The sequence below is a fragment of the Homo sapiens genome, chromosome 19, assembly GCF_000001405.40.
Source record: "Homo sapiens chromosome 19, GRCh38.p14 Primary Assembly".
Classification (NCBI taxonomy): domain Eukaryota; kingdom Metazoa; phylum Chordata; class Mammalia; order Primates; family Hominidae; genus Homo; species Homo sapiens.
This window is the reverse complement of record NC_000019.10, coordinates 43,125,298-43,346,749: the sequence shown is the minus strand read 5'-3', so window position 1 is coordinate 43,346,749 and position 221,452 is coordinate 43,125,298. Positions and strand designations below refer to the sequence as shown.

The 221,452-nt window shown below is 43.3% G+C and overlaps 3 protein-coding genes, 3 long non-coding RNA genes and 4 pseudogenes across 23 annotated transcripts, besides 2 other annotated features; 9 read left to right on the top strand and 1 right to left on the bottom strand.

Annotated features, from left to right (window-relative positions):
- Positions 3,111-3,300: a silencer, noted in NCBI's record as "fragment chr19:43847602-43847791 (GRCh37/hg19 assembly coordinates)". NCBI's record gives its function as "represses an EF-1alpha promoter that drives an FKBP-Casp9 reporter gene in an ReSE screen in K562 erythroleukemia cells {active_cell/tissue: K562}" and the evidence as "EXISTENCE:reporter gene assay evidence [ECO:0000049][PMID:32094911]".
- On the top strand, positions 15,242-17,761 carry LINC03078 (long intergenic non-protein coding RNA 3078). The gene is made up of 2 exons (NR_186343.1): positions 15,242-15,406; positions 17,242-17,761. It is a non-coding gene; the product is annotated as a long intergenic non-protein coding RNA 3078 (long non-coding RNA).
- Positions 43,252-43,548, top strand: CEACAMP4 (CEA cell adhesion molecule pseudogene 4; annotated as a pseudogene).
- CEACAMP11 (CEA cell adhesion molecule pseudogene 11) lies at positions 62,404-63,314 on the top strand (annotated as a pseudogene).
- On the top strand, positions 77,220-93,468 carry PSG9 (pregnancy specific beta-1-glycoprotein 9). Of its 6 annotated transcripts, none has more exons than NM_002784.5 (6): positions 77,220-77,382; positions 78,601-78,966; positions 84,612-84,890; positions 87,615-87,893; positions 88,294-88,548; positions 93,104-93,468. In NM_002784.5, the coding sequence occupies exons 1-6, from the start codon at positions 77,319-77,321 to the stop codon at positions 93,139-93,141; spliced, it is 1,281 nt and encodes a 426-aa protein (NP_002775.3). In that variant the 5' UTR covers positions 77,220-77,318; the 3' UTR covers positions 93,142-93,468. The 6 variants fall into 6 exon arrangements, with proteins under 6 accessions (NP_002775.3, XP_016882496.1, NP_001288636.1 ...); XM_017027007.3 differs by lacking the exon at positions 93,104-93,468 and adding an exon at positions 91,830-93,066; NM_001301707.2 differs by lacking the exon at positions 84,612-84,890.
- Positions 96,393-96,893: an enhancer, noted in NCBI's record as "H3K27ac hESC enhancer chr19:43754009-43754509 (GRCh37/hg19 assembly coordinates)". NCBI's record gives its function as "activates a minimal SCP1, AML or CMV promoter by ChIP-STARR-seq in primed H9 embryonic stem cells {active_cell/tissue: H9 hESC(primed)}" and the evidence as "EXISTENCE:reporter gene assay evidence [ECO:0000049][PMID:30033119]".
- On the top strand, positions 98,104-134,959 carry LOC284344 (uncharacterized). The gene is made up of 9 exons (NR_033888.1): positions 98,104-98,259; positions 98,627-98,742; positions 113,456-113,526; positions 116,725-116,826; positions 122,438-122,578; positions 123,792-123,859; positions 126,508-126,762; positions 131,371-131,497; positions 134,275-134,959. It is a non-coding gene; the product is annotated as an uncharacterized LOC284344 (long non-coding RNA).
- CEACAMP10 (CEA cell adhesion molecule pseudogene 10) lies at positions 125,851-126,762 on the top strand (annotated as a pseudogene).
- Positions 134,960-141,111: 6,152 nt separating the features above from the next.
- PSG4 (pregnancy specific beta-1-glycoprotein 4) lies at positions 141,112-154,048 on the top strand. Of its 8 annotated transcripts, XM_047439103.1 has the most exons (7): positions 141,112-141,277; positions 141,803-141,987; positions 142,499-142,864; positions 148,475-148,753; positions 151,477-151,755; positions 152,156-152,410; positions 153,362-154,048. In XM_047439103.1, the coding sequence occupies exons 2-7, from the start codon at positions 141,876-141,878 to the stop codon at positions 153,376-153,378; spliced, it is 1,308 nt and encodes a 435-aa protein (XP_047295059.1). In that variant the 5' UTR covers positions 141,112-141,277; positions 141,803-141,875; the 3' UTR covers positions 153,379-154,048. The 8 variants fall into 8 exon arrangements, with proteins under 8 accessions (XP_047295059.1, NP_002771.2, XP_047295061.1 ...); NM_002780.5 differs by lacking the exon at positions 141,803-141,987; XM_047439105.1 differs by lacking the exon at positions 148,475-148,753.
- Positions 154,049-160,213: 6,165 nt separating this feature from the next.
- Positions 160,214-179,007, top strand: PSG5 (pregnancy specific beta-1-glycoprotein 5). 4 transcript variants are annotated; one of them, NM_001130014.2, is made up of 6 exons: positions 160,214-160,408; positions 161,603-161,968; positions 170,602-170,880; positions 171,281-171,535; positions 176,612-176,695; positions 178,615-179,007. In NM_001130014.2, exons 1-5 carry the CDS (start codon positions 160,345-160,347, stop codon positions 176,653-176,655), a joined length of 1,008 nt encoding a protein of 335 aa, NP_001123486.1. In that variant the 5' UTR covers positions 160,214-160,344; the 3' UTR covers positions 176,656-176,695; positions 178,615-179,007. The 4 variants fall into 4 exon arrangements, with proteins under 4 accessions (NP_001123486.1, XP_016882492.1, NP_002772.3 ...); XM_017027003.2 differs by having other exon boundaries at positions 178,551-179,007; NM_002781.4 differs by having other exon boundaries at positions 178,547-179,007.
- LOC100421300 (pregnancy specific beta-1-glycoprotein 9 pseudogene) lies at positions 167,593-167,874 on the top strand (annotated as a pseudogene).
- PSG11-AS1 (PSG11, PSG2 and PSG5 antisense RNA 1) lies at positions 168,915-191,935 on the bottom strand. Of its 3 annotated transcripts, XR_007067262.1 has the most exons (5): positions 191,425-191,935; positions 185,637-185,900; positions 184,541-184,676; positions 176,578-176,745; positions 168,915-170,190 (listed from the first exon to the last, which is right to left on the bottom strand). It is a non-coding gene; the product is annotated as a PSG11, PSG2 and PSG5 antisense RNA 1 (long non-coding RNA). The 3 variants fall into 3 exon arrangements; XR_001754099.3 differs by lacking the exon at positions 168,915-170,190 and having other exon boundaries at positions 175,195-176,745; XR_001754100.3 differs by lacking the exons at positions 168,915-170,190; positions 191,425-191,935 and having other exon boundaries at positions 175,195-176,745; positions 185,637-185,916.
- Positions 191,936-221,452: the final 29,517 nt, after the last annotated feature.

The window sequence follows — 221,452 nt, the reverse complement described above, 5'->3', positions numbered from 1 at the left end:
AAGTGATCTGCCCATCTCGGCCTTCAAAAGTGCTGGAATTAGAGGTGTGAGCCACCACGCCCAGCCTCGTTAATTTCTTAATAGGCTCTTCCAGGAGTTATTGAGGAAAATATTTTACAATTCTAAGTGGAATATTTTAGTGGGAAGGACCGTGGTTTATTTCTACGATAATTCTATTGTGGCTTAAACAGTTTGTTCTTTTATAATTTGGGGTATTCCCTCTACCACCTATTGTTGACTTTTGACCTTTGATATTTACCCTATGCAAATTCATCAACCCCTGATTTTACTTCTTCAAAGCCAGCATGAGGCTAGTCAAGCCTGGTTTCCTCTCACAGGAAGTAAGGCTTTTGCCCCATGGTATTTGTGTAACCAGGTTACAAGATTTAAAAATCTATCGCAAGTGACAGTAATTAAGAAAAAAAAAATCAAATGTGGGCTACTCTGGAAGAAGAAAGCATTGGAATGTTGATTTTATTTGTTTAATTGCAGAGACATGAACCAGCTTATACTCGTTTGATTTCCACATTATTCATGGAGAGTCTAAAGTCAATTTCTGGGAACAAAAAACCAACTTGAAAAGCTGTTTAAATTCTATTAGTGGGACTTCCAAAGGTACAAGGGTTAAGAAAAAGAGAGGAGAAAAGAGAAAAGAGGGGCAGGGAGAAAGGAAGACGTGACAGGAATGTGAGCCAGACAATGGAGATGGAGAAAAAGCAGTCAAGAGGGACAGAGGGCGCGGTGGAGGTCTGCAGGATCTGAAGATCCACCTCTCTTCTCCGGACGCTGACCTCTTACCTGATCCCAGAAACAGACTGAGCTTTAACTCTGACCACATACTCCTCAGGGTGATGGAGAGTGGGGCCACCTGCACCCTACCAGCCTTCCACAGCCCCTCTGCATGGGCTCTGCCCCGCACCCTACACGTGCTCTGAGGCCTCTTATTGCAACAAATGACTTCCTTGGGCTTCCATTCCCTCCACCGCCTCTTTTTTCTCGGTCAAGCATCTTCAGTGGTCTGGATACGTTTCTTTGCTTCCATTTGTCACCTGCCACTCACTCGTCCATGTCCACTTCCATCTTCCCCTTTCTCTAACATTGCTTGTACTGAGATCAGCAACATCCTGCTTTATTGCTAAACCTGCCAGGAACTCACAGGTTAGTTTTGCATCCTTTGACACTGAGGGCCACTTCTTTTCCTGGAATAATCTCTGTGAGGCAAATATACATTTTTAAAAATTTTGTTTAGCCTGTTGCAAAAAGATAAAGAGACTCTCCTCTTTTCACTCAGATCATTTTCTCTTCATTCATTCATTCATTCATTCATTCATTCATTGATAGAGTCTCCCTCTGTCACCCAGGCTGGAGTGCAGTGGTGCCATCCAAGCTTACTGCAGCCTTAACCTCCTGGGCTCAGGTGATCCTTCCTCCTTAGCCTCCTGAGTAGCTGGGACTACACGCACATCCCACTGTGCCCAGCAAATTGATTATTATTATTGTGTGTGTGGAGATTGGATCTTGCTATGTTGCCCAGGCTGGACTTTGAGAGCATTTATTTTTTAGAAGAGGTGTAATTGAAAATTCTTTCTCTGTCCCTTGAAGATGTATGTAAAGCTTTCTAAAGCATACATAAGCATCTTGCCTGCCTCACAACCCAGAACTGTCCTCCTCAAGGCCATAGGAGCCCTCTCTTTGAAAGGCAGGCATCCGGGCAGAAAGCGCCCCTGTCTCCCAGTTTCTGTGAGAAGGAAGGAACCTCAGTTCTGGGGGCATCTCACTCCCAGTTGCAAAACTACCTCCTGTCATAGATAAGAGAGGTTTGTTTTTCCTGTGGATAAAGCCAATTAACCACACAGAGAATCAACACAGTTACTGGGTGAATTTAGGATGAACTATGTGTGACAAATGGTGCCGTTGAGTCCTCTCAACTGGGAACTAGTCACCGTCTATCTGGAGACCACGTGTGTAACGGGTTGCACCTGCTTGGCTGGATACAAAGGTGGGATTTCTTTCTGTCTTTGTCATCTCTTAGCAGATTGCATCACATTTTGGCTTAATGCTTACTCAGTCATAAGACAGGTTTCTTTTGCTTCTACGGATATGACGGGGGTTTCTGGGCTGAGCAGAAATTTGTTTCTTAATTATCTTTTTCCAGCAACCCCCACCCAACCTACCTCACCTTCTCTGAAGCTACTTCCCCCAGGCTTTAAAGGCGGCTGCTCCCCGGGGTTCCTCCCGGGCCCTGCCTCTCCTGGTTCATCTGATCTCCCACCCTCGATGCATCGTAGCTTCCCTCCCTTCCATGTGCTGATGCCTGTCGGATCTCTAACTCTAGGCAGAAACCGGCTTCTCAGTTCCTCAGCTCAAATACCCACCTTGGGACGGGCGTCTGCACCGGGACATCCCTCCAGGAACTCTCCTGGTGGAACACGGTCCATGTTCTCTGGCTGCCGTGCAGTTTTTAAATGCCACCAGTACACATGGGGAATGTTCTGTCTTCCCAAGGAGGAAGCTGGAAAGTTCATTTTCCCAGCACTCCTTGCAGGAGGGACACAGACACGGGTCCAGGCTTTCCCCATCAGGTGCCCCCGTGAAAGACTCAGGATCCCGAACAGCACCAGGAAGCAGAGGGTGCATGGCACCGATTTGCTTTTTGTTTTTAATTTTTTGAGTGGGGATGGGGGACAGAAGCTTCTGGTGTAGAAGCTTCTGGACTCCAGGGCCAGCCTCAGCAGTGCAGGGTGCAGGGTGTGGTTTCTGCCTCCTGCAGTGGCCAGAAGATCTTGACCGGAGCTGTCCTGTGCCTGTGGTTTGGTCCTTGCCCTGGGCCCTGTGGCCTCCAAGCTGGCTTCATGAGGGCCCTTGGAGCTTGGTGACCTTCCTACCCTGTCCTTTAACCAGTCCCTTTTCTGCTTCTTGCTGGAGTGAGCTGGGTGGTTTTCTCTGAATCTGCTCCTGTCCTGGGTTCTCCCTCAGGGAAGGGCACCCTGGACACCCAACCTCTCAGCCGGATGCCCAGCAGATGTTCTCATGCTTCCACTTTCCTTGCCCCTTTACGTCCAGTGATCACTCCTTTCTGTCCCTTCCATGTCCTACATCTATCTCTGCTGTGTCCTGTCTTCTGCACCCTGTGGCCTCCACCCAAGTTTGCACCACCACCCATTCCTCCTTGAATGAATACAGTTGTCTCCCTGGGTCTCCCTGCCTCCACGGGGGACACCAGTATCCGAGCCAGCATCTTCTCTGTGGCAGAGATGATCTTTTTCAGGCCTCCTCCGGCCATGGCCCTCTCCTGTTCCTCTTTCCAGAGCTCCTAAGTCCCCCGGATGAGCTCCAGCTGCTAAGAGAGGCCTCGAATGTTGGGTGAAGTGGTCTCCAGAGTCCTCCCGAGCAGCCGCCCCACCTGCCCTCATCCTTCAGCTCCATTCATTTCCTTTTTCTGTTTGATTTTTTGAATAGGTGTTGTATTTAGATGGCTCAGAAATTTGCATCCTTGTGTATCCATATGTGTGTGCAGGCATGAAGAGCCTGTGTCTCATACCTGTTCCCTGTGCACCCAGGTCCTAGCCCCACACCAGCCCCAGTGGCCAGCTGTGCTGTTCATGACCTGCAAAGCTTTCTACAGCTGTTTTATGCAAAACAATAGGAATTATTGTAAATTATGGTAAAATATATATAACATAGAATTCACCATTTTAACCACTTTTTTTCTTTTCTTTTCTTTTCTTTTCTTTTCTTTTCTTTCTTTCTTTCTTTTTTTTTTTTTTTGAGAAGGGGTCTTGTTCTGTCACCCAGGCTGGAATGCAATGGCACGATCTTGGCTCACTGCAACCTTCACCTCCCAGGTTCAACCGATTCTTGTGCTTCAACCTCCTGAGTAGCTGGGACTACAGGTGCATGCCACCACGCCCGGCTAATTTTTTGTATTTTTAGTAGAGATAGAGAGGGTATTTTGTCATGTTAGCCAGGATGGTCTCGATCTCCTGACCTCGTGATCCGCCCGCCACAACCTCCCAAAGTACTGGGACTAGACGTGAGCCACCTTGCCCAGCCCATTTTAACCACTTTTAAGTGTATATCCAGGGGCAGGAAGTACATTTAGGTTGTTGTTCAACCACCACCACTGTCCATCCCCACCCAGAACTTTTTCATATTCCCCAACTGGAATTCTGTGCCCATTAAACACCAACTCCTCTTTCCCCCTCCCTCCAGCCACTGACAACCACCTTTTCATTTTCTGTCTATGCATTTCATGACGTTAGGCACCTCTGTTAAGTGGAATCATGCAAATTTGTCTTTTTGAGTCTGATTATTTCACTTAGCAGAAAGAACTCAAGGCTCATTCATGTTGAAGCACCATCAGAACCACCCTTCTTGTTATGGCTGAATTCCATTCATTTGTACATATAGACCACGTTTTGTTTATTCATTCACGGACGGATGGACACTGGGCTTGTTTCCAACTTTTAGCTATTGTGAATAATGCTGCTATGAACAAAGACGTGCAAATATCTGCTGGGGCCCCTGCTTTCCGTTCTTTTTGGAATACACCAGAAGCCGAATTGCTGCATCTTGTGGTAAGTCTATGATTAATTTTTTGAGAAATGACCACAGTGGTTGCGCCATATCACATACCCACAAACACTACACAAGCGTTCCAATTTCTCCTCGCCAACACTTGTTCTTTTCTGTTTTTCTTTTTTTTTGAGAACAACCATCGTAATGGATGTAAGGTGGTATCTCACTGTAGTTGTGATTTTTATTTTCCTAATGATTAGTGATGTTGAGCATGTTTTCATGTGCTTATTGGCCATTTGTAAATTAATTTTACATTTCCTCCTTTGTAATGTAAGAGGTAGCACACCGTGCACTGTTCTGCTTCTTGTTTTTCTCACTGTGCGGTGTATCTTGGAAACCTTCCCCAGTGCACAGACAGAAGGATACCTCATTCTTTGCCACAGCTGACCAGTATCCATGATGTGGATCATGGCTCATGACCCAGTTCTCTATGGATAAACGTCAGGGTCGTTCCCGGTCTGTGACCATCACCAACACTGCCGTGACTAGTCTAGAATGGGTGCCATTTCATGCATTTGCAATTCCCAGAAGTACACTGGTTAGTCAGCAGGTGAGTGCATTGGTGACAGGATGTGACTCCAGTCTCAGGAAATATGGAAACCTTCTTCCCTTTCTAGCTGCAGCACCCCCAGTCTGGACAGCATATGGAAAGCACTGAGGGGAAGCCCCCACTAAGCAGAGAACCCTGCTGGCCACCCAAGACCTCAATACAGATGGACAACATGAAGCCCCTGGCTTAGGGGAAAACAGAGAGACTGGGAAACACACAGAGAGAGTTGGGGCAGGGATGGAGAGAGAAAGAGAAAATGATAAAGACCCAGAGAGAGACAGAGTCAGAGAAATACGGGGGTGGAGAGGGGAGATACAGAGAGAGACAGAGAGTGAAGGGGACAGAGACACTAACATAGAGAGATGGAGGGAGAGGAGAGGCACGGAGAGAGGGAGAACTCAAGAGCCAGAGCCGGAGAAGTAGAAGGTGAGCCATAGAGAGATGCAGGGCAGGACTAGGGTGAGACAAGAGAGGACCCAGGCTTGTGGATTCTTGATTAAAAATCAATGGTGTTGTAATCCAGAAAAGAGAGAGAGTGAGGGGAGAGAGAAAGGGCCTAGGACTAAAAATTAAGGGGTCACTTGTGCAACCCTGGATTTGGGTGTCTCCTTAGATTTTGCAGCAGAGACACCTCACTTACTTCACCCTCGTCCTGGTCCTGAGACCCCCACAGGGACACAGAGACAGAAGGAAAACACAGAACCAAAAGAGCATCTGAGAGGAGGAGGAGGGACATGGAGACACCACCATAGTCAAGCTGATGGGGCCACACAAAATCAGAACAGAGACAAAGAGGGAGGCACAGAGAGACACAGAGGGAAAGAGACCCAGAAAAAGAGACGGACAGAGCTGGAGAGATACAGAGTGAGAGACAGACAGTGTGCAGGAGGAAGGACACTCATAAATACACAGAAACAGAAAGAAGAGGCTGGAGTGGTGGCTCACACCTGTAATCCCAGCACTTTGGGAGGCTGAGACGGGCGGATCATTTGAGATTAGGAGTTTGACACTAGCCTGGCCAACATGGTGAAACCCTGTCTCTACTAAAAATACAAAAATTAGCCGGATGTGGTGGCACACACCTGTAATCCCAGCTACTCAGGAGGCTGAGGCAGGAGAGTCACTTGAACCCAGGAGGCAGAGGTTGCAGTGAGCCAAGATCATGACACTGCACTCCAGCCTGGGTGATAGAGTGAGACTCTGGAAAGAAAAGAAAGGAAGGAAGGAAGGAAGAAAGGAAGGAAGAAAGGAAGGAAGGAAGAAAGGAAGAGAAGAGAAAAGAAAAGAAAAGAAGGAAGGAAAGACAGAAGGTACCCATTGGTAGAGAGACAAAGACAGAGACAGACAGGGAGACACAGAGATGAAAAGACACAAAGTGAACCACAGACACACAGTGAAGAGGAGACAGAGCCAGAAACAGAGACCTAGTGTGGTGGAAAGAGAGAGAGGCAGACAGACAAGAGCAGCATCTTCAGGGCGACTGGATGCCCCACGCCCCTGAGCTGCTCCACAGGGAGGGGGCTGAGCACACAGCCTGCATCCCATCCATCATTTCTTGGCCTTCATGACTGGGTGACCGTGCACAATCCAGTCCCCGTCTCTGAGCCTCAGTTTCCACACTGTAAACCAGGCATAGATACACCTCCTCAAAGGGTGGTGGAGAGGGCTGGGCTGGCTGTTTCTGCTTAATGCCCCCTCATGTTTCACAAAGGACCCCATGAACTGTGATGAAAGTCACTGTTCATTATCATGACGGCTTCCAGTACTTACAGCAGTCAGCACTAATGTCATGCACATCATCAGCACTTGGCATGAATCCCCATTCATTACAGATCAGTATTAATTGAGTCAATGCTCTGTGCCCGATACTTGTACACTCATAACATGGATTGTTAATTTAATTGAGACAACCACAGTCTGAGGTCAGTGATATCACGATCATCTCCACTTTCCAGACAGGAAGCTCTGCTGGTAAGGTGCAGAGCTGGGGTTCAAACCCAGGTGGTCTGGCTCCAGGGCCAGGTGTGCCCGGGAGCAGGGCTCTTCCTGGGTGTCCAAGGCCACCTTGTCTCCAGGAGTGTAACCGTGTTTCCAGCCACTGAAAACTTGGATTAAAGCCCAGACAAGGTAACGTTTGCCTTTTCTGGCTTTGGGGTTTAGAGTTTGAATTGAGAGACATTCTCCAGGAAAGCAGAAACTTCTTGGCTAAAATCCAAACCTTCTAGGGAATTTATTGCAGAGATGGGGAGGTGGTTCTCATTTCTGCCCTTCTCAGAGTATAGATTCATTAACTCAGGAGATGCAAAAGGTTACATTTTCCATATTCCTTTTCTCAACATGATAATATTATACCCCTTTCTGCCTAGTTTTATGCTTCTTTTGCTCTTGGTGCCAAAGAAACTGTAAACCTTTGTCTTAAAACTGGAGTCCCTTCCAACTGCTGGTGACAGAAATCCCAGCAAGATAAGAAGGAGCAAATGTCCCCGCTTCCCAGACAACTTGAGATATAAGCAGATCCTATTCATCATCCTACAATGTTCTTGCAAAGATTATTTCTATCAATGGAGCTCTGTAAAACACCCAGACTCCAGAGACCATCACTTGGTCCTGTGAAGGTAGCTCTTAGCCTTCAAAAATCTGAAATTCAGATGAATTGCCTAAGTTACATGTATTAATCCATTGCCCAGGGCATACTATGTAACTAGACAACTCCGTTTTCTGGAAGATGTACATACTTATGACATTTGTTTGTTAGTCTGGAAAACTGCCTTTCAGGGAGGGAATGCTTTTCCTCTATCCACTTAGGTTCAGTATCTGGAGGCCTGTGAATTAAACTAACAAAAGACCAATTAACAACAGAAAGGGCAGAGAATTTTTATTACATGCATGGGAGTTCACAGAAAAGAAAAAATGAAACGGCTAGACTTGTGGGGCTTATATACCATTTTAACAAAGGAAAGGGGCTTGTTCTTCAAAGGGTGATACATCATGGGACAGTGACCCGGAAATACCTGGGGCACTGATGGAGATGCAGGTTCTGTTAGTGAGGTCGGTCTATGCATACTCATCTCAGTGTGGACTCGCCATCTCCAGGATGAGTTGCTTTTCTTAATGGTCTGGGGAGGAAACACCTTCCCAAAAGGAAATATATGCCCTGCTTCTAGGTAGATAAGGAGAGGGCAGTGCTCTTCCAGCATCTGTTGATTCTCAATGGCCTTCAGCTCAAAACAATCCTTATACCAACGTGGTACATTTTGGGGTGACTTAACTTGATCCCTTTCAGGCCACTGATGAGTCCATCTTTCCCCACCCAGGTGGACACAGGAAGAACCTGTGATGGATGGATTTCTTATTCAATGGATGGATTTCTTACTTAAATGTAGGGGCTCTTTAAGAATCATTCATTAATTCACTGTGCACTCCCTGAGCTCCTGCTCTGTGCCAAGCCCTATGCTGAATGATACTAAGACCCCAAAATGAATGAGACCCATCCCCGCTCTCAGGGACTTCTCATTCCCAGGAAGGGCAGACAGAAAAGGGTGCTCAGGCCCATAAGAGGGTGTGGTGACAATGACTGTGGCTAGGCTGAACGACACCTCTCAGAACTCTCTTCCCTGTAGGTTCCTGTTAGGGTGGGAGCGGGACACACCTGCCCAAAGCAGCCGCCGTTGTGCATTTCATGCTGGGGAAATCCAGGCAGGAGCTTCCGTGGCTCAGGTCCAGGTGTTGCTCATCTGCTAGCTCGGCTGGTCAGCCTGGAGCAGCAGCAGGACCTGAAACTGCTCCACCTTTACCCCAATCCTCCTTCAGTTTCTCCACCTCCTGAGCCAGGTGTGCGTTGACCTCTGTGACAAAGGTCACTCCTGCAGGTCCCCTGCACCACCAAGATGAGGCAGCAAGAATAGAGGCAGGTTCTGTGGGTCCCGAAACCTTCCACCTTGTGTGGGCTCCTGGCTTGTCCTTACTCCCCACTTTCCATCCATCTCCCCTTCCCCAGGGCCTGCCCTGCAGACTTGGAGCTCAGGTCAGATGCAGAGCCCACAGCCTCCTCACAGACTTCCATCAGCCAGAGATGGGATCCTGACACATTCCACCAGCGCCAAGTGGAGAGATATTTAGGTATTTAGGGGTCTGAATGAGGGGCAAACTGGCCCACCTGGAGCGGCAGGGAAGGTTTCCTAGAGGAATTCCTGCTATTCCTCACTGCGCTTCCAAATTTTAGTCGTGTTCCACTTTTACGATCTGAATAGCACTTGCACTGCTATTTACTCAAAAATTTTCCTTAAAGCAACTCACTGTTTTTCTTTGGCCTCATCTTAAAACAATAATGTTTATCCAATCATGTGATTAATATGCTATTTTCAATTATTTTTCTCTAATAGGCGCTTAATCACAAGCATAGCCTGTAACGCTTTTTAACAACTGTCGTGTGTAACCCCTTAGAATCATCTCACATGCCCTCAGCCACTGACACCTGAACCCTATTTTGGGAAACACTCCTTTAGGTGAATTTTGAAGGATGAACAGAGGTTTACATGGAACCAAATGGAGAAAGGGGATTTTGTACTGAGAGAGCAGGTTAAGAAGTTTCCTAGAAGATGTGACAGAAGCTGCATTAGTTATCCATTGTTGCCTAGCAAATTACCCCAGGGCTTCAGGGCTTAAAACAGCAACAGATATTTGTTACCTCTCAAATTCTGTGGGGCAGGAATTGAAGAGTGTTTGTTTTCAGCTTTTTATTATGAAGCTGGGTGATTGTGACTTGGTGAGTCTCATGAGGTTGGAGTAAAGAAGCCAGTCAGGGTGCAGTCATCTGCAGCTTTACTGGGCCTGAAGGGTCTGCTTTCTAGGAAGGTCACTCGCAGGGCTGACAATGTGATGCTGGCTAGTTCCTACCTCAGGGCCTTTGCACTTGCTGTTCCTGTGCCTGGGGTGTCTTTCATCTACTCTTTGTATAACTAGACCCTTCCCATCCTTGATGTCTTTGCACCAATGCCACCATCCATGACCTCTGATGCCACCAAGTTACTTTCTTACACATCATCCTTTGTTTTCAACTTTTTATTATGAAAATTTCAAACATCCAGAAAAGCGGAAAAAATAATACCAAGAATACCCGCATCCTCTCCTTATATTCAAGTTTAACATTTTGCCATATTTCCTCGTTTTTTTCTGAACTGTGTCAGAGTAAATTGCAGGCATCAAGGCACTGTGTCCTTGAGTGACACTATGTCCTTGAGTGCTTTAGCGTGCCTCTCCCCAGAGTGACTGGCCCACAATCCCATGATCACACCTGAGAAAATAAACAATAACTCCCTAACCCTATCTAATATATAGTCCTTTTTCAGTCTTCCCCTTTGGTCTCCAAAATGATTTTTCCATCTGTATTTATTTATTTAATTTATTTTGAGACAGAATCTTGTTCTGTCATCCAGGCTGGAGTGCAGTGACAGGATCTCAGCTTACTGCAACCTCCACCTCCCAGGCTCAACTGATCTTCCTGCCTCAGTCTTTAGAGTAGCTGGGACTATAGGTGTGTGCCACCACGCCTGGCTATCCATGTGTATTTTTAAAACTGGAATCCAATCAAGACTTATGCCTTATATTTGGTTATTATATCTCTTACATTCTACAATAGTTCACCCGCCTATTCATTTTTTTGTGACTGCTAAAGACAGCATGCCCAAAGTGAAGTCAACTCATGCTAAAGTTCCACATGCTTTTTTTTGTTTGTTTGTTTGTTTTTGTTTTTTGAGATGGAGTCTCACTCTGTCGCCCAGGCTGGAGTGCAGTGGCACGATCTTGGCTCACTGCAAACTCTGCCTCGGGGGTTCAAGCGATGCATTTTTTTAATCCTTTGTTCTGAATGCAATAATGACTAAAAGATTTTCACAGAAACTTCACAAAATAAGATATACGAATAGCTAATATGCACAGAAAAAAACTACTCAACATCATCAGTCATCAGGGAAATGCAAATTAAAATCACAATCAAATGTTGCAACCCACCAACCAAATTCCTGAAAGTAGAAAGACAAGACCCCAAATGTTGATGAGGATATATGGAGCAACCAGAACTCTCATATACTGTTGTTGAGAATGTAAAATGATGCAACCACTTTGGGAAAAGTCTGTCCCTTTCTTATACAAGTAAACATATACCTACTCCATAACCCAGCAATTTCATTCCTAGGTATTTTACCCAAAATGAATGAAACATGTGATCATAACAAGACACATACAAAGATGTTATTTTGTTTTATTATTATTATTTTGTAGAGATGAGATTTCATCATGTCTCCCAGGCTGGTCTTGAACTCTTGGCCTTAAGGGATCAGTGCCTCCTTGGCCTCCCAAAGTGCTGGGATTACAGGCATGAGCTACTGTGCCCATCCAAAACATACACAAAGTTATTTTTAAAAGCAGATTTATTCATAATAATAATGGTCCAAAACTGAGGAAATATTAAAACAAAATACCCATCAATAGGAGGATGAATAAGCCAGATGTGGTATATTCACACTGCTGAATATTATGTTGCTATAAAAAGTAATAAACAAGGCCGGGCCCGGTGGCTCATGCCTGTAATCCCAGCACTTTGGCAGGCCGAGGCGGGTGGATCACGAGGTCAGGAGATTGAGACCATCCTGGCTAACAAGGTGAAATCCCATCTCTACTAAAAATATTTAAAAAAAAAAATTTATCCAGGTGTGGTGGCGGGCGCTTGTGGTCCCAGCTACTTGGGAGGCTGAGGCAGGAGAATGGCATGAACCCGGGAGGCGGAGCTTGCAGTGAGCAGAGATCATGCCACTGCACTCCAGCCTAGGCGACAGAGCGAGACTCTGTCTCAAAAAAAAAAAAAGTAATAAACTACTGATAGAGGCAACAAAATACTTCATTCTCAAAAACATTTTGCTGAGCAAAAGAAAATTTAACCCACAGGAAAACGTACACATTGTATGATTCTATTTATATGGAATTCTTCTACAGACAACATTAATTTATGATGAAAACTCAGCACGATGGTTGCCTCTGGAGGTGGGACTGGGCATGAGGATTGGCTGGGAAGGAACTCACTGGGGCAACAGGAACTGTGTGTGTCTTGGAAGGGGTTGCATGGGTGTATGCACTTATTTGTCAAAACTCATCAAAAGGTACACTACAACTTTGTGCATTTTACTTTATGTAAATTTCACCTAAGATAGAAACAAATATTAAACTCTAGTTAATGACGTTAGTGCTGGGGTATTTAGGGCCTAAGGGTACTGAGATCCGCAACTCACTCTGACATACATGAAAAAATAGGATGGATTTATTTTCATGGATGTAAGAATATTTAATCAAGCAAATACTACAAAATATTAACAATTACAGAATCTACATGATGAGTATGTAAGTGTTGGCTGTACAACTTTTTCAATTTGTTTGTGTGCTTGAACATTTTCATAATAAAGTGATCGAAAAGAAACTAAATGTGTCTCTTCATCTTTTGAAGATGAATTTTGTGTCCTTTAGGAGTGTTTTAAGAGTTTTCTCGTATAGGTTTTACAAATTTCTTGTTAAGGGTATGCCCAGGTGTTTTATCTTTATATTGTCATAATAAAAGAGGTCTTATATTACACCTTCTATCTGAGTATTGTTTCTGTGTATAAAAGTTATTAACCTCCTTATGTTAACTTTACATCTTTCTATTAAATTCTTGCATTGATTAGTTTTTCACTATGTCTGGAATTTCCTAGATATATAATCACATATTGGTTGTGAATTGGTATAGCTTATTCTCCCTCTTTCTAAGTCTTATATCTCTATTCGTATCTGTACCCCAATTTCATTGGCCAATGCCTCCAGTACAATATTGAGTAACAGCAGTGACAGTGGGCATCAGACAGGGACACAGTTGACCTGGAGGCAGCACCCCCAGTGCTGTGATGGAGGAACACAGGGCATTCTGGGGACCACCTACCTCCCAGGCTGGCATCCTCTCTCTAAAGCCCCCAGAGATACCTCCCTGAGCCCTTCCTTTGAAACCTTGGGGACAGGTGGCTCCTTCTAAGGCAGCCCATCCTCCTGGTGGACAGTTCTCTTGAATCTCGACCTGCTGTTCTCTGGATAACTCCTGTCCTCTCCCTGGGCTCATCTTGCACTGCATGGAGTTGGGCAGCCTGGGGACCTGCAGTGAACAGGACCTGGGGTGACCTGACCCTGCAGTCTGGAGGTCAGATCCCACTTCTGCCCAGGGGTCAGGGCCAGCTCATACCATGCAGACCCTGGTCAGTGTCCCTGGGGCAGCCCCTGACAAGGCCACAAGTCTCCTCTTGCCCTCCAGGGGGCGACATCACACACAGATAACACTCAGGAAATGGATTCCCCTGGACAGGAACCTGGCTTTGCTAAGGAGGTAGAGGTGGAGCCTGGTTTCCAGCCCTTGCCCCAAATGACCCTTCTGGTCCCTGCCATGTGCCTGCTCCTTCATGGTGCCTGCTCTGCCAAGGGTTTTTGTGCAGCTCCCCACTTCCTCCTGGCATCACCCATGGGGAAGGTGTGGTAGCCACAGGACACACACACACACACACACACACACACACACACACACAGACAGACACAGTCTTTCTATCTCTCTCGCCCCCCCAACCACCTGCAAGGTTAAGGGGTGAACATAGGGAGAACATGGACAGGCCCTGAGCCACAGCTCAGCCAACAGACACAGAAAGGGAGGGTCTCCATGAAGCCTTCCCCAAGGACAGCAGGGCTCAGAGCCACCCACCTCCCTCCACCACAGTCCTCTCTACCCAGGACACACAGGACAACTTCCTCCACACCCTGGAGCTGGAGCTCCACCTGAGTCCAGCCTGGGTCTCTTTGGGTCAGAGGCCAGGCTGGTGACACTGGAGACAGAGGGCTGGTCCCTCCCCAGTCATCCCCCAGTGAGCTCCTTTCTATCCCCCAGAGCCACCTCTGTCACCTTCCTGCTGGGCATCATCCCACCTTCCCAAGCACTAAAGAGCATGGGGAGACCTGGCCAGCTGGGTTTCTGCATCACAAAGAAAGAATTCCCCAGGTTTGGATCCCCAGGGTTCTGTGTGTGGAGCTGACAGACCTGAGGCCAGGAGATAGCAGAGGTCAGCCCTGGGGAGGGCGGGTCATCCTCCCAGGGGACAGGGTTGCACCAGCCTTGCTACTGAAAGGGCCTCCCCAGGACAGCGCCATCAGCCCCACCTGAGAGCTTTGCTAAACAGCAGTCAGAGGAGGCCATGGCAGTGGCTGAGCTCCTGCTCCAGGCCCCAACAGACCAGACCAACAGCACAATGCAGTCCTTCCCCAATGTCACAGGTCACCAAAGGAAAACTGAGCTGCTACCTGACCTTCGAAAGATAATAGCCGATTTCCCAAACAGGCCAGTTTCAATCGCATGACAATGACCTCCCCTCTGCTCTCACCGTTTCTAAAACAGGAACCTGATTCTCCCCCATCAGAGATTTCTCCCTTGTTCCATGAGCCTTTCCCGAGTGGCCCTGTTTTTTGTGTTTGCTTTCCGCAGCCCTCCCCTCTCTATTAAACCCGCGCTTCTGCTCAGCTCCTTGACCCACGTATTGTCTCATGGGATGAAGTCTCGCCCGATTTTAGGACGGCAAATAAAGCCACTTGAAGTCTTTATCTGTGCTAGTTTGTCCTGTGACAGCTCTGTGTATCTGTATGTGTACATGTGTCTCAGTTTCAATGAATCTGAGTATATATGTGTGTGTGTCTGTATATGTGAGTGTTTGCCTCTATGTCTGTATATATGTGTATATGTGTTTGCCTGTATGTCTGTATATATGTGTGTCTGTGTTTGTGTCATGTCTGTGTGTATGTGTGTGTGCATCTCTGTGTGTGTCTCTGTGTGTGTCTCTGTGTGTGTATATGTGTGTGTGTGTGGACAAGTGTGGAAGGAGAGCCATATCTGAAGAAGGCAAATGGCCTCAGCAGGTCCTAAGGACCAAACACACACAGAAGGGAAGGGGAAGCAGGAACCAGAAGGCAGGACTGAGAGGGGAGGGGACAGAGAAGCATCCTGGGCAGAGTCCCGCCCCTGCCCCTGGCCCTAGGAAGTGCTCCTGCCCTGAGAGAAGGCTCAGCACAGAGGGAGGAAAGACAGCAGAACTGGCAGTCACAGTAGCTCTGATCATCCTGGAGCTAAGCTCCTCTCCACAGAAGAGAAGCAGGCAGCAGAGACCATGAGGCCCCCCTCAGCCCCTCCCCGCAGAGGATGCATCCCCTGGCAGGGGCTCCTGCTCACAGGTGAGGGAGGACTCCCTGGGAGAGGGTGGGAGGAGGAAGCACAGAGACTGGCTGGTGTCTCCTGGGGAGGACGGAGCTTTGAGAGGGGATAGAAGGCTTCTGTTGAAGCCTGAATAGGGGAGAGGACATCAGAGAGGGACAGGAGTCACAGCAGGAAAATTACATTGAACTGGAATTGGAAAGGGGCAGGAAAACCTCAATTGCTCCGTGTTTCTAAGGCAGTAATCAGTGGCCACTAAATATTGAAAAATGATAAGGAAAGCAACCATTTATGTCACCATGGCACTGCAGAAAACAAACCTTCCCAGGGACTCCTGGGAAACCCCCTGCCTGGTCTGAGACCCGCTCTGAGGAAGCAGAGGGTAGGCTTGGGCCCAAGAGAGGCCGACCATGCCACAGGTGGGGGCAAAGGGGTGCTCCGGGGGAACTTACAGCCCAGGCAGGCTTGGGTAGCAGCAACGCAAGGAAGGCCCCCTACGTGCTCTGCACGCCTCTCTGGCATTTGATATCATGAAAAGAAAAGGAGAGGGAGAAAAGGGAGAGAAAAGGAAAAGAACATTCTTGGCATGTGGAGCCATCTATCGCTTTCTTAGTCCGTTTACTCTCTACTTAAAGGAAGCCTCTCCCTGCTACAATCTGGGTAACATCCATAAGAGGCGGGGATGTCCTGGGCAGCAGCAGCCATCTGGGGTCCTGAGTGTTCTCTCCCTTGGCCACCTCCTCCACCTCACTTCAAGGTCCCTGTTCAGAACACATTTCCACAACAGCACAAACGCTGTCCTCACCTGCCTACCTCAGACATTGGCAAATAAACTAATGTTTCTCATGGTTTAACACCATCTTCCTTGGTGCTGTCATTATGATAGTGAGTTCTCATGAGATCCAGTTTTCTGAAAGTGTGTAGGAAAGCATGTGGTAGAAAAGAAAAGCCCATGTTCAGGGGAGGAATTCAAGCAGGCTGCAGAAATTTGCATAAGTAAAGGGAGCGAAGTGCTAATAGCCAAAACAATAAGGAGAAGGCCTTAAAGGCATTTCAGAGACCTTTGCAGCAGCCCTTCCCATCACAGGACCAGAGGCCTAGGAGGACAGAATAAATTTTGGGCCAGGCCCAGGGCTCTGCTGCCCTGTGCAGCCTCAGGACACTGCTCACTGCATCCCAGCTGCTCTAGTCATGGCTCAAAAGGGTCAAGGTACAGCTCGGCCTGTTGCTTCAGAAGGTACATGTCATAAAGCTTGGCAGCTTCCATGTGGTGGTAACCCTGCAGGTGCACAAAGTGCAACAGTTTAGGCTTGGGAGCCTACATTTCAGAGGATATATAGAAAAGCCTGAATGTCCAGGCAGAAGCCTGCTACAAGGGCAGTGCCCTCATGAAGAACCTCTACTAGGGCAGTATAGAAGCAAAATGTGGGGTAAGTGTCTCCACACAGTTTTCACTGGGCCAGGAGCTGGGAGAAGATACCCACCATCCTCAAGACCCTGGAATGGAAGAGCCACTGGCAGCTTGCACACTGCACCTGGAAAAGCCATAGGCACGCAATGCCGGCCCATGAGAGTAGCCATGAGGGTTGAGCCCTGCAAAGCCACAGGAGTAGAGCTTCTCAGGGCCTTGGGAGTCTAACCCTTGCATCAGTGTGCCCTAAATGTGAGATATGGGGTCAAAGGAGATTATTTTGGAGCTTTAGTTTTAAAGACTGTGCTGCTGGGTGTCAGACTTGCATGGGGCCTGTATCTTATTTCTTTTGGCTTATTTCTACCTTTTGGAATTGGAGTATTTACCCAATGCCTAAATCCCCATTGTATCTTGGAAGTAAATAACTTGTTTCTGATTTCACAGGCTCATGGGCAAAAGGGACTTGCCTTGTCTCAGAAGAGACTTGGGACTTTGGACTTTACTGGTAATGCTGGAAAGAGGTAATGGACTGTTGGAAAACCATTGTTACATTTTGAAATGTGAGAAATGTCAGGCCTCTGAGCCCAAGCCAAGCCATCGCATCCCCTGTGACTTGCATGTATATGCCCAGATGGCCTGAAGTAACTGAAGAATCACAAAAGAAGTGAAAAGGCCCTGCCCCGCCTTATCTGATGACATTCCACCATTGTGATTTGTTCTTGCCCCACCTTAACTGAGTGATTAACCCTGTGAATTTCCTTTTCCTGGCTCAGAAGCTCCCCCACTGAGCACCTTGTGACCCCCGCCCCTGCCCACCAGAGAACAACCCCCTTTGACTGTAATTTTCCATTACCTTCCCAAATCCTACAAAACGGCCCCACCCCTATCTCCCTTTGCTGACTCTCTTTTCGGACTCAGCCCACCTGCACCCAGGTGAAATAAACAACCATGTTGCTCACACAAAGCCTGTTTGGTGGTCTCTTCACATGGACGCGCATGAAATTTGGTGCCATGACTCGGATCGGGGGACCTCCCTTGGGAGATCAATCCCCTGTCCTCCTGTTCTTTGCTCCGTGAGAAAGATCCACCTACAACCTCAGGTCCTCAGACCGACCAGCCCAAGGAACATCTCACCAATTTTAAATCAGGTAAGCGGTCTCTTCTTACTCTCTTCTCCAACCTCTCTCACTGTCCCTCAACCACTTTCTCCTTTCCACTCTTCAATCTCTCCCTTCTCTTAATTTCAATTCCTTTCATTTTCTGGGAGAGACAAAGGAGACATGTTTTATCCGTGGACCCAAAACTCCGGCGCCGGTCACAGACTGGGAAGGCAGCTTTCCCTTGGTGTTTAATCATTGCAGGGACGCCTCTCTGATTATTCACCCACGTTTCAAAGGTGTCAGACCACGCAGGGACGCCTGTCTTGGTCCTTCACCCTTAGCGGCAAGTCCCGCTTTTCTGGGGAAGGGGCAAGTACCCCAACCCCTTCTCTCCTTGTCTCTACCCCTTCTCTGCTTTTCTGGGGAAGGGGCAAGTACCCCAACCCTTCTCTCCTTGTCTCTACCCCTTCTCTGCTTTTCCGGGGGTGGGGCAAGTACCCCAACCCCTTCTCTCCTTCTCTCCACCCCTTCTCTGCTTTCCTGGGGCAGGGGCAAGTACCACTCAACCCCTTCTCCTTCACCCTTAGCGGTAAGTCCCGCTTTCCTAGGGGGCAAGAACCCCCCAATCGCTTATTTCCATGCCCCAACCTCTTATCTCTGCGCCCCAATCGCTTATTTCCATGCCCCAACCTCTTATCTCTGTGCCCCAATTGCTTATTTCCGCGCCCCAACCTGTTATCTCTGTGCCCCAATCCCTTACTTCCATGCCCCAACCTCTTATGTCTGCACCCCAATCCCTTATTTCCATGCTCCGACCCTTTCTCTGCTTTTCTGGTGGGCAAGAAACCCCCACCCCTTCTCCATGTCTCTACTCTTTTCTCTGGGCTTGCCTCCTTCACTATGGGCAAGCTTCCACCTTCCATTCCTCCTTCTTCTTCCTTAGCCTGTATTCTTAAGAACTTAAAACCTCTTCAATTCTCACCTGACCTAAAATCTAAGCATCTCATTTTCTTCTGCAATGCCGCTTGACCCCAATACAAACTGGACAGTAGTTCCAAATAGCCAGAAAACGGCACTTTCAATTTTTCCATCCTATAAGATCTAAATAATTCTTGTCGTAAAATGGGCAAATGGTCTGAGGTGCCTGACGTCCAGGCATTCTTTTACACATCAGTCCCTTCCTAGTCTCTGTGCCCAGTGCAACTCGTCCCAAATCTCCCGCCTGTCCCCTCAGTCCCAACCCCAAGCGTCGCTGAGTCTTTCTAATCTTCCTTTTCTACAGACCCATCTGACCTCTCCCCTCCTTGCCAGGCCAAGCTAGGTCCCAATTCTTCCTCAGCCTCCGCTCCTCCACCCTGTAATCTTTTTATTGCCTCCCCTCCTCACACCTGGTCCGGCTTACAGTTTCGTTCCGTGACTAGCCCTTCCCCACCTGCCTAGCAATTTACTCTTAAAAAGGTGGCTGGAGCTAAAGGCATAGTCAAGGTTAATGCTCCTTTTTCTTTATCCCAAATCAGATAGCGTTTAGGCTCTTTTTCATCAAGTATAAAAATCCAGCCCAGTTCATGGCTCGTTTGACAGCAACCCTGAGACGCTTTATAGCCCTAGACCCTAAAAGGTCAAAAGGCCATCTTATTCTCAATATACATTTTATTACCCAATCTGCTCCCGACATTAAATAAAACTCCAGAAATTGGAATCTGGCCCTCAAACCCCACAACAGGACTTAATTAACCTCACCTTCAAGGTGTGCAATAACAGAAAAAAGTTGCAATTCCTTGCCTCCACTGTGAGACAAACCCCAGCCACATCTCCAGCACACAAGAACTTCCAAACGCCTGAACCATAGCAACCAGGCGTTCCTCCAGAACCTCCTCCCCCAGGCGCTTGCTACACGTGCCGGAAATCTGGCCACTGGGCCAAGGAATGCCCGCAGCCTGGGATTCCTCCTAAGCCGCGTCCCATCTGTGTGGGACCCCACTGAAAATCGGACTGTTCAACTCACCTGGCAGCCACTCCCAGAGCCCAAGGAACTCTGGGCCCAAGGCTCTCTGACTGACTCCTTCTTGGCTTACCGGCTGAAGACTGACGCTGCCTGATCACCTCAGAAGCCCCGTAGACCATCACGGACGCCGAGCTTTAGGTAACTCTCACGGTGGAGGGTAAGTCCATCCCCTTCTTAATCAATACGGAGGCTACCCACTCCACATTACCTTCTTTTCAAGGGCCTGTTTCCCTTGCCTCCATAACTGTTGTGGGTATTGACAGCCAGGCTTCTAAACCTCTTAAAACTCCCCAACTCTGGCGCCAACTTAGACACTACTCTTTTAAGCACTCCTTTTTAGTTATCCCCACCTGCCCAGTTCCCTTATTAGGCTGAGGCACTTTAAGTAAATTATCTGCTTCCCTGACTATTCCTGGACTACAGCTATATCTCATTGCCGCCCTTCTTCCCAATCCAAAGCCTCCTTTGCGTCCTCCTCTTGTATCCCCCCACCTTAACCCACAAGTATAAGACACCTCTACTCCCTCCTTGGCGACTGATCATGCACCCCTTACCATCTCATTAAAACCTAATCACCCTTACCCCACTCAACGCCAATATCCCATCCCACAGCACGCTTTAAAAGGATTAAAGCCTGTTATCACTCGCCTGCTACAGCATGGCCTTTTAAAGCCTATAAACTCTCCTTACAATTCCCCCATTTTACCTGTCCTAAAACCAGACAAGACTTACAAGTTAGTTCAGGATCTGTGCCTTATCAACCAAATTGTTTTGCCTATCCCCCTTGTGGTGCCCAACCCGAACACTCTTTTGTCCTCAATACCTTCCTCCACAACTCACTATTCCGTGCTTGATCGTAAAGATGCTTTTTTCACTGTTCCCCTGCACCCCTCGTCCCCGCCTCTCTTTGCTTTCACTTAGACTGACCCTGACACCCATCAGGCTCAGCAAATTACCTGGGCTGTCCTGCCGCAAGGCTTCACAGACAGCCCCCATTACCTCAGTCAAGCCCAAATTTCATCCTCATCTGTTACCTATCTCGGTATAATTCTCACAAAAACACACGTGCTTTCCCTGCTGATCATGTCTGATTAATCTCCCAAACCTCAATCCCTTACAAAACAACAACTCCTTTCCTTCCTAGGCATGGTTAGTGTGGTCAGAATTCTTACACAAGAGCCAGGACCGCACCCTGTAGCCTTTCTGTCCAAACAACTTGACCTTACTGTTTTAGCCTAGCCCTCATGTCTGTGTGCAGCGGCTGCCGCTGCTTTAATACTTTTAGAGGCCCTGAAAATCACAAACTATGCTCAACTCACTCTCTACATTTCTCAACTTCCAAAATCTATTTTCTTCCTCATACCTGACGCATACACTTTCTGCTCCCCGGCTCCTTCAGCTGTACTCACTCTTTGTTAAGTCCCACAATTACCACTGTTCCTGGCCCGGACTTCAATCTGGCCTCCCACATTATTCCTGATACCACACCTGACCCCCATGACTGTATCTCTCTGATCCACCTGCTATTCACCCCATTTCCCTGTATTTCCTTCTTTCCTATTCCTCACCCTGATCACGCTTGATTTATTGATGGCAGTTCCACCAGGCCTAATCGCCACATACCAGCAAATGCAGGCTATGCTATAGTACAAGCCACTAGCCTGCCTCTCAGAACCTCTCATTTCCTTTCCATCGTGGAAATCTATCCTCAAGAAAATAACTTCTCAGTGTTCCATCTGCTATTCTACTACTCCTCAGGGATTATTCAGGCCCCCTCCCTTCCCTACACATCAAGCTCGAGAATTTGCCCCCACCCAGGACTGGCAAATTAGCTTTACTCAACATGCCCGAGTCAGGAAACTAAAATACCTCTTAGTCTAAATAGACACTTTCACTGAATAAGTAAAGGCCTTTCCTACAGGGTCTGAGAAGGCCACCACAGTCATTTCTTCCCTTCTGTCAGACATAATTCCTCAGTTTAGCCTTCCCACCTCTATACAGTCTGATAGCAGACCAGCCTTTATTAGTCAAATCAGCCAATTAGTTTTTCAGGCTCTTAGTATTCAGTGAAACCTTTATATCCCTTACGGTCCTCCGTCTTCAAGAAAAGTAGAACGGACTAAAGGTCTTTTAAAAACACACCTCACCAAGCTCAGCCACCAACTTAAAAAGGACTGGACAATACTTTTACCACTTTCACTTCTCAGAATTCAGGCCTGTCCTCAGAATGCTACAAGGTACAGCCCATTTAAGCTCCTGTATAGATGCTCCTTTTTATTAGGCCCCAGTCTCATTCCAGACACTGGACCAACTTAGACTGTGCCCCCAAGAAAACTTGTCATCCCTACTATTTTCTGTCTAGTCATATTCCTATTCTCCATTCTCAACTACTCACACATGCCCTGCTCTTGTTCACACTGCCAGTTTACACTGTTTCTCCAAGCCATCACAGCTGATATCTCCTCGTGCTATCCCCAAACTGCCACTCTTAACTCTTGAAGTAAATAAATAATCTTTGCTGGCAGGACTATGCTGAATCTCCTTAGGCACTCTCTAATCAGATGTCCTAGGTCCTCCCAATTCTTAGACCTTTTATACCTGTTTTTCTCCTTCTTATTCCATTTAGTTTTTCAATTCACACAAAACTGTATCCAGGCCATCACCAATCATACTATATGACAAATGTTTCTTCTAACAACCCCACAATATCACCCCTTACCACAAGATCTCCTTTCAGCTTAATCTCTCCCACTCTAGGTTCCCACCCGCCCCTAATCCCGCTTGAAGCAGCCCTGAGAAACATCGCCCATTCTCTCTCCATACCACCCCCCAAAAATTTTCGCCACCCCAACACTTCAACACTATTTTGTTTTATTTTTCTTATTAATATAAGAAGGCAGGAATGTCAGTCCTCTGAGCCCAAGCCAAGCCATCGCATCCCCTGTGACTTGCACGTATACGCCCAGATGGCCTGAAGTTACTGAAGAATCACAAAAGAAGTGAAAAGGCCCTGCCCCGCCTTAACTGATGACATTCCACCATTGTGATTTGTTCCTGCCCCACCTTAACTGAGTGATTAACCCTGTGAATTTCCTTCTCCTGGCTCAGAAGCTCCCCCACTGAGCACCTTGTGACCCCCGCCCCTGCCCACCAGAGAACAACCCCCTTTGACTGTAATTTTCCATTACCTTCCCAAATCCTATAAAATGGCCCCATCCCTATCTCCCTTTGCTGACTCTCTTTTCGGACTCAGCCCACCTGCACCCAGGTGAAATAAACAACCATGTTGCTCACACAAAGCCTGTTTGGTGGTCTCTTCACACGGACACGTATGAAAAGAAAGACATGAGATTTGAGAGAAACCAGGGAAAGAATGATATGTTTTGGATTTATATTCCCACTCAAATCTCATGTCAAGTTGTAATCTCCAAAGTTGTAGGTGGAGCCTGGTTGAAGGTGATTGGATTATGGGGATGGTTTCTCATGGTTTAACACCATTCCTCTTGGTGCTTTCCTAGTGACAGTGAGTTCTCAGGTGATCTGGTTAAGAGTGTGTAACCCTTGCTGTCTTCCTCCTGCTCTCACCTGTGAGATGCCTTGTTCTGCCTTGGCCTTCCACAATGATTGTAAGTTTCCCGAGGCCTCCTCAAAAGCTGAGCAAATGTGAGAGTCATGCCAAACCATGAGCCAATTCAACCTCTTTTCTTTATAAATTACCCAGTCTCAGGTATTTCTCAGTAGCAATGTGAGAACAAACAAATACAGCATTATTTTCAGGAGAGAAAAAACAGGAAGTAAGCAATTCTAACTAGTTACCAGGTGTAAAGCCCAAGATAAACAGCAAAGCTATGAAGATTATACCTGGAGAATCTAATCTCTTCCAGCATGGCCAAAAGGCACAGCTGTGGGATGGGATGAGTTTTGTCCCCAGTTCTTGCTATGGTCGCTCATCTAGAACTCAGAATCTAAAGGCTCAAATCTAAAGATATAAGGTCACAGAAAAATTAAGAAAATGTATATATACAGAAGCAACCATATGATGACCCTAAAACATCTAGTAAATACAATATAAAAATGTCTGCCAACAGACCCAGGCACAAATGTCTAAATTAAATCTGAAGACATTTCTACTTCATTTTACCAATAATTTTTAAACTATCTTTATTTACCAAAGATTACTAAAATCACATGTATTGAAAAGCATTTGGGATTATTTACTTAATTTATGAGTACTTATTTTTACATTAATTTGATACCATGTATGTAAACAACATATAATCATATGTATGGACATAGACATATATGTGATACAGCATATAACATACACATGTGCACATAAAGATAGAGGGAGGCAGAAAGAGTTTAGAGTTTTGATTTCAGCATAGGACCGATCAAATTCAGTATTTAAAAAAGACAGTTGGATTAAATTTGTGCCTTTGTAAATGGAAGAGGTTAACATTTAATTAAGCCAGACTTTATTGAGTTTTAGAGAAAATTGGTAGCAAATTTACATCTCAAAGCACAGAGAGAAAGAGAACTAAAGCTTTTACAAGAAGGAATTTGTGTGTGTTCAAGGAAGATTAAAAATAGATGCCAAGGTAACACAAAAATGACAGAAATTTACCATAGGATTTTATAAGGAGACCAATTTTATTTAGATAGGCAGCTTTTAATTTGGTCTCTGTTTTCCAACTGGACCACTGAGCTCAGGACAGAGCCCATTAAGGAAGAGGACCAACGAAGTCTTGCAACTTTTAGATCCTAATAATTTAAATACATAAAAAGAAGACCCAGTTGCAAGGGACAGCATCCAGACCTTTATAAATCAAGGATTTCACTGAATCCCAGGTCCCTGAGAAGAGGAAAATGCCAATGGAACCATACTATGCAACACTTCCACAGTGTACTTTGCTATAAGGGCATTTTTCTAATTATTTAAACTGTGTATTTCTTATCTAAACTTGCAAAGAAATGAGTAGCATTCTGAAGTAATAATCATTTATTGCGAGCGCTGTTAGTCACCTCCAAAACCAAAGCTCTTACCAGTGACCCAGCAGCCATCACACATATAAGGTCAAGCATTTTTACAGTGCAAAGTAATCTCTGATGCCCCCAAAAGCCAAAGAGGTCAGGGAAAATGGAAAAGAGAGCAGAGTTTTAGACCTGAGAGGAATCCATTTACTTACAACTCTTGGGGTTCCATGAGGAAAAACAGTGGTTTCTCCTAAATAGGGAAGTCTGTGGCATCTTTTCTGTTTTCCTTAAGGGGTTCCAGGCTGTCAGAAATTCTTTAGGTTCCCTCATGTGGCATCAAGAATAGCAAGAGGAAGGATGGAAAGAGAAATAAGCAGAAAAAGAATTTTTAAGAAAAAAACCAGACAGACTAAGCACATGATTTAAAAAGATTTCAGTCAACTGAAAAAAAATCTTTCAAAGATACAAAAGAGATGGCCAGAGGCAGTGGCTCACATCTGTAATGGCAGCACTTTGGGAGACTGAGGCGGGCAGATTACTCAAGGCCAGGAGTTCAAGACCAGCAACATGGCGAAACCCAGTCTCTAGTAAAAATACAAAAATCAGTCAGGTGTGGTGGCACGTGCCTGTAATCTCAGCTGCTCAAGAGGCTGAGGCCCAAGAATCCCTTGAACCCAGGAGGTGGAGGTTGCAGCGAGCTGAGATTGTGCCACTGCACTTAAGCCTGGGTGACAGAGTGACAGCCTGTCTCAAAAAAAAAAAAAGATACAAAAGAGAAAAGCAGAAAAGCCTTCAATATACATTCAAGTCCTTTCTCAATATATATCCAATATGAATTTATATATTCTGTGTATATACATATTCTATATATATATAATATTTTATATATATATTATTTTAATATATACATGGCTTAATATTATAAATATTAATAATTATATGGCTTAAATACCATTAATAAATATATGGCTTAAATACCAGTTTTTAATTAAGCTGACTCTTAATCACAGAGCTGTTTTGGGAAATCCTTCTCTTAGCTGCCAAACATAGCTGAGAAATGACACCAAAGCATGTTAGCAGCAGTGAATCTGTAGACGTCTTCAGCAACCTCAATTCTTGCCTCTTTAGAAGAAGTAATTTGACTAAGAGGCATAAGGCAGAAGAAGGGACTGAGGTAAGTGTTAGAGCAGGAGTAAAAGTTTATTTAAAAGCTTTAAGGCAGGAATTAAAGGAAGTAAAGTACAATTAAAAGAGAGTCAAGCAGGCTGGATACAGTGACTCACACTTGTAATCCTAGCACTTTGGGAGGCCGAGATGGGTAGATCACCTGAGGTCAGGAGTTTGAGACCAACCTGGCCAACATGGTGAAATTTCGTCTCTACCAAAAATACAAAAATTAGCTGGGTGTGGTAGCATGTGCCTGTAGTCCCAGCTACTAGGGAGGCTGAGGCGGGAGGATCATTTGAACCTGGGAGGCGAAGGTTGCAGTGATCTGAGATCATGCCACTGCACTCTAGCCTGGGTGACAGAGCAAGACTCTGTTGCAAAAAAATAAATAAATAAAAATAAAAAAATAAAAAAGCCAAGCAGGCAACAAGAGATCAAGTGCATTGCTTGACCTCTGACTTAGGCTTTTGTATGTTGGCATAATTCTGGGGTCTGCATCTCCTCTCCCCTTATTTTCCCTTTGGAGTGGGCTGTCTGCATGTGCAGTGGCCTGCTAGCACTTGGGGTGGGGTGAACATGCGCAGTGTATTTACTGGAGTTGTATGCATGCTCACTTGAGGTGTTCTTCTCTTTCCAGTCAAATGTCCCTGGGAGGTCACAAACCAGTTAAACTCCACCATTTTGCCTCTTAATGCACATGTTTTAGCCCACTCACCCAACTTCTGAGAACTTATCAGGAAGGAGCTGATCAACTGTTTCAGGTGTTTCCTGTCTATTGGGAGACTGCCTTTCCCTGGTGCTAGCTACAACCCATTATTATTTTAGAGAGACAGTTAACGACCACCTGACAATCACCTGATGGTCATGACATTCCTGGTGTGTGGGGGAAGGAGGCTCCCTCCTGTCCTGCTGATGTCTGACTAGCTACCCACTGTAATACTTTCAGATTTTTTATTATCAGATTTTAGCTAGGACAAACAGCTGATATTTCTGGCTTTTGAATTTTTTTTTAACCAAAAGTATCCTCCCAGCTGAAACTGATAAGCACTAACCATAATTGTGACTTAGCCAAGGATGCATGAGACATCTCCAAAGATGTAAATGAGTACCACAAAAACTCAAAAATCACACAAATATCAAAACAAAAGTGGCAGAGGCATTTGAAGTAGAGTGACTCCATCTTGAGTGAGGGCTGGGAAAATGAGGCTGGGACTTGTTGGGCTGCATTTCCAGAAAGTGAGGCATTCCTAGCCTCTAGATGTTTATGGTTAAGGGAACAAATCAATAATATTTACTAAACAGACCCAGACTTGGGAGTGTCCAGATATCCCAATATCTGGAAAACAAAGTGATTCCTAATTTTGCTTTAAAGATAATAACTTAGATTCTTGCAAAATATCACAATTAAGAAAATTAATCCTTATCACAAACCTTTGTAGCAGGGTACATCTCCCCATATATATGAGCACTGTACCTAGGGTGGGTGTGTGCCTCCTCTTACTTTCAAGAACATCCTACTGTGACTATGGAGTAGCTGTACTTTCACTACTTTACTTTCTTAATAAACTTGCTTTTACTTTGCGCTGCAGACTTGCCCTGAATTCTTTCTCGTGCAAGATCCAAGAATCCTCTCTTTGGGCATGGATTGGGACCTTTTTCCTGTAACAAAAGCGGTTCATTCTCTGACTTGTAATTGAATCCAGGCTGCAACAGTGAAAGTGTGGAATTTTAACTACTGGATGACATGGTGAAGTGGCTTTAATCCTTATTGCCTCAGGAGATCTAAAGCAAGTCATTTGAGATTACAAAAAACTTAACTTTGTTTAAGGCTAGATTTTTGCTCTGTAAGTTAGTCAAGAGAATATTTAAGGCTAGCCGTGACACTATTATGTGTCTTTCTTTAAAATTTGATTCTCCTCAAACTATCTTGGCAAAATTATGACTGAGACAGTGAAAGAGATCTAACCTAACCTAATGAACACCGTCTTGCTTCTAACCTCCAAGCTGTCCTTGTTCGGTCCTGGGCATAGGCTGAACTAACTTTAATAGGAATTTAGTTTACAGTTTAAAACAAAGACGATAACAGCCCTTTCCCAAAACGAACCTCCTTCTTGCCTGGGGACAAGACTGCCTTTGTGGGACTAACAAATTAGCCACAAGATTAGAAATTACGGTTTAAGAGTCATGCAGCTGGAGGCTACAAGATTCTGACCCTCTCTAAACTGCTCCTGAGATCTGTCTGAGCTATTTGGCAGACCCTGCACTTGATGGATGGATGAGCTGGCCCCACCCAGATCGATAAAATGGGTCATTTGATCTTGTGACCTCTACTCAGGAACTGACTCAGCAAAAAAGGACAGCTTCAACTTCCCATGATTTCATCTCCTACCTAACCAATCAGCACTCATGCTACATCAGCTGACATTAAAATTACTTAGATATACAATTTGAATGAACGTCATGGTCTAAGTCAAATTACCTATGATAACCCATCAGTTATCAGTGCTATGCACATAATTTGAAGAAAAACTATGATTCAAGAGGATATGAGTCTAATATTAATTAAGCATGGACTCATGGAGAACCAGGATGGCCACCTTGTCCTTCCTAAGTCCTTAAAGCTTTTATTATTAAAAGTTCTGCATTCCATGACTCATCATGGAAAAGATAAAAATATTCAAATGGAATATATTGGTGTGGTGACTTATAAATTGTTAAAAGAATTTATAACCAATGTTTGGCCCCATATTCCTGGGAAAACAATCAAAGCTTCAGGTACACTTGGTCACCTGCTGGTCCATTTAAACATTTTATAATGAGATTTCATTCAATTGTTATTTTCAATGCATATTTTCTGGTTCTGGTTGTATAAAAGCTCTCCCATGCAAGAGGGCTCATGTTATCTACTAAGTTATTATGTTACAGTGTATTTTCACCAGATAAAGAAAACTTTCTATAGTTCACTAAAGATAATCAACGCATTCACAACCTAGAATCCAGAAGTAGAATTGCTGGATCAAGTAGTAATTCTTTAATTTATTGAGAAACTGCCATACCACTTTCCACAGCATCTATAACATTTCCCATCACCAGCAGCAATGCACTAGAGCCCTAATTTTTCCACCTACTTGAAAACACTTGTGGTTTCATGTTGTTGTTGTTTTTATTAAAGCCATTTTAATGTGTGTGAGGTGGTGTATTACTGTGGTTTTGATTTGCATATCCGTAAGTATTAGTGATGTTGAGAATCCTCGCATGTCCTCACTGGCAATGTGTGTGTCTTCCTTTGGGAAGTATTTTAGTCTTTTGTTCACTTTTAAATTCGGGTTTTTGGATTTTTGCTGTATTTGACTTGTAGTAGTTTGAGTCAAGTACAAATTGTGAGGTCCTGTTCCAGCCATTGGAAGCCGCACACAGCAGTAGGGTGGATGCATCAGGTTATAAATGACCTTGTCTCCTTTGTTCGTGTGTGCATTCATGGCAAGACTGCTGGCGAGCGGCACTTTTTCTGCAGAAAGTAAACTAGCCTTGCTGAGAGATGCTGTGCCTCAGTGCTGATCTTTATGACACCGAGCACCCGTTACCAACAATTTGAAGGCCCCAGCGAGATTAACATTCCCCTCTGGGACAGTCTTTGGCCCTGTCTTGTGGGGAGGCGCCCTGCCGCCCGTTGCGGCAGCCCCAGGAGGAGAGCCGGGACCTACCCGGTGAGAGGAATATACTTGAATTCTCAGCAACGCGGGGAAAGAGACAGGCTTGCGGGACTCCCCACAGTAACCAGGCAACGCCGTGCATGGGCCAAGGTAGGAAAAGCCGCAAGAGGGCAGCAAAGTACTTCCTTGGTGGTCAGCTTTTGGGAGGCTGAGTGTGTGTGCACGATTACCAACTTGTTGCTGGACAGAGTGCGTGGACATAAACGGGAAGAGTGTAAGGAACCTCCAAAAGGGAAACGGAGGAAGGTTAACCTCGCAGGGAAAGAGAATCGGTGAAACACCTCTGGTGTGAGAGATTAAGCCTTGAGGACAGGACAGACGAGACATCCCCGGTATCTGGGGGATTCAGCCTTCCTGGGAAAGGAAGAGGCAAAACATCCCTAGCACAAGGGATTGGGCCTATCTGGGATTCAACATGGGAAATGCTTCTAGTAGGATTGGGACAGGAAATAGACCAGGCAACAAGGGAGGGGACAGTGATCAAATTTCCTTTGATAGTCCCTTAGGATTCATGCTATAATATTGGAAAGAGGATGAGCGGACTAAATATAAGAGAAAACAACAGATGATTAAATATTGCTGTTTCCTCTGGACCCAAGAGCCAACCTTAAAACCTGCCATTTTCTGGCCAAAATTTGGTTCAGATGAGGATTGGGTCTGTCAACTTTTAATAATGTATGTTAACAACCAAAGCCCCATGTCCCCAGAAAAAATGGATTATGCCTTATGCTAGCAGCAAGGGCCTGCCCTTCTTTACCCCTTAAATGACTTAAAGACGGTAACAGACAGAAACAAAGGCCCAGAGCAGTTAGTGGGATCCTTTAAATTATCTTCCCGTTTCTGAATCCCACGGCGCTGCTGCTGCCTGCCGTATGGCTGCCGCCTTCTCCTCCTCAGATGGAACTCCCGCCTCCCACTCCTCCTCCGGCAGAAGTCCCGCCTCCCCTCCTCCTCAGGCGGAAGTCTCGTCCCCCCCACCCGCTCCAGGGATCACTCTGGACTTGGAGGCGTCTGTTCCCGAGGAATTACCGCCTCAGTGGCTTGATCATCTCTGCTGCCCATCTAAATGTCCTTCCTCAAAAAGAGGGCTCCAAAAAGAGATAGAACAATGTAAAAGGGACATTCAGAATCTTCCTTTTCCTTGCACTCCTAAAGAATCGACTTCCCAGCTCTTCCCTCTAAAAAAAGTTCCACAAGGAGAGGGCACGATTGGCTTTATAAATGCTCCCTTAACTGCCTCTGAGGTCTGAGGCCTAAAGAGGGAGCTCAAGCCCCTGCTAGATGATCCAAAAGGAGTGGCAGAACAGATCGACCAGTTTTTAGGTCCCCAGTAGTATACCTGGACGGAGTTAATGTCGATCCTAGGTATCCTCTTCTCAAAAGAGAAGCGAAACATAATCCACGCAGCCGCTATGGCAGCCTGGGAAGGTGATCACCCTGCTCGCCAGGATAATCCGGTGGCAAATACTAAATTTCCCACTCAAGACCCACAGTGGGATAATAATAATGCAACCCACCAAGACCATATAAAAATTTACGAGAATTAACGGTTAGAGGGATTAAAGAATCAGCACCCTGACCTCAAAATCTTACTAAGGCCTTTGATGTACAACAAGAAAAACATGAAGGGCCTGTGCAATTTCTAAACAGATTAAGAGAGCAAATGAGAAAGTATGCTAATTTAGATCTAGATAGCCCCCCAGGACAAGGGATGCTAAAATTGCATTTTGTCACAAATAGCATAATATAGCAAAGAAGTTACAAAAAATAAAAAGATGAAAAAATCGCTCCATCAAAGAGCTTTTAGAGGAAGCACAGAAAGTATATGTCAGGAGAGATGAAATGAAAAAAAGAAAAGCAAAAGGCAAAAATCTTTTGGCAAAATTCACCAGGGCAATCAATGCCAGAAGCAAAATTTCGGCCGACACCCTGGGACCTGGGGATGCAAAACAGAAGACAGAATCAAGGTTGAAGGGAAAACAGTCACAGCAAGTGTTGTAAAGGGTGTAAACATAAGAGAGAAGAAAAAGGACAGAGGCAGGGAAGTTCCGGAATAGGGAGAAAAGGAGGGCAAGATAGATGTTACAAATGTGGAAACTCAGGCCACTTTAAGAGATAATGCCCTAAGTGACAGATTACAGGGGGAGCTCCTCCGCTCATTCCTGCCTTTAAAGAGGAGGAATGGGGGGTGTCAGGGGCTCTTTCTTTTCTACCTCGAGTCCCACCAGGAGCCCTTGATAAATTTAAAGGTAGGACCTAACCATGAGTCAATTACTTTCTTAGTCGACTGAGGCTCTACTTGCTCCTCCCTATGTGTTACCCCAACTGGGCTAACATATTCTCCAGAGGAGTTGTTAGTCTCTGGAGTAAAAGGGGAAGGATTTAAAGCAAAGATTTTAGAAAGTGCCAAGGTAAAATATAAAGCCTGATCAAGTAACATTCAATTCCTATTAATTCCTAAAGCAGAAACTAATCTACTTCGGAGAGATTTAATGTTAAAATTAGGTATTGGTCTACAGCGTAGCAGGATGAGCAGCAGACAAAACTTCTCAGACACCTAGTTAAAGAAGGAAGGGGTTTATTCGGCCGGGAGCATCGGCAAGACTCCTTTCTCAAGAGCCGAGCTCCCTGAGTGAGCAATTTCTGTCCCTTTTAAGGGCTCACAACTCCAAGGGGGTCCGTGTGAGAGGCTCATGATTGATTGAGCAAGCAGGGGGTATGTGACTGGGGGCTGCATGCAGCGGTAATCAGAACAGAACAGAACAGGACAGGGATTTTTATAATGCTTTTCCATACAATGTCTGGAATCTATAGATAACATAACCTGTTAGGTCAGGGGTCGATCTTTAACTACCAGGCCCAGGGCGCGGTGCCGGGCTGTCTGCCTGTGGATTTCATTTCTGCCTTTTAGTTTTTACTTCTTCTTTCTTTTGGAAGTAGAAATTGGGCATAAGACAATATGAGGGGTGGTCTCTTCCCTTAACAGGTTAGCCCAAGAGGGTTCTTAACCTCACTAAATTTGCTAACTATGGCAAAATTTCCCCTGGTGTCTGGCCAAAAGAAAGAAACTGAAGGAGGTTACAGATTCCCCCAATCCAAATAAAATTGAAGACTCCAGGGGAGATTGTAAGGAATAAATAGTATCCTATCTCCTTGGAAGGGCAGATAGGGTTGAAGCCCGTAATAGACTTACAAAAGATGGGCTCCTCAAGCCTTGCATGTCTCCCTATAATACTCCCATTTTACCTGTCAAGAAACCTAACAGGTCATACTGATTAGTGCAAGATCTTAAAGCTGTTAATGAAATAGTGCAGACTCCTCACCCAATCATGCCAAATCCCTACACTATTCTTTTCTTATTTTGAGACAGAGTCTCACTGTGTCACCAGGCTGGAGTGTAGTGGTGCAATCTTGGCTCACTGCAACCTCCGCCTCCCAGGTTCCAGTGATTCTCCTGCCTCAGCCTCCTGAATAGCTGGGATTACAGGCACCCACCACCATGCCCAGCTAATTTTTGTATTTTTAGTAGAGACGGGGTTTCACCAAGTGGCCAGGATGTTCTCAATCTCTTGACCTCATGATCTGCCCGCCTCGGCCTCCCAAAGTGCTGGGATTACAGGCATGAGCCATTGCGCCTGGCCCATCCCTACACTATTCTAAGTAAAATTCCATATAGTAATCAGTAGTTCACTGTCTTAAATTTAGAGGATGACTTCTGGGCATGTCTTTTAGTGGAAAACAGCCTGACCTGTTTGCCTTTGAGTGGGAGGACCCCCACAGTGGGCAGAAGCAACAATACAGATGGACAGTTCTGTATCAAGGGTTTGCAGATTCACCAAACCCTTTTAGTCATGCCTTAGAGAAAGTCATAGAGAGGGCTGCTATCCCAAAACAGCTATGTTTACTTAACACATGGATGATATTCTTATACCTGGAGAGGATATAGAGAAAGTAAATAAGTACACCATCTATTTTCTAAATCATTTATACACTGAAGGGCTACGAGTCTCAAAAGAGAAGCTCCAATATGTAGAACCAGAAGTCAAATACATGGGCCATTTAGCACCAGCAAAAGAAGAATTGGTCCTGAGCGAGTAGAAGGAATTCTGTCCCTGCCACTGCCCTGGATCAAACAAGAACTTAAAAAGTTTGTAGGATTAATTAGATACTGCCGATTATGGATCGACTCCTATGCATTAAGAAGTAAATTATTATATGAAAAGTTAGCTAATAAGGGGCCTGACCCCCTTATGTGGTCCTCTAAAGAAGTAGATCAAATTAATAAACTGAAGCATAGACTAATGTCTGCTCCAGTTTTAGCTCTGCCTTCTCTTAAGAAGCCCTTCCACCTTTTTGTTAATGTAAGCAATGGAGTAGCCTTAGGGGTGCTCACTCAAGAACACGGAGGCCGGTGACAACCAGTAGCTTTTCTGTCTAAGATTTTAAATCCTGTTGCCAGTGGGTGGCCCCAGTATATTCAATCTATTGCAACCACAGCCATATTAGTAGAAAAAAGTAGAAAAATAACCTTTGGGGGGTATTTGACCGTGAGCACATCTCATCAAGTCAAGACCATTTTGAGCCAAAAAGCAGGAAGCTGGCCCACTGATTCCAGAATTTTAAAATATAAGGCTATTCTGTTAAAAAAAAAAGGATGATTTAAATGACTTAACCATAACAACAGATAACTCACTCAACCCTGCAGGGTTCTTGACGGGAAATCCGTTGCTACAGACAGAACACTTGTGCCTCAACTTAATTGACTACCATACAAAAGTCCAGCCAGATTTAGCTGAGGCCTCTATAGATCGGGGCAACACCTATTCATAGACAAGTCCCCCTGGGTGTTTAATGGGGAATAACACAGTGGATATGCAGTAGTAGATAGAGAGACACTCGAAGAAATTAAATCAGGATGGTTACCCAATAGCTATTCTGCTCAAGCTTGTAAATTATTTGCCTTCAGTCAGGCCTTAAAATATTTAAAGGATCAGATAGAAACTATCTACACAGATTCTAAGTATGCCTTTAGGGTAGCACACACATTTGGGAAGATTTAGGCTGAACAAGGTCTTATAAATAGTAGGGGCCAAGAACTTGCTCATAAGTCATTAGTCATGTCTTAGATAATCTCCAGCTACTAAAGTAGATAGCCATCATGCACATTCCTGGACATCAACATGATTTTTCCCTTAAGAGCCGAAGGAATAACCTTGCAGATCAGATGGCCAAAAAGGCTGCAGTCTTAGATATGCCCATTTTTCATTTAACTCCCCACCTTCCTTCTCCTACTGTTGTGCCTATCTTCTCCCTGGCTGGGAAAGAAAAATTAGTTGAAATCCCAAAGCAAAAAAAAAAAAAAATTCATAAGAAAGCTGCATACTTCCAGATCAAAGAGAGATGCTATCTAAACCCTTTATGAGGGAAGTATTATCCCATTTACATCAAGGGACTCACTGGGGTCCCCAGGCCCTATGTGACATGATTCTCAGAGTCTTTAGGTGTATTGGCATTTATATTCTAGACAGGCAGATCACAAATGGCTGTCTCATCTGTAAGAAAGCTGACAAACAAGCTGAAAGGAAATTGCCTTTCGGAGGAAGAACTCCGGAGTTAAGACCATTCCAAAACGTCCAAGTCGATTATACTAAAATGCCACCCATTAGTCGGCTAAAACACCTGCTAGTAATAATTAATTACCTTAACCACTGGGTAGAAGCCATCCCCTTTTCGAGGCAACTGCCAATAATGTGGTAAAACCATTAATTGAGCATATTATACCCAAGTTTGGAATAATAGAAAATATTGACTCAAACAATGAAACCCATTTTGCTGCACATATTATTAAAAAGCTGGCCCAAGTGCTAGACATAAAATGGGAATATCATATTCCCTGGCATCCCTTATCCTCCGGACAAGTAGAAAGAATAAATCAAACCCTTAAGAATCATCTGACTAAATTAATTCTAGAAACTCATTTACCATGGACCAAATGTCTTCCCATTGCCTTATTAAGGATCAGGACAGCTCCCCAAAAGGATACAGGCCTGTCTCCATATAAAATGTTATATGGATTGCCTTATTTACATTCCTCAGCTAATGTTCCTATGTTTGAAACTAAGGATCAGTTCCTCAGAAATTATATACTTGGTCTCTCCGCTACCTTTTCTTCTCTTAAGATAAAAGATCTCTTAGCACAGACACCACCGCTAGAATTTCTAGCTCACCAGCACTAACCCAGGGACCATGTTCTCATCAGAGGGTAAAAAGAAGGGAAACTTGTGCCCGCCTGGGAAGGCCCTTATCCTGTACAGTTGACCACCAAGACTGCCATCCGCACAGCCAAGAGAAGATGGACCCACCATACTTAAGTCAAGAAATCATCTTCCTCATCAGAATCATAGGTTAGTGTACCGGGATCAAGCCTTAACAAGTTAAAGTTAAAAAAAACCAAAAGCTTAATTTCCATATCCCTTCTATATTGCTTCCTTTCCTTTCCTTATTCTGTTACTAGCTCCTTTTGTTATTAACATAACTAAGTCTGACTCATCTCAGACCATTGCCTTTAATGCATGCTCTGTCATACCTTGTAAAGATGTGAAGGATCAATGACAGCTAGCTTTTTCACACAAATATTTATGCTCCGGCCCTCTAGTTGACATAGTTCCTCCTAGCACTCATGGTTGTGAATACCTGCAGCCGAGACACCAATTTTCTGCTCCTATAGCCTGGCAACCTTGTAGTAGCTGGGACTACATCCTATGGACTACTCAGGTGCAAGGTTGGACTTCCACGGAAGAGGTTTGTGCAGATCTAAAACCCCTCACTAAAGGGACTACGCCTTCTAATTGCCAGCCTTATCAGTGTAACACTGTCCTTCTCTCTATCACCACCTCCACCTTAACTGACTCTAAACCTACTCTTAGTTGCTTCTATGGTATGGGGATCGACCTAAATGGGAAACACCCCCTATGCATTTTTTAGATATGCATTATTCCCCATCTTCCCCTTCTTCAGTAGCCTCAGTTTTAGATCCCATCCCACTTACTCCTACACCTATAATAAAACTACGGTGTCTATTGCAAAGGTGAAAGATCTAAAACAAACCTTAGCCATTAAGACAATGTATCAAAATGCAAATGCCCGGCTGGAATGGATTAAATATTCCATCTGCACTTTAAATAACAGTGATTGTTATGCTTGTGCACAGACGCCCAGATTGTCCCCTTTCCACTCGGATGGTCTCCTCATCAACCAGGTATGGACCATATGGTCACACACAGCTGTGACCATCAGTCATTGTGAGGAGGATTCTACCACAGGCTAAATCCTACCAAAATCCCACTGCTTGGGATAATCCATCATGCTGAGCTCTCTCTCTGCTGTTTCCTAAAGCTTGACACCCTGTGGGTCAGCCCCCAAGGGCAATCCAGCTTCCACCTCTAAATGCCAAGTTTAGTTCGTGCCTCCCATGGCAAGTGGAGAATTTGGTGTTCCTTGGAAGCATAAAAGGATGCAAGAAGCTCAAGCCTTTCCAGGAGCTTGCCCATCAGTCTGTGCTTAGCCACCCCTGAGCAAATGTATGCTAGTACTGTGAAGGACCTTTACTGGACACTCTGCCAGATAATTGGAGGAGTATTTATGCTCTAATCCAATTGGCTATCCCTTTCACCCTGGCATTTTATCAGCCTTAAAAAAAAAAAAAGTAAAAACAAAACACTGCAGGCCCAAAGAAACTCTTTATAAATCCTTTAATCCTCAGGTTTACATAAACACTATTGGGGTCCCGCAAGAAGTGCCAGATAAATTTAAAGCACGAAATCAAATAGCTGTGAGATTTAAATCTTTGTTGTTCTGGTGGGTAACTATAAATAAAAATGTTTTCAAAGCTTTATACAAAAACTTGTCCCTGCTACTCTCACAAAATTGTTTCCTAACTCTCCACCATATTCAAAAAGATTACTTCTCTTAAAAGGACAAACAGAGCAATTAAGTCAAAACATATTAAACAAGTTTGAAGAGTAATTATAAAATAAAAGAGGGGAGAATTGTAGAGAATGAAATAAATAGAGGTCCTCTTCAAAGGGATTTTCCTCCCAGTCTAATTGAAAATAAATAGTAACCTCTCTTAAAAGCACAATTTTCTCAAAGACCTGTGCTAATATTCTTAAATTCTGCCAGCCATAATAAAGAAATCAATATACTCTGTGTTCTTAGACCCCACATTTTAGCTTAGATATTTGCCCTGATATGCCTGAACCAGTCCAAGCAAGCATTAGGTCAGGCTTATTCCTTTCCCTACTTGAAAATGTTTTTGCCTCTCTCAGCATTCCACAAGTTAATTCCTCTCTTCCTTTATTCTCTGCCTTTGCCTCTTTGGGAAAGTTCTAAGTTGCTAGCCAATCAAGTCAAGTACAAATTGGGAGGTCCGTTCCAGCCAATAGAAGCTGGACATAGCAGTAGGGTGGACGGGTCAGGTTATAAATGACCCTGTCTCCTTTGTTTGTGTGTGCTGTCATGGCAAGACTGCTAGCGAGTGACACCCTTTCTGCAGAAAGTAAACTAGCCTTTCTGAGAGATCCTTTGTCTCAGTGTTTATCTTTATGACACTGAGCACCCGTTCTCAACATCAGGAAGCATGTTCCCTGGACACTCTGTGTGAGCATTCAAGACCCTCCATTAAGTTTCCACACACGGCTGTGACCATCAGTCATTGTGAGGAGGATCTTATCACAGGCAAGACAATCAGCTACAGAGAGAAACCAAAAGTTGGAGGTGCTGGTTGCTGACATGGAGCAGAGTCCCTGTAGTTCACAGATCCAGCTAAATTAAAAGTGCCACCCCCCTTTTGATCCAGGCACCCCTGAGAAATAGCCTTTTCCTAAGGACTCCTCCATGGTGACACAACAGCGTCCCTCATTGTCAAGCTTCCATAGCGGGCAGCAACCTGGTCAGAACCCATCCCAGCTTCACCCTTCCTCCCTCCCATGGAGCTGGCCTCAGGGCTGAGAAAAAAAAAGGCAGAGGCCAGTGAGGCCAGAGATGGTGAGAGAGCAGCAACGCAAGGACAGCTGCCTGGAACAGGAGCAGGTGGGGCCACAGGGAGAAGGTGGTGCAAGAAGGAAAACCCAGGAATGGGCAGAAGAGCAGAGGAGAACCCAGGCTCTGTGGAGCTGCAACCTAGAATGAGACTGAATGTGAAGTTATCTCACCAGGGAAGGTCAGGCCTCATGAACAGGAGGGGAAGGAGCTCCCACCTTTCCTGCTCCAGACAGAATGTGCCCCCTCAAAATTGTTAAAGCCCTCATCCTTAATGTGATGAAATTTGGAGGTGGCATTTTTGGGAGATAATTACAGTAAGACTAAGTCATAAAAGTGGAGGCTTCATGATAGAGTTAATGACCTTATAAATAGAAGAAAACATGGGAGAAGGGTCTCTACCTCTTTCTGTCTCTCCACCCACCTTCAAGCCTGCACCATGTGCAGATACAGCAAGAGAGCAGGAATCTGCAAGGAAGCCCTCACCAGGACTGAATCAGCTGGAACCTTGAACTTGGACTTCCCAGGCTCCAGAACTATGAGAAATAGATTTCTAAATTTTAAGTCACCCAGACTAAGGTGTTTGTTACAGCAGCTGAAGCCCATGAAAACATCATCTGACACACTGTTTTGAATAAAACTCTTCCATTTCTCCATCAAATCACCTGACAGTGCCTGTCCCCAGCAGCACCAGAGACCCCAAGAAAAGAGCTCCAGCAGGGGCTCAACCAGCATGGGTCCCATGGGGCAGCCTCAATGTCAGGCACCAGATGGCAGGTGAGGCTATAGTGATACAACCACAATGTGAAAGTACAAATTTTTTTTTTGCTATTTACAGACTCTGAGGAGCACATGGCACACCTAGAGATAATAGACACAGAGGTCAAGGAGTCCAGGCAGAGAGGAAAGTAGGGACCTGTAGGCCAATGGCTTTAGTGGGTCCAAGGCGTTAGCTGAGGTTTCCAGCAGAAAGCTTTAATGGGTGAGTTTAAAGCAAGCAAACACTGGGGCCAGGTGACCACGCTGTGACTGAGAGGTGGTCACTTTAAATTTCAGGGCAAATTTCACAACCGTCAGTTTAAAGGAAGCAGCTGGGTAGAGGGGGAGCCCAGCACACTAAGCAGGAGAGATGCCTCTAAGATTTTATCTCTGGCCACCAACTGCAGCCATTTGGCCAGGTACAGTATTGGGAACTGTCACGGTGACCAAGCCCTGCCTCTGATATAAAGCAGGTAAACTTACACCTTAATAAATGAATGCCAAGGCAACATGAAATTACGAGCACTGGTGACATCCACGGACACCAACAGTGTGTGGTGTTGAGCCCTAAGGTCAGGGTCCTGCATTCTTGGTCCCCTGGGAGTGAGAAACAAAGATGACTTGTCCCTGCTCCCTCTCTGCTCCTCTGTCATTGATCTTCCTGCCCTGCACCTCCCTCTTCTGCTTCCAAACCTCTGCCCAGTGCTCAGCCCCACCCAGACATCACTGTCCCCAGGGCATACACAGTGCAGCCCACTGCACACAAACACAAACTCACAGGTGACAGAAATCTGTGTTTGGGACATCTGATTGTGATAGAGGGAGGATAGTGAACTTACAGTCACAGAGACTGAGACTCATGGGGCTGGAATGTGATGGATCTGTGACATAGGTGAATAATCTGCTGTGAAATGTGCAGATTCACATGGAATAAAACATGCAGCCTTGCCTGGGGCTGCTGTCATCCAAATTTCCCCCATGTTCACCAGAGGATGGCAGAATCCCAGCCACAAGACTCCCCAGGGGCTGCTGACCCAGCCAAAAGGGCATCTGCAAGGGCAGCGATGGTCCACATGATGCCATATTAGGCACTTTACCCTTGTGACCTCTTTCCATCCTTATCAACTTTTTCTGTGACTGCTCCCTACATTCCCACCCCACTCCCTCTGTACGGTTCTCTAGGTTATCCCAGGCTGATCCCAGTGCTGACACAGAACAGCAGCTGCCTGAGTGCCCACAGTATTCCTAGGAATCAGCCAGGCACCCTATGACCTGCCCATTGCACGCTAGGAGGTGCAGAGGGTGTTTGAAGGTCACGCACAGGCACCATCCATGATGTGGCCACCTGCTGGAGGTTTTTCTACTCACCCACAATCTGCCCCCTGCTGTCTCTCGTGAAGCTGGGAGGGAAGACAGGGCTGTCCTTTGTGCATGGGGAAGGTGAAGTGGGGGGTATGAGCTCCTTTTGTTCTCAGAACATGGCCCACCCCCACACACCCTCTCAGGTGTGAGCAAAGTCCCTTCACGCAGGCTCTCCAGCCACTGCCTGTTCTTCTTCTACACAGAGGAGCTTGATCTGCCTCAATCCCTCAAGAGGAACCCCAAGGGATGTATAGCAAGAAGGGCTAAGCCCATCCTGGCTGCAGAGTAAGTCTGCAGAAATCTCTCCAGCTCTGAGCCCCTGTTCTTTCCCAGTCTCTCTCTCTGGGTCTTGAAGAGCTGTGTTCTGTGGGGACCCTGGGCATCACCCCACTCCCTTTTGCACCAGCCGTGGGGAAGGTGGGGTGACCACAGGACAGTCAGCTGGGCCAAGGACAGAGGACACCAAAGATGGTCAGGAAGAAAATGGATGGGCCTCACCCCAGCTCAGCCACCAGAACCCAGGGACCAAGAGAGTGGCTGAGACCTGTCCCTGGTGAACACTGGGCCCATAGGCCCCACTGACCAATCAGCACAGGCCTTTCCTACCAGGAGGCATAAGAGATTGATCCTGCACACCTCCACGAAGGAAAATACCCTCTTGGACAACCGGGTCATCGAATGTCTAACCATGGAAGCTGTAGCAAAGTTCAACATAATGAAAGAGAGGGAGGGTCCTTCTCACCAGCCAGCACTCAGCCCACCCAAAGCAAGGTGAGGGTGCATCACTGTGACAGGGTCATGGTGCAGCCCAGCCTCCTGCTTTGAAGAGAAAAGCCAGATGGGAATGGGAGAGGGCAGGGGGAGCGACTGTGCACCCTGACCTGGAGCAATGGAAATGGGAGGACACTGAGGGCCCAGGGCTGTGCTTACCAAACCTAAAGGATGTCTGTGTGTGTGTGTGTGTGTGTGTGTGTGTGTGTGTGTGTCTGCACATAGTGTGTGTAGAGGTTGGGTGAGAGAATCACTGCTGAAGGAGGCAGAGGACTCAGCAATTCCCAGGGGCCTGAAACACAGACAGAAGAGAAACAGAAAGGAGGGACAAGGAAGCAGGACTGAGAGGGGAGGGCACAGAGAGGTGTCCTGGGTACAGACCCCACCCATGAGCCTGAGAAGTGCTCCTGCCCCAGGAAGAGGCTCAGCATAGAAGGTGGAAGGACAGCCCAGCTGACAGCCCTGCTCAGAAACTTTCCGGATCCCAGGCTCATCTCCACAGAGGAGGACAAGCAGGCAGCACAGACCATGGTGCCCCCCTATCAGTCCCTTTCTCCAGATGGCACATCCTCTGGCAGAAGCTCATGTTCACAGGTGAGGAGAGAACTTCCTTGAAGAGGAAATGAGAAGGCACAGGGACTGGCTTGGGTCTCCTGGGGAAAATGGGGCTCCTGGGGAAAGAGGACTTAGAGCTTCTACTGCTGCCTTAACAGAAAAGAGGACACCAGAAGGGACAGGATTAAAACAGGAAAATCACATTGAACTGAAATTTATGGTAAGAAGCAAACAAATCTCAAGTGTTCTCTATTCCCGGTTAATCATCACTGGCCACTACATTTTGAAAAATGATCATAATAACTATATCAGATAACACTTCATATAAAAACATAGTGAGGGTATAAGGCATTGTCATCAGCCACCAACTTCAGAAATTGGGAAATAAATCACAGGCCTTGGAGGGCTCTGGGAATGCTCACAAACTCATTCACAAGAGTCCACAGCATGTCCCAGGCACTGCGGTACAACCAAGATCATACAAGTCCCTGCCCTCATGAACCTGATGCTGTTATGGGGAGGGGAGCGAGACACGCAAGGATATCTAGAATGTGAGGTCAGGTGTTGACAAGAGCCCTGGAGAAAACTGAGCAGGGAAAAGTGAGAAAGGGAAGACCCAGAATCTCTAGTGGAGGTGTCAAGAAAGGGCTCTTTCAAGGATGCCCTGATGTGAGCAGGATATGAGGTCAGTGGAAAGGGAACCATGCAGACCCCTGGGGAAGAGGATTCCACACAGGGAAATGCCAAGTTCAGAGGTGTTGAAGGAATGGGGGTCATGCTGCTGACCTTGACCCAGCAGGACACACACACACACACACACACACACACACACACACACACACACACACACACACACATTCTCTCTCTCTCCAAGGCTCATGGGTGAAGAGAACCTCTAAGGACAAAGGGCCCCAACTTTCCATCCCAATACATAGGTTTTGATATTGACTGATGCTCCCTCCCCATCCTAGCCTCACTTTTAACCTTCTGGAACCCACCCACCACTGCCAGAGTCACTACTGAAGCCATGCCATTCAATGCCACAGAGGAGGAGGAGGAGGAGTTTTTTCTACTTGCCCACAATCTGCCCCTGAAAGTGATGGGCTACAATTGGCACAAAGGAAGAAGTGTGGATCTCTACTATTGAATTTTAGGATATGCAACAGGCATTCAAAGATCTAGCTCAGGACCTGCATACAGTAGTCAGGAGGTAATATTTGCCAATGCATCCCTGCTGACCCGGAAAGTCACCCAGGATGACACAGGATTCTATACCCTACAAATCATAAAGACAGATTTTACCATTGAAGAAGCAACTGGATATTTCCGTGTACACCGTGAGGAATTCATGACCTCTGGGTGTTGGGGGTCAGTTCTACTTCACGCACCCACAGGATTGTTAGGCCTGGGCTGTGCCTGTGTCCCCCTCTGCATTATGTCCCATTTTAGTGTTTGGGCATTCAGTGCAGGACACACACAGGGTAGACAAATTTCAATGGATCAGAATTCATTTCCTGCATCCATACTCTGAAGACACGTGCTGCAGAGAAAGGACAATCTGATGGGGGAAACTCAGCAGGAGGAGATCAGTCTCAGCCCATCACCCTGTGCACTTCCCATGAACATGATTCGGAAAAAGACCCTGGAGAACTACATCAGGGCCCGGTTTGAGGGGTCCCCTGGGATCCTTATAGAGAAGCTCAGTCCTAGAAGCCTAGAAGCCCTGGCCCCAGAACCCAGTCCTCAGATCCTGAATCCAAGTGACCCTGGAAAACCTGTGCCAGGGCTGGGTTGTGGCCTCCTGAGCAGGACTGACTGGGAGCAAGTATTGACCAGCTGTATGATGGATGTGGCTCTGGAGCTGCTCCCAGGCAGGGTTCAGCCCCAAGAGCCTCATCTGGTCAAAGACAGAGCCTTCTCTTTCACCTGAGACTCAGAGTGAACAGATGGACAAGCTTCTTAGGCTATCAGCCAACTGCCCTGGGAGGCTTAGGAGACCCCATAGAAAGTTCAGTGTCCCCTGGGACAGAAATAGAAGAGACAAGATGTTCCCGGCAGCAACTTGTCCACAGGGATCAGGTCTGAGGGTGCTCACTCATGAAGGCAAATAATAAACACTGTTTGTGTGAACACCTCCTCTATGCCAAGCGTTAGGTCAGGTGACTGTGAATAATTTAAAGTTCATTCAGAGTCAACACGACAAGTCACAGACCATTTACCATTTAGCTTATATGATTGAGAGGAAACTGAGCCACAGGGAGACACAGTCACTGAACCAGGGTCACACAAACATGAGGGGCAGATCAGAGTCACACGAGGTCTTTCTGTAACCACACCTCCATCCTCTCCTCCATGAGAAGTGAGGTCTTATTAAGTTCTAAGGAGCCCATGGTCATCTGTCGGCTCAAATCCTTTCTTCTTAGGCATCCAAACCTCAGAGGAGTGAGAGCAAATGGACTACTGATTCGTTTGTACTCCAGAACTAAATCACCTGCCTCAACTGTCAGAGCCAGTAGGAGGAATGTCCAGACCTTTCCCTCAGATCCTAATCCTCCTCATGGAACCTGAAATCCTGTGTTTTCCAAAGAGTCAGTATCATTCCCATGAAAGAATAAAGGAGAGGACTTGGCTTTCTCTCCCCATTCACACTAACACAGGCTCAGTGTGAGATACACACTCTGTAGTTCTCACATGAGGGAAGGAGCCATTGAATGAAGGAATGAATGATTCATAACCTCTTTAGGGACCGGATCCTGGATGCAGAATCCTAGAGGTTTCTGGCCACACCTGTTCCCTATCACTTGGGTGCTGAGACCCATGTTCCTTCCCTCTTACTCCCTGTCCCTAAAGCTACCTCGTCTCATGTGACTCCAGGGTTCCTAGGCCATGGGAGGGCTTTCAGGGATCCCTGGTACTGAACTGAGACCCTGGGGGCCCCTGGTCACTGGGGTCACTGCTCCCTGCCATGGGTGTCTCTGGCTCCCTCTGCTCCTCTGTGTCCCTCATCTTCTGCCCCCGGCTCCACCTTCATTCTAGCTGGCATGCCCTGTCCAGCACATCTTTCTCCATGCTTTGGACTTCCTCAGACAAAAGCTGACTATTCTGCTCCTTTTCTGCTCACACTGTGGCCTGACTGCACCCCCTCCCCACCCCCAAAAAAAACACTGAAATTAGCCAGAGTTGCCACTTCCGCCAGGCTCCATTATGAGCCATTGTCTTCAGGTCACCAGGAGAATGAGCTTTCACTGTATCCTGTTCCAGGGCTCTTTCCTTCTGAGAGGCTGACTCATGGAACAGGCCACCAGATAGAAATGAGTGGTTTCTCCATCCACTCTTATAATTACCTGACAGGAAGACCGACAGGTCCATCCTGCTCCCTGCGCAGGCAAAACTAATTTATGAAGAGGGTGATTTGTAGTAAAGAAAGATTTTAATTAGCCCAAGGCTGCCAAACAGGAGCTTATTTTATTATTACTCAAATCAACCTCCCCAATGGCTAGGGTTGGAGTTTTTCAAAAAGTTTGAGGTCTAAGGAATGGGTCCTGGTGATTGGATGGGAATGAAATCATGCAGGTGGGGGAAATCGTCTCTGTGTGTTTGATCTGCCTCTGACTGGGGGCCACATGACTGGAGGCATTGCTCACGGGTCTGGATGAGGCCAGCTGGTTGCCAGAATGCAAGTCTGAGAAATATCTCAAAAGACCAATCTCATAATCTATAATAGTGATGTTATCTATAGGAGCAATTAAAGAAATCACAAGTCTTGTGACTGCTGGCCACATGACTCCTGAGCAATAATGGATTATAGAAACTATGACTACATTTTAGCAGGATTTTGGTCCCTCCTATAATCCTAATGTTATGGTCTTGTATTACTTTGACAAAGACCATCCTTGAGTAGGAGGGAGTTTATTTTAGTAAGGGGATATTATCATTCTTGCTTCAAAATTACACTGTAAACTAAATTCCTCCCATGGTTAACCTGGCCTATGCCCATGAATGAGCAAGGACAGCCAGCCTCCAGCTAGAGGTAAGATGAAGTCTGCCATACTAGCTCCATCTCGCTGCTGTAATCTTTGCAAAGGTGGTTTCACTCTCTCCACTGACTCACCAGGGGATCAGAGGAAGGACATGTCTACAGTCCCCAATGCCCACAGGCTTATTTTACCCATTTCACTCCAACCTCATCCTGCTGTGGTTGTCACTCAGTTGTAACAAGTAGAAAGATGAATAAACTTAAAAATCAAAAACTCTTTTCGACCGCTCAGAGAAGCAAGGTCTCAGAGCCAACTCCCCCATAAATTGGAGAGACCCACAGGTAAATACAGAGCAGCACGTCTTACCTGAGCAGAAACCCAGGCCCAGAAACTCAGTGGGGTGTCTTTTGCATCCTAGCCACCGGCTGACCTTATCCAGACACAGTCAAAAACCCTGAACTGTAACTGATGAATTGCTGAAGGCTCAATGTGGACAAGGCACAGAGTTAAACACTCCAGCAGATGGATCAGGTATGGGATTAGGAGGACAATTTTATGGCTCTCACTTCCTGGAACTATACCAGGTTTTCACAGTGAATATTCAATAAAATTCCCCTCATCTTTCTTGTGGGGGATGGGGAGGAACCACTTAGATGGCAGTGAATTCAATTCTTCCTGGCAAGACCTGTATTCATAAAGATTGTTTTACCATAGCCGAATCAGCTGGGGTTTGATGGAAGCTTAACTGGCCTGGTGAAGGGAAAATGTCCAACTCCAGCCCCCTCTAGCCATCATATCCCACCTAAGGAGGAGAAAATACTGAGAGGCAGTTGTGACATTCACAACCCAGGGAACAGACCTCATTCAGGACCACAGAACTCCTCCCTCCCCACATTCACCACTATATCATTGAAGGCCGGCTCACCCAAGTTCCTTTTACCCAGTACATCATGTCTGGCTTTCAAAAAAAAAAAAAAAACAGAAAAAAGTACAAGACAGGCTATGGCAAAAAAAAAAAAAATGTGGTTTGAAAGAGCAAGGATCAGAACCAGACACAGATATGGCAGAGATGTTGAAATTATCAGACTGAAAATTTAAAGCAACTCTGGTTACCAGTTATGAAGGAAAAAGTAGACACCATGCAGGAAAAGATGGGTGATGTAGGCAGAGAGATGGATATTCTAAGAAAGAACTTTAAACAATGCTATAAAAAAAAGTCTATAAATGAAGAAGCCTGGTAGCCTGGGCACAACTGAGGAACAAATATCTAGCTTGAGGGTGTGTCAACAGAAACTTCTAAAACGGAAACAGCAAAGTTTAAAAAGAATGCGAAAAAAGTGGAACAACTTATCCAGCTTTCTTTCCAATATTTTGTATTGACAATAGCATATTTTATATTTTGGAGTTGTGGGACCACTTCAAAGTCTGTAACATACACATAATGAGAATAGTAGTGGTTCCTGGGACAGGATGGAGCTGGCCAGGTGGGTGCTGTCTGATGGGTTTGCTGCCAGTTTTACACACACCTGTGTCCTCATGATGACACCATTGTCGAAAGGTGGGGTCCTTCAGGTGGGGAGATGCATGAGGCACTGGCGTCTCCCTTAGACTCTGCCCAATTTAAACAAATGTAATCAAACTCTAGTGTTTCTTGAGATCAAGAGAAAATGATGAAAGCATTTCACATGCCTCTTTTGGGCTCCTCCCCTTTTTGCCTAACTGCACAGAAATTAGAAGCAGGGAGCTCTTTCTAAATTCACTAACATAACACACATCACTTCTCTTAATTTGGCGTCATTCCTCACTTTATGTAATTGACACACCTAAGACTTTCTCTCTGATCAATCCTGTCCTCCCAACAGAATGCACATGCCTCCCACTACCCAGGGAGTTGCTAATTCCAAACCATCTTCAGCACCTTTCTTTGAGCATAATGTGATCCAACTGGAATTCAGAGCAGACCTAAACCTTTTTATGTTATCAAGATGAATACTACTTCCAGCAATCGATCTTAGATCTTTGGGCCGTTAATAACAGTGTCCACTTATAGAAAAAAAATGTTTCCTGCAAATTTTCATTTTACTATTGTCAGAACATGACATGAAGTCCAAACTCATGATGAATTTTTAAATGCAAATGTTAGTAGTAAACATTGAGCATCCCAAATCTAAAAATCCAAAGTCTGAAATGCCCTAAAATCCAACGATTTTGACCCCTGATGTGATGCTTAAAAGAAATGTTCACTGGAACATTTGGATTTTGAATTATTAAAATATGAAATGCTAAACCAGTAAGTATACTGCAAATATTCCAAAATCAAAAAAAGTAGGACATCCAAAACACTTTTGGTCCTAAGTCTTATGCATAAGAAATACTCAATCTGTATGAAGTATAGGCACCAAGCTGTACAGTAGACCTCTAGAACTTTCTCATTCTGCATCACAGAAACTGCAGACCCACTGAACAACTCCCTATTCCCCCCACTGTTTTTGATATGTAGTTCTTCTGAAATATTCTGAATATAATATTTTGAAAATTAATCCCTTATCAGATGTATAATTTGCAAATAGTTTTCCATCTCATGGGTTGCCTTTTCACATTCTCGATAATGTTGTCCTTCTTCATTAATAGGCTACATCAACAACTCACTAATCCAGTTGAGAAACAGAAGCTAAATGGAAAAGCCACCTTATTTGATATGTTAAATTATATAAAAAGCATTTTCAAATGATAAGTGATAAGTGATGCTAAACCTTCTCTAAGTTTTATTTATGGGTATGTTACTGATGTGAGTGTCCCCAAAATTATGAGATTCCTAGAAACTGAATATGTTATTATAATAATCATGTCATATTCCACAGAAGTTAGTCAGAATGTAATATGCCACAGAAGTAACTAAATTTCTATGTGAGCTGTCTTTATCATTTATTCCTTCTCTTCTTTTTTTTTCCATGACAGCTGCTTCAGGACAAGAAAGTTCTTTTGGTCTCTCAGTTGGGGCCACTGTCAGCATCATGATTGGAGTACTGGCTGGAGTTACTGTCTTTATTATACCAAACTCTTATCAGAGTTTTAACAACAGTCATTTTACATGTTGGTGATTCACAGATAGTTGTTTTGATTCTTCCTGAAAGCATCTGCAATCAGCTACAGTCCAAAATTGCTTCTATTTCAAAAGATTTATGGAAAAGATACTGACAAGTACTCTTGCATACAAGTTTCTGAGCAGTTCAAGATTATACCACTGGACTCTCTATGGACTTCCAAAACTTTAACAAACAGGCTGATGCCTTCATGAAATATGCCAACCTAGGCCAAGCTTAACAAAAATAATTTCATTGAAATAAATGATAATGTGGATAATGTTTTTATAATTTTTATTTGAAAATTTGCTGATTCTTTAAATGATTTTTTCCAGATTTATGGAATTTTTCTTCTTTTAAGCTAGCTATATCTAAAGCAATTTGGTAAAGTATACTTTTGGAAACAATAATTGAAGCCCATTTATTTTTGCTCTTTACCTAACTGTCCCAGGATTGGGAAACTATTCATGAGTATTCATATGTTTATGCTAATACAGTTATTTGCACAAGTTTAGTAAGAATCTTCTCTCTTTACAAAAGGACACATTTCAAAACATTGGTTATATTACCAAGGCTTTGACTGAGATGTTATATTTGAGAATATACATAGAATGGACCCATAAGTACTGCAGGCAAAGTCTGAAGATGGCCTTCATTTGGCTTCCTCATCTCAAGAGGTTTGTAAAAGTTTAATCTGAGACTCCTTATAAAAACGTCTAGCGATGCAAACTTTAGGAAGAGTCTCTGTGGTCCAATGCTACTCTTGATGCACTTATGTAAAGAATCCCGGCAAAGTTTGATAAGACTAAACCTACTTTGGAAACAAATTTATCCTACTGGGATTATCTTTGGTAAAAATAGATATTCTTATAGAGAGAAAAATAACGTTGAAAATAAAAAGTGTAGTATACCTGCTATGAAATTGCAGCTCTGTTCATTGTTTTTGAGTTTTTATTATTCACCGGTAGACTGAACTAGACCCTGAATTCTTCTAGTTCCTCCCATCCAATTTTCTCTTATTGAATCAGTAAGAACAAAATCTGCTTTATTCCTGAAGCCCTATAAGTTGGAGGTGGAAAGCTCAATGTAAATTTCACGGGAAAACCCTCGTGTCTGAAGTATGAGTCACTCAGAGCTCACCAATATGTTTGACACCATAACTACAGACACTCAAACTTAAAACCAGGATAAGAAGTTGACAACTTCACACTGTCAAAAGCTTTTCCCAAGTTGTCAGAACAAGTCTCCACATCAAAATCAGGCTCTTACCCCTCTTAATTTGTCCATGCTTATGCCTGCCTCTTTCACTTGGCAGGATGATGGTATCATTAGAATTTCACATGAAGTAGCTTCTGAGAGTAGTGTAACAGAGTGACAGATATATCATGTCACCCTCAAATTTTTACATAAGATATCATTTAGTCCACCCAATGGCTGACATTAGCACCATCTTTAACACAATTGTTTGTTCAAATGTACAGTGGTCCCTTTTAAAGTTACATTTTCAGACTCGTTCTCATTCCCTGTTTTAATTTAATGAGCCATCGAATGCTACATAATAAAATTGTTCCCTACCAGCTGAACAGGGAGGAGCCTGTGCAGTTTCTGACACTGATTGTTGCACATAAACAAATACATCGAGTATCATAACAACTCAATCACAAAAGTTACCAAACATACTACTTGGTTAAAATTGCTAGATTCTTCTGGCTCATTCTTTGATCTATTCTATTTTACTTGGTTTGCATCTTGCCTAAAGTGCATACTCCAAACTTTTGGTATTATCCTCCCAATAGTCATACTAGTAGCCTCTCTGGTGTGATAAATTCTACAGGTTTTTAAATTCTACAATTTGGTGTGGTGAATTCTACAAAAGTTTTTAAAAAGTTTTGTGTGCAGCCATCAACAAATACCAAAGGGTCTCTCTTTGGCTGAAATGACAAAAACTCAAAGAAATGTGTGATCAGGAAGACATCATAAACCTATAAATGATGGAAGCCCAATATGATGGTTACTGAGATGAATGCCAATGCTTTAAATTTTGGTCACACTCTCACCTAAGTGAGAGCCTAGAGACTCCAAAATAGAACCACTCATGCTAAATGCTACAGTCTACAACTGAAATTTTAATGAAGCAAAGAGATACCAGAACAGACCTTTGTTTTTTGTTGAAAACAGGAGATTCCACTCTACCTGAGACAGCATAATAAAAGTTTCCTCTGCTTTAACTTTTACAGAAAAGTGACCTGAAGTACCCTAATGTTCACCAATTTATTTATTTATATGGCTTTGTTTACTGGTTCCCACTTGACAAAACCCACTGTTTTGTTATTGTATAGCCCAGGGAGGGCTGTCACTATATTTGTAGAGTGAGAGCTGCCTCAAATAATAAATGAAAAATAAAATCTATAACTACATTAGTTGTAATTTTGTCTTTTGATGCATGCTCACACCCAGCATTGGCCAGTGGAGTCTCACAGGCTCATCATTCTCACACGGATGCCCCTGCTTTTCTTTGTCACTTACAAGGACACTTCTGATTACAATGGGCCCACCCAGATAATCTAGAATAACATCTACATCTTAAGATTTTAATTTTATCACCCCTGCACTGTGTTTTTACCAAGAAAAGTAAATGCACAGGTTCCAGAGCTAGGGTGCAAACATTTTAGGAGTCCGTTATTCTGCCTAACACAGGTAACTTTCATAAATATCACCCACAACAAAAACTTGCTTTGCCTTCCTTCTGTGTCTCTTTTCTGTCTGTGCACAAACGTCAAGGTGAAAGACACAAGCTCTATGAAGTAGCTGGATGACTCTAGACCACTCATTTGAGCTGCCTCAGCCTCTTTTCTCATCTTCAGCAGAAGGGTGACCGTTCACGCATCAGAAAATGAAAGTGGAAGAGTAAATCAAAATGTGTAAGATATTAGTCACAGAGCAAGGTACCAGATGAGCCCCTGGGTAAACTTTTGTTTTTTTTTTGGGATGGAGTCTCACTCTGTCACCCAGGCTGGAGTGCAATGTCACAATCTCAGCTCACTGCAACCTCCGCATCCCAAGTTCAAGTGATTCTCCTGCCTTCAGCCTCCTGAGTAGCTGGGATTACAGGTGCGTGCCACCACGCCTGGCTAATTTTTGTATTTTTAGTAGAGATGGGGTTTCACCATGTTGGTCAGGCTGGTCTCAAACTCCTGACCTTGTGATCCGCCCACCTCGGCCTCCCAAAGTGCTGGGATTACAGGCATGAGCCACCATGCCCAGCCGGTAAACTTTTTTATCAGACCTTTCCTTTCACCATTCCATTTCTGTCACCCTCACCCATCTTCTCCTCTGACTTTTTTCTCTTCAGTGACTTACTTGGTCTAATATGCTGTTTAGCATCAAAAGCCACACTACAAATTCTTTTGTGACTCTCTTGGAATGTTCTTGTGATGTCCAGAACCTTGGAAGCCTAAGCCTTACATCAGTGTGCCCTGAATATGAGATATGGGGTCAAAGGAGATTATTTTGGAGCTTTAAGTTTTAAAGACTGTGCTGCAAGGTTTCAGACTTTCATGGGGCCTGTATCTTATTTCCTTCAGCCTATTTCTTCCCTTTGGAATGGGAGTATTTACCCAATGCCTATACTTCCATTGTGTCTTGAAAGTAACTAACTTGTGTTTGAATTTACAGGCTCATAGGTAAAAGGAACTTGCCTTGTCGCAGATGAAACTTGCTATTTTGGACTTCTGAGTTAATGCTGAGTGAGTTAAGACTCTAGAGACTGTTGGGAAGCCATTCTTATATTATTAAATGTGAGAAAGACATGAGATTTGGGAGGGAAGATGGAGAGAATAATTTTTTTTGGACCTTTACCCCCACCCAAATCTCAAGTCAAATTGTAATCTCCAAAGTTGGAGGTGGAGCCTGGTTGGATGTGATTGGATCATGGAGGTGGTTTCTCATATGTTAACACCATTCTCCTTGGTGCTGTTATAGCAACAGTGAGTTTTATCTGGTTCTTTACCAGTGTGCAACCCTTGCTCTCTTCCTCCAGCTCCCATTATATAAGATGTCTTCCTCCACCACTGGCTTTCTCCATGATTGTAAGTTTTCTGAGGCCTCCTCAAAATCTGAGCAGATGCCAGAATCATGCTTACTCTACAACCTGCTGAATCATGAGACCATTCAAACTCTTTTCTTTATAAATTATTCAGGTTCATGTATTTGTCTGTAGCAATGTAAAAACAGACTTATACAGCCTTATTTTCAGTAGAAAAAAAACTAGGGAGTAAACCATTCTAACTATGTACCAGATGCAAAGCCCAAGACAAAGAACAGAGCTATGAAGAAAATGCCTGGATAATCCCACCTCTCCCAGCATGGCCAAAAGGCACAGCTGGAGGATGGGATGGGTTTTGTCCCCAGTTCTTACTATGGTCACTCATCTAGAACTCAGAATTTAAAGCTTCAAATATAAAGACATAAGCTCACAGACAAATTAAGAAAATGTATATATACACAAGCAACTCTTTGATGACCTTAAAACATCTAGTAAAGACAATATAAACCTGCCTGCCAACAGACATAGGCAAAAGTGTATAAATTAAATTATGAAGACATTTCTACTTTATTTTACCAACAATTTTAAAGCTATCTATATTCACCAAAGGTTACTAAAATCACATATATAGAAAAGCATTTGGGCTTATTCACTTAATTTGTGAGTACTCATTTATTTTTACATTAATTTGATACTATGTGTAAACAGTATATAAACGTGTGACATATACATATATGTGATGAAACATATATATGTTCACATAAAGATAGAGAGAGACAAAAAGATTCTAGAATTTTGATTTTAGGAGTTTAGGCATGAGATCAGTAAAACCCACCATTTTAAAGGATAGTTGGATTCAAATTGCTGTCTTGTAAATGGTAAAGGTTAACATTTATCTGAGGAAGGCTTTACCTAGTTTTAGAGAAAATACATAGCACATTTACATCTCAAAGCAAAGAGAGAGAGAGAGAACTTAAGCTTTTTCAAGAGAAAATTTGGTGTGTTCAAGGAAGATTAAAAATAGATGCCAAGGTAACACAAAAAAATAGAAATTTACCATGGGGTTTTATTTTTTTATTATACTTTAAGTTTTAGGGTACATGTGCACAACGTGCAAGTTAGTTACATATGTATACATGTGCCATGTTGGTGTGCTGCAACCATTAACTCATCATTTAACATTAGGTATATCTCCTAATTTCATGGTGACCACCAGGTAGAAGCCACATTTGCATAATAAAAGAATAGGATGGGAGGGCCAGTCTTTTTTCAGGCTATGTAAATGGAACACCTGGTCAAAACAATCCCCTGGACCCTATGTAAATCAATCACTGCCTCCTTAAGTCTCTGTACAAAATCAATTGCATTCCACCCCAAATTGGAGACCCTCTCTTGGGTGACTGCTTTCTCAGTATGAGAAAGCTTTTTCTCTCTCTCTTCTTTTTTGTCTGTTAAATTTTTCAATCCTAAACACACTCCTCATGTGTTTCCATGTCCTGAATTCTTTCTCAGTGTGTGACAAAGAACCATGGATAGATTCCCAAACAGAGTCATTTTATTTGGGAGTTCTCATCTGGGATTGTGATCAGAAGAGAAGATAGAAACATCAGAATGGTGAGTATGGAGCAAACCTCAAATCTGTCCTTTAATTTCAAGGTTCTCTTCCAACTAGTTTCCTTTCATGGAGAACCTCACCATCACATGAGGCTGGGGGATGTCCTGGAACAGCTGAGAATTTCTGGCCAGGACACACCCTGATGTTATTCAAAGGCTTCTGGACTGAACACAGCCTCCGGCAGCCCATCCAGATGTTGGTAATGGGTCTCCTAATTTGCTATCCTGTTGCAAATTTGTTCTTCCTTTCTATCCATGGTCTCTATGTCTCCTATTCTTTCTGTGTATGCAATATGTGGAAATTTTTACAGTTCAGGGAAACAGTTCTGTTAGGAAAGATCGGTAAATGCTATAATAACTAACCCAATAGGTGTCTCAGTCTCTCTCTCTCTCTCTCTCTCCTTCCTTTGGTAAGCACGTGGTATTTCTAAGCCAACAATGTCATCTAGTAGAAATAGAAATCCTCCTCATAAGGCACATTGTTGGTCCTTTGCCATAACACTGCACTTTTCCAATTCTCTCTTTTTGCACTGATAGAAAAGCCCTTTCTGTGAATGGGAAAGCTCTGCTTTCAACAATTAGGAGTAAAATGTCTTCCATAGCCAAATTTTAGTTCTGATACTGCTGCATCAGCAGGAAAAACTGCCATTAGGTCCCTACATTCATTTAAAGTACCTATTCTATCTCCAATTAGAACAGTATTTAATTAGTAAGGATACTTTAAGAACAGAGTTAACCAGGACCACTTTTCTGAGGGTAAATGCTTTAGCACGTATCTGGCAACTGGCACATTCCCTCTGTTAAAGAAAGCTTGCTCAAAGGCAACTGTTACAGTTTCTCGAGAGATCCATTTTTCAGGAAGCCAGGCAGATCACAGGCAGATAAGCTAATGTTGCATGGGTAAAGTGTGGCTAATCCCATCACTTCATTTATCTAGTTCCATGGCTTACAGGGCCACACCTACAACCATGGGCAGCACATTTAACATAGTGCCGGGACTCAGGAACCAAGGAGAGAAAACAGTTGGGGGGACGCTCCCACTGTCTTCCACTCCACTCTGGGTCTCAATGAAATAAGGAGGACTATAAGGACACTTTTATTCTCACTTCTTTTTCTCAATGGCTAACAGAGCATCTTCAGCTTGCACCCCTCTGGAGCGCACTCTGAGGCACTAGAACTCTTTTAACCTCAGGACTTTCAAGAGAAAAGCAACTCATTCTATTTTGCAAAATGACAGGGCATTTTTACTAAACCTTTACAAGCATTGTAACAGCAACCCAGATTTTTTAACAGCCATATCAGGCAGGCTTATAAAGAATAATATCCTAGAATTAGAAAAGCAACTTCCAAGGGAACCATCTGAGAATCTCCATAATTTGGGGTCCCTCCAAGTTCCCTTCTCATTACAGGACCTTAGGCAAATAAAGTAAGACTTAGGCCAATTTTCAGACAATCCTGACAGGTATATAGAAGCTTTCCAGAATTTAAGTCAGGTGTTTCACCTCACATGGAAGGATGTTATACTGCTCCTAATCCAAACCCTAACTGCAGCTGAAAAACAGGCAGCTCTGCAAGCAGCAGAGAATTTTGGAGATGAGCAACATATCTCCTATAATACACCAAAAGGGAAGGAAGGAGATACAGAAAGTGAAGAAATAGCAGAAACACCATTCCAAATAGTAAGTGAAGCAGTACCTCTTGACAACCCTGATTGAAACCCCAATAGCCCTGTAGATGAATGAAAAAGAAAAACTAAGGCCAGACCTCTTAATTCCTCTAAACTGTCTAGGATAGACTCAAAGCCAGATGAGAATCCTGCAGCCTTTATGGATAGGTTGAGAGGGGCACTATTAGCACACACCTTTTTATCTCCTGATTCAGTCAAGTGACAGCCCATTCCAAAAGATAAGTTTATTATACATAAAGCTCCCAATATTAGAAGGAACCTATAAAAGGCAAGCTATAGTAGCAGATAGCACCTTGGAAAACCTTCTGAGGGTAGCCACTTCAGTCTTTTATAATAGGGACTAGGAGAAGGCCCAGAAGAAAGAGAGAAAGCTCAAGAGAAGGACAAAGCCTCTAGTAGCTGCTTTGCAGAGTTGCAAAGTCCAGGATCCCAGAGGTGTATCCACTAGTTGCTCTCGGTGTGGCAAGCCAGGGCATTTGAGGAAGAAGTGTCCAAAGAGCAAGAGGAAGCCACCTTGACCCTGTCCAGCCTGTGGTGGAGACCACTGGAGATGCAACTGCTCCCAGAGATGGAGGTCACTGGGTTCAGAACCAGTCTCACAGTGGTCCAGCAGGACTGATGGGTCCTGGGGCTCAAACCCCTGGCTCCAGCAGCTCAAACTGCCATTACAGCACAGGAGACACAGGTCATTCTGGAAATTATAGGGAGGAAAGTAGACCTCCTTCTAAACACTAGATCTAGTCTCTCTCTTTTCTCCTTTCTTATCCAGGCCTCCCCTCTTCCCATAGCACAACCATAAGGGGTGTCTCAGGAAAAATTCTAATCCAATATTTTTCTCAGCCTCTTATTTGCAGTTAGGAGGACCTATTTTTTACATCTGCTTCCAAACCACTGTCACAATAGCTCTACTAATCAGAAAAGCCTCCAAATTAACCCTAGGAAAAAACGGTTTACACCCCCACTTAATGTGGCAAAATTACTTTCCTCTAGAGGGAGCTCTTAGCTAACAATCAGCTGGTAAAGCAAGAAATACGTAAGGTAGGATAAGCAGTAGTCACTCTAAATAATATCTCTCTTCAGGTGCAGGTGCTCAATCAGCTAAACAAACAGTTAATACAAGAGCACTTAAATTAAGCAAGGGAAAGGTAGCTAACATTTACACTGATTCCAAGTATGCTTTTTGAGTTCTTCATGCTCATGCTGCCATTTAAAATAAAAGGCATTTTCTTACCACTAATGGACTTCCTATAAAATATCACCAAAAAATTAACAGGTTATTATCGTCAGTTTTCTTTCATGAGAAATAGCAGTGATACATTATAGAGAACATCAAAAAGGGAACAGATGAAGTAGCCAAAAGAAATAGGTTCACTGATCAGGCAGCTAAGTCACTGGCAAGGCATCAACACACCTCAAAGCCTTCTAATCTAGGAAGACTCCATAAGATAAATTAAACCTCAGTACCTTCCTGCAGAAATAAAATAGGCCACTTCTCAGGGTATCCTTTCCAGTCCTCAGAATGGCTGTAGTCAGAGGATGGCAAACTCCGTTTGCCAGCCTTCAGCCAACGAGAAATCCTTAAAATCCTTCATCAAGCTTTTCACGTAGAAGAGGATAAAACTTATCAATGTGCTCACAGATGATTTTCATATAGAAAATCTCTAAATTGGTTAAGCATGTAACCTCTCTAGCTCACTTCCAACAGGACACATGTAGCAAAAGCCCAACCCCAGGAAATAAGACCACCCTTATTTAACCCAGATTTGGTATTAGTAGAAACTCTCTTCTCTCTCCCTCTATCTCTCTCCTTAAGTTAAGTGGTTAAAATGGCACATTATATATATACACACATATATATATATACACACACACACATACATATATATACATATACACATATACATACACACATATATATGTGTGTATATTTATAGACATATGTATCTACATGTCAAATTTATATGAATATATATTCACATCTAACAAATACAAGTATGTATGTGTTTCTATATACACACTCAACCACAATTTTTTGAAAAGTGTTTGGTGAAAAAAAAACCCGCTGTGTAAAACACACCCACCCTAATCACATAGCCCTCATACACTTCCATGCAGACCTCTCATGACATTATCTGCAGACAGGTTCAAGAAGTACCGTCCAGCAAACAGCACATGCACAACATAAATGTATTTGCAGAGACTCAGAGCTAACCTGGAGGCACGAACCTCGGCACTGCCAGGACACATACCCTTCCCCATGGATTCTGACTTTATCTGACCCAGCCCACTATCCAGATCTTGTTGTGGGGCTGGGGTAGAGAAAGTCACAAAGCCTGTTCCCTGGACACTCTGTGTGACACTCAAGACCACCCCCACCCCATCATTAGGTCTCCCCACACAGGTCTGACCATCATGCATCGTGAGGAGGACTCTAGCATAGGCTCAGAAACCATACAAAAGAATTAGCCACAGAGAGAAACACTGAGCTAGAGGAGCTGGTTGCTGACATGGAACAGGTTCCCTGTAGTTCAGGAGTCCAACTCGGTCTGAATTTCCCTCACTTCATAAGCCAGGCACCCCTGAGAAACAGCTTTTTCCCATGGTCTCCTCTGTGGTAACACATTAGGGTCCCTCGCTGTCAAGATTCTAGAGATGGAAGAAACCTGGACAGCACACATCCCAGCTTCACCCTTCCTCTCTTTCTCCCTCCCTGCCAGGAATCAGGGCTCAGGGCTCAGGAGGAAAGGCACAGCCCAGTGAGGCCAGAGTTGGTGAGATGTCTGAAAGGTGTTCAGTGAAAAAAGTGCATCCCTCTTTCATTCTACCTGATGAGCCCTGTCCTGCACAGCTTCCTCCACCCTGAGGACTTCCCCAGACACCCTCTCTAACAAAGCTGACTGCCCCGTTTCCTTTCTGCTCACACTTAGGCCTGTCCTGCCTTCTGGGAAATGTAAAATGCACCAAAATCAGCCAAAGCAGCCACCCCTGCCAGGATCCATAATAAGGCAATGTCCCTGGGTCACCAAGAGAATGAGCTTCCACTGTGTCGCAGTCCAGGGCTCTTTCCCTCTGAGAGGCTGACTCATGAAACAGGCCACCAGAAAGAGATCAGTGACTCCTCCATCCATTCTTATAATCACCTGACAGGTTCTTGCCCTCTGCGCAGGCAAAGCCAATTTATTGTGAAGGTGATGTGTAGTAAAAAATGGTTTTGCTTAGCCCAAGGCTGCCAAACAGGAGGATAGAAGTTTATTATGACTCAAATCAGCTTCCCCAGTGGCTCAGAGGTTAGAGTTTTTCAAAAACTTTGAGGGGCAAAGTTCTAAGGAATAAGTACTGTTGACTGGCTAAAGATGAAATGATGCCGGTAGGGGAAATGGTCTGTATTTGTTGAATCTGCCTCTGAGTGGGGGGCCACATGACTGGTTGAGCCATTGGTCATGAGTCTAGATGAGGTCAGCTGGTTGCCGGAATGCAAAAATCTGAGAAACATCTCCAAAGACAAATCTCAGATTCTACAATAGTGTTGCTATCTATAGGAGCAACTAGGAAAGTCACAAATCTTGTGACCTCTGGACACATGACTCCTGAGCAGTAAGGGATTATAGAAACTATGCCTGCATTTTAGCAGAATTTGGGCTCCTGCATAATTCATGGTCTTTTCTTAGATTTACCACGGTAGTCCCCGACAAGGAGGGAGCTAATTTTAGGGAGGGACTATTATCATCCTTGCGTCAAAGTTAAACTATAAATTCCTTCCATGCTTACCCTGGCCTATGCCCAAGAATCAGAGAGGACACCCAGCCTGAGGCTAGAGGTGAGATGGGGTCAGCCAAGCTAGCTTCCTCTCACCATCATATGCTTTGCAAAGGTGGTTTCACTTTCTACATAGACTCACCAGGTGGTCAGACGCTGAAGGACAGACCTGCAGTTTCCAAAGCCCATGGGCTCATTTCACCCATTTCACTCATGACTCCATCCTCAACCTGCTGTGGGGCTCATATCCTCCAGTCATGCCCTAGAGACTTCGAATTTCCGCCAGGCATGTAAGTAGCTTAAAAATTTTCACTCAGTTCTAACAACAAGTAAAAAGCTGAACAAACTGAAAAAACAACAACTCATTTAGATTTGTCAGAGAAGCAAGGTCTCAGTGCTAACTGGCCCACATATTGAAGAGACCCACAGGCAAATACAGAGCAGCGCACCGTACCTGAGCAGAAACACAGGCACAGAAACCTCAGCGGGAACCAGTGCTGGGGTCAGAAAACCTCAACTCTAATTGAGGAAATTCTGGAGGCTCAGTGTGGACACAGCGCAGAGATAAACACACCAGTGGATGAATTAGCCTTGGGAGTAGGGGGACAGTTTTATGACTCTTAGCTCCTGGAGCTCTACCAGGTTCTCACAGTCAATATCCAAAAAGAATCCCTGCATCCTTCTTGTAGGAGAGAAGGGAAAAAAACACTTGGAAAGTTGTCAGTGAATTATATTCTTCTTGGTAAGACCTACATTTAAGAGGAACTATTTTACTGCAGCCTAATTAGCTGGGGTTTGATGGGAGCTTAACTGGCCAGGGGGAGGGGAAATATCCAACTCCAGCCTCCTCAAGTCATCATATCCCACCTAATGGAAAGAAAAACCTGAGAGGCACTTGTGACATTCACAGCCCAGGACACAGATCTCATCCAGAACCACAGAACCCTTCCCTCCCCTCACTCACCACCATGTCACTGAATGCCTGCTCACTCAAGTCCCTTTTACCCAGTACATCATGTGTGGTTTTCAAAAAAATACAAGACAGACTATGGCAAAAAAAAAAAAAAAAATAATGCAGTTTGAAAAACAGAGCAAGGATCAGAACCAGACACAGATGTGGTAGGGATGTTGAAATTATCAGACTGAAAATTTAAAACAACTCTGGTTAAGGATTATGATGGAAAAAGGAGACACCTTTCAGGAATAGATGGGTGATTTAAACAGAGAGATGGCTATTCTAAGAAAGAAGCAAAAGAAATGCTAGAGATTAAAAACACTTTAAGCGAAATAAAGAATGCCCTGCATGGGCTTACTGGTAGGCTGCCCACAGCTGAGGAAAGAATCTCTAGCTTAAGTGTGTGTCAATAGGAACTTCCAAAACTGAAACAGCAAAGTTTAACAAGAGTGAGAAAAAGTGGAACAACATATTCAGCTTCATATTCAATATTTGGTATTGACAATAGCATATTTTATATTCTGAAGTTGTATTTTATATTTTGTAGCCTACAAAGGCTGTAACATACACATAATGGGAATACTGGTGGTTCCTAGGACCAGGTGGAGCTGGCCAGGTGGGTGCTGTTTGATTTACTGCCTGTTTCATGCACACCTGTGTACTCATAATAACAACAGTGTCATAAGGTGGGGTCCTTCGGGTGGGGAGATGCATGAGCCACTGCTGCCTCACTTAGACTCTGCCCAATTTAAACAAAGTTAATCAAACTCTAATTATATGACCCTGCTCAATTCACAGTTCACCAGTATTGCTGCTTGATTCACAGTTCAGAAGTCTGTGCATCTCCCACACAGAGCAGGTGGCCCCATGGTCTCTGAGCCCTCAGATCATCATGCATCCATCTGTCTTTTGACACACAGAACTGCTGTGGGCTTTTAAGGACTTGGATTGGCTGAGAGGTGGGAGATGTCAACTCTGATTGGAAAATGCTCGTGGAGAAATCAATGGTGCCACACAGGGGAATCTTCTCTGTTATCTGCACAGTGAATCTGCCCAAGCCCTATGTCACCAGCAACCCCGCGGAGGATGAGGAGGCTGTGGTCTTAACCTGTGAACCTGAGACTCATGGCACAATCTACATGTGGTGGGTAAATAGTCATAGACTCACACTCAGTCCCAGGCTAAAGATGTCCAATGATAACAGGGTCCTTGCTCTACTCAGTGTCACAAGGAGTGACACAGGACTCTATGAATGTCAAAGGAAGAATGTAGTGAGTACCAGCCACAGTGACCCAGTCACCTGGATGTTCTCTGTGAGTATCCTCTTTTCCTTCATGGACAAGGCTGCCAGCCCAAATCCACATAACACGAGGCCAGGCCTCTCAGTCCCTCTCAGGTCCAAGTATGAAGACACTTACCCCTGGACCCCCAAGCTGGCCATGACTTTCTGTCCCAGGCAAACCTGGGTAGGCCCAGGAAGGGAGGGGCTTCTCCGGTCTTAGGGGACTCTGGTTCCATAGCTTGCGATGGGAGAACACGTGAATGTCTTAGACTCCTCCAGTTCAGTGAACACAGAAGAAATTTGGCTGGGACTTCAGGGTTGTGACTTGGCAAAAAGGAACATTGTGTCCCTTTCACAGACCAGGAGCTTCCCATTCCCTCTGATAACATTACCTGTGGCTTTATTCTCTTTGCTCCAGATGGCCCAGATGAACCCACAACTTATTCTTCAGACACCTATTACTATGCAGGGTCAAACCTCAACCTCTCCTGCCTCATGGGCTCTAACCCATCAGCAGAGTATTCTTGGCTGCTGAATGGGAATAACCAGCAAACAGGACAAGAGCTCTTTATCCCCCAAGTCACTACAGAGAATAGTGGGGACTATCTGTGTTATGTCCATAACCCAGTCACTAATGGCAAAAACTTCGCAACCAAGAAAATCACAGTCCCTGGTAAGTGGATCGCTGGAGCATTGGCAATATGCTTTCAGGTGAAGCCTATCTGGCTTTCCAAGAAAGAGCCAGGAAAACATTTTTATTCTCAGCCTGTGTCCCATGCACAAAAGTAAATCCCAAATTTTTCTCCTGAACACTCCCAATTCATATCTACAGATTCTCTTCCCTTTGTTTTCCAGATTTCTGGTGGATGACCTTGGGTCCAGCCTGAGAAATGTAGGGAAATGGCTTTATCAGCCCCAAGCACTATGCAGTATAAGGGCCTTCACAGACGGAGAAAGAGGAGGGTCCTCATGGTCAAGCTGTTTCTGTCACCAAAACATCCCTTCTGTCTCCTTTGTGTGTGTGTCTGTGTGTGTGTACTCCATGAGCTGCGATGAACATCAGAGGCTTCAAAACAAGCCCACACTTTTCCCCAAATGACAGGAGGAAGCCCCTTGGGTGAAGCAGAAGCAGCTCAGACTCTGCTCCCTGCATTGCTGTGGGCTCGCTCAGTGACCGACCCTGCCCTGACTCCAGCCGGGGGGTGGGGCAGGCATGTGGATAAGGTGCCTGGGTGGCCGGTTCTGAATCTGGCTAAATCGAGCTGCCAGTAGAAGCTAAGCCTCCCATGGGTAAGGCTTTAAAAAATGGGAATAGGACTGTGTCCTGGCTCTGAAGTCACTGCCTGTGTGAGTTTGTGGACACAGCTCCTGGAACACAGCACAGAGGACAGTGAGTGATGCACACTTGGAGAAATAGGGAGATTAACTCACAGAAGCTCCCTATGGCAGGGAAGGAACAGTGACAAAAAGTGTGTATTTATAGAGAGGGTAAGAGTACCAGACACTATATACGTAAGACTTACCATTAACTGTTTCTAAGTGTGCAATTTACTGTTGTGTTACTATCAACACTATCTATTTCCAGTGCTTTTTTTATCCTACTATACTAAACCTCTGAACCCGATAAATGATAACTCTCATTCCTTCTCCCCTTAACCCCTGGTAATCACCATTCTAATTTCTGTCTCTATGTAATTGACTATTCTAACTATCTTACATAAATGGAAGTATATAATAATTATGCTTTTGTGTCTGGCTTATTTCACTTTGCATAATGTCTTCACGGTTCATCCATTTTGCACCATGTGTCAGAATTTTATCCCTTGCTAAGATTGAAGAACATTCCAAAGCATGGATATACCTTTTTGTTCACCCACTTATCTTTCAATAGACTTTTCGGTTGTTTCCACCCATTGGCTATTGTGAGTGATGCTGCTGTGAACATCAGTGTACGAATATCTGTTCAAATATTTTTCAATACTTTTGGCTGTATGTCCGGAAGTAGAATTGCTGGTTCAAGTGGTAATGCTTTAATTTTTTTTAAAGAAACTGACATACCATTTTCTTTTCTGTTGTTGTTGATGTTGAGACAGGGTCTTGCTCTGTCACCCACACTGGAGTGCAATGGCTCAATCTTGGCTCACTGCAACCTCCACCTCCCAGGTTCAAGCAATTCTCATGCCTCAGCCTCCTGAGTAGCTGGGATTACAGGCACATGCCACCATACCCAGCTAATTTTTGTATTTTTAGTAGAGATGGGGTTTCACCATGCTTGCCGGGCTGGTCTCAAACCCCTGACCTCAAGAGATCCACCCATCTCAGCCTCCCAAAGTGCTGGGATTACAGGCATGAGCCGGCCATGTCATGCCATTTTTTTCCACAGTGGCTATAACATTTCCCATTCCCATCAGCAATACACAAAGAGCTTCAATTTTTCCACGTACTTGAAAACACTTGTTTTGTGATGTTGTTGTTCATGTTGTTTTTATCAAAGCCATCCTAATGTGTGTGAGGTCGTGTATCACCATGGTTTTGCTTTGCAGATCTCTAAATATTAGTAATATTGAGAATCCTTGCATGCCCTCATTGGCCATTTGTATATCTTCTTTAATAACATCTCTCTTTTAGTCCTTTGTCCATTTTTTAATTGGGCTTTTCTGTTTTTGCTGTTTTTGATTTGTAGTGTTCTTCATGTATTCTGGAAATTAATCCCTTATCAGATATATGATTTGCAGAAACTTTCCCTATGTCATAGTTTGCCTTTATACATTCTTGATAATGGCCTTTGATATATAAAAGTTTTTAATTTTCATGAAGTCCAATTTATCCCTTTTTTGTTGCCTATGCTTTTGTAGTTGTAACTAATAAATCATTCTGAAATTCAATATCATGAAGCTTTTTCCTTATGTTTTCTTCTAAGAGTCTGGTAGTCTTCACTCTTCCATTTAGGTCTTTGATCCATTGTGGGTTCATTTTTTTGGATATGGTGTGAGGTAAATGTTCAACTCATACTTGTCCATGGATAGCCAGCTTTCCCAGTATCACTTGTTAAAAAGACTGTCCTTTCCCCATGGAATGGTCTTGGCACTCTTGACAAAAATCATTTGGCCATATATGCAAGCTTTTTTTCTGGGTTCTCTATTCTATGGCATTGGTTTCTATGTCCTTTTTTATGCCAGTACCACACTGTATTGATTACTGTAGCTTTGCAGTAGATGCTGAAATCTGAAAGTGTGAGTCCTCCAGCTTCCTTTTTCCTTTTCAAGATCGAAGTTTTTAATTCCATCTTGGACATGCTGCACTCAGATATTTTTGAAGGTTTTGGGATATGAGAAAGGCTGATTGCTATTTTCTATGACTTTAGAACTTTTCACCTTTTCATAGTTGCATCTTTCTCTTGGTGTCTCAGTTGTGGCAGCCATGAATGGCCTCCATGGCAAGGACTTGACTGACAGAGGGCCCAGGTCAGGGCATTCCAAATTCACCTTATATATGATAAGTCTATATGGATATACTTATTTGTATATGATAAAATTGGCATTTATATTACATATGTGAATTTTATGTATAAATGGCCTAGTGTTTATGTGTTACCTTTTTTCATAGATATGGAAATATGTATATATTTTAAATTGTTATATACTCTATATTTTTAGATTATTATATATTGTATATAAATATAAAGAGAGAAGTATGTATATGCTTTTTCCATATATATATAGAAAAAGAGAACACATAAAACACTAGGAGGCTGTGGGCACAGCGCATGGGACACAGAACAGAGGACAGCGAGTGACACACACTTGGGGAAATAGGGAGATTTGGCCATGGGAGCTCTGCATGGGAAGGAAGGGGCAGTGACAAAAAGTGTGTATTTATAGAGAGGGTAAGACTAGCAGACACTACATACATATATAACATATGTCAATTTTATTATATGTAAGTGTCCTGATGTTTTATGTTACCTCATTTTCCATATACGTATATGGAAAATATGTATATGTTTTTCATTACTATACATTTTATATTACATATTTTATTATATAATATGTATAAATAGGTATATGGAAATATATATATTTTTCCTATACACATGAAAAAAGAGGTAACACATAAACACTAGGACATGGTTACTGGCTACATGTGGGAGAGACAGAAAAAAGCTAAGTGCAAAAAAATCAAGCCTGGTATGTTAGTTTATGCCCACTGAGATGCATCCAAGATGAGATTAGACATGCAGGATAATTTATTAGGAAAAATGCCTGTGAGGGAAAGTGGGGCAGGCATGAAAAAAGTCTGGGAAGCTTTGGGACCACTATCAAATCTGATTCCTGTGAAGGAGAAAGAGAAAGAAGATTTAGCTACAGTTCAAAGAGATCATGGCAAGACTGATGGGGAGTCTCCCCACCAGTCACCCAGGAGAATGAAACAGAGGCTCATAGAACTGGGCTTGCTTTCATATCCCTGCTGGGAGCTTCAGGAAAGTGAGGACTCTATGCAAAGTAGGTTGTCAATTTGGAATGCACTGATCTGGGCCTTCTGTCAATCAAGTCAATCGATTATTAATAAATCAATTATTAGCTGGGAGTGCTGGAATTACCTAGGGAATTTTTTCAACATACATAAGCCTATACTTTCTCGGCCCTATTCATTAATGGGCTCCACCAAGAACTCAGTAATCCTCTTGAGAAACACAAGCTGCCATGGAGACCTGACAGAGTCTTATTCATACCTACCACAACTGACACACTGAGAAAAAGATGCAACCATGAAAGGGTAGAAAGTTCTAATGACACAGAAAATAGCAGTCAGCCTTTCTCACATCATAAAGGCTTCAAAAATATCTGAGTGCAGCATGATCAGGATGAAATTGACAGAAGACTGATCACTAACCTAGAAACACATTGATAGAGAAAAAAAACTGTAAGAATATAGTTGGCTAATCATCTACCAGCAACCCTCCCACAAAATTAATGTAATCCCCAAAGGAACAAGTAGAAACTACTTCATACTTAGTGATGGTTACTAAGGTACCACACTGTAAAATAACATCACCTTTATTCCTTCTCTTCTTTTCTTTCCATGACAGATACTTCAGTACAAGGAAGTTCTCCTGGCCTTTCAGGTAGAGCCACGGTCAGCATCTTGATTGAAGTACTGGCCAGTGTGGCTCTGATCTAGCAGCCCTGGTGTAGTTTATTTCAGGAAGACTGCAGGTATGATGGCCTTTCCTTTTGTCCTGTTTCCTGCAGGGCTGACTGCCATGCTTGGGAGAGAGAAAGGACTTCTTTGCCTGTATCTGGGACTGGATCTCCTCCTCCTCCCACTAAACTCCTGCTTCTCAGCACTTATTCCTGCTGGTCTCTTCTCCCCTGTTCTTCATGCTCCCTGTACCCCACTGTCTCCTACAAATGATGATCCTCAGCCTCTGCTCATTTGTTTCCCAGATTCAATACCTTATAAAACCCTCTTGATCCTTTTTTTAACATCCTCACTTTTGTCATTCTCTCCATTCCCACAACCTTAACAACTGCTAGAGATACTGCTTGACTTATCTCCAGTCTTTGAAATCTTCCTTGTGTATGACTGCCTTATTACCTTCCTAAATTCTAGTTAACTCACCTATTCAAAAATCTTCAGGGATCTACTCTTGCCTATTTGATAAGTTCACATTTCTTCTCTTTACTAATTTTTATTGCTTCCATTCCCTCTATTCCCTAGTATAATTCCTCCATTCTAATTAAATCTGTCTTTCTACACATCCCTTCCCCTCCACCTGATATACACATAGAATGCTTAGTTCCAATGCTATGGCTAAAAACAGGGTGATCTCCCATCTACCATCTGCAGTATGGGATTACCCATACCCTTCATCACAAGCAACCTCTGACCTCCTGGAGAACAATGACTCTAGCATTAATATGTAAACCTGAGACTCAGAACACAACCTACACGTGATTGAGAACATTTTCCTGATGACCAACCCATATGTTCATGAAAGATACAGAAATGAAGAAGGTAAGGTTTCTACCCCAAGGAACATAAAGCCTAAGATAGATGATAAGACCCAAAAAATAATTATAATACCAAAATAGAAAAACGTGAATGCCACAAGAAATCAGAGAAATCTGATGGGAAATACAGCTACACATTGGAACCACTGGAAAACGTTTTTTTAAATGGATGCCCAAGCCCCACCCATAGGATCCAATTTAATGGTCTAAAGTGAGACACAGGCATTGGTAATTTTTAAGTCTTCCCAGGTGCTACTAATGTGTAACCAGAATAGAGAACAGCTGTTCTAATAGGTAAAACTTAGACCTCAATTAATGCTTATTAGCTGGGAGTATTAGAATTATCTAGGGATATTTTTCAACATACATATGCCTATACTTTCTTGGCCCTATTCATTAATGGCCTCCACCAAGAACTCAGTAATCCTGTTGAGAAACACAAGCTACATGGAAAAGCCACTTTATTTGATATGTAAAATTATATGAAAAGCATTTTCAAATCATAAGTGGTAAAGGATGCTAAACCTTTGCTATGTTATATTTATGGATATGTTACTGATATGATTGTTCCAGAAATTGTATGAGATTCCTAGAAATTAAATATGTTATCAGCCATAATGTCATATACCACAGAAGTAATGAACCTTTTATGTGAGCTGTGTTATCATAATGAATTCTCATCAGAGTTTTAGCCATAGTCATTTAAAATCTTTGTCATTCACAGACGTTGTTTTTAGTCTTCCTCAAAGCATTTCCAATCAGCTACAGTCCAAAAATGCTTCCTTTTCAAGGAGATTTATGGAAACGATGCTGACAAGAACTCTTTAATACAAGTTTCTGATAAATTTCACATTATACCACCGGACTGTCTAAGAACTTCCAAAACTTTAAGAAACAGGCTGATATCTTCATAAAATTCTCAGTGTACCAAGCAGGAAAAATATTGATTTCATTGAAATAATTGATAATAATGAGGATAATGTTTTTATGATTTTTATTTGAAAATTTGCTGATTCTTTAAATGGTTTGTTTTCTAGATTTATGGAATTTTTTTCTTTTAATCTATCTATAGCTTATAGCAGTTCAATAAACTATACTTCTGGGAACAATTATTGAAACATTTACTTTTGCTCTCTACCTGACTGCCCCAGAATTGGGCAACTATTCATGAGAATTGATATGTTTATGGTAATACAGATATTTGCACAAGTACAGTAACAGTCTGCTCTCTTTTTAACACGACACATTTCAAATCATTGGTTTTATTACCAAGGCTTTGACTGGGATGTTATATTCAAGAATATAGATAGAATGAACCAATATGAACTGCAGGCAAAGTCTGAAGTCAACCTTGGTTTGGCTTCCTGTTCTCAAGAGGTTTGTAAAAGTTTAATCTGAGATTCCTTATAAAAACTTAGAGCAAAGAAAATTTTAAAAGAGAGCCTACATGGTCCATTGCTACTCTTGCTGCACTTATGTAAAGAATCAGACCATGTTTGAAGTAACTCAACCTATTTTGCAAACAAACTTATTCTACTGAAATTATCATTGGTAAAACTAGAGATGCCCATAGAGAGAAAAATTATGTGGAAAATAAAAACTGTAGTACACCGGTTATGAGATTGCAGCTCTGTTCATTGTTTCTGTGTTTTTATTATCCACCTGTAGACTGGACATTACCCTGAATTCTACTAGTTCCTCCAATTCCATTTTCTCCCATGGAATCACTAAGAGCAAGACCCACTCTGTTCCAGAAGCCCTATAAGCTGGAGTTGGACAACTCAATGTAAATTTCATGGGAAAACCCTTGTACCTGACGTGTGAGCCACTCAGAACTCACCAAAATGTTCGACGCCATAACAACAGCCACTCAAACTGTAAACCAGGACAAGTTGATGACTTCACACTGTGGACAGTTTTTCCCAAGATGTCAGAACAAGACTCCCCATCATGATGAGGCTCTCACCCCTCTTAACTGTCCTTGCTGATGCCTACCTTTTTCACTTGGCAGGATAATGCAGTCATTAGAATTTCACATGTAGTAGCTTCTGAGGGTAATAACAGAGTGTCAGATATGTCATCTCAACCTCAAACTTTTATGTAACATCTCAGGGGGAAATGTGGCTCTCTCCACCTTGCATACAGGGCTCCCAATAGAAATGAACACAGAGATATTGCCTGTGTGTTTGCAGAGAAGATGGTTTCTATAAAGAGTAGGAAAGCTGAAATTATAGTAGAGTCTCCTTTAAATGCACATTGTGTGGATGGCTCTCACCATTTCCTAAGAGATACATTGTAAAACGTGACAGTAATACTGATTCTAGCAGAATAAAACATGTACCACATTTGCTAATACTGTTCTCTTAAAATAATTTTAAAAGAATGGGGTGAGCCCTCCCATGTGTCCAGGCCAGGTCTCTGAACAGAATCCTCCATCTGCAGTAACAATGCCTAAGAAGATGACATGGACTTGGTCCCGATATGCAGCCATTCCTGTATACCCATCCCCTGCTGCAGGGCCGTACCATCCCAGGGCCCAAATCTTCAGCTGCAGAGCTGACAGAGAACATGGGACACCCAGCATCCCTTACCTTCTTCCAATCCACTGCAGTGGCTACCGGCATGGCCCATTTATCCCTGAGGACACCCATCTGCTGACCCACAGTTTCTAAGAGTCAGACTTTCCTGGCTTCTCTGAGCCCCAGCTACTTTCACTCTGCTGAACCCTTCTTCTCCCCACAGGTGTCATTGACTTAGCAGACACCTCTTTCAGCTGCAGCTAACAGGTAAGCCAAGACCCAGACCCCAGAGGATAAACAAGGATTTCAAAACCTACTGTGTGCAATGGAGATGCCCACTTGTGGGCGGCAGGACACCCAGTTGCCGAGGCAAGAGACTGAGTGCACGAGCCTTTCCAGTACAATAAAATATAAAAGAAGAATAGTTATACCAGATATAGATCTTAGATATGATTATATATGAATATCATTAATCATTAATTGGTAGCAATTACTCTTTATTCCAATATTATAATAATCTTTGGTCTATAATCATAACCTAGGAAAAGCCAGGCCATACAGAGATAGGAGCTGAGGAGACATAGTGAGAAGTGACCAGAAGACAAGAGTGCGAGCCTTCTGTTATGCCCAGATAGGGCCACTAGAGGTCTCCTTGGTCTAGTGGTAACGCCAGGGTCTGGGAAGATGCCGGTTTCCAGGCGAACCATGATGTAGTGGTAGCCTCAGTGTCAAGGAAAAACACCCACTACTTAGCAGACTGGGAAAGGGAGTCTCCCTTTCCCCGGGGGAGTTTAGAGAAGACTCTGCTCCTCCACCTCTTGTGGAGGGCTTGACATTAGTCAGGTCGACCCGCAGTTATTCAGATGCCTAACTGTCTCCCTGTGATGCTGTGCTTCAGTGGTCACACTCCTAGTCCGCCTTCATGTTCCATCCTGTACACGTGGCTCTGCCGTTTAGTTAGCAGTAGGAAATTAGCGAATGTACTAAAAGTCTGTAATAAGCAGAAATAATGGTGTAAGCTCTCTCTCTCTTTCTCCTCTCTCTCTCTGCCTCAGCTTCCAGGCAGGAAAGGGCCCTCTGTACAGTGGACATGTGACACATGTGGCCTTACCTATCAATTGGAGATGGCTCACACTCCTTATCCTGCCCCTTTGTCTAGTATCCAATAAATATCAGCACAGCCTGGCATTCGGGGCCACAACTGGTCTCCACATCTTGGTGGTAGAGGTCCCCCCAACCCAGTTGTCTTTTCTTTTATCTCTTTGTCTTGTGTCTTTGTTTCTACAATCTCTCATCTCTGCACATGGGGAGAAAAGCCCACCGACTCTGTGGGGCTGGTCCCTACACCCACTGTACAGAGACATAAAGAAGTTGAGATGTATACAACTCCCCCAACAACATTGTATCACAAAACAATGTCCTCTCTGCCCCTCATCGTGGAATTCACTGTCTCTCACCACATGGGCAAGTGCTTCCAGGGTCTCACAATTCTTCCACAAGAGGCAATGCACACTTTAACATAGCACTTCAGCAAATAAAGTGGTGACAGTTTACCTACTTAGATTAAGTTTCTTAAAAGATTCTCCCAAATTTCCCCCTGAAGAAGACAGAAAAGGCTTTCCCAATTGTGAAACATTGGCTTCCCCACCTTTCAAAAAAGGACCCCAGAATAGCCAAAACAATCTTGCCAAAAGAAATTGTAGGACTTGAACTTTCTTATTTGAAATCTCACAAAGGAGTACAATTATTAAAACAGAAGCTGCTGGCAAAAGAATGGACATAAAGACAAATGGGATAGAATTGAGAGTCTAGAAATAAACCCTCACACTTATGGTCAATTACTCTTTGAAGAGGGTGTCAAGACAATTTAATGGAGGAACAATTCTCCTTTCTAATGATAGTGCAGAAACAACTAGATAACCACATGCAAAACAGTGAATTTAGATAACTCTACCTCCCACCATATCAAACAATTCTCTAAAAAATTGATCAGTGAGTTAAATATAAGATCTATAACCATAAAAACATCTTAAAATAGACATAGATGTAAATATTGATGACCTCAAATGTGCAATGGATTCTTAGATATGATACAAAAGCATGAGAAATAAGAAAAAAATATACATTGGGCTTTATCAAGATGTGAGCCTTTTGTACATCAAAGGAAATTATCAAGAAAATAATTAATAGATACAGAATGAGAGAAAATATTTGCAAACCACATATAGGCAGTTTTCATGTCCAGATAATATAAAGAACTAGCTACAACTCAATAACAAAAGGACAAACCATCCAATTTATAAATGGGCAAAAGACTCAAATAGACATTTCTTCAAGGAAGATATACAAATAGTCAAGAAGGACATGAGAAGATACGCAACATCATTAGTCGTTAGGAAAATACAAAGTCAAAGCATCAATGAGACACGACAACTCACCTACAAAACTGGCTACCATTCTTTTAAAATGTTAAATAACAAGTACCAGTATTATGTAGAATTTGGAATCTTCATACATTGCTGGTGAGAATATAAAAAGGAGAAACAGTTTTGCTTTTCCTCAAAAAGCTAATCATAGAATTCTCATTTGAAACAACTTCCATTCCTAGGTATATACCCAAAGAATTAAATCCAGGGACTCAAACAGGTACTTGCATGGGAATGTTGATTGCAGCATTATTCACAAAATATAAAATATGAAAACAATCCAAGTGCTCCTCAACACATCAATAAATAAATATGGTGACACATACAACAGAATGTTAATCTGCCATAAAGAGGAATGAAGCTCTGATACCCACTGGAACATGCATGGACTTTGGAAATATTATGCTAAGTGAAATATGTCAGAAACAAATTAACGTAAGTGTATAATTCCATTTATATTAGACATCAAGAATAGGCAAATTCATAGAGACAGAGTAGAGATGATCAAAGTCTAGGGTGGAACATACAAGGAGGTATTGTTTAAAAGATACAAAGTTTCAGTTTAAAATGATAAAAATTTTCTAGGGAAAATAGTGGTGATGGTAATTTAACACTGTGTATGTGGTTAATTTCACTTGATTGTGCATTTTAAAGTGGTTGAAATAGCACATTATTCACAGAACTGTGAAAAATAGATTTCTATTATATCGTTCACCCAAGCTAAGGTGTTTGTTATGGCAGCTGAAGCCCATGAATACATCATCTGACCCAGTGTGTCAATGAAACACATCAGTATTTCAATCAAATTAGCTGGAAGCTCCTGTCCCCAGGAGAATCAAAGGCCCCAAAACAAGAGCTCCAGCAAGGGCTCAACCAGCACAGGTCCCATAGGGCAGCCTCAATGTCAGGCCCTGGATGGCATGTGAGGCAACAGCAATACAACCACAACGTGAAAATGTAAGTATTTTTACTACTTCCAGACACTAGGGAGCACTCGGCACACCTGGAGACCACAGACACAGTGGTCAGTGACCCCATGCAGGGAGGAGAGAAGAGACCTGTAAGCGAATGGCTTTATTAAGTCCAGGGTGTTATCTGACAGGTTTCCAGCAGGGAGCTTTAATGGATGTGTTCAAAGCAAGCAGCAAACACTGGGACCAGGAGCTCACGCTGTGACTGAGAGGTAGTCACTTTAAATGTGAGGGCGAATGTCAGAATTATCAGTTTAAAGAAAGCAGCTTGAGAGAGGGGAGCCCAGCACACCAAGCAGGAGAGATGCCTCTAAGATTTTATCTCTGGACACCAACTGGAGCCACTTGAACCAGACACAGTATTGAAAACTACCATGGTGACCAAGCCCTGCCTCTGATTTGAGGCAAATAAACTTACACCTTAAAAAATGAATGCCAAGGCAACATGACACTATGAGCATCATGACATCCAGGGACACCAGCAGGGTGTGGTACTGTGCCCTGGAGTCAGAATCCTGGGTTCTGGTCCCTGGGAGTGAGAAAATGAAAATGACTTGTCCTTGCCCCCCTGACGTTGATCTTCCCACCCTGCTGCTCCCTCTTCTGCTCTCAAACCCATGTGCAGTGCTCAGCCCCAGGCATCACTGCCCCCAGGGTATTCACAGTGTTGCCTACTGCACACAAACACAAACTCACAGAAGGTGACAAAAATCTGCGTTTGGGACATCTGATTGTGAAAGAGGGATAACAGTGAACGTAGAGCCACAGAGACTGGGACTCACGGGGCTGGAAGGTGAAGGAGCTGTAACATAACATATGTGTGACCTCGTGTGAAGTGGAATAAAACATGCAGCCTGGCCTGGGATTGCTGCCGTTCACACTTCCCTCCCTGTCCACCAGAGGGCGACAGAGTCCCTCCCAGCCTGGAGCCTTCCCAGGGGATGCCAACCTCCCTCAGCGGAACCCACAGCCCAGCAGGGTCCACCCTCACCAGGGTCACTTCGGCCCAAGTCCTCAGCACCCTCCATGCTCCCCACACGGACTCTGTCAGTTCCTCCCTGACCTGGCGGCCGCCAACCTAACACCACTCCCTCTGCAGGGAGCTCCTGCCCCACACACCTGCTCCTTCCCTGGGCCCAGCTAAAGGCATCTCCCAGGGCAGCGCTGGTGCACGCGACGCCACACTGGGCGCTTTCCCCTCGTGAACTCTCTCCATCCTCATCAACTCTTTCTGTCACTGCTCCCTAAATGCCTGCCCCTGCTCCATCTGTCCTGTTCTCTGGGGCTTCCCAGGCCAAGCCTAGCGCCGACACAGAACAGCGGCTGCCTGAGGGCCCACAGCCTCCCCGGGAATCAGCCAGGCACCCTGTCACCTGCCTGCCCCCTGCACCCCAGGGGGCTCAGAGAGCGTGTGATGGTCATTCACAGGTACCATCCGGGATGTGGCCACCTACCCCCAGCTGTCCCTTGGGAAGACAGACCTCTCCTGTGTACTTGCGTGGAGAAGGGCGGTGTTATTGCTCTTTGCTCCCAGAACACAACTCACCCCCACCCGCCCTCTCAGGTGTGAGCAACGTCCCTCCAGAGAGCCTCTCTGGTCACTGCCTGTTCCTCCTCTACAGACAGCAGCTTGGCCAGGTCAAAACCCTCAGGACAGACCCCTGGGTGTGTCAGCACATGGAGGGCTGAGCCCATCATGGCCACGGAGTAAGTCGGGATGAATCTCTCCAGCTCTGAACCCCTGCTCTGTCCCAGGCTCCCCCTCCTGCGTCTCAATGAGCCATGTCCCGCGGGGTTCCTGGGTAACTCCCCACTTCCTCCTGCACCACCACGGGGAAGGTGTGGTGACCACAGGACAATCAGCTGGGCAGAGAAGAGAGGACATCAAAGATGGTCAGGGAGAACATGAGAAACCCTGAGCTCCAGCTCAGCCGCCAGACCCCAGGGAGCCATAGACTGACAGAGAACTGTCCCTTTGACTATGGGACTCACAGCCCCCACTGAGCAACCAGCACAGGCCTCTCCTCCTAAGAGGCATGAGAGATTCACCCTGCACACCTCCAGGAAGGACAGTTTCCTCTGGGACACCCAGGTCCTGAAAGTCCATCCTTGGAAGCTGCAGTCAAGCTTGACACGATTAGAGAAAGGAAGGGTCCCTCTCACCAGGCAACACACAGCTCACCCACAGCACAATGGGGTGTCACTGTGACAGGGACCTGGTGCATCTCCAGCCTCCTGCACTGAAGGGGAGAGCCAGATGGGGATGAAAGAGGGTAAAAGGCATGAATGTGCACCCCAACCCAGAGCCATGGGGACAGCAGGAGGCTGAGGCCCAGGACTGTGCTTGCCCAACCTGCAGGGTATGTGCCTGACTGTGTGGGTCTGTGTGTGTCTCTTCTGTGTGTGTGTGTGTGTGTGTGTGTGTGTGTGTGTGTCTGCACAAAGTGTGTGTTGAGGTTTGGTGAAAGAATCACTGCTGAAAAAGGCAGAGGCCTCCACAACTCCCAGGGACCTGAAACACAGACAAAAGGAAAAACAGAAGGAGGGACAAGGAGGCAGGACTGAGAGAGAAGGGGACAGAGAGGTGTCCTGGGACTGACCCCGCCCATGAGCTTGAGAAGTGCTCCTGCCCCGGGAAGAGGCTCAGCACAGAAGGAGGAAGGACAGCACAGCTGACAGCCGTGCTCAGACAGCTTCTGGATCCCAGGCTCATCTCCACAGAGGAGAACACACAGGCAGCAGAGACCATGGGGCCCCTCCCAGCCCCTTCCTGCACACAGCGCATCACCTGGAAGGGGCTCCTGCTCACAGGTGAGGAGAGAACTTCCTGGGAGAGGACAGGGGGAGGAAGCGGAGTGACTGGATGGGGTCTCCTGGAGAGGATGGGGTTGTAAAATAAAAGAAGCCAGCTCTTAGGGAGGCTGAGGTGGGTGGATCACGAGATCAGGAGTTCAAGATCAGTCCGGCCAATGCAGTGAAGCCCAGTCTCTCCTAAAAATATAAAAAATTAACCAGGTATGGTGGTGTACTCCTGTAATCCTAGCTACTCGGGAGGCTGAGGTGGGAGAATCATGTGAACCCGGGAGGCAGAAGTTGCAGCTAGCCGAGATACCGCCACTGCACGCCAGCCTGGGCGACAGTACGAGACTCCGTCTCAAAAAAAAAAGAAAAAAAGGAAAGAAGGCTCTGTTGCAGCCTGGATAGGGGAAAATACACCAGAGAGGGACAGGGGTCAAAAGAGGAAAGTCACATTGAACCGGAATTGGTAAGAGGTAGGAAAATCTTAAGTGTTCTGTTTTCCTGATTAATCATCCGGGGCCACCACATTTTGAAAAATGATAATAATAACTATATCAGATGACACTTCAAATAAAAATATAAGCAGGACATGAAACACTATCCTCAGCAAAAAACCTCAACAATTGGGGGAAAAAAAAACACCCAGGGCATGGAGGGCCCTGAGAACTCTCACATCTACAGGAGTCTGCAGCCTGTCCCAGGCACTGGGGTGCAACCAGGATCACAAAAGTCCCTGTCCTCACGGAGCTCACGCTGTCATGGGGAGGAAGACAGACATGCGAAGAGATGTAGAATGTGAGATCAGGTGTTGACAAGAACCCTGGAGGGAGCAGAGCAGGGAAAGGTCAGAAAGGGAAGACCCAGGGTCTCTGAAGGAGGTGTCAGGAAAGAAGTCTAAGGATGCCCTGATGTGAGCAGGACCTGAGGGCAGTGTGGAGGGGGCCGTGTGGACCCCTGGGGAAGAGGATTCCAAACAGAAAAATGCCAAGGTCAGAAGTGTTGAAGGAATGGGGGTCATGCTGCTGACCTTGACCTAGTAGGACAGTAGGACACACACACATACACATACACAAACACACATGCCCGTTTTTTGTGTGTGTTTGTTTGTATGTGTGCGTGTGTGTATCTTCAAGGCTGAGGATGGAAGAGACCTTCTCAGGACCCAGGGCCCCATCTTTTCACCACAATACATAGGTCTCAATATTAACTGATGCTGTCTCCCCCTCCTAGCATCACTTTTAAACTTCTGGAACCCGCCCACCACTGCCGAAGTCACGATTGAAGCCCAGCCACCCAAAGTTTCTGAGGGGAAGGATGTTCTTCTACTTGTCCACAATTTGCCCCAGAATCTTCCTGGCTACTTCTGGTACAAAGGGGAAATGACGGACCTCTACCATTACATTATATCGTATATAGTTGATGGTAAAATAATTATATATGGGCCTGCATACAGTGGAAGAGAAACAGTATATTCCAACGCATCCCTGCTGATCCAGAATGTCACCCGGAAGGATGCAGGAACCTACACCTTACACATCATAAAGCGAGGTGATGAGACTAGAGAAGAAATTCGACATTTCACCTTCACCTTATACTGTGAGTGATTCCACATGATCCCTGGGTGTTGGGGGGAAGGGGTCATTTCTACTTCACACACACAGGATTGTCAGGCCTGGACTCTGCCTGTGTCACTCTCTGCATTATGTCCCATGCTGGGGTTTGGGCATTTAGTGCAGGACACACACAGAGGAGACAAATTTCAACAGATCAGAATTCCTTTCCCGCATCCAGACCCTGCAGACACTCGCTGCAGAGGAAGGACAGTCTGATGGGGGGACTCAGCAGGAGGAGATCAGTCTCAGCCAAGCACATCATGCCCTCTTCATAAATTTGACCCTGAGAAAGACCCTGGAGAACTGAGTAGGGCTTGGCTTGAGGGGACCCCTGAGATACTCTCAGAGAAGCTCAGCCCTAGAAGCCTCAACCCCAGACCCCTGTCCCTAAATCCTTGCTCCAGTTAAGCTGAGGAGCCTGTGCCAGTGCTGGGTTGTGGCTTCTTGGGCAGGCCTTACTGGGACCAAGAATTTACCAGCTGTCTGAGGACTGTGTCTCCTGGAGCTGTTCACCAGCCAGGGCTCAGCCCTCAGAGTCTCATCTGGGCAAGGACAGAGCTTTTTCAGCTGACACTCAGAGTGGAGAGGACAGAAAGACAAGCTTTGTAGGACATCAGCCAACTGCCTTGGGAGGCTTAGGACAGTCCATAGAAAGTCTAATGTCCCCAGAAGCAGAAACAGAAGGGAGAAGATGTACCTGGTAGCAGCTTGTCCACAGGGATCTGACATAAGGTGCTTTCTCATGGAAGCAAATTAATAATAAATGCTGCTTGTGTGAAACCTCCACTGTGCCAAGCATTAGGTCAGGTGACTGTGAATCATTTAACATTTATTCACAGATAGCATGAAAAGCCACAGTCCATTTGCCATTTAGTTTATTTGATTGAGAGAAAACTGAGGCACAGGAAGGTGCAGTCACTGAACCAGAGTCACACAAACACAAAGGGGAGATCAGGGTCACATGAGGTCTGTCTGCAGCCACAGGCCTATCCTCTCCTCCACCAGAAGTGAGGGCTTACTGGGTTCCAAGGACCCCATAGTCATTTATTGGCTCAAATCCTCTCTTCTTAGGCATCCAAACCTCAGAGGAGTGAGAGCAAATGGTCAGCTGATTAGTCTGTATTCCAGAACTAAATCACCTGCCTCAACCATCAGAGTCAGTGCAAAAAATATGTCCAGGCCTCCCCCTCAGATCTTAACCCCCATCACTGAACGTGAAATCCTGTGTTTCCCAAAGTGTCCATGTCACTGTCATGAGAGGATCAAGGAGAGGACCTTGTTTTCTTTCCCCACTCACACCCTACACCAGCACAGGCCCAGCGAGAGACACACACTCAGGAGCTCTCACATAATGAATGAAGAACTTGAATGAAGAAATGAATGATCCAAAACCTCTTTAGAGACTGAATTTGCATGCAGAATCCTAGGAGGTTCTAGCCACACCTGTCCCTTGTCCTTCAGAGGCTGACACCCACGTTTCATCCCCCCACTACCTCTTGCCCCTAAAGCCACCCCACCTCATGTAACTCTGAAGCTCTTTGGCCACCGGAGGGTTCTCAGGGCTCCTTGGTCCTGGACTGTGGAACTGGGGGCACCTGGGCCCTGGGGTCTCTGAAGTCAGTGTCTCCCTCACTGCTCACTGCCATGGTGTCTCTGCCTCTCTCTGCTTCTCTGTGTCCCTCATCTTCCTCCCACTTCATTCTGACTGGCAAGCCCTGTCCTGCACAGCTTCTTCCCCCACCCCTAGGCCTTCCCCAGACATTCCCTCTAACTAGGCTGGCTGTTCGGTTCCCTTCCTACTAACACTGTGGCCTGGCCCACCTCCCAGGAAATAGGAAAGGCACAGAAATCACCTGGAGTTGCCACTCCTGCCTGGCTTCATCTCCAGCCAATGTCCCCAGGTCACTAAGAGAAATATTCCACTGTATTCCCATCCATGGCTCTTTCCCTTTGTCAGTCTGACCTGTGGACAAGAACATGGGACAGGGATAGGCAGTTCCTCCATCCACTCATAATTGCCAGACAAGTTCTTCTGGCCTCCTGCACACACACACAAAAAAAATTATTGAAATGGTGGTCTGTAGTCGGAGAAAGATTTTAATGACTCCAAGTCTGCCAAACAGGAGGACGGATGTTTATTATTACTCAAATCAGCCTCCCCAGTGGATCAGGGGTTAGAGATTTTCAAGGATCGTTTCAGGGGCACAGGACTAAAAAATGAGTACTGCTGATTGTTTGGTGATGGAATCATGCGGCCGGAGGGAAATGATTTGTTTGTGCTTGAATCTGCCTCCAGGTAGGGGCCACATGACTGACTGAGCCATTAGTCATAGGTATGGATGAGGTCAGCCGGTTGCCAGAATGCAAAAGAATGAGAAACATCTCAAAAGACCAATCTCACGTTCTACAATAGTGATGTTATCTATAGGAGCAATTAGTTACAAATTTTGTAAACTCTTGCCAAATGACATCGGAGCAGTCAGGGATTATAGAAACTGTGACAACATTTTAGCAGAATTCAGTTCCCTCCTATAATCTTAATCTCATGGTCTTTCACTAGTTTGACAAAAGCAGTCCCTGGGCAAAGTAAGGGTGTTAGTTTTATGGAGGAACTATTATCATTCTTGCTTCAAAGTTAAACCATAAAATAAATTCCTCCCAAGGTTAGCCTGACCTATGTCCAGGAATGAGTGAGGACAGCCAGCCTGAGACTAGATGCCAGATGGAGTCAGCCATGCTAGTTTCCTGTCACTGTGTAATCTCTGCCCTGACTAACCAGGGTGTCAGAGGCTGGAGAGGCCTGCAGTCCCCAAAGCACATGGACTCATTTCACCCATTTCATTTGTGACTCCATCCTCAACCTGCTATGGAGCTCACATTCTCTGGTCACTTCCTAGAGACTTCTGGCTTCCTGTCAGGCATATAACAAGCTTGGAATTTGTCACTCAGTTCTAACACTAAGTAAAAAGCTGAACAATCTCAAAAGTCAACAACTCATTAAAATCCCTCAGAGATGGCTGGGCTCAGTGGCTCAAGCCTATAATCCCAGCACTTTGGGAGGCCGAGGCGGGCACAAGGTCAGGAGATGGAGACAATCCTGGCTAACAGGGTGAAACCCTGTCTCTATTAAAAATACAAAAAATTAGCCGGGCGTGGTGGTGGGCGCCTGTAGTCCCACCTACTTGGGAGGCCTAGGCAGGAGAATGGTGTGAACCCAGAAGGCGGAGCTTGCAGTGAGCTGAGATCATGCCACTGCACTCCAGTCAGGGTGACAGAGCGAGACTCTGTCTCAGAAAAAAAAAATGCTGTCAGAGAAATGAAGAATGCTTTTGATGCTTACTGGTAGACTGCACACAGCTGAGGAAAGAATCCCTAGCTTGAGGATGTGTCAATAGAAACTTCCAAAACTGAAAAAGGAAAGTTCAAAAAAAGTGGGGAAGAAAAAGTGGAACAACATATTCAACTTCATATTTAATATTTTGTTTTGACAATAGCAATTTTTAAATTTTGTAGTTGTGGGACAACTACAAAGGCTGTAACATACACATAATGGGAATACTGGTGGTTTTTGGGGACCAGTTGGAGGTGGCCAGGTGGGTGATATCTAATGGTTTTACTGCCTGTGTCTCATACAACTATTTCCTCATGATGATGCCATTTTCATAAGTTGGAGTTCTGCATGTGGGGAGACACACGAGCCATTGGCATCTCACTTAGAATCTTCCTGATTCACACAGACTTAAATTTTAGTGGTGTTTCCTGAGCTTAAGAGAAAATGAAGAAAGCATTTCACCTACCTGTTTTGCAGTCCTCCCCATTTTTCCTAATTCTGCACAGAAATTAGAAGCAGGGAGTTCTTTCTATATTTACTAACATAACACACATCACTTCTTTTAATTTGGCATCCTTCCTCCCTTTATGTAATTGATGCACTGACCAGTTCGGTCCTTTTAACGGGACTCTCTCTACTTAAGGAGCTGCTAATTTCCAATCACCTTTGGCATCTTTCTTTGAGCATAATGTGATCCTGCTGGAATTCACGGCACACCTAAACCTTATTTTGGTCTCAAGAGAAATACTACTACCAGCAATTGATCTTAGATGTTTGGACCATCAGTAAAAGTTTCCACTTATGAAAACATTTTAATGTTTCCTCCAAATTTTTTTTTTTTTTTGTTACTAGAGTCAGAACACAACATGAGGTCTAAACTCCTGACAACTTTTTATGGGAAAATTACAGTATAACAAATTGAGCATCCCAAATCCAGAAATCCACAATCTGAAATGCTCAAAAGTCAACACTTCTGACCACTGATGTGATGCTAAAAAGAAGTGCTCACTGGCGCATTGTGGATTTTAAATTTTTCAGATTTGGGATGCTAAACCAGTACATGTACTGCAAATATTCCAAAATAAAAAAAATTAGAAATCCAAAACACTTTGTTTTAAGCTTTCTGAATAAGGAGCACTTTATCTGTATGAACTATAGGCATGAAGCTGTACAGGAGATCTCTAGAACCTCCTCATCCTGCATAACTGGAACTGCACACCCACGGAACAACACCCTATTCCCCTGATCCCAGCTCCTGCAAACTACTATTCTACTTTCTGATTCACTCTGGAATCCACTGATAGGAGGTACATAGAGTAGTCAAACTCAGATCAGACAGTAGAATGTCCAATGAGAGAAAGTATCTGCAAGACTTCTTCCCAAATATTGGTCTAATATCCACCAAACGCATATGGTCCTTGAGGGCCAGACTTCCATCATCTGTTCATGTTCACCCTTTCCACCAGTCAGTTCTGCATTTGCAAACATCCACATGTATTTCTAGAAAGATCCACATGGTCCTCACCTGCCCTCTACAGGGGGAAGGGAGCATCATGGACCCAGAACAGGGAACATGGTCTTGGTCGAAAGCTATCAGCTACTGCCTGGCCCCTTCACTCTTTGTAGGTCATTCCTTGGACTCTGCTCTATCGTTAGAGGTCACTGGCTCAAGTCAGTCACTATGAGACACCTGGGAAAACTGCAAACTGCCCCACCTTGTGGCTCCACTGCCTGATGTCTTAACTGACCTCCCGGCTTGACTCTGGTCTCCCCTGTGTTATTTCTGCTGAAGTACCCAGTCCCAGACCAGGCTTTCCAATACCCAAAGGGTTTAAGGACAATGGGAAGTTCCATCACCCATCTCTAGGATGTCCTTGGCAAGGGAAGCTGCAGAGAAAACATACCTCAGGGGGCAAAGTAAGACTGAAACTAAGAGGATTCCAGCACTGCATGCTCCAAGTGAGGACCACAAGTTGGGCCAGTCAGGCAGTTGGAGACGGAGGGACTCAAAGAGGCATCAGGGGCTGTGACTGCTGGTCCTGTGTCTTTCCATGACCCAATGCTGCTGCTCAATTCACACTTAAGAAAGTCTGTGCTTCTCCCACATAAAGCAGGCAGCCTCACAATCTCTGAGCTCTCAGATTGCCATGCATCTGTCTTGTAACACACACACCTGCCATGGGCTTTTAAGGACTGGGTTGGGCTGAGAGGTGGGAAATGCCAACTCTGACTGAAAAATGCCTTTGGAGGAATCAAAGGTGCCACACAGGGCAATCTTCTCTCTGTTTTCTGCACAGTGGAGACTCCCAAGCCCTACATCTCCAGCAGCAACTTAAACCCCAGGGAGGCCATGGAGGCTGTGCGCTTAATCTGTGATCCTGAGACTCTGGACGCAAGCTACCTATGGTGGATGAATGGTCAGAGCCTCCCTGTGACTCACAGGTTGCAGCTGTCCAAAACCAACAGGACCCTCTATCTATTTGGTGTCACAAAGTATATTGCAGGACCCTATGAATGTGAAATACGGAACCCAGTGAGTGCCAGTCGCAGTGACCCAGTCACCCTGAATCTCCTCCGTGAGTATCTTCTGTTCCTCTGTGAGCCAGGCTGCCATCCCAAATACACATGGCCAGAGGCCAGGCCTCTCAGTCCCTCTCAGGTCCAAGTACAGAGACCTTTACCCCTAGACATCAAAGCTGGCCATGACTTTCTGCCCCAAGCAAACCAGAGTAGGCCTAGGCTTGATCAACAATGGGAGAAAAGAGGCTGCTGTGTCATGGGAGACTCTGGGTCCACAGCTTGTGATGGGAGAAACAGGTGAATGTCTCAGGCTCCAGATCAGTGAACACAGCAGGGATTTGGCTGGGACTTCAGTGTTGCGACTTGGCTCACAGGGTCACTGTGGCCCTTCCACAGACCAGGATTTTCCCTTCCCTCTGACAATATCGCTTGTGACATTATTCTCTTTGCTCCACATGGCCTGGATGCACCCACCATTTCTTCCTCATACATCTATTACCATACAGGGGAATTCCCCAATCTCTCCTGCCTCACAGACTCTCACCCACTGGCAGAGCATTCTTGGCTGATTGATGGGAAGTTCCAGCACTCAGCACAAGTGTTCTTTATCCCCCAAATCACTAAAACATATAGAGGGTCTATGTCTGTTTCATCCATAACTCAGCCACTGGTGGAACAAATCTCATAATCAAGAGGATCATAGTCCCTGGTAAGTGGGTCCCTGGAGCACTGGCACTATGTTTTCCAGTGAAGTCTATCTAGCTGTCAGGGAACAGCCACCTGCCCTCTGCAAAGGGAGAGGGAAAATAAAAAACCCTGGATAGGGAATATGTTTCTGCTCCAAAACCACCAGCTTTTGCCTGTCCCTTCACTCTTTCTAGATCATTCTTTAGACTATACACTAACAATGAACAATCTGAAAGGAAGTTAAGGAAAGGATTTCAATTCACATTAACATCAAAAGGAATAAAATATTTTGGAATAAGTTTAACCAAAAAGGTCAAATGATTATACCCTGAAAACTACAAAACATTGCTGAAAGAAATTAAAGATGATATCAATATATGGAAAGACATTTCATTTTCATGGATTGGAAGAATCAATATTGTTAGAAAGACAATACTACCCAATTGAGTTGCAGATTCAATGCAACCCCTACCAGAATCCCAGTAACATTTTTTGCAGAATTAGAAAACTCTGTCCTAAATCTGACCTGACAGGATCTTATTAATGACTGCCACAACACAAACACTGAGAAAAAGATGCAACCAGAAAAGGTGGAAAGTTCTGATGACAAAGAAAATAGCAATCAGCCTTTCTCACATCCCAAAGCTTTAAAAAATATATGAGTGCAGCATGGCCAGTATGGAATTGACCAAAAACTAATCATCAAGCTAGAAAAGTGGTGAGAGAAAAAAAAAGGGCAAGAATATCTTTGGCTTATCACCTCCCACTTTTGCCTACTAATCTGATGCTGAAAAGAAATGCTCACTGAAGCATTTTAGATTTTGAATCTTTCAGATTTGGGATGCTAAACCAGTAAGTATATGACAAATATTTCAGAATAAAAAAATGTCAGAAATCCAAAACACTTTTTGTCCTAAGACTTATGCATAAGAAATACTCAATCTGTGTGAACTATAGGCATCAAGCTCTACAGCAGATCTCTAGAACCTCCCCACCTTGCATAACTGAAACTGCACACCCATGAACAATTTCTGATTCTCCCCACTCCCAGCTCCTGGCAACCAGCAGTCTCTTCTCATATTCACTCTGGAATCCACTTACATGAGGTCCCTAGAGTAGTCGAACCCAGGGGATCAGAGAGTAGAATGTCCAATGAAAGAAAATATTTGCAAAACTTCTCTCCAAGTTTGTCTCATATCCATCAAACACACATGGTCCATGAGGACCAGATTTCCAGCAGTTCATTCCCACACTTTCCACCAGTCAGTTCTGCATTTGCAAATGTCCACATGTATTTCTGGAAAGATCCACATGGTCCTCCTCTGCCCTCTGCAGAAGGAGAGGAAACTTAAAGAACCCAGGACAGAGAACATGGTTCTGCTCCAAAGCCACCAGCTCTTGCCTGTCGCCTTCACTCTTTCTAGATCATTCCTTGCACTCTGCTCTATGTTTAGAGGTCACTGGTTCAAGTAAGTCATCATGAAACACCTGCAAAAAACTGCCCCACCTTGAGCCTCCACTGCCTGATGACTGAACTGACCTCCAGGCTTGACTCTGGTCTCCTCTGTGTTATTTCTGCTGAAACATCCAGTCCCAGGCCAGGCTGCTAAGTATCTTCAGGGTCTCAGGACAATGGGAAGTCCCATTATTACTCATCTCTAGAACATCCTTAGAAATGGAAGCTGCAGAGAAATCACATATAGGGGGGCAAAGTAGGATGGAATTTGGAAGGGGCCCAGCAGTTGCACATTCCAGGTAAGGAACCCAAGGTGAGCCAGCCAGTCAACTGATTAGGGAGGGACTGGGAGGGGTACCAGGGGCTGTGACTCCCACTGATGTGTCTGTCCATGACCCAACACTGCTGCTCAATTGACACTTGAGAAAGTCTGTGCTTCCCTAAGACAGAGCAGGCGGCCTCACAGTCTTTGAGCCCTTAGATCATCATGCATCTGTCTTGTGACACACGCACCAGCTATTGGCTTTCAAGGACTCGGGTGGGCTGAGAGGTGGGAGATGCCAACTCTGATTGAAGTATGCCTGTGGAGGAATCAAAGGTGCCACACAGGACAATCTTCTCTCTGTTATCCACACAGCGAAGCTGCCCATCCCCTACATCACCATCAACAACTTAAACCCCAGGGAGAATAAGGATGTCTTAGCCTTCACCTGTGAACCTAAGAGTGAGAACTACACCTACATTTGGTGGCTAAACGGTCAGAGCCTCCCCGTCAGTCCCGGGGTAAAGCGACCCATTGAAAACAGGATACTCATTCTACCCAGTGTCACGAGAAATGAAACAGGACCCTATCAATGTGAAATACGGGACCGATATGGTGGCCTCCGCAGTAACCCAGTCATCCTAAATGTCCTCTGTGAGTATCTTTTGTTCCTCTGTGGGCCAGGACACCAGCTTAAGTCCAAACGACCAGATGCCAGGCCTCTCAGTCTCTCTCCGGTCCAAGTATAGACACCTTTACTTCTAGACATCCGAGGTGGCCATGACTCCCTGCCCTGGGAAAACCTGGGTAGGCACAGCCTTAACCAAGAATATAAGGGGAGTGGATGCTCTTGTCATGGGAGACTTGGGGCCCACAGCTTGTGATGGGAGAAACAGGTGAATACCTCAGGCTTCAGCTCAGTGAACATAGAGGGACTTTGGCTGGGACTTGAGGGTGTGTCTTGGCTCAGAGGGTCACTGTGTCCCTTTAAGAGACCAGGAACATCCCCTTCCCTCGAATGACATCACGTGTGGCTTTATTCTCTTTCCTCCAGATGGTCCAGACCTCCCCAGAATTTACCCTTCATTCACCTATTACCGTTCAGGAGAAAACCTCGACTTGTCCTGCTTCACGGAATCTAACCCACCGGCAGAGTATTTTTGGACAATTAATGGGAAGTTTCAGCAATCAGGACAAAAGCTCTTTATCCCCCAAATTACTAGAAATCATAGCGGGCTCTATGCTTGCTCTGTTCATAACTCAGCCACTGGCAAGGAAATCTCCAAATCCATGACAGTCAAAGTCTCTGGTAAGTGGATCCCAGCATCCTTGGCAGTAGGGTTTTATGTGGAGTCTATCTGGCTTTCAGAGAAGAGTCAGGAAAACATTTTTATTCCCAGCCTGTGTCCCATGGGCACAAGCAAATCCCAAATTCTCCTCCTGAACCCTCCCAATTTGTCTCTACAGACTCTCTTCTCCTTGTTTTTCTGTTTTCTTATGGCTGACCTTGTGTCTGGCCTGAAAAAGGTAGGGAGGGGGCTTTATCAGCCCTGAGCCCTATGTGGTAGAAGAGGCTTCAGAGAGGGACAAGAAGGAGAGTCCTCAAGATCAAGTTGCTTCTCGCTGTCACCGACACATCCCCTTCTGCCACGTCTTTTTTTTCTTGTACCTATTCCATGAGCTACAAGGGACAGCTGAGGCTTTGAAACAAGCTCACACTTTTCCCCCAGATGAGAGGAGGAAGCCCCTTGGGTGAGGGAGGAGCAGCTCAGACTCTGCTTCCTGCTCTGCTCCGGGCTCCTCTGGTGACTGGCCCTGCCTCACTCAACCTGGGGTGGGACTAGCGTGTGTGTAGAAAGGGCCCTGGTGGCCTGTCCTGAATTTGGCTAAATTGAGCTGCCAGTTGAAGCCAAGCCTCCCCCGGGCCAGGCTGCAGGGAAATAAGAAGAGAGGGAGCCTCAGGGCAGACTCCTGAGCTGCGTCCTGGCTCTGAAGTCACCAGCTGTATGAGGCTTTGGGCACAGCACGTGGGACACAGCACGGAGGACAGTGACTGATGCAGAGCTGGAGGAATAGGGAGATTCACCGTTGGGGTTATTCATGGCAGGAAAGGGGCAGTGCCAAAAAGTGTGTAATTATAGAGAGGGTAAGACTACCAGACACTTTATATATATCTAATATAAGACTTACCATTAACTATTTCTATGTGTGCAATTTAGTGTTGTGTAACCATCACACTATCCATTTCCAGAACTTTTTCCTCTTACCATATTAAACCTCTGTACCCAATAAACAGTAACTCTCACTCCTTCTTCCCCTAACCCTTAGCACCCATCATTCTACTTTGTCTCTATGTAACTGGCTATTCTAACTATCTTTTATAAATGGAATTACATAATAATTATCCTTTTGTGTCTGGTTTATTTCAGTTAGCATAATATCTTCAAGGTTCATCCATTTTGCATGATGTATTGGAATTTTATTCCTTGTTAAGGTTGAATAACATTTCAATGTATAGATACACCTCATTTGCCTACCCACTTATCTTTCAATGGACTTTTCAGTTGTTTCCATTTTTTCGCTAGTGTGAGTAATGCTTCTCTGAACATCAGTGTACAAATATTTGTTCAAATTTCTTTCAATTCTATGGGGAGTATGTCCAGAAGTGGAATTGCTGGATCAAATGGTAATTTATTGTTTAATTTTTTGAGAAACAGCCACACCACTTTTTACAGTGGCTATAACATTTCCCATTCCCATCAGCAATGCACTAGAGCTCCAATTTTTCCATCTACTTGCAAACACCTGTTGTTTTGTGTTGTTGTCATTGTTGTTGTTTATCAAAGCCATCCTAAATTGTGTGAGGTGGTGTAGCATTGTGGGTTTGATTTGCATATCTCCAGGTATTCGTGATGCTGAGGAACTTTGCATGGGCTTATTGGATATTTGTATATCTCCCTTGGATAAAACTCTATTTTAATCCTTTGTTCATTTTTTAATTGGGTTTTTGGATGTTTGTTGTTGTTGACTTGTAGCTTTTCATGTATTCTGGAAATGAATTTCTTATCACACATATAATTTGCAAATATTTTTATCATTTCGTGGGTTGCCTTTTTACTTTCTTGATAATGTTCTTCGACATATAAAAGCTTTGATTTTTGTGAAGTCCGATTTATCCATTTTATTTGTTGCCTATGCTTTTGTTGTTACAACCAAGAAATCATTGGGAAATCCAGTATCATGAAGCTTTTCTTCTAAGAGTTGTGTAGTTTTTCTCTTACATTTAGATCTTTGATCTATTGTGGGTTAATTTTTGTACATGGTGTTAGGTAAAGGTTCCAATCTTCTTGCCCTTGGATATCCAGCTTTCCCAATATCCTTTGGTGAGAACACTGTCCCTTCCCCATTGTAAATGCTGAAATCAGGAAGTGTGAGTCCTCCAGCTTCATTCTTCCTCTTCAAAGCTGTGTGTCTATTTAGAGTCATGAGATACAATATAAATTTTAGGACAGATTTTTCTTTTTCTGCAAAAATGCCACTGAGAATCTGATAGGAATTGTATTGAATCTGCAGTCACTTTGGGTAGCACTGTTCTCCTAACAATATTGAGTCTTCCAATTCATGAAAACAAAATGTCTTTCAATTTATTGATGTCATCTTTCATTTCTTTCAGCAATATTTTGTAGATTTCAGGTATAATCATTTCACCTCTTTGATTAAACTTATTCCTAAATATTTTATTCTTTTTGATGTTAATATAAATTGAAATTTTTTTCTTAATTTCCCTTCAGATTGTTCATGGTTAGTGTATTGAAATACAACAGATGTTTGAATGTTGATTTTGTATTGTGCAACATTACTGAATTTATTTATTAATTCTAATTAGGTTTGTTCAATCTTTAGGATTTTCTACATATAAGTTCAAGTTATCTATAAACAGAAATAATTTTACTCCTTCCTTCCAATTTGAATGTCTTTTTTTCAATTCTTGCCTAATTTTTCTGACTAGACCTTTCAATACTACGTTGAATAAAAGTGTCAAAAGCAGGCATCCTTGTCTTGTTACTGCTCATACAGGGAAAGCTTTCAGTCTTTCTCCATTGAGTATGATGCTAGCATTGGGTTTTTCACATATTGCCTTTATGTTGAGGTGGTTTCCTTCCATTCTTAGGATGTTTTCATTATGAAAAAATATTGAATTCATCAAATGCTTTTATTGATTCAATCTTATTACTGATTATAGTTATACTCATATTTTTGTGTGGTTCTAGGAGTTGGTCCATTTCATCTAGGTTATCCAATTTATTGGCATACAATTATTTATAGTACTTTCATCATCATTATTTTATTAGAATTGGTAGTAATCGCTTCATTTTTCTTTCTTTCTTTCTTTTTTTTTTTTTTTGGAAGAGAGAGAGACAGGCTCTCACTCTGTAGGCCAGCCCAGGATGGAATACAGTGGTGTGATTACGGCTCACTGCAGCCTTAACCTCCTGGGCTCAAGCAATTCTCCTTCTTCAGCCTCCCAAGATGCTAGGACTACAGGTGCATGTCACCATGCCCAGCTAATTTTTTTTTATTTTTTTGTAGAGACAGCATCTCCCCAGGTTACCTATGCTGGTCCAAACACCTGGTCTCAAGAAATCCTTCTGCTGTGACCTCCCAAAGTGCTAGGATTAAAACATGACCCACCATGCTCAGAGTCCATTTTCATTTCTGATTTGAGTAATTTTAAACTTTTCTCTTTTTTTCTTAGTCAATCTAGTTAATGGTTGTCAATTTTGTTGATTTTATTTTGAAGAATCAACTTTTGGTTTCATTAATTTCCTCTATTCTGTTTCCATTCTCCATTTTATGTATATCCACTCTAATCTTTATTATTTCCCTCATTCACTGTGCTTGGGTTTAGTTTGTTCTTCTTTCATATCCTGAAGTATTAAAGTAGGTTGTTGACCTGAGATCTTTCTTCTTTTTTAATGTAAGAGTTTACAGTTATAAATTTCTTGCACAAGACTCAACTTCTCTGAACCTCTGATTCCTTACCTGAAAATTGCAATGAGAGTACTTTCTTCTTACCATTGTTTTAAAGGTTTAATGCAGTCAATGAAACAATATGCCACACACAGCGGAACCAATGTCAGCTGCTATATTACTACCATCATCATTAGCCTTGAGGTCAAATAGTCCTAGAATCAAATCTCAGATCCACCTGTCACTAGCCATATGACACCAGGAAAGTTTTTACACCATGCTAAGCTTCTGTCTTTTCATCGGCAAAATGGAAATAATGTCTATGTGACAGGGTTATTGTGTGGCTTAAATGAGATACAGGTAAAGTATTGAGCACAGGGCCTGGCACATAGGAAGTGCACCTCAACAGTACCTACCTTTTTCCATATATATGGAAAAAGAGGTAACACATAAAACACTAGGACATGGTTACTGACTACTTGTGGGAGAGAAAAAAAAAGCTAAGGGCAAAGAATCAAGTCTGGTATGTTAGTTTTTACCAACTGAGATGCATCCAAGATGGGATTAGACATACAAGGTAATTTATCAGGGAAGACACCTGTGAGGGAATGTGGAGCAGGCATGAAGGTAGTATGGGAGAACCCACAGAACACTATGCAGAGCTGATTCCTGTGAAAAAGAAAGAGAAAGAAGTTTTAGGTACCAATGCAGTTCTAAGAGTATTTGCAAGGCTGATGGGGAATCCTCCAACCAGCCACCCATTAGAGTTAAATAGAGCCTCAGAGAACTAGGCTTGCTTTCACACCCTTCCTGGGAGCCTGTAGGAAAGAAGCTTTCTGTGTAAAGGAGGTAGTGAATTTGAAATGCACTGACCTGGGCCTTCTGTCAATCAGGTCCCTGCCATGGAGACCTGACAGAGTCTCAGTCATGACTGCAACAACTGAGACACTGAGAAAAAGAACAGGCTGATACCTTCATGAAATTCAAGACAAAGAAGAAAAAAACTCAATGTTATTGGACTAAATAATCAAAAGGATAATGTTTTCATAATTTTTTATTGGAAAATGTGCTGATTCTTTGAATGTTTTATTCTCCAGATTTATGAACTTTTTTTCTTCAGCAATTGGTAAAGTATACTTTTGTAAACAAAAATTGAAATATTTGCTTTTGCTGTCTATCTGAATGCCCCAGAATTGTGAAACTATTCATGAGTATTCATAGGTTTATGGTAATAAAGTTATTTGCACATGTTCCGTAAGAATCTGCTCTCTTTATAACAGGACACATTTGAAAACATTGGTTATATTACCAAGGCTTTGACTGGGATGTTATATTTGAGAATATACATAGAATAAACCCATAGGGAATGCAGGCAAAGTCTGAAGTGGGCCTTGGTTTGGCTTCCTAGTCTCAAGAGGTTTTTGGAAGTTTCATCTGAGATTCTTATTAAAAACTTCTAGCAAAGAGAAGTTTAAAAAGAGCCTCTATGGTCCATTGCTACTCTTGCCGCACTTAGGTAAAAAATCTGGGCAAGTTCGGTGAGACTCAACCTATTTTGCAAGCAAATTCATCTTATTGGAATTATCTTTGGTAAAAATAGAGACTCCGATAGAGAGAAAAACTAGCTGAAAAGAAAAACTGTAGTACACCTGTTACCAGATTGAACCACTGTTCATTATCTTTGAGTATTTATAATCCACTGGTAGACTGGACTGGACCCTGAATTCTTTTAGTTCTTCCAATTCAGTTTTCTCCAATGAAATCATTAAGAACAAGAGCGGCTCTGTTCCTGAAGCCATATAAGGTGGAGGTGGACAACTCAATGTAAATTTCATGGGAAAACCCTCGTGTTTGAGGTGGGGGCCACTAAGAGCTCACCAAATGTTCAACACCATAACTTAGAGACACTCAAACTGCAAACCACGACAAGCTGATGACTTTACACTGTGGACAGCTTTTCTCAAGATGTCAGAACAAGACTATCAGTCATGATGAGACTCTTACCTCTCTTAATTTGTCTTTGCTTTTGCCTGTCTCCTTTGCTTCCCAGAATAATGCTGTACTTAGGATTTCACCAGAAATAGCCTCTGAGAGTAAGTTAACAGTGTCAGATATATCATGTCAACCACACTTCGTTTTTTTTTTTTTAAGATGGAGTTTCGCTCTTGTTGCCCATGCTGGAGTGCAATGGCACAATCTTGGCTCACAGCAACCTCCACCTCCTGGGTTCAAGTGATTCTCCTGCTTCAGCCTCCCCAGTAGCTGGGATTACAGGCATGCACCACCATGCCCAGCTAATTTTGTATTTTCAGTAGAGACAGGATTTCTCCATGTTGGTCAGGCTGTTCTCGAACTCCTGACCTCAGATGATCTGCATGCCTCAGCCTCCCAAAGTGCTGGGATTACAGGCATGAGCCACCGCACCCAGCCCACACATTTTTACATAACAAGACATCCTTTAGTCCACACAAAGGCTGACGTTAGCTGCATCTGTAACACAACTTTTTCCTCAAATGTATGGAGTTTTTTTTAGGCTTCCACTTCTATACTTGCCTATTCTCACTCCCTGTTTTAATTTAACATAGACATGCAATGCTAGATAATAGAATTGTTCTCTACCAGCTGGACAGCGGGGAGTCTGTGCAGTTTCTGACACTTCTTGTTGCACATGGATAAATACATCGGGTATTATAGAGACTCAGTTGTAAAAATCAATAAATGTGCTGCCTGGTTAAAATGACTAGACTCTTCTGGCTTCTTCTTTGATCTATCCTATTGTAGTTGGTTTGCATCTTGCCTAAGGTGCATATTCCAAACTCTTGATATTTTCCTCCTGATAGTCATACTGGTATTCTCCCTCATGTGGTGGAATCTACAGATGTTTTTATTTCTGTGCAAATATTTGTGTGCAGCCATTCTTCAAATATCAAACGGTTTCTCTTGTGCTGGAATTACAAAAACTCAAAGAAATGTGTGATTTATGGGCTGGGTGCAGTGGCTCACATCTGTAATCCCAGCACTTTGGGAGGCCAAGGCAGGCAGATCACAAGGTCAGGAGTTCAAGATCAGCCTGATCAATATGGTGAAACCCTGTCTCTACTAAAAATACAAAAATTAGCCAGGCATGGTGGCGTGCACCTGCAGTCCTGTAGGGAGACCCCCAGAAACTACTGCTACAGAATAAAAGATGAAATGCTCTTGATTATTGTAAATACAAAATTGCACGCAGGATTGTGTAAACACAATGACAGGTTGGGCTGCGAGAATGAGCCTACAGCACGGGATGTGCTTCTGTTACATGGATGGGAGATAGAATTATGAGTTTAGAACATAGATTACAAATGCAACCTGATTGGAACACTTCTGATTTTTGTAAAACTCTGTTCCAATATAAAGAGTCTGGTCACAATCGGGAATCAGTAATATGCCATTTACAAGGAAGTGAAGATAATTTAAGTTTAGACATAAGCAAGCTGAAAGAACAGATTTTTGAAGCTTCTCAAGCACACTTAACTGCTTTACCCAGTGCTGAAGTTTTAGACAGTATCTCTGAGGGGTTATCTAATCTCAACCCCATTCAATAGGTAAAATCTTTGGGAGGATCCACTATCGTTAATTTTGTTCTGTGTATAATTTGTGCTGTTGGTTTATTGTTCATGTGTAAAATTGGAAAAAATGTTCTTCAATCCAATTGTGATCAGTGCCAAGCTATGATTGCTATGGTTCATTTAAATCAGAGAAAAGCAGAGATGTAGGGAGAACCCCTGAACTATTGCTACGGAATGAAAGATGAAATGCTCCTGATTATTGTAAATACAAAGTTGCATGCAGGATTGTGTAAAGACAAATGCCAGGTTGGACTGCCAGAATGAGCCAACAGCACGTGATGTGCTTCCCCCTGCAGAGAGCCTATGAACGGACATGCAGTCAGGGAGGTTTCACATTACCAAGATTCCTATCCCAGAAAAGCAGATGTCCATAGCTCTGGGAATGGAATGTGACCCTTACGGAGAGCCTATAAATGACCCTAAATCCCTCACTAACCTACCCCCACTCTCACTAAACTTAATAATAAATGCTGGTATATCCAGTGCATTGGCAGCATCGCAGGACCAGAAGGCAGTGACCCCTCTGGACCCAGCTTTCACTATCTTGTGTGTGTCTTTTATTTCTCAACCTGCCAATCTGCCTGGGAACAAAGAAAGAGCCCCGTTGCATTGCAGGCTGCTGGCCAGATCCTGCAATATAGTCCCAGCTACTTGGGATGCTGAAGCATCTGTAGAGGGAGAGCTGCCCCAAATCATAAATCACAAATAAAAGCCAATTACATCTATAACTAAATTAGTTGTAATTTTGTCTTATCACACATGTTCACAGGAAGCAATGGCCAGTGGAGTCTCTCAGACTGCATCATTCTCACCCTGACCCTCCTGCCTTCCTCTTTCACTCACAAGGACCCTTATGATGATACAGGGAGCCACCCAGATAAGCCAGAATAAGCTTTCCATCTCAAAATACTCAACTTCATCAACTTTGAACAGTGTTTTTGCCAAGAAAAGTAAATGCATTCCAAGTAAATGTGTTCCAAGAGTTAGGATGTGGATTTTTTTTTTTTTTTTGAGACAGAGTTTCACTCATGTTGCCCCGGCTGGAGTACAGTGGGACAATCTGGGCTCACTGCAATCTCCGCCTCGCAGGTTCAAATGACTTTCCTGCCTCAGCCTCCCAAGTAGCTGGCATTACAGGCGCCCGCCACCACACCCAGCTAATTTTTGCATTTTTAGTAGAAACGGGGTTTCACCATGTTGGCCAGGCTGGTCTCGAACTCCTGACCTCGTGGTCTGCCCATCTCAGCCTCCCAAAGTGCTGGGATTACAGGCGTGAGCCACCGCACCCGACCTGGATGTGGACATTTTTAAGAGGCCATTATTCTGCCTCATACAGGTCACTTTCATAAACATCACCGACAAGAAAAATGTTTTGCCTTCCTTCCATGTCTCACTTTTCTGTCTGCGCAAACCACAGTGAAACACACTAGCTCTGCTATGAAGTGGCTGGATGACCCTGGGCCACTCGTTTGACCTCCTTCAGCCTCTTTCCTCATCTGCAGTGTAAGACTGACTCTTACTGCATCAGAAAATGACAGTGGAAGAGTAAATTAACATGTGTGAGACATTAATCACAGAGCCTGGTACCTGATGAGCCCTTGGTAAACATTCCTTTCAGTTCTTTCCTTTCACCTTCCCATTTTTCTTGCCCTCACCCATCTTCTCCTTCAACTCCTTTCTCTTCAGTAACTTACTCTGTCTAACCTGCCAATTACAGAAGCCACACTACCCATTCTCTCGTGACTCTGCTGGAATGTTCTTGTGATGCAGTCTGCTATCCACTGAAGGCAATGGGTATTATTTATATAGAGAGGTCTGTTTGCAACAAGAAATCCTTTTTCTATTCACACAAAATTTATACACAATTTCTCTTAACTTACACGTACCAGTCTCAATTCTACCCTGTTATTTCATACATGTACTTCATTATTTTATTCTTTGGTCTTTCTCCTTACACCTTAAAAATTAGGACAGTACAAAAACAAAAATAATGACCTGGGCCAGAAGAGGGGATTCCTTTAGCAAGATGAATGCTTTCCTTTTTCAAGATGAATGAATGCTATGTGTAAGGCAGACCTGAAGCCCATTTCTGGGTTTGGCTTACATCAAAGCCATTTGACTCTAGGACACATTCTTAAATTCCCAAGAGATAATGATTGTCACGGAAGCCACACCCACTATGAGCATTCCTACTGTTGGGTAAAGGAATGTTTACAGAATGTTGTGCATTCTGTTTACTCCTCCTAAATTCTTCCACTCCTGGAAGTTAAGCTTCCCCACTAATCAGCTTCATCTCCAGCTGGCCTGCCTGGACCCTGACTGGAAAATACCTCCCCACTCTGGATGGCCAGGGTGGCACCTTTGTCTATTCCCATAATTATAATAGCTCACACTGATGCAGCACTCACTATGTACCAGGCACTATCCTAAGGCCTTTCCAGGTAACTACAGTCCTCACCAAAAAATCCCAAGTGCGGGCCGGGCGCGGTGGCTCATGCCTGTAATCCTAGCACTTTGGGAGGCCGAGACGGGCGGATCACTAGGTCAGGAGATCGAGACCATCTTGGCTAACACGGTGAAACCCCGTTTCTACTAAAAATACAAAAAATTAGCCGGGCGTGTTGGCGGGCGCCTGTAGTCCCAGCTACTTGGGAGGCTGAGGCAGGAGAATGGCATGAACCTGGGAGGCGGAGCTTGCAGTGAGCCGAGATCGCGCCACTGCACTCCAACCTGGGAGACACAGCGAGACTCCGTCTCAAAAAAAAAAAAAAAAAAAAATCCCAAGTGCCACCATCCCCGTTTTTACAGATTAAAAAAAAAACAACTGGGGAAGGAGCCAAGATGGCCGAATAGGAACAGCTCTGGTCTACAGTTCCCAGCGTGAGTGACACAGAAGATGGGTGATGTCTGCATTTCCATCTGAGGTACCGGGTTCATCTCACTAGGGAGTGCAAGACAGTGGGCGCAGGACAGTGGGTGCATGCACCGTGCACGAGCCGAATCAGGGTGAGGCATTGCCTCACTCAGGAAGCACAAGGGGTCAGGGAGTTCCCTTTCCTAGTCAAAGAAAGGGGTGACAGATGGCACCTGGAAAATCGGGTCACTCCTACCCGAATACTGGGCTTTTCCGACGGGCTTAAAAAAGGGCGCACCACGAGATTATATCCCACACCTGGTTCGGAGGGTCCTATGCCCACAGAGTCTCGCTGATTGCTAGCACAGCAGTCTGAGATCAAACTGCAAGGCGGCAGCGAGGCTGGGGGAGGGGCGCCCTCCATTGCCCAGGCTTGCTTAGGTAAACAAAGCAGCCTGGAAGAGGGAACTGGGTGGAGCCCACCATAGCTCAAGGAGGCCTGCCTGCCTCTGTAGGCTCCACCTCTGGGGGCAGGGCACAGACAAACAAAAAGACAGCAGTAACCTCTGCAGACTTAAATGTCCCTGTCTGACAGCTTTGAAGAGAGCAGTGGTTCTTCCAGTACGCAGCTGGAGATCTGAGAATGGGCAGACTGCCTCCTCAAGTGGGTCCCTGACCCCTGACCCCCAAGCAGCCTAACTGGGAGGCACCCCCCAGCAGGGGCACACTGACACCTCACGTGGCAGGGTACTCCAACAGACCTGCAGCTGAGGGTCCTGTCTGTTAGAAGGAAAACTAACTAACAGAAAGGACATCCACACCAAAAACCCAACTGTACATCACCATCATCAAAGACCAAAAATAGATAAAACCACAAAGATGGGGAAAAAACAGAACAGAAAAACTGGAAACTCTAAAAAGCAGAGCGCCTCTCCTCCTCCAAAGGAACGTAGTTCCTCACCAGCAACGGAACAAAGCTGGACAGAGAACGACTTTGACGAGCTGAGAGAAGAAGACTTCAGACGATCAAATTACTCTGAGCTACGGGAGGACATTCAAAGAAGTTGAAAACTTTGAAAAAAGTTTCAACAGGCAAAGAAGTTGAAAACTTTGAAAAAAATTTAGAAGAATGTATAACTAGAATAACCAATACAGAGAAGTGCTTAAAGGAGCTGATGGAGCTGAAAACCAAGGCTTGAGAACTACGTGAAGAATGCAGAAGCCTCAGGAGCCAATGCGATCAACTGGAAGAAAGGGTATCAGCAATGGAAGATGAAATGAATGAAATGAAGCGAGAAGGGAAGTTTAGAGAAAAAAGAATAAAAAGAAATGAACAAAGCCTCCAAGAAATATGGGACTATGTGAAAAGTCCAAATCTACGTCTGATTGGTGTACCTGAAAGTGATGGGGAGAATGGAACCAAGTTGGAAAACACTCTGCAGGATATTATCCAGGAGAAATTCCCCAATCTAGCAAGGCAGGCCAACGTTCAGATTCAGGAAATACAGAGAACGCCACAAAGATACTCCTCGAGAAGAGCAACTCCAAGACACATAATTGTCAGATTCACCAAAGTTCAAAAGAAGGAAAAAATGTTAAGGGCAGCCAGAGAGAAAGGTTGGGTTACCCTCAAAGGGAAGCCCATCAGACTAACAGCAGATCTCTCAGCAGAAACCCTACAAGCCAGAAGAGAGTGGGGGCCAATATGCAACATTCTTAAAGAAAAGAATTTTCAACCCAGAATTTCATATCCAGCCAAACTAAGCTTCATAAGTGAAGGAGAAATAAAATACTTTACAGACAAGCAAATGCTGAGAGATTTTGTCACCACCAGACCTGCCCTAAAAGAGCTCCTGAAGGAAGTGCTAAACATGGAAAGGAACAACCAGTACCAGCCGCTGCAAAATCATGCCAAAATGTAAAGACCATCGAGACTAGGAAGAAACTGCATCAACTAATGAGAAAAATAACCAGCTAACATCATCATGACAGGATCAAGTTCACACATAACAATATTAACTTTAAATGTAAATGGACTAAATTCTCCAATTAAAAGACACAGACTGGTAAATTGGATAAAGAGTCAAGACCCATCAGTGTGCTGTATTCAGGAAACCCATCTCACGTGCAGAGACACACATAGGCTCAAAATAAAAGGATGGAGGAAGATCTACCAAGCAAATGGAAAACAAAAAAAGGCAGGGGTTGCAGTCCTAGTCTCTTATAAAACAGACTTTAAACCAACAAAGATCAAAAGAGACAAAGAAGGCCATTACATAATGGTAAAGGGATCAATTCAACAAGAACAGCTAACTATCCTAAATATATATGCACCCAATACAGGAGCATCCAGATTCATAAAGCAAGTCCTGAGTGACCTACAAAGAGACTTAGACTACCACACATTAATAATGGGAGACTTTACACCCCACTGTCAACATTAGACAGATCAATGAGACAGAAAGTTAAGGATACCCAGGAATTGAACTCAGCTCTGCACCAAGTGGACCTAATAGACATCTACAGAACTCTCCACCCCAAATCAACAGAATATACATTTTTTTCAGCACCACACCACACCTATTCCAAAATTGACAACATACTTGGAAGTAAAGCTCTCCTCAGCAAATGTAAAAGAACAGAAATTATAACAAACTATCTCTCAGACCACAGTGCAATCAAACTAGAACTCAGGATTAAGAATCTCACTCAAAACCGCTCAACTACATGGAAACTGAACAACCTGCTCCTGAATGACTACTGGGTACATAACAAAATGAAGGCAGAAATAAAGATGTTCTTTGAAACCAACGAGAACAAAGACACAACATACCAGAATCTCTGGGATGCATTCAAAGCAGTGTGTAGAGGGAAATTTATAGCACTAAATGCCCACAGGAGAAAGCAGGAAAGATCCAAAATTGACACCCTAACATCACAATTAAAAGAACTAGAAAAGCAAGAGCAAACACATTCAAAAGCTAGCAGGAGGCAAGAAATAACTAAAATCAGAGCAGAACTGAAGGAAATAGAGACACAAAAAACCCTTCAAAAAATTAATGAATCCAGGAGCTGGTTTTTTGAAAGGATCAACAAAATAGATAGACCGCTAGCAAGACTAATAAAGAAAAAAAGAGAGAAGAATCAAATAGACACAATAAAAAATGATAAAGGGGATATCACCACCGATCCCACAGAAATACAAACTACCATCAGAGAATACTACAAACACCTCTATGCAAATAAACTAGAAAATCTAGAAGAAATGGATAAATTCCTCGACACATACTCTATTCCAAGACTAAACCAGGAAGAAGTTGAATCTCTATATAGACCAATAACAGGAGCTGAAATTGTGGCAATAATCAATAGCTTACCAACCAAAAAGGGTCCAGGACCAGATGAATTCACAGCCGAATTCTACCAGAGGTACAAGGAGGAAGTGGTACCATTCCTTCTGAAATTATTCAACCAATAGAAAAAGAGGGAATCCTCCCTAACTCATTTTATGAGGCCAGCATCATTCTGATACCAAAGCCTGGCAGAGGCACAACAAAAAAAGAGAATTTTAGACCAATATCCTTGATGAACATTGATGCAAAAATCCTCAATAAAATACTGGCAAAAAGAATCCAGCAGCACATCAAAAAGCTTATCCACCATGATCAAGTGGGCTTCATCCCTGGGATGCAAGGCTGGTTCAATATACACAAATCAATAGATGTAATCCAGCATATAGACAGAGCCAAAGACAAAAACCACATGATTATCTCAATAGATGCAGAAAAGGCCTTTGACAAAATTCAACAACGCTTCATGCTAAAAACTCTCAATAAATTAGGTATTGATGGGATGTATTTCAAAATAATAAGAGCTATCTATGACAAACCCACAGCCAATATCATACTGAATGGGCAAAAACTGGAAGCATTCCCTTTGAAAACTGGCACAAGACAGGGATGCACTCTCTCACCACTACTATTCAACATAGTGTTGGAAGTTCTGGCCAGGGCAATTAGGCAGGAGAAGGAAATAAAGGGCATTCAATTAGGAAAAGAGGAAGTCAAATTGTCCCTCTTTGCAGATGGAATGATTGTATATCTAGAAAACCCCATTGTCTCAGCCCAAAATCTCCTTAAGCTGATAAGCAACTTCAGCAAAGTCTCAGGATACAAAATCAATGTACAAAAATCACAAGCATTCTTATACACCAACAACAGACAAACAGAGAGCCAAATCATGAGTGAACTCCCATTCACAATTGCTTCAAAGAGAATAAAATACCTAGGAATCCAACTTACAAGGGATGTGAAGGACCTCTTCAAGGAGAACTACAAGCCACTGCTCAAGGAAATAAAAGAGGATACAAACAAATGGAAGAACATTCCATGGTCATGGGTAGGAAGAATCAATATCATGAAAATGGCCATACTGTCCAAGGTAATTGACAGATTCAATGCCATCCCCATCAAGCTACCAATGACTTTCTTCACAGAATTGGAAAAAACTACTTTAAAGTTCATATGGAACCAAAAAAGAGCCCACATCGCCAAGTCAATCCTAAGCCAAAAGAACAAAGCTGGAGGCATCACACTACCTGACTTCAAACTATACTACAAGGCTACAGTAACCAAAACAGCATGGTACTGGTACCAAAACAGAGGTATAGATCAATGGAACAGAACAGAGCCCTCAGAAATAATGCCGCATATCTACAACTATCTGATCTTTGACAAACCTGAGAAAAACAAGCAATGGGGAAAGGATTCCCTATTTAATAAATGGTGCTGGGAAAACTGGCTAGCCATATGTAGAAAGCTGAAACTGGATCCCTTCCTTACACCTTATACAAAAATCAATTCAAGATGGATTAAAGACTTAAACGTTAGACCTAAAACTGTAAAAACCCTAGAAGAAAACCTAGGCAATACCATTCAGGACATAGGCATGGGCAAGGACTTCATGTCTAAAACACCAAAAGCAATGGCAACAAAAGCCAAAATTGACAAATGGGATCTAATTAAACTAAAGAGCTTCTGCACAGCAAAAGAAACTACCATCAGAGTGAACAGGCAACCTACAAAATGGGAGAAAATTTTCACAACCTACTCATCTGACAAAGGGCTGATATCCAGAATCTACAATGAACTCAAACAAATTTACAAGAAAAAAAAAACAACCCCATCAAAAAGTGGGCAAAGGACATGAACAGACACTTCTCAACAGAAGACATTTATGCAGCCAAAAAACACATGAAAAAATGCTCATCATCATTGGCCATCAGAGAAATGCAAATCAAAACCACAATGAGATACCATCTCACACCAGTTAGAATGGCAATCATTAAAAAGTCAGGAAACAACAGGTGCAGGAGAGGATGTGTAGAAATAGGAACACTTTTACACTGTTGGTGGGACTGTAAACTAGTTCAACCATTGTGGAAGTCAGTGTGGGATTCCTCAGGGATCTAGAACTAGAAATACCATTTGACCCAGCCATCCCATTACTGGGTATATACCCAAAGGACTATAAATCATGCTGCTATAAATTCACATGCACACGTATGTTTATTGTGGCACTATTCACAATAGCAAAGACTTGGAGCCAACCCAAATGTCCAACAATGATAGACTGAATTAAGAAAATGTGGCACATATACACCATGGAATACTATGCAGCCATAAAAAATGATGAGTTCATGTCCTTTGCAGGGACATGGATGAAATTGGAAATCATCATTCTCAGTAAACTGTCGCAAGAACAAAAAACCAAACACTGCCTATTCTCACTCATAGGTGGGAATTGAAAAATGAGATCACATGGACACAGGAAGGGGAACATCACACTCTGGGGACTGTTGTGGGGTGGGGGGAGGGGGGAGGGATAGTACTGGGAGATATACCTAATGCTAGATGACGAGTTAGTGGGTGCAGTGCACCAGCATGGCACATGTATACATATGTAACTAACCTGCACAATGTGCACATGTACCCTAAAACTTAAAGTATAATAATAAATGAAAAAAAAGGGAGAGAAAGAATAAAATGGAAATTAAGGTAAAAGGATATATATATATATCTGCATCCTCTGGTGCATTTCAATCAAATAGCATGTGGCTGTCTACATAAGCAATCTAATTGTTTTGGATTAAAGAAAAAAATGATGGCTATATACATCCCTCTAATAGAATTACAGTTCCTCATCAGGTTTGTTCCTGTAGCTCCTCATCCTCATTAATAGCATTTTTGCATAGTCTGTCCTTATATAGCATTAAAACTGCCATCATTAGACTGGTAAAATTTTCTGTGCCTTATACCTGTGACTTTTTGGATTTGAGTAGATTGGACATTCTCTTCAGTCCTCCCCTCACCCCATGAGATTCATTGGAAAGAAACAAAAAGGAATGAATTTGAAAGAAGGAATTTATCTTTTCTTTTAAAATCGTAGTATAAGTATATTTTCGTCTCATTTCCTTTATGAAACCAATCCAAAGCAAACAAGAGAAGGAGAAACAAACAAATGTTATCTTTGATGAAGCTACAGATCCCCTATAACACTGGATCACTGTAGATGCAGGAAGACAGCCAAGTGTATGAGAAGTGGATGGAGGTATTTGGGAACTCCAAGAGAAGGTGTCTTTCTATGTGTGACTCAGGCACAGTTGACCCAGCTCATAGTTATCCAAAGTGGATGGGTGGCACACATTGAAAGGAAATGTGTCTATCCCATGCTTAGAAAGTTAAGATCAAGGTTCATGGCCTGGTTTTGGAAGCCTACATCATGTTTCAATCATGGTATAGGATAGAAGGAAGAGTCAATAAGATAAAAGCTACCTGGCCGTCTTTGCCCAAAGCTGCCTGGTGAAGATAAGTGAAGGTAAAATAATCACATTAAAATGTTCTGTAAAATGCACAACCTCCTTGTGAGCCTGGAAGATGTCCTGCTATGCTGGACCAGATAACCCACAGGCCAAGTCCAGCTGAGAAACATCCTAGAGATAACAGATTGAAACCCAATCTTCCCATTTGTTTAGCACATTCCTCTTCCCCTTTCACCAGAACTTTGCCCAAAATTCTAGTCCAAAAAGATGAGGAACAATGCTACTTAAAAAGGGTGGAGCCAGCCGGGGGCCTTTAAAATGATGCTGAAATGAAAAAAGAAGAACAGAACATGATTTATGAAGATGAGAAACAGAAAGATTATATACCACAACGCAGCCAAAAACCATGAACAAAGTTATTTCTAAGGAATCAATTAAAGACAATATTGTTTCTCTGAAATGAGAATTTAAAGAAGCAATATAAGGCTTTAAGGAAGAACTGATAATACATTAGGTTAGACGGGAATGAAAAGTGGGTGGGTAAAGCCTCAGAAATAAATTAGTAATAAATGAGAATGAAAAGGGAGTAGACAGAGTCTTGGAAACAAATTAGAAACAAATGAGAATAAAAACAGAATAGGCAGAGCCTCAGAATCTCAGAGAGAGACACACAAAAAGAGACTAAAATCAAAGGTCATGATAGAAGCAGCAAAAGGGAGATGAGACACCACTGAAGGAATTCAAAGGATGGTTTTGAGAAGAAAAAATGAGCATGTGAGATGGAAAAGAACAAAAAGTAAAAGACGGAAGACAGAGATAGAGAAAAAGAGGGGGATGGGAGGGGTGGTAGGGAAGAGATCAAATATCATTAACACCAAATGCCTTGCATGGGTTAAAAAATGAATGGAACATGAAAACAAATTTTCAAAGATACAATTCAAGGTGAAATTCCTGAAATACAGTGAAATTTGAATCTGCAGACAGAAATAGCCCAAGAATTACAAGGCTGTGTTTATATTGAATAATTAACAAATACCCCAATAAATTCCTGGTATTTGAAGTTATGGAAAGAATTCTGTGGATATTCAGAAAAAAAAAACCTAGGAGGCTAAGATTTCTTTATGTGACACATGAAATGCTAGAAGACAGTGGGGCAAGATATAAAAAGTCCTTGTCCCTTTTGTGTTGCTATAAAGAATACCTGAGGCTGGATAATTTATAAAGGAAAAGGGATGATTTGGCTTATGATTCTGGTGGCTGGAAAGTTCAAAATTGGGCATCTTCATCTGGTGATGGCCACAGCCTGCTCCCACTCATCGCAGAAGAGGAGGGGAAGCCAACATGTGCAGAGATTACATGAGCAAGGGAGCAAGAGAGAAACCGGGGCGGTGGCCTGCTCTTTTAACAACCAGGTCTTGCAGGAACTAATAGAGGAAGAATTCATTCACCATCAGGAGAGGACATTAATCTATTCAATGGGAGGGATCTGTCCCTCCCATTTCTCCAAAGAAGATGTACAAATGGCCAGCAAGCATATAAAATATTGATCAATATCACTAATCATTAAGGAAATGAAAATGCAAACCACAATGAAATTATACCTTATGCCAATTTAAATGGCTACTCCCAAACACAAAGCAAAAACCCCAGAAAATAATAAGTGTTAATGAGACTGTGGAACAATTGGAACCCCTGTGCACTATTCATAAGAATTAAAATGGTGCAACCACTGTGAAAAACATTATGGCGGTTCCTCAGAAAACTAAAACTAGAGGTACTGTATGACCTGGCCATTCCACTCCTGGGTATAAACCCAAAATAATTGAGAGCAGAGACCCAAACAGGTTTTGGTACCTCAATGTTTATAGCAGCATTATTTACAATAGCCAAAAAGTGAAGGCAACCCAATTGTCCATGGATAGATGAATGGATAAACAAAATGTGGTCTATCCATACAGTGAAATATTATTCAGCCTTCAAAAGGAAAAAAATTCTCACATATATTACAACATGAATGAACCTTGAGGACATTATGCTAAGTCACAAAAAGATACACAGTGTATGATCTCATTTATAGAAGTCCCTAGAGCAGTCAAAATCATAGAGACACTGAAATAGTTGTTACCTGGGGTGGGGAGGAGGAAGAATGAGGAGTTAGTGTTTCATGGATATGAATTTTCCCTGTTACAAGATGAAAAATACTCTCTGAAGATGGGTGGCGCTGATGGTTGCATAATGCAAATGTATTTCTAAACGGTGCACTTAAAAATTTTTAAGATGGGGTCAGGTGCAGTGGCTCATACCTGTAGTCCCAGCACTTTGGAGCTAAGGCAGGTGGATCATTTGAGTCCAGGAGTGCGAGACCAGCCTGGGCAACATAGGAAGAACTCGTCACTCCCAAAAATATAAAAATTAGCTGGGCATGGTGGTATATGCTTGTGGTCCCAGCTACTCAGCAGGCTGAGGTACGAGGATTGCTTGAGCCCAGGAGGTGGAGGCTACAGTGAGCCATGATTGAGCTACTGCACTCCAGCCTGGGCAACAGAGCCAGACACTGTCTACAAAATAATAATAATAATATGGCAAATTTTGATGTGTGTTTTATAATACCACCATTAAAAAATTAACACTGCTCAGCCTTGCCTCACTTCTGTACCTCTGCTCACTTTCACTCTTCCTGCTTCCATATCCTTGCTTTTAAATTCTACCAACTTTTTAAGGTCTAGTCCAACATGACCTCCTCCATGAAATAGTCCTTCTTGCAAACTGTGGAATGGAACTCTACCTTCTCTGAACGGCAATCAGTTTACTTAGGTTTTGATAGCCCTTCACTCACAAGTCCATATTTAGCGCTGCTCCAGGCAGGTCACACCACCACCCCTAGTGGCCCCACAAGACTATGTGTTCCCTAGGGGTAGAAGTCATATTTCCCTCCTCTCTTCGTCTGCCAACTGACTTATACATACATAATAAGCATTCGAGTTGAATAATTTGATAGTTATTTTCCTTTTTGTCAGAACTTTAGGGAAGATACTGGAATTGTCTCCGGTGCTTCTAAGGCTTTGCATTCTTTCATCATTGGACTATATATGGTTTCTCAGATAGCAATTTACATTTTGCAGAAAGACCTCAAACTCGCATAAAGCTCTTTGAATGAATCCAGATAAGCTGCTTCCTAAAGAAAGAACCTCCTGACTTCCTAATACTCCTTTCATACCCTAATCTTTAAACAATGTTTCTAGCAATAATTCCATTTTCCACATATGTAGCAGAAGATCTGAGTATCATCTAAAGATAAAATCACTATTTTTCAAATTTTATTAGGTTTCTGCTTAATGGAGAATTATCGCTGTCAGTACATCAGATCTAAACATATGGTCATTTAAACGAATAAAAGGCAAACCTTTCATTATGTTCTTTATGTTGTGATAAGTTGTATATGTTTGTATAGAAAATTTTGGGAAATGAGCAAAGTGTTTGGGTTGGATCGACTATTTCATATCAGTCTTTGTTTGTAAGCCACATTATTGTTAAGGAGTCAGTCAGAACCACCCTTTTTGGTAATTTTACCTGGCTCATACTTGGCAGATCTGGCTGTGAGCAGGGTTTAAAGTTGGCTTACTATATGGAATTATTTTTGGGACACCTTCAATGCACTCTACACTGAGCTAAAGCCAAAAAAAATATGAGGCTTAGCTCCTGACTCTGGTCAATCTACATTTGCTACATCCAAAGCAAATAATTTCTTTTTATTTATTATTACATAAGGAGTTCATTCTTATTATAAAAAGCATGAAACCAGCAGGAGCGGTGGCTCACACCTGTAATCCCTGCACTTTGGGAAGCCAAGGCGGGTGGATAACTTGAGTCCAGGAGTTCAAAACAAGCCTCAACAACATGGTAAAAGCCCATCTCTACAAAAAATACAAACATTAAGCATACATGGTGGTGTGTGCCTGTAGTCCCAGCTACTCAGGAGAGTGAGGTGGGGGGACTGCTTGAGCCTGGGAGGCACAGGTTGCAGTGAGCTGAGATTGCACCACTGCACTCCAGCCTAGGCAACAGAGTGAGACCCTATCTCAAAAAATAATTGGCTAAAACCCTTGCTGTCTTTATAATTTATTCCTTCTCTTCTTTTTTTTTTTTTTTTCCATGACAGCTGCTTCAGGACAAGAAAGTTCTTTTGGTCTCTCAGTTGGGGCCACTGTCAGCATCATGACTGGTGTACTGGCCAGAGTTACTCTCTTTATTATACCAAACTCTTATCAGAGTTTTAGCAATAGTCATTTTACATGTTGGTAATTCACAGATAGTTGTTTTGATTCTTCCTGAAAGCATCTGCAATCAGCTACAGTCCAAAATTGCTTCTATTTCAAAAGATTTATGGAAAAGATACTGACAAGTACTCTTGCATACAAGTTTCTGAGCAGTTCAAGGTTATATCACTGGACTGTCTATAGACTTCCAAAACTTTAACAAACAGGTTGATGCCTTCATGAAATATGCCCACTGAGACCAAGCAGAACAAATATAATTTCATTGAAATAAATGATAATGTGGATAATGTTTTTATAATTTTTATTTGAAAATTTGCTGATTCTTTAAATGATTTTTTCCAGATTTATGGAATTTTTCTTCTTTTAAGCTATCTATATCTAAAGCAATTTGGTAAAGTATACTTTTGGAAACAATAATTGAAGCCCATTTATTTTTGCTCTTTTCCTAACTGTCCCAGGATTGGGAAACTATTCATGAGTATTCATATGATTATGCTAATACAGTTATTTGCACAAGTTTAGTAAGAGTCTTCTCTCTTTACAAAAGGACACGTTTCAAAACATTGGTTATATTACCAAGGCTTTGACTAAGATGTTATATTTGAGAATATACATAGAATGGACCCATAAGTACTGCATGCAAAGGCTGAAGATGGCCTTCATTTGGCTTCCTCATCTCAAGAGGCTTGTAAAAGTTTAATCTGAGACTCCTTATAAAAACTTCTAGGGAAGCAAACTTTAGGAAGAGCCTCTGTGGTCCATTGTTACTCTTGATGCACTTATGTAAAGAATCCCGGCAAAGTCTGATAAGACTAAACCTACTTTGGAAACGAATTTGTCCTACTGGGATTCTCTTTGGTAAAAATAGATATGCCTATAGAGAGAAAAATAATGTTGAAAATAAAAAGTGTAGTATACCTGCTATGAAATTGCAGCTCTGTTCATTGTTTTTGAGTTTTTATTATTCACCGGTAGACTGGACTAGACCCTGAATTCTTCTATTTCCTCCCATCCAGTTTTCTCTTATTGAATCAGTAAGAACAAAATCTGCTTTGTTCCTGAAGCCCTATAAGTTGGAGGTGGAAAGCTCAATGTAAATTTCACGGGAAAACCCTCGTGCCTGAGGTATGAGTCACTCAGAGCTCACCAATATGTTTGACACCATAACTACAGACACTCAAACTTAAAACCAGGATAAGAAGTTGACAACTTCACACTGTCAAAAGCTTTTCCCAAGTTGTCAGAACAAGTCTCCACATCAAAATCAGGCTCTTAGCCCTCTTAATTTGTCCATGCTTATGCCTGCCTCTTTCACGTGGCACGATGATGGTATCATTAGAATTTCACATGAAGTAGCTTCTGAGAGTAGCGTAACAGAGTGACAGATATATCATGTCACCCTCAAATTTTTACATAAGATATCATTTAGTCCACCCAACGGCTGACATTAGCAGCATCTTTAACACACTTGTTTCTTCAAATGTACAGTGGTCCCTTTTAAAGTTACATTTTCAGACTCACTTGTTCTCACTCCCTGTTTTAATTTAATGAGCCGTCGAATGCTACATAATAAAATTGTTCCCTACCAGCTGAACAGGGAGGAGCCTGTGCAGTTTCTGACACTGACTGTTGCACATAAAGAAATACATCGAGTATAATAATGACTCAATCACAGAAGTTACCAAACATACTACTTGGTTAAAATTGCTAGACTCTTCTGGCTCATTCTTTGATCTATTCTATTTTACTTGGTTTGCATCTTGCCTAAAGTGCATACTCCAAACTTTTGGTGTTATCCTCCTGATAGTCATACTAGTAGCATCTCTGGTGTGATAAATTCTATAGGTTTTAAAATTCTATATTTTGGTGTGGTGAATTCTACAAAAGTTTTTAAAAAGTTTTGTGTGCAGCCATCAACAAATACCAAAGGGTCTCTCTTTGGCTGAAATGACAAAAACTCAAAGAAATGTGTGATCAGGAAGACATCATAAACTTATAAATGATGGAAGCCCAATATGATGGTTACTGAGATGAATGCCAATGCTTTAAATTTTGGTCACACTCTCACCTAAGTGAGAGCCTAGAGACTCCAAAATAGAACCACTCCTGCTAAATGCTACAGTCTACAACTGAAATTTTAATGAAGCAAAGAGATACCAGAACAGACCTTTGTTTTTTGTTGAAAAGAGGAGATTCCACTCTACCTGAGATAGCATAATAAAAGTTTCCTCTGCTTTAACTTTTACAGAAAAGAGACCTGAAGTACCCTAATGTTCACCAATTTATTTATTTATATGGCTTTGTTTACTGGTTCCCACTTGACAAAACCCACTGTTTTGTTATTGTATAGCTCAGGGAGGGCTGTCACTATATTTGTAGAGTGAGAGCTGCCTCAAATAATAAATGAAAAATAAAATCTATAACTACATTAGTTGTAATTTTGTCTTTTGATGCATGCTCACACCCAGCATTGGCCAGTGGAGTCTCACAGGCTCATCATTCTCACACTGACCCCCCTGCTTTTCTTTGTCACTTACAAGGACACTTCTGATTACAATGGGCCCACCCAGATAATCTAGAACAACGTCCACATCTTAAGATTTTAATTTTATCACCGCTGCACCATGTTTTTACCAAGAAAAGTAAATGCACAGGTTCCAGAGCTAGGGTGCAAACATTTTAGGAGTCCATTATTCTGCCAACACAGGTAACTTTCATAAATGTCACCCACAACAAAAACTTGCTTTGCCTTCCTTCTGTGTCTCACTTTTCTGTCTGTGCACAAACGTCAAGGTAAAAGACACAAACTCTATGAAGTAGCTGGATGACTCTAGACCACTCATTTGGCTCCCTCAGCCTCTTTTCTCATCTTCAGCAGAAGGGTGACACTTTGCGCATCAGAAAATGAAAGTGGAAGAGTAAATCAAAATGTGTAAGATATTAGTCACAGAGCAAGGTACCAGATGAGCCCCTGGGTAAACTTTTGTTTTTTTTTTGGGATGGAGTCTCACTCTGTCACCCAGGCTGGAGTGCAATGCTGTGATCTCAGCTCACTGCAACCTCCACATCCCAAGTTCAAGTGATTCTCCTCCCTTTAGCCTCCTGAGTAGCTGGGATTACAGGTGTGTGCCACCACATCTGGCTAATTTTTGTATTTTTAGTAGAGATGGGGTTTCACCATGTTGGTCAGGCTGGTCTCAAACTCCTGACCTCGTGATCTGCCCACCTCGGCCTCCCAAAGTGCTGGGATTACAGGCGTGAGCCACCATGCCCAGCCGATAAACATTTTTGTCAGAACTTTCCTTTCACCATTCCATTTCTGTCACCCTCACCCATCTTCTCCTCTGACTTTTTTCTCTTCAGTGACTTACTCGGTCTAATACACTGTTTAGCATCAAAAGCCACACTACAAATTCTTTTGTGACTCTCTTGGAATGTTCCTGTGATGCCCAGAACCTTGGAAGCCTAAGCCTTACATCAGTGTGCCCTGAATATGAGATATGGGGTCAAAGGAGATTATTTCGGAGCTTTAAATTTTAAAGACTGTGCTGCAAGGTTTCAGACTTTCATGGGGCCTGTATCTTATTTCCTTCAGCCTATTTCTTCCCTTTGGAATGGGAGTATTTACCCAATGCCTATACTTCCATTGTGTCTTGAAAGTAACTAACTTGCTTTTGAATTTACAGGCTCATACGTAAAAGGAACTTGCCTTGTCTCAGATGAAACTTGCTATTTTGGACTTCTGAGTTAATGCTGAGTGAGTTAAGACTCTAGAGACTGTTGGGAAGCCATTCTTATATTATTAAATGTGAGAAAGACATGAGATTTGGGAGGGATGATGGAGAGAATAATACTTTTTTGGAACTTTACCCCCACCTAAATCTCAAGTCAAATTGTAATCTCCAAAGTTGGAGGTGGAGCCTGGTTGGATGTGATTGGATCATGGACGTGGTTTCTCATATTTTAAGGCCCTTCTCCTTGGTGCTGTTGTAGCAACAGTGAGTTTTTATCTGTTTGTTTACCAGTGTGCAACACTTGCTCTCTTCCTCCAGCTCCCATTATATAAGATGTCTTCCTCTACCATTGGCTTTCTCCGTGATTGTAAGTTTTCTGATGGCTCCTCGAAAGCTGAGCAGATGCCAGAATCATGCTTACTCTACAACCTGCTGAATCATGAGACCATTCGACCTTTTTTCTTTATAAATTATTCAGGTTCATGTATTTGTCTGTAGCAATGTAAAAACAGACTTACACAGCCTTATTCTCAGTAGAAAAAAAACTAGGGAGTAAATCATTCTAACTATGTACCAGATGCAAAGCCCAAGACAAAGAACAGAGCTATGAAGAAAATGCCTGGATAATCCCACCTCTCCCAGCATGGCCAAAAGGCACAGCTGGAGGATGGGATGGGTTTTGTCCCCAGTTCTTACTATGGTCACTCATCTAGAACTCAGAATTTAAAGCTTCAAATATAAAGACATAAGCTCACAGACAAATTAAGAAAATGTATATATATGGAAGCAACTCTTTGATGACCTTAAAACATCTAGTAAAGACAATATAAACCTGCCTGCCAACAGACATAGGCAAAAACGTATAAATTAAATTATGAAGACATTTCTACTTTATTTTACCAACAATTTTAAAACTATCTATATTCACCAAAGGTTACTAAAATCACATGTATAGAAAAGCATTTGGGCTTATTCACTTAATTTGTATGTACCCATTTATTTTTACATTAATTTGATACTATGTGTCAACAGTATATAAATGTGTGACATAAACATGTATGTGATAAAATATATAACATATATATGTTCACATAAAGATAGAGACAAAAAGATTTTAGAATTTTGATTTTAGGGCTTTAGGTATGACATCAGTAAAACCCATCATTTTAAAGGATAGTTGGATTCAAATTGCTTTCTTGTAAATGGTAAAGGTTAACATTTATCTGAGGAGGGCTTTACCAAGTTTTAGAGAAAATACATAGCACATTTACATCTCAAAGCAAAGAGAGAGAGAGAGAGAACTTAAGCTTTTTCAAGAAAAAATTTGGTGTGTTCAAGGAAGATTAAAAAGATGCCAAGGTAACACAAAAATAATAGAAATTTACCATGGGGTTTTATTTATTTCTTATTAGACTTTAAGTTTTAGGGTACATGTGCACAATGTGCAGGTTAGTTACATATGTATACATGTGTCATGTTGGTGTGCTGCACCCGTTAACTCATTATTTAACATTAAGTATATCTCCTAATGCTATCCCTCCCCCCTTTTCCCACCCCACAACAGGCCCTGGTGTGTGATGTTCCCCTTCCTGTGTCCATGTGTTCTCACTGTTCAACTCCCACATATGAGTGAGAACATGCGGTGTTTGATTTTTTGTCCTCGTGATAGTTTGCTGAGAATGATGGTTTCCAGCTTCATCCATGTCCCTGCAAAGGACATGAACTCAACATTTTTTATGACTGCATAGTGTTCCATGGTGTGCATGATCCACATTTTCTTAATCCAGTCTATCATTGTTGGACATTTGGGTTGGCTCCAAGTCTTTGCTATTGTGAGTAGTGCCACAATAAACATATCTGTGCATGTGTCTTTATAGCAGCATAATTTATAATCCTTTGGGTATATACCCAGTAATGGGATGGCTGGGTCAAATGGTATTTCTACTTCTAGATCCCTGAGCAATCACCACACTGACTTCCACAAGGGTTGGAATAGTTTACAGTCCCACCAACACTGTAAAAGTGTTCCTATTTCTCCACATCCTCTGCAGCACCTGTTTTTTATTTAGAGACGTAGCTTTTAATTTGGTCTCTGTTCTTCAACTGAATCACTGTGCTCAAGATAGAGCCCATTAAGGAAGAGGGCCAACAAAGTCTTTTCAATTTTTAGATTCTAATCATTTAAATATGTAAAAAAGAGAACCAGTTGGAAGGGACAACATTTAGACATTAAAAATCAAGGATTTCACTGAATCCCAGGTCCCCAAGAAGAGGAAAATGCAATGGGGACCATACTTTGCAACACTTCCACAGAGTACTTTGCTACAAAGGTATTTCCTTAATTGTTTAAACTGTGTCTTTTGCATCTAAACATACAAAGAAATGAGTAGTCCTCTGAAGCTAGAATAATTTATTATAACCACTGTTAGTCACCTTCAAAACCATAGCTCCTATCACTGACCCAGCAACCATTACACACACAAGGTCAAATACTTTTACAGTACAAAGTAATGTAACAGGCAAAGAGGTCAGGTAACACAGTGGAGAAAAGAGCAGAGTTTTAGACCTGAGAGAAATCCGTTCACTTGCAACTCTTGGGGTTCCATGAGAAAAAAAACTATGGTTACTCCCCTACAGGAGAGTCTGTGTCATCTTTTCTGTTTTCCTAAAGGGGTCCTAATACAGGAGTTATCGAGAAATTATTTTTAGGCAGCTAGAAAGGGTAAAAGAATTCTTGGTGGAATTTTCCTTTAATAAAAAGCAGCCCCCAAACCATTTCTAACAGAAAACAGACTGAATGATCAGGCTGCAAGCACAGATATGCATATATAGCTGCAGGCAACTAAGAGCCAGGTACTCCCAATATGGCGGTTCCTGCCCTTTTTTCCTTGTCACCACATGTGCAGGTGTCATGGTGACCACCAGGTAGAAGTCACATTTGCATAATAAAAGATTAGGGTGGGAGGGCCAGTCTTTTCTCGGGCTATTTAAACGGCACACCTGGTCAAAACAATCCCCTGGACCCTATGTAAATCAATCACTGCCTCCTTAAGTCTCTGTACAAAATCAATTACATTCCACCCCAAATTGGAGACCTTCTCTTGGGTGACTGTTTTCTCAATATGAGAAAGCTTTTTCTCTCTCTCTTCTTTTTTGTCTGTTAAATTTTTCACTCCTAAACCCACTCCTCATGTGTTTCCATGTCCTGAATTCTTTTTCAGTGTGTGACAAAGAACAATGGATAGATTACCAAACAGAGCCATTTTATTTGGGAGTTCTCATCTGGGATTGTGATCAGAAGAGAAGATAGAAACATCAGAATGGTGAGTATGGAGCAAACCTCAAATCTGTCCTTTAATTTCAAGGTTCTCTTCCAACTAGTTTCCTTTCATGGAGAACCTCACCATCACATGAGGCTGGGGGATGTCCTGGAGCAGCTGAGAATTTCTGGCCAGGACACACCCTGATGTTATTCAAAGGCCTCTGGACTGAACACAGCCTCCGACAGCCCATCCAGATGTTGGTAATGGGTCTCCTAATTTGCTATCCTGTTGCAAATTTGTTCTTCCTTTCTATCCATTGTCTCTATGTCTCCTATTCTTTCTGTGTATGCAATATGTAGAAATTTTTACAGTTCAGGGAAACACTTCTGTTAGGAAGGATCGGTACATGCTATAATAACTAACCCAATAGGTACCTCCCTCTCTCTCTGTCTCTCTCTCCTTCCTTTGGTAAGCACATGGTATTTCTAAGCCAACAGTGTCACCTAGTGGAAACAGAAATCCTCCTCATGAGGCACATCGTTGGTCCTTTGCCATAACACTGCACTTTTCCAATTGTCTCTTTTTGCACTGATAGAAAAGCCCTTTCTGTGAATGGGAAAACTCTGCTTTCAACAGTTAGAGGTAAAATGTCTTCCATAGCCAAATTTTAGTTCCAATATTGTCCCATCAGCAGGAAAAACTGCCATTAGGTCCCTACGTTCATTTAAGGTACTTATTCTATCTCCAATTAGAACAGTATTTAATTAGTAAGGATATTTTAAGAACAGAGTTAACCAGGACCACTTTTCTGAGGGTAAATATTTTAGCACGGGCCATAACTGGCAACTGGCACATTCCCTCTCTTAAAGAAAGCTTGCTCAAAGGCAACTGCTACAGTTTCTCCAGAGATCCATTTTTCAGGAAGCCAGGCAGATCACAGGCAGATAAGCTAAGGTTGCATGGGTAAAGTGTGGCTAATCCCATCACTTCATTTATCCAGTTCCATGGCTTACAGGGCCACACCTACAACCATGGGCGGCACATTTAAGACAGTGCCAGGACTCAGGAACCAAGGAGAGAAAACATTTGGGGGGACGCTCCCACTGTCTTCCACTCCACTGTGGGTCACAATGAAAGAAGGAGGACTATAAGGACACTTTCATTCTCACTTCTTTTTCTAGATGGCTAACAGAGCATCTTCAGCTTGCACCCCTCTGGAGTGCACTCTGAGGCACTAGAACTCTTTTAACCTCAGGACTTTCAAGAGAAAAGCAACTCATTCTATTTTGTACAATGACAGGGCATTTTTACTAAACCTTTACAAGCATTGTAACAGCAACCCAGATTTTTTTAACAGCCATATCAGGAAGGCCTATAAAGAATAATCCCCTCATATTAGAAAAGCAACTTCCAAGGGAACCATCTGAGAAGAATCTCCATAATTTGGGGTCCCTCCAAGTTCCCTTCTCATTACAGGACCTTAGGCAAATAAAGTAAGACTTAGGCCAATTTTCAGACAATCCTGATAGGTATATAGAAGCTTTCCAGAATTTAAGTCAGGTGTTTCGCCTCACATGGAAGGATGTTATGCTGCTCCTAAGCCAAACCCTAACTGTAGCTGAAAAACAGGCAGCTCTGCAAGCAGCAGAGAATTTTGGAGATGAGCAACATATCTCCTATAATACACCAAAAGGGAAGGAAGGAGATACAGAAAGTGAAGAAATAGCAGAAACACCACTCCAAATAAGAAGTGAAGCAGTACCTCTTGACAACCCTGATTGAAACCCCAATAGCTCTGCAGATCAATGGAAAAGAAAAACTAAGGCCAGACCTCTTAATTCTTCTAAACTGTCTATGATAGACTCAAAGCCAGATGAGAATCCTGCAGCCTTTATGGATAGGTTGAGAGGGGCACTATTAGTGCACACCTTTTTATCTCCTGATTCAGTCAAGTGACAGCCCATTCCAAAAGATAAGTTTTATTATACAGAAAGCTCCCAATATTAGAAGGAACCTATAAAAGGCAAGCTATAGTAGCAGATAGCACCTTGGAAAACCTTCTAAGGGTAGCCACTTCAGTCTTTTATAATAGGGACTAGGAGAAGGCCCAGAAGAAAGAGAGAATGCTCAAGAGAAGGACAAAGCCTCTAGTAGCTGCTTTGCAGAGTTGCAAGTCCAGGATCCCAGAGGTGTATCCACTAGTTGCTCTCGGTGTGGCAAGCCAGGGCATTTGAGGAAGGAGTGTCCAAACAGCAAGAGGAAGCCACCTTGACCCTGTCCAGCCTGTGGTGGAGACCGCTGGAGATGCAACTGCTCCCAGAGATGGAGGTCACTGGGTTCAGAACCAGTCTCACAGTGGTCCAGCAGGACTGATGGGTCCTGGGGCTCAAACCCCTGGCCCCAGCAGCTCAAACTGCCATTACAGCACAGGACACACAGGTGATTCTGGAAATTATAGGAAGGAAAGTAGACCTCCTTCTAAACACTAGATCCAGTCTCTCTCTTTTCTCCTTTCTTATCCAGGCCTCCCCTCTTCCCATAGCACAACCATAAGGGGTGTCTCAGGAAAAATTCTAATCCAATATTTTTCTCAACCTCTTATTTGCAGTTAGGAGGACCTATTTTTTACATCTGCTTCCAAACCACTGTCACAATAGCTCTACTAATCAGAAAAGCCTCCAAATTAACCCTAGGAAAAAACGGTTTACACCTCCACTTAATGTGGCAAAATTACTTTCCTCTAGAGGGAGCTCTTAGCTAACAATCAGCTGGTAAAGCAAGAAATACATAAGGTAGGATAAGCAGTAGTCACTCTAAATAACATCTCTCTTCAGGTGCAGATGCTCCATCAGCTAAACAAATAGTTATTAAAATAACACTTAAATTAAGCAAGGGAAAGGTAGCTAACATTTACACTGATTCCAAGTATGCTTTTTGAGTTCTTCATGCTCATGCTGCCATTTAAAATAAAAGGCATTTTCTTACCACCAATGGATTTCCTATGAAATATCACCAAAAAATTAACAGGTTATTATCCTCAGTTTTCTTCCACGTGAAGTAGCAGTGATACATTATAGGGAACATCAAAAAGGGAACAGATGAAGTAGCCAAAGGAAATAGGTTCGCTGATCAGGCAGCTAAGTCACTGGCAAGGCATCAACACACCTCAAAGCCTTCTAATCTAGGAAGACTCCATAAGATAAATTAAACCTCAGTACCTTCCTGCAGAAATAAAATAGGCCACTTCTCAGGGTATTCTTTCCAGTCCTCAGAATGGCTGTAGTCAGAGGATGGCAAACTCCATTTGCCAGCCTTCAGCCAATGGGAAGTCCTTAAAATCCTACACCAAGCTTTTCACCTAGGAAAGGATAGAACTTATCAATGTGCTCACAGATGATTTTCATATAGAAAATCTCTAAATTGGTTAAGCATGTAACCTCTCTAGCTCACTTCCAACAGGAATTGACACATGTAGCAAAAGCCCAACCCCAGGAAATAGGACCACCCTTATTTAACCCAGATTTGGTATTAGCAGAAACTCTCTTCTCTCTCTCTCTCCCCTTAAGTGGTTAAAATGGCACTATATATATATATACATATATATATATATATACACATACACACACACACACATATACACATATACATATATATACACATATACATACACACATATATGTGTATATTTATAGACATATGTATCTACATATTAAATTTATATGAATATATGCTCACATCTAATGAATATAAGTATGTATGTGTTTCTATATATACACTCAACCACAATTTTTTGAAAAGTGTTTGGTGAAAAAAAAAACCCACTATGTAAAACACACCCACCCTAATCAGATAGCCCTTATATACTTCCATGCAGACCTCTCATGACATTATCTGCAGACAGGTTCAAGGATTTAAGGACATGAAACAGTCCAGGAAACAGCACATGCACAACATAAATGTATTTGCAGAAACTGAGAGCTAACCTGGAGGCACGAACCTCGGCACTGCCAGGACACATACCCTTCCCCATGGATTCTGACTTTATCTGACCCAGCCCACTATCCAGATCTTGTTGTGGGGCTGGGGTAGAGAAAGTCACAAAGCCTGTTCCCTGGACACTCTGTGTGACACTCAAGACCACCCCCACCCCATCATTAGGTCTCCCCACACAGGTCTGACCATCAGGCATCATGAGGAGGACTCCAGCATGGGCTCAGAAATCACACAAAAGAGTTAGCCACAGAGAGAAACGCTGAGCTAGAAAAGCTGTTTGCTGACATGGGACAGGGTCCCAGTAGTTCATGAGTCCAACTCGGTCTGAATTTCCCTCACTTCATAAGCCAGGCACCCCTGTGAAACAGCTTTTTCCCACGGTCTCCTCTGAGGTAACACATTAGGGTCCCTCACTGTCAAGATTCCAGAGATGGAAGAAACCTGGACAGCACACATCCCAGCTTCACCCTTCCTCTCTTTCTCCCTCCCTGCCAGGAATCAGGGCTCAGGGCTCAGGAGGAAAGGCACAGCCCAGTGAGGCCAGAGTTGGTGAGATGTCTGAAAGGTGTTCAGTGAAAAAAGTGCATCCCGCTTTCATTCTATCTGATGAGCCCTTTCCTGCACAGCTTCCTCCACCCTGAGGACTTCCCCAGACACCCTCTCTAACAAAGCTGACTGTTCCATTTCCTTTCTGCTCACACTGAGGCCCGTCCTGCCTTCTGGTAAATGAAAAATGCACCAAAATCAGCCAAAGCAGCCACCCCTGCCAGGCTCCATAATAAGGCAATGTCCCCGGGTCAACAGGAGAATGAGCTTCCACTGTGTCCCAGTCCAGGGCTTTTTCCCTCTGAGAGGCTGACTCATGAAACAGGCCACCAGAAAGAGATCAGTGGCTCCTCCATCCATTCTTATAATCACCTGACATGTTCTTGCCCTCTGCACAGGCAAAGCCAATTTATTGAGAAGGCGATGTGCAGTAAACAATGGTTTTACTTAGCCCAAGGCTGCCAAACAGGAGGATAGAAGTTTATCATGACTCAAATGAGCTTCCCCAATGGCTCAGAGGTTAGAGTTTTTCAAAAACTTTGAGGGGCAAAGTTCTAAGGAATAAGTACTGTTGACTGGCTAAAGATGAAATGATGCCGGTAGGGGAAATGGTCTGTATTTGTTGAATCTGCCTCTGAGTGGGGGCCACATGACTGTTTGAGCCATTGGTCATGAGTCTAGATGAGGTCAGCAGGTTGCTGGAATGCAAAAATCTGAGAAACATCTGAAAAGATAAATCTCAGATTCTACAATAGTGTTGCTATCTATAGGAGCAACTAGGAAATTCACAAATCTTGTGACCTCTGGACACATGACTCCTGAGCAGTAAGGGATTATAGAAACTATGCCTGCATTTTAGCAGAATTTGGGCCCCTCCATAATTCATGGTCTTTTCTTAGACTTACCAAGATAGTCCCCGACAAGGAGGGAGCTAATTTTCAGGAGGGACTATTATCACCGTTGCTTCAAAGTTAAACTATAAATTCCTCCCATGCTTACCCTGGCCTATGCCCAAGAATCAGAGAGGACAGCCAGCCTGAGGCTAGGGGTGACATGGGGTCAGCCAAGCTAGCTTTCTCTCATCATCATATGCTTTGCAAAGGTGGTTTCACTTTCTACATTGACTCACCAGGGGGTCAGAGGCAGAAGGACAGATCTGCAGTTTCCAAAGCCCACGGGCTCATTTCACCCATTTCACTCATGACTCCATCCTCAACCTGCTGTGGCGCTCATATCCTCCAGTCATGCCCTAGAGACTTCGAATTTCCATCAGGTATGTAAGTAGCTTAAAAATTTTCACTCAGTTCTAACAACAAGTAAAAAGCTGAACAAACTGAAAAATCAACAACTCGTTTAGATTTCTCAGGAAGCAAGTTCTCAGTGCTAACTGGACCACATATTGGAGAGACCCACAGGCAAATACAGAGCAGTGCACCGTACCTGAGCAGAAACATAGGCACAGAAACCCCAGTGGGAACCAGTGCTGGGGTCAGAAAACCTGAACTCTAATTGAGGAAATTCTGGAGGCTCAGTGTGGACACAGCGCAGAGATAAACACAACAGTGGATGGATTAGTCTTGGGAGTAGGGGGACAGTTTTATGACTTTTAGCTCCTGGAGCTCTACCAGGTTCTCACAGTCAATATCAAACAAGAATCCCTGCATCCTTCTTGTAGGAAGAAGGGAAAAAAACACTTGGAAAGTTGTCAGTGAATTATATTCTTCTTGGTAAGACCTAAATTTAAGAGAAACTATTTTACTGCAGCCTAATTAGCTGGGGTTTGATGGGAGCTTAACTGGCCAGGGGGAGGGGAAATATCCAACTCCAGCCTCCTCAAGTCATCATATCCCACCTAATGGAAAGAAAAACCTGAGAGGCACTTGTGACATTCACAGCCCAGGACACAGACCTCATCCAGAACCACAGAACCCTTCCCTCGCCACACTCACCACCATGTCACTGAATGCCTGCTCACTCAAGTCCCTTTTACCCAGTACATCATGTGTAGTTTTCAAAAAAATACAAGACAGACTATGGCAAAAAAAAAAAAAAATAATAATGCAGTTTGAAAGACAGAGCAAGGATTGGAACCAGACACAGATGTTGTAGGGATGTTGAAATTATCAGACTGGAAATTTAAAACAACTCTGGTTAAGGATTATGATGGAAAAAGGAGACACCTTTCAGGAATAGATGGGTGACTTAAACAGAGATGGCTATTCTAAGAAAGAAGGAAAAGAAATAATAGAGATTAAAAACACTTTAAGAGAAATAAAGAATGCCCTCCATGGGCTTACTCGTAGGCTGCACACAGCTGAGGAAAGAATCTCTAGCTTAAGTGTGTGTCAATAGGAACTTCCAAAACTGAAACAGCAAAGTTTAACAAGAGTGAGAAAAAGTGGAACAACATATTCAGCTTCATATTCAATATTTTGTATCAACAATAGCATATTTTATATTCTGAAGTTGTATTTTATATTTTGCAGCCTAAAAAGCTGTAACATACACATAATGGGAATACTGGTGGTTCCTAGGACCAGGTGGAGCTGGCCAGGTGGGTGCTGTCTGATTTACTGCCTGTTTCATACACACCTGTGTATTCATAATAACAACATTGTCATAAGGTGTGGTCCTTCGTTTGGGGAGATGCATGAGCCACTGCTGCCTCACTTGTACTCTGCCCAATTTAAACAAAGTTAATTAAACTCTAATTGTTTGACCCTGCTCAATTCACACTTCACCAACATTGCTGCTCGATTCACACTTCAGAAGTCTATGCATCTCCCACACAGAGCAGGTGGCCCCATGGCCTCTGAGCCCTCAGATCATCATGCATCCATCTGTCTTTTGGTACACAGACCTGCTGTGGGCTTTTAAGGACATGGATTGGCTGAGAGGTGGGAGATGTCAACTGTGATTGGAAAATGCTCATGGAGAAATCAGTGGTGCTGAGAGGTCACAGCATGCTGGTAGTCCTCACAGCCCTCGCTCGCTCTCGGTGCCTCCTCTGCCTGGGCTCCCACTTTGGCAGCACTTGAGGAGCTCTTCAGCCCACCGCTGCACTGTGGGAGCCCCTTTCTGGGCTGGCCAAGGCCAGAGCCAGCTCCCTCAGCTTGCAGGGAGGTGTGGAGGGAGAGGCGCCAGCGGAACCGGGGCTGCGCGTGGCGCTTGCGGGCCAGCTGGAGTTCCGGGTGGGCGTGGGCTTGGCAGGCCTCGCACTCGGAGCAGCCGGCTGGCCCTGCTGGCCCCAGGCAATGAGGGGCTTAGCACCCGAGCCAGCGGCTGCAGAGGGTGTACTGGGTCCCCCAGCAGTGCCAGCCCACCGGCGCTGTGCTCGATTTCTCACCGGGCCTTAGCTGCCTTCTGGCAGGGCAGGGCTCGGGACCAGCAGTCCGCCATGCCTGAGCCTCCCACCCCCTCCATGTGCGGCCCGAGCCTCCAGTGCGGGGGGAGCCTCCCTGAGGAGTGCCACCTCCTGCTCCACAGCACCCAGTCCCATCAACCACCCAAGGGCTGAGGAGCACGGGCACATGGCGTGGGACTGGCAGGCAACTCCATCTGCAGCCCCAGTGTGGGATCCACTGGGTGAAGCCAGCTGGGCTCCTGAGTCTGGTGGGGATGTGGAGAACCTTTATGTCTACCTCAAGGTTTGTAAACGCACCAATCAGCACCCTGAGTCTAGCTCAGGGTTTGTGAATGCACCAATCGACACTCTGTATCTAGCTACTCTGCTAGGGCCTTGGAGAACTTTTATGTCTGGCTCAGGGATTGTAAATACACCAATGGGCACTCTATCTAGCTCAAGGTTTGTAAACACACCAATCAGCACCCTGTGTCTAGCTCAGGGTTGGTGAATGCACCAATGGACACTCTGTATCTAGCTACTCTGGTGGGGACTTGGAGAACCTTTGTGTGGATACTCTGTATCTAATCCGGTGGGGAGGTGGAGAACTTTTATGTCTAGCTCCAGGGATTGTAAATGCACCAATCAGCACCCTGTCAAAACAGACCACTCGGCTCTACCAATCAGCAGGATGTGGGTGGGGCCAGATAAGAGAATAAAAGCAGGCTGCCTGAGCCAGCAGTGGCAACCTGCTGGGGTCCCCTTCCACATAGTGGAAGCTTTGTTCTTTTGCTCTTCGCAATAAATCTTGCTACTGCTCACTCTGGGTCTACACTGCTTTTATGAGCTGTAACACTCACTGTGAAGGTCTGCAGCTTCACTCCTGAAGCCAGCGAGACCATGAGACCACAAGCCCACTGGGAGGAATGAACAACTCCAGACACGCCGCCTTAAGAGCTGTAACACTCACCACGAAGGTCTGCAGCTTCACTCCTGAACCAGCAAGACCACGAACCGACCAGAAGGAAGAAACTCCAAACACATCCAAACATCAGAAGGAACAAACTCCAGAAGCGTCAACTTAAGAGCTGTAACACTCACTGTGAGGGTCCACGGCTTCATTCTTGAAGTCAGTGAGACCAAGAACCCACCAATTCCGGACACAGCGCCACACAGAGGAATCTTATCTGTTATCTGCACAGTGAATCTGCCCAAGCCCTATGTCACCAGCAACCCCGCGGAGGATGAGGAGGCTGTGGTCTTAACCTGTGAACCTGAGACTCATGGCACAATCTACATGTGGTGGGTAAATAGTCATAGACTCACACTCAGTCCCAGGCTAAAGATGTCCAATGATAACAGGATCCTTGCTCTACTCAGTGTCACAAGGAGTGACACAGGACTCTTTGAATGTCAAAGGAAGAATGTAGTGAGTACCAGCCACAGTGACCCAGTCACCTGGATGTTCTCTGTGAGTATCCTCTTTTCCTTCATGGACAAGGCTGCCAGCCCAAATCCACATAACACGAGGCCAGGCCTCTCAGTCCCTCTCAGGTCCAAGTATGAATACACTTACCCCTAGACCCCCAAGCTGGCCATGACTTGCTGCCCCAGGCAAACCTGGGTAGGCCCAGGAAGGGAGGGGCTTCTCTGGTCTTAGGAGACTCTGGTTCCACAGCTTGTGATGGGAGAAACAGGTGAATGTCGTTGACTCCTCCAGTTCAGTGAACACAGAGGAAGTTTGGCTGGGACTTTGGGGTTGTGACTTGGCAAAAAGGAACACTGTGCCCCTTTCACAGACCAGGAGCTTCCCATTCCCTCTGATAACATTACCTGTGACTTTATTCTCTTTGCTCCAGATGGCCCAGATGAACCCACAACTTATTCTTCAGACACCTTTTACTATCCAGGGTCAAACCTCAATGTCTCCTGCCTTGCGGGCTCTAACCCATCAGTAGAGCATTCTTGGCTGCTGAATGGGAATAACCAGCAAACAGGACAAGAGGTCTTTATCTCCCAAGTCACTACAGAGAATAGTGGGGACTATCTGTGTTATGTCCATAACCCAGTCACTAATGGCAAAAACTTCGCAACCAAGAAAATCACAGTCCCTGGTAAGTGGATCGCTGGAGCATTGGCAATATGCTTTCAGGTGAAGCCTATCTGGCTTTCCAAGAAAGAGCCAGGAAAACATTTTTATTCTCAGCCTGTGTCCCATGCACAAAAGTAAATCCAAATTTTTCTCCTGAACCCTCCCAATTCATATCTACAGATTCTCTTCCCTTTGTTTTCCGGATTTCTGGTGGATGACCTTGGGTCCAGCCTGAGAAATGTAGGGAAATGGCTTTATCAGCCCCAAGCACTATGCAGTATAAGGGCCTTCATGGAGGGAGAAAGAGGAGGGTCCTCATGGTCAAGCTGTTTCTGTCACCAAAATATCCCTTCTGTCTCCTTTGTGTGTGTGTACTCCATGAGCTGTGATGAACATCAGAGGCTTCAAAACAAGCCCACACTTTTCCCCAAATGAGAGGAGGAAGCCCCTTGGGTGAGGGAGAAGCAGCTCAGACTCTGCTCCCTGCATTGCTGTGGGCTCACCCAGTGACTGACCCTACCCTGACTCCACCCGGGCTGGGGCCAGGGCATGTGGATAAGGTGCCTGGGTGGCCGGTTCTGAATCTGGCTAAATCGAGCTGCCAGTAGAAGCCAAGCCTCCCATGAGTAAGGCTTTAAAAAATGGGAATAGGGCTGTGTCCTGGCTCTGAAGTCACTGCCTCTCTGAGTCTGTGGACGCAGCACATGGAATACACCACAGAGGACAGTGAGTGACACACACTTGGAGAAATAGGGAGATTAACTCACAGAAGCTCTCTATGGCAGGGAAGGAACAGTGACAAAAAGTGTGTATTTATAGAGAGGGTAAGAGTACTAGACACTATATATCTAAGACTCACCATTAACTGTTTCTAAGCGTGAAATTTAGTGTTGTGTAACTATCAACACTATCCATTTCCAGTGCTTTTTTTTATCCTACTATACTAAACCTCTGAACCCAATAAATGATAACTCTCATTCCTTCTCCCCTTAACCCCTGGTAATCACCATTCTAATTTCTGTCTCTATGTAATTGACTATTCTAACTATCTTACATAAATGGAAGTATATAATAATTATCCTTTTGTGTCTGGCTTATTTCACTTCGCATAATGTCTTCAAGATTCATCCATTTTGCACCATGTGTCAAAATTTTATCCCTTGAAGATTGAAGAACATTCCAAAGCATGGATATACCTTTTTGTTCACCCACTTATCTTTCAATAGACTTTTCGGTTGTTTCCACCCATTGGCTATTGTGAGTGATGCTGCTGTGAACATCAGTGTACAAATATCTGTTCAAATTTTTTTCAATACTTTTGGCTGTATGTCCGGAAGTAGAATTGCTGGTTCAAGTGGTAATTCTTTAATTTTTTTAAGAATCTGACATACCATTTTCTTTCCTGTTGTTGTTGATATTGAGACAGGGTCTTGCTCTGTCACCCAGACTGGAGTGCAATGGCACAATCTTGGCTGACTGCAACCTCCACCTCCCAGGTCCAAGTGATTCTCATGCCTCAGCCTCCCGAGTAGCTGGGATTACAGGTGCATGCCACCATTCCCAGCTAATTTTTGTATTTTTAGTAGAGATGCGGTTTTGCCACGCTTGCCAGACTGGTCTGAAACTCCTGACCTCAAGAGATCCACCCATCTTGGCCTCCCAAAGTGCTGGGATTACAGGCGTGAGCTGGCCGTGCCATGCCATTTTTCCACAGTGGCTATAACATTTCCCATTGCCATCAGTAATACGCTAAGAGCTTCAATTTTCCCACGTACTCGAAAACATTTGTTTTCTGATGTTGTTGTTCATGTTGTTTTTATCAAAGCCACCCTAATGTGTGTGAGGTCATGTATCACTGTGGTTTTGATTTGCATATCTCTAAGTATTAATATTGAGAATCCTTGCATGTCCTCATTGGCCATTTGTATATCTTCTTTAATAAAATCTCTATTTTAGTCTTTTCTCCATTTTTTTATTGGGTTCTTGGATTTTTGCTGTTTTTGGTTTGTAGTGTTCTTCATGTATTCTGGAAATTAATCCCTTATGAGATATATGATTTTCAGATATTTTCCCTATGTGATAGTTTGCCTTTTTACATTCTTGATAATGGCCTTTGATATATAAAAGTTTTAAATTTTCATGAAGTCCAATTTATCCCTTTTTTGTTGCCTATGCTTTTGTAGTTATAACTAATAAATCATTCTGAAATTCAATATCATGAAGCTTTTTCCTCATGTTTTCTTCTAAGAGTCTGGTAGTCTTCACTCTTCCATTTAGGTCTTTGATCCATTGTGGGTTCATTTTTTTGGATATGGTGTGAGGTAAAGGTTCAACTCATACTTGTCCATGGATAGCCAGCTTTCCCGGTATCACATGTTAAAAAGACTGTCCTTTCCCCATGGAATGGTCTTGGCACTCTTGACAAAAATCATTTGGCCATATATGCAAGCTTTCTTTCTGGGTTCTCTATTCTATGCCATTAGTTACTATGTCCTCCTTTATGCCAGTACCACACTGTATTGATTACTGTAGCTTTGCAGTAGATGCTGAAATCTGAAAGTGTGAGTCCTCCAGCTTCCTTTTTCCTTTTCAAGATTGAAGTTTTTCATTCCATCCTGGACATGTTGCACTCAGATATTTTTGAAGGATTTGGAATGTGAGAAAGGCTGATTGCTATTTTCTATGACTTTAGAACTTTTCACCATTTCATAGTTGCATCTTTCTCTTGGTGTCTCAGTTGTGGCAGCAATGAGTGGCCTCCATGGCAGGGACTTGATTGACAGAGGGCCCAGGTCAGAGCATTCCAAATTCACCTTATATATGATAAGTCTATCGTGTATATACTTATCATTTATATATGATAAAATTGGCATTTATATTACATATGTGAATTTTACATATAAATGGCCTAGTGTTTTATGTGTAACCTTTTTTATATATATGGAAATATGTATATATTTTAAATGGTTGTATATATATACTTTTAGATTATATATTTTATATAAATAAATATATAGAGATAAATATGTATATGCTTTTTCCATATGTATATATAGAAAAAGAGGTAACACATAAAACACTAGGAGGCTGTGGACACAGCACATGGGACACAGCACAGAGGACAGTGAGGGACACACACTTGGAGAAATAGGAGATTTGGCCATGGGAGCTCTGCATGGGAGGGAAGGGGCAGTGACAAAAAGTGTGTATTTATAGAGAGGTTAAGACTACCAGACACTATATATATATATATATATATATATATATATATATATATACACACACATATATATATATACACACACACATATATATACACACATATATATATACACACACATATATATACATATATATACACATATATATATACACACATATATATATACACACATATATATATATATACACATATATATATATATATATACTATATATATATATACACATATAAAATATGTCAGTTTTATTATATATAAATGTCCTGGTGTTTTATGTGTTACCTCTTTTTCCATATACATATATGGAAATGTGTATATGTTTTACATTATTATACATTTTATATTATTATATATTTTGTTATTATATATTATATATAAATAAGTATATGGAAATATATATATTTTTCCTATACACAAGAAAAAACAGGTAACACATAAAACACTAGGACACAGTTACTGGCTACATGTGGGAGAGAGAGAAAAAAGCTAAGTGCAAAAAAATCAAGCCTGGTATGTTAGTTTATACCCACTGAGATGCATCCAAGATGAGATTAGACATGCAGGATAATGTATTAGGAAAAATGCCTGTGAGGGAAAGTGGGGCAGGCATGAAAAAAGTCTGGGAGAGCCTTGAGAGCACTATGCAAATCTGACTCCTGTGAGGGAGAAAGAGAAAGAAGATTTAGCTTCAGTTCAAAGAGAGCATGGCAAGGCTGACAGGGAGTCCTCCCACCAGTCACCCAAGAGAGTAAAACAGAATCTCGCAGAACGGGGCTTGCTTTCATATCCCTGCTGGGAGCTTCAGGAAAGTGAGGACTCTATGCAAAGTAGGTTGTCAATTTGGAATGCACTGATCTGGGCCTTCTGTCAATCAAGTCAATTGATTATTAATTAATCAACTATTAGCTGGGAGTATTGGGATTACCTAGGGAAATTTTTCAACATACATAAGCCTATACTTTCTGGGCCCTATTCATTAATGGGCTCCACCAAGAACTCAGTAATCCTTTTGAGAAACACAAGCTGCCATGGAGAACTGACAGTCTTATTCATGCCTACCACAACTGACACACTGAGAAAAAGATGCAACCACGAAAGGGTAGAAAGTTCTAATGACACAGAAAATAGCAGTCAGCCTTTCTCACATCTTTATGATACCTTCAAAAATGTCTGAGTGCAGCATGGTCAGGATGAAATTGACAGAAGACTGATCACTAACCTAGAAACACATTGAGAGATAAAAAAACTGCAAGAATATAGTTGGCTAATCATCTACCAGCAACCCTCCCACAAAATTAATCCCTGAAGGAACAAGTAGAAACTACCTCATACTTAGTGATGGTTCCTAAGGTAGCACACTGTAAAATAACATCACCTTTATTCCTTCTCTTCTTTTCTTTCCATGACAGATACTTCAGTACAAGAAGTACTCCTGGCCTTTCAGGTAGAGCCACTGTCGGCATCCTGATTGGAGTACTGGCCAGTGTGGCTCTGATCTACCAGCCCTGGTGTAGTTTATTTCAGGAAGACTGGAAGGTATGATGGCCTTTCCTTTTGTCCTGTTTCCTGCAGGGCTGACTGCCTTGCTTGGGAGAGGGAAAGGACTTCTTTGCCAGTATTTGGGACTGGATCTCCTCCTCCTCCCACTAAACTCCTGCTTCTCAGCATTTATTCCTGCAGGTCTCTTCTCCCCTGTTCTTCATGCTCCCTGTACCCCACTGTCTCCTACAAATGATTATCCTCAACCTCTGCTAATTTGTTTCCCAGATTCAATATCTTATAAAACCTTCTTGATCCTTTTTTTTAACATCTCTCACTTGTGTCATTCTCTCCATTCCCACAACCTCAATAACTGCTAGAGGTACTGTTTGACTTACCTCCAGTCTTTGAAATCTTCCTTGTGTGTGACTGCCTTGTTACCTTCCTAAATTCTAGTTAACTCCCCTATTCAAAAATCTTCAGAGATCGACTCTTGCCTATTTGATAAGTTCACATTTCTTCTCTTTACTAATTTTTACTGTTTCCATTACCTCTATTCCCTAGTGTAATTCCTCCATTCTAATTAAATCTGTCTGTCTACACATCCCTTCCCTTCCACCTGATATACACATAGAATGCTTAGTTCCAATGCCGTGGCTAAAAACAGTGTGATCTCCCATCTACCATCTGCATTATGGGCTTACCCATACCCTTCATCAAAAGCAACCTCTGACCTCCCAGAGGAAAATGACTCCAGCATTAATGTGTAAACCTGAGACTCAGAACACAACCTACATGTGATTGAGAACCTTTTCCTGATGACCAACTCATATGTTCATGAACGATACAGAAATGAAGAAGGCAAGGTTTCTACCCCAAGGAACATAAAGCCTAAGATAGATGATAAGACCAGAAAAATAATTATAATACCAAAATAGAAAAAAAGTGAATGCCACAAGAAATCAGAGAAATCTGATGGGAAATATAGCTTCACATTGGAATCACCAGAAAACATTTTTTTAAATGGATGCCCAAGCCCCACCCAGAGGATCCAATTTAATGGTCTAAAGTGAGACTCAGGCATTGGTAACTTTTTTTTTTTTTTTGAGACAGAGTCTCACTCTGTTGCCCAGGCTGGAGTGCAGTGGCACCATCTCGGCTCACAGCAAACTCCACCTCCTGTGTTCACGCCATTCTCCTGCCTCAGCCTCCCAAGTAGCTGGGACTACAGGCAACCACCACCACACCCGGCTAATTTTTTTGTATTTTTAGTAGAGACAGTGTTTCACCGTGTTAGCCAGGATGGTCTCGATCTCCTGAGCTCATGATCCACCTGCCTCAGCCTCCCAAAGTGCTGGGATTACAGGCATGAGCCACTGCATCTGGCAGGCATTGTTAGTTTTTAAGTCTTCCCAGATGCTACTAATGTGTAACCAGGATAAAGAACAGCTGTTCTAATAGGTAAAACTTAGACCTAAATTAATGCTTATTAGCTGGGAGTATTGGAATTATCTAGGGAAATTTTTCAGCATACATGAGCCTATACTTTCCTGGCCCTATTCATTAATGGCCTCCACAAAGACCTCAGTAATCCTGCTGAGAAACACAAGCTACATGGAAAAGCCACTTTATTTGATATGTAAAATTATATGAAAAGCATTTTCAAATCATAAGTGGTAAAGGATGCTAAACTTTCTCTATGTTATATTAATGGATATGTTACTGATATGATTGTTCCAGAAATTGTATGAGATTCCTAGAAATTAAATATGTTATCAGCCATAATGTCATATACCACAGAAGTAACTTTTTTTGTGAGCTGTGTTATCATAATGAATTATCATCAGAGTTTAAACCATAGTCATTTAAAATCTTTGTCATTCACAGATGTTGTTTTTATTCTTCCTCAAAGCATTTCCAATCAGCTACAGTCCAAAACTGCTTCCTTTTCAAGGAGATTTATGGAAAAGATGCTGACAAGAACTCTTTAATACAAGTTTCTGATAACTTTCAGATTATACCACTGGACTGTCTAAGAACTTCCAAAACTTTAAGAAACAGGCTGATATCTTCTTAAAATTCCCAGCCTATACCAAGCAGGAAAAACACTGATTTCATTGAAACAATTGATAATAATGAGGATAATGTTTTTATGATTTTTGTTTGAAAATTTGCTGATTCTTTAAATGGTTTGTTTTCTAGATTTATGGAATTTTTTTCTTTTAATCTATCTATAGCTTATAGCAGTTCAATAAACTATACTTCTGGGAACTGTAATTGAAACATTTACTTTTGCTCTCTACCTGACTGCCCCAGAATTGGGCAACTATTCATGAGTATTGATATGTTTATGGTAATACAGATATTTGCACAAGTACAGCAACAATCTGCTCTCTTTGTAACAGGACACATTTCAAATCATTGGTTATATTACCAAGGCTTTGACTGGGATGTTATATTTAAGAATATAGACAGAATGAACCAGTATGAACTGCAGGCAAAGTCTAAACTCAGCCTTGGTTTGGCTTCCTATTCTCAAGAGGTTTGTAAAAGTTTAATCTGAGATTCCTTATAAAAACTTAGAGCAAAGAAAAATTTTAAAAGAGATCCTACATGGTCCATTGCTACTCTTGCTGCACTTATGTAAAGAATCAGACCACGTTTGAAGAAACTCAACCTATTTTGCAAACAAATTTATTCTACTGAAATTATCATTGGTAAAACTAGAGATGCCCATAGAGAGAAAAATAATGTGGAAAATAAAAACCGTAGTACACCGGTTATGAGATTGCAACTTTGTTCATTGTTTCTGTGTTTTTATTATCTACCTGTAGACTGGATATTACCCTGAATTCTACTAGTTCCTCCAATTCCATTTTCTCCCATGGAATCACGAAGAGCAAGACCCACTCTGTTCCAGAAGTCCTATAAGCGGGAGGTGGACAACTCAATGTAAATTTCATGGGAAAACCCTTGTACCTGAAGCGTGAGCCACTCAGAACTCACCAAAATGTTCGACACCATAACAACAGCTGCTCAAACTGTAAACCAGGACAACAAGTGGATGACTTCACACTGTGGACAGTTTTTCCCAAGATGTCAGAACAAGACTCCCCATCATGATGAGGCTCTCACCCCTCTTAACTGTCCTTGCTCATGCCTGCCTCTTTCACTTGGCAGGATAATGCAGTCATTAGAATTTCACATGTAGTAGCTTCTGAGGATAACAACAGAGTGTCAGATATGTCGTCTCAACCTCAAACTTTTACGTAAAATCTCAGGGGAAATGTGGCTCTCTCCACCTTGCATACAGGGCTCCCAATAGAAATGAATACAGAGATATTGCCTGTGTGTTTGCAGAGAAGATGGTTTCTATAAAGAGTAGGAAAGCTGAAATTATAGTAGAGTCCCCTTTAAATGCACATTGTGTGGATGACTCTTGCCATTTCCTAAGAGATACATTGTAAAACGTGACAGTAAGACTGATTCTAGCAGAATAAAACATGTACCACATTTGCTAATACTGTTCTCTTAAAATAATTTTAAAAGAATGGGGTGGGCCCTCCCATGTGTTTAGGCCAGGTCTCTGAACACAATCCTCCATCTGCAGTAACAATGCCTAAGAAGATGACATGGACTTTGTCCCGATATGCAGCCATTCCTGTATACCCTTCCCCTGCTGCAGGGCCGTACCAGCCCAGGGCCCAAATCTTCAGCTGCAGAGCTGAGACAGAACATGGGATACCCAGCATCCCTTACCTTCTTCCAGTTCACTGCAGTGGCTACTGGCATGGCCCATTTATCCCTGAGGACACCCATCTGCTGACCCACAGTTTCTAAGAGTCAGACTTTCCTGGCTTCTCTGAGCCCCAGCTACTTTCACTCTGCTGAATCCTTCTTCTCCCCACAGGTGTCATTGACTTAGCAGACACCTCTTTCAGCTGCAGCTAACAGGTAAGCCAAGACCCAGACCCCAGAGGATAAACAAGGATTTCAAAACCTACTGTGTCCAATGGAGATGCCCACTTGTGGGCGGCAAGCCACCCAGGTGCCGAGGCAAGAGACCGAGGACACCAGCTGTTCCAGTATAATAAAATATAAAAGAAGAATAGTTATACCAGATATAGATCTTAGATATGATTATATATGAATATTATTAATCATTAGTTGGTAGCATTGCTCTTTATTCCAATATTATAATAATCTTTGGTCTATAATCATAACCTAGGAAAAGCCAGGCCATACAGCGATAGGAGCTGGGGAGACATAGTGAGAAGTGACCAGAAGACAATAGTGCGAGCCTTCTGTTACGCCCAGACAGGGCCACTAGAGGGCTCCTTGGTCTAGTGGTAACGCCAGCGTCTGGGAAGATGCCGGTTTCCAGGCGAACCATGATGTCGTGGTAGCCTCAGTGTCGAGGAAAAACACCCACTACTTAGCAGACCGGGAAAGGGAGTCTCCCTTTCCCCGGGGGAGTTTAGAGAAGACTCTGCTCCTCCACCTCTTGTGGAGGGCTTGACATTAGTCAGGTCAACCCGCAGTTATTCAGAGGCCTGTCTCCCTGTGATGCTGTGCTTCAGTGGTCACACTCCTAGTCCACCTTCATGTTCCATCCTGTACAACTGGCTCTGCTGTTTAGTTAGCAGTAGCAAATTAGTGAAAGTACTAAAAGTCTCTAATAAGCAGAAATAATGCTGTAAGCTCTCTCTCTTTCTCCTCTCTCTCTCTGCCTTGGCTGCCAGGCAGGGAAGGGCCCCCTGTCCAGTGGACATATGACCCATGTGACCTTACCTATCATTGGAGATGGCTCACATTCCTTATCCTGCCCCTTTGTCTTGTATCCAATAAATATCAGCACAGCTTGGCATTCGAGGCCACTAACGATCTCCGCATCTTGGTGGTAGTGGTTCCCCAGGCCCAGCTGTCTTTTATCTCTTTGTCTTGTGTCTTTATTTCTACAATCTCTTGTCTCCACACATGGGGAGAAAAACCCGCCGACCCTGTGGGGCTGGTCCCTACACCCACTGTACAGAGACAAAGAAATAGAGATGTATACAACTCCCCAACAACATTGTATCACAAAACAACATCCTCTCTGCCCCTCATCATGGAATTCACTGTCTCTCACCACGTGGGCAGGTGCTTCCAGGGTCTCACAATTCTTCCACAAGAGGCAATGCACACTTTAACATAGCACTTCAGCAAATAAAGTGGTGAGAGTTTACCTACTTAGATAAAGTTTCTTAAAAGGTTCTCCCAAATTTCCCCCTGAAGAAGACAGAAAAGGCTTTCCCAATGGTGAAACATTGGCCTCCCCACCTTTCAGAAAAGGAACACTGAATAGCCACAATAATCTTGCCAAAATAAATTGTAGGCTTGAACTTTACTTGAAACCTCGCAAAGGAGTACAATTATTAAAACAGAAGCTGCTGGCAAAAGAATGGACATAAAGACAAATGGGATAGAATTGAGAGTCTAGAAATAAACCCTCACACTTATGATCAATTACTCTTTGAAGAGGGTGTCAAGACAATTTAATGGATTAACAATTCTTCTTTCAAATGATAGTGCAGAAACTAGATAACCACATGCAAAACAGTTAATTTAAATAACTCTACCTCCCACCATATGAAACAATTCTCTAAAAAATTGATCAGTGAGTTAAATATAAGACCTATAACCATAAAAACATCTTAAAATAGACACAGAGGTACATACTGATGACCTCAAATGTGCCATGGATTCTTAGATATGATACAAAAGCATGAGTAACAAGAAAAAAAGATAAATTGGGCTTTATCAAGATGTGAGCCTTTTGTGCATCAAAGGAAATTATCAAGAAAATATTTAATAGACACCGAATGAGAGAAAATACTTGCAAACCACATATAGGCAGTTTTCATGTCCAGATAATATCAAGAACTAGCTACAACTCAATAAAGAAAGGACAAATCATCCAATTTATAAATGGGCAAAAGACTCAAATAGACATTTCTTCAAAGAAGATATACAAATAGTCAAGAAGGACATGAAAAGATACTCAACATCAATAGTCATTAGGAAAATACAAAGTCAAAGCTGCAAGGAGACACCACATCACACCTACAAAACTGGCTAACATTCTTTTAAAATGTTAAATAACAAGTAGCAGTATTATGTAGAATTTGAAATCTTCATACATTGCTGGTGAGAATATAAAAGGTACAGCCACTAGGAGAAACAGTTTTGCTGTTTCTCAAAAAGCTAATCACAGAATTCTCATTTGAAACAACACCCATTCCTAGGTATATACCCAAAAAATTAAATCCAGGGACTCAAACAGGTACTTGCATGGGAATGTTGATTGCAGCATTATTCACAAAAGATAAAATATGAAAACAATCCAAGTGTTCATCAACACATGAATAAATAAATATGGTGACACATACAACAGAATGTTAATCTGCCATAAAGAGGAATGAAGCTCTGACACCCGCTGGAACATGCATGGACTTTGGAAACATTATGCTAAGTGAAATATGTCAGAAACAAAATAACATCATTGTATAATTCCATTTATATGAAACATCAAGAATAGGCAAATTCATAGAGACAGAGTAGAGATGATCAAGGTCTAGAGTAGAACATACAAAGAGTTATTGTTTAAAAGATACAAAGTTTCAGTTTAAAATGATAAAAATTTTCTAGGGAAAATAGTGGTGATGGTAATTTAACATGGTGTATGTGGTTAATTTCACTTGATCGTGGATTTTAAAGTGGTTAAAATAGCACATTATTCACAGAACTGTGAAAAATAGATTTCTATTATTTAATTCACCCAGGCTAAGGTGTTTGTTATGGCAGCTGAAGCCCATGAATCCATCATCTGAGCCAGTGTTTCAATGAAAGGCATCAGTTTTCAATCAAGTTAGCTGGAAGCTCCTGTATCCAGGAGAACCAGAGGCCCCAAAACAAGAGCTCCAGCAGGGGCTCAACCAGCACAGGTCCCATAGGACAGCCTCAATGTCAGGCTCTGGATGGCATGTGAGGCTACAATGATACAACCACAACGTGAAAATGTATGTTCTTGTACTACTTACAGACACTAGGGAGCCCTCGGCACATTTGGAGACCACAGACACAGAGGTCAGTGAGCCCAGGCTTTATTAAGTCCAGGGTGTTATCTGACAGGTTTCCAGCAGGGAGCTTTAATGGATGTGTTCAAAGCAAGCAACAAACACTGGGACCAGGAGCTCACGCTGTGACTGAGAGGAGGTCACTTTAAATGTGAAGGCGAATGTCAGAATTATCAGTTTAAAGAAGCAGCTGCAGAGAGGGGAGTCCAGCACACCAAGCAGGAGAGATGCCTCTAAGATTTTATCTCTGCACACCAACTGGAGTCACTTGAACCAGATACAGTATTGAAAACTGCCATGGTGACCAAGCCCTGCCTCTGATTTGAGGCAAATAAACTTACATCTTAAAAAATGAATGCCAAGGCAACATGACACTATGAGCCTCATGACATCCAGGGACACCAGCAGGGTGTGGTACTGTGCCCTGGAGTCAGAATCCTGGGTTCTGGTCCCTGGGAGTGAGAAAAAGAAAATGACTTGTCCCTGCCCCCCGATATTGATCTTCCCACCCTGCTGCTCCCTCTTCTGCTCCCAAGCCCACGTGCACTGCTCAGCCCCAGACATCACTGCCCCCAGGGTATACACAGTGCTGCCTACTGCACACAAACACAAACTCACAGAAGGTGACAAAAATCTGCATTTGGGACATCTGATTGTGAAAGAGGGAGAACAGTGAACGTAGAGTCACACAGACTGGGACTCAAGGGGCTGGAAGGTGATGGAGCTGTAACATAACATATGTGTGACCTCATGTAAAGTGTGCAGATCCACATGGAATAAAACATGCAGCCTGGCCTGGGATTGCTGCCGTTCACACTTCCCTCCCTGTCCACCAGAGGGCGACAGAGTCCTTCCCAGCCTGGAGCCTTCCTAGGGGATGCCAACCTCCCTCAGCGGAACCCACAGCCCAGCAGGGTCCACCCTCACCAGGGTCACTTCGGCCCAAGTCTTCAGAGCCCTCCATGCTCCCAACACGGACTCTGTCAGCTCCTTCCTGACCCGCAGCCGCCAACCTAACACCACTCCCTCTGCAGGTAGCTCCTGCCCCACACACCTGCTCCTTCCCTGGGCCCAGCTAAAGGCATCTCCCGGGCAGCGATGGTGCACGCGACGCCACACTGGACGCTTTCCCCTCGTGACCTCCCTCCATCCTCATCAACTCTTTCTGTCACTGCTCCCTAAATGCCCGCCCCTGCTCCATCTGTCCTGTTCTCTGGGGCATCCCAGGCCAAGCCTAGCGCTGACACAGAACAGCGGCTGCCTGAGGGCCCACAGCCTCCCCGGGAATCAGCCAGGCACCCTGTGTCCTGCCTGCCCACTGCAGCCCAGGGGGCGCAGAGAGCGTGTGATGGTCACACACAGGCACCATCCGGGATGTGGCCACCTGCCACCAGCTGTCCCTTGGGAAGACAGACCTCTCCTGTGTGCTTGTGGGGAGAAGGGGGGTGTTATTTTTCTTTGCTCCCAGAACACAACTCACCCCCACCCGCCCTCTCAGGTGTGAGCAAGGTCCCTCCAGACAGGCTCTCTGGCCACTGCCTGTTCCTCCTCTACAGAGAGCAGCTTGGCCAGGTCAAAACCCTCAGGACAGACCCCTGGGTATGTCAGCACAGGGAGGGCTGAGCCCATCATGGCCACGGAGTAAGTCGGGATGAATCTCTCCAGCTCTGAACCCCTGCTCTGTCCCAGGCTCCCCCTCCTGCGTCTCAACAAGCCATGTCCCGCGGGGTTCCTGGGTAACTCCCCACTTCCTCCTGCACCACCACGGGGAAGGTGTGGTGACCACAGGACAATCAGCTGGGCAGAGAAGAGAGGACATCAAAGGTGGTCAGGGAGAACATGAGAAACCCTGAGCTCCAGCTCAGCCGCCAGACCCCAGGGAGACACAGAGTGACCGAGAACTGTCCCTTTGACTCTGGGATTCACAGCCCCCACTGAGCAATCAGCACAGGCCTCTCCTCCCAAGAGGCCTGAGAGATTCACCCTGCACACCTCCAGGATGGATAGTTTCCTCTGGGAAACCCAGGTACTGAATGTTCATCCTTGGAAGCTGCAGCCAAGCTAGACACGATTAGAGAAAGGAAGGGTCCCTCTTACCAGACAACACAGAGCTCACCCACAGCACAATGGGACGTCACTGTGACGGGAACCTTGTGCAGCTCCTGCACTGAAGGGGAGAGCCAGATGAGGAAGGAAGAGGGTAAAGGGCGTGAATGTGCACCCTACCCCAGAGCCATGGGGACAGCAGGAGGCTGAGGCCCAGGACTCTGCTTGCCTAACCTGCAGGGTATGTGTGTGACCATGTGGGTCGTGTGTGTCTCTTCTGTGTGTGTGTGTGTGTGTGTGCATCTGCACAAAGTGTGTGTTGAGGTTTGGTGAAAGAATCACTGCTGAAAAATGCAGAGGCCTCCACAATTCCCAGGGACCTGAAACACAGACAAAAGGAAAAACAGGAGGGACAAGGAGGCAGAACTGAGAGAGGAGGGGACAGAGAGGTGTCCTGGGCCTGACCCCGCCCACGAGCTTGAGAAATGCTCCTGCCCCGGGAGGAGGCTCAGCACAGAAGGAGGAAGGACAGCACAGCTGACAGCCGTACTCAGGAAGCTTCTGGATCCTAGGCTTATCTCCACAGAGGAGAACACACAAGCAGCAGAGACCATGGGGCCCCTCTCAGCCCCTCCCTGCACACAGCGCATCACCTGGAAGGGGGTCCTGCTCACAGGTGAGGAGAGAACTTCCTGGGAGAGGACAGGAGGAGGAAGCAGAGTGACTGGATGGGGTCTCCTGGAGAGGATGGGGTTCTGAAAAATGAAAGAAGCCAGCACTTTGGGAGGCTGAGTTGGGTGGATCAGGAGATCAGGAGTTCAAGATCAGTCTGGCCAACACTGTGAAGCCCTGTCTCTACTAAAAACACAAAAAATTAACCAGGTATAGTGGTGTGCTCCTGTAATCATAGCTACTCAGGAGGCTGTGGCAGGAGAATCACGTGCACCCACGAGGCAGAAGTTGCAGCTAGCCAAGATAGCACTACTGCACACCAGCCTGGGTGACAGGACGAGACTCCGTCTCAAAAAAAAAAAAAAGAAAAAAGGAAAAAAAGAAAAAAGAAGAAAAGGGAAAGAAGGCTCTGTTGGAGCCTGGATAGGGGAAAATACACCAGAGGGTCAAAATAGGAAAGTCACATTGAAGCGGAATTGGTAAGTGGTAGGAAAATCTTAAGTGTTCTGTTTTCCTGATTAATCATCAGGGGCCACCATATTTTGAAAAATGATAACAATAACTATATCAGATGACACTTCAAATGAAAATATAAGCAGGACATGAAACACTGTCCTCAGCAAGAAACCTCAACAATTGGGGGGAAAAAGAAACATCCAGAGGGTGGAGACCCTGAGAACTCTCACATCTACAGGAGTCTGCCGCCTGTTCCAGGTACTGGGGTGCAACCAAGATCACAAAAGTCCCTGTCCTCACGGAGCTCACACAGTCATCGTGGGGGGAAGACAGACATGCTAAGTGATCTAGAATGTGAGATCAGGTGTTGACAAGAACCCTGGAGGGAGGAGAGCAGGGAAAGGTCAGAAAGGGAAGACCCAGGGTCTCTGAAGGAGGTATCAGGAAAGAAGTCTAAGGATGCCCTGATGTGAGCAGGACCTGAGGGCAGTGTGGAGGGGGCCGTGCGGACCCCTGGGGAAGAGGAATCCAAAAAGAAAAATGCCAAGGTCAGAAGTGTTGAAGGAATGGGGGTCATGCTGCTGATCTTGACCTAGTGGGACAGTAGGACACACACACATACACTCACGCCCCTTTAGTGTGTGTATGTGTTTGTATGTGTGTGTTTGTGTGTCTTCAAGGCTGAGGATTGAAGAGACCTTCTCAGGACCCATCTTTTCACCCCAATACATAGGTCTCAATATTAACTGATGCTCTCTGTACCTCCTAGCATCACTTTTAAACTTCTGGAATCCGCCCACAACTGCCCAAGTCACGATTGAAGCCCAGCCACCCAAAGTTTCTGAGGGGAAGGATGTTCTTCTACTTGTCCACAATTTGCCCCAGAATCTTGCTGGCTACATTTGGTACAAAGGGCAAATGACATACCTCTACCATTACATTACATCATATGTAGTAGACGGTCAAAGAATTATATATGGGCCTGCATACAGTGGAAGAGAAAGAGTATATTCCAATGCATCCCTGCTGATCCAGAATGTCACGCAGGAGGATGCAGGATCCTACACCTTACACATCATAAAGCGACGCGATGGGACTGGAGGAGTAACTGGACATTTCACCTTCACCTTACACCGTGAGTGATTCCACATGATCCCTGGGTGTTGGGGGACAGGGGTCACTTCTACTTCACACACACAGGATTCTCAGGCCTGGACTCTGCCTGTGTCCCTCTCTGCATTAAGTCCCATGCTGGGGTTTGGGCATTTAGTGCAGGACACACAGAGGAGACAAATTTCAACAGATCAGAATTCCTTTCCCGCATTCAGACCCTGCAGACACTCGCTGCAGAGGAAGGACAGTCTGATGGGGGGACTCAGCAGGAGGAGATCAGTCTCAGACAAGCACCTCATGCCCTCTTCATAAATTTGACGCTGACAAAGACCCTGGAGAACTGAGTAGGGCTGGCCTGAGGGGCCCCCTGAGATACTCTCAGAGCAGCTCAGCCCTAGAAGCCTCAACCCCAGACCTCTGTCCCTAAATCCTTGCTCCAGATAAAGCTGAGGAGCCTGTGCCAGTGCTGGGTTGTTCCTTCTTGGGCAGGCCTTACTGGGACCAAGAATTTACCAGCTGTCAGAGGACTGTGTCTCCTGGAGCTGTTCACCAGCCAGGGCTCAGCCCTCAGAGCCTCATCTGGGCAAGGACAGAGCTTTCTTCACCTGACACTCAGAGTGGAGAGGATAGAAAGACAAGCTTTGTAGGACATCGGCTTAGGAGAGTCCATAGAAAGTCTAATGTCCCCAGAAGCAGAAACAGAAGGAGAAGATGTACCTGGTAGCAGATTGTCCACAGGGATCTGATGTAAAGGTGTTTTCTCATGGAAGCAAATTAATAATAAATGCTGTTTGTGTGAAACCTCCACTGTGCCAAGCATTAGGTCAGGTGACTGTGAATCATTTAACATTTATTCACAGATAGCATGAAAAGCCACAGTCCATTTGCCATTTAGCTTATTTGATTGAGAGAAAACTGAGGCACAGGAAGGCACAGTCACTGAACCAGAGTCACACCAACACAAAGGGGAGATCGGGGTCACATGAGGTCTGTCTGCAGCCACAGGCCCTTCCTCTCCTCCACCAGAAGTGAGGGCTTACTGGGTTCCAAGCACCCCATAGTCATTTATTGGCTCAAATCCTCTCTTTTTAGGCATCCAAACCTCAGAGGAGTGAGAGCAAATGGTCAGCTGATTAGTCTGCACTCCAGAACTAAATCACCTGCCTCAACCATCAGAGTCAGTGCAAAAAATATGTCCAGGCCTCCCCCTCAGATCTTAACCCCCATCACTGAACTTGAAATCCTGTGTTTCCCAAAGTGCCCATGTCACTGTCATGAGAAGATCAAGGAGAGGACCTTGTTTTCTTTCCCCACTCACACCCTGCACCAGCACAGGCCCAGCGAGAGACACACACTCAGGAGCTCTCACATAACAAATGAAGGAATGGAATGAAGAAATGAATGATCCAAAACCTCTTTAGAGACTGGATGTTGGATGCAGAATCATAGGAGGTTCTAGCCACACCTGTCCCTTGTCCTTCAGAGGCTGACACCCACGTTTCATCCCCCCACTACCTCTTGCCCCTAAAGCCACCCCACCTCATGTAACTCTGAAGCTCTTTGGCCACCAGAGGGTTCTCTGGGCTCCTTGGTCCTGGACTGTGGAACTGGGGCACCTGGTCCCTGGGGTCTCTGAAGTCAGTGTAACCCTCACTGCTCACTGCCATGGTGTCTCTGCCTCTCTCTTCTTCTCTGTGTCCCTCATCTTCCTCCCACTTCATTCTGACTGGCAAGCCCTGTCCTGCACAGCTTCTTCCCCCACCCCTAGGCCTTCCCCAGACACTCCCTCTGACTAGTCTGGCTGTTCAGTTCCTTTCCCGCTAACACTGTGGCCTGGCCCACCTCCCAGGAAATAGGAAAGGTGCAGAAATCACCTGGAGTTGCCACTCCTGCCAGGCTTCATCTCGAGCCAATGTCCCCAGGTCACTAAGAGAATGAGCTTCTACTGTATTCCCTTCAAGGGCTCTTTCCCTTTGTGAGGCTGACCTGTGGACAAGACAATGGGACAGGGATAGGCAGTTCCTCCATCCACTCATAATTGCCAGACAAGTTCTTCTGGCCTTCTGCACACACACACACACACACACAAAATTATTGAAATGTTGGTTTCTAGTCAAGAAAGATTTTAACGACTCCAAGTCTGCCAAACAGGAGGCTGGAGGTTGATTAGTACTCAAATCAGCCTCCCCAGTGGAGCAGGGGTTAGAGATTTTCAAGGACAGTTTCAGGGTCACAGGACTAAAAATTGAGTACTGCTCATTTTTTGGTGATTGTTTGGTGATGGAATCATGCGGGCGGAGGGAAATGATCTGTTTGTGCTTGAATCTGCCTCTAGGTAGGGACCACATGACTGGCTGAGCCATTAGTCATAGGTATGAATGAGGTCAGCCGGTTGCCAGAATGCAAAAGAATGAGAAACATCTCAAAAGACCAGTCTCGCGTTCTACAATAGTGATGTTATCTATAGGAGCAATTAGTTACAAATTTTGTAAACTCTTGCCAAATGACACTGGAGCAGTCAGGGATTACATAAACTGTGCCTACATTTTAGCAGAATTCGGTTCCCTCCTATAATCTTAATCTCATGGTCTTTCACTAGTTTGACAAAGGCCGTCCCTGGGCAAAGTAAGGGTGTTAGTTTTATGGAGGAACTATTATCATTCCTGCTTCAAAGTCAAACCATAAACTAAATTCCTCCCAAGGTTAGCCTGGCCTATGCCCAGGAACGAGTGAGGACAGCCAGCCTGAGACTAGATGCCAGATGGACTCAGACATGCTAGTTTGCTGTCACTGCTGTAATCTTTGCACTGACTCACCAGGGTGTCAGAGGCTGGACAGGCCTGCAGTCCCCAAAGCACATGGACTCATTTCTCCTGTATCACTTGGGACTCCATCCTCAACCTGCTATGCAGCTCACATTCTCCTGTCACTTCCTAGAGACTTCTGGCTTCCTGTCAGGCATATAACAAGCTTAAAATTTGTGACTCCGTTCTAACACTAAGTAAAAAGTCAACAACTCATTAAAATCCCTCAGAGAAGGCTGTGCTCAGTGGCTCACGCCTATAATCCCAGGACTTTGGGAGGCCGAGGCAGGCACAAGGTCAGGAGATGGAGACCATCCTGGCTAACATGGTGAAACCCCGTCTCTACTAAAAATACAAAAAATTAGCCGGGCTTGGTGGCGGATGCCTGTAGTCCCAGCTACTTGGGAGGCTGAGGCAGGAGAATGGCATGAACCCAGGAGGTGGAGCTTGCAGTGAGCTGAGATCATGCCACTGCACTCCAGCCTGGGCAACAGAGCGAGACTCTGTCTCAGAAAAAAAATGCTGTTAGAGAAATGAAGAATGCTTTTGATGCTTACTGGTAGACTGCACACAGCTGAGGAAGGAACCCCCAGCTTGAGGATGTGTCAATAGAAACTTCCAAAACTGAAACAGGAAAGTTCAAAAAGGGTGGGGAAAAAAAAGTGGAACAACATATTCGCCTTCATATTTAATATTTTTTTTGACAATAGCAATTTTTAAATTTTGTAGTTGTGGGACAACTACAAAGGCTGTAACATACACATAATGGGAATACTGGTGGTGTTGCGGACCAGTTGGAGGTGACCAGGTGGGTGCTATCTGATGGTTTTACTGCCTGTGCCACATACAACTGTTTCCTCATGATGATGCCATTTTCATAAGTTGGATTTCTTCACGTGGGCAGACACACGAGCCATTGGCATCTCACTTAGACTCTTCCTATTTCACACAAACTTAAACTTTAGTGGTATTTCCTGAGCTTAACAGAAAATGAAGAAAGCATTCCACATACCTGTTTTGGGGTCCTCCCCATTTTTCCTAACTCTGCACAGAAATTAGAAGCAGGGAGTTCTTTCTATATTTACTAACATAACACACATCACTTCTTTTAATTTGGCATCCTTCCTCCCTTTATGTAATTGACGCACTGACCAGTTCTGTCCTTTTAATGGGACTCTCTCTACTTAAGGAGCTGCTAATTTCCAATCACCTTTGGCATCTTTCTTTGAGCATAATGTGATCCTGCTGGAATTCACGGCACACCTAAACCTTATTTTGGTCTCAAGAGAAATACTACTACCAGCAATTGATCTTCGATGTCTGGATCATCAGTAAAAGTTTCCACTTATGAAAACATTTTAATGTTTCCTCCAAATTTTTTTTTGTTACTAGAGTCAGAACACAACATGAGGTCTAAATTCCTGACAACTTTTTACGGGAAAATTACAGTATTACAAATTGAGCATCCCAAATCCAGAAATCCACAATCTGAAATGCTCAAAACTCAACCCTTCTGACCACTGATGTGATGCTAAAAAGAAGTGCTCACTGGCGCATTGTGGATTTTAAATTTTTCAGATTTGGGATGCTAAACCAGTACATGTACTGCAAATATTCCAAAATAAAAAAATTAGAAATCGAAAACACTTTGTTTTAACCTTTCTGCATAAGGAGCACTTTATCTGTATGAACTATAGGCATGAAGCTGTACAGGAGATCTCTAGAACCTCCTCATCCTGCATAACTGAAAATGCACAACCATGGAACAACACCCTATTCCCCTGATCCCAACTCCTGCAAACTACTATTCTACTCTCTGATTCACTCTGGAATCCACTTATATGAGGTACATAGAGTAGTCAAACTCAGAATCAGAGAGTAGAATGTCTAATGAGAGAAAGTATCTGCAAGACTTCTTCCCAAATATTGGTCTAATATCCACCAAACGCATATGGTCCATGAGGGCCAGACTTCCATCATCTGTTCATGTTCGCCCTTTCCACCAGTCAGTTCTGCATTTGCAAACATCCACATGTATTTCTAGAAAGATCCACATGGTCCTCACCTGCCCTCTACAGGGGGAAGCGAGCATCATGGACCCAGAACACGGAACATGGTCTTGGTCCAAAGCTATCAGCTCTTGCCTGTCCCCTTCACTCTTTGTAGGTCATTCCTTGGACTCTGCTCTATCTTTAGAGGTCACTGGCTCAAGTCAGTCACCATGAGACACCTGGGAAAACTGCGCCACCTTGTGGCTCCACTGCCTGATGACTGAACTGACCTCCAGGCTTGACTCTGGTCTCCCCTGTGTTATTTATGCTGAAGTACCCAGTCCCAGGTCAGGCTTTCCAGTACCCAAAGGGTTTAAGGACAATGGGAAGTTCCATCATCCATCTCTAGGATGTCCTTGGAAAGGGAAGCTGCAGAGAAAACATACCTCGGGGGGCAAAGTAAGACTGAAACTAAGAAGATTCCAGCACTGCATGCTCCAAGTGAGGACCACAAGGTGGGTCAGGCAGGCAGTTGGAGACGGAGGAACTCAGAGAGGCATCGGGTCTGTGACTGCTGGTCCTGTGTCTTTCCATGACCCAATGCTGCTGCTCAATTCACACCTAAGAAAGTCTGTGCTTCTCCCACATAAAGCAGGCAGCCTCACAATCTCTGAGCTCTCAGATTGCCATGCATCTGTCTTTAACACACACATCTTCCATGGGCTTTTAAGGACTTGGGTGGGCTGAGAGGTGGGAAATGCCAACTCTGATTGAAAAATGCCTTTGGAAGAATCAAAGATGCCACACAGGGCAAACCTCTCTCTGTTTTCTGCACAGTGGAGACTCCCAAGCCCTCCATCTCCAGCAGCAACTTAAATCCCAGGGAGGCCATGGAGGCTGTGATCTTAACCTGTGATCCTGCGACTCCAGCCGCAAGCTACCAGTGGTGGATGAATGGTCAGAGCCTCCCTATGACTCACAGGTTGCAGCTGTCCAAAACCAACAGGACCCTCTTTATATTTGGTGTCACAAAGTATATTGCAGGACCCTATGAATGTGAAATACGGAACCCAGTGAGTGCCAGCCGCAGTGACCCAGTCACCCTGAATCTCCTCCGTGAGTATCCTCTGTTCCTCTGTGAGCCAGGCTGCCATCCCAAATACACATGGCCAGAGGCCAGGCCTCTCAGTCCCTCTCAGGTCCAAGTACAGAGACCTTTACCCCTAGACATCAAAGCTGGCCATGACTTTCTGCCCCAGGCAAACCAGAGTAGGCCTAGGCTTGATCCACAATAGGAGAAAAGAGGCTGCTCCTGTCATGGGAGACTCAGGTTCCACAGCTTGTGATGGGAGAAACAGGTGAAGGTCTCAGGCTCCAGATCAGTGAACACAGCGGGGATTTGGCTGGGACTTCAGTGTTGCGACTTGGCTCACAGGGTCACTGTGGCCCTTCCACAGACCAGGATTTTCCCTTCCCTCTGACAATGTCACCTGTGACTTTATTCTCTTTGCTCCAGATGGCCTGGATGCCCCCACCATTTCTTCCTCATACACCTATTACCATACAGGGGAATTCCCCAATCTCTCCTGCCTCACAGACTCTCACCCACTGGCAGAGCATTCTTGGCTGATTGATGGGAAGTTCCAGCAATCAGCACAAGTGTGCTTTATCCCCCAAATCACTAAAACATATAGAGGGGTTTAGGTCTGTTTCATCCATAACTCAGCCACTGATGGAACAAATCTCATAATCAAGAGGATCATAGTGCCTGGTAAGTGGATCCCTGGAGCATTGGCAATATGTTTTCCAGTGAAGTCTATCTAGCTATCAGGGAAAAGCCACCTGCCCTCTGCAAAGGGAGAGGGAAAATCAAAAACCCAGCACAGGGAATATGTTTCTGCTCCAAAACCACCAGCTTTTGCCTGTCCCCTTCACTCTTTCTAGGTCATTCTTTAGACTATACACTAACAATGAACAATCTGAAAGGAAATTAAGGAAATAATTTCAATTCACATTAACATCAAAAGGAATAAAATATTTTGGAGTAAGTTTAATCAAAAAGGTCAAATGATTATATCCTGAAAACTACAAAACATTGCTGAAAGAAATTAAAGACGATATCAATATATGGAAAGACATTTCATTTTCATGGATTGGAAGAATCAATATTGTTAGAAAGACAATACTACCCAAAGTTAGTTGCAGATTCAATGCAACCCCTACCAGAATCCCAGTAACATTTTTTTGCAGAATTATAAAACTCTGTCCTAAATCTGACCTGACAGGCTCTTATTAATGACTGCCACAACAGAAACACTGAGAAAAAGAGGCAACCATGAAAACGTGGAAAGTTCTGACGACAGAAAATAGCAATCAGCCTTTCTCACATCCCAAAGCTTTAAAAAATATATGAGTGCAGCATGGCCAGTATGGAATTGACCAAAAACTAATCATCAAGCTAGAAACGTGGTGAGAGAAAAAAAAAGGGCAAGAATATCTTTGGCTTATCACCTCCCACTTTTGCCTACTAATCTGATGCTGAAAAGAAATGCTCACTGAAGCATTTTAGATTTTGAATCTTTCAGATTTGGGATGCTAAACCAGTAAGCATATGACAAATATTTCAGAATAAAAAAATGTCAGAAATCCAAAACACTTTTTGTTCTAAGTCTTATGCATAATACTCAATCTGTGTGAATTATAGGCATCAAGCTCTACAGCAGATCTCCAGAACCTCCCCACCTTGCATAACTGAAACTGCACACCCATGAACAACTTCTGATTCTCCCCACTCCCAGCTCCTGGCAAACAGCAGTCTCTTCTCATATTCACTCTGGAATCCACTTACATGAGGTCCCTAGAGTAGTCGAACCCAGGGAATCAGAGAGTAGAATGTCCAATGAAAGAAAATATTTGCAAAACTTCTCTCCAAATTTGTCTCATATCCATCAAACACACATGGTCCATGAGGACCAGATTTCCAGCAGTTCATTCCCACACTTTCCACCAGTCAGTTCTGCTTTTGCAAATGTCCATATGTATTTCTGGAAAGATCCACATGGTCCTCACCTGCCCTCTGCAGAAGGAGAGGAAACTTAAAGAACCCAGGACAGGGAACATGGTTCTGCTCCAAAGCCACCAGCTCTTGCCTGTCCCCTTGACTCCTTCTAGATCATTCCTTGCACTCTGCTCTATCTTTAGAGGTCACTGGTTCAAGTAAGTCATCATGAAACACCTGCAAAACACTGCCCCACTTTCTGCCTCCACTGGCTGATGACTGAACTGACCTCCAGGCTTGACTCTGGTCTCTCCTGTGTTATTTCTGCTGAAACATCCAGTCCCAGGCCAGACTGCTCAGTATCTTCAGGGTTTCAGGACAATGGGAAGTCCCATTATTACTCATCTCTAGAATGTCCTTGAAATGGAAGCTGCAGAGAAATCTCATCTAGGGGGGCAAAGGAGGATGGAATTTGGAAGGGGCCCAGTAGTTGCACATTCCAGGTAAGGAACCCAAGGTGAGCCAGCAAGTTAACTGATTAGGGAGGGACTGGGAGGGGTACAAGGGGCTGTGACTCCCACTGATATGTCTGTCCATGACCCAACACTGCTGCTCAATTGACACTTGAGAAAGTCTGTGCCTCCCTAAAACAGAGCAGGTGGCCTCACAGTCTTTGAGCCCTTAGATCATCATGCATCTATCTTGTGACAGAAGCACCAGCTATTGGCTTTCAAGGACTCGGGTGGGCTGAGAGGTGGGAGATGCCAACTCTGATTGAAGTATGCCTGTGGAGGAATCAAAGGTGCCACACAGGACAATCTTCTCTCTGTTATCCACACAGCAAAGCTGTCCAAGCCCTACATCACAATCAACAACTTAAACCCCAGAGAGAATAAGGATGTCTTAACCTTCACCTGTGAACCTAAGAGTAAGAACTACACCTACATTTGGTGGCTAAATGGTCAGAGCCTCCCTGTCAGTCCCAGGGTAAAGCGACCCATTGAAAACAGGATCCTCATTCTACCCAATGTCACGAGAAATGAAACAGGACCTTATCAATGTGAAATACGGGACCGATATGGTGGCATCCGCAGTGACCCAGTCACCCTGAATGTCCTCTGTGAGTATCTTTTGTTCCTCTGTGGGCCAGGACACCAGCTTAAATCCAAACCACCAGAGGCCAGGTCTCTCAGTCTCTCTCCAGTCCAAGTATAGACACCTTTACTTCTGGACATCCGAGGTGGCCATGACTCCCTGCCCTGGGAAAACCTAGGTAGGCACAGCCTTAACCAAGAATATAAGGGGAGGGGACGCTCTTGTCATGGGAGACTTGGGGCCTAAAACTTGTGATGGGAGAAACAGGTGAATACCTCAGGCTTCGGCTCAGTGAACATAGAGGGAGTTTGGCTGGGACTTGAAGGTGTGTCTTGGCTTAGAGGGTAACTGTGTCCCTTTAAGAGACCAGGAACATCCCCTTCCCTCGGATGACATCACCTATGGCTTTATTCTCTTTGCGCCAGATGGTCCAGACCTCCCCAGCATTTACCCTTCATTCACCTATTACCGTTCAGGAGAAAACCTCTACTTGTCCTGCTTCGCCGAGTCTAACCCACGGGCACAATATTCTTGGACAATTAATGGGAAGTTTCAGCTATCAGGACAAAAGCTCTCTATCCCCCAAATAACTACAAAGCATAGTGGGCTCTATGCTTGCTCTGTTCGTAACTCAGCCACTGGCAAGGAAAGCTCCAAATCCATCACAGTCAAAGTCTCTGGTAAGTGGATCCCAGCATCCTTGGCAATAGGGATTTAGGTGGAGTCTATCTGGCATTCAGGGAAGAGTGAGGAAAACATTTTTATTCCCAGCCTGTGTCCCATGGGCACAAGCAAATCCCAAATTCTACTCCTGAACACTCCCAATTTGTCTAAGAACTTCCAAAACTTTAACAAACAGGCTGATATCTTCTTAAAATTCCCAGCCTAGACCAAGCAGGAGAAACATTGATTTCATTGAAATAATTGACAATATTGAGGATAATATTTTTATGATTTTTATTTGAAAATTTGCTGATTCTTTAAATGGTTTGTTTTCTAGATTTATGGAATTTTTTTCTTTTAATCTATCTATAGCTTGTAGCAGTTCAATAAACTATACTTCTGGGAACCGTAATTGAAACATTTACTTTTGCTCTCTACCTGACTGCCCCAGAATTGGGCAACTATTCATGAGTATTGATATGTTTATGGTAATACACATATTTGCACAAGTACAGTAACAATCTGCTCTCTTTGTAACAGGACACATTTCAAATCATTGGTTATATTACCAAGGCTTTGACTGGGATGTTATATTCAAGAATATAGATAGAATGAACCAATATGAACTGCAGGCAAAGTCTGAAGTCAGCCTTGGTTTGGCTTCCTATTCTCAAGGGTTTTGTAAAAGTTTAATCTGAGAGTCCTTATAAAAACTTAGAGCAAATAAAATTCTAAAAGAGCGCCTACATGGTCTATTGCTACTCTTGCTGCACTTATGTAAAGAATCAGACCACGTTTGAAGAAACTCAACCTATTTTGCAAACAAACTTATTCTACTGAAATTATCATTGGTAAAACTAGAGATGCCCATAGAGAGAAAAATTATGTGGAAAATAAAAACTGTAGTACACCGGTTATGAGATTGCAGCTCTGTTCATTGTTTCTGTGTTTTTATTATCCACCTGTAGACTGGATATTACCCTGAATTCTACTAGTTCCTCCAATTCCATTTTCTCCCATGGAATCACGAAGAGCAAGACCCACTCTGTTCCAGAAGCCCTATAAGCTGGAGGTGGACAACTCGATGTAAATTTCATGGGAAAACCCTTGTACCTGACATGTGAGCCACTCAGAACTCACCAAAATGTTCGACACCATAACAACAGCTACTCAAACTGTAAACCAGGATAACAAGTTGATGACTTCACACTGTGGACAGTTTTTCCAAAGATGTCAGAACAAGACTCCCCATCATGATAAGGCTCCCACCCCTCTTAACCGTCCTTGCTCATGCCTGCCTCTTTCACTTGGCAGGATAATGCAGTCATTAGAATTTCACATGTAGTAGCTTCTGAGGGTAACAACAGAGTGTCAGATATGTCATCTCAACCTCAAACTTTTACGTAACATCTCAGGGGAAATGTGGCTCTCTCCATCTTGCATACAGGGCTCCCAATAGAAATGAACACAGAGATATTGCCTGTGTGTTTGCAGAGAAGATGGTTTCTATAAAGAGTAGGAAAGCTGAAATTATAGTAGAGTCTCCTTTAAATGCACATTGTGTGGATGGCTCTCACCATTTCCTAAGAGATACAGTGTAAAACGTGACAGTAATACTGATTCTAGCAGAATAAAACATGTACCACATTTGCTAATACTGTTCTCTTAAAATAATTTTAAAAGAATGGGGTGGGCCCTCCCATGTGTCCAGGCCAGGTCTCTGAACAGAATCCTCCATCTGCAGTAACAATGCCTAAGAAGATGACATGGACTTGGTCCTGATATGCAGCCATTCCTGTATACCCTTCCCCTGCTGCAGGGCTGTACTAGCCCAGGGCCCAAATCTTCAGCTGCAGAGCTGAGAGAGAACATGGGATACCCAGCATCCCTTACCTTCTTCCAGTTCACTGCAGTGGCTACCGGCATGGCCCATTTATCCCTGAGGACACCCATCTGCTGACCCACAGTTTCTAAGAGTCAGACTTTCCTGGCTTCTCTGAGTCCCAGCTACTTTCACTCTGCTGAATCCTTCTTCTCCCCACAGGTGTCATTGACTTAGCAGACACCTCTTTCAGCTGCAGCTAACAGGTAAGCCAAGACCCAGACCCCAGAGAATAAACAAGGATTTCAAAACCTACTGTGTCCAACGGAGATGCCCACTTGTGGGCGGCAAGCCACCCAGGTGCCGAGGCAAGAGACCGAGGGCACGAGCTTTTCCAGTATAATAAAATATAAAAGGAGAATAGTTATACCAGATATAGATCTTAGATATGATTATATAGGAATATCATTAATCATTAGTTGGTAGCAATTACTCTTTATTCCAATATTATAATAATCCTCGCTCTATGATTATAACCTAGGAAAAGCCAGGTCATAAATAGATAGGAGCTGGGGAGACATAGTGAGAAGTGACCAGAAGACAAGATTGCGAGCCTTCTGTTATGCCCAGACAGGGCCACTAGAGGGCTCCTGGTCTAGTGGTAATACCAGCGTCTGGGAAGACACCTGTTGCCAAGTGGACCATGGACTAGAGGTACCCTCAGTGTCAAGGAAAAACACCCACTACTTAGCAGACCGGGAAAGGGAGTCTCCCTTTCCCCGGGGGAGTTTAGAGAAGACTCTACTTCTCCATCTCTTGTGGAGGGCCTGATGTTAGTGAGGTCCAACCACAGTTATCCGGAGGCCTAACCGTCTCCCTGTGATGCTGTGCTTCAGTGGTCACACTCCTAGTCTGCCTTCATGTTCCATCCTGTACAGCTGGCTCTGCTGTTTAGTTAGCAGTAGCAAATTAGTGAAAGTACTAAAAGTCTCTAATAAGCAGAAATAATGCTGTAAGCTCTTTCTCCTCTCTCTCTCTGCCTCAGCTGCCAAACAGAGAAGGGCCCCCTGTCCAGTGGACACGTGACCCATGTGGTCTCACCTATCATTGGAGATGGCTCACACTCCTTATCCTGCCCCTTTGTCTTGTATACAATAAATATCAGCGCAGCCTGGCATTCGTGGCCACTACCGTTCTCCACGTCTTGGTGGTAGTGGTTCCCTGGGCCCAATTGTCTTTTCTTTTATCTCTTTGTCTTGTGTCTTCATTTCTACAATCTCTCATCTCTGTACATGTGGAGAAAAACCCACCGACCCTGTGGGGCTGGTCCCTACACCCACTGTACAGAGACATAAATAAGTAGAGATGTATACAACTCCCCAACAACACGGTGTCCTAAAACAATGTTCCCTTCCCCCCTCATCGTGGAATTTACTGTCTCTCACCACATGGGCAAGTGCTTCCAGGGTCTCACAATTCTTCCACAAGAGGCAATGCACACTTTAACATAGCACTTCAGCAAATAAAGTGGTGACAGTTTACCTACTTAGAATAAGTTTCTTGAAGGTTCTCCCAAATTTCCCCCTGAAGAAGACAGAAAAGGCTTTCCCAATTGTGAAACACTGGCCTTCCCACCTTTCAAAAAGGACCACTGAATAGCCAAAACAATCTTGCCGAAATAAATTGTAGGACTTGAACTTTCTTATTTGAAAACTGACAAAGTAGTACAATTATTAAAACAGAAGCTGCTGGCAAAAGATAGACATAAAGACAAATGGGATAGAATTGAGAGTCTAGAAATAAACCCTGACACTTATGGTCAATTACTCTTTGAAGGAGGTATCAAGACAATTTAATGGAGGAACAATTCTCCTTTCAAATGATAGTGCAGAAACAACTAGATAACCACATGCAAAACAGTTAATTTAGATAATTCTACCTCCCACGATATCAAACCATTCTCTAAAAAATTGATCACTGAGTTAAATATAAGACCTATAACCATAAAAACATCTTAAAATAAACATAGACGTAAGTATTGATGATCTCAAATGTGCAGTGGATTCTTAGATATGATACAAAAGCATGAGAAACAAGAAAAAAAGATAAATTGGGCTTTATCAAGATGTAAGCCTTTTGTACATCAAAGGAAATTATCAAGAAAATAATTAATAGGCACAGAATGAGAGAAAATATCTGCAAACCACATATAGGCAGTTTTCATGTCCAGATAATATCAAGAACTAGCTACAACTCAATAACAAAAGGACAAACCATCCAATTTATAAATGGGCAAAAGACTCAAATAGACATTTCTTCAAAGAAGATATACAAATAGTCAAGAAGGACATGAAAAGATACTCAACATCATTAGTCATTAGGAAAATACAACGTCAAAGCTACAATGAGACACCAATCACACCTACAAAACTGGCTACCATTCTTTTACAATGTTAAATAACAAGTAGCAGCATTATGTAGAATTTCGAATCCTCATATATTGCTGGTGAGAATATAAAAATGTACAGCCACTAGGAGAAACAGTTTTCCTGTTCCTCAAAAAGCTAATCATAGAATTCTCATTTGAAACAACATCCATTCCTAGGTATATACCCAAAAAATTAAATCCAGGGACTCAAACAGGTACTTGCATAGGAATGTTGATTGCAGCATTATTCACAAAAGATAAAATATGAAAACAATCCAAGTGTTCATCAACACATGAATAAATAAATATGGTGACACATACAACAGAATGTTAATCTGCCATAAAGAGGAATGAAGCTCTGACACCCGCTGGAACATGCATGGACTTTGGAAACATTATGCTAAGTGAAATATGTCAGAAACAAAATAACACCATTGTATAATTCCATTTATATGAACCATTAAGAATAGGCAAATTCATAGAGACAGAGTAGAGATGATCAAAGTCTAGGGTGGAACATACAGGGAGTTATTGTTTAAAAGATACAAAGTTTCAGTTTAAAATGATAAAAATTTTCTAGGAAAAATACTGGTGATGGTAATTTAACACTGTGTATGTGGTTAATTTCACTTGATTGTTTATTTTAAAGTGGTTAAAATAGCACATTATTCACAGAACTGTGAAAAATAGATTTCTATTATTTAATTCACCCAGGCTAAGGTGTTTGTTATGGCAGCTGAAGCCCATGAATACATCATCTGACCCAGTGTTTTCAATGAAAGGCATCAGTTTTCAATCAAGTTAGCTGGAAGCTCCTGTCCCCAGCAGAACCAGAGGCCCCAAAACAAGAGCTCCAGCAGGGGCTCAGCCAGCACAGGTCCCATAAGGCAGCCTCAATGTCAGGCCCTGGATGGCATGTGAGGCAACAGCAATACAACCACAATGTGAAATTGTAAGATTTTTACTACTTACAGACACTGGGGAGCACTTGGCACACCTGGAGACCACAGACACAGAGGTCAGTGAGCCCAGGCAGGGAGGAGAGAAGAGACCTGTAAGCGAATGGCTTTATTAAGTCCAGGGTGTTATCTGACAGGTTTCCAGCAGGGAGCTTTAATGGATGTGTTCAAAGCAAGCAGCAAACACTGGGACCAGGAGCTCACGCTGTGACTGAGAGGTGGTCACTTTAAATGTGAGGGCGAATGTCAGAATTATCAGTTTAAGGAAAGCAGCTGGAGAGACGGGAGCCCAGCACACCAAGCAGCAGAGATGCCTCTAAGATTTTATCTCTGGACACCAACTGGAGCCACCTGAACCAGATACAGTATTGAAAACTGCCATGGTGACCAAGCCCTGCCTCTGATTTGAGGCAAATAAACTTACACCTTATAAAAATGAATGCCAAGGCAACATGACACTATGAGCATCATGACATCCAGGGACACCAGCAGGGTGTGGTACTGTGCCCTGGAGTCAGAATCCTGGGTTCTGGTCCCTGGGAGTGAGAAAATGAAAATGACTTGTCCCTGCCCCCCTGATATTGGTCTTCCCATCCTGCTGCTCCCTCTTCTGCTCCCAAGCCCAACTGCAGTGCTCAGCCCCAGACATCACTGCCCCCAGGGTATACACAGTGCTGCCTACTGCACACAAACACAAACTCACAGAAGGTGACAAAAATCTGCATTTGGGACATCTGATTGTGAAAGAGGGAGAACAGTGAACGTAGAGCCACACAGACTGGGACTCACGGGGCTGGAAGGTGAAGGAGCTGTAACATAACGTAAGTGTGACCTCGTGTGAAGTGTGCAGATCCATGTGGAATAAAACATGCAGCCTGGCCTGGGATTGCTGCCGTTCACACTTCCCTCCCTGTCCACCAGAGGACGACAGAGTCCCTCCCAGCCTGGAGCCTTCCCAGGGGATGCCAACGTCCCTCATTAGAACCCACAGCCCAGAAGGGTCCACCCTCACCAGGGTCAATTCGGCCCAAGTCCTCAGCGCCCTCCATGCTCCCCACATGGACTCTGTCAGCTCCTCTCTGACCTGGCGGCCGCCAACCTAACACCACTCCCTCTGTAGGTAGCTCCAGCCCCACACACCTGCTCCTTCCCTGGGCCCAGCTAAAGGCATCTCCCAGGGCAGCGCTGGTGCACGCGACGCCACGCTGAGCTCTTTCCCCTCGTGACCTCCCTCCATCCTCATCAACTCTTTCTGTCACTGCTCCCTAAATGCCCGCCCCTGCTCCATCTGTCCTGTTCTCTGGGGCATCCCAGGCCAAGCCTAGTGTTGACACAGAACAGTGGCTGCCTGAGGGCCCACAGCCTCCCCGGGAATAAGCCAGGCACCCTGTGTCCTGCCTGCCTGCTGCAGCCCAGGGGGCGCAGAGAGCGTGTGATGGTCACACACAGGCACCATCCGGGATGTGGCCACCTGCCACCAGCTGTCCCTTGGGAAGACAGACCTCTCTTGTGTGCTTGCGGGGAGATGAGGGGTGTTATTGCTCTTTGCTCTCAGAACACAACTCACCCCCACCCGCCCTCTCAGGTGTGAGCAACGTCCCTCCAGACAGGATCTCTGGCCAATGCCTGTTCCTCCTCTACAGAGAGCAGCTTGGCCAGGTCAAAACCCTCAGGACAGACCCCTGGGTATGTCAGCACATGGAGGGCTGAGCCCATCATGGCCACGGAGTAAGTCGGGATGAATCTCTCCAGCTCTGAACCCCTGCTCTGTCCCAGGCTCCCCCTCCTGCGTCTCAACGAGCCATGTCCCGCGGGGTTCCTGGGTAACTCCCCACTTCCTCCTGCACCACAACGGGGAAGGTGTGGTGACCCCAGGACAGTCAGCTGGGCAGAGAAGAGAGGACATCAAAGATGGTCAGGGAGAACATGAGAAACCCTGAGCTCCAGCTCAGCTGCCAGACCCCAGGGAGCCATAGAGTGATGAAGAACTGTCCTCTTGACTCTGGGACTCACAGCCCCCACTGAGCAACCAGCACAGGCCTCTCCTCCCAAGAGGCATGAGAGATTCACCCTGCACACCTCCAGGAAGGACAGTTTCCTCTGGGACACCCAGGTCCTGAAGGTCCATCCTTGGAAGCTGCAGCCAAGCTAGACACGATTAGAGAAAGGAAGGGTCCCTCTCACCAGGCAACACACAGCTCACCCACAGCACAATGGGGTGTCACTGTGACAGGGACCCGTTGCAGCTTCAGCCTCCTGCACTGAAGGGGAGAGCCAGATGGGGATGAAAGAGGGCAAAGGGCGTGAATGTGCATCCCGACCCAGAGCCATGGGGACAGCAGGAGGCTGAGGCCCAGGACTCTGCTTGCCCAACCTGCGGGGTATGTGTGTGACTGTGTGGGTCTGTGTGTGTCTCTTCTGTGTGTGTGTGTCTGCACAAAGTGTGGTTGAGGTTTGGTGAAAGAATCACTGCTGAAAAATGCAGAGGCCTCCACAATTCCCAGGGACCTGAAACACAGACAAAAGGAAAAACAGAAGGAGGGACAAGGAGGCAGGACTGAGAGAGGAGGGGACAGAGAGGTGTCCTGGGCCTGACCCCACCCATGAGCCTGAGAAGTGCTCCTGCCCTGGAGAGAGGCTCAGCACAGAAGGAGGAAGGACAGCACAGCCTACAGCCGTGCTCAGGAAGTTTCTGGATCCTAGGCTCAGCTCCACAGAGGAGAACACGCAGGCGCAGAGACCATGGGGCCCCTCTCAGCCCCTCCCTGCACACAGCACATCACCTGGAAGGGGCTCCTGCTCACAGGTGAGGAGAGAACTTCCTGGGAGAGGACAGGAGGAGGAAGAAGAGTGACTGGATTGGGTCTCCTGGAGAGGATGGGGTTCTAAAAAATAAAAGAAGCCAGCACTTTGGGAGGATGAGGTGGGTGGATTATGAGATCAGGAGTTCAAGGTCAGTCCTGCCAACACAGTGAAGCCCTGTCTCTACTAAAAATACAAAAAATTAACCAGGTATGGTGGTGTGCTCTTGGAATCCTAGCTACTCTGGAGGCTGAGGCAGGAAAATCACATGAACCCGGGAGGCAGAAGTTGCAGCGAGCCGAGATAGCACCACTGCACGCCAGCCTGGGTGACAGTACGAGACTCTGTCTCAAAAAAATAAAAAGAAAAAAAAGAAAAAAGAAAAAAAAGGAAAGAAGTCTCTGTTGGAGCCTGGATAGGGTAAAATACACCAGAGAGGGACAGAGGTCAAAACTGGAAAGTCATATTGAACCGGAATTGGTAAGAGGGCCACGACATTTTGAAAAATGATAATAATAACTATATCAGATGACACTTCTAATAAAAGTATAAGCAGGACATGAAACACTGTCCTCAGCAAAATCCTCAACAATTGGGGGAAAATAAAACACCAAGGGTGTGGAGGGCCCTGAGAACTCTCACATCTGCAGGAGTCTGCAGCCTGTTCCAGGCACTGGGGTGCAACCAAGATCACAAAAGTCCCTGTCCTCACAGAGCTCACGCTGTCATGGGGAGGAAGACAGACATGCAAAGAGATCTAGAATGTGAGGTCAGGTGTTGACAAGAACCCTGGAGGGAGCAGAGCAGGGAAAGGTCAGAAAGGGAAGACCCAGGGTCTCTGAAGGACGTGTCAGGAAAGAAGTCTAAGGATGCCCTGATGTGAGCAGGACCTGAGGGCAGTGTGGGGGGGGGGGGGTGCCGTGTGGACCCCTGGGGAAGAGGATTCCATACAAAAATGCCAAGGTCAGAAGTGTTGAAGGAATAGGGGTCACGCTGCTGACCTTGACCTAGTAGGACAGTAGGACACACACACATACACACACACAAACTAACATGCACCTTTTGTGTGTGTGTGTGTTTGTGTGTGTGTGTGTCTTCAAGGCTGAGGATTGAAGAGACCTTCTCAGGACCCAGGGCTCCATCTTTTCACCCCAATACACAGGTCTCAATATTGACTGGTGCTTTCTCCACCTCCTAGCATCACTTTTAAACTTCTGGAACCTGCCTATCACTGCTCAAGTCACGATTGAAGCCCTGCCACCCAAAGTTTCCGAGGGGAAGGATGTTCTTCTACTTGTCCACAATTTGCCTCAGAATCTTGCTGGCTACATCTGGTACAAAGGACAACTGATGGACCTCTACCATTACATTACATCATATGTAGTAGACGGTCAAATAAATATATATGGGCCTGCATACACTGGACGAGAAACAGTATATTCCAATGCATCCCTGCTGATCCAGAATGTCACCCGGGAAGACGCAGGATCCTACACCTTACACATCATAAAGCGAGGTGATAGGACTAGAGGAGTAACTGGATATTTCACCTTCAACTTATACCGTGAGTGATTCCACATGATCCCTGGGTGTTGGGGGACAGGGGTCATTTCTACTTCACACACACAGGATTGTCAGGCCTGCACTGTGCCTGTGTCCCTCTCTGCATTATGTCCCATGCTGCGGTTTGGGCATTTAGTGCAGGACACACACAGAGGAGACAAATTTCAACAGATCAGAATTCCTTTCCCGCATCCAGACCCTGCAGACACTCGCTGCAGAGGAAGGACAGTCTGATGGGGGGACTCAGCAGGAGGAGATCAGTCTCAGCCAAGCACCTCATGCCCTCTTCATAAATTTGACCCTGAGAAAGACCCTGGAGAACTGAGTAGGGCTTTGGCCTGAGGGGCCCCCTGAGACCCTCAGAGAAGCTCAGCCCTAGAAGCCTCAACCCCAGACCTCTGTCCCTAAATCCTTGCTCCAGTTAAGCTGAGGAGCCTGTGCCAGTGCTGGGTTGTGGCTTATTGGGCAGGCCTTACTGGGACCAAGAATTTACCAGCTGTCTGAGGACTGTGTCTCCTGGAGCTGCTCACCAGCCAGGGCTCAGCCCTCAGAGCCTCATCTGGGCAAAGACAGAGCTTTCTTCACCTGACACTCAGAGTGGAGAGGACAGAAAGACAAGCTTTGTAGGACATCAGCCAACTGCTTTAGGAGGCTTAGGACAGTCCATAGAAAGTCTAATGTCCCCAGAAGCATAAACAGAAGGGAGAAGATGTACCTGGTAGCAGCTTGTCCACAGGGATCTGACGTAAAGGTGCTTTCTCATGGAAGCAAATTAATAATAAATGCTGTTTGTGTGAAACCTCCACTGTGCCAAGCATTAGGTCAGGTGACTGAATCATTTAACATTTATTCACAGTAGCATGAAAATCCACAGTCCATTTGCCACTTAGCTTATTTGATTGAGAGAAAACTGAGGCACAGGAAGGCACAGTCACTGAACCAGAGTCACACAAACCCAAAGGGGGAGATCAGGGTCACATGAGGTCTGTCTGCAGCCACAGGCCCATCTTCTCCACCAGAAGTGAGGGCTTACTGGGTTCCAAGGACCCCATAGTCATTTATTGGCTCAAATCCTCTCTTCTTAGGCTTCTAAACCTCAGAGGAGTGAGAGCAAATGGTCAGCTGATTAGTCTGCACTCCAGAACTAAATCAACTGCCTCAACCGTCAGAGTCAGTGCAAAAAATATGTCCAGGCCTCCCCCTCAGATCTTAACCCCCATCACTGAACCTGAAATCCTGTGTTTCCCAAAGTGCCCATGTCACTGTCATGAAAGGATCAAGGAGAGGACTTTGTTTTCTTTCCCCACTCAGACCCTGCTCCAGCACAGGCCCAGCGAGAGACACACACTCAGGAGCTCTCACATAACAAATGAAGGAATGGAATGAAGAAATGAATGATCCAAAACCTCTTTAGAGACTGGATGTTGGATGCAGAATCCTAGGAGGTTCTAGCCACACCTGTCCCTTGTCCTTCAGAGGCTGACATCCATGTTTCATCCCCCCACTACCTCTTGCCCCTAAAGCCACCCCACCTCATGCAACTCTGAAGCTCTTTGGCCACCAGAGGATTCTCAGGGCTCCTTTGTCCTGGACTGTGGAACTGGGGGCAGCTGGTCCCTGGGGTCTCTGAAGTCAGTGTCTCCCTCACTGCTCACTGCCATGGTGTCTCTGCCTCTGCTTCTCTGTGTCCCTCATCTTCCTCCCACTTCATTCTGACTGGCAAGCCCTGTCCTGCACAGCTTCTTCCCCCACCCCTAGGCCTTCCCCAGACACTCCCTCTAACTAGGCTGGCTGTTCTGTTCCCTTCCCGCTAACACTGTGGCCTGGCCCACCTCCCAGGAAATAGGAAAGGTGCAGAAATCACCTGGAGTTGCCACTCCTGCCAGGCTTCATCTCGAGCCAATGTTCCCAGGTCACTAAGAGAATGAGCTTCCACTGTATTCCCATCCAGGGCTCTTTCCCTTTGTGAGGCTGACCTGTGGACAAGACAATGGGACAGGGATAGGCAGTTCCTCCATCCATTCATAATTGCCAGGCAAGATCTTCTGGCCTCCTGCACAAAAAAAAAAAAAAAAAATTATTGAAATGTTGGTTTCTAGTCAAGAAAGATTTTAACGACTCCAAGTCTGCCAAACAGGAGGACAGAGGTTTATTATTACTCAAATCAGCCTCCCCAGTGGATCAGGGGTTAGAGATTTTCAAGGATAGTTTCAGGGGCACAGGACTAAAAAATGAGTACTGCTGATTATTTGGTGATGGAATCATGTGGGCAGAGGGAAATGATCTGTTTGTGCTCGAATCTGCCTCCAGGTAGGGACCACATGACTGGCTGAGCCATTAGTCATAGGTATGAATGAGGTCAGCCGGTTGCCAGAATGCAAAAGAATGAGAAACATCTCAAAAGACCAATCTCATGTTCTACAATAGTGATGTTATCTATAGGAGCAATTAGTTACAAATTTTGTAAACTCTGGCCAAACAACATTGCAGCAGTCAGGAATTATAGAAACTGTGCCAACATTTTAGCAGAATTCAGTTCCCTCCTATAATCTTAATCTCATGGTCTTTCACTAGTTTGACAAAGGCCATCCCTGGGCAAAGTAAGGTTGTTAGTTTCATGGAGGAAGTTTTGTGATTCTTGCTTCAAAGTCAAACCATAAATTAAATTCCTCCCAAGGTTAGCCTGGCCTATGCCCAGGAATGAGTGAGGATAGCCAGCCAGAGACTAGATGCCAGATGGAGTCAGACATGCTACTTTGCTGTCACTGTTGTAATGTATGGACTGACTCACCAGGGTGTCAGAGGCTGGACAGGCCTGCAGTCCCCAATGCCCATGGACTCATTTCAACTGTTTCACTCGTGACTCCATCCTCAAACTACTATGGAGCTCACATTCTCCTGTCACTTCTTAGAGACTTCTGGCTTCCTGTCAGGCATATAACAAGCTTGAAATTTGTCACTCGGTTCTAACAGTAAGTAAAAAGTTGAACAAACTCAAAAGTCAACAACTCATTAAAATCCCTCAGAGATGGCTGGGCACAGTGGCTCATGCCTATAATCCCAGGACTTTGGGAGGCCGAGGCGGGCACAAGGTCAGAAGATGGAGACCATCCTGGCTAACATGTTGAAACTCCGTCTCTACTAAAAATACAAAAAATTAGCTGGGCGTGGTGGCGGATGCCTGTAGTCCCAGCTACTTGGTAGGCTGAGCCAGGAGAATGCCGTGAGCCCAGGAGGTGGAGCTTGCAGTGAGCTGAGATCATGCCACTGCACTCCAGCCTGGGTGAAAGAGAGAGACTCTGTCTCAGAAAAAAAAATGCTGTTAGAGAAATGAAGAATGCTTTTGATGCTTACTGGTAGACTGCACACAGCTGGGGAAAGAATCTCTGGCTTGAGGATGTGTCAATAGAAACTTCCAAAACTGAAAAAGGAAAGTTCAATAAGAGTGGGGGAAAAAAAGTGGAACAACACATTCAACTTCACATTTAATATTTTGTTTTGGCAATAGCAATTTTTAAATTTTGTAGTTGTGGACAACTGCAAAGGCTGTCAGATACACGTAATGTGAATATTGGTGGTTTTGGGGACCAGTTGGAGGTGGCCAGGTGTGTGCTATCTAATGGTTTTACTGCCTGTGCCACATAAAACTGTTTCCTCATGATGATGCCATTTTCATAAGTTGGAGTTCTACGTGTGGGGAGACACACGAGCCATTGGCATCTCACTTAGATTCTTCCTAATTCACACAAACTTAAACTTTAGTGGTGTTTCGTGAGCTTAAGAGAAAATGAAGAAAGCATTTCACATACCTGTTTTGGGGTCCTCCCCATTTTTCCTAACTCTGCACAGAAATTAGAAGCAGGGAGTTCTTTCTATATTTACTAACATAACACACATCACTTCTTTTAATTTGGCATCCTTCCTCCCTTTATGTAATTGACGCACTGACCAGTTCTGTCCTTTTAACGGGACTCTCTACTTAAGGAGCTGCTAATTTCAAATCACCTTTGGCGTCTTTCTTTGAGCATAATGTGATCCTGCTGGAATTCACGGCACACCTAAACCTTATTTTGGTCTCAAGAGAAATACTACTACCAGCAATTGATCTTAGATGTTTGGATCATCAGTAAAAATTTCCACTTATGAAAACATTTTAATGTTTCCTCCAAATTTTTTTTGTTACTAGAGTCAGAACATAACATGAGGTCTAAACTCCTGACAACTTTTTATGGGAAAATTACAGTATTACGAATTGAGCATCGGAAATCCAGAAATCCACAATCTGAAATGCTCCAAAACTCAACCCTTCTGACCACTGATGTGATGTTAAAAAGAAGTGCTCACTGGCGCATTGTGGATTTTAAATTTTTCAGATTTGGGATGCTAAACCAGTACATGTACTGCAAATATTCCAAAATTAAAAAAATTAGAAATCCAAAACACTTTGTTTTAAGCTTTCTGCATAAGGAGCACTGTATCTGCATGAAGTATAGGCACGAGGCTGCACAGGAGATCTCTAGAACCTCCTCATCCTGCATAACTGAAACCGCACACCCATGGAACAACACCCTATTCCCCTGATCCCAGCTCCTGCAAACTACTATTCTACTCTCTGATTCACTCTGGAATCCACTGATATGAGGTACATAGAGTAGTCAAACTCAGAATCAGAGAGTAGAATGTCTAATGAGAGAAAGTATCTGCAAGACTTCTTCCCAAATATTGGTCTAATATCCACCAAACACATATGGTCCATGAGGGCCAGACTTCCATCATCAGTTCATGATTACCCTTTCCAACAGTCAGTGCTGCATTTGCAAACATCCACATGTATTTCTAGAAGATCCACATGGTCCTCACCTGCCCTCTACAAGGGGAAGGAAGCATCATGGACCCAGAACAGGGAACAATGGTCTTGGTCCAAAGCTATCAGCTCTTGCCTGTCCCCTTCACTCTTTGTAGGTCATTCCTTGGACTCTGCTCTATCTTTAGAAGTCACTGGCTCAAGTCAGTCACTATGAGACACCTGGGAAAACTGCGCCACCTTGTGGCTCCACTGCCTGATGACTGAACTGACCTCCAGGCTTGACTCTGGTCTCCCCTGTGTTATTTATGCTGAAGTACCCAGTCCCAGGCCAGGCTTTCCAGTACCCAAAGGGTTTAAGGACAATGGGAAGTTCCATCATCCATCTCTAGGATGTCCTTGGCAAGGGAAGCTGCAGAGAAAACATACCTCGGGGGACAAAGTAAGACTGAAACTAAGAAGATTCCAGCACTGCATACTCCAAGTGAGGACCACAAGGTGGGTCAGGCAGGCAGTTTTAGTCGGAGGAACTCAGAGAGGCATCGGGTCTGTGACTGCTGGTCCTGTGTCTTTCCATGACCCAATGCTGCTGCTCAATTCACACTTGAGAAAGCCTGTACTTCTCCCACATAAAGCAGGCAGCCTCACAATCTCTGAGCTCTCAGATTGCCATGCATCTGTCTTGTAACACACACACCTGCCATGGGCTTTTAAGGACTTGGGTGGGCTGACAGGTGGGAAATGCCAACTCTGATTGAAAAGTGCCTTTGGAGGAATCAAAGGTGCCACACAGGGCAATCTTCTCTCTGTTTTCTGCAAAGTGGAAACTCCCAAGCCCTCCATCTCCAGTAGCAACTTAAACCCCAGGGAGGCCATGGAGGCTGTGATCTTAACCTGTGATCCTGCGGCTTCAGACACAAGCTACCTGTGGTGGATGAATGGTCAGAGCCTCCCTATGACTCACAGGTTGCAGCTGTCCAAAACCAACAGGACCCTCTTTATATTTGGTGTCACAAAGTATATTGCAGGACCCTATGAATGTGAAATACGGAACCCAGTGAGTGCCAGCCACAGTGACCCAGTCACCCTGAATCTCCTCCGTGAGTATCCTCTGTTCCTCTGTGAGCCAGGCTGCCATCCCAAATACACATGGCCAGAGGCCAGGCCTCTCAGTCCCTCTCAGGTCCAAGTACAGAGACCTTTACCCCTGGACATCAAAGCTGGCCATGACTTTCTGCCCCAGGCAAAACAGAGTAGGCCTAGGCTTGATCCACAATAGGAGAAAAGAGGCTGCTCCTGTCATGGGAGACTCAGGTTCCACAGCTTGTGATGGGAGAAACAGGTGAATGTCTCAGGCTCCAGATCAGTGAACACAGCGGGGATTTGGCTGGGACTTCAGTGTTGCGACTTGGCTCACAGGGTCACTGTGGCCCTTCCACAGACCAGGATTTTCCCTTCCCTCTGACAATGTCACCTGTGACTTTATTCTCTTTGCTCCAGATGGCCTGGATGCCCCCACCATTTCTTCCTCATACACCTATTACCATACAGGGGAAGTCCCCAATCTCTCCTGCCTCACAGACTCTCACCCACTGGCAGAGCATTCTTGGCTGATTGATGGGAAGTTCCAGCAATCAGCACAAGTGTGCTTTATTCCCCAAATCACCAAAACATAGAGGGATCTATGTCTGTTTCATCCATAACTCAGCCACTGATGGAACAAATCTCATAATCAAGAGGATCATAGTCCCTGGTAAGTGGATCCCTGGAGCATTGGCAATATGTTTTCCAGTGAAGTCTATCTAGCTATCAGGGAAGAGCCACCTGCCCTCTGCAAAGGGAGAGGGAAAATCAAAAACCCAGCACAGGGAGTATGTTTCTGCTCCAAAACCACCAGCTTTTGCCTTTCCCCTTCACTCTTTCTAGATCATTCTTTAGGCTATACACTAACAATGAACAATCTGAAAGGAAATTGAGAAAAGAATTTCAATTCACGTTAACATCAGAAGGAATAAAATATTTTGGAATAAGTTTAACCAAAAAGGTCAAATGATTATACCCTGAAAACTACAAAACATTGCTGAAAGAAATTAAAGATGATATCAATATATGGAAAGACATTTCATTTTCAAGGATTGGAAGAATCAATACTGTTAGAAAGACAATACTACCCAAAGCAAGTTGCAGATACAGTGCAACTCCTACCAGAATCCCAGTAACATTTTTTGCAGAATTAGAAAACTCTGTCTTAAATCTGACCTGACAGGCTCTTATTAATGACTGCCACAACACAAACACTGAGAAAAAGATGCAACCATGAAAATGTTTAAAGTTCTCATGACATAGAAGACAGCAATCAGCCTTTCTCACATCCAAAAGCCTTCAAAAATATATGAGTGCAGAATGGCCAGTGTGGAATTGACCAAAAACTAATCACCATGGTAGAAACGTGGTGAGATAAAAAAAAAAAAGGGCAGGAATATATTTGGCTTATCACCTCCCACTTTTGCCCACTAATCTGATGCTGAAAAGAAATGCTCACTGGAGCATTTTAGATTTTGAATCTTTCAGATTTGGGATGCTAAACCAGTAAGTATATGACAAATATTTCAGAATCAAAAAATGTCAGAAATCCAAAACACTTTTTGTCCTAAGTCTTATGCATAAGAAATACTCAATCTGTGTGAACTATAGGTATCAAGCTCGACAGCCAATCTCTATAACCTCCCCACCTTGCATAACTGAAACTGCACACCCATGAACAACTTCTGATTCTCCCCACTCCCAGCTCCTGGCAAACAGCAGTCTCTTCTCATATTCACTCTGGAATCCACTTACATGAGGTCCCTAGAGTAGTCGAATCCATGGAATCAGAGAGTAGAATGTCCAGTGAAAGAAAATATTCCCAAAACTTCTCTTCAAATTTGTCTCATATCCATCAAACACACATGGTCCATGAGGACCAGATTTCCAGCAGTTCATTCCCACCCTTTCTACCAATCAGTTCTGCATTTGCAAACATCCACATGTATTTCTGGAAAGATCCACATGGTCCTCACCTGCCCTCTGCAGAAGGAGAGGAAACTTAAAGAACCCAGGACAGGGAACATGGTTCTGCTCCAAAGCCACCAGCTCTTGCCTGTCCCCTTGACTCCTTCTAGATCATTCCTTGCACTCTGCTCTATCTTTAGAGGTCACTGGTTCAAGTAAGTCATCATGAAACACCTGCAAAACACTGCCCCACTTTCTGCCTCCACTGGCTGATGACTGAACTGACCTCCAGGCTTGACTCTGGTCTCTCCTGTGTTATTTCTGCTGAAACATCCAGTCCCAGGCCAGACTGCTCAGTATCTTCAGGGTTTCAGGACAATGGGAAGTCCCATTATTACTCATCTCTAGAATGTCCTTGGAAATGGGAGCTGCAGAGAAATCACATATAGGGGGACAAAGTAGGATGGAATTTGGAAGGGGCCCAGCAGTTGCACATTCCAGGTAAGGAACCCAGGGTGAGCCAGCCAGTCAACTGATTATGGAGGGACTGGGAGGGGTACCAGGGGCTGTGACTCCCACTGATGTGTCTGTTCATGACCCAACACTGCTGCTCAATTGACACTTGAGAAAGTCTGTGCTTCCCTAAAACAGAGCAGGTGGCCTCACAGTCTTTGAGCCCTTAGATCATCATGCATCTATCTTGTGACACATGCATCAGCTACTGGCTTTCAAGGACTCTGGTGGGTTGACAGGTGGGAGATGCCAACTCTGATTGAAGGATGCCTGTGGAGGAATCAAAGGTGCCACACAGGACAATCTTCTCTCTGTTATCCACACAGTGAAGCTGCCCAAGCCCTACATCACCATCAACAACTCAAAACCCAGGGAGAATAAGGATGTCTTAGCCTTCACCTGTGAACCTAAGAGTGAGAACTACACCTACATTTGGTGGCTAAATGGTCAGAGCCTCCCGGTCAGTCCCAGGGTAAAGCGACCCATTGAAAACAGGATCCTCATTCTACCCAGTGTCACGAGAAATGAAACAGGACCCTATGAATGTGAAATACGGGACCGAGATGGTGGCATGCGCAGTGACCCAGTCACCCTGAATGTCCTCTGTGAGTATCTTTTGTTCCTCTGTGGGCCAGGACACCAGCTTAAATCTAAATGACCACAAGCCAGTCCTCTCAGTCTTTCTCCGGTCCAAGTATAGACACCTTTATTTCTGGACATCTGAGCTGGCCATGACTCCCTGCCCTTGGAAAACCTAGGTAGGCACAGCCTTAACCAGGAATATAAGGGGAGGGGGCGCTCTTGTCATGGGAGACTTTGTGTCAATAGCTTGTGATGGGAGAAACAGGTGAATACCTCAGGCTTTGGCTCAGTGAATATAGTGGGGGTTCGGCTGGGACTTGAGGGTGTGTCTTGGCTCAGAGGGTCACTGTGTCCCTTTAAGAGACCAGGAGCATCCCCTTCCCTTGGATGACATCACCTGTGGCTTCATTCTCTTTGCTCCAGATGGTCCAGACCTCCCCAGCATTTACCCTTCATTCACCTATTACCGTTCAGGAGAAAACCTCTACTTGTCCTGCTTCGCGGAATCTAACCCACCGGCAGAGTATTTTTGGACAATTAATGGGAAGTTTCAGCAATCAGGACAAAAGCTCTCTATCCCCCAAATTACTACAAAGCATAGAGGGCTCTATACTTGCTCTGTTCGTAACTCAGCTACTGGCAAGGAAAGCTCCAAATCCATGACAGTCGAAGTCTCTGGTAAGTGGATCCCAGCATCCTTGGCAATAGGGTTTTAGGTGGAGTCTACCTGGCTTTCAGAGAAGAGTTAGGAAAACATTTTTATTCCCAGCCTGTGTCCCATGGGCACAAGCAAATCCCAAATTCTCCTCCTGAACCCTTCCAATTTGTCTCTACAAACTCTCTTCTCCTTGTTTTTCTGTTTTCTCATGGCTGACCTTGTGTCTGGCCTAAGAAAGTTAGGGAGGGGGCTTTATCAGCCCTGAGCCCTATGTGGTAGAGGAGGCTTCACAGAGGGATGAGAAGGAGAGTCCTCAAGATCAAGTTGCTTCTCGATGTCACCAACACATCCCCTTCTGCCATGTCTTTGTTTCCTTGTACCTATTCCATGAGCTACAAGGAACATCTGAGGCTCTGAAACAAGCTCACACTTTTCCCCCAAATGAGACGAGGAAGCCCCTTGGGTGAGGGAGGAGCAGCTCAGACTCTGCTTCCTGCTCTGCTCCATGCTTCTCTGGTGACTGGGCCTGCCTCACTCAACCTGGGGTGGGACCAGCATGTGTGGAGAAAGAGTCCTGGTGGCCTGTCCTGAATTTGGCTAAATCGAGCTGCCAGTTGAAGCCAAGCCTCCCCCGGGCCAGGCTGCAGGGAAATAAGAAGAGAGGGAGCCTCAGGGAAGACTCCTGCGTTGCGTCCTGGCTCTGAAGTCACCGGTTGTATGAGGTTGTGGGCACAGCATGTGGGACACAGCACGGAGGATAGTGACTGATGCAGAGCTGGAGAAATAGAGAGATTCACCCCTGGGGCTCTGCATGGCAGGAAAGGGGCAGTGCCAAAAAGTGTGTAATTATAGAGAGGGTAAGACTACCAGACACTTTATATATATCTAATATAAGACTTACCATTAACTATTTCTATGTGTGCAATTTAGTGTTGTGTAACCATCACACTATCCATTTCCAGAACTTTTTCCTCTTACCATATTAAACCTCTGTACCCAATAAACAGTAACTCACTCCTTCTCCCCATAACCCTTAGCACACACCATTCTACATTCTGTCTCTATGTAACTGGCTATTCTAACTATCTTTTATAAATGGAATTATATGATAATTATCCTTTTGTGTCTGGTTTATTTCAGTTAGCATAATATCTTTAAGGTTCATCCATTTTGCACGATGTATTGGAATTTTATTCCTTGTTAAGGTTGAATAACATTTTAATTGTAGATACACCTCATTTGCCTACCCACTTATCTTTCAATGGACTTTTCAGTTGTTTCCATTTTTTCGCTAGTGTGAGTAATGCTTCTCTGAACATCAGTGTACAAATATTTGTTCAATTTTTTTTCATTTCTATGGGGAGTTTGTCCAGAAGTGGAATTGCTGGATCAAATGGTAAGTTATTGTTTAATTTTTTGAGAAACAGCCACACCACTTTTTACAGTGGCTATAACATTTCCCATTCCCATCAGCAATGCACTAGAGCTCCAATTTTTCCATCTACTTGAAAACACCTGTTGTTTTGTGTTGCTGTCATTTTTGTTGTTTATCAAAGCCATCCTAAAGTGTGTGAGGTGGTGTAACATTGTGGTTTTGATTTGCATATCTCTAAGTATTCGTGATGCTGAGGAACTTTGCATGGGCTTATTGGATATTTGTATATCTTCCTTGGAGAAAACTCCATTTTAATCCTTTGTTCATTTTTTAATTGGGTTTTTGGATGTTTGCTGTTGTTGACTTGTAGCTTTTCATGTATTCTGGAAATTAATTTCTTATCACACATATAATTTGCAAATATTTTTATCATTTCATAGGTTGCCTTTTTACTTTCTTGATAATGTTCTTTGATATATAAAAGGTTTTGATTTTTGTGAAGTCCAATTAATCCATTTTATTTGTTGCCTATGCTTTTGTTGTTACAACCAAGAAATCATTGTGAAATCCAGTATCATGAAGCTTTTCTTCTAAGAGTTCTGTAGTTTTTACTCTTACATTTAGATCTTTGATCTATTGTGGGTTAATTTTTATGCATGGTGTTAGGTAAAGGTTCCACTCTCTTGCCCTTGGATATCCAGCTTTCCCAATATCATTTGGTGAGAACACTGTCCGTTCCCCATTGAATGATCTTGGAACACTCCATGAAAATCATTTGGCCATATATGCAAGCATTTCTTTCTGGGCTATGATATTTCATTAATTTCTATGTCCTCCTTTATGCCAGTACCACACTGTATTGATTACTAGGGCTTTGTAGTAAATGCTGAAATCAGGAAGTGTGAGTCCTCCAGCTTCATTCTTCCTCTTCAAAGCTATGTGTCTATTTAGAGTCATGAGATGCAATATAAATTTTAGGACAGATTTGTCTTTTTCTGCAAAAATGTCACTGAGATTCTGACAGGAATTTTATTGAATCTGCAGCTCACTTTGGGCAGCACTGTCCTCCTAACAATATTGAGTCTTCCAATTCATGAACACAAAATGTCTTTCAATTTATTGATGTCTTCTTTCATTTCTTTCAGCAATATTTTGTAGATTTCAGGTATAATTATTTCACCTCTTTGGTTAAACTTATTCCTAAATATTTTATTCTTTTTGATGTTAATATAAATTGAAATTATTTTTCTTAATTTCCCTTCAGATTGTTCATGTTTAGTGTATTGAAATACAACTGATGTTTGAATGTTGATTTTGTATTGTGCAACATTACTGAATTTATTAATTTTAATTGGTTTGTTCCACCTTTAGGATTTTCTACATATAAGTTCAAGTTATCTGTAAACAGAAAGAATTTTACTCCTTCCTTCCAATTTGAATGTCTTTTTTTCAATTCTTGCCTAATTTTTCTGACTAGACCTTTCAATACTATGTTGAATAAAAGTGTCAAAAGCAGGCATCCTTGTCTTGTTCCTGCTCATACAGGGAAAGCTTTCAGTCTTTCTCCGTTGAGTATGATGCTAGCATTGGGTTTTTCACATATTGCCTTTATGTTGAGGTGGTTTCCTTCTATTCTTAGGATGTTTTCATTATGAAAAAATATTGAATTTCATCAAATGCTTTTATTGATTCAATCTTATTACTGATTATAGTTCTATTCATATTTTTGTGTGTTTCTAGGAGTTTGTCTATTTCATCTAGGTTATCCAATTTATTTGCATAAAATTATTTATAGTACTTTCATAATCATTATTTTATTAGAATTGGTAGTAATCGCTTCATTTTTCTTTCTTTCTTTTTCTTTTTTTTTTTTTTTGAAGAGAGGGACGGGCTCTCACTATGTAGACCAGTCCAGGATGGAATACAGTGGTGTGATTATGGCTCACTGCAGCCTTAACCTCCTGGGCTCAAGCAATTCTCCTTCTTCAGCCTCCCAAGATGCTATGACTACAGGTTCATGTCAACATGCCCAGTTAATTGGTTTTTTATATTTTTGTAGAGACAGCATCTCCCCAGGTTACCCATGCTGGTCCAAACACCTGGTCTCAAGAAATCCTTCTGCTGTGACCTCCCAAAGTGCTAGGATTAAAACATGACCCACCATGCTCAGAGTCCATTTTCATTTCTGATTTGAGTAATTTTAAACTTTTCTCTTTTTTTCTTAGTCAATCTAGTTAATGGTTGTCAATTTTGTTGATTTTATTTTGAAGAATCAACTTTTGGTTTCATTAATTTCCTCTATTCTTTTTCCATTCTCCATTTTATTTATGTCCACTCTAATCCTTATTATTTCCCTCATTCACTGTGCTTGGGTTTAGTTTGTTCTTCTTTCATATCCTGAAGTATTAAAGTAGGTTGTTGACCTGAGATCTTTCTTCTTTTTTAATGTAAGAGTTTACAGTTATAAATTTCTTGCACAAGACTCAACTTCTCTGAACCTCTGATTCCTCACCTGAAAATTGCAATGAGAGTGCTTTCTTCATACCATTCTTTTAAATGTTTAATGCAATCAATGAAACAAGATGCCACACAGAGGAGCCAATGTCAGCTGCTATATTACTACCATCATCATTAGCCTTGAGGTCAAATAGTCCTAGAATCAAATTTCAGATCCACCTGTCACTAGCCATATGACACCAGGAAAGTTTTTACACCATGATAAGCTTCTGTCTTTTCATCAGCAAAGTGGAAATAATTTCTACCTGACAGGGTTATTGTGTGGATTAAATGAGATACAGGTAAAGTATTTAGCACAGGGCCTGGCACATAGGAAATGCCCCTCAACAGTACCTACCTTTTTCCATATATATGGAAAAAGAGGTAACACATAAAACACTAGGACATGGTTACTGACTACTTGTGGGAGAGAAGGAAAAAAAGCTAAGTGCAAAGAATCAAGCCTGATATGTTAGTTTTTACCAACTGAGATGCACCCAAGATGGGATTAGACATACAAGATAATTTATCAGGGAGGACACCTGTGAGGGAATGTGGGGCAGACATGAAGGCAGTATGGGAGAACCCACAGACCACTATGCAGAGCTGATTCCTGTGAAAAAGAAAGAGAAAGAAGTTTTAGGTACCAATGCAGTTCTAAGAGTTTTTGCAAGGCTGAGGGGGAGTCCTCCAACCAGTCACCCTTTAGAGTTAAAGAGAGCCTCAGAGAACTAGGCTTGCTTTCACGCCCTTCCTGGGAGCCTGTGGGAAAGAAGCTTTCTGTGCAAAGGAGGTGATGAATGTGAAATGCACGGACGTGGGCCTTCTGTCAATCAGCTCCCTGCCATGGAGACCTGACAGAGTCTCATTCATGGCTGCCACAACAGAGAGACTGAGAAAAAGATGCAACCATGAAAAGGTGAAAAGGTGGTAAGTTCTAATGACATAGAAAATAGCAATCAGCCTTTCTTATGTCTGAAAGCCTTCCAAAATATCTGAGTGCAGTAGAGATTTGACAGAGGACTGATCACCATCCTAGAAACATGGTGAGAGGGAAAAAAAAAACTGCAAGAATATAATCATCTCCCATCAATTTCCCAAGAGGAATAATGTAGTACTTGAAGAAACAATTATAGAGTACCTCATGCTACATGCCTCTTCCTGAGGCTCCCCCATGTAAAATAACATCACCTTCATTCCTTCTTTACTTTTCTTTCCATGACAGCTCCTTCAGGAATAGGACGTCTTCCTCTCCTTAATCCAATATAGCAGCCGTGAAGTCATTTCTGTATTTCAGGAAGACTGGCAGGTATGATGGCCTTTTCTCTTATCCTGGTTCCTGCAGGGCTGACTGCCATGCTTGGGAGAGGGAAAAGACTTATTTGCTTGTATCTGGGACTGCATCTCCTCCTTCCTCCACTAAACTCCTGCTTCTCAGAACTAATTCCTGCAGTTCCCTTTCTCCCTGGCCTTTATGCTCCCTGTACCCCACTGTCTTTTAGACATAATTATCTCCAGCCTCTGCTCATTTGTTTCTCAGATTCAAATGAGAAACACAATTTCACATGGTGAAACCCTCTTCATTATTTTTAACATCTCTCAATAGTGTAATTCTCTACACTCCCATAAAGCTCAACCACTTCTCAAAGTATTGCTTGACTTCTTGTGGCCAGACTTTGAAACCTTCCTTGCATATGACTGCCTCATTACCTTTCTAAAATCTAGTTAATTCACTTAATCAAGAATCTGCAGGGGTCTACTCTAGCCTATTTGATAAGTTCACATTTCTTCTATTTAGTAAGCCTTCTCACTTCCTTTACCTCTACTTCCTAGTATAATTCCTTCATCCTAATTAGAACTGTCTTCCTACACATCCCTGCCCCTTCACCCATATAGACATAAAATTCTTAGTTCCAATGCTATGTCTAAAAACAGAGTGAAATCCCCTCCACCATCTGCACTGCAGACTTAACGACACCCTTCATCACAGGCAACATCTGACCTCATGGAGAACGGAGACTTTAGGATTAACATGTGAACCTGAGACTCAGAACACAACCTATGTGTGGTTGAGATCTTTTCCTGATGACCAGTTCATGTGTTCAAAAAACATACAGAAATGAAGAAGGCAAGGTCCCTACCCCAGGAGACATAAAGCCTAAGACAGGAAATGAGACCTGAAAATAATCATGATACCAAAATAGAAAAAATTGAATGCCACAAGAAATCAGAGAAATCTGATGGGAAATAGAGCTACACATTGGAATCACTGGAAAGCATTTTTAAAAGTGGATGCTCAAGCCCCACCCATTAGTTCCAGTTTAAAGGTCTGGAGAGGGACCAAGGCATTGGTAATTTTTAAGTCTTCCCTGACACTACTAACATGTAACAAGGATGGAGAACTCTTGTTGTAATAGGTAGAACTTAAAACTAAATGAATGATTTTCAGCTAGAAGTACTGGAATTACCTAAGGACCTTTTTCAACATACATAAGACTATACATTTTTGGCCCTATTTATGAATGGGCTACACCAAGAACTCAGTAATCCTCTTGAGAAACAGAAGCTGAATGGAAAAGCCACCTTATTTGATATATTAAATTGTGTAGAAAACATTTTCAAATAAAGGATAAGTGAGGCTAAACCTTCTCTAAATAATATTTATGGGAATGTTAATAATATGAGTATTCTACGCTGGGCGCGATGGCTCACGCCTGCAATCCCAGCAGTTTGGGAGGCCGAGGTGGGCACATCACGATGTCAGGAGATCGAGACCATCCTGGCTAACACGGTGAAACCCCGTCTCTACTAAAAATGCAAAAACAAAATTTGCCGGGCGTGGTGGCAGGCACCTGTAGTCCCAGTTACTCAGGAGGCTGAGGCAGGAGAATGGCATGAACCCGGGAGGCAGAGCTTGCAGTGAACTGAGATCGCATCACTGCACTCCAGCCTGGGTGACAGAGTGAGACTCCATTTCAAAAAAAAAAATTTTTTTAAATGAGTATTCTAAAAATTATATGAAATTTCTGGAAATCAAATATGTTACCATAGTGTCATATGCCACAGAAGTAACTGGATTTCTATGTGAGCTGTGTCTTTACCATAATAAATTCTCATTAGATTTTTAACCATAGTCAGTTTAAATCTTTGTCTTTCCCAGACAGTTGCTTTGATTCTTCCTCAAACTACTTACAATCACCTACAGTCCAAAATTGCTTTTTCTTCAAGGAGATTTATGGAAAAGACTCTGACAAGGACTCTTGAATACAAGTTCCTGATAACTTCAAGATCATACCACTGGACTAAGAACTTTCAAAATTTTAATGAACAGGCTGATACCTTCATGAAATTCTAGACAAAGAAGAAAAAAACTCCATGTTATTGGACTAAATAATCAAAAGCATAATGTTTTCATAATTTTCTATTTGAAAATGTGCTGATTCTTTGAATGTTTTATTCTCCAGATTTATGAACTTTTTTTCTTGAGCAATTGGTAAAGTATACTTTTGTAAACAAAAATTGAAACATTTGCTTTTGCTCTCTATCTGAGTGCCCCAGAATTGGGAAACTATTCATGAGTATTCATATGTTTATGGTAATAAAGTTATCTGCACAAGTTCAGTAAGGATCTGCTCTCTTTATAACAGGACACATTTGAAAACATTGGTTATATTACCAAGGCTTTGACTGCGATGTTATATTTGAGAATATATATAGAATAAACCCATAGGGAATGCAGGCAAAGTCTGAAGTGGGCCTTGGTTTGGCTTCCTAGTTTCAAGAGGTTTTTGGAAGTTTAATCTGAGATTCTTATTAAAAACTTCTAGCAAAGAGAAGTTTAAAAAGAGCCTCTATTGTCCATTGCTACTCTTTCCGCACTTAGCTAAAAAATCTGGGCAAGTTCGGTGAGACTCAACCTATTTTGCAAACAAATTCATCCTACTGGAATTATCTTTGGTAAAAATAGAGACTCCTATAGACAGAAAAACTATGTTGAAAAGAAAAACTGTAGTACACCTGTTACCAGATTGAACCACTGTTCATTATCTCTGAGTATTTATAATCCACTGGTAGACTGGACTGGACCCTGAATTCTTTTAGTTCTTCCAATTCAATTTTCTCCAATGAAATCATTAAGAACAAGAGCGGCTCTGTTCCTGAAGCCATATAAGTTGGAGGTGGACAATTCAATGTAAACTTCATGGGAAAACCCTCATGTCTGAGGTGTGGGCCACTAAGAGCTCACGAAATGTTCAACACCATAACTTAGAGACACTCAAACTGCAAACCATGACAACAAGTTGATGACTTTATACTGCGGACAGCTTTTCTCAAGATGTCAGAACAAGATTATCACTCATGATGAGACTCTTACCTCTCTGAATTTGTCCTTGCTAATGCTTGTCTCCTTTGCTTCCCAGAATAATGCTGTACTTAGGATTTCACAAGAAGTAGCCTCTGAGAGTAAGTTAACAGTGTCAGATATATCATGTCAACCACACTTTTTTTTTTTTTTATAAGATGGAGTTTCGCTCTTGTTGCCCATGCTGGAGTGCAATGGCACAATCTTGGCTCACCGCAACCTCCGCCTCCTGTGTTCAAGTGATTCTCCTGCTTCAGCCTCCCGAGTACTGGGATTACAGGCATGCACCAACACGCCCAGCTAATTTTGTATTTTCAGTAGAGACAGGGTGTCTTCATGTTGGTCAGGCTGGTCTCAAACTCCCGACCTCAGGTGATCCGTACGCCTCAGCCTCTCAAAGTACTGGGATTACAGGCCTGAGCCACCGCACCTGGCCCACACATTTTTACATACCAAGAGATCCTTTAATCCACCCAAAGGCTGACGTTAGCTGCATCTGTAACACAACTTTTTCCTCAAATATATGGAGTTTTTTTTAGGCTTCCACTTCTATACTTCCCTATTCTCACTCCCTGTTTTAATTTAACATAGACATGCAATGCTAGATAATAGAATTGCTCTCTACCAGCTGAACATTTGGGAGCCTGTGCAGTTTCTGGCCCTTCTTGTTGCACATAGATAAATACATCCGGTGTTATAGAGACTCAGTTGTAAAAATCAATAAATGTGCTGCCTGGTTAAAATGACTAGACTCTTCTGGCTTCTTCTTTGATCTATCCTATTGTAGTTGGTTTGCATCTTGCCTAAGGTGCATATTTCAAACTCTTGATATTTTCCTCCTGATAGTCATACTGGTATTCTCCCTCGTGTGGTGCAATCTACAGATGTTTTTATTTGTGTGCAAATGTTTGTGTGCAGCCATTCTTCAAATATCAAATGGTTTCTCTTGGGCTGGAATTACAAAAACTCAAAGAAATGTTTGATTTATGGGCTGGGCGCAGTGGCTTACATCTGTAATCCCAGCACTTTGGGAGGCCAAGGCAGGCAGATCACAAGGTCAGGAGTTCGAGACCAGCCTGGTCAATATAGTGAAACCCTGTCTCTACTAAAAATACAAAAATTAGCCGGGCATGGTGGCGTGCACCTGTAGTCCTGTAGGGAGACCCCCTGAAACTATCACTATGGAATAAAAGATGAAATGCTCCTGATTATTGTAAACACAAAATTGCATGCAGGATTGTGTAAAGACAATGCCAGGTTGGGCTGCCAGAATGTGCCTACAGCATGGGATGTGCTTCTGTTATATGGATGGGAGACAGAATTATGAGTTTAGAACATAGATTACAAATGCAACGTGATTGGAATACTTCTGATTTTTGTATAACTCTGTTCCAATATAATGAGTCTTTTCACAATTGGGAATCAGTAAAATCCCATTTACAAGGAAGTGAATATAAATTAAGTTTAGACATAAGCAAGCTGAAAGAACAGATTTTTGAAGCCTCTCAAGCACACTTAACTGCTTTACCCAGTGCTGAAGTTTTAGACAGTATCTCTGAGGGGTTATCTAATCTCAACCCCATTCAATAGGTAAAATCTTTGGGAGGATCCACTATCATTAATTTTGTTCTGTGTATAATTTGTGCTATTGGTTTACTGTTCATGTGTAAAATTGGAAAAAATATTCTTCAATCCAATCGTGATCAGTGCCAAGCTATGATTGCTATGGTTCATTGAAATCAGAGAAAAGGGGGAGATGTAGGGAGACCCCCTGAAACTATTGCTATGGAATAAAAGATGAAATGCACCTGATTATTGTAAACACAAAATTGCATGCAGGATTGTGAAAAGACAAATGCAAGGTTGGACTGCCAGAATGAGCCAACAGCACGTGATGTGCTTCCCCCTGCAGAGAGCCTATGAACGGACATGCAGTCAGGGAGGTTTCACATAACCAAGATTCCTATCCCAGAAAAGCAGATGTCCATAGCTCTGGGAATGGAATGTGACCCTTATAGAGAGCATATAAATGACCCTAAATCCCTCACTAACCTACCAACACTCTCACTAAACTTAATAATAAATGCTGGTATATCCAGTGCATTGGCAGCATCGCAGGATCAGAAGGCGGTGACCCCCCTGGACCCAGCTTTCACTATCTTGTTTGTGTCTTTTATTTCTCAACCTGCCGATCTGCCTGGGAACAAAGAAAGAGCCCTGTTGCATTGCAGGCTGCTGGCCAGATCCAGCAATATAGTCCCAGCTACTTGGGATGCTGAGGCATCTGTAGAGGGAGAGCTGCCTCAAATCATAAATCACAAATAAAAGCCAATTACATCTATTACTAAATTCGTTGTAATTTTGTCTTATCACACATGTTCACAGCAAGCAATGGCCAGTGGAGTCTCTCAGGCTGCATCATTCTCACCCTGACCCTCCTGCCTTTCTCTTTCACTAAGAGGACCCTTATGATGACACTGGGAGCCACACAGATAAGCCAGAATAAGGTTTCCATCTCAAGATACTCAACTTCATCACCTTTGAACAGTGTTTTTGCCAAGAAAAGTAAAGGCATGTGTTCCAACAGTTAGGATGTGGATTTTTTTTTTTTTTGAGACAGAGTTTCACTCATGTTGCCCCAGCTGGAGTGCAGTGGCACAATCTTGGCTCGCTACAATCTCAGCCTCGCAGGTTCAATGATTCTCCTGCCTCAGCCTCCCAAGTAGCTGGCATTACAGGCACCCGACACCACGCCCAGCTAGTTTTTGCATTTTAGTAGAAACGGGGTTTCACCATGTTGGTCAGGCTGATCTCGAACTGGTGACCTCGTGATCTGCCCTTCTCAGCCTCCCAAAGTGCTGGGATTACAGGCGTGAGCCACCGCGCCTGGCCCGGATGTGGACATTTTTAAGAGGCCATTATTCTGCCTCATACAGGTCACTTTCATAAACATCACCCACAGCAAAAATGTTTTGCCTTCCTTCCATGTCTCACTTTTCTGTCTGCACAAACCACAGTGAAACACACTAGCTCTGCTATGAAGTGGCTGGATGACCCTGGGCCACTCATTTGACCTCCCTCAGCCTCTTTCCTCTTCTGCAGTGTAAGGCTGACTCTTACTGCATCAGAAAATGACAGTGGAAGAGTAAATTAACATGTGTGAGACATTAGTCACAGAGCCTGGTACCTGATGAGCCCTTGGTAAACATTCCTTTCAGTCCTTTCCTTTCACCTTCCCATTTTTCTTGCCCTCACCCATCTTCTCCTTCAACTCCTTTCTCTTCAGTAACTTACTCAGTCTAACCTGCCAATTAAAGAAGCCACACTACCCATTCTCTCATGACTCTGCTGGAATATTCTTGTGATGCCGTCTGCTATCCACTCAAGGCAATGGGTATTATTTATATGGAGAGGTCTGTTTGCAACAAGAAATCCTTTTTCTGTTCACACAAAATTTATACACAATTTCTCTTAACTTACACGTACCAGTCTCAATTCTACCCTGTTATTTCATACATGTACCTCATTATTTTATTCTTCGGTCTTTCTCCTTACATCTTAAAAATTAGGATAGTACAAAAACAAAAATAATGGCCTGGGCCAGAAGAGGGGATTCCTTTAGCAAGATGAATGCTTTCCTTTTTCAAGATGAATGAATGCTATGTGCCAGGCAGCCCTGAAGTCCATTTCTGGGTTTGGCTTACATCAAAGCCATTTGACTCTAGGACACATTCTTAGATTCCCAGGAGATAATGATTGCCACGGAAGACACACCCACTCTGAGTATTCCTACTGTTGGGTAAAGGCATGTTTACAGAATGTTGTGCATTCTGTTTACTCCTCCTAAATTCTTCCACTCCTGGAAGTTAAGCTTCCCCACTAATCAGCTTCATCTCCAGCTGGCCTGCCTGGACCCTGACTGGAAAATACCTCCCCACTCTGGATGGCCAGGGTGGCACCTTTGTCTATTCCCATAATTATAATAGCTCACACTAATGCAGCACTCACTATGCACGAGGCACTATCGTAAGAGCTTTCCAGGTAACTACACTCCTCACAAAAAATCCCAAGTGCCTCCATCCCCATTTTTACAGATTAAAAAAAAAAACTGAGGCAGAGAAGTATGTACCCACTGTCACCTAACTCCATAATTCAACCTCATCCTCCACTTCATCTGGTAAGAGGACACTCTAAGATTTACAAGGTCTCCTGAATGACATCCACCTTCAAAAATTATTTTCAGGATTTGACAAACAGCCAGCATTTTGTTTTCTGTCTCACCCTTCACTTATGCACCTGTTCCCTAAAACTACACTCACAACTGCACAGCCCTGCATAAAAGCTAGCTTTTAGAAACCTCAATCTCTTTTGGAAAAAAGAAAGGCCAGGTTCCAAATCTCACAAAAAGTCATTTTTTATTCTATTGTCAACTATTTGCATGGCCATTCTCTGGACATAAACGATTGCACCAGAAACAGAAAGTGTAATGAGAGGAAAGTAGGAGGAGGGTGATTTTCTAGATAGACACACAGGGAAAAGATTCTGAATCCAGAAAAATTCACAAAATGCACCCAGGGTATGTGGTTTTGAGGAATGACAGCCCCACGTGCCACTTTCCATGGCTGTTGGCCTCTTACTTCCTTCTCAACCTGCCCCTCCTGGTCTTGCTTTCTTAGACCAATACAAACAACCTGGGAGCTGGGGTCAGATCAGAGCACACAGCACTGAGTGGTAGGGTTGGGAAAGACAGAAAAGGAAGACGAGTGTTTGACTCATGAAGACCTGACTCACCTGGGTACACATCACCTAGGCAGGCAATAGATTACTGAAGGGCTTTGCAGGACTCATGGTGGATATCCAGAAAGACTGACTGAGGCAAGGGTCTTGACCAATTGAGTTTTATTGAGCCAGAGCTTGAGAGTGAACCCTGGGAAAACATGAGTTGCAAAAAATCTCTGTGGCTTGTGTTTTCTCTGAAGAGATTTCAGGAGGCTTAGTATTTATACATTTGATTAAAGGGGAGAAGGCAGGTCGGAAGAGATGGAGTGGGCAGAAAAACAATTAATCTAATCTTGTCTTTCTTCTGTGCCTCAGAAAATAAATATTATCAGAATGAGAGTTAAAATACTTCAGTTTTAGGAGCTAGATTTTGATTGCTCACTTAAAGTTACAATTGGCATGTCTTTCTTTTACAAAGATATATACATCTTGAAAGGTTTTGAAGCCAAGAAAAAACAATTCGTTCAGGCAATCATCTGGAGATGCCCAAGATTTTTGGCTTTCCTGTTTACCCCGTTCTTTTTCTTTTTCTTTTCTTTTTTTTTTTTTCTTTTAGAGACACAACCTTGCTCTGTCACCCAGACTGGAGTGTACTCACTACAGCCTTGAACTCCTGGGCTGAAGCGGTCCTCCCGCCTTAGCCTCCCAAGTATCTGAGACTAGAAGCATGCACAACTGCACCTGGCTAATTTGATTTATTTTATGTTTTGCAGAGACATGGTCTCCCTTTGTTGCTCAGGCTGGTCTTAAACTCCTGGTTTCAAGTGATCCTCCTGCCTTGGACTCTCAACGTGCTGGGATTACAGGCCTGTGCCAGCACAGCTGGCCCCCCAATTCTTCAAAAGCTTTCAGACAAAACATTGTAGAAGACATGACTTTGTGACTGTAAGTTTCATCTGATCCTGCATCACTAGGAAGGCTCATTCTTAAGAAGTCATGTCCCATGGAAAAGGGATAAAGACAAATCAGAAAAGGGCAAAGGGAAGTCACAGCAACAAAGGGACAGTATAATCCTGGAACCTTATTAAAGTCACACAACTGCTGCTTCAATTAGAGCAATTCGTTTAGCAAACACCACTCTAACCCTTTCAGTTGTATCTTGGCTCACCTGTAATGTCTGGAGCAGTCTATAGACTAGGTTTTCTAGAGTTTCTGAAGCATCTTCCAATTGCAGTGGTAATCTGACACATTTCTCTAAATTGCAGTCTGAATACAGTGTTCATGTGTACCTTTTCTGTAGTCCACACATCAGCAGGCACAAGGGTTGTTTATATGTAAGTTGCTGTGATTTCTCCAGAAGTTTACATAAGTTGTTGAGTTTCAGCTTGCAAGCTTTAATCTATCCATCTGACAGAAGGCTAATATCCAGAATCTACAAGAAACTTAAACAAATTTACAAGGAAAAAAACCAAACAAGCCCATCAAAAAGTGGGCAAAGCACATGAACAGACACTTCTCAAAATAAGAAATTTATGTGACCAAAAAACATACGAAAAAAAGCTCATCATCACTGGTCATTAGAGAAATGCAAATCAAAACCACAATGAGATACCATCTCATGCCAGTTAGAATGGTGATCATTAAAAGGTCAGGAAATAACAGATGCTGGAGAGGATGTGGAGAAATAGGAACGCTTTTACACTGTTGATGGGAGTGTAAATTAGTTCAACCATTGTGAAAGACAGTGTGGTGATTCCTCAAGGAACTAGAACAAGAAATACCATTTGACCCAGTAATCCCATTACTGGGTATATACCCAAAGGATTATAGGTCACTCTACTATAAAGACACATGCACACATATGTTTATTGCTGCACTATTCACAATAGCAAAGACTTGGAACCAACCCAAATGCCTATCAATGATAGACTGGATAAAGAAAATGTGGTACATATACACCATGGAATTCAATGCAGCCATAAAAAAGGATGAGTTCATATCCTTTGCAGGGACATGGATGAAGCTGGAAACCACCATTCTCAGCAAACTAACACAGGAACAGAAAACCAAACACTGCATGTACTCACTCATAAGTGGGAGTTGAACAATGAGAACACATGGACACAGGGAGGGGAATATCACACACTGGGACCTGTTGAGGGGTGGGGGACCAGGGGAGTTATAGCATTAGGAGAAATACCTAATGTAGATGATGGGTTAATGGGTGCAGCAAAACACCATGGCACGTGTATACCTATGTAACAAACCTGCAGGTTCTGCACATGTATCCCAGAACTTAAAAGTGTAATAAAAAAAAGATAAAAATTTAAAAAGCACAGTTTTAATTTATAATATACCAAAATGGAAGAAAAATGGGAGAAAATTCTGAAACCATTAGTTTTGAAATTTGTAGCCAGGAAAAAATTTAGGATTCAGTCCAAATTGTAGGTAAATAACAAAATTAAAAAAAAAATGAACAAATTTAATAGCCGTTGTTTTGTTGTTTTCTTCTGAAAAATAATTTTCCCCCTCCTGTCTCCCATTTTTATGAAACAGAAATCATATGGGACCAATGTATTTCCAAAATAAGTTTTAGTCTTATACCTGGATTGTTTACATAAACTGCAGCAAGAATGTAGATTCAAGGCCTCTATGAATACATATTTTACATATATATATGTATAAATATAAGAGTATATATATTCTATCATGTAGAATGGCACTAAAGTATATTAATGGCAGCAAATCTATACAAGTCTGCAGCAGCCTCAATTCTTGCTTCTTCAGAAGAAAGAATTCAACTAAGCATCATAAGGCAGAAGAAGAGACATAGGCAAATTTTAGAGCAAGAGTGAAAGTTTATTTAAAAGCTTTAGAGCAGAAATTAAAGAAAGTAAAGTACACTGAAAACAGGGTGAAACAGGCGATGAGATTTCAAGTGTGGGTTTGACCTTTGACTTAGGTTTTTTATGTTGGCGTAATTCTGGGGTCTGCATCTCTTCTCCCCTGATTCTTCCCTTAAAGTGGGCTGTCTGCATGTGCATTGGCCCACCAGCACTTAAAAAGGGAGCCTGTGTAGTGTGTTTCCTGGAGTACAGTTGGAAAACAGAGACCAAAATAAAAGCTATGTATGTAAATAAAACTGGTCTCCTTATAAAATGCTGTTATAAATTTCTATCATTTTTGTGTTACCTTGGCATCTACTTTTAATCTTCCTTGAACACACCCAAATTCCTTCTCTCTCTCTCTCTCTCTGTGTGTGTGGGGGTGTGTGTGTGCTTTGAGATGTAAATTTACTACCTACTTTCTCTAAAACTCAGCAAGGACTTCCTCAGATAAATGTTATCTTTTTCTATTTACAAAAGCACAATTTAAATCCAGCTGTCTTTTTTTTAACAGTGAGTTTTTTGGGTTCATGCATAAAGTTTTAAAATAAAAAATCTGAAGTGTTTCTGTCTCCCTCTATCTTTATGTGCACATGTATATGTTCTATGTTGTATCACATATCACATATGTATATGCCCCTACCTATGTTAATATATTGTTTATATGTGGTATCAAATTAACATAAAAATAAATGAGTACTCATCAATTAAGTAAATAATCCCAAATGCTTTTCAACACATGTGATGTTACTAATCTTCAATAAGGGAAGAACACCTGAATGAGCATGCATACCCATCTGCTGCCTCCTTAAAAAAATAATTATCAGGCCAGGCGCGGTGGCTCACTTCTGTAGTCCCAGCACTTTGGGAGGCTGAGGTGGGCGGATCACAAGGTCAGGAGATCGAGACCATCCTGGCTAACATGGTGAAACCCCGTCTTTACTAAAAATACAAAAACAATTAGCCGGGCCTGGTGGCAGGCTCCTGTAGTCCCAGCTACTCAGGAGGCTGAGGCAGGAGAATGGTGTGAATCCAGGAGGCAGAGGTTGCAGTGAGCTGAGATCCCACCACTGCACTCCAGCCTGGGTGACAGAGCAAGACTCCGTCTCAGAAAAAAAAAAAAAAAAAAAAAAAAATTAACAGTCAAGAATTTTGTATCCAGCAAAACTAAAGTCCATAAATAAAGGAAAGATAACAGTCTTTTTCAGACAAACAAATGCTCAGAGAATTTGCCACTACCAAGCCAGCACTACAATAACTGCTAAAAGGAGCTCCAAATCTTGAAACAAATCCTGGAAACACATCAAAACAGAACCTCTTTGAGCATGAATCTCACAGGACCTATAAAACAAAAATACAATAAATAAATGAATAAAACCAAGGTATTCAGGCAACAAATAGCAGGATGAATGGGACAGTACCTCACATCTCAATACTAACATTGAATGTAAGTGGCCTAAATGCTCCACTTAAAAGATACAGAATTGCAGAATTGATAATAATTCACCAAGCAAGTATCTGCTGCCCTCAAGAGACTCCCCTAACCATAAAGTGTCACATGAACTTAAGGTAAAAGGGTAGAAAAAGACACCCCATGCAAATGGCCACAAAAGTGAGCAGGAGTAACTATTCTTATATCAAAAAAACTAACTTTAAAGCAACAGCACTTAAAAAAGACAAAGAGGGACATTATATAATAATAAAAGGACTTGTCCAACAGGAAAATATCACAATCCTAAATATATGTGCACCTAACACTGGAGCTCCCAAATTTATATAGCTATTACTACTAGACCTAAGAAATGAGATAGACAGTAACACAATAATTGTGAGGGACTTCAGTACTCCACTGACAGCACTAGACAGGTCATCAAGACAGAAAGTCAAGGAAGAAACAATGGATTTAAACTATGCCCTAGAGCAAATAGACTTAAGAGATATTTACAGAATATTCTACCCAACAACCACAAAATATACATTCTATTCATCAGCACATGGAACTTTCTTCAAGATAGGCCACATGATAGGCCACAAAACAAGTCTCAATACATTTAAGAAAATTAAAATTATATGAAGTACTCTCTCAAACAACAGTAGAATAAAACTGGAAATCAACTCCAAAAGGAACCTTCAAAACCATGCAAACACATGGAAATTAAATAACTTGCTCCTGAATGATCATTGGGTCAAATATGAAATCAAGATGGAAATTTAAAAATTCTTCTAACTGAACAATAGTGATGCACCCTATCAAAATCTCTGGAATACAGCAAAGAGCATGCTAAAAGTTTATAGCCTTAAATGCCTACATCAAAAAGCCTGAAAGAGCAGAAATAGACAATCTAAGGTTACATTTCTAGAAACTCAAGAAACAAGAACACACCAAACCCAAACCCAGCAGAAGAAAGAAAATAACCAACATCAGAGTAGAACTAAATGAAATTGAAACAAAATAATACAAAATATAAATAAAATGTAAAGCTGATTTTTGGGAAAAATAAATAAAATTGATAGACCATTGGCAAGATTAACCAAGAAAAGAGGAGAGAAGAGCCAAATAAGATCAATTAGAAATGAAATGGGAGCCATTACAACCAACATTGCATCACTGCACTTCAGCCTGGGTGACAGAGAAAGACCCCCTCTCAAAAATGACAAAGAAAGAAATAGACAAAGCCCAATGCTGGCAGTGCTGTGGAACTAACATCTTAGGATTGATGGAGAGAGTGGACTCAGCACTTGTGGAAACAGCCATATTTCCTGGGGGCCATGAGGCCACATATGCCCTGTATAGACTGACCAGGGAGTGTTGGGCTACTACCCACATTTCATCTATTTGTCAGGCAAAAATGCTTTAAAGATCATTACACTTGATTTTCCTTTAACTAAAAAAAATGTGGGAATGCAATGGAATTGCCGAGTTGCATGGTGGGTGTATGCTGAAATTTTTAGAGGCTGCCAGACTGCTTTCCATAGCAGTTGTACCATCTTACATTCCCACCAGCAGCATGAACATTCCAGTGCCTCCACATCCTTGCCAACACTTGGCGTGGTCACTCTTTTTAATCTTAGCCATTCTAATAGTTCTGTAGTGGTATCTTTTTGTGGTTTTATTCTGCATGTTTTTCTTGAGACAGAGCCTCATTACGTTGCCCAGGCTGGAGTACAGTGGGCCCATCATAGCTCACTTTCTCTTCAGGAAACTCTTCCCTGATCTTTTAGTCTAGGTCAGAAGCCCAGTAATATACAGTCATGAAGCCACATATTTATTCTTTTTGTGTTGTTTTTTGAGATGGATTTTTTTTTTTTTTGCACTCCAGACTGGAGTGCAATGGCACAATCTTGGCTCACTGCAAGCTCCACCTATTGGGTTCATGCCATCCTTGTGCCTCAGCCTCCCAAATAGCTGGGATTACAGGCATGAGCCACCATACCCAGCTAATTTTTAAATTTTTGGTAGAGACAGGGTATTAGCATGTTGCCCAGCTGGTCTCAAACTCCTGACTTCATCGGCATCCCAAAGTGCTGAGATTACAGGCATGAGCCACCGTGCCTGGCTCAAGGTTGATTCTCTTTTTTTTTTTTTTTTTTTTTTTTGAGATGAAGTCTCGCTCTTGTCCCCCAGGCTGGAGTGCAATGGCACAATCTCAGCTCACTGCAACTTCTGCCTCCTGGGTTCAAGTGATTCTCCTGCCTCAGCCTCCCAAGTAGCTGGGATTACAGGCACACACCACCACACCCGGCTAAATTTTGTATTTTTAGTAGAGACAGGGTTTCACCATGTTGGCCAGGCTGGTCTCGAACTCCTGACCTCAGGTGATCCACCCGCCTCGGCCTACCAAATTGCTGGGATTACAGGCTTGAACCATCATGCCCAGCCAAGTTTGACTCTTAAGACTAGAAGCTTGCTACTTCAGAGTTGGTCTGAGGACTGAAATATATCACCTCTTATCCATCAGGAAATAGCACTACTTCTCTGGGCTTCAGTGTCCTCATTTGAAAATGGTAAAAATTCCTGCCCTGCAGGTAGGCGAGAAAGTTCAGAAGTGGTGTGACTAAAGTACTTCTTACCTAGCCAGGTGGTCTTGATTTTGAAGGCCTGTCTTGTCATTCAGAGGCTGTGGAATGGTCTCAGTGTTGGAACAGGGAGTGGCATTTGATGTTTGGTGTCATCTTAACCCTCACAGTCCCTGTAGTAGTTTGCTAGGGCTGCCATGACAAAATACTGTAGAGGAGTAGATAAGCAACAGGAGTTTATTGTATCACAGTTCTAGAAACTGGAAGTCCATGCACTTTCCTCCTCTGTAAGAGGTCACACAGTGTTTCCCATGAGCTCATATATATGGTGGAGGGAGAAACAGAAGGAGCAGGTGCCATGGGAGTCTGAGTCACCCATTGGGTCACTGGTGCCCTGGGACCTGCTTGAGCCTGACCCCATACACAGCTCTCCCTGGGATGCTGGAGGCTGGCTGTGCATGCCCCAGGTAACTCAGATGTCACCAGGACATGATGTGCCTTTCAGGTCCCAAAGCCCTTGGTGTCCTATGGTCAGGTATTTGAATTCCACTAAGCCCAGGGATAAGCCAAGAGCTGCTTCCTGAATCAAGAGTTACCTGTAGGAGGAGGCGTGGTCTTTCTCTAGAACCTCCAGTTCTGCACAGTGAATCTTTTAGAGCTTGTGAAAGGCTGCATAAAATAATACACCGGATTTGGAACATAGACACTCTTACATTTGTTAGTTTCTTTTCTTTTTCTTTTTTTTTTTTTGGTTGAGATGGAGTTTAACTCTGTCATCCAGGATGGAGTGCAGTGCTGCCATCTTGGCTCACTGCAACCTCCACTTCCTGGGTTCAAGCAATTCTCTTGCCTCAGCCTCCCGAGTAGTTGGGATTACAAGTGCCTGCCACCATGCCTGGGTAATTTTTGTATTTTTAGTTGAGACGGGGTTTCACCATATTGGCCAGGCTGGTCTCAAACTCCTAACCTCAAGTGATCCACCCGTCTCAGCCTCCAAAAGTGCTGGAATTAGAGGTGTGAGCCACCATGCCCAGCCTCATTAATTTCTTAATAGGCTCTTTCAGGAGTTATTGAGAAGAATATTTTACAATTCTAAGTGGAATATTTTAGCAGGAAGGACCATGGTTTATTTCTACGATAATTCTATTGTGGCTTAAACAGTTTCTTTTTTTATAATTTGGGGTATTCCCTCTACCACCTATTGTTGACTTTCGATCTTTGATATTTACCCTATGCAAATTCATCAACCCCTGATTTTACTTCTTCAAAGCCAGCATGAGGCTAGTCAAGCCTGGTTTCCTCTTACAGGAAGTAAGTCTTTGGCCCCATGGTATTTGTGTAACCAGGTTACAAGATTTAAAAATCTATTGCAAGTGACAGTAATTAAAAAAAAAAAAATCAAATGTGGGCTACTCTGGAAAAAGAAAGCATTGGAATGTAGACTTTATTTGTTCATTTGCAGAGACGTGAATCAGCTTATACTCGTTTGATTTCCACATTATTCATGGAGAGTCTAAAGTCAATTTCTGGGAACAAAAAACCAACTTGAAAAGCTGTTTAAATTCTATTAGTGGGACTTCCAAAGGTATAAGGGTTAAGAAAAAGAGAGGAGAAAAGAGAAAAGAGGGGTAGGGAGAAATGAAAAAGTGACACGAATGTGAGCCAGACAATGGAGATGGAGAAAAAGCAGTCAAGAGGGACAGAGGGCGCGGTGGAGGTCTGCAGGATCTGAAGATCCGCCTGTCTTCTCCGGACGCTCACCTCTTACCTGATCCCAGAAACAGACTGAGCTTTAACTCTGACCACATATTCCTCAGGGTGACGGAGAGTGGGGCCACCTGCACCCTGCCAGCCTTCCACAGCCCCTCTGCATGGGCTCTGCCCCGCACCCTACACGTGCTCTGAGGCATCCTATTGCAACAAATGACTTCCTCGGGCTTCCATTCCCTCCACCGCCTCTTTCTTCTCGCTCAAGCATCTTCAATGGTCTGGATGGGTTTCTTTGCTTCCATTTGTCACCTTCCACTCACTGGTCCTCGTCCACTTCCATCTTCCCCTTTCTCTAACATTGCTTGTACTGAGATCAGCAACATCCTCCTTTATTGCTAAACCTGCCAGGAACTCACAGGTTAGTTTTGCATCCTTTGACACTGAGGGCCATTTCTTTTCCTGGAATAATCTCTGTGAGGCAAATATACATTTTTAAAAATTTTGTTTAGCCTGTTGCAAAAAGATAAAGAGACTCTCCTCTTTTCGCTCAGAGCATTTTCTATTCATTCATTTATTCATTTATTCATTCATTCATTCATTGACAGAGTCTCCCTCTGTCACCCAGGCTGGAGTGCAGTGGTGCCATCCAAGCTTACTGCAGCCTTAACTTCCTGGGCTCAGGTGATCCTCCCTCCTTAGCCTCCTGAGTAGCTGGGACTACACGCACACCCCACTATGCCCAGCAAATTGATTATTATTATTGTGTGTGTGGAGATTGGATCTTGCTATGCAGCCTAGGCTGGACTTTGAGAGCATTTATTTTTTAGAAGAGGTAATTGAAAATTCTTTCTCTAGCCCTTGAAGATGTATGTAAAGCTTTCTAAAGCATACATAAACATCTTGCCTGCCAACCCAGAACTGTCCTCCTCAAGGCCATAGGAGACCTCTCTTTGAAAGGCAGGCATCCGGGCAGAAGGCGCCCCTGTCTCCCAGTTTCTGTGAGAAGGAAGGAACCTCAGTTCTTGGGGCATCTCACTCCCAGTTGCAAAACTACCTCCTGTCATAGATAAGAGGTTTGTTTTTCCTGTAGATAAAGCCAATTAACCACACAGAGAATCAACCCACTTACTGGGTGAATTTAGGATGAACTATGTGTGACAAATGGTGCCATTGAGTCCTTTCAACTGGAAACTAGTCACCGTCTATCTGGAGACCATGTGTGTAACGGGTTGCACCTGCTTGGCTGGATCCAAAGTGGGATTTATTTCTGACTTTGTCATCTCTCAGCAGATTGCATCACATTTTGGCTTAATGCTTAATCATAAGACAGGTTTCTTTTACGTCTACGGATGTGATGGGGGTTTCTGGGATGAGCAGAAATTTCTTTCTTAATTATATTTTTCCAGCACCCCCCACCCAACCTGCCCCACCTTCTCTGAAGCTACTTCCCCCAGGCTTTAAAGGCGGCTGCTCCCCGGGGTTCCTCCCGGGCCCTGCCTCTCCTGGTTCATCTGATCTCCCACCCTGGAGGCATCATAGCTTCCCTCCCTTCCATGTGCTGATGCCTCTCGGATCTCTAACTCTAGGCAGAAAACAGCTTCTCAGTTCCTCAGCTCAAATACCCACCTTGGGACGGGCATCTTCACCGGGACATCCCGCTGGAAACTCTCCTGGTGGAACACGGTGCATGTTCTCTGGCTGCCCTGCAGTTTTTAAATGCCACCAGTACACATGGGGAATGTTCTTCTTTCCCAAGGAGGAAGCCGGAAAGTTCATTTTCCCAGCACTCCTTGCAGGAGGGACACCGACACGGGTCCAGGCTTTCCCCATTAGGTGCTCCCGTGAAAGACTCAGGATCCTGAACAGCACCAGGAAGCAGAGGGTGCATGGCACCGATTTGCTTTTTGTTTTTGTTTTAATTTTTTCAGTGGGGATCGGGGACAGAAGCTTCTGGTGTAGAAGCTTCTGGACCCCAGGGCCAGCCTCAGCAGTGCAGGGTGCAGGGTGTGGTTTCTGCCTCCTGCGGTAGCCAGAAGGTCTTGACCAGAGCTGTCCTGTGCCTGTGGTTTGGTCCTTGCCCTGGGCCCTGTGGCCTCCAAGCTGGCTTCATGAGGGCCCTTGGAGCTTGGTGACCTTCCTACCCTGTCCTTTAACCAGTCCCTTTTCTGCTTCTTGCTGGAGTGAGCTGGGAGGTTTTTTCTGAATCTGCTCCTGTCCTGGGTTCTCCCTTAGGGAAGGGCACCCTGGGCACATGACCCCTCAGCCAGATGCCCAGCAGATGCTCTCATGCTTCCACTTTCCTTGCCCCTTTACGTCCGGTGATCACTCCTTTCTGTCCTTTCCATGTCCTACATCTCTCTCTGTTGTGTCCTGTCTTCTGCACCCTGTGGCCTCCACCTAGGTTTGCATCACCACCCATTCCTCCTTGAATGCATACAGTTGTCTCCCTGGGTCTACCTGTCTCCACAGTGGCCACCAGCATCCGAGCCAGCTTCTTCTCTGTGTCAGAGATGATCTTTTTCAGGCCTCCTCTGGCCATGGCCCTCTCCTGCTCCTCTTTCCAGAGTTCCCAAGTCTCCGGGATGCACTCCAGCTGCTAAGAGAGGCCTCAAAGTTTGGGTGATGTGGCCTCCACAGTCCTCCTGAGCAGCCGCCCACCTACCCTTATCCTTTAGCTCCATTACATTTCCTTTTTCTGTTTAATTTTTTGAATAGGTGTTGTATTTAGATGGCTCAGAAATTTGCATCTGTGTGTATCCGTATATGTGTGCAGGCATGAAGAGCCTGTGTCTCATACCTGTTCCCTGTGCACCCAGGTCCTAGCCCCACACCAGCCTCAGTGGCCAGCTATGCTGTTCATGACCTGCAAAGCTTTCTACAGCTGTTTTATGCAAAACAATAGGAATTATTGCAAATTATGGTAAAATATATATAACATAGAATTCAACATTTTGACCACTTTTTTTCTTTTCTTTTCTTTCTTTTTTTTTTTTTTTTTTGAGAAGGGGCCTCGTTCTGTCACCCAGCCTGGAATGCAATGGGGTGATCTCAGCTCACTGCAACCTTCACCTCCTGGGTTCAACCGATTCTCCTGTTTCAGCCTCCTGAGTAGCTGGGACTACAGGTGCATGCCACCACACCCGGCTAATTTTTTCTATTTTTAGTAGAGAGGGGATTTCATCATGTTAGCCAGGATGGTCTCGATCTCCTGACCTCGTGATCTGCCTGCCTCGACCTCCCAAAGTGCTGGGATTAGACGTGAGCCACCTCGCCTGGCCCATTTTAACCACTTTTAAGTGTACATCCAGTGGCAGGAAGTACATTTAGGTTGTTGTTCAACCACCACCACTGTCCATCCCCACCCAGAACTTTTTCATATTCCCCAACTGGAATTCTGTACCCATTAAACACCAACTCCTCTTTCTCCCTCCCTCCAGCCACTGACAACCACCTTTTCATTTTCTGTCTATGCATTTCATGACGTTAGGCACCTCTGTTAAGTGGAATCATGCAATATTTGTCTTTTTGAGTCTGGTTATTTCACTTAGCAGAAAGAGCTCAAGACTTATTCACGTTGAAGCACGCATCAGAACCACCCTTCCTGTTATGGCTGAATCCCATTCGTTTGTATGTATAGACCACGTTTTGTTTATTCATTCACAGATGGATGGACACTGGGCTTGTTTCCAACTTTTAGCTATTGTGAATAATGCTGCTATGAACAAAGACATGCAAATATCTGCTGGGGCCCCTGCTTTCCATTCTTTTTGGAATACACCAGAAGCCGAATTGCTGCATCTTGTGGTAAGTCTATGATTAATTTTTTGAGAAACGACCACAGTGGTTGCACCATATTACATACCCACAAACACTACACAAGCGTTCCAATTCCTCTTCGCCAACACTTTTCTTTTCTGTTTTTCTCTTCTTTTTTGAGAACAACCATTGTAATGGATGTAAGGTGGTATCTCACTGTAGTTGTGATTTTTATTTTCCTAATGATTAGTGATGTTGAGCATGTTTTCATGTGCTTATTGGCCATTTGTAAATTAATTTTACATTTCCTCCTTTGTAATGTAAGAGGTAGCACACCGTGCATTGTTCTGCTTCTTGTTTTTCTCACTGTGTGGTGTATCTTGGAAACCTTTCCCGGTGCACAGACAGAAGGATACCTCATTCTTTGCCACAGCTGCCCAGTATCCATGATGAGGATCATGGCTCATGACCTAGTTCCCTACGGATAAACATCAGGGTCGTTCCTGGTCTGTGGCCATCACCAACACTGCCGTGACTAGTCTAGAATGGGTGCCATTTCATGCATTTGCAATTCCCAGAAGTACACTGGTTAGTCAGCAGGTGAGTGCATTGGTGAGAGGATGTGACTCCAGTCTCAGGAAATATGGAAACCTTCTTCCCTTTCTAGCTCCAGCACCCCCAGTCTGGACAGCATATGGAAAGCACACATGATCATTTGAAAATCACAAAATAACTCTAAATTTCTGCACAAGTAGGTCATCTACCACTTGTCATTCTAATCCCACACTAGGCACTTTAAGAACATGTGCCCCTGGGATTTTGCTATACCCTTTTCTTATGTTGGTACCCACCTTGTGGTGACTGAGGGTACTCTTAATATCCCCAAGTCTGAGGAAACTGAGGCACAATTCGATTATCCACTTATGAAGTGGTGAAGCTGTGAATTAAACTTATAAGACATATCCACTTCACACTCCAGAAAACTTCATCATTCCCAACATTATTGTCTTCCACCATTGGGAAAGAAATACTTTTCTTGGTAATTAGAGGAGAAAAGGTGTTTGGTGTTACATTGTCACTTTCTTGGTGTAGACCAGATACTTGCGGGTCTTTCCTAGGGCCAGTGAGTCCTAACATGTTTGAACATCTACCCATGCTATTTAAGGCAGCACACCAAACACATTCCTGCTTCAACTGCAGTATCTGTTTCATCAAGAAGAGTATTTTCCTTAAACAAGTTTGAGGTGCCTACTACTTGGGGAAATACTAAGCCTTTGGTATGCTTCTGCTCATCTAGGCATGATAGGGCTCCCTCATTACTTTGGTCTTCAGTTTTCTGAATCTGCTTCTGGAAAACACTGCAAAATGTCATTTTTGGGAACTTCTGCTTTGCAAATACTTTTCATGCCTATGTGATGTGCTGTTATTCTCTCTCATTTCCTTGCTGACATACAGTCATGTTTATGAAGGAAGTTATGAGCCAGTTAAGACTGGAGCTGAGTCAGCTAGATTTGCATGCATTTTCAGCCCCAGTGCAGGCTCCTACAAGTCATCACATGTCTAGTCTCAAAGTACTTGTAGAATAGCATCTGATTATTATTAAGTAGATTTTTTAAGGCCTCTCGAGGATAAAGATCTGAGGTGTTATATCCATTGCTTTCCTCCCTCACACTGTTTTTGACTTTTAATTCTTCCCTTTATCCACTTTAATTTCTAGTCTCCCACTGCTAATTCTCCATATGACCCATCCCCACCACCACCACCCTCAACAGCCACCAGTGAGAATTCTTACTACCTGAACTTTACTGTGACAAAAATCAACCTTGGAACTGTGGGCTAAATAGTTCCAAGAGTCCTGATGAAGTTCTCAGATGCAGGCAAAGCTAGGTCTCCTGATACCCTGTCTTAGTCAGTTTTGCATTGCTATAAAGGAATACCTGAGTGAGGCTGGATAATTTATAAAGAAAAGGTTTATTTGGCTCACAGTTCTGCAGGCTGTACAAGAAGCATTGCACCAGCATCTGCTTCTGGTGAGGCCTCAGGGAGCTTCCACTCATGGTGGAATGGGAAGGGGAGCTGTTGTGTGCACAGATGACATGGTGAGAGAAGCAGCAAGAGAAAGAGGAGAGGAAGGTGCCAGGCTCTTTCTAACAATCAGCTCTTGCAGGATTGAATAGAGAACCCACTCATTACCATGAGGGCAGCACCAAGCCATTCATGAGGGATCTGCCCCCATGACCCAAACACTCCCCGTAAATCCCCATCTCCAACATTGGGGATCAAATATCAACGTGGGGTTTACATTTTCCTGCAAACTCATGTGCTGTGCACTCCCTCATGTCATCTATGAATGATCACCTGCCCCAGGACTTCGTTGAAGGAAAAGCTCAAATCATATTCTAAGAGTTCTGGGGGTAAAAAAGCAAAAAACTAACTCTACTGACTCCCTTGTTTGTCTCCCAGTGTTTATGGAGGGTGACCGGTGTTCACAGCCCTCTGCCAGGCATGGCAGATACAGAGGTCAAGGAGATAGACATAGCTCTGCCCCCGTGGAACTTGTAATATAGTTGGGGAGACATATGAAACCATTGCTCACGTGAAGGTCTGATTGCCAATTATTACACAGGCTAGCAAGGGAAAGAACAGAGTCAATGACAGAACGGCTCTGGGCACCTAACTTAATTCAGGTCTTGTAAGGCCAAGGAGTGGGCCTCACTACAGAAATGGCGTGGAAGGTGAAATCAGGAAGGAGTAGAAGTCCAGTTTCTGAAAAGTTAGAACACAGATTCATCATATAACTCAGCAATTCTACTCTTTCATGTCTACCCACCCCCCAAAAAATGAAAACATATGTCCACCCAGAAACTTGTACATGCATGTTCACAGCAGCTCTATTGATAATAAAAGGAGGAAATGACAAGAAACTACCAAAAGAGAACAATGTGAAGGGCTGGGTGGAAGTTGGTTCTTCAATGAAATCTCACAAATTCCAGTGTTTCTAGTACTTCTTACCAACACTTACATGTATTCACCCTAATTAGCTCATGTGAAAAGGATCTTCCTGTATTTCTAACGAGCATAATTTGGAGAGTAGATAGATCTCAGGTAAGGATTTTGGAGCATGACAAATGAATTACTGGACTCAGTCCATTTTCTAACTTAACATCACTCGCTTACTTAGCAGTACGTGATGTTGGTGAGAAGAACCAGCAGAGGACACAGGAATTAGAAGAAGAGCTCACATCTGTCCATGATTTCTATTGCATTTCAGTTTATGTGGTCATTGGAGACTCAGTTTGTGAAGGTAAGCCAATCCTTGCTTTGAGGAAAATATACATCTTTAGGGGAAGATGGGTCTTACCAGATGAAAAGATAATAAATGAAAAGAGGGAGAAGGGAATGCATGGTGGCCCTGAGAAGCCAGAGAAGACAATTACATGAACATGGACGTCAACCACCGAATGTTGTGTAGGTCAAAAAAGAAAAGCAAAGGACTGGAGACCAAGCAGAAGGGCTCACACCCCTACCAGCTACTCAGGAAGATGAGGGTGAAGGATCTTTTGAGCCCAGCAGTTTGAGACCAACCTGGGCAACAGAGTGAGACCCCTGTCTCAAAAAAAAAAAAAAAAAAAAAAAAAAAAGAGAGTGAGAGACTGGGAAGTAGAAGCTGAGATGATATGAGGGTCACCTGTGGCTTGGACAGGATTAATGCAGGGACCATTGGAGATCAGAGACAAACTGGAGAAGGCTGCACTGAAGAAGTGCAGATCATGAATGTAGAAAGCTTGAGAAGTTTTTCCAATCAGGAAAGCCAAGACGTGGGGCTGTCACTACAGGGCAAAACAGAGCCTGCAGGGAGTCATGCAAAAGTATTTGTCTCTTTTGAAGTTTGGTGTGACATGAGGGATTCAAAGAGAGTTGACAGAGGAGGGGAAGCTTTTAAACTCCAGATGATGAAAAAGCTCAGAAAGGAATCTTAACGTTCTTCCAAAGGGGATGAGATGGACAGAGTTTAAATTTCTCTTTCAAAAAATGATGCCTTCGAGGGAACAATAAGAGGAGAGCAGGCTAAGAGTTCAGCCAGGTGGATGAAAAGCATGGTTTTTTCAGTTAAATTTGTGTAGTCCTGCAAGTGTAACACAGACAGATAATTCCAGAGCTCCTGGGTCACCATTCCCTCTATCTTCTCAGACCCCACTCAGCAGAAGAGATGTTTGTTTATGGCTCCACCCAGGAAGTAACTGCAAGCTCCTATGACTTCAGCATCTGAAAAGTACTTCAGATCCAAACTCTGGCTTCCTGCCCTGAACGGAGTTCATCCCCACTCCCCTGTCACCCTGCATAAGATTTCAGGGTGACATTGTCAGATGTGGTCATTAATCTCCTTTTAAAAATGCAAATCACCTCAGAACATGACTCTGCTCATCACCTGTTTAATCAGATCGCTTCCTTCTCATTTGTAGTTGAGAAGTGCTTGGAAGACGGAAGCAGGGAAGAGGGCAAGGAAAGAAGGGGAGGATGGGAAGCAAAACACTTTTGAAGAAGAAGCACAGCAGGAGAGGAAGTAGGTTTGAGCAGGTACTTGATAGGACGTTGGAGAGGTTGAGTGTAACAGGCCAGAAAGAAAGAGGGAGCTAAGAAGAGGGTTGTCAAGAGATTTGGAGAGGGGGTCTCAGGAAGGGGATGACAGTAGACAGCATGATGTCCCGAGCACTCATGTCTGTTATTCAGTTCTTGGGTGGAGGAGGTAAATGTGCATATGGGAAGACAGGATTAGAAAACTACCATCTGAGCTGTTGGGGGCCTTTCTTGAATACCAGAGGAGCCCAGTAGCATTCTAAAAAGTAGAACACTGCACGCATGCTACAAAATTCAAGCACTTATTTTCCTTGCACAATTCAGGTCCTGCTGTCTTCTTTGAAAACTCAGTGACACCCCTACTGTGGGCAGCACAAATGTAGCAAGATCAGGTTTGGAGAGCAGCATGCCCTGTACTCTCCAGGGAAGAGTGTCCAGTGTCTGGAGGCAAATCACTGTGACCTTTTTTTGTCCCCCTGACCTTTCCTGGGACACTTCCACAGGGCAGCTTTTCCATGTGTGAAGAGCCCTGTGGTAGCAGGCACTTGGCTGACTCTTTTCTATGGTGGGCACAGATTGGATGGGAGTATCCTGTCCTGAACCAGCTTCTAGAGCTGACCGCCAGCTCCGAGGAGGCACAGGTGCCCACACATGAGGGTCTGCATATGAAGGTGATGTTGTGTGGGTCCAGCTTTCCAGGGGAAGCAGAATTGGGGCCCAAGTTCATAAAGAATCCCACCCCCACACCAGTGCCCAGGGTGGGGTTGCAGGCCAAGGGGCTGACCACGGGTGCTGGGAGAGTTCCTCCATGCTGAATTTTCAGCCTTTGTTTGGATAGAGAGTTATATGAAAATGGCAGATGTCTGTGTGATGGTCCCTTACCTGTGAAGGTCAGAGGTGATGAACTCATGAAAGAAACCCAAAATTCTCTGTTTTACGATTGGAATGGTTAGTATTCCTCCTCCTAACCCAACCATGTTATGGCCTGGAGGGCATTTTTAAACATTATTCTGTGCCATTTTCTGCACTGATTGGAGTCTGCATTTCTCCCGAAGAATGTCACTATTATGCCCCCAAATTAGACACTCACTCATAGCAGCACCCATAAAGATAAAGTTTTGAACTCAACACTGGATAGTCATTTCCAAACCAACATTGTTATACATTATTTAAAGAAAGTCTTTGCACTCCCATTAGGCTGCTCAGGCAGCCATAACAAAGTCCCACATATGGGAATGCTTAAACAGCAGAAATTGTTCTTACAGTTCTAGAAGCTAGAGGTCTGAGATCAAGGTGTCAGCAGGGATGGTGCCTCCTGAGGCCCCTCTCCTGGGCTTGTAGATGGTGTCTTCTCCCTGCATCCTCACAGGGTCATCTCTCTGTGTGTGTCTGTGTCCTCATCTCCTCTTCTTAGAAGGACACCAGTCCTATTGGATTAGGGCCCACCCATGTGACCTCATTTTACTTTAATTTCCTCCTTAATGACCCATCTCCAAATACAATCATTCCCGGTACTGGGTGTAAGGATTTCAACATAAGAGTTTTGGGGTAGGTGTGGCACAATTCAGTCTGTAACATTTCTGTTATATAATGCACTTGTAAATATCATTAATTTTCAAGTAAACCTTGTTGATGGTTGCTTCAAATCTGCCTTTCTTTTAAAAATATCTGTTGTGAGATATTCAAAGGAAAACCTTCCTTCATTAGAAATGAAGGGACACACCTGTAATCCTAGCACTTTGGGAGGCCAGGGCAGAAGATCGCTGAGCTGAAAAGTTTAAGGCCAGCCTGGGCAACATAGGGAGACCCAATCAATACAAAAAAACTTAAATATTAGTGGGGCATGGTGGCAAACACCTGTAGTCCCAGCTACTCAGGAGGCTGATGCAGGAGCATCACTTGAGCCTAGGAGTTCAAGGCTGCAGTGAGCTATGATTGTGCCACTATACTCCAGCCTGGGCAACAGAGTAACACTCCATAAATAAGTAAATAAATAAATACAGAAATAGACCCCATCTCTAAATAAATAAATGCATACATAAGTGAATGAATGAAATGAAGGAACAATCCAAGGAAAGAACAATATTCATCCCAATGGGATCTTGAGCTCTGAGTAAACCTAGGATTTTCTTCCATCCTTTAAATGTATGACTTTTTTTCCTATAATTTCCTTTTTGTTGTTTTAATATAAGTATATAGTAACATGAAGTGACTAAGTAACATGTATTCATTTCTTCCCAATCACAATGGTATGAGTTTTGAGAATAATATTGGTCTATGTATCAATTTTGAACTTTTTTCCCCTACCCATTGCACTATACTACTGGGAAGAATCCCTGTTCTTTTTAAACCTTTTCGTTTGTTTATGTTGGTCAAATGCTACAAGCAAGAGGTATCAAAACTAATGTCTTTCTGTAATCTCTCAGAAATCTACACACTTCACCTAATTTTAATTATTTTTAAAGATTATATTAAGCATCATGAAAATGAAAAGAACCCCCTATGTGTTCACTGTTGGGGGCTCTGAGGGTGATTTATACAACAAATTGGAATCCTCTTTCGTGTATTGCCAGCCTAAGTCACATAGCCCAGATGGATGCTCCCTAATATTTCATGTAAATATCTGCTAGGCTCACCTAGGCCAAATGTCTGCTGCACTCATCTGGGCCAACATTTTGGGAATTCCCAAGAGAAGGCTTTCTGCACAACAGCATGTTGAGCTCAAGTGGGAAAAATATACTCTATAGCACAGATAAAACGGGAGGGAAAGAATAAAATTTAAATTAAGGTAAAAGGATATATATATATCTGCATCCTCTGGTGCATTTCAAACAAATAGCTTAGAATTCAGTGTGGCTGTCGATATAAGCAATCTAATTGTTTTGGATTAAAGAAAAAAATGATGGCTCTATACATCCCTCTAATAGAATTACAGTTCCTCATCAGGTTTCTTCCTGTAGCTCCTCATCCTCATTAATAGCATTTTTGCATAGTCTGTCCTTATACAGCATTAAAACTGCCATCATTAGACTGGTAAAATTTTCTGTGCCTTATACCTGTGACTTTTTGGATTTGACTAGATTGGACATTCTCTTCAGTCCCCCCCTCACCCCATGAGATTCATTGGAAAGAAACAAAAAGGAATGAATTTGAAAGAAGGAATTTATCTTTTCTTTTCAAATGGTAGTGTAAGTATATTTTTGTCTGATTTCCTTTATGAAACCAATCCAAAGCAAACAAGAGAAGAAGAAACAAACAAATGTTATCTTTGATGAAGCTACAGGTCCCCTATAACCCTGGATCACAGTAGATGCAGGAAGATAGCCAAGTGTATGAGAAGTGGATGGAGGTATTTGGGAAATCCAAGAGAAGATGTCTTTCTATGTGTGACTCAGGCAGAGTGGACTCAGCTCGTAGTTATCCAAAGTGGATGAGTGGCACACATTGAAAGGAAATGTGTCTATCCCATGCTTAGAAAGTTAAGATCAAGGTTCATGGCCTGGTTTTGGAAGCCTACATCATGTTTCAATCATGGCATAGGATAGAAGGAAGAGTCAATAAGATAAAAGCTACCTGGCCGTCTTTGCCCAAAGCTGCCTGGTGAAGATAAGTCAAGGTAAAATAATCACGTTAAAATGTTCTGTAAAATGCACAGCCTCCTTGTGAGCCCAGAAGATGTCCTGCTATGCTGGACCAGATAACCCACAGGCCAAGTCCAGCTGAGAAAAATCCTAGAGATAACAGATTGAAACCCAATCTTCCCATTTGTTTGGCACATTCCTCTTCCCCTTTCACCAGAACTTTGCCCAAAATTCTAGTTTAAAAAGATGAGGAACAATGCTACTTAAAAAGGGTAGAGCCAGCTGGGGGCCTTTAAAATGATGCTGAAATGAAAAAAAAAGGACAGAACATGATTTATGACGATAACACCTGGAAAGATTATATACCACAATGGAGCCAAAAACCATGAACAAAGTTATTTCTAAGGAATCAATTAAAGACAATATTGTTTCTCTGAAATGAGAATTTAAAGACGCAATATAAGGCTTTAAGGAAGAACTGATAATACATTAGGTTAAACGGGAATGAAAAGTGAGTGGGTAAAGCCTCAGAAATAAATTAGGAATAAATGAGAATGAAAAGGGAGTAGACAGAGTCTTGGAAACAAATTAGAAACAAATGAGAATAAAAACAGAATAGGCAGAGCCTCAGAATCTCAGAGAGAGAGACACAAAAAGAGACCAAAATCAAAGGTCATGATAGAAGCAGCAAAAGGGAGATGAGACACTACTGAAGGAATTCAAAGGATGGTTTTGAGAAGAAAAAATGAGCAAGTGAGATGGAAAAGAACAAAAAGTAAAAGACGGAAGACAGAGATAGAGAAAAAGAGGGGGATGGGAGGGGTGGTAGGGAAGAGATCAAATATCTTTAACACTAAATGCCTTGCATGGGTTAAAAAATGAATGGAACATGAAAACAAATTTTCAAAGATACAATTCAAGGTGAAATTCCTGAAATACAATGAAATTTGAATCTGCAGACAGAAATAGCCCAAGAATTACAAGGCTGTGTTTATATTGAATAATTAACAAATACCCCAATAAATTCCTGGTATTTGAAGTTATGGAAAGAATTCTGTGGATATTCAGAAAAAAAAACCTAGGAGGCTAATATTTCTTTATGTGACAGATGAAATGCTAGAAGACAGTGGGGCAAGATATAAAAAGTCCTTGTCCCTTTTGTGTTGCTATAAAGAATACCCGAGGCTGCATAATTTATAAAGGAAAAGAGATGATTTGGCTTATGATTCTGGTGGCTGGAAAGTTCAAAATTGGGCATCTTCATCTGGTGATGGCCACAGCCTGCTCCCACTCATGGCAGAAGAGGAGGGGAAGCCAGCATGTGCAGAGATTACATGAGAGAGGAAGCAAGAGAGAAACCGGGAGGTGGCCCACTCTTTTAAGAAGCAGGTCTTGCAGGAACTAATAGAGGAAGAATTCATTCACCATCAGGAGAGGACATTAACCTATTCAATGGGAGGGCTCTGTCCCCATGACCCAAACACCTTCTATTAGGCCCAGCCTCCAATATTGGGGACTAAATTTCAACATGAGCTTTGAAAGGGTCAAATATCCTAACCTTAACAGTCCTCAGGGAAAGAAAATGTGCCCCAAGAATGCAACCAAACAAACTTCCATAAACTTCAAAGGCTACAAATAGCTATGTACAAACATACAACTCAGGAAATATATATTCATGAAGAAAACAAATGAGTAAAGGTTGGACTCTCAGCAACTGAGAGGAGCTGTGTCTAAAAGATTTCTTGTAATCTTTAACGATGCATTATGGTTAAATCTGTGCAAATTATGGTCACAGAGAAGAAAACAAATACCATCAACTGTGACAATGTGGAGATAATGTAAGTAACTGATTAAAAATAAAATAGCAAGTGTAGTTGAAACTGAAATTGACATCAAGGGGACACTGATTTTCTCATTTTTAGTTCCAAGATTCCAATATACGTTGTTTTAAAACTTATATCAGGCAAAACTGCACGTACAGCATGTGTATTCATTTCAGAAAAATAATTGCATAAGTGGTTAATGACACCAGGAAACCTAATTTTTGCAGACTATATATGTATTACCTCAAAATAAGAATATTATTGCATTACATTCATTTTAATAATATTTAGTAACAAACCCATATGTATCTTATAAAAAGTTATAGTCTATTTTGTTCCAATTCAATAAAAATCATTGATATTAATTAAGCAACTTCTATATACAAGGTGAGTAGTTTTCAACTGTGAGTCTGTTTTGTCTTAAGGAAGTTAATATCCCTTAATCCAAACTTTCAAAATAGTATTCAAGGAACAGGAATGTTATTCTTAAGTTGAAAATACTTTGCCCATACACATAATCTAGTTGGATCCATAAAGAGATTGTGGTATTTTGATACCTAATAATTTCTTTATTAAAAAAGAATTTATCCCCTAATAAAATTAAAAATAACTCTCTATGAAGATAGAGAACTAGACCTGCTGATGTTAAAAATGAAAAACTCAGTTGGATATTGCAGGTTTTCATGAGCAGCAGAGTGTCAGAGCTTTGGACATGAGTTGTTTCATTTTGCATTTCATAGCCCTGTGTCCAGAAACTTCATTTTGAAGTTTAGACAAAGTGGGGAGCAGAGGGCAGTATGGGCCAGTCCTGTGAATTTTGCAGTTCTGCATAGGTAGATTATTAGATAGATACACAATAGATAGATCATAGATGGATAATTATGATGATGATGAAGATAGATACATACATATATACATACATACATAGATGCATGGATGGACAGATTTGTTTTTTGTAAAAATTAAAATTATAAGAAACACCCACAAGACTCTACAATAATAATTAGAACTAAATCTCTCAGAGATGTATGTCTTGACATTCTGGGGCCAGAAATGACATTTTTCTTCTTTTTAAAATACCTTTCCTAGAAAGAGTTGCATGATGAATACTTCTTGAGGATACTGTTGAAAAAAATCTCCACATAGAAGTTTGAACTTTTCATGTAAAAAAAAGTGCATGTGTGAATCCAGAAAGCACATTTGTGTTACTCAGTATCACCACTTATATCAGTTGGGATGGTTCAATTTCAAGTTACATAATACCTGAGTCAGATTGGCTGAATCAACATGGACATGACTTTCTCAAGTTAAGGAAAGGTCCAAGGTAGGGCTGGTGCCCTGCTTTGTCTTGTCCCATCCATACCCTTTATTCCAAATCTCTCTCTTCTACCCTACCCTAACCCATAGCCAGCAAACTGTAATATGCCCTCAAATGTTTCTTAAAATATTCTTCTCAACTTCTGTCCTTAATTAAAACTAAGTTGTCCTCTGAGGACCCTGACTCTGTTTCTATCTGTCATCGCTTAGGGCTTGGTTGGGTCACAGACATGACTGCTGCTTCAGGACCATCTCCCTTCCTTTCACCTTGAAAAGTCCTGTCTCTTGACAAGTCATGCTATTCTGCTCTATTGGCATTTACCCATCTCTCTTTGCTGTCTTCTATCAATCTGCTGGTCACACCCCAGTATGTATTGACAATTGAAGCTCTGGGGTTCGCATGATACTTTCCACCTCACTCTTAGCAGTACATTGGCTTGGTTCAGCATCCATGTTGATGCCCTCCCTCCACTCCAGTTGTTCTTCCCTGAACTTTGTCATCACCACTTTTGGCACCCCCTTTAAAATCCCAATGTACCAATTCTCTCCAACCCCTAGACCATAATAAGCTCTAGGGAGCCAGGAACTATATGTTCCTTACATTCACCCACTCCACACCCCACACTCAGCCTCTGCCACATAGGACATGCTCAACAGATATTTGTTGAACAAATTAATGCCAAAATCAATTTTCCTGTCTTTTACAAATTCATTATTAAATGAAAACTTTAGACTTATTCTCAAGTTTCAGACAGAAAGTCTCTTTTTGGAGGTTGAGAAGGTATTTATTGTTAATTAAGGCATAATTTACATTAATAAAAATGCATAACCGTATTCGTCAAGGTTCTCTAGAGTGACAGAAGTAGTAGGATAGATGTATATACAAAGGGGAGTTTGTTAAGGAGCACTGACTCACGTGATCACAAGGTGAGGTCCCACAATAGGCCATCTGCAAGCTGAGGATCCAGGAAGTCAGTCCAAGTCCCAAAGCCTCAAAAGTAAGGAAGCCGACAGTGCAGCCTTCAGTCTGTGTTCAAAGGTCCGAGTCCCAGAGTTGAAGAACTTGGAGTCTGATTTTCGAGGGCAGGAAGCATCCAGCTGGGAGAAAGATGTAGGCCAGAAGACAAAACCAGTCTAGTCCTTTCCCGTTCCTCTGCCTGCTTTTATCCTACCACGCTGGCAGCTGATTAGATGGTGCACACCCAAATTGAGGAAGGGGCTGCCTCTCCCAGTCTACTGACTCAAATATTAATCTTCTTTGACAGTACCCTCATAGACACACCCAGGAGCAATACTTATATCATTTCAATCCAATCAAGTTGACACTCAATATTAACCATCACAATAACTTTTTGTGGTTTTTTAAAATTCTATTTTGAGTTGTAGGATCCTTTATATATTCTGATGAGTTTACACAAATATATTCACCTGTGAAAACATCAGCCTAATAAAGATAAAGAATATTTCCATCACTCCAGAAAATTTCCTCATATCACCAAACCCCAAAACTTCAGGCAACTGCTGTTCTTATTACCATGGCTTTCATGTTGCCTCTACTAGAACTTTATATAAATGGAATCATGCAACATATTCTATTTGGTATCTGGCCTATTTAACAACATACTATTTCTGAGATTTATATATGTTTCCATTGCAGGTAACAATAGTTATTCCTTTTTTTATCTGTTAGTAGTATGTCGTTATATGAATATGTAACAGTAAGTTTATCCATTTATCCTTTGGTAAGCATTTGGGTTCTGCTCCATTTGAAGTTATCATGAATAATGCTACAATGAATATCTGTGTACAGGTCTTTGTGTGGATGAATATATGTTTTCATAACTTTTTGGTATATATCTATAAATGGAATTGTTGAGCCATAGGGTAGTTATTAAAAGTAGTTGCACCATTTTATATTCTCACCTCAATACATGAGCATTCCAATTGCTCCACATCCTCATCAAAACTTAGTATTGTCAGTCGTTTTAACTGTAGCCATTCTAATGGGTAGGAGTATCTCATGGTTTCACTTTTTATTTCCTTGATAACTAATAATATCGAGCAACTTTTCCTGTGATTGCTAGCTATTTGCATTTCCTTTTTTGGGAGATTTTTGTCCAAATAATTTGCTCATTTTCTATTTTTTTTTTTTTTGCGTGTGTTTTTGTTTTATTTTTGTCTTTTTATGTTGAGTTTTAGAATTCCTTTACATATTCTGAACACAAATACTTGGTTTCAAAGTCAGTGAATTGCCTTTTCATCTATCTTGAAGAGCAGATGTATTTTTGATGAAGCACAATTTATGATTTTTTAATGTTTAGTGCCAGGTATTTGTAGAAGGAGTCTTTGTCTACCTTTGCTTTATTGTAAAAGCTTCAAAATTTTAGATTTTATGTTCAGGTCAAATCTCAGTTGATCTTAATTTAATGCTTGTGCAGAGTATGGAGTAAGGGATCAAAGTTCATTTTTATCCATATAGGTATCCAGTTTTTCCAATTCCATGTGTTGAAAAAGACTATTCTTTTCCCATTGACTTGCATTATCAACTTTGTTTAAAATGAATGGACTGCGTAAGTGGCAGGAAGTTTTGTTTTGTTTTTTTTTTAAATATAATTGAGCCTTTAAAAAGGCCAATCTTTGTTAAAAGTTAAACAAAAGTTAAAAGTGATGATGACAAAGTCCTAACTGGCTGTCCTTGTGGCTTCAAAGCAGATGATGGAACAGTGGAGCGAGTTTAGCATGGAAGGGTGAAGGAAGCTTTAGGGACATTCATCATTACATCTCAGGGGAAAGCTGAGACTTTCTTTATACCCGGAGATATATGTCAGCCAATTCTGTTCAGGTTGCATAGCCTCTGATGCCAGTTTCTGAGCGTTACCTATTACATCTGTCAGAGACATTTGAACAAGAGCAACTCCATCTTGAATAAAGGCTGGGTAAAATGAGGCTGAGACCTACTGGGCTGCATTCCCAGACACTTAAGGCATTCTAAGTCACAGGATGAGACAGGAGGTCGGCACAAGATACAGGTCATGAAGACCTTGCTGATAAAACAGGTTGCACAGAAGCCAGTGGAACTCCACCAAAACCAAGAAGACAACGGGAGTGACCTCTAGTCATCCTCACTACTACCTTCCCACCAGAGCCATGACAGTTTACAAATGCCATGGCAACATCAGGAAGTTACCATATATGGACTAAAAGGGGGAGGTATGAATAATCCACCCCTTGTTTAGCATATCGTCAAGAAATAACCATAAAAATGGGCAAGCAGCAGCCCTCACGGCTGCTCTGTCTATGGAGTAGCCATTCTTTTATTCCTTTACTTTCTTCATAAACTTGCTTTCACTTTATGGACTCGACCTGAATTCTTTCTTGGTGAGATCCAAGAACCCTCTCTTGGGGTCTGTATCCAGACCCCTTTCCTATAACACATCCACACTAATTATTTTATTTTTGGCAAAATAATGTTAGAGCCAGTAACGTCTGAGAGGCCAACGTTCCATGGCCTCTCGCATATGAGGAAGGGCCGTTTACAGAGGGACTAAATGAGTCACCCAGTGTCACCTTGTCAGTGTGTGCCAGAGCAGAACTGTGCCCAAGTTAGAGAGTGGCCTCCCCTCTACTCAAGCATGTTCCAGAATGTGTGTTTTGCATACTGTTTGTCCCACAAGATGGCCTGAGCAGGGGCTGTGCAGGTCTGGGATGTGGGGTGCTATGCTATTCTCCTGGAAATACTCTAAGCTTTTCAGCATGGTTAAGGATTTGAGAAGTGTCCAACACAGAACACTGTTTGATTTTGTTTAACTCAGCTTCCCCAATCTCATTTCATCACGGAAGCCTTTTATCAAGTAGCTTGTATTAACTTGCTTCAAAACATTCCCCAAGAGATGTGGATCTAGCACACTATGGGGCAGGTCATGTTAGTTTTCTCTTGTCGTTATTCTTGTTATCTGGATGGCAAACATTTACATGGGCTATCAATACTAGGTTGTGTTGGCCGCCATGAATCTAAAACCCCTGGTAGGTTTTGGTATTTCCTAAAGATGATTTACTTAGACTCCTATAGCAGAGTAAAATGAGAAGGAAAGATAGAAATAGCCAGTGTTTTGGTGAGGACTGACATAATGATTTTTTAAAAATGCACCTGATTCTGCATTCTGAATCCTCCAGCCTCCTCAGCATGGGGATGGAGAACTGGAATGGGGCAAGACACACACATGCACATGCACACACACACAAGCAGACACACACCCACAGAAATAGTCCTCTGAGGATTCATTTAAGATTGGCTTAGAAGAGCTTTAGAAAAAAAATGTGAACCTTTCTGAAACTCTCAATGCCTCATAATTAATCTTTGTTGAAATAACATTTTCAAGACCCTTTTTAGGAGCCTGCTCCCAGTCTCCATCATTCCTCCAGCCAATGAGTGCTGGTTAAAGTGAATGAGATCAAATTGCCAGTTAAGAATCTAAATGAAGGCTATTGATTTACTCCATTGCAATGAACAGGTTATCCCCAGAAGGTGGACTCTGAAATGCTTCATTGAATTCCACAAATAAATAAGGGAATTTCTCCCCACCACTGTAATCCCTCAAGTGCCAGTGTCTGCAGGGATATTTTCTTTTACAGCATACTAAATGAAAATCTATCAGGAGATTGAAATTGGCACTAATAAGTGAGCATTTCTCACCTCTATCACCTTGGGCTTGGGGAATGCCCTTGATACGTTCGATTCCTCCCCTTACATGGGGTTTGCGTGGGAAGTCTCTATTACTTAAATTGTATCTTTTCCATATGTCATTATTTAAGTGACCACTTTCCTCAAAATAAAGACTGAGAACCACCATTAGAAGTATGCTGTTATGAGCTGAGTTGAGGCCCCCTCTCCCATACCATACACTGAAGTGCTAGCCCCCAAGACCTCAGAATGTGACTGTATTTGTAGGTAGGGCCTTTAAAGAAGTGATTAAGGCAAAGGAGTCCAATCTTTTGGCTTCCCTGGGCCACAATGGAAGAAGAAGAATTGTTGTGGGCCAAACATAAAATACACTAACAATAGCTGATGAGCGAAAAAACAGGTCCGTGTATAAATCTCATGTTTTAAAAAAGTATGAATTTGTGTTGGGCAACATTCAAAGCTGTCCTGGGCTGCATGTGGCCCTAGGGCTGCAGAATGGACAAGATTGGATTAAGGTAAAACAAGGTCACTAGAGTGGGCCCTAATCCAACAGGACTGGTGTCCTTATAAGAAGAGGAGATGAGGACATAGACCTACACAGAGAGGAACCACCATGGGAGAACACAGGGAGAAGACAGCATCTCCAAGCCCAGGAGAGAGGCCTCAGGAGGAACCAGCCCCGCTCACACCTTGTCTCAGATTTCCAGCCTCCAGGACTGCGAGAGAATCAATGTCTGTGGTAAGCGGCCCGGTCTGTGGCACTTTGTTATGTCAGTCCGGGCAAACCCATACAGATAGATGCTTATGAAATCTTCCCAGTTACATTTCAAGCAGCCCTTTTTACCCATTTCATTTGGTGGCTGGCCGAGCGGAGTACCTTTTAGTTCCCATAACTCTAGAACGGAGTTCCATCAGTGCCTCTGTTGCTGCCTCGTTCCAGTCAAGCTTATTTCTCTGGTACCGCTTGCCTTGTCTTCCAAGCCTGACCCAGTTTTTCCCCAGGACATCTTTACACAGACCAGCTGCTCCAACATTCCCACTGCTGACTTCACTCTCTTACTCCCTGGATGAGTCGGAGCCTCTCATGCCACCTTTAGTGATCATGTAACTTGGCCTTTGTGATCTTGTGACTGGGCAGAGTAACTTGGCTAGGATGCAAAATAGCCTGATTTTTTTGGATACAATTATGTACAGTACCTTGCCAATAATTTGAATTTTCTTGTCTCTATTAAGATATCTGTACTCAGTAATACATGTTTATGAGTTTTACCCTGGATAAAAAATGAGCCATTATCTTCCTCCTTGCAATATATAGACTATATTATTATTCTATATATAGACTATATATAGTAGTACAGAAAGACTATATTATCATTTGATGTATAGTCTAGACTATGTATCTTGTATATGTCTATATATTTTATTGAATGATAATATTATCTATCAGTACTAGACTATATATCAAATAATAATAAAGTCTATGAGTTTGCTAGGACAATATACAGACTATATCATTCTATATATAAACTATATGTAGAATAACATAGTCTAGACAATATATAAACAGTATATAAACTTTATATAAAATATATATAAACTATATATAGAATAATATAGTCTATATATAATCTATATAAGCTATATATAGAATAATATAGTCTATATATAATCTATATAAGCTATATATAGAATAATATAGTCTATATATAATCTATATAAGCTATATATAGAATAATATAGTCTATGTATAATCTATATAAACTATATATAGAAAAATAGTCTATATATAGAAAATAATATATTCTATATATAATCTATATAAGACTATATTGTAGTCTATAGTCTATATATAGACTATAATGTAGTCTATAGTCTATATATAGACTATAATGTAGTCTAGTCTATATATAGACTATAATGTAGTCTATAGTCTATATATAGACTATAATGTAGTCTATAGTCTATATATAGAATAACTATATTCTATATATTCTAAATATATAGGATATATTCTATATATATTATATATTCTCTTTACATGTATTCTCCTTTACATATATTCTCTCTATATTCTCATATATATGTGTGTGTATACACACACACACACACACACATAATGTCTTCCTGCTCTGCAAATGAAGTGTGAAAAAGTTATCTTAGGATAAGCTCAGAAAAATCAGAGAAATATTAGAAGACACCTGTTACATGGTAGGTTCTGCAGCAAAGGTTTACTTATTCGGTTGTTAGCAGGCAGCACTTGAGCCAACTTCCGCAGGTGTCAGTTTTCAGTGTTGGCTCGTGGCCACAGTTTTATCCTGGAGCAGCAGGCTCACCTGGGAGACCTGCTGGTAACCGGGCATAGGGGAGCAGGGCTGCGATGGGAGAATGAGCTGAATCTGCCGGGAATGGTTGTGGCATGAGATGCTGTGCAAGCTAAACACAGTGTGTCACTCATGTGCATGGTTTGGGTATCGTGGATGCCTGAGGGAATGCAATGAGAGGTTTCCAGGAAACCAATAAAAATATGAAGTCAAACTCCAGCTGGTGAGCATTGGCAGGATAATTAAGTTTCCTGAGGAAAGATTTCTTCCTAAGGGAAGATTTAGGTATCAAAATCCCAGTCATTGTAGACAGTACCACGGGACAGAATCCAATCCTAGAGGAGAGAGAATCCCACGTTTCCTTCTCAGACACACCAGGGTTCCCCAACCTTGATGCTATTGACATTTAAAAAGATTATTCTTTGCTGTGGGACACTGTCTGTGCACCATCAGCACTACTGACACTTAACAAGATCATTCTTGGCTGTGGGATGGGGTCTATGCAACATGGGATGTGCAGTATCATCCCTGGCCTCTTCCCACTAGATGCCAGTTGCACCCACTCCCAATGGTGGAAACCAGCAACGCCTCTAGATATTACCAAATGTTCACAGGTGGTAGGAGGGTGTGCATCACCCTGGATGGAGACCCATGGAGTGAGAGCAACCGCATGGGGGCCACGCAGAATCTCAGCACCATGGACAAAATCAAGAAAGGCACGCTGGGTGGATGATGGGTGCCACTTCCCAAACTGCAAAGGTGATGCTGGATATCTGGCACACTGTCAGAAGGATCTGAGGGCACGATTCTGCAGGGAAGAATTGAACGATCCATCAGTGGCATCTGGCCAAAGCAAAGGAGCAGGGATAGTGGCATTTCTGCCATGTCTTTGTCATTGCAGGCCTAAGAGACAGCAGGGAAGGGAATGGTGTGATTTGATGGGCCTCTGATAATGGGTCTGCTTTGCAACAGGAATCAGCACCATTCCCTGAAGGCAAGGAGCACTGAGCCTGCAGCTTTTCTTCCCATCACTACCGTGCCATGATTGTTGCAAGGATAGTGAAGCCTTGGGCAGGCTGCTGGGGCCCTTGGAAGGTCGAGATAAAGAGAAACAATACACATTTATACTTCTGAGAGGTTATGCAATATAGAACACCTTCCCCAGTTTAATATAAGAATAAGCAGTCTCTGTTCTCTAAAAGCCAGAAGGCTTATGGGGGAGACCAACGCACTAATTTAGGGCTTCAGCAGAAATTTCTGTAAAGTGAGGTGTGCCTACCTTTTTCCCTAAATGAGATGTCCCCTACCCTACAGATTGATATTTGATGATGCAAAACAATTAAACAAAAGACTCTCTTTGCTGACCTGTGAAATCTGAAGTTTTTACGGTGAAAAGTGCTAATACATTTTCAAAGTTGACATAGTATATTTATCACTTTACACCTAACGGTCTTTCTATGACGAATTGACTTAAGCGCTTTGTACTGGAGAATCAGCACAAATTACCTTTTTTAAATAAGGGGAAGGCTGAAGTGACAAGCTTGTCTCCCCTGGAGTTAACAAATACAGTTCTCTTTTAGAATAGGGCGCTTTAAAGTTGGAGAAGTTCTGAGAGCTTGAGGGTCATTCAAACTGCAAGGTACCCTGTTCACCGAGTAATTCAGGTTCAGAAAAGTCAAGCAGAGATATATGCAGTGATGTGTGCAAGGCTTCACAGCTGGGAGGTTGTACTACATCCCCACAATGATAAGCCTTTGCTGCCTTCTTGATCACTTTTGCTACATCTGAATTTTGTTCAGTATCATGGCAGGACCTTGGAGTATCTTTGTAATCACTGAAGGGTGCACCAAATATGTAGAGAGAAGCCGTGCTTAGAAAAGATTTTAAGACAGAATTGGAATTTTGGGAAATGGAAGTTCCAGTGAGTGGTGTTAATCTATATAGCAGACAGAGAAGAGTAACTTCTATCAGGGTGAACAGACCAGTAAGCAAATCCTGAATATGCCCAAAAGAAGAGGACGTGTTCTGACAGGCTGGCCACAGCTCTCAGTTTTTCAAAAAGCAGGAAGAACACCTACAACAGTTCTCTGAGTAGTGGGGAACACTGTCTTCCTCCTTACGGAAGACTGAAGAAATCCTCCTAGGTAATTACACCGGAGAACACAAACTGTAATCACACTGTTTTGTAAGGGAGCACTTCATGCCTGGGCAGATTCACTCCTGTTCAGTTCCATCGCCTCTGAGGCGTTGCTCAGATTCAGGTGCTACTCTGCTGGTAAAAGAATACATTGCAGCCATGTGGGTCCTGGCAGAATGTGATACTGTGATCTATTTAATCATGCACACACACTCAGACAAAGAAGGCTAGGTTATGTCGGCCGGGCACAGTGGCTCACACCTGTAATCCCAGCATTTTGGGAAGCCGAAGCCGGTGGATCACGAAGTCAGGAGATCGAGACCATCCTGGCTAACATGGTGAAACCCCGTCTCTACTAAAAATGCAAAAAAAAAAAAAAAAAAAAAAAAATTGCCGGGCGAAGTGGCGAGCGCCTGTAGTCCCTGCTACTAGGGAGGCTGAGGTAGGAGAATGGCGTGAACCGGAAAGGTGGACCTTGCAGTGAGCGGAGATCGCGCCACTGCTCTTCAGCCTGGACAACAGAGCAAGACCCTGTCTCAAAAAAAAAAAAAAAAAAAAAGAGAGAGAAGGCTAGGTTATGTCACAGAAGTAAGAAGTAATTTGAAACACAATATTGTTTCAAAACATTTGAAGACCAATCAGTGTTACCCACAATATTGTCAAACTAAAAAAGATGAAAAAACAAAAACAAAAAAACAATGTGATCATCTTAGTAGATGTAGAAAAAGCATTTTTAAAAAACCCAAACTCCAGCCCTTATTAAACCCTGCAGCAGACTAAGAATAGAAAGGAACTCCTTCAGCCAACCTGATAAGGGCATCTACTAAAAATCTAAAATTCTTGTTAATGGTAAAAACTTAATACTTTTCTTTAAGTTTAGGAACAAAATAGAAATGCCCACTCTCCCCATTCTATTCAACATTTTACAAGAGATCGGAACCGGTGCAGTAAGAAAACAAAAATTAATAGAAGGCACTCAGATTAGAAAGGAGGTGGTAAAGCCATCTTTATGCCTAGACAACATAAACAAAAATCCAATTGAATACACAAAAAAGCTACCTGAACTATTATTAATTGAGTTTAGCAAAGTGACAGGACACAAGCTTAATATACAAAAATCATGTACTGTTTTATATACTAGCAATGAAGAATCAATACTATTTTCAATAGCTTCAGAAATATGAAATATTTCAAAATAAATGTGAGAAGATATGTATAAGACTCGTACTCTGAGAACTGCAAAAAATTCTTGAGAGAAATAAAAGGAGACATAAATAAATGGGGAGATATACACTGGGCACACGTTGGAAGACTTAATAATGTTAAGATGTTTAACTTTGAAAAATAGAACAAAGTTGAAAGACAAATGCTATTTGATTGCAAGCTGTGTTAGAAAGCTGCAGTAATCAAGACAGTGTGGTATTGGCATAAAGATAGACAAGTAGATCAATGGAACAGCATAGACTCACACATATATGCACAACTGATTTTGGCAAAGGTACAAAACAGTTCAGTGAAAAAAGGATAGTCTTTTCAGCAAATGGTGCTGGAACAACGGGATATTCATATGCAAAGAAATGAACTTCGGTTTATGCCTACAAATAATGCATACAAATAAACATACACGCATCCTAATGTTACTCAAGATAGACCATAGACCTGTATATAAAACCTAAAACCATGAGACTTCAAGAAGCAAACAAGCAGCAAAATCTTGAGACCAAAAATAAGATCTCACATATACATCCATTCTTAGTCAGTGTCTGTTGATGAGTTTCTTATATTATGTATCATTTTTTCCTGCTTCTTTGCATGCCTAGACATTTTTGATTGGATGCCAAACACCGTGAGTCTTCTTTTTAGGATGCCAGATATTTTTATATTCCTGCAAACATTTTTGAGCGATCTGCTCAGTTTGGGTTAAGTTACTTGGAGACAATTGGCAACGTTGGAGCCTTGCTATTGTGAATCATTAGGGAGATTCAGAGCAGGACTCAGCCTGCAGCTAAATATTCCCCACTATTCACACAAGACCTTTCTGAGTAGTCTAGCCAAATGGCTTATGCATTACAAGGTTTTTTTCAGTCTGGCTGGTGGAAACAGGCACTCTTTCCAGCCCTGTGTGAGCACCATGCACTATTTTCTCTATTTCAGATGGTTCTTTCCCCAGAGTGGGTTGTGTGCCCTACAGCCCTGTCAAGGCAGTCAGCTGTGCCAAACATGGTGTTCACCTTGTTAGTTTCCTGGCTCTCAGGGAGCACTGTCCTTCATTGCCTTATTTCCAGAGTCATAAAACCACTCTTTCGTATATTTTGTTTGTTTTTCTGGTTGTTTCAGGTACGAGAGTTAAGCCAGTCTATGTTATTCCTTCTTGGTCAGAAGAGGAAATCCCTCCTTTACTTATATGTGATGTTCCAGAACAATAGCACACTCCCAATTCTGGGTCTGTTTACTGAACGTTATCAGTCTATTCCCTTAACTGTAAACATCTAGAGGCTAGGAACACCTAACTTTCTGGGAATGCCGACCAGCAAGTTCAAGTCTCATTTTCCTAGCCCTCACTCAAGATGGAGCCACTCTGGTTCAAATGCCTCTGACAGATACTGCATCCTTCTTGGAAAGGGCGGGAGGAAGGAAGGCCATGGAGAACCAGCAAGTTAGGATTCATTAGCATTTTTGCATTTATCAATAAATACAATCTCAAAGGAGAAGATCACACTCTCATTGTGTTCCATGGGAATCAACAACATCGCCATTGCAGAAATGAAAAACACGTGGCCTGATCTATAAACAATGAATTTTTGTTTCTTTAGCTTTTTGCAACAGTTGGTTTTCTCCAAAGTGCATTAAGATATCAAAACATTGTTCATTCAACTCCTCGAATTTTTCTTTGATTTAGACCCAATACACCAAAGGTGTGCTGGTCATGAGAGACATTTGGGATTATGAGTAAAATTACAATCATATATTATTTTCCTTATTTATAATTGTGTTTGCTTGGTGATGACTAAAAGATAAAATGAATAGTTCTTTTACTGGAAAGGGGTCCAGATCCAGACCCCAAGAGAGGGTTCTTGGATCTCGCCAAGAAAGAATTCAGGTCGAGTCCATACAGTGAAAGCAAGTTTATTAAGAAAGTAAAGGAATGAAAGAATGGCTACTCCATAGACAGAGCAGCCCCAAGGGCTGCTGCTTGCCCATTTTATGGTTATTTCTTGACAATATGCTAAACAAGGGGTGGATTATTCATGCCTCCCCTTTTTAGACCACATAGGGTAATTTTCTGACATTGCCACGGCATTTGTAAACTGTCATGGCGCTGGTGGGAATGTAGCAATGAGGACCGCCGGAGGTCACTCTTGTGGCCATCTTGGTTTTGGTGGGTTTTAGCCAGCTTCTTTACTGCAAACTGTTTTATCAGCAAGGTCTTTATGACCTGTATCTTGTGCTGACCTCCTATCTCATCCTGTGACTTAGAATGCGTTAACTGTCTGGGAATGCAGCGCGGTAGGTCTCAGCCTCATTTTACCCTGCTCCTATTCAAGATGCAGTTGCCCTGGTTCAAACACCTCTGACAGTTCCACATGTGCTCATGTTACTTCTGTTTTGGGGGAAAACATTGGGTGGGTTTGTACCGCTCATCAGGCTTTGGTGTGTATGCAGGTGGGCATGAGTAAAGTAGATCATATATAACATCCAATTCTAGGAAGAACTCAGAAATCTCAGCTGCCAGGAGAAAAGAAAGACTTGTTTTTTCTGCTGATGCACAGCAGGTAAAAGGAAATCTATTCTCACTTCCCACAGTTCTACCAGCAAAAGCTGTTTTAACAGCAGGAAAACTGAAAGCAAGATTGCAACTGGAACATAGAACCAAGAACTTGCGATTTGCTCAGTCCCATTCCCCATTGCAGTGGATGTGTGGCCTGAGAAGTTTGACAATAAATAATATCTCAGGATGCTGCTGTCATGGGCTGTGAAATACACAGACTTTATGGTCATAACAGCCTTTAAACAAGGACCTTTGTTTATTCACCGGTTCCCTCACCCTTCCCGACATAGAGTGAATAGAAGGGCCTTTGAGGGGACCTAAAGAATGTGGTGCATTCGATATGTTTAATTGCAGAAAAAATGCTCTCCTGGCTACTCAGAAACTAATAACATCTATGCAATAATATAAC

Excerpts from the sequence above, each read along its gene's own strand:
- PSG9 (XM_017027007.3), top strand. The coding sequence starts at position 77,319 with ATGGGGCCCCTCCCAGCCCCTTCCTGCACACAGCGCATCACCTGGAAG. Across the intron at positions 78,967-84,611 it reads TTTCACCTTCACCTTATACT|TGGAGACTCCCAAGCCCTAC; the intron begins GTGAGTGATTCC and ends TTTTCTGCACAG. Across the intron at positions 84,891-87,614 it reads AGTCACCCTGAATCTCCTCC|CGAAGCTGCCCATCCCCTAC; the intron begins GTGAGTATCTTC and ends TTATCCACACAG.
- PSG4 (XM_047439103.1), top strand. The coding sequence starts at position 141,876 with ATGAAACACTGTCCTCAGCAAGAAACCTCAACAATTGGGGGGAAAAAG. Across the intron at positions 141,988-142,498 it reads GAGTCTGCCGCCTGTTCCAG|CATCACTTTTAAACTTCTGG; the intron begins GTACTGGGGTGC and ends TGTACCTCCTAG. Across the intron at positions 151,756-152,155 it reads AGTCACCCTGAATGTCCTCT|ATGGTCCAGACCTCCCCAGC; the intron begins GTGAGTATCTTT and ends TCTTTGCGCCAG.
- PSG5 (NM_001130014.2), top strand. The coding sequence starts at position 160,345 with ATGGGGCCCCTCTCAGCCCCTCCCTGCACACAGCACATCACCTGGAAG. Across the intron at positions 170,881-171,280 it reads AGTCACCCTGAATGTCCTCT|ATGGTCCAGACCTCCCCAGC; the intron begins GTGAGTATCTTT and ends TCTTTGCTCCAG. Across the intron at positions 171,536-176,611 it reads CATGACAGTCGAAGTCTCTG|CTCCTTCAGGAATAGGACGT; the intron begins GTAAGTGGATCC and ends TTTCCATGACAG.